Source organism: Malaclemys terrapin, chromosome 22 (assembly GCF_027887155.1).
Source record: "Malaclemys terrapin pileata isolate rMalTer1 chromosome 22, rMalTer1.hap1, whole genome shotgun sequence".
Lineage (NCBI taxonomy): Eukaryota > Metazoa > Chordata > Testudines > Emydidae > Malaclemys > Malaclemys terrapin.
In genome coordinates this window covers 8,832,223-9,052,224 of record NC_071526.1, presented here as the reverse complement: position 1 = coordinate 9,052,224, position 220,002 = coordinate 8,832,223, and the positions used below count along the sequence as shown (strand labels likewise).

The 220,002-nt window shown below is 48.0% G+C and overlaps 4 protein-coding genes and 3 non-coding genes across 11 annotated transcripts; all 7 read left to right on the top strand.

The window, feature by feature from the left end:
* The first annotated feature begins 13,413 nt into the window (after positions 1 to 13,413).
* Positions 13,414 to 117,940, top strand: PHACTR4 (phosphatase and actin regulator 4). Of its 4 annotated transcripts, XM_054011815.1 has the most exons (14): positions 13,414 to 13,495; positions 58,278 to 58,324; positions 98,814 to 98,990; positions 99,556 to 99,636; positions 103,006 to 103,170; positions 103,287 to 103,655; positions 107,742 to 108,324; positions 109,286 to 109,512; positions 110,898 to 111,054; positions 112,534 to 112,589; positions 113,802 to 113,863; positions 114,876 to 115,013; positions 115,846 to 115,922; positions 116,625 to 117,940. In XM_054011815.1, the coding sequence occupies exons 2-14, from the start codon at positions 58,309 to 58,311 to the stop codon at positions 116,638 to 116,640; spliced, it is 2,124 nt and encodes a 707-aa protein (XP_053867790.1). In that variant the 5' UTR covers positions 13,414 to 13,495; positions 58,278 to 58,308; the 3' UTR covers positions 116,641 to 117,940. The 4 variants fall into 4 exon arrangements, with proteins under 4 accessions (XP_053867790.1, XP_053867789.1, XP_053867788.1 ...); XM_054011814.1 differs by lacking the exons at positions 13,414 to 13,495; positions 58,278 to 58,324 and adding an exon at positions 68,237 to 68,329; XM_054011813.1 differs by lacking the exons at positions 13,414 to 13,495; positions 58,278 to 58,324 and adding an exon at positions 86,288 to 86,634.
* LOC128827737 (SRRM2 protein homolog rsr-2-like) lies at positions 33,332 to 35,816 on the top strand. The gene is made up of 2 exons (XM_054011818.1): positions 33,332 to 34,251; positions 35,300 to 35,816. The coding sequence occupies exons 1-2, from the start codon at positions 33,711 to 33,713 to the stop codon at positions 35,791 to 35,793; spliced, it is 1,035 nt and encodes a 344-aa protein (XP_053867793.1). The 5' UTR covers positions 33,332 to 33,710; the 3' UTR covers positions 35,794 to 35,816.
* Positions 117,941 to 124,134: 6,194 nt separating the features above from the next.
* On the top strand, positions 124,135 to 124,341 carry LOC128827945 (small nucleolar RNA SNORA73 family). Its single transcript, XR_008443133.1, has one exon. It is a non-coding gene; the product is annotated as a small nucleolar RNA SNORA73 family (small nucleolar RNA).
* Positions 124,342 to 125,518: 1,177 nt separating this feature from the next.
* LOC128827929 (small nucleolar RNA SNORA73 family) lies at positions 125,519 to 125,725 on the top strand. The gene has a single exon (XR_008443118.1). It is a non-coding gene; the product is annotated as a small nucleolar RNA SNORA73 family (small nucleolar RNA).
* An 868-nt stretch (positions 125,726 to 126,593) lies between these two features.
* On the top strand, positions 126,594 to 126,798 carry LOC128827931 (small nucleolar RNA SNORA73 family). Its single transcript, XR_008443119.1, has one exon. It is a non-coding gene; the product is annotated as a small nucleolar RNA SNORA73 family (small nucleolar RNA).
* A 6,251-nt stretch (positions 126,799 to 133,049) lies between these two features.
* On the top strand, positions 133,050 to 135,034 carry LOC128827839 (uncharacterized). Its single transcript, XM_054011993.1, has 2 exons — positions 133,050 to 133,110; positions 133,476 to 135,034. Coding segments are annotated over exons 1-2 (1,233 nt in total). The 5' UTR covers positions 133,050 to 133,108; the 3' UTR covers positions 134,707 to 135,034.
* A 2,619-nt stretch (positions 135,035 to 137,653) lies between these two features.
* On the top strand, positions 137,654 to 152,019 carry RCC1 (regulator of chromosome condensation 1). 2 transcript variants are annotated; one of them, XM_054012060.1, is made up of 10 exons: positions 137,654 to 137,672; positions 141,822 to 141,906; positions 143,543 to 143,730; positions 144,856 to 145,035; positions 145,115 to 145,211; positions 145,932 to 146,054; positions 146,841 to 146,996; positions 148,053 to 148,172; positions 149,095 to 149,247; positions 150,225 to 152,019. In XM_054012060.1, the coding sequence occupies exons 2-10, from the start codon at positions 141,834 to 141,836 to the stop codon at positions 150,398 to 150,400; spliced, it is 1,266 nt and encodes a 421-aa protein (XP_053868035.1). In that variant the 5' UTR covers positions 137,654 to 137,672; positions 141,822 to 141,833; the 3' UTR covers positions 150,401 to 152,019. The 2 variants fall into 2 exon arrangements, with proteins under 2 accessions (XP_053868035.1, XP_053868033.1); XM_054012058.1 differs by lacking the exon at positions 137,654 to 137,672 and adding an exon at positions 139,122 to 139,162.
* The last annotated feature ends 67,983 nt before the right edge of the window (positions 152,020 to 220,002 follow it).

The following is a 220,002-nucleotide window of genomic DNA, read 5'->3' as shown; positions in this document are numbered from 1 at the left end:
TGTAAATAGCTGCTTTAACGCTGAAAGATCCCAAAGCCCTTTACAAATGTGTATATTACAAACCATCACGAGAAAGTGTTTCATCCATTACTGAAATGCGTCTACCTCTGTTGTGGAGCCTCTGGAGTTGTTTTAACAGTACACAACAACACTATGCAAGAATTTAGGACTAGTTCCGCTGAAGCATATGGCGTCAAGATGAAACTGCAGAAGGAATTTTTAGTAGACAGTGGAATTGAGCCGAGGTAAATTCTTCCAGTTCTTGTTTGTGCAGCATTACAAAGGTGAGTGGAACATCCCTAGATGCCGCACTGATGCTTGTTTTGCATCAGTGTCATTAAGCAACCAATGGCTAGAAGCGAGACAAATTCACACTAAAAATAAGGGGCAATTTTTTAACGGTGAAGGTGATTGGAACAACTTACCAAGGGTTGTGGTGCAGTCTCCATCTCGGGAAATGTTTAAATCAAGATGGGATTTTTTTTTCTAGTTCAAATAGGAATCAAGTCAGAGAAGTCCTAGGGCTGTGTTACGCAGGAGGTCAGACTACATGATCACCCTGATGCCTTCTGGCTTTATAATCTCTGAATGACAGATGAAGATTTCATCTGCTTCTCGCCAGAGGAACTGGCTAGGAAGGGCCCTTATGCTGGGTATATACCAACAATTCGCAAGCAATCCAAAGTGTATTTCCCAACACAGCTGGAGGCGTGTACCAAAAATAGGAGCACATCTTGTGTGTGATTGCCTAATGATTTCAGGAATGGAATGTATTGTTCTGTTGGGCCCCAGAATATACTTTCAGCCTCCTTTGTGCCTCATACAAGAAAGAAGCCTGTTTTCTTATGTAATTAGCGTGATCCTCATCCTTTGGGAGCTGGATCTGTGAGTCAGCACCACAGCTGTGTCACTAAATAGTTTCTGTTGTGCGTGTCAGCACAATAAACACACACGTGCCATTGCGGTTTACTACACAATGCACCTTAAGGATGTTACGACATTAACAACTCCTCTGCAAAGTCGCCAGACAATTCATGCGGAGATACTGCACCTGGGCTATGAAATTGGGCTCTTTTGAAAATCCCCACCTACGCCACTAGGCCCTAGAAATTCTTTGGGATCAGGTCCTGCACAGACGAAAGCAGGTGCTTAACTTCCCTCACGGCGAGTGTTGTATTGGAGTCAGTGGGTTTACTCACAGAGCGTATGGTTAAGCATGCGTTTAAGTCTTTGCGGGATGGGGGCCTTAGACAGGCAGAAGGTGCTCTGTTCGTGGGAAATCGGCAATAACACAGCGGCCTTACATTTGAGGACGGCTATAATGAGTGGTTCTGCTATGCATAATTAGTGGAGTTGGCATAACCGAGGACAAAAATGTATACACTGCCAATCCCATATGTGCTCTGTCCATATGCAACAAAGGAGTCCATAGGAAACATCAGAAAAGCATTGCTTAGAAGCCCTGGTGATGGGGTGTACAAACCCCGCATGAGCCAGGAAAGGGTTAATCGGCTGCTGGGTGCCCAACCAGCCCTGCCCCATGACACTTGAAGTTGGTGTCTGGCACCAAGGCCAGAGCTAAAGGAGAGCCCAGGATGGCTGTCTTGGAGAGCAGGGTTTGAGCTCGCGGTGGGGTCAGGAAGGCTGGCTAGGGCCAGGAACCAGAGAACGATGCTGCCTGTCAGGGCCTCCCGGAGGGAAGGGAGCATTCAGATGGCTACATGATGTTGATGTGTGTCTCTTTCCACCTACTCGGCAATTTTAGTGCAGTCCCTGTAAGAAAATTGAAAATAATAGAGTTGAGGGACTCAGCTGCAAACTCTTCTTGATAAATCCCATATGGTTTTGCTAAGGAAACTCAAGATCAGGTGGGTCATGCAAAATAAACTACCGTCCCAGTAAAAAACTGGCATAGTGGTGTGAAACTAATACCATTAGCACTTAGTGCTTGTAACTTCAAAGTGTGGAGCTCTTTTTTCTCAGCAATCCTTCTTTTTTCTCACTACCATGTTTTTTAATCCCAAGTACTATACACAGGACAATCAGAACGTAGTGGAAAACAGACATAAGTGTTTGTGTGCTATTCCATATCACAAACGAATCCTGCACTTAGGTAGCTGTGGGACTCATGAAAGAAACCAGACACACAGAATGAATATCAGACCCAAACAGGGGTCTGAGTGGAGGGCTCTGATCCTGGAGCTGGTGATGGGCTGAAGTCTAGACTTATAAGGGGGATTTTTCAGAAGTGCCTAACTCCCATTGATTTCAATGGGAGTTAGGCACCTAATCAGTTTAGGCACTTTGAAAATCCCACTATTTGGGGTTGATTCAATTCCGACTGAAGCCACTGGGGAACTTTCCATTCACTTTAAGGGGAGTTTGATTGGATCCCATCCCCAGGTTAGCTGTGGTTAAAAATCATTACCGGCTGACTGCCTTTCTTCCATTTAGCTTCTGTCAACTCAAGCCAGCAAGGTTTATGGTTTCCTGATTCAGCATAGCCACCTGCTGGATGCTGGCAGTATCTCACCTTTACTGCTCACCACCCAGGTTAATCACTTTTGCTTATCAACTGCTACATTTGCACAGATGAGGAGGGAAAGGCTCTGCCTTCCTCCATGTTTGGTTTTAACTCTCTTGGTGTCATTTATGTCACTGACAGCTCAATGGGGTTTTCTTTAACGGCGACATGTTTGGAAATCCTCTGTGTTGCATCCTAGTGATTATGATTTGAGAAGCTAAAACGGTGGCACTTCCTCTGCGGCTGCGGTACAGATAGTGTCAATACAGCTGTTCTTGCATTTCTTAAACTGGGGAGGGGCAGACCTACCATAAATCTCTCCGTGTGTGTATACACTACTTGGTCTTCAGGAGCTGTCATAGGTTTTTATGCCATGTTCCCCTGACCTGGTTATGTTATAATGTTCGGCAGTTTAAGCACCCACCGGGAGCCCCGAGCCCCGCACGACTCATTAAAATATGGGTGTTATTGAGCCGTTCAAGTCTAACTAGTCCTTAGAGTTACCAAAGACTGCATCCATGATTTAGCTGATTCAGTGGTTCTCAGACTTTTGTGCCCTACTTTTTGAGGCAGACCTATCCTCTAGTGAAAACTTGAGCTCCTAGCCCGGATGCCAGACCATCCCTGCAGCAACTTGGTGACACAAAGAAGTCATCTGAGGACAGCACCACGGAAACAAGCACTTGCTTGAATGTGACAGGCTCAGCTGTTGGGTTACATTGTTCCCCTCCTCTCCCCTCCTTCCACTTTGTAGCAGTGTTGTTTATTTCCATTTTTTTAGGACTGTGTCTCCTTTGTTGTCTGCTCTAATCCCTCCATCCTGCCCCTTCATTGTTTGCTCCTGGCCTCCGGTGTGTTTGTTCCCCCTTTAGTTTTAGTGGCATCCATAAATCTGATCATTCGTGGTTAAAACTGAACCAAAGAAACAACCAGTAAAAACTGGCTAATATTAAGCAGTTGTGCAGGGAGAACAGAGGGGCTCCAAATTGACTTAGTTGGCCTCAAAACTAAATCCCTCTTCAGAGAGTCTTAGGGGTTGTCTCCACAGGAATTTGACCAGAATCGCTCTTGTGAAATACCCGATTTTGCAATAGCTATGGTGGAATATCTCTCCAAGCGGACACACTATTCCAGAAGAAAAGTTACTTTATTCCAGAATAATGGGTGCAGTTTAATAGCGTGTGCACAGGGGGAGCTATTCTGGAACAGCGACTGTGGAAAGGTGTCTTCTGCACTCGCTATTCTGATCAATTTCTCTGTGTATTTAAACCCTTAGATTGTGGTGTTGCTCTCGGGAAACATCATCACTGACTTCACCAGAGTGATGCCGGCAGGTCTGCAGACCTTTGAGTTCTAGCTCAGTTTCCCTGACCTGTCTCCACACCCAGGGCCTTAGGGATATTGAACTATACTCAGCTGTTGTGTGAGCAGGTGCAATTTTAGGGATGTCAAAGGATCTGAGCCAACTTACATCTGGACTGAATTTGTCCCCTTAGGGCTACAAAATGGAAACTAAGAAAGAAAGAATTTTATTTAGCCACGAGACTTCTGTAAATCTCATTACCCTGTTATCTGAGTGCCCACAGATAGGAATGGATTTAAAGAATTATTATTATCCCCATTTTATAGATGGGGAAACCGAGGCACAGAGGAGATGAAGTAGTTTACCCTGGGTCACCTGGTAGCTGTCTAGCTAGTGTTCTGACTGTGCTGGTGTCCTTTAGTACCACCCACACTAGGATAATTATCAAGGACAATGGAAAACTGGAGGGAATTTGGTAAAAGTTCCTCCTCCCAAAATCTGGTTAATTTAATTAGATTGTAAGATCTTTGGAGAAGAGACTTTTATACGGTGTGTGTGCAGCACCTAGCGCAACGAGATCCTTATTGGGGCTTCTATGTGCTACCATCACACAAGGAATGAATAAGCATATCTTTGTGGGGTATTTGCTATTGTCCTCATCCCTTCATATTTAGATGGCTATTATTAGCCACATATGTATTTATATGACCGCCACTGCTGGACGAGGTGATTGCCTGCAAGGAGGCGTCAGCGACCAATGTTTTAGATGATCACAATGAATTACCTTTGCTGTTCTAAACGATTCGCAAACTCCTGCACAGTCTAACCCTTGTTGCCTGAGAACACTAAACGAACACAACTATTCAAAAAGTTACAGCAGAGGTGGCCAGCCTGAGCCTGAGAAGGAGTCAGACTTTACCAATGTACATTGCCAAAGAGCCAGGGCCGGCTCTGGATTTTTTGCCGCCCCAGGCAAAAAAGCCTCCGGCCGCCCCTCCCCCACCACGCGGCGGGGGAGGGCGCGGAGGGGGGGGGAGGGCCACCGGAGCCCCGGGGGGAGGGCCGTGAGCCCCAACTGGGGCTCCGCTCTCCCAGCAGCCGGGGGAGGGCGGCTGGAGCCCTGGGAGGAGGGCGGAGTGCCCGGCCGGGGGTCCAATCTCCCTGGTGGCCAGAGTGCCGGGGGGAGGGCGGTGAGCCCCTCCAGGTGCCGCCCCAAGCACAAGCTTGGTGGGCTGGTGCCTGGAGCCGGCCCTGCAAAGAGCCACAGTAATACATCAGCAGCCCCCCATCAGCTCCCACACCCTGCTCCCAGCGCCTCCCACCCAGCAGCAGCCTCACTGATCAGTGACTCCCTCTCCAGCTGTTTTGGGGCTTGCAGGAGGCTGGGGGGGGGTATTGCAGGCTCAGGGAAGGGGGCGGGAAGGGGATAGAGTGGGGGCAGGGCCTGGGGCAGAGTCAGGGGTTGAGCAGTGAGCACCGCCCCCCCCCCCCCCCCCCCCCCGGCACATTGGAAAGTTGGCGCCTGTAGCTCCAGCCCCGGAGTCGGTGCCTATACAAGGAGCCGCATATTAACTTCTGAAGAGCCGCATTTGGCTCCAGAGCCACAGGTTGGCCGCCCCTGAGTTACTGTATAACTACTTGAAATAAACGTAGCATATTATCTGCAATACAACATCCCCCAGAGTGTGTATTGCACTAACCTATGGGATGTACAGACTGCTTAGCTATGCGGATTTTCCCCAAACCTCTCTGACTTTACATCCCTGCAAAGTAATCCCTGGGCACCTAACTCCCAATGGGCCTTACAACTTTATCTCCTTTCTTACTGTTGCCCTTTGGTGCTGGTGTTAGGGAGCTGGTATTGTAATCATATTCCCATGCTGGCCCAAGTATCACCAGAAAGCTTGTGTGACTTATAGAAGATAAAGTTACTAAAAAAGGGGCTTTGAAATATTCCTTTGAATGCTGAATGCCTCTATCCAGCTAATTGGTATTCTGTTCAAAAGAACACGGGTCACTCTAAAAGGACGTCCTCTATTATACTGCATTCAAAGGTCCATTGTAGCTCTAAAAAGATTCTCTAAAACACGAAAGGAAACAAAAGAGACTGAAAGGCACTAAATATACAGCAGAAGCTCCGTTAGATGAAAAGAAAGTCAGTTGATAGCCTAGATCAGTGTTTTCTCCTGCTTCTCGATGGACGTTTTTCCCCAGAAGGTTCACGGCAGAAGGTTGGATAGTTGGGACGGTAGCCTGGCTCTCAAGAAACCCAGGTTCAATTCCCTGCTCTGCCATAGACTCCCCGTGTGACCTTGGGCAAGTCACACAGCCTCCCTGTGCCTCAGTTTCCCCCTCTGTAAATGGGGATGATAGCGCTGCCCTGCCTCCTGGGAGTGTGTGAGGGTAAATGTATTAATTCATTTGTGGTGTGCAATACTCTGGTAATGGGGGGTCATCTAAGTACTTAAAACAGAGCAGGTCTAGCATTCCTGAATATGTGGATTTTCCCATTTATGGTGACTCACAGGCTAGATGGTGTGGAAATCTGGGTTGCACATCCTGGGTAGAATCCTGGCTCTGCTGAAGTCAATGGGAGTTCTGGCATTGACTTCAATCAAGCCAGGATTTCACTCTCTATGCCCATGTGTACCTTACCAGCATGCGGATGACATCACTAGGCACCTTGAGCTCCTCCGATGGAAGGTGTTGCCTGGCTGCATAGCGTTTAGTATTGCTTTCCTTGTCATTTCAGCAAATGCCTTTTCATTAGGTGCAAGGACGCTCCTTTTGGCTGGAGCTGTGGGACCTACATCAGGAACATTCCTAACCTGGCCATGGCGGAACGTCATCTCATTGGCTTTACTGGCTTCGGTTAAGAGCCTATCCTCGTCCCACAAAGCAGGTATTCCACAGATGATGGACTGAGCTGCTCAGGGTTGCGTTGGTTGGTTGTTTCTTTCTCCTGGGCTGAATGTGGAAAGGCCCCCACCCAATATTGCTGACCCCAAGTGTTCAAAAATCATCAGATTTTTAAAATAACATTGGGAGAGGGGCTCGTGATTTGCCTTTGTGTTTCTGAACCTTTAGGGTCCACTTGAGTCATGTTTTCACGCTTTTCTTTGCAACCTTGAGGGATAGAACCTTGCACTTTTTTTTAAATGAAAGCTGAATCTCATGACTCCGGGTGCTGGAGCTTTAGGAAAAACAACAACAAACAGCACAAGAGTTGCAATAAAATCACAAGGGTTGGTAACACCACTTACCACATAGACTGACCCATAGTTAAGATGCAAGATCTCCAGGGCCCAGGCTTTTAGAAATCCTGCAAAGAGATCTCCCTCAGAGCCAAGCGGGAGGCCTTGCAGCCAAAGTAGGGCTGTAACTTGCACTAGACTCCAGGCAAAACAAAAGGGCTTGGCCATTTCTTTCACGGAGCTTGTGCAATAGCGAATGACATGCTCTCTAGTTTCATGACTGCATTCTGTGACCTGCTTCCCATCTTTCCTGCCCAGAGGCACCTACTTTAGCTTCCAGCTTGTTCACTCTTCCTGCAAGCTAATGTCCTTGGAGTCCGCAGCGCTCACTCTGGCATGAACAAGGTCAAATTGTTTGCCCAGCTCCTCTAATTCTGCTAACAGCAGCAAGTTACTCATTGACTTACCCTGGAGAGAAAGCTGTCCTGAAGCTTCAGGCAAGATGGTTACTGCCCCATAGGTCACCTTTGTCTGCATTCCTGCAGCTGCTAGGCATACAGATAAGGTTTGAGAGGGGGTATAAGCTACAGCACCACCTTGATGATGAAAGATTTTCCCATTCAAGAGATAACCCTACAGCTCACCCCCCCCACCCCCACTACTGTGAAGCAGGGCCGGCTTTAGGCCAATTCCACCAATTCCCCCGAATCGGGCCCCGCGCCTAAGAGGGCCCCGCACCCAGTGGCAGGGCCGCCCAGAGTGGGGGGCAAGTGGCAGAGAATCCCTTCCCTGGCTAGAGGCGCCTTTTTAATTTTTACTCACCCAGCGGTGCTCCAGGACTTTGGTGGCACTTTGGTGGCATGTCCTTCAGTGCCGCCAAAGACCCGGAGCGAGTGAAGGAACCGCCACCAAAGTCTAGGAGTGCCGCCCGGTGAGTACAAGCCCCACGTGGGTTGTTTTTTTTTAGTCATCCCTGTGGGGGCCCTGTCAAAACTGTTTGAATCGGGCCCCACACTTCCTAAAGCCGGCCCTGCTGTGAAGCTCTGAGAGAGATTTCCAGTGGCATGAAGTATGGGTCTCCAGGATTTTAAGTGCTCCATAGTTCCTGGTGGGCGTGGGGCCCAGTCAACCAGCAGGTTGCAAATTGGGGGAGGAAGGGCAATGGAGTCTCTGGCTAGAGGAGTCACAGCGGATGGAAACGGAGAGCACTGGAAAACCAGCGCATTTATGAATGTAGCAGGAACCGGCTCTAAATAGCAGAGAGTAAAGCACGTACATCCAGAAGCAATGCACACATCCATTTTACACTAATAATTTGTTTATGCATCAGCAAGGAACAGACCACATCTGACTTGCAAAAACGTATCTCTGACAGAATCCCCTCAGAGCAGAGGACTTCCAGCTTCAAACCATTTGCATCCATAAAGCAGGCAGAACAAGGAAGAGCAGGTCTTCATAAGGCCTCGTCTACTCTGGCAGCAGGGTATGGGGGGGGGGGTAGTTACATGCTGCAGTGAAAAGCATGCTGCGTCCATGCTGCGGTGTGTAGCTACACGTGGCAGGGGGGAGGCAGCAGACAAAGGCTCCGGCAGTGGGAAACTGCCAGAGCCTTTCCCGCTGATGGAGTCTTTCTTTCACTGTTGTGGGGAAAGGTTCCAGCAGCTCCCTGTAGTAGGATCAAGCCTTTTCCCATTGCCTCCCCGACAGAGCCTTTCACTGCTCCAGCAGCAGGCTAAACTTAGCAGTGTAGCCAGGATAGGCACTGCTTGGGCACGTAGAGCCACCCTAGGTTCAGGCGTGTCTTTATTCACCTACGCCGTGCCTCATCATCCTCTGCTATTTATACCTGTGCTTGCGAGGGGGGTGGGATGGGGCCTGCAGCGTAGGTACACTACATGCCGCAGTGTAGATATAGCCTCAGGTCGTTTACTGCATGGGACAGGGAACGTCCACAGAGCACAGGCTTGACTAAAATATTGGTACATGCACAGCCTCCGTTCCTGCATCAAATGAAAATCTGCAGAGCAATCAATAGTGTGAAAGGACCCTCTGTGGTTTCAAAGGCATCCTTCGTACCTAAGTCTTCGTACCTAAAGACGGCAAGATGGTTTTGTGCTCAAGGCACTGAAGACCTAGGTTCAATTCTTGGCTCTTCCTGGGTGACCTGGTGAAAATAATGTAACTTTTCTGTGCCTCAGTTCCCCATCTGGATAATGGGATAATAGCTCTGCCTTGCCACATTTACCTGTGAGGGTAAATTCACTAACGTTTATGAGGCTGAAATACTACAGTGTTGAGGCCATATAAGAACTCTGATAGATTTTAGAAACTATTATTTTTTATATTATTTGTATTACAGGAACCCCAGTGATGATCGGGGCCCATTGTACTGGGCATTGTACACACGCACTGTAAGAGTCCCTGCCCCAAAGAGCTTGCAGTTCAAATACTTTACATGTGTAGGGTTAGGAAGAGAAAGAAGGGACGTCGTATTTTCCCCATTTTAGAGAGGCACAGAGAAATGAAGTGACACCAAAAGTCTATAGCAGAACTGGCTGCAGGGTTTATATCCATTATACTTTTGTTTATCCTATTGAACTTAGCCATGGATGTTCTCATTGATATATATCCATAATACTTGTCTGGCTCTCATTACCCATTAGTATCTGAAGACTTCACCATCTTGAATGTATTTATCCTCACAAGACTCCTGTAAGGTAGGCAAGTTTTACACATGGGGAACTGAGGCACGCAGGCCAGATCCTCAAAGGTATTTAGCTGCAGCATTGAGGCTACGGCACTGTAGTGTAGACACTTAATACAGCACTAGAAAGGGGTTTCCCTATCACTGTAGAGCTCTGTGTGGCTCAAAAGCTTGTCTCTCTCACCAACAGAAGTTGGTCCAATAAAAGATATTACCTCACCCACCTTGTCTCTCTAAGCATTAGTATGATGACAGAGTTTATTTGGAGGCTGCCCTCAGGTGAAGACATGCTCCAATTTACAGTAGAGGTGGTGGAAGGATTTTGTGTGGGAAGGACTTGGAAGGGCTGGCAGTCCTCTAGGAAAGGAGTGGAGTTACGTAGCTCCTCTTGCAATACAACCAGAAGGAAATTTATTACCAAGGTACAAGTCAAGCAAATAAACTTGCCTTAAGGGAAATTGGTTCATCGGTGTTTAGCCACACCAGAGGACTTCCGTATGGACTGAGGGTCTCCCTGTAAGCTATTGTGTGTAGTTTGTTTTTAGACAAGTAAATGGTTAGTTATGAGTTACTTTTCATGATTTTTCCTGCATATAACAAGTATTTCCTATTGTAATCAATCTGGTTGAAAATTTGAACAGAAAAAAATTCCTCTGATCAAAAACGATGTGATTTTTTGTCAGAATGTTTAATATTTTTTTTTTCAATCAGGAGAACTGCAAGGAAAAATGGCATTTTGAAATGTTGAATCTTTTTGTTTCTATCAAAAGTGTTCAGCTTTTCCATTGAAGTGCTTCAGATGTGAAACTTTTCAGGATTTTTCATTTCATGAACAGTTTTGATATTTTGCCATTTTGTTCATATTTGGAATGGAACGTAATGTTGGAATGTCAAAATTTCCTGTGAAAGAAAAATGCCATGTTTTGAACAATAAATATTCCACCTCCTATTCTGTATACATGTTTGTACAGCCCCTAGCACAGTGTGATCCTGACCCATGACTAGAGCTCCCAGGTCCTATGATAATACAAATAATAAGTAAGAATAACAATTGTGTTTAGTTAGGTTTATTGCTACTCAAAATGAGAGCTATCTCCTATTCCCTTGCTCCTTGTGTCTGATTATATTATATAGGAGAATATAACTGGGAGGTATGGCCTAATAGTGATTCAGCCTCTGTCAAAACCTACTCTCATAAAACTAATTCAGAAATGTAAGGAAGACAACTCTTTGTCCTGAGTAATTATACAGACTAATTTAGATGTTTGGTGGCAATATAAATGATTTTAAATGCCCCTCTAGAGAAATTCTCAAATTTCAGTTAAAAGGAGCCAGATGTGACACAGCCTCTGCACACAGCATGCATGAGATACCCATGTTTCCCCTTATGTTACCCCTCATGCAATTTCCTCAGCCACCCATTCCATGTACTACTCCTCATCTTTCCCTGTGCAGCTCTCCCCCATCCCTGGACTCCCTAAATTATTCCCCTTCACATCACCCCCAAATTATTCCATGCAGATGATCTCCCCAAGTTACCCTCAACTCCCTCCAAGTGGCCTCCACAAACTCAGCCCTCATACTACCTCTAATCTCCCCAAATTATCCACACACTATTCCTAAAGTATCCCAACCTCACTACTGCCAAGTACACTATTAGTCTCCTACCTCCAAATTCCTCCAGCACACCCAGCCTTCCAAACTACCCCAATTCCAACCCCAACCTACCCCACCCTCCACTCCCCAACCTGCCCCACCCTCTGCTCCCCAAACCCTCCCAACCCACCCCATCCTCCACTCCCCAAACCCTCCCAACCCGCTCCACCCTCCGCTCCCCAACCTCCACCGCTCCCCAAACTACCCCACCCTCCGCTCCCCAAACCCTCCCAAACTGCCCCATCCTCCACTCCCCAACCCCCACCACTCCCCAACCTACCCCACCCTCCACGCCCCACCCTCTGCTCCCCAAACCCTCCCAAACCGCCCCACCCTCCACTCCCCAACCCGCCCCACCCTCCACGCCCCACCCTCCACTCCCCAACCCCTCCCAACCCACCCCATCCTCCGCTCCCCAACCCGCCCCACCCTCCACTCCCCAACCCCTCCCAACCCGCCCCACCCTCCGCTCCCCAACCCCTCCCAACCCGCCCCACCCTCCGCTCCCCAACCCGCCCCACCCTCCACTCCCCAACCCCTCCCAACCCGCCCCACCCTCCGCTCCCCAACCCGCCCCACCCTCCACTCCCCAAACCCTCCCAACCCGCCCCACCCACCACTCCCCAACCCCTCCCAACCCGCCACTCCCCAACCCCTCCCAACCCGCCCCACCCGCCGCTCCCCAACCCCTCCCAACCCGCCACTCCCCAACCCCTCCCAACCCGCCCCACCCTCCGCTCCCCAACCCGCCCCACCCTCCACTCCCCAACCCCTCCCAACCCGCCCCACCCACCACTCCCCAACCCCTCCCAACCCGCCACTCCCCAACCCCTCCCAACCCGCCCCACCCACCACTCCCCAACCCCTCCCAACCCGCCCCACCCTCCGCTCCCCAACCCCTCCCATCCCGCCCCACCCTCCGCTCCCCAACCCGCCCCACCCTCCACTCCCCAAACCCTCCCAACCCGCCCCACCCACCACTCCCCAACCCCTCCCAACCCGCCACTCCCCAACCCCTCCCAACCCGCCCCACTCTCCGCTCCCCAACCCCTCCCAACCCGCCCCACCCTCCGCTCCCCAACCCGCCCCACCCTCCACTCCCCAACCCCTCCCAACCCGCCCCACCCTCCGCTCCCCAACCCGCCCCACCCTCCACTCCCCAACCCCTCCCAACCCGCCCCACCCTCCGCTCCCCAACCCGCCCCACCCTCCACTCCCCAACCCCTCCCAACCCGCCCCACCCTCCGCTCCCCAACCCGCCCCACCCTCCGCTCCCCAACCCCTCCCATCCCGCCCCACCCTCCGCTCCCCAACCCGCCCCACCCACCACTCCCCAACCCCTCCCAACCCGCCACTCCCCAACCCCTCCCAACCCGCCCCACTCTCCGCTCCCCAACCCCTCCCAACCCGCCCCACCCTCCGCTCCCCAACCCGCCCCACCCTCCACTCCCCAACCCCTCCCAACCCGCCCCACCCTCCGCTCCCCAACCCGCCCCACCCTCCACTCCCCAACCCCTCCCAACCCGCCCCACCCTCCGCTCCCCAACCCGCCCCACCCTCCACTCCCCAACCCCTCCCAACCCGCCCCACCCTCCGCTCCCCAACCCCTCCCAACCCGCCACTCCCCAACCCCTCCCAACCCGCCCCACCCTCCGCTCCCCAACCCCTCCCAACCCGCCACTCCCCAACCCCTCCCAACCCGCCCCACCCTCCGCTCCCCAACCCGCCCCACCCTCCACTCCCCAACCCCTCCCAACCCGCCCCACCCTCCGCTCCCCAACCCCTCCCAACCCGCCACTCCCCAACCCCTCCCAACCCGCCCCACTCTCCGCTCCCCAACCCCTCCCAACCCGCCACTCCCCAACCCCTCCCAACCCGCCCCATCCTCCGCTCCCCAACCCGCGCCGACTCCCAGAACAAATCCCCCCAAGTTAATATCCCATAATATCCCCGCCCCCTCACGCTGCCCCCCCGCCCCACGGACTACGAGTCCCGGCATGCCCCGCGCGCCCCTCCCCGGCCCGCAGCCTGCCGGGCTTCCGGGCACGCGCCGACCGCACTCGGAGCCGGGGGCTGCCGCGGGGCAGATTGGAGCCGGGGCGGGACCCAGCCAGGTGAGGCGATGCCGCCCCGCGCCCCTCCTGGCTGGGGGTGGCCGGGTGCTCCCCGGGACCCTTCCCCCCATATCCGCTCCCTCTGCCCCCCCCCGGGACCCTTCCCCATCCCCCCATAGCCCCCTCCCTCTGCCCCCCCCGGGACCCTTCCCCATCCCCCCATAGCCCCCTCCCTCTGCCCCCCCCGGGACCCTTCCCCAACCCCCCATAGCCCCCTCCCTCTGCCCCCCCCGGGACCCTTCCCCAACCCCCCATAGCCCCCTCCCTCTGCCCCCCCCGGGACCCTTCCCCAACCCCCCATAGCCCCCTCCCTCTGCCCCCCCCGGGACCCTTCCCCATCCCCCCATAGCCCCCTCCCTCTGCCCCCCCCGGGACCCTTCCCCATCCCCCCATAGCCCCCTCCCTCTGCCCCCCCCGGGACCCTTCCCCAACCCCCCATAGCCCCCTCCCTCTGCCCCCCCCGGGACCCTTCCCCAACCCCCCATAGCCCCCTCCCTCTGCCCCCCCCGGGACCCTTCCCCATCCCCCCATAGCCCCCTCCCTCTGCCCCCCCCGGGACCCTTCCCCAACCCCCCATAGCCCCCTCCCTCTGCCCCCCCCGGGACCCTTCCCCAACCCCCCATAGCCCCCTCCCTCTGCCCCCCCCGGGACCCTTCCCCATCCCCCCATAGCCCCCTCCCTCTGCCCCCCCCGGGACCCTTCCCCATCCCCCCATAGCCCCCTCCCTCTGCCCCCCCCGGGACCCTTCCCCAACCCCCCATAGCCCCCTCCCTCTGCCCCCCCCGGGACCCTTCCCCAACCCCCCATAGCCCCCTCCCTCTGCCCCCCCCGGGACCCTTCCCCCCATAGCCCCCTTCCTCTGCCCCCCCCGGGACCCTTCCCCATCCCCCCATAGCCCCCTCCCTCTGCCCCCCCCGGGACCCTTCCCCATCCCCCCATAGCCCCCTCCCTCTGCCCCCCCCGGGACCCTTCCCCATCCCCCCATAGCCCCCTCCCTCTGCCCCCCCCGGGACCCTTCCCCATCCCCCCATAGCCCCCTCCCTCTGCCCCCCCCGGGACCCTTCCCCATCCCCCAATAGCCCCCTCCCTCTGCCCCCCCCGGGACCCTTCCCCATCCCCCCATAGCCCCCTCCCTCTGCCCCCCCCGGGACCCTTCCCCCCATAGCCCCCTCCCTCTGCCCCCCCCGGGACCCTTCCCCATCCCCCCATAGTCCCCTCCCTCTGCCCCCCCCGGGACCCTTCCCCATCCCCCCATAGTCCCCTCCCTCTGCCCCCCCCGGGACCCTTCCCCATCCCCCCATAGCCCCCTCCCTCTGCCCCCCCCCCGGGACCCTTCCCCCCATAGCCCCCTCCCTCTGCCCCCCCCGGGACCCTTCCCCATCCCCCCATAGTCCCCTCCCTCTGCCCCCCCCGGGACCCTTCCCCATCCCCCCCATAGTCCCCTCCCTCTGCCCCCCCCGGGACCCTTCCCCATCCCCCCCATAGTCCCCTCCCTCTGCCCCCCCCGGGACCCTTCCCCATCCTCCCTTCCTCTGCCTCCGATACTCCCCTCCCTCTGCCCCCCCGAGACCCTTCCCCATCTCCCCATAGCCCCCTCCCGAGACCCTTCCCCATCCCCCCTCCCTCTGCCCCCCCCGAGACCCTTCCCCATCCCCCCATACCACCCTCCCTCTGCTCCCCCGGGACCCTTCCCCATCCCCCCATACCACCCTCCCTCTGCTCCCCCGGGACCCTTCCCCATCTCCCCATACCACCCTCCCTCTGCTCCCCCGGGACCCTTCCCCATCCCCCCATACCACCCTCCCTCTGCTCCCCCGGGACCCTTCCCCATCTCCCCATACCACCCTCCCTCTGCCCCCCCATCTGCCCCCCCGCGACCCTTCCCCATCCCACCACTGGGGCTGGTTCCCACTCCCTCAGCCCCCTGAAACCCTTCCCCATCCTATGGCCTGGCCCCTCAGCCTGTTTCCTCTCCCACCCACCCTTCCCCATTTGATGACCAGCCCCTGTCCCTCAGCCTCTTTTTGCCTGGGGCTGCTCCCCTTGACCTCCGTTACCTCCTTTTGTCTGGGGCCGGCTCCCCTCTGCCCCCTTTTGCCTCTCTTCCCCGTCCCAAGCATCCCAACTGCTCCCCCGCACTCTGCTGTGATTCTCCCTCCTTGCTTGTTGCCTGTTTCACATGCAGACACCTTTTCTGTCTTCCCCACTCACCCCCCTGCCCTTTTTTTCCCTAGCTGCCTTTTATCTCCAGGACTTTCTTTACTTAATGCATAATATCTAACTCCATACCAAGACAAAATCCAAAGAAAAAAGGGGTGCGGGGACCAAAGCCCCTCTCGTGTTGCCCTAACCCACTGCTTTTCACTGCACTGCATGTGGAGATGGGTTATCCCCTGGCTGTTGTGGCAAGTTGCATGTTTGGGGCTTTTGAGGGATGGCATATGCTGCTTCTCTAAACCAGTGAGCTTCAGCCTTCCCTTTCTAACATGCTAACCTCTTTTATAGTAAATAACACCATGTAACAAGGGGGTGGAGGGAGAGAATTTGTGGTGGTGCCAAAGTTTTGGGCAGTGGTGCCTTGCTTTCCAAGTTCCTCAGTCCCAGGAAGGGAGAGAACCTCATCGGTTTGTTTAAAGTCAGTATGGAAAAATTCAGACATGGGTGCCTAAACTCTAAATCAGTATTTCAGCACTTAAATAAGTAGTCCGTTTTTCAATCATGCTGCATGTCCAGCATCACCCAGCTTCAGTTGGGAGCTGCCGAGTCCTCCTTGAAAACCAAGCCATCTAAGTGCCTGTGAATATAGGTTTAAGAGCCCCCAACATTAGGCACCCCATTTAAAAAAAAATCTTGGTCAAGGCTTTTATTGCTAAGCTTTTCTGTTCTTTTGAAACACTTGGGCCTTGACTACACACACAAGTTGTACAGTTTTAACTACCGTGGTATGACCCCACTGTTTATAGTATCATCATAGAATTGCAGAACTGGAAGATACCTCAAGAGGTCATCTAGTCCAGTCTCCTGCATTCATGCAAGAGCCTTCTCTGCAAGATTGTATGTGCAACTTCTGCTGGTTGAAACAGCCTTTTGGTATCTCTTTGCTTGATCTGCTCTCTCTTGTTTCAGATCTCATTTGAAAAGCACAGTTTCCTCACTTCCAACTACATTTCCTTTTCCCTTTATTGTTTATCTATGTAACTGAATTATTTAACACTAGTGCCTTGTATTGTATTTGTCCAAGTGGAGGAGGGTGAGGTCTTGAAGTGCCTATATGTAGACTTGCCATGTTAGTTGAAGAACTATTGATGAGCTTACATTGGTATCAAGTATTTTAGTAGTGCCCAGAAAGGGACAGGGGCACTCGTGATCACAGTCTTGACATTAACAACAAGGAGTCTGGGGGCACCTTAAAGACTAACCGATTTATTTGGGCATAAGCTTTTGTGGGTAAAAAACCTCACTTCCTAGTCTCTACATTGAAGGTCTTAAAAATATTCCCTTTCTCAAACTTTATCTTTTTAGTTTAAATGTTTATTTTCAATGGTATGAAAGCAGCTGCGCAAATATTTACAGAAATGTAGAGATACAGCCGTTTAAAAAACAAACAAACTCTCCAACAAAATATAGAGGAGGAAGTGATTCTCAATCCTCTTCTAGAAAGGGAACAGAAACCTCCTAAAATAGACAGCTCATGGATTTTAAATGTTGAGTTCACCTTTTAAAAATATAAATATCAGAGAATTATCACTGGTAGATCTTTATATACTCTAGTTTGTTTGGAGTGGGTGGTGAAGGGCAAAGCTTTCCTGGGGCCCTGTCTTGATGAACAGAAACGGAGGTGGGTGTTTCTCAGTCTTGTTAACTGAGTTTAGTTAGCTCAGTGTGGCAGGTGACAGCCTGCATTTTGGGGCTTGTCTACATGGGAAAGTTTCACTGGTTACACTGTTATGGCTAAACTGATATAATACCTCCTTCTCCCTTCAATATACTATATTCGAGTATAAGAGAGGTGTTCTTATTTTTCTTTGGTTTATCTCAACCCCCTTCCAAAGCAAGAGTTGAAACTGACAAAAGGCACTCTTATACCAGAATAAGTGTGTCTACGTGGCAGAGTTATACTAATATCACTATACTGATTGAAATGCACACCTTGGGTTATACCAAAAAACTTTCCTGTGTAGAGAAGGCTTTAATGGGGCTTTCTTAACATATTCAAAGTTGCTTAAGTTGCCCCCTCTCAGGCTGAAATGTGGCTGTCTAACACCGCTTCAGACTTGTTAGAAAAGCCCTGTTAAAATACAAGCTATCATGGTGAGCTAATATGTTTAAAAAGAATGCATATTTTTCCCAATCAAGACATACCCGGTTTATTTGCTGTGAGCCCTGGAGCAGACTTGAGTCTTTCTTGAGAGGGTGGGGGAAGGGAGGGTAACATTAGTGGGAATGTAGATCCGTGTGGAGGGACTGACACAGATGGGTAAAATGTGATTGCATCCTTGTTTCCCTGCTGGTGGATCAGTAATCTGTGATTACACAGCCTTCCACTTCATTCAATCACTGGTTAATTTGATCTTCAGTTTATTTTGATGATAATCTCAGGAGCCAAATTATTTGTACTGAAACAAGCCACTTGTATTTTGATCAAACTTGATTGCTTTAGACACATTTAGGCATTTATATATATATATAAAAAAAATTAGGAAATATTGAAGTTGCTTCAGGCATTTTAGTCAGTGATGATTATTCACTAGCTATAAAAACTCATTCAATAAGCAAAAAAATGCTCAAGGAAAACCCCTGTGGTGATGAAAGTTGTTCAGATATTACAGTCCATTGTTATTGACATAAGTGCTGCCATGTGCTAAGCAAGCTGTTGCCCACCCCTGTGGGCACATGGGTAACGTATTCAACCATTTATTTCAAGCAAAACGATAGGTAGGGACTGGTTCGCAATGAGAGGCAGGTCCTGTGAATTAGGAAACTGAATATGGCTCATGGAGATTAAGGGCCTCATCCGTGTGGTGCGGAGTGCTTGCTGATCCCACTGAAGTCTCTGGAGTACAGGGTGCTTAGTTAGCGGTGCTCAGCGTTTGATGGGATCGGGGCCCTAATTTCTCTTTGTGGTGAGAGAGGTTCTGACATTCTGCACCTCGTGTGTTTTTTTTGTGGCTTTGAGAATGTTCTTTTGTGGGGGGGTTTTAGCGCGCTTGGCAAACGGAGTGCTATATGGCTGCAGGAGCTCAGCGCTTGGCTTTGTGTAAAGAAAAAAGCTTTTTCCGATGTCTATTTTTATCAGTTAATTAGTGGTTCTTGCTGATGTGACAGCGCTCTGTGATGAGAACGAGTTCCAGTTCTTTTCTGCACACGGGGGGAATCGCGCATTCGGCAGTCAGTGACTAGGCAGACCAGCAGTCGCACCTTTGTGATTGGTTCTAATGCAGGTGTTTCTTAACTCTTTCCAGAGAGTGCCCTTTAAATCAGCTACTCACGAACTTGCTGTCTGAATCCTTTATGCTGCCCTCTCAGGAGGCTTCTCAGGCGTCAGCATAGTAAAAAAATATGTAGATGTACAAGCACTTGGGATTTCCATAATGCCTTCAATTGGATGATCTCAAAGTGCTCTAAAAACATGCATAAATTGCTCCATGCCTATGGGGCATGGAAATATTCCCATAAGAAGCTGAGGTACAGAGATGAGACGTGACTAACTGATGGTCACATGGCAAGCTGATGGGGAACTGGGAAAGAGAGAACCCAGATCTTCTGACTGTCAGTCCTGTGCATTAAGCCACTGTACTATCTTGTCTGACTTTTTGGTTCATGATGTGTTCCTGGTATCTGAGGATTAATTTACAAGTGACTGAGTAAATATTCAAAGGAATGCTTGGTACCAGGCTGGGGAAGCAAGCTTGTAAGCCAAGTGATACGGCTGGTATGACCTATTGTTACTTCAGCTCCATCCAAATCAGGAGCTGCTATTCTACTGGGTCTATGTCCTGGATACTTACCCAGCTTTAAAGAAACCAGCCAAGAAGTAATCCGCTAAGTTTGCAGCAAGGGAGGTTCGTTAGATATCAGGAAAATCTTTCAAACTGTAAGGACAGGTAAGCACTGGAACAAGTTACCTAGAGAGGTTATGGAATCCTGGTCATTGGTTGTTCTAAAGAACAGGTTAGACAAACACCTGTCAGGAGTGATTTAGGATGGTATACTTAATCCTGCCTTTGTGAGTGGGGATGGACACTTGAGGTCTTTTCCAGCCCTACACTTCTGATTATTTTTCAATATATTTTTAAATTGAAATGCTGTTCTGCACACAGACTTTCTGTTGACTTTAATTTGACCTGACTGGGGCTAGGATACCAAGGTGATAGGCACCTTTTGTACCCAGTGAAATCTTTGTTGATACAATAATGCTTATTTGAATCTATTTACAGATGACTTCAAGCCCTTTCCAAACTGCATTAGAGAAACTAATTGTCCCCTGATGTTATCAGTTTAAGGAACATGCTTCATCTCTTAACTGAATGGTATATTTATATGAAGTGATAGAAAACATCAGTGGCAAAGATGTGAAGGGGATGACAGTAGTGAAAACAAGTCCTTTTTTGCAAACAGGAACCCAATGTATTGCTGTTTTTTTGAAAACCACTTGGCTTTCTACCATAATGTGGGGAGAAAGGGCTGGGTAAATAGTTTGCTAACTTGGTTCTTTTGTATTTGTGCCTTTGATATGCTGATTATGAAACACCGTTAAGAATTGCTTACAGAACAGCTTCATTGGCTTTCAGTGAGACCAATGTCTGCTTAGGGCTTGTCTACACTGGTAACGCTGCACCACACTGGTGCACTGTCTATACAAGCACGTTACAGCGCTGAAACTTGCTGAGCTCATGGGGGTGTTTTTTCACACACCCCTCCCCCGAGCGAGAAAGTTGCAGCACTGTAAAGTACCAGTGTAGACAAGCCCTAAGAGCGCTGCGGCGGCGGTGCAGCAGACACTACCTATGCTGAGAGGAGAGCTTCAACAGCATGGGTGCCGCACCTCCCCGAGAGGCGGTAGCTGTGGTGACTGGAGAGGCCCTCCTGTTGACAGCACTGCCTATGCTGGGGGTTATAGCACATCACTCTTTTCCACACCCCTGAGAAACGTCGTTATACTGACATAAATTGGTAGTGTAGACCAAGCCTTAAGCTCTTAAGTGCCTAAGTCACTTTTGAAATGCGACCCAGGTTCCTAATCCATTTAGTCTTATTTGCAAATTTTACCTCTAGTGTCCAAGGCTTGGTCTACACTAAACCCCCAAATCGAACTAAGGTACGCAACTTCAGCTACGTGAATAACGTAGCTGAAGTCGACATACCTTAGTTCGAACTTACCGCCGTCCAGACGCGGCAGGCAGGCTCCCCCGTCGACTCCGCGTACTCCTCGCGGCGAGCAGGATTACCGGAGTCGACGGGGAGCACTTCTGAGTTCGATTTATCGCGTCCAGACTAGACGCGATAAATCGAACCCAGAAGTTCGATTGCCTGCCGCCGAACCAGCGCGGTAAGTATAGACAAGCCCTAATTCTCCTCCCCCTTTTGCTGATATAAATCAGGAATAACTCCATTAAAGTCAGGGCAGGTCCGCACTAGGAAGGTTTGCTAGTACAGTATAGCAACATGTTAGAAGTGTGATAGTTGAAAACAAAACCCAAAGAATGATATCAGCAGAAGCCCTAGTGTAGACTCAGTTATACTGACATCAAAGTGCTTTTGTTGGTATAGCTTCTTTTACTCTCTGAACCAGTGTAAGCTGTGCTGGCAAAGGTACAGTTAGTGTTTTGCTGGTATACGCTGTGTTACACTGGGGGTTGGCTGGTATAGTTATACCAGAGAACATTTTCTAATGGCCTCAGTGGAGTTACACCAGTAAAAAAACTGGTTGGAGAAACATTATTCTTCAAGGCTAGAACTGTTCTTTGCTGTCTGGGTAGAGTGTTAAACCATTTTTTGCCTGAACTATGAACTTGTTTTTTAAAGCTGTTCTGCTAACATGGCTATGCCGAAAGTATGGATGTGGCCATAGAATCTTAATTACTATTCACTGTTTCAGTATAGGGATGCAAAAGTATGAATGGCCTTGCATTTTAGATGTACCGTCATTTCCAGCTGGACTTATAACAGGATCCTGATTTCTGGAATATGCTTAATGGACCAACCGGCTTATGCAAACAAGGTTGTTCTCTCACTGTCATAGATGTTAGCACGTTTCATCTCCTGAAAACTGTGTTTAATTAAGTGTTCCACAGAAAGATTCAGAAGTGAAAAAGATCCTGTTAGTCACTTTGGGTTCACTTCCTTGTAAGGGATTCTTGCACAGAGTCAAAAGAAATAATATTTGAATGAAATAGAAACACACTTTTTTTTCCTGTTTGAAAAGTTTTCACTGTCCATACATGAGGTGCCACATTCTCCTGGGTCTCCTAAGCTTCATGTACACTGGGCTGTGAGCTAAATTAGTGTTTAAATCCTCTTTCTAACGTGGGCCCTGTTCTAGTCCCATCAGTGACAATGGTGGTAAAATCGGGCCCGTTGTTTGGCCAGCCATGTTGACAAGATCACATCATTGTGACATTACCCAGGATACAATCTGGAACAGCTGTGTTGCCTTTTATATGGCTTCGCTGTGAGAACTACCACTCCTGGTCTTCCCACTCATAGCCTTCAGCCTGTAAGTCACTCCCAGTTATATTGTACGAGAGCTAACACCAGCCACCCATGAATTACACCAACCAGGCAACAATAGCAAACTCCCAGTCCCAGACCCAGCAATGTGCATCTTGTACTGCCCAGCTCCTCCTGGCAATACAGGCTCATATAAAGTCCATCATTTAATTAATAGAAAATGATATTCACAAATCTTGTTATCCCAAAGTAAGTTTCCCAAACGCTTCAGTTCAAACAAACAGTGGATTAGATAAAACAAGTTTATTAACTACAGGAAGATAGATTTTAAGTGATTACAAGTAATGAGGCATAAACGTCAGAATTGGTTACAAAGAAATAAGAGGTAAAATGCAAAATAATACCAAACTTAACAAACTAAGTGAATTTAAAGCAAAAGGGGGTCTCTCACCACATGCTCTAGTAGTCTTACTATCTAGCTCTTTTAGCCAGAATCCCTCCCCAGTTCAGTAATGCTTCCTTTGTCTTTCAAGTGTTGTCTGTGCCATGAGTACAGATGAAGGGATGGATAATCTAGGGAGTTTGCTCCCCTTTCTTATAGCAATTCTCTTCTTTGAGAATCATCTCCATCTGGGGTTCAGGTGACGGAAAGTCTGTGGGACTGGAAACTTCCAGCTGTTTCTTTGCCAACATGTAAATTTCTCACTCTCACCCTTTTTCCTCCAAAGAAGCTGCTTAACCAGGTGATAGTACATTTGATTTTGTTGACACTTGGCTGAGATGCCAGTTTGCCTTTTGTCTCTGAGGACCTGGTTTGTGCCTACTTTTCTAAATTTGGAGCATGTCTCAGCAATGTCATACAGTAGAGTTTTATAACTTTGCATGCAATGTTGACCCACATATTTTATCGGGACAATAATGATCAGCATATTATGAGATTTCAAATGATACCTCACAAGGCATACTTTGTACAAAATCATTATAGTTTTGTAAAAAGGGTGAACATAGGGATACAGACTGTCACAGTCATGTTAGAAATATATTTTAAAAAGATGCTGAAACATGTTTCAAACATGGTTCTGGCATATTGTGGTCCAATGCATATTGGCCAGCGAAATGGTGAGGAAACCAGTGTAGCTGGCATGCTTAATCATGATTCCTGAACTCTCTTGTGGGTTCATTGAGCCTTAGATATGTAATATCAGGCTTTCTGTGTGGAATTACCCAATGAGCAATGTATGTCATGTTTTCCTTGGCAGCTGTGTTTTACAGTAGAGTTTTGAAATTAGCTGTGGCTTCAGGCCACTGGCTTTTTCATTAACTTTCTGCACTTTGTGCTGGAGTGCCAGCAAAGGCCAGAACACGTAATGCTAGCAGACTTACTTTGGGGAAAGTTCATACTTGCTAACTCAGTTTGATTGCTCTTTATGGCCTGAGTCCAGGATTTGCAGTAAATTTATCATTAACTTTAGAAGTGCTATTCTGTTATTTTTGTCTGATATGTACTTACTTATTTTTGCTGAATATGCAGGATAACTAGTATCAGGAGGAAGTGGAAAATTTAGCTCATTCATTGGTAGTACATATCTGATATCTCAGTCCTGACTGCCTCTTTTTATACTGCATTCAGTGAAGACTGACAGCTGTTCTGGAATATTGAAGTATCCACTTCCCTGTGGAGAATATGCGGCTTATACAGAACATATCTGGTGGACTTCAATAATTACTAAGGGCACGTCTTCACTACCCGCCGGATCGCCGGGTAGCAATCGATCTATTGGGGATCGACTTATCACGTCTAGTGAAGACGCAATAAAATCGATCCCTGATCGCTCTGCCGTCGACTCCGGAAATCCACCGCGGCAAGAGGCGGCAGCGGAGTCGACGGCAGCGCGGCAGCGGTTGACTTGCCGCCGTCCTCACAGCCAGGTAAGTCGACCTAAAATACGCAACTTAAGCTATGCTATTCACGTAGCTGAAGTTGCGTATCTTAGGTCGACCCCCCGCTGTAGTGTAGACCTAGCCTAATACAGACAAAGCAGTGAATTTCATCACTGTGACATATTTAGTCGGCTTTTTAAGATACCTTGAGAAAGACCCTATGAGCGCAATCCAGTCATTGGTTATAGAAAGTTAATCATAGAATCATAGAACTGGAAGGGACCTTGAAAGGTTATCTAGTCCAGTCCCCTGCACTCATGACTAAGTATTATTTAGACCATCCCTGACAGGTGTTTGTCTAACCTGCTCTTAAAAATCTCCGAGATTCCACAACACCGCTAGGCAATTGATTCCAGTGCTTAATCACCCTGACAGTTAGGAAGTTTTTCCTAATGTCCAACCTAAACCTCCCTTGCTGCAATTTAAGCCCATTGCTTCTTGTCCTATCTCAGAGGTTAAGAAAAACAATTTTTCTTCCTCCTCCTTGGGAACAACCTTTTACATACTTGAAAACTGTTATCATGTCCCCTCTCAGTCTTCTCTTTTCCAGCCTGAACAAACCCAATTTTTTCAATCTTCCCTCATAGGTCATGTTTTCTAGACCTTTAATCATTTTTGTTGCTCTTCTCTGGACTCTCTCCAATTTGTCCATGTCCTTCCTGAAATGTGGCACCCAGAACTGGAGTTGAGGCCTAATCAGCGTGGAGTAGAGAAGAAGAATTACTTCTCGTGTCTCCTGCTAATACATCCCAGAATGATGTTTGCTTTTTTTGCAACAGTGTTACACTGTTGACTCATATTTAGCTCCTGGTCCGCTATGACCTGCAGATCCCTTTCCACAGTACTCCTTCCCAGGCAGTCATTTCCCATTTTGTATGCGTGCAACTGATTGTTCCTTCCTAAATGGAGTACTTTGCATGTGTCCTTATTGAATTTCATCCTTATTTACTTCAGACTATTTCTCCAGTTTGTCCAGATCATTTTTAATTATAATCCGATCCTCCAAAGCACTTGCAACAGCTCCCAGCTTGGTAGCATCTGCAAATTGTATAAGTGCACTCTCTATGCCATTATCTAAATCATTGATGAAGATACTGAACAGAACCGGACCCAGAACCAATCCCTGCGAGACCACACTCATTATGCCCTTCCAGCATGACTGTGAACCACTGGTAACTACTCTCTGGGAACAGTTTTCCAACCAGTTTTGCACCCACCTTATAGTAGCTCCATCTAGGTTGCATTTCCCTAGTTTGTTTATGAGACAGTCATGCAAGACTGTATCAAAAGCTTTACTAAAGTCAAGATATACCACATCTACCGCTTCCCCCCCCCCATCCACAAGGCTTGTTACCCTGTCAAAGAAAGCTAGCAAGTTGGTTTGACACAATTTGTTTTTGACAAATCCATGCTGACTGTTACTTATCACTTGTCATAAGGAAGGAAATAATCTTTGCAAACACATCACAGATTTGGAAAGTAAAGTAAAAGAATGCTGTAGGATCCATTAGGCCTGCGTTCTATTAATAGTTCTCATGCTGACATACCCTGTGACGTGAGGCAAGTCACTTTACCCCAAGCCTTTGTTTCCTCTCTTGTCCTGTCTGTCTTAATAAGAGAGTAGCTGCCTGTATATATTTGGGCGCCATGATCCAGGTGCTGTACAATCTCAGTTGGAGCCTTTAGCTAATACTGGAATAGAAATAACAAAAATGTGTATGTATCATGGGCTTTTACAGTGTCAGTGATTAATATTCTAAGTCTTAGATCCCTGTGAAACTTGAAATAACCATGTATTTAGTTCTAAAATATTTCTTAGTATTCTCCAGTTTAAATATTTGGTCAGGTTTCATTCTTGATTTTTCTACTTCCCTTGAATCATCCTTTCTGTGTCCTGATACATAGCTTCATTGAATAGTTTCCGTCTCTGCCGTGAGGAGGCTTTCTGTATGAGACATACTGTGATGGGAACATGTTTACCATTAGGTTTTCATTACTTATGGCGACATTCTTGCAAAGTGAGACTTTTATTGCACAATCTTAACATCTCCGTGTGAAAAGAAAAAAAACCCGCAGAGAAATTTCATCTCTTTCCCCGCCCCTCAAATTGAAACATTTAAGAGGAGCATAAGTAGAGAGAACAAAGTTTCTAGTATAGACACTGGCTATGTTAACATTTCTCACTGGTAAATGAATTGTGGATGATCTCCTTCGAAGGGTTTATTCTGATTTGAGAGCATTAGTTTCTGGAAAAATTAAACCTTTTTTAAAACTCACTTTGCTGCTGCTGTTCTAGCAAGTTTTGGTGAGTGCTGCCTCCCCACCCTTTGCCTTGCTTGATTGGTCCATGCTGAACATCAGCTGGACCAAAGTGTATTGTGCTCTTGGCCGGGGGATCTTTTTGCCCAATGGCATGGCAAAATGGAGTTGGAAAGTTGCCAGTCTGCAGTTCTGTGTTGGCAATTAGAAGGGTGGGAAGGATCTTTGCTCAAAGCTCTTATAGAGTGATTCGTGGCAGTAAAGGACCCTTAAATGTTTAGATTGTATTAATTTATTTTTTCTGTTTGATAATTTAATCTCCATGCAAGGCTGGACTATAGCTGCAGAAAGGCTTCCAGTGTATGAAAGGAAAGCATAATTAGTACTAGGTATTGAAAATCATTTAGTTTAATTTATAATTTCTGTTTCTAATGTTTGCAGTTGTGCAAATTATTAACTAGCAGGCATATTTGATTGCAAATGGTCACTGAAGATATGCCTGTAGTAGAGTGCTGGTGTCCCTCAAGGCAATTTTGCATACAGTGGTGTGGGGGATTCTGGCGTAGATTCATAGATTCTAGGACTGGAAGGGACCTCGAGAGGTCATCGAGTCCAGTCCCCTGCCTGCATGGCAGGACCAAATACTGTCTAGACCATCCCTGATAGACATTTATCTAACCTACTCTTAAATATCTCCAGAGATGGAGATTCCACAACCTCCCTAGGCAATTTATTCCAGTGTTTAACCACCCTGACGGTTAGGAACTTTTTCCTAATGTCCAACCTAGACCTCCCTTGCTGCAGTTTAAACCCATTGCTTCTGGTTCTATCCTTAGAGGCTAAGGTGAACAAGTTTTCTCCCTCCTCCTTATGACACCCTCTGTCGGCATGCCTACCGACAGAGCACAGTGTCTTTTGCTGACACAGTTTCTTATGGTGAGGATGCGTGGCACAGGAAAAAGCAGCCAAGTGCGTGTGTGCTGTACCAACATAGTAATGTTGGCAGCTAAGTGTCAGCAAAGATTCTGACAGTGAAACTTTTTAGTGTAGATGTGGCCTGAATTAAATAGGAAAGAGAAATTGTGATGTGCTGACACTTGGTGCTAATAGTGGTGTTTCTTTAGCAACCTAGATCTCCTAGTTTCCCATCAATATAATGGTGTCTGTGCTTGGTGCTGCTAGCCTGCAGAACAGTTGGTTTGAGAGAGTGCCTTATAGATCTAGCAATCCAGGTGGCTGTGCTTGCAAACAAAAATTTACTCCTGCTGTTTCCTCTTCCTGCATTATTGTAGTGGGTGCATGTGACTTTAGGCACCTCTGTTCCTGGGTTGTCTGTTAGATCTTAAAAACTAATGAAGGTGCTGAACTCCATTGCTTTTCTGCAAGAGAGTTCCCCTACAACCCCGCAATACTAGAGCAACACTCGTTTCTTGGCAGAGCTTGTACGGGGGAACATTTGATTTCAGATCTGATACACGTGAAATGTTGTTCAGTCACTCTCCGGCCCTTCCTTGTTCACTGAGGCGCACCTCTGTTTCAGGCAGTGATTCATGGCATTGCACGTTTAATCAGAGTTTCTATAGCAGCAAAACCTTTAACAAGAGGGTGGAGTTCCCTGCCAGTTCATTGCAGTGTATTTTGAGTATTTTATGGCCTATTTATAGCTGCTCAGAGTCCCATTTATAAAGGATATATTTCAAAAACTTTCCTGCATTCATGATGTAAATATCAAAGGGCAGGTCTACGCTTAAAAAACTGCAGTGGTACAGCTGCAGCACTTTCCTCCATGAGAGATGGTAGCTATGTTGACGGAGAAGCTTTCCCATTGATATAGCACTGTCTACTCCAGGGGTGAGGTCAGTATAACTACATCACTCAGGGGTGTGGATTTTTCACACTCCTAAGCAGGGCCGTCCTTAGGGAGGTGCAGGGCCCGGGACATAGGTGCTGAGTTTCTAATCTGTCAAGGGGTGCTCCCCCCTCTGTCTCTGCCCAGGCCCTGCCCCCACTCCACCCCTTCCCCCAAAGGCCCACCCCCACCCTGTTTCTTCCCAGCCCCGCCTCTTCACCCCCCAGTTCTGCCCCCTCCCTGAGCACTCCGAGCCCTCCTCTCCTCTCCCCTCTCCCCCAGCGCCTCCAGATGTCGCGAAACATCTGATCCGCGGCAGGTAGTAGGTGCTGAGAGGGAGGGGGAGGCGCTGATCAGCGGGGCCTGCCGGCGGGCAGGAGGCACTGGGGGGAGGGGGAGGGTCTGATAGGGGGCTACTCCTCGCCCCTGCCCGCCTGCCGCTCACCTCCTCATCCCGCTCGCCCTCCTGCCTCACCTCCCCGCTTGCCTCCTCACGATTTTATCAAAGCGTGGGGCCCAGGGCGGTCACCCCGCTTCGCCGTACTCAAGGGACGGCTCTGCTCCTGAGCAATATCGTTATACTGATGTAAGTTTGTAGAGTAGACCTGGCCGAATGCTGCTAGAAATTTCTAGCTTTCCCACTAATTAGCATGAGCAGTAGTTACTTTATTACTTGGAAAATTTAGTGCTCCTGGTGTGCATGGCATTTTATAGTGGAGTAAACTCTAGAGCAGTGGTGGGCAACCTGCGGCCCACAGGCCCCCGCTTCCCGCAGCTCCCATTGGCTGGGAACCGTGAACTGTGGCCACTGGGAACTGCGGGTGGCCAGGCCTGCGGACAGTCAATGTAAACAAACTGTCTCGTGGCCCGTCAGCGGATTACAGGTTGCTCATCATTGCTCTAGAGAATATAGAGGAATATTCCTTATACCAGGGTAAGATTAGCAAACATAGTAGAAATATATCAGGAGGCTTTTGACTAATCCTGAAAGATTTTCCATGAATCACAATTTTTTCCAGCTTTTGTCTAATTTACTTGGCCTCTTATTTATATTTTATCATTGTAAATCTCAAGGGACACTTAAAAAAAATCGGTTGCTGGATCAAGTGTCAGAGACCTCAAACTACATTCTGAAGTCAAGTATTTCTTAGATGGCCACTATAACCCTAATTTTTAATGACAATAACGAGTGTATCAGAGTAATCAAGATAATCAGTTGACGGAAACATTCTGTATTCAAAACCTGCAGCCTTATTTCTGAGCAATGCCCTATCAAAATCATGGCGCATTCCTGATAGTATAACGCCATGTCCATTATTGTGGTATCCCAGGGCTTCCAGTCATTTTGGGGAGAAGGAGGTTGGATGTTTTTGATACAGGGACCTATTCTGAAATGGTTAACGATGTTAGCAATTGAATGCTAGATTAAATTTGACTTCAACAATAACACCTCTGTGAAGTGAGTGGTTGTGGTGAGGAGAGCATGACCTTTGTTTCAGTCTGCCTGCCTACAGACATCAGTGCACCTGGCTAGGTATACAGTATTCTGAAGTCCTTTCTGAACCTGAATGGCTAGAAAGCTTTTAAACAAACTTAAGTGCAAGTTGTTAGGGGAATAATAAAAATCCAGACTCTGAAAGTGTGGCTATTCTGTGCCTGTGGTTTGCCCCTGGTAATGTGGGCTAGTTAAATATAAATCTGTGGATTGGATGTTTGCATGAGGCAATGCAAGGAGGATTCAGTCTTGAGTTTTTCCCCATGATTTATGATTAAACACGGCTAATCACTAGAGTCGTTGTTTTTAAATGGTTGCATGTCTCCCCAAGCGCTTTGATGGAGCGGCACTTGGTAAATATTACTGAATTTACACTTACAACATTTGAGTGGATGGATTCACTGACAGCAGGCCGACTTCTGCACATATCCCAAAAGCAATACATAATGCAAATGCTTTTGACTGACTCTGCTCAAGATTGCCTGTGGTAGTAAGGGCGAAGGCTTGTCTGTAAGAAGTCTGTATGCAGCATTCTGCCTGGCTGTATCCAATTCTGATAGTTTCTCATATTTAATGAGCAATAGTTCATGCACGTGTGTATTTAAAAAAAACAACAGTAAAGCTGGTGTCTGGTTCACATTTTAATCCTCTGCAGTTTCAGAGGTTTAAGCTTGGTCTGCACTACATACTTTCTTCAATATAACTACATTGCTCGGGGTGTGAATAATCCACACCTCTGAGCAACGTAGTTATACCGACGTTAACTCCCGGTTTAGACAGCACTATGTCGGCAGGAGAGCTTCTACCGCCTCTCGCGGAGGAGGAGTTATTAAGCCGATGGGAGAGCTCTCTCCCATCGGATTAGAATGCCCTCACCAGACACGATACAGCACCGCAGCTGTAGTGCTGCACCTCGGTAAGTGTCGACAAGCCCAAAGAGAAGAACCAGCTAAGCCCGTTCCAGCCTGACCCCGAATGCTTGCATTGCTATTTTTAGCCCTGTAGCCTGATCCCACGAACCCAAGTCAATGGCTCGGGCTCTGAGATTCAGTGTTGCAGGGCTTTTATTGCAGTGTAGATTTACCCTTAGTTCCTGAGGTCCTCTTTCCATTCATCCCTTACATCCTTTCTTTGTCTCTGAGTTGCAGTCATATTCTCTTGGAAACAAAGGTACTGTCCCTGGCTTCTAACTGGTTTATCACTCTTTCTTTTTTTAGCAATTGGCATGAGGGCTCCTGAACATGTTTTAAAAAGGTACATTGTTTGCTGTCTCTCACAATGGTTCACAGACTGTTTCCCTCCCCCACGCTCTCACCCTACGTGTCTTCCCACTGCCCTCCCACTTCCAATGGGTCCTTTGCCTTTTGGAAGGCTGAATCTGTTAAGGAGTTTTTGAAGGTAAAACATAGGCCCTGGATTACTTCAATTTCCTGTTGTTACTCTGACAAATAAATAGAGCATGGTCCTTGTTTTCTGACCATAGTAGTTTAGACCAGACTGTCTACATTTTTATTTGCAGACTCGGACAACTTCATTTAAAAAGGAATGATGTTTAGTGGGCCCCATCTATGCTCAATTCCAAGTGTGCTAGCCAGATCTGTTTTGAAAAATATTTCAGGCTAGAAAGAGGCAAACGCTTTTGTTGGCTAGTATCAACGTGGCTGAACTGCAATGAGCCATATTGTAAATCACCATTTGACCCTATTTATACTGGCCAGGGAAATCATGTTTGCACCTTTCTGGCAGAGTGTTGTTCAAACATTGTGCGAATTCAGCACAGATGGTGTCTTAGCAACGTGGTTAGATTTCAGGTTGCGTACTGAAAGTGATAAGATTGCTTTGCAAACTTTTACTCGCCCACTCATCCAAGGTGAATGATATTATTTTGACTGGCAAGTAAAATATCATTGTTTTTCATTATGAGTCGGCATGGTACAAGTCTTTTGTGCTTGGGCTGGCAAATTTTCTTGGTTTTACAAGGACATAAACTACTTTGCAAATGGAGAAGCATAGAGTAAGGAAGATAATGGAAACTATTTTGACTGGTGATGGTAGCAAGCGGCTCCTTGTGGATTGTTTAAAATTCATGATCCGTTTGGATGGATTGAAGGAGCCTGCTGTTGAAAAACGTGAGCTGCAAAATCTTGCCCTCACATGTTTCCCCCTTTACTATTCTCAGACTAAATTGATGGGAGCACATACGTACTTAGATATAACGAACCTGTGGCTGGACGTGAGCTACTCCCAACTGTGGCTAATATGCTACTGTAACCTTTACATAGGACTGTTGGATTTCCTACTTTTCCCAATTTCAGCTCTAGCTCTCCACAGGACTTCTATGGACCAATTAATTTGATGCATAAGTCCAGGATCTGCCTCTGGCAATAGCCAGTACTCTGATGCGTCTCAGGAAGGCCTGCTATAATGCCTATGGTCAGATTTGCAGTTCTGGAAGTAGGGACCCCAGGCAGGAGTGAAGGAGGAGAATTTATTCTTCCTGGTGGTTGTGGTGATCAGATTATACTATGAAGCATGAAATTTGATTACCTATTGAATTGGTTTCCCTATCTTGGCAAACCCAGCAGCAAATTTCTCAGTTTGAATGATCAAAAGTGCATCTGGTGGCGAAGTGTCCCCTTTGTGTATTCAAATCTTGCAGCCTTCTGCTATCCAGCATTTGCACCTACACTTCTTCCTTTAGGATTATGCTGCAGAAGGAGACTCTAGGGGGAAAATAGACTCCAAATTAGGATACAAATTTAAAGACTGTTCCAGCATTTATTGCCGAAAACTTGTCTCTCTCCAACAGAAGCTGGTCCAATAAAAGATATTGCCTCACCCACCTTAGTTCTCGGGAAGTCACATAGTTTGTAGCGGGGGGAAAATGTATTGCAGATCTGATGCCCTCCACTGAGGAGGAGGGTGCTCTGTGGTAACTGCTGGTGGGAAGGAGAAGAGGAGCATGAAAGTGGTTTATACTGTATAGTTTCCTTGGGAGATAACTGTCCAGGATTTTCCCCAGGCTTAGCATTTTTAAGTTCTACCACTATCTAGCTATCACTTGTGTAGGCCTGGTGTATTGCTAGTGTAGGCAGAGCTTAGATGCTTTATCAGCATCTAATCTTGCTCAGAGCAAGTCAAGGGGGGGTCTGATGTGTAGAAATGCCAGCAAGCTGGTCTACACTAGTGCTACCGCTGGTGGTAGTGCAATGGCGGGAGAATGTAAAATACCCAGTGCAGACACACCCCAGTTTCTGTCAGCATACTAAGGAGAAGAACTGAAATCCAGCAGTCACTCCTAAACTAATACTGGTGCTTCACTTTAGAGCTGCCATGGGGCAGATGTAAACAGTGAGCTGTAGAGAAATGTTCCCAGTATTGCAATCACAGAATAAAAAGTCTTTTTTTTTAAGTGTCAAACACTATAGGCCGTTTAACTGAAATTTGCCAGTTATTTCCAAGCAGGCAGCCAAAAGCCTCATGCTTATACTAGAATCCAGTTGACCACCCAGAATAAAATGAATAGCCCTTTAGATGGGGGAATAATTTTGTGATCAGCTGCCCTGTGCTCGTGTATCACTAACGTTCAAATTGACCACTATTTGCTGAGGGGATTCTGAGGCCTGGTCTACACTACGACTTTAATTCGGATTTATCAGCTTTAATTCGAATTAACCCTGTAACCGTCCACACAACGACGCCATTTAATTCGATGTAAAGGGCCCTTTAAATCGATTTCTGTACTCCACCCCAACGAGCGGAGTAGCGCCAAAATCGATTTTAGCAATTCGAATTAGGGTTAGTGTGGCCGCAATTCGATGGGATTGGCCTCCGGGAGCTATCCCACAGTGCATCATTGTGACCGCTCTGGACAGCAATCCGAACTCGGATGCACTGGCCAGGTAGACAGGAAAAGCCCCGCGAACATTTGAACTTCATTTCCTGTTTGCCCAGCGTGGAGAGCACAGGTGACCACAGATACCTCATCAGCACAGGTAACCATGCAGGCTGATAATCAAAAAAGAGCACCAGCATGGACCGTGAGGGAGGTACTGGATCTGATCGCTGTATGGGGAGAGGATTCAGTGCTTGCAGAACTTCGTTCTAAAAGACGAAATGCAAAAACTTTTGAAAAAATTTCCAAGGGCATGATGGAGAGAGGCCACAATAGGGACTCTGAGCAGTGCCGCGTGAAGGTCAAGGAGCTCAGACAAGCCTATCAAAAAACAAAGGAGGCAAACGGTCGCTCCGGGTCAGAGCCGCAGACATGCCGCTACTACGCCGAGCTGCATGCAATTCTAGGGGGGGCTGCCACCACTACCCCACCTTTGTTCGTGGATTCTGGGTCGGGGATAGTCTCGACGCCTGAGGATTCTGCCAATGGGGTAGAGGAGGAGGAGGAGGAGGAGGATGAGCTTGCAGAGAGCACACAGCACTCCATTCTCCCCAACAGCCAGGATCTTTTTATCACCCTGACTGAAGTACCCTCCCAAGCCTCCCAAGCCAGTACCCAAGACTCTGACCCCATGGAAGGGACCTCAGGTGAGTTTACCTTTTAAAATATAAAACTTGTTTTAAAAGCAAACGGTTTTTAATGATTACTTTGCCTGACTTTGCATTCGCGGTCAGTTCAGCTACTGGAAAAGTCTGTAGCTACTGGAAAAGTCTGTTAACGTGTATGGGGATGGAGCAGAAATCCTCCAGGGACATCTCCATGAAGCTCTCCTGGAGGTACTCCGAAAGCCTTGCCAGAAGGTTTCTGGGCAGTGCATCCTTATTCCCTCCTCCATGGTAGGACACTTGACCACGCCATGCTTGCAGCAAGTAATCTGGTATCATTGCCTGACAAAGCCTGGCAGCGTATGGTCCCGGTGTTTGCTGGCATTCAAGCAACATCCGTTCTTTATCTTGTTGTGTAATCCTCAGGAGAGTGATATCACTCCTGGTAACCTGGTTGAAATACGGGAACTTAATTAAGGGGACAGAGGTGGCCGTTCCTACTGGGCTGTTTGCCTGTGGCGGAAAATAAATCCTTCCCTGCAGTTAGCCAAGCGCAGATGGGAAATTGGCCCTGAAGTTTTCCGCGTTTGGCTAGCAGGGATCTTCCCTGTTACCAGCCACGCGGTGGGGGGAGGGGTACCGTGATCATCCCAGAGAATTCATGGCGGGGGGGGGGGGGGGGTTAGTTTGTTTTCTGGTGCTGCTGAATGTTAACAGAAAAACCGCAGCACTCTACTTGCCTGAAGGGGCCCAGACAAGCCCCCCCACACTGCCCCCCCCCAACTGGCTGAGATTGGCCAGGCTTCTGCAGCACTCTACAGGCTATGCTTGGTATGTGGGAAAGGAGGGTGCAGAAGCTGTAAAACAATGGCTTACCATGGCCGCATGCAAGCCGAATTCTGTTGCCCAGACCTGTGATCTCTAGCAGCAAAGCCACAAGCACTCAGCATTAAGAGGCAAAATGCGACCTTGCACAGAAATCACATGTGCTATGTAATGTGAACAGTGTTGGTCACCGTGAAAGAGTATAAGCATTGTTCTGCAAAATGTAGCTTTTAAAACAATTCTCTCTTTTTTCCCCTCCCTACAGCAGCTGCAAATTCCTCAAGCCTCCCTCCTCCATCCCGAAGGTTATCACAGATAAGGCGTCGTAAGAAGAAGACGCGGGAGGACATGTTTTCTGAAATTATGCAATCCAACAGGAGTGACAGAGCTCATCTGAATGAGTGGAAGGAAACAGTTTCAAAGTATAGGAAAGAAGTCAGTGAACGTGAGGAGAGGAGGGACCAACGTGAGGAGAGGAGGGACCAACGTGAGGAGAGGAGAGACGATCGAGATGAGAGATGGCGGCAGGAAGACCAGAGAATGAAGGATGCAATGCTGGGGCTGCTCCGGCGTCTGGTGGAGGTTCAGGAACAGCTGCTGGAAAACAGACTGCCGCTTCAGCCCCTGTTCCCCCCTCCCCCCTCCCCATGTTCCGTATCCTCCTCACCCAGACGTGTAAGAACGCGGGGGGGGAGGCTCCGTACACCTTCCCATTCCACCCCAGTAGACAGCCCAAGCAAAAGGCTGTCATTTTTTTAACCTTTTCTTTGTGGCTTTTTCCTTCCCAGCAATCCTCCTCCCAAATACCACCCGGGTTCCCTCCCTCTTTTTCTAATCTATTAATAAAGAATAAATGATTTTTAAATGATAGTGACTTTATTTGGTTTGAAAGAAAGATGGGGGAAGGGGCAGGGTGGGTTCCTTACAGAAAATCAGTCAGTAAAGGGGGAGGGTTTTCATGAAGGAGAAACAAACAGATATTTCACACGGTAGCCTGGCCAGCCATGAAACTGGTTTTCAAAGCTTCTCTGATGCACAGCGCTTCATGGTGTGATCTTCTAATCGCCCTGGTGTCTGGCTGCGCGTAATCAGCAGCCAGGCGATTTGCCTCAGCCTCCCACCCCGCCATAAAGGTCTCCCCCTTACTTTCACAGAGATTGTGGAGCACACAGCAAGCAGAAATAACAATGGGGAGATTTCTTTGGCTGAGGTCAGAGCGAGTCAATAATGAACGCCAGCGACCTTTTAAACGGCCAAATGCACATTCTACCACCATTCTGCACTTGCTTAGCCTGTAGTTAAACAGCTCCTGACTCCTGTCCAGGCTGCCTGTGTATGGCTTCATAAGCCATGGCATTAAGGGGTAGGCTGGGTCCCCAAGAATAACTATGGGCATTTCAACATCCCCAACGGTTATTTTCTGGTCCGGAAAGTAAGTCCCTTGCTGCAGCCCTTTAAACAGAGTAGTGTTCCTGAAGACGCGAGCGTCATGAACCCTTCCCGCCCAGCCCGCGTTGATGTTGGTGAAACGTCCCTTGTGATCCACAAGTGCTTGCAGCACCATTGAAAAGTACCCCTTGCGGTTTATGTACTCGGTGGCTTGGTGCTCCGGTGCCAAGATAGGGATATGGGTTCCGTCTATTGCCCCACCACAGTTAGGGAATCCCATTGCAGCAAAACCATCCACTATAGCCTGCACATTTCCCAGAGTCACTAACTTTCGTAGCAGCACCTGAGTGATTGCTTTGGCTACTTGCATCACAGCAGCCCCCACAGTAGATTTGCCCACTCCAAATTGATTCCCGACTGACCGGTAGCTGTCTGGCGTTGCAAGCTTCCACAGGGCTATCGCCACGCGCTTCTCAACTGTGAGGGCTGCTCTCATCTTGGTATTCTGGCATTTCAGGGCAGGAGACAGCAAGTCACAAAGTTCCATGAAAGTGCCCTTACGCATGCGAAAGTTCCGCAGCCACTGGGAATCGTCCCAGACCTGCAACACTATGCGGTCCCACCAGTCTGTGCTTGTTTCCCTTGCCCAGAATCGGCGTTCCATGGATAGAATCTGCCCCATTAACAACATGATCTCCAAAGCACCGGGGCCTGTGGTTTCACTGAATTCTGTGTCCGTGTCCGTGTCCATGTCCTCATCATGCTTGTCGCTGCGCTGCCGCCGCCTCCTCGCCTCGTTTTTCTGGTCCTGGCTGAGCATAAACTCCACGAGAACGCGCGAGGTGTTTGCAATATTCATGAGTGCTGTCTTGACCTCAGCGGGCTCCATGCTTGCCGTGGTATGGAGTCTGCAGTGTTCACCCACCCAGGAAAAAAGGCGCGAAAATGGTTGTCTGCCGTCCGTTGCTTTCATGCAGGGAGGGAGGGAGGGAGGAAGTGAGGCTGTACCCAGAACCACCTGCGACGATGTTTTTTGTCCCATCAGGCACTGGGATCTTAACCCACAATCCCAATGGGCGCGGGAGACTGCGGGAACTATGGGATAGCTATGGAATTGCTACCCACAGTGCAACGGTGCAGAAATCGACGCTAGCCCCGGTACTTGGACGCACACCACCGAATTACTGTGCTAGTGTGGCCGCACTCATTTCGACTTTATACAACCTGTTTCTCAAATCCGAATTATCTAAATTCGGATTAATCCCATAGTGTAGACATACCCTGAGACTGTGGCAGGTTAGAAGAGGACCACATATACAAGGGGGAAAGGTGTCTTTTCCTAGAATCAGATGGGAAGGTGGTGGGGAGGGGGGGAATCAGGTTGTAATCCTTTCTCTGTCCATACAGGATTGTTCCCTGCAGTAGGTATAGTCAAGTTCTGTAGGAGGCAGATTGGCCTTTCACATAGGACATATTAATGGAGGGCAGGAGTCCTGGATTCTGTTCCTAGTTCTGCTGTTAACTTGTTGGGTGTCAGGGGTAGTCAATTAATTTTTTTGTCAAGGTCCAGATTTCTTGGTCAAGGTATAGGCAAGGTCCAGACTCCAGAGAAAACAATAAAAAAGAACAACAATAATAAGTAAATAAAAACATTTGGGAGTCCATTCAAAACCGTCTGGCGGTCCAGATTTGGCCCGTGGTCAGCCTATTGACTACCCCTGTTCTATGACCTTAGGCAAGTCAATTAAACTATCTATCCCTATTTTACAAATGGGGAAACTGAGGCAAAATGATTCTTTAGAACGTCTAACAAAAGGTGCTGTTTAAGCACAGGCAGCATTGTCAGTATTGTGGGAGAGCTGCTGTAAGTGAGTAGCCTGCTGCATATTCATGGATGGTCGCTGAGGCAATGTACACACTGCAGCTTATGTCGGTATAAGTTATATCTCTCAGGGCTTGTCTACACCACGCAGCTTTTAGCGACAAGGCTGTCGATACAGCCTTGTCGCTAAAAGTCAGCGTGTGTAAACGCTCTTTGTCAGTACTTTTGCTGACAAAATACTTCCAGCCCTGCGAGCGGCGTTCTCTTTGTTGGCAGGAGACCGCTCCTGCCGGCAAAGCTGCATTCACTCTGCCACTTGCGTCGGCAAAACTTTTGTCTTTTGCGCGGGGGGTTGGGGTGTTTAAGTACCTGTGAAAGACACATTTCAGAGTAGCAGCCGTGTTAGTCTGTATCCGCAAAAAGAACAGGAGTACTTGTGGCACCTTAGAGACTAACAAATTTATTAGAGCATAAGCTTGGGCTGTAGTCCACGAAAGCTTATGCTCTAATAAATTTGTTAGTCTCTAAGGTGCCACAAGTACTCCTGTTCTTCTTTTTGTGAAAGACACAGGTTTTGTCGACAACTTCGCAGTGTGGACAAGCTCTCAGTGGTGTGAATAAGCCACCCTCCTGAGTGACGTAAGTTACACCGACTTAAGCGCTGGTGTGGACAGTGCTATGTTGGTGGGAGAGCTTCTCCCACCGACATAGCTACCATCGCTTGCAGGGACTGGAGTAATTACATCTACAGGAGAGCTCACTCCCATCGGCTTTGTATGTCTGCACTAGCGGTGCTAGTGGTGCAGCAGCACCAATGCAGTATAGCCATTGTACACTACATTGCACCAATGTAATATAGCCATAGCCTGTGTAAGAGTTGCTCTGCAGTGATGGGGGTTTGGAGCACAACTTTCCCCTCAGTCTAGTTACAACAGTACGGTCTTGTCAGAGTAGATGGGCCCGTTACCATTCAGGGCTGTATTATAATCATGATAAAGATTGGATGATTAGTAAAATTATAATATTGTTTGATCTGCCTACATGCAAGTCTAAGATGTGTTGTTATGGTTGGAGAATTACTGTGTTATAAACTGATCCCTTAACAACGCAGTTTTGCTAGTGTAGACAGGATCTGGCAGGTATGCTTTCTACCTCCATCCCCTGATGTAGAAATGCTTTGCCGGAAGTGGAACAGGGTTTCTGTGCAGTGGGCGTCCATCTAGTCCACCTGTCAGCTTTGGCTGTAGAACTGGGATTTGGAGATGCTGTCTAATTAAGCCTGGCTCTTCACTTCAGTGGCTTTTCATTGCACATATTTCAATATATTGTGCTTAATTAGTCCAGTCCAGGTCATAGATGGATTCTTGACACTGGCAATCTCATCAAACTGGAATGAATCACAGGGGAGATGGTAGTACTGGTGGAATTAGAATTCCCCTCTCTCATTAGGCCGTGAGACATCCAGAGGACTCACCAGATTCTATCAGAAAGAAATTTAAAACCTAGGGTGTGGTAGGAATTTCTGAGGCTTGGTCTATACTACCAATTTATGTTGGTATAAATGGAAAATCCACACCCCTGAGCGATATAGTTCTAGCGACCTAGCCCCTGGTGTAGACCGTGCTTCATCAATGGGAGAAGTGCTGCAGTCAGTGTAGGTAACGCCTTCACTAAGTGCTACAGTGGTGAGCTACACTGCTGTAATTGTAGACAAGTCCTTAGAAAGTGCTTCTTCCAGATTACTTTCAAGTCTTTGCATTCTCACATGTATTTAAGAGTACTTTTATTTCACTTTCCATTCAAAGATCTCAAAACTCCTTACAAAGGTGGGTAAGCACTGTCTCCATTTTACGAGTATCCCGACCCTGACTCTTATTCCGGTGCCTTATCCACTGGATCAAAACTGCCTCATTGTAAGACAATGAGGATCTAAAAAACATGGAGTGAACTATTGAACTCGCTGGCTACAAGAAAGGAGTGAATGAGGAAGCTGGGAGGATCGGCTGATACGGGGTTAATATGGTGTTTACAGTTTTTCATAGGGTACCCCTTTAAGATAGAAATCCTCACCTGGACACCCCTCCCCTACACCAATCCCATACCTTCTTTGGGACAACTAGAGGCAAATCATGCTCAATGAAGTGTAACTTACAGCTCTGTTTTAAATGACTTTTTGAACGCATTTACCCAATAAATGAAGTAAGGCTTCCCTGGTCTGTAATTACCTGGCTTGCCCTCACCTGTCTGCTGGCACTGAACCCACTTCTTGCTGCTCTGATTCCTCCAGGCCACCTTGTATTTTGGTTCTGTCTTCTAGTCCCTTCCCTCAGTTTTGTTTTAAGTAGTGAACTTGTTCACAGTTGGTTTTATGCTGAAGGAATATCCGTGATACAGGCATAGAACAGGCAAATGGGTGTTTGCTATGAGGCAAAACTGTCTCTTGTAAGGAGGCATGTTAATTTATGTTTGTAGCCTGTTTTTGTTTTTTTTTTAAGACTAGCACAGACTGGCGCACTGAATGTGTGTTAGCTAACTGATTGTAAATTACTCCTGGATATAGGCACTGTAGTTTTTACTGCCCTGTAGCCAGGAGAGCTCAACCATGTGTGTGGGGTATAGTGTTGAGACCAGTTGCCTCGGTGGGTTAAGCTAAACAAGAAAAAGGCATGCTTATGCCAAAATAAGAGCGTCCACACACACAAGTATTTGGGAATAGTTCTGTGTGTAGACAAGCCCTAATGCTGTCTGTCATTGGACTCCTGTGGCCTTGAGCAAGTTATATAAGACGTGTTGTACCTCAGTTTCACCGTTTGTAAAATGGGGAAATAAATACCTAATTTAAAAGGTTGCTGTGAGATTAGAGAATTTGTACAGGGGATTCATGAAACAAATAACTCCTTCAAGGCCCAGTCTCAATCCAGCTTCAGTCCCTCATTATAGAAGATACTACATCTAAATATTCTGTGCTAATCCATGCTCCAAGTTCTCCATAAAAAGCCATCAGGGGCCCATGTGTGCTGTAAAAGTCCGGACGTTTCATCTTGACATCTGTACTCTTTGGGGGAGGGCAATCTGACTCGGTGTGTGGGAGTGAGAAATTGCACTTAGTGTCTAAATGTTGGAGCAAATGAGATGGAGATGACAGATTAGCTGTCTGCTCGACTAGCAGAGTTTATTCAAATTGCTTGGAGAGTCTGCGCCGTTGTCAAGTCGCACTGCATGCCGTACCAGTTGTGCCTGCCATCAAAATCAGGTAGTCACAGCTCTGTCCCCTCGTAGAACATGGTGTTCAGGGCATGGGGGATGGAGAGTCTAGAAGTGTCACCCAAAGCCAATTGTGTAGCTTTTTGTGGACGTCACTAAAGCATCCAGTAATGTAGAGCACCGAAATAGAAAGTGAGTAAGAGTCGTATAAAATGTGTCACTTCAGCAAACAGTAACTCTCTTTAAAAACTGGCTCATGCAGCGCTCTAGGGAATATTTGCACCCCTTCTTAAATGGAACTCTCTCTTACCATCTGTTGCCTCCTCTTCTAAAAAGTAAACAAGGAGGTGGTGAAAAACGGGGCTTAATTTCTGCAGGACTGCTACTTGCTTTCACTTCACTTATTCAGAATGAATGTACTTACCCAACCGTAGATAACTGTGCATCATAGTATGACTTCAGCTTTCCTCTTCTGGGCCCACACACTGATCAGAATTTTCAGATTTGGTTTTCTGAAGTAAGGTATGTCTCAATATTTAGACAGCTAAATAAATGCCTTAATTTCCATAGCTGCTTGCAGCTCTCCTTGAAGTTTTGGGTGCTTGGAAACTCGGAAAATCAGGCCACTTATTTAGGTGCCTAAATATGGGTATATGCACTGACGTTAAGCACAGATTAGGAAAAACTTACTGTATGTCCTAAAACAAATCTTAAATATTTAATCTGAGAGGAAAATGATCATTTTTTTCAATCCCTCATGCATTTTAAAGTATTAAAGTTTTATTGATGTGGTTCAAATCCCTACTTAAGATCTTAACGGTAGCTTGAGCTTCCTGGTTTTAAAATTATTTTGTGAGGGAGGGGTCCATTTGACCGTTCCCGCTCCCCGCCCACGGCAAATATAAAATGACCTTGTTTGCTGAGCAGATTTCAGCCTTGTTGATAAGTTTGCTACAGAGAACTTGTATGGGTCAGTCGAACTTTTTTTTTTTTTTTTTTTTTTTTAAATTATGAACCTGCTGTTGGTCTTATGTCCAAGGACACAGTATTCAAGGAGAATAAAAGGCCTATTGAAGAATCGTGTATAGGAGAACAGACAGCACGTTTAAAAGCTTAGCTATAATTTTAATCCACTCATTTCTTTAAGATTACTTTGCCATATTTGGGTTTGAATTAATTACTCTTCTCCTCAGGATCTCTAAGCACTATATAGCTCACTCTACAATTGCCTTATGAGGTGGTTAAGTAAAATGGGAATCATATTCTCAGATAAATAAAGTGACTTCATCCAAGGTCACGCAGGGGAAGATCTGGGACTAGAGCCCAGAAGTCCTGACTTCCAGACTCATGCAGCAAAATGTCAATATTGTATCCCTTAAGGACACTTTTAAGTGTGTATAAATATATTATTTGTTTTACTGTAACACCTAGGAGCCCCAGTCATGGACCAGGGCCCCATTGTGCTAGGCGCTGTACAGACATAACAAAAAGATGGTCCCTGCCCCAAAAAGTTTACACTCTAACTTAACTCTTCTATAGTGTTTCTCATCTGTAGATCTCAAAGCTCTTTACAAAGGAGGTCAGTATCATTATCTTCATTTTACAGCTGGGGAATCTGAATGTTTATGTTGTTAGGAGTTTTCCCTGGCCCAGTTACAACCTAGTAGTTCCTCAATATGGGTCTTGCCTGTTTAAGTGATACTAAATCATCTGGACTTTATAGGGCTGTAACACAGCCCTGTTGCATTTTCAAAACTTGTTTTGGGCTTCTTTGAACAGACTGTGCTGAACCATGTTTTAATTCGGCCTTGGGACACAGCCCACTAATGTAACTGGGACCTTGGAAATAAAAATCTGTTTGTAGAGAGTGACTCTTTCCCCATATCCCATCTCAATGGTTAATTTGCTGGGCCCTTGTGAAAGTGGTTTCTGAGGTTTCACTTTGCAGGTCTGGTGGCAGGGCATTCTTGATAGATCAGCCCTTACATGTTGAACCCGCTCACTTGGTCCATACCAGTTTACCTGCCTACAGGGTAATGATGTAAGGTTTGCTTGTTCAATCAGACTTTTGACTAATCGCTAAGGTGGACGACCCTTTGTGTAGCAGAAAAGGGGCAGTCATGGCTTAGTGAGCTAGTCATATAAGCAGATTTTGTAATTTGTATTCTCACTTTTAAATTGTGAGGCATCCCGGTGTCGTCATGACTGGCAGCATGAAAGAATGAAGACGGTGTAATAAGATGTAATCAACATTGTTTCTAGTGGCACTTCAAATGATCATAGCGCTTTTTTTTGTGCATCAATATCATTGGTGCCCATATGGCTCTGGAAACATATCAATGGCTTCTGCAAAGCCTGTAGAGGGAGTATGAGAACGGAACTGTTTTTCTCCAGTTGTATATAGCAGGGGATTTGGGTGGTTTCCTAAAACTAACTGCTCAGCAGTGCAGTGCAGTCTGAAAGACTCATCTGCAGAAGATCAGAACAGCCTTAAGGGGTGTCAGACTTCAGGTTGAATGGCTAAACTCTGGCATTTAAAGTCTTACTGCTTCAGCTGGTATTTAGGCCGCAGAACTGATAACCACAAATATACTCTCATTAGAGGAAATGTGTTACTTCTATGGGGTTATTTTCACTATTGCACATCCCATTGGCTGCACGGTGCGGATTTTGGTAGCAATCTTGTTCACTAAGAGTATGTCTGAACTGCAGCTGGGGTGGGGGTGGGGGGCACATGTAGACATACTTGAACTAGCTAGAGCAAACCTAGCTTGAGGAACAGTAGTAATGAAACCCTAGCAGCACAGACCACAACATAGGCTGTACAAGTCCACTCAGGACCCTGGGTGTGTTCTTGAACCCCTGGGCTGATGTCCGGCTGCCGCAACTTCACTGCTGTTCTTACTTGAGCTCACTAGCTACATCCAAAGCTGGCTTGGATGTGTCTGGTGATGCAGCTGTCAGACCCCTGGAATGGAGTGTAGTCAGCCCCGAAATCTGTCAGGACTGGTAAAGTCTGAGGGCACTGATCTCCATCCATACCCTTTCTCTACTCATCCCACTTTATTCAGACGATACTATTTAACACCCGGGTTGCAGTGCACAAGTACACCTGAGGGCTGGTCTACACTAGAAAATTAGCTCGACCTGGCTGCGTCGCTCAAGGGTGTGGATTTTTCACACCAATGAGCAAGGTAGTTAAACTGACCTAACTCCCTGTGTAGACAGTGCTGTCGATGGAAGAATTGTTCCATTGACCTAGCTACTGCCTCGTGGGGAGGTGGATTCCCTACGCCAATGGGAGGTGTTCTCCCGTCAGTGTAGGTAGTGTGTACGCTGAAGTGCTACAGCGACGCAGCTGTGCCATTGTAGGGTTTCAAGTGTAGGCAAGTCCTAAGTGTGTGTGCGGTGTGTGGCGTTATTTTGACATTGTTAAAGCACTTGACTCTAATCACTCTTGTCTGTAAGTTATTGTGATACAGTGTGAGGAGAACGCTAGAACTACAACTGAGCTCTGCTTTAGTAGTGAGGTTTAAACCCTAACATCAAGGCCGTTCTTACCCAGATGCAAACTACGCAGCTGCTCCAGTGGCCAGCCTGATCCCCCGGCCGGCTGAGCCGGCCAGGAAACCTGCTCCCCGCCCCTTCTCCGCCTCGTCCCCAAAGCCCCTGCCCCTGCTCTGCCCCCGCACTGCCTCTTCCCACCCCTGCTCTGCCGCAGCCCCGCCCCCACTCCACCCCTTCCCCGAGCTACATCCTGGGGGACTGCAGCAGGGCTCGGGCGCACCCTGCACTCGGGAAGTGGAGCAGGAAGTGGAGCGACCTGACCCCAGCCCACTCTGCCCCGCCGGCTCCCCCCGCCCCCCAAGTCCCAAGGCTGGGAGTCAGGGGAGCAGGGCGGAGCGGGCTGGGGCCGGGTCACTCCACTTCCTGTCGCCCTGTGAGTGCGGGGTCGGGCCCGCCCTGCAATGACCGGGTGGCAGGAAGTGGAGCGACCCGGCCCCAACCCGCTCTGCTGGCTTGTGCTGGGGGGCGGTTTCCCACCTGCCCCTCCCGCAGTGGCTGGGGCCAGCCGCCCCCCCAACCCCCCGCGGGGGGGTTGCGTAGGGCACCATAATGTCTAGGGATGGCCCTGCCTAACATGCCCTGGCTTGCACCCAGGGTTTGTTTTTGCATAGGATTCTATGCTAATGTGACAAAACTATTGGCAATTTCCAAGCATCAAAGTTAATTATTAAAAATGAATGTTCCCACAGGCCCCGATAGTTGGTTCCTGTGTGGCTACTGTTAAGGCATGGTTTTATGTCGAATAGCTGAGCTCACTTGAGGCATTTTGACTTTGTACATTTCAAATTCACAACTATAACTGCATTGATCAGTCTTTTTGTGTTTGAATTGTCTTCTCTTCAGAAAGTGAGAGCACTTGGTGGTTTTCAACATGAAATTCAGTTAAAGGTGCCATTGTACTTACTTGAGTGGGTAGCCATTAGATCGTGGGGTCTTATCAGATTGTGTGCTCTGGGGTTTATACATCCCAGAGTGAAGTCATGCACACAATAATGGAATCAATGAGTAAGCCTCTTCGTACTCAAGTTAAAGCCCACCGGCTGACTTGCAGGTTCAGTTTCAAGTGCACACCCAACATTAACTGGTCCAGCCATCAACTTAAGGAGCTCTTAACTCTTCTGGAGTGCCGTGGGGTAAGGTGAGCCTCAGATCTGGTGTGGGGCAAGCTTGCCCATGAGCTTGGTGTTCTCAGCATGGCAGTCATCTCTGGATTCTCTTCTGCAACCACTGTTCTCAGTGGTACCAGATGACAGAACGAGGAGTAATGGTCTCAAGTTGCAGTGGGGGAGGTTTAGGTTGGCTATTAAGAAAAACTTTTTCACTAGGAGGGTGGTGAAGCACTGGAATGGATTACCTAGGGAGGTGGTGGAATCTCCTTCCTTAGAGATTTTTAAGGTCAGGCTTGACAAAGCCCTGGCTGGGATGATTTAGTTGGGGATTGGTCCTGCTTTGAGCAGGGGGTTGGACTAGATACCTCCTGAGGCCCCTTCCAACCTGGATAGTCTATGATTCTCTTCTGGTCTCAATACTTTGTCGCTCAAGAAGAGAGGTAGCCAAGACTGACAGGAAAACACTAGGAATAGACCCTGTCAAGTGTAACCAGGGTCTTCTGTGCTTTTCTGATATGGTTACAGCTAACATGAGTCTCAGTTTGTCCACACAGCAGCTCTTTTCTTAGCATGGCCATATTGGCGTCTCATGCTTTACAGTTATGGCTTGCTTGGTAGCATCCCATTTTGCCTCAGGTGCTGGTGCCAGAGGCAGGGAATTGTGGGTTCATTTCACATGGTGCAGTACCCCTCATTTATCATCCATCCTGTATCTGGACATGAACTCCGTGGAATCAACTATGTTCATGCTCAACACAAATCAATAGCATGGCTAGAGTCTTAAAGGGGCAGCATGCTTCTCTGCTCTCCTTGCTAGATCTGCAGGCTTTCCGTTGTGCGCGATCTGAGCTGCATTGAGCAGGTGCAGGAGAGAGACAACTTACTCTTAATGCTCTGGTGACTCAAATGGCTGAACTAACTCTTGCCACATTTTATTAAAAAAAAAACAAACAAAACAGGCAAAATAATCCACCCTCACATTGCTTGAAAATAAGAAGGGAACCGTTTCAGTTTGGAAAGAGTGGTTTCAAATGAAATGTCCTCTCCAGTCATAACTATAGTGGAACTACAACAGCACTAGAACATACACCGAACCCCTCTGTTTTCACCGAGAGTTTGACAAAACTGGAAACCACAGAACTGAGGCTAGAGTGGTTAGTAAATTCGCAGCCCTATTATTATGCACACTTTGAGTGAAGGGTACGTAGCCCAAGGATATATGCAACTCTCAATCAAAAACGCTTCCTGTGGATGTTCCCCATGTAATTGTAGGCGGAGTGCAGCTGTAAGCTGGAGGTTTTCCTTCCTGGTGAATCCAGACAAGCCCTCTCTTTTCATATACCAAGGCAGATACATGAGTAAGTCAATATTGTGGCTGCTTCTACCATTTCAAAACTGTGTGTCCATTAAAAACTGATATTTTCCCAATGAGATGCAGCCTTTGGTCTCCTGGGGAGTTGTGAAAGTGGCCTTTGCTGTTTCACAGGCTAAAAGCTCCTCTGAACTAGTAAAGCTTGCCATGGGCCCGGTGCTGTATTTGAAAGTAGATGAAAGCTGATGAAGAGGTTGATTGTCTCTGACAGCCCCTCTCTGTTTCACTTAGTCTGGCTGAAAACAAAATAATACAGTTAGTTATAGACTGGATAGGAATAGCAGATTCTCACCCTAACTGATGATACAGGCAGACTTGTACATTTTTAAGGCACAAGCTACACTTGCTTTGCAGCGTGGAATCCCCCGGTGTTTCATACACAGGCTAGAAAGCCTGTTAGCCTGGGTCCAGCACTTCCCCCAGTTCAGTCTTCGTTCCTCAGGTGTTTCCAGGAGTCGTCTTGTGTGGGGAGTGAAGAACCCCAATGATGTCACTCCCTGACTTGTATAGCTTTAGCATATGGCGGGAACCCTTTGTTTCCATGCTTGGTTCCCAGACCGGATTGTGGAAAAATACTGACATCCTAAGATGGAGTCCAGAGACATGTGGTCTGGTCACATGTCATTATAGAGTCATAACAGCCATTACTTACAGGCTGTCTGTAGTGTTCTCCAGACAGCTCACCAAGTGGGGGATAAGCTTCTCCTAAGGCCTATTGTTTTTACTAATGACCCATTGCCCTGAATAGGCCCTTCCCGACCCCTATCTAGACAGAAAGCATCTTGTCTAGTGGGCGATACCCAGGTGTAACTACATTTGAAGTACAGATAGAGTCAATATTCAGAACTTCAGATACAAAAATGATACATGCACACAAATCATAGTCAGCAAATCATAACTTTTCCAACGACATCTCACATGACCCATCTTGCATAAAATGTGTTGTTATTATGCTATAACCATATCAGAATAATCTCACTATGAAGAATCAGGTGCAGTGTCACAATTACCTCATGGCTTATGTAGAAAAAAGAGGGTATAATTGGGCAGATGTGCCGAGGTCTGTCATGCCGTCTATTCGATGTTTCCTCCTGGGGTGGGTCTTGGTAACTTTGGCTTTCTTTGAACTAGGATTTAAAGTTGTATTGTTTGTGTTAGGTAGCTCCCTCTAACATCTTCAAAAATGCTAGTCAAGTGAAGGCAAATTGTACGTTAGTGTGTGCTAAACACTAGGCCTCTGTAGGCTTTAACTTGACCAGTTTAGCACACACTGAAGTACAGCTTGCCTCGGCTTGACTAGCATTTTGGAAGGTTTTAATTAGAACAAGCTAGCAAACGTGAGCTAACATCTCATCTTTAACTCCCAGTCTAGGGGCTTGTCTACAAGGGGAAATTGACCAGCATAGCTATTCTGGAATAGCACCCTGTGTGTGGATACTCCTATTCTGCAATAGCTCTAGCACTTTGAATTCACACCTGACCTTACTCCTGAATAACTTGCCAGTGTAGACAAGGCCTAGACAAAGCCTTTGGCAGCATTGTCTGGTTCAGTCTCATAAGTCACAAATGTGATGTCACACCCATGAATTACACATCAACCCACGTACTGACGTCTTATAAACAGGCAGCAATAGATGTATTGTATATAAAATGCTTCCATGATACTTGGTGCTGTGATATGATTAGGACAGACTATACACTAAACAGGTCAGTGGTTTGATGTGGGACCTAACAGAAACAGGTAGGTGCTACAGGAAGTAATATGGTATCTTACTAGGTGATGTTCTTCCTTTTGAATTGTGCACCAGTGATGCCAGGGGTCTGTACAGCTGTAGTTGCTATCTTTCAGAGGGGACACAAAATCAAAGGTCTGACCGCTTGTCACTGAAGATCCAGTATCCTGACTACATTTTGCTTACTTAAAATCCCCCTGAAGTCTGAATTAGAGATGGCATTTCATGTTCACTACCTGTGGTGCTGTCTTATGCTTTTACAGGACTATTTATTCCACTCACCTTAGAGGTAGCAGCAGACTGTGGTGTGATGGGTTTGTAAACCACTTTAAAATTCTCCAAAAGGTGTGGCATAAGGACAAATTATTATATAGGCAATTGAATATTTAAAATATGGCATTTTAACGTCAAGAAAATTCTTACAAATCTTGTGCTGTTTGACTGAAATCTGCATTGTTTGTGCATGAAAATTGGGTGGTTGTTGTTGTTGTTATTATTATTAATGGAAAAATTACATACAAAAACCAGTATGTTAGTTGGCTGGATAATGATGTTCAGGTTTGAATCTGCCATGTTACAATCTTCATGTTGTGGCTCACCTTTGTAAATAAATTTCTTAAAAAACCCACAAACAACTACTTTCCAGACACTACTTGGTGTTTTGAATTTTCCTAGAACAGAATAATGGGTACAGTTAGTAACTTTTCCCTTGTACCGATTTATGAACGTGAATTGAGTTCTAGGTATTTACTGCTTGTTTGCCATGCTCCTTCGTGATTACTATTCCTGCATTAATTAATATATACAAACCATTGTCTGGTGCAGAGCTGGGTTCTTGCCTTTCAGAGGTGGAGCCCAGGTTAAGAAAAATAGCTGTTCATAACTGCATTCCTGAGACTTGCTAACTTAACACTCCATTTCCCAGAGGCACCTCCTAAGCAACAATGATGTGATTTCTGGTTTCAGACTCCCTTGACCTGTAGAGAGGGCTGTGTGAATCCATGCTCTTTGGAAGAGGGGAGGCATGGAAGAGACAACTTAGATTTCAGGAAAATAAGCTTCACTGAAATATTTATTTCCTGGTGTTAGAGTACAACCAGGCAGTCACTGGCAATCAGAAGTGGCTGGTTCATTTTGCTGAGTGCCACAGCGCAGAAGAGAGAGGATGACAGGATAACTGGGCTTCTAAATGGAATCATTATGTAAAAACTATACAATTTCTTTCTCTTTCCCTTCCCTTTGGCATACCATAAGCTTTCAGGATGTACATGAAACCAATGAAATACCTTGCTTCAGAACACTAGAAATGCATCCGACGAAGTGGGCATTCACCCACGAAAGCTTATGCTCCAATACGTCTGTTAGTCTTAAAGGTGCCACAGGACTCTCTGTTGCATAATATATTGGGGTAGTAGTTGTTCACGTGTTCTACAAGGCCTAACAGATTAGTTTATTGTGTAGGAGTTTTATGGTCACAGACAGAACTCATCAACTAGTAGACTGCATCTTAAATAAACCTTAATATATTAATTAACCAGGTTTTCTTCTGCTGCTTCAGGCTGTGGCCCAGTTTGGGTTCTTAATCGCTGATCCTTGCTGTCAGGCTACCAGTTTGTTCATTCCAGCTGTTTTATGTTCCTCTAATTTATGGAATTATTTTGCAAAACATTTTGTGGTGTAAAGGGCTTTGTTTGAGTATTGTGGCTTATGTGTTTCCATTGTTCATATAGTTTTAAGCTCTCTGCTGAGGAAGCTAAAATCTAGTCCATTGTGAAATATTTTTCCTTCCTAAAAATTTCTGCTTACTGACCATTTGTCTTCTCACCACTTAAAGTAGTACTTTAAGAATGTGGTCTTAATGCCATCTTTATTCTTGGACATGTAATAACCTGCTAACTGCAGGTACTTCTACAGCAATCTTTTAGGGAAAGCAGTAGGAGGTCAGGTGACTTGAAAATTTGTTTGTGTGGTTGTCCTGAAGTTTCTTGTAGACAATCAGAGAAGGACACCAGAAATCACTTTTCTCCGTGACTTAAATGATCCTTTTACCGCAGGTTAAAAAACAGTTTCAAACATATTGGTTGGAAAGGATGTGTTGGTTCTGGATTGTCAAGGATTTATAAAAGCCTTTCATGTCTACATCATTAGTTTAAATGCAATCCAGGTTGGTGTCTAGCCTTCAAAAGCTATATGTGCAGATCTGCAATGCTGTCCAAGTGGATCCCTCGCCACTGGCCGCTCTTAGAAGTCTCTGAGACATGAAATGGGGTATCAGGCCATTTCTCTTGTGCAGGTGTCTGCATTGTACAATTACCACAGCAATTGGAGACTTATAAGCAGAGAGACAAAGGGGTAAATGAGTTCGGAGACTAAAGTACCTCTTGCTCCTGGACATGGTCGCTCCTAGAAGAGATTTAAATAGCAGCGTGGGTGGAAACTTGCACTATTGTCCATGCTGCATCTGTGTTGTGGGTAAATGCAGGACTTCCACTTCCTGGGTGGTTAGTCTGTCACAGGTCACAGCACCAAATTCTTAAACACACTTCAAAAAGTACTTAAAAACTAACTAACAAAACCCCCAACAGCAGAACTAGGTAAGAGACACAAAACGGCCCATAAATCCTGCAACACTGAAAGCGGAATAAAATAGTCTAGAGTTAAGATTACTTAGTTTGGTGATGAGAAGCTTAAGGTTTAATTCTGTGCCATACTTGCCCTTTGACTGTGTTGACTGCTTTTTATGTTGAGGCTTTGTTAAATATAGCTTGTTCAGTGAACTGGAATACCTGGCCTTTGAAACTACTGCATACTGCAGATGTTTCTTACAAAAAAACACCACACGCAAATCCAAAAGGTCATATTTTTGGCAGGAAGGAGGGGAATCTGATTTTTGTTTGTAATGGAATTGTATGTGAGAATGTGCATGCAGTGTGTATGTGGCTTATTCAGTTAATATACCATCCAGCACTGCTGAGCAACAGTATGTTGAGAGAGAGAGTCCTGCACAACTTATCTCCTAGTGAAAGGCTGTTAACTAGTTTCTCTAAGGCCTGACATGGGTGTATAGTGAAAATAAGGCTTTGTCTACACCTCACTTTTGTCGGTAAAACTTTTGTCGTTCAGGGGTGTGAACCCCCTGCTCCCACGGAACGACAAGAGTTTTACGGACAAAAAGTGCCGGTGTGAACAGCGCTTTGTCTGTGGGAGAACTCTCCTTCCAACAAAGCTACCGCCTCTCGTTGGGGGTGGATTATTTTGTCGGTGGGAGAGCTCTCCCCTGCCGACAAAGAGCGGCTACACTGCGTGCCTTTTAGCACAGGTGAAACCGCACAGCTGTGTCGCTAAAAGGTGCAAAGTGTAGACATAGCCTAAGGCTAACAAAATGCAAACAGTGGCAACAATTTAGATTGTAAACCCCTTCCACTTTATAATCTGTCTTCATTACTTTACTCTTCTGCGCCACACCCACTGGTAGCTATGCTGCTGGTCTAAAGTGATATTTCTTATACTATTTGCATGGGGAGCCAATGATCAGAATGTTAAATCTGTATGGAAACTAGTGGCTTAACATGTATTATATTGGCCTTTCAAGCTATACCCCTCTATACCAATATTCCAGTCATGAGACTTATCCCACAAAGTGTCTGTGATGCCAATTAAATCATTATTTAGCTTGTGTAGTAATACTTTCAGTTCTTCCTTTTTATTCCCCATACTCCTTGCTAGAAGTATACAAAATAACGAATGATATAGGTAAGGAAGACAGCACATCTGTTTCCCCGTCTCATAACACGACAAGGGACTTCCGATAAAATTGGAAGATGGTGTATTCAGAACTGATAAAAGGAAACTCCTTAAACACAATTCACCTTGTGAAATCCATTGCCACCGAATGTCATTGAGGCCTGTAACAGGATTCTAAAAAGGCCTTTAACGTTTATGTGGTTAACAAGAATATCCAGAGTCCTTCTGATGGCTGCAGATCCTGTGGCAGGTTTCAGAGTGGTGGCCCTGTTAGTCTGTATCAGCAAAAACAACAAGGAGTCCTTATGGCACCTTAGAGACTAACAAATGTATTTGGGCATAAGCTTTCGTGGGCTAAAACCCACTTCATCAGCTGCATGGAGTGGAAAAAATCCTGTGGCATCAGAGCGTAAACCAACCTTCAACTATTGGGGGTAGGATAGGGTGACCAGACAGCAAATGTGAAAAATTGGGATGGGGGTGGGGCGTAATAGGAGCCTGTGTAAGAAAAAGATCCAAAAATTGGGACTGTCCCTATAAAATGGGGACATCTGGTCACCCTAGGGTAGGAGGAAACTTTCACGGGGGAGAGGGGAGCAGATTATCCCATGTTTACTTATTGCAGAAGCAAACTGTCTGAAGTAGCTAGTATTGGCCACTGTTGGAAACAGGACACAGAACTAGCTGGACCACTGTTCTGATCCCTTGTGGCAATTTGTGTTCCTAAATGGAAGCATAGATGTGAAAGCCCCGTAGTGTAGTGGTTATCACGTTCACCTAACACGCGAAACATCCCCGGTTCGAAACCGGGCGGAAACAGGTCACTGTTCCTTTAAATTGGGGGGAGGGATAGCTCAGTGGTTTGAGCATTGGCCTGCTAAACCCAGGGTTGTGAGTTCAATCCTTGAAGGGGCCATTTAGGGATCTGGGGCAAAAATCTGTGTGGGGATTGGTCCTGCTTTGAGCAGGGGGTTGGACTAGATGACCTCCTGAGGTCCCATCCAACCCTGATATTCTATGATTCTGTGGACCTCTTCCAGCTCATGCAGTTGAGTGACAGAGCCAGGAATAGACTCTAGGAATCCTGACTCCACTGCTTCTTGCTCTTAGATCACATTCCATTTCCCTAATATGACTGTTTTCATTATACCTGTTCTGTAATAACTAGAAGAATTTGGCTTTAAAGCTACACTAGGGAGAATCCCAGTGCTCTGTCAGGCTTTGAGACAGATGTTCTTGGCGCATCCAGCCGGAGCAGGGGACTGAAAGGATTAATATTCCAAGCACAAATATGCACCTTGGAGTAAGCAACGCTCAGTGAGCGCAGCCTGTGGCGAACATCCTTGAAAAGGAAATGAAACTGAAATCCCTGGGTGGTTGGAGGGTTGCTATAATCTGACTGTGCTGTGGTGAAAGTAGCATTGAAGTGTCTGTTTCCATTCCTCTCCTGACTTCCCTTTTCTATAAGGCTTACTGAGACAGCAGGTACGGTGACTTGACCTACAAATGCCTCCACCATCCAGTCCTTGCTAGCTGAAGATTTGCACTCTGAGGTGAAAGTGCTGGATCGTTTTTTTTTAGTTAAGGAGTTTGTAAAGCAGCTAAAATTACCTCTGATAGGTAGAAGTGTGTAGCATTCATTCTAGTCCTTGCGGATGGTATTATAGTGAAGCTGTCTTCAGAAGTTCCAGGATAGCCGTATGACATGGAGCTAGGGGTTTGTTATACATTTTAATGCTAATGGACTCTGTTGGCTGGAAGTGCCTAGAGGTTTTAAACAAAGAAGTTTAATATGGCCTGCTGCACCTGGGGTCTGTGCGTGCTGACTGGTGGGCTTGGGACAAGCACTATCCACACTATGGTGAGAACAGTTTAAACGTGGTTGTGCAAACGAAGTTCTGGCACGGTTTCCCTGGTCATTGTGGACAAGTTTTTTTTTTTTCTTTTCTTTCCTGTCTAAACAGTGCTGGAATGGAATGCTTTAAGTATTGGTAGCCTAGGGCATGATTCTCTGACCAAAGAGAGTTCTGGCTATATAGTTCAGCCAAGTTTAAAGCTCCGCTAGCAACTGCTTGTTCAAACACAGTTCCAACCCTGCTGTGGGTAAGAGTATAGTCTCCCCTACATTGGGATAGTAGCACAGACTGAATACACATTCTAAAATTGAGGAATTTGTCAAGGTGGGGAAACTCACAGCGTTCCTGGCCTGGCCAACATTCTATTAGCACTTCCTGGCCGCCAGAGACAAAGGTGAACTGAAGAGTTGTTTCAGGCTGCTAGGTGCTAAGGCATAGATTGAATTGATGAAGTGAGCGTGGGAAGTGGTGATGAGGAGGAGGAGTACTTGTGGCACCTTAGGCCTTGTCTACACTGGCAATTCACAGCGCTGCACTTGCTGCGCTCAGGGGTGTGAAAAAACACCCACCCTGAGCGCAGCGAGTGCAGCGCTGTAAAGCACCAGTGTAATCAGCGCTGCACGCTCGCTCGCAGCGCTGCAAGCTATTCCCCTCGGAGAGGTGGAGTACTTGCAGCGCTGTGAATCCGCAAGTGTAGCCAACAAATTTATTTGAGCATAACCTTTCGTGGGCTAAAACCCACTTCGTCGGATGCGTGCAGTGGACAATACAGTAGGAAGATATATATATATATACACAGAGGACATGAAAAATGGGTGTTGCTATACTAACTATAAAGAGAGTAATCAGTTAAGGTGGGATATTATCAGCAGGAGAAAAAAAACACTTGTAGTGATAATCAGGATGGCCCATTTCCAACAGCTGACAAGAAGGTGTGAGTAACAGTAGGGGGGAAAATAGCATGGGGAAATAGGTTTTACTTTGTGTAATGACCCATCCAGTCCCAGTCTTTATTCAAGCCTAATTTAATGGTGTCCAGTTTGCAAATTAATTCCAATTCTGCAGTTTCTCCTTGGAGTCTGTTTTTGAAGTGGTGATGCAGCTTGCAAGGTTAAAAAGCTCTGCCTTTAAGAAGTCACTTGTGTAAGTGGAGACCTTAAACTCACCAGGTAACCCTCCAGGCATATATCACTAATAGCATCCTTCCTCAATCCCTCCCTGTTTTCATCAGCTTCTGTTGCGCTTAGCAACTGCAAGCTCTTCTGCACAGGGACTCAGCATTGTTTTAAAACAGCAAGAGAGACAAGGTGGGTGAGGTAATATTTTTTATTGTACCAACATGGCTACAACAAAACTGCACTAAGCACCAAGCACATTTATGATTCTGTATAAGTATACTTCAGTGAAGATGCACTGTTTAGTTCCTCTGCCGTTCAGAACTTAGAGAATCTCGGTAAGAAAGCTGTTTTCCAGCATAGTGCCACTATTTCTTTTAATTCTTAAGCCATTTTACCATAAATTCAGACTTGAGAGACAAGGTAGATGAGGTAATATCTTTTATTGGACCAACTTCTCTTGGTGAGAGACACAAGTGTTTGAGCTGACACAGAGCTCTTCTTCAGGTCTGGGAAACATACTCAGTGTCACAGCTAAATATACCACCCTGTGGTTTCTAAAAGCTTCCTATGAACATGACCTATTTCCATTCTCTCTAGGTAAGCATTGAAATGTTCTCATTTTTATAGGCATGGTGGATTGATTTAAGTCAAAGTGATTTAAATTGCTAATTTTAATCATGACTTAAATCAGCAAGCAGAAAACCTTGATTTAAAGAATCAGTTTTAATTATATTTTGCACTTGTACTTTTTAGTTTTTTTCCTAAAGAAAGGTTGAGTCTGATTGGTTGGTAACCACTAAAATATGTTGATTTGCAACTAAAAATTGCCCTTGCACTAAATTTGGTGCTTCTTTCTGATAACCAGGAGGACACGCTCTATCTTTACACAGTTATTTAAACAATTATATAGCTTAATTTACATTTATTTAGATTCTTAATTTTTCCATTTTTATTATGTTAGAAGATGGTAAATGATGCATTTCTTCTTTACTGGATTACAGTAACTTTTTACTTGTGATTTGTGTCAAGCACTATTTGGGTGGAAATTCAAATAAATTAAAAATGCAAAAAAAGGATATATTTTTTTAAATTAAGTACAACTCCCTTAATTGTGCTGGGTACATAAGAAAAAATTAACAAAGATAATCCCTTGTTTTGCATTTAAATCATTCAAGGTTTTAGAACTCGTAGATCTCATCATCTCATGCCTAGTTTTTATTCCTCAATTAGAAGGGGAAAACAAGCTTTCCTGCTTTTTCAATTCCGTATTTGTTCCTTAACTTTGAATGAACTAGTCATTGAACTGAACTAGTTGAATAAACTGAAATGAAGAAAATATTCTCTCTCCCCCTGCAGAAGAGGCTACTTCTATCAAAATCTGGTCTAGCATGCCAACAAACTCTGGTTTCAGATGCTTAGCCAGTGCCTTCCACTAGTTCAGTGGTTGACTTTCTTCAAAACTTGGCAGCAAACACATACTGCTTAATATTATTTTTTGTATTTAATTTAAATTATTTTAATAGATTATACTTTTAGGCCTTAACATAAATTGTCAATTTCACATTTAATTTTATAGATTTGTTTAAAAAGGCAGTTTAAATAGATCCAATTTTAATCTTTTACATCATCAGTTTTTATCCATCCTGTTTATAGGTTAAGGCACACTGCCTTGGGGATGCAGCTATGATTTATCCATGGAAGAAGTATTTGACGCTTTATTTGTTAATGAAGTTGTAGTTTTAGATTTGCCTGTCCACGGCATAAGTAGTTTCCATACACAGAACACACACCACATGCATGGCACTTGGAGGTTAAAATGGTGTTAATAACTTTCATTTTTATCTTGCAAATATATTCTTGTGTATGGGACGGCTAGTGCTCCAGCATTAGTGCTGAAAGGGGGAGGTTTCCCAGACTTGCGCTCTTCTGGGGGCAGATTTAGAACCTGCCAGTACGGCTGACTCCTCTTTTGACTTGCAATATTTGAGGTGGGTAGCAGAGATGATGCATTTGCATTTGCATGGAACAGTGACAAAAGAGAATGTTCAAACCCAAAGCATTCTGAAATCTGAAGCTCCCTGGAATTAGTTCACCATGATAGGACTTGTCACGCTTTTGCGCTAAGGGGGTGGATATTAGTGTCTTTCCATCTTGTTCCAAAATTGCCAGATAGGATTCCCTAACCTGGAGCTCAGTTACCTGCCTGCTGGTTAAAGACTTGGTTAGCCATTATTGAAACGGAAGCTAAAGTAGACTAAGGCTTTGGTAAAACTCAGGATTTTTCTGCTATCAACTTGCACTTACATTTTGGTTTTTTTTCTCTCTGCAGGAATTTTTCAGAAAGCTAGCGTACCACAGGAATGGAAGAAAACACTGGTAAGTACTCTCCTGGATCCCCATACCACAGTTTGTTGGTCTTTTTTCCTTCAGCCTTGGTTCTCCTACATTTTCATAACAAAATGGTACTTCCTTAATTTCTGGGTCTTGAATCATAAATGTCCAAATGGTAGGATAAAAGACAACCAGAAAGATAAGAACTAATGCTGTATAGCACCTATGCAGCACTTCAAAGACCAGATTCTGATCAGTTAAAATGTTGTAAACCTGGACTATCTTTATCAAAGGGTACGTCCAGACTGCCCACTGAATCGGCGGGTAGTAATCGATCTATCGGGGATCGATATATCGCGTCTCGTCTAGATGCGATATATCGATCCCCGAACGCACTCCCGTCGATTCCTGAACTCCACTGGAGGGAGCGGCGGTAGCGGAGTCAACAGGGAAGCCGTGGCCGTCGATCCCGCTCCGTGAGGACCCGAGGTAAGTCGAAATAAGATACGTCGACTTCAGCGACGCTATTCCCATAGCTGAAGTTGCGTATCTTACATCGACCCCACCTTCCCCTCCCCTCCCCTCCCCCCGGTGTAGACCAGCCCAAAGATACTCTGGATCTCACAGGTGAGAGGGATCAGAATTGATTCTGCAATCCTCAAAGCACTTTACAGGCAAGTAGCCATTACAGTTTTACAAATGGTGAAACTGAAGCTTGCCCAAAGCAACACTCTGCAGTTCTGTGGAAAGACAGGGCTTAGAAAACAGTAGCTGTAGTCCTAGTTCCATATTTATTCCCCTAGACCGTGCTGCCATGTGAAAGATGTAGGGTTCTTTAATTTAAAAAAGCTGATTTTAGAGTAATTGCCTTAGGCACTGCATGACTTGCTCTGAGGCAAACTGATCAATGTGTGTGTTAAACCTAATCTGTGATGCAAACTGGATTTGGCCTCAGTTCAAGTGGTAGAGATCTGCATAGAATAAGGGCTTTTTCTGAATGGCTACAAATATTGTCAATAGGCAATAGAAAAAGGCAGCCACCTGGCTAGAAACTGCTTTTTTTGCAAACATTTCATCTTCCCTTCATCAGAAGGAGTCGATCTCTCTTTCTCTCTCACACCCACCCACCCAGCAATACAAATTTGGGTGCATTTCACCTTACATCCCATTGAAGTATGGTGTTAATTCATTCCATGGCTGCAGGCTAACATCTTAAATAATGAATCACTTAAGATGAAGTCATAGCAAAGATTATCCTCAGCTTGGCGTTGGATATACAAGGGCCCCTTTTTAAAAAGTCTCTATAATTAAATTACATTTAAATGCCAGCCATTTATTGGATCACTTGCAGTTTGTAATGAGCTGTGACATAAGCGAAGTAATAAAGTTGCGTGACCACAAATCTTGCCCGTGGGGCGTCCTCACAGAGACAAATTATATCACCCTTAACTAGGGAATTGAGCGATGTTCAACAGTGGCATTGTCTTCATGCAACAATGGCAGCACCTTTGTGTGAAGGCCAAGTTAGGACTTTGTGGAAAACTGATCTCCTGGACCCTAATGAGTCAGCTAGAACAGTTCTTCTTTCTGTGCCAAAGTGAATATGCATAGAAACTGCTCGTGGTGAAATTCCTGGTAACAAGTTACTGCTGTGCACTGTGATAGCCTGTAACGTGAATGCTTTTTTCATGCTATTCCCCTTTTCCTCCAAAAAAAGTTGCTTTGGGACACGTTAAACTAACTTGCAACTGACAACTTTTTAAGTAAATGACTTCAGTGCTGGTAATAGATGCTGGAGCGATGGCCATGGGGATGGAATCTTTCCGTTTATCCACAGAACAGACAGCAGCAGCGCAAGTTTCTGTCGCCCCTCCAGTATGCCTCAGCTGGCACTGAAGGGACTCTTCTGGGGATGGCTGCAATGCAGATTGTGTTATCTAGTTAATCCTGAGCCTCTCTGCTGAGACTAACAGCAACCAGTTTGTGTCTGTGTCACAAAAGCCATCATCTGCCCACTGGCAATTGACTTAGACCTCAAATTCATTTTACAGAGGCCAGCAAGCAGCCATCAGATTACAACCAATCTAGCTCACTCTTGACCTTGACTGCTCTAGTGACCTAGAGGTGGAAAGCTCTACATCTCATTACCGTTCTCCTGAGCCATGCAGAATCACCCACCTCCCCCCATTTGAACACTCAGCTATACAAGTGCGAGAACGGTTATATTTTGCACTTCTACTCAAAAGGGCCGTGGCTATATTTTGTTTCAGCCTGTTGTGACTCTTTAAACCTACTGGTTTATATTGTTAACATGGCTGGAAACAATAAGAGGTAGAATAAACAGATGGGTCTTTGATTATGATTATTATTTTTTTTAAATTACTTTGCTTTTAAGGAGGTTCATTCTCCAAGTGCTACTAAATTCAGGATTCCTGGGTTCTATTCCCGGCACTGACTGGAGAGGAGGTAAGGCTGAGTTTTTAACTGGAGGAGCTGTGTGACTAGCTGAGCTGAGACTGGCTCCCTTTGTTTTTTCAAAACCTAGTGACTTGATGGATTCCTGTCCTTAACCAGTTGTCTATTAACCACCTTCACAATACTGCATGGCTGGCTTTTGTTTTGACTTTATTGGCACATGTTCAGAGGTGGTGTGCTCTGAATAGCATTACAATGCACCCAAGTGGCCACTGGGACTGTACGATTAATCATCTTTCCTTTCAGTCACCCGGCTTCACTAGCCGCGCATGGGTAGGGACGGAGGCTCCTTTTGGCTGGCTGCTTTGGTTAATCAAAAATGACAGATTTGCTGCTGCCTTCAGATTTTAATTTATGATCATCAGTGAAGGCTACTGCGAGCATTCCTTGTAGACAATTATAGTGGCGTTTTAGTATAGTATTGAGCTCAGCTCTTCCACTGAGGTCTAGAGGGAAAGGAATATACAGGCCTCCCGGTACTCTTACTAACTGGTGATGTGAAACCCACCAAAGAGGAAGAAAAATCTGCCAGGATGGAAATAACATGGTTTTGGGTAGGTGCTGAGGCACCAACATGACTAGTGTGGTGTTAAATCCTCGTCAGACTCATACTTGCATTCATTTTCCATGTGTCAGAGCTGGGGGAAGCTTGCTAGTTTCCAGGTTTAACTCCATGAGTGAGGCAGGAGAAGGGGTGCTGACAAGTGAGGCACCCAGGAAACGGTGGGCCAAGGCTTCTTTGCGAGGCCTTGACGAGATCCCACTTACGCAAGTGATCTGTCGAGGAAAATATTGTTGGAATACTCAGTCAGCTAATTTCCTTTTTCCCTTCTCAGGTCTTTCCTGTCAACACATTGGGAGTGAAGTTTTGCTAGCGGCCATATTCTATTTTTAGAGTATATTTCTGCTGTTCCATTCCCAACCCACACTCCATCAGCATCCAGTCCCTCCCACCCAAAAAATAACATTGTTTCTTGGATGCTCTTAAAATAGCTGGTCTGGGATCCTGTGTTGTTGTTTTTTTTTTAAATGTAGGAATCTTTTCTAGTATTGAGATCTAGCATTTTACCTGGATAGTTCCATGATGTGATCTTAAGAAGCAAATAGTTTAAGCATCTGATTCTCTTTTTGGCAGTAGAAATCTCCCCTTAAGCCCATGGCTATTTGGAAACTCTGCTGTGGCGCTGGGATGAAATAATGTGGAAACAAACCTCTAGTTCGCTTTCCAAGAGCACTTGAACGAATCATTTTTGAACACTTGCACCGAGCTTATTTGCTCTTTTTTTCACGGGGAAGTGTTTGTGGGCGGCATCATTGTATCCTTTCAGCTGCCTGTGAAAACCTTTGGTTTTCTGATGTCAGAATTTTTGCTTCTTTCTGCGTCTAGGAATCTATTTGGCAATTATTGGGAGGACCTTTTTGTAGCTCTCCTGTCTTGAGAGCAGAGGACGCTGATGGAATTACTGTGCTTGGAAATTTTACTAGAACTCGATTTAGGATTTTATTGCTACCAGCAGTCCAGGCTATACTCTTGTGTTCGGGATTGGTGAGGCATGCTAGGAACCTGTCATGTTGTGCTGTTAGTCAAGAAGAAATTCATGCTGGGGTAGGGTAGACTCTTCTATACCCACAAGCTTCTTCCAAGAAGTCGTCTTGCTTTCTCAGAGGTGGCACTGAAGATATTGCTGAGGAAATTTCTGTCCTATTTCTTTAATCAGGATTGACATCACCCCCCTTCAGTTCCTGCCATGCCACTCTTTCCAACTGCTCCCATCTTTTAAGATGTGCTTGGAACAGCCACAATATTCAATGGCCCTCCCTCTCCTCCGTGAAAGCCAGTGGGTCATTTGTTTGAGACTCCATTGTAGCTGCTGGGCTAAATGTCTATTGCTTTTCAGAGTTTAAACTCTCTGGGAGGCACTATAATCTGGTGAGAGGAGGAAGCTAGTAGTCAGGATACCCACATCTAGTTCCTAGTTCTGCCACTGGTTTCCTTTGTGGCGTTGGGCAAGTTACTTCATTCCTGTTGTCGTATCTCTGCTTCCACACTGTCTTCACCTGCACAAATGGGGATAATACTTTGAAGTGCCTTGAGAGCTTCACGTAAAAAGCAGCATGTAAGTAAGGTATATAATTATTCCATATATATGGATGATGGTATTTTAAAATCATCTGTTTAAGGTGTGTTTGGAGAAGCTATACTCCTCTAAATACACAACCACTGGTCCCCGCTGTCTAATGACTGTCCTATCTGCAGGGAAGCCGAGATCAGAGGAGTATTTTGAGGTTTTTCAGTACTAGATTGCCAGGAGGACTGTTTTTAGTCACTGTTTTTATCCAGAGATTATTTAGCTGAAAGACAGGGTGGGTGCTGTAACAAAGAGACTGTGGTGGCCAGAATGATGTGACTCCATGCTTCAGTCGTGTTCCAGCGGCCTCTGCTGCAGATAGCTAAAAATAACATTTACTTCAATATGCTCTAGTCCCTGGTTGCGAGGTGGGGTGTATGTGTATGGATTTTATCTTCCCGCTGGGATTTCTCACTGCTTCTTATTTTAAACATCACCTGCCAGGCTTGATGTTTCCAGGTAAGGCAGGTGGTTGGTAGGATAGAACAGAACACTCTGGACAGGTAAAGTCTGTTATGAAAAAAACAAAACCGGTTAACATAGCAAATAGGAATATGTTTTCTGCCCCCACTTTAAATGGAGCTGCCAATGTTTTTCTTGCTGTTCCTTTGTGTATATACCTTCACATAACAAAGGAAAATTCAGATGGGTTTATAAAGCCATTTGAGTTAGCAGCTGTTTAAAAAAAAAAAAAAAAAAAAAAAAAGAGGGAGTTGTTTATAGGATATAGCACTTGAATGATAGTTTGCCAGTGTGAATCCAGCCCAGGTCAGTAGTGACTACAGGTTACTACCTGGTGACTGAGGTCTTCTGTGAAATGAGGTGGACATGTCAATCCAGTATTTGGCAGGGAGAGGAGTCCACAAGAATCACAGAGAAAAGTGGCACTCACTGGTACCTTCTTGGGCAGAAGGTCTAAGGATTTAATTGGGCATGTAGATGGTATTCTCCTCTGCTCTAGTGATGGTCACTGCAGGTTCAGGGTTGAAGCACTTCGAGCAGGACATTGTGCTAGGGATATACTTGCCCTTCTGCTGCTTATTGTCACCTGATCTCCAGAAAAATTGAGGACCTCCATCTCCAGGGCTATCCATCTGGCTCCTTTCACCACCCACGCTTATTTTCACATGAACATATTACACTTTAAAATGGAAAGAAATGGTGGGGAGGGGGAAGCATTGTGCATCGATCTCCACCCTCTGCGTTTACCGGGGGACTCGGATGAATGGAATGCTTCTGATTTGGAAACCAAAGGTTTCTTGAACTTGCTTTAGTGTTGCTACTGTATTAGACAGTATCCAAGTGGGGAATCCCCTTCTGATGATTAAAAGTCTAACTAGAAGTCAGCTTGCCTATAAGTTGATGTAAGAATAGACCTTTACTAATTGTGCACGGACATCTAGAGGAAACCTGTCTGAAAGCTTTTGCGTGCTTCTGTGTGAAAGAGCTGAAGATGCACTTCTGAGTTTGAGACTAAAGCTCTGGAGATGTCCTGCCACTGTTGTGAATGGTCTCCTGTTTTGATCTGTAAAGCAAATTAACTGACAAACCATGAGAATGTTGGAATACTTCAGTGGTAAGGCTCACAGCTGTAACCCACTTTCCCCACCGATCCCCTTAAGAATGTGTTATGCAGACAAAACTACACAGGATTGTTTTAGGGGGCAAGACAAAGATGCCACATTTATTATGATAACACAATTTGATTTATGACCAATAACTAATACCTATGTATATACATACACACACAGAGACACACATCAAATGTTCTGCAGCTGCTAGATAGTTACCAGTCCTGAATGTAGCTTGAGTTTGTGGCTTGGGTTCGTAGCTTGTGGGCGGCTAACTGGCCAGGAAAGCCGGGCACAAGGAAGGGCTGGGTCTCTTTTGGGCATGCACCCCTCCCCTTCCATGTTGGCAGCAGAATGTTACCCTCCAAAGTCTTCCATCTCACCCATCCTTTTTATAGGCTTTAGTTTGAATCCAGAGTCTATAGGTCTTGCTGTGTCGCACTGCCTCTGGGTTTGGTGATTGATCACCCGTCAATTGCAGACCTGACTTTCAGCTTGGGACCTGGCTTTGATCTTCCTTCTATTGTACCTTTGTTTTTTTCTTTTTAGGATGGACTTTTCTTACTTTGTTAGGGCTGTTGTCTGCCTCTTCAGCTGTTGGTGTCTGAACTCTGTTTTATCAGGACAGGCTGGCGCTGGAGGTTGATTCAGTCATCCATACATACCTCATTCACACATCTAAACTAATAAGATTACAGCAGGGTTTGCAAAGGCAGCAAGCTTTTACAAAATGGAGTAAGCGTTTTAAAATGGGGTTTGAATTACAATATGGCAAACAGTGAACAGAAGTGACAATATAGACAAGTGTCGTGGATGGCAAACAGTGAACAGAAGTGACAATGTTGAAATAGTGCAAGTCTCAGTGATTTAAGCAGGAAAAGGATTGACAGTGAAACTTACAAGAGCAACTGGCTGAACAGCTATGGCTCTTAACAAGCATCTTAATTGTCAATTAGCCAGTTATTGGGGTAACCGGTTTCATGAATGAATGTTGTTTCATTCATAAAACTTTACTCATGAAGTTACATTAATAGAGTGAACCATTAAAAACAATTTCATTCATCAGTTCTACAAATGGCAAGCAGCCAATGAGAAGAATATCATTGTAATCTATTCCACAATGCAAAGGATGGGTTCCTCCCCCTCCCCCCAAGTCATACCACGTGATTCCATCATGGCGTTATGGTGCTTTGTAAATTGCGAGTAATGTAAACGGAGTATATGATACAAGAGCTAGCTAAGTGCCTGAGATTAAGCATATTTTAATTTCAGTGGAAGTTTGCTGAAAGGCACACTCAAAAAGGCAGGATTTCATCATTAGTAAAACTTACAGGAAATTGAAGTGATTTCATAATACCTCACGACCTTTTAACAAAATACAGTACAGAACACTTGGAAGTGTTATCATAAATAATTAAATTGACTACACTTGTCAAGTTAACAAAGTACCATGGGATGTATTAACCTGGTGGCTTTTTGTTTGTATTCTTAAATTTGCAATGGATATTCCAGTTCTTAGTGAAATTGTTTACTTAGTGTTGGCTGTGTGCTCCGGGCAGCTAGATGAGAAACAGTAAAGGCATCACTACTTGCCACATTTGCAAATATATCAGATCAGTCGTGCAACAGTCAGTTGATCCGGCAATAAAAGGAATCCCAAGCTGCTGTATGGACTCAGGTTTCTTTTCTTTCCAGGTCTGGAATTGCAAAGTTATGTGTCGAGTCTTTAGAGACTTGGTAACTTTGCAGTATCCCCTGTCCAGTGACTGATAAAGTGGTTAGAGCACATAGCCAAGTCTGCAAATAGCAGTGTGTACAGATGGTTCTGTGTTGGAGAAAGTGCAAGTTAAACTTGCTATTTCATGGTTTAGAGGCTAAGCTGTGGACATACTGGCACTGACCTTTAGTTTTGCTTGAACAAGGTATACGGTAGCAAAGGTCATTGTGGGTGTCAGAAGATTTGGATTCTATTTTGAAGTCTGCCTTTTTCCTTGGATGGCTTCCAGTTCTACTGCCTCCCTGTCTGGAGGGTTTAGATGGGGGAAGTTAACTAGGTTAGGCGAGTCATATGTGGGGGAGTAACCTCCGTTTGGATGCAGCCAGGGTAAGTGGGAGCTTTGGATAAGTGGAATTGTCTTATACCCCATTTTAAAAAAAATAGTCTTCCTCCCTGATTTCCTAAAGGCTGTTTTGCACAACAACTCTGTGCTTAAATGGCCCACAACAGTGGCTGCGGCGAAACTCATGCAGACCTAGTTGTTTTCTTTTTAAGTAAACTGAACTTTGTGTCTCCTTAGTGTTACTGCCCTGGTGCTTTGTGAAGAGCATTGGCTGAACAAGGCTGCATTATGGGCGCCAGCATGCTGCGGAGTTAGTGCTGATTTAGAGTGAGGAACTCCGCTTGGTTTCTAACTGTTCTTAGTTATATCCAGGGCCGTCCTTACCCAGACGCAAAGTACGCAGCTGCGTAGGGCACCAGGAAATTTCGGGCACCAAATTTCCTGCTGCCCTGCGCAGCTGCGTGCTGCTCCAGCCCCTGCTCCGGCTCTTCCCCGTCCCAACTCCCCTGAGGACTCCAGAAGCGGTCGGGCCTGCACTCACCAGTAAGTAGAGCAACCTGGCCCCAGCCTGCTCTGCTCCCCTGGCTGCCAGCGAGTGCTGGGGGTCGGTTCCCCCCTCCCCCCAAGCCTGGGAGCCAGGGGAGCAGAGCAGGCTGGGGCCAGGTCATTCCACTTCCTGCAGGAAGTGGCCAGCCCCCTTACCTCCCCCCGCCCCCACAGAGGCCTGGGGCAGGGCCCCCCACAGCTCCCCTGCGGTGGCCTGGGGCGGGGCTGCGTAGGGCACCAAAATAGCTAGGGATGGCCCTGGTTGTTTCACCCCTGTTGTCATCTCCTTATCACCGATTCTTGAGAGCACGTTAAAATATAACCCTGGTCCTGACTTCTGAAGCTGGTTTGAGCCCCCTAAAGGCTTTTCAGCATAACAAGAAACCTGCAGAAGGCACCTGGCACTCTCCTTGGAGCTGTAAAACTCTTGCTGGTCTGTCTGTGCCTAAGGAAGAATAATCAATGTTCATGACACTGACAGATTTTAAAATCATTGATCGCCGCTCAGGGTAGGGAGTACTTTTGTCTGCCTTGCTTCAGAAAGCATGTCCTCTAAGCTACCTTGGAAATGGGAGGCGACACTTTTGTTGCTGGACTACAATAAAGGGTTTCTTATTGATCTCTCTCTAAAAAGCAATTATATACTAATTTGAGTGATTAAATTCAACTTTATTAAATGACCTTTTGGCCTGGCTCAAGACTGAAGCTTCAGACATTAGGCTTCAAAGTCTATTACAAAAGAGGGTCCTGGATCTCTTGTGGACTCCTATCTAGGTATTTATCTGACCCTCCTCCATAGAGGGCCTTTGTCATGAATAGATTTCATCCTTGCAACACTCCTGTGAGATACTGAAAATTACAGAAAGGGAGCTGAGGTATAAGGTAGGTTAATGATTACTGAGGCTTTTACATTCCTCTCATCTCAACTCGAGTGCTGCGATTTGTCTGTTGTCTTAGTTGAGGACTGCACAGGGGTCCCCTTAGAGGCTATCTTTAGTTGATTGGGTTTGTTCATTTCTCCCCTCTCCCTGAATCTGAATGCGCTATCTTGGCAGCATTTCACGTTTACCCTGGAAGTTGTCCTGTCTTGTGTGGGTATGTCTTCACTGCAGCGAGGACCCTAAGTGATCAGCACCACGGTTAGCCTAGCTCCGTTGTAAGTGGACACGGGAAAACAAGACTCAAGTCACTCTGTCCTCACTGGTGCTGCTCTCTCCAGTGTGTTGCTAGAACTTCTTGGGTCAGATCTCATGGTTCTTAGTGATACAGGTAAGCAGAATCCCTCTTGATTCTTTCCCAGTGAATTGTGGGAGGACTTGTATGTCCTTTTAGGTACGTGGGAGATTGTGGGAAGGCATTGGAGGACTATCAGCACTCAAGTGGTATAGCCCGTGTCCTCTCTGCAAAGGGGGCTGTAATCTATACCCTCAGCTGGTCTGGATTGAAAGCACCACCATGTTTGGGTGAGAGGGTTTTAAGTGTGAACGGGAGCCGGGATAGGGGCAACACCCAAGTAAGAGCCTGAGTTAGCGCTGCAGTGGAGACGAGCCCTGTGTCACGATGAAGAGCACTGTTCTGTAAGTCTGGGATTGTCAAACTTTCTTGGGAGCACTTGCTGGTGGTTGGCCCATGCAAAGTGAGCCAGTCCTGTGGGGCTGGCTTTGACGCTTCAGACAGCCGAGCTGCCTCTCTGAGGAGACGCTACGAGCTACTCTGTGATCAGCGCAGCCTCATCCTTCCGCTTCCTACCCTTCTCTTTATCGCCTCCTGTTTGGTCTGGATTGTTACCTTAGACTGCTAGGTCTCTAGCTGCACTGTAAAGCATTCATGCACATTCATAGCGCTAGCTGAATAGTAAACAGTGTCCCAGAGGAGCAGGAGACCAGACAGCATGTGCAAGGGGGTAGGGGGAGGACAAATAGGAACCTGGACCCAGGGGAGAAGGGACTCCAGCAGCTGGGCTGCATGTGCAGGAAAGAGGACAAGTTGGGGGGAAGCGGGGAAGGGACCAGCAACAGGCATTATTCGACATACCTGCTTTTCCATGGCACTCCTCACAGTAATAGCAGCACATCTGAAGCATTACTGAATGGATTCTTGCAGTACCCCATGAGGTAAATCATTACTGCTATCCTCATCTTGTAGAGGAGAAACTGAGGCACAGAGATTAAGTGACTTGCCCAGGGGAGTCTGACAGAGCTAGGAACAGAATTCAGATGTCCTGAGTCCTAGGCCAGTGCCTTAATCACAAGACCTTCCCCATCCACTCCAGGGAAGGGTGAATTACAAGAAGGAGGTAGAAATGAACTGAAGAGCAAAAGATCAGTCCTTTCTGAAATAGCGCTTCCCAAACTTTGCCTGCATGATCCCATTTTCAGACTTACTGATCCCCTGAACCTCCTTATTATATCACTACACTCGCTGCTGGAGGCAGTGCTGTGCGAGCCCTAACAGGAATACGTGCCGGACAAAACGGCACCCTCCCTGCGACATGACCTTGCGTGCATTGTGTGCCAGGTTGCACGTACAGAGGATGCCATAGTGTAGAGCAAGTCCTGACGTGTTTGTAGTTGGTTTGTATCTTCAGTCAGGTTTGTGACCCCATCTATTGATGGCATGGTCACACTTGGGGTCATAACCCATAGTATGGGAACTGCTGAGTTAAACACTTACCTCATTCACAAATACTCTTTTCTACCTAAGCGATTGCTGTCACTGCCACGTAGTGGTCATGTTCCTGTGAGCGGGAGAGGAAGTGGCTAACTGGACTCAAGATGTAATCTACACTATGAAAGAATTTAAGAATCCTTGTTTCTGGTCACCTGGCCATCCCCTTAATACTTACACCACTGCGCTATTAAGTGTGACACATTATGATCTAGTTTACTTGAGCATCTTGTGTTGCCTGTTTGCTTTCCTTTCATTCTTGTAATCTAGTTTTCGTACATGACTTGGCTCTGACGTGTGTGTAATGACATCTGTGCAGTTACAGTAAAGCCTGCAACATCCATTCAGCGGTTGTCTCTACAAATACGCTCAAGGCTAACTTGCTAGGTGTACAGAAATTTTCTGTTGTGTATTTGAGTGCATTTTATAGCCTACTAGCTGTGCAATTGGCCCACTAGAGGGCAGACATTACTTAGTTTGCAGTTTGTAGGCTGTAGAAATGGCATGGTTATATTTAATTGGGGGGGAACACTGATTTCTTGCCTGATTTTTTTCTTATGAGCTCTCCAGTTGTAATGAAAGGTTTTACTTTTACCCTTAGTGGCCTATCAGTGAGTCAGACTCGTCTCTTTGCTTTGTAAAATAGCTGCTGAATGAGGTGAAGGTTTGCCTAATATCTGCCTCCGAAATCTGTTTTTCTGATTGTGTTCCTTGTCATGAGAAGTAAAGTCACGGACAGTCTCTGTTTACCAAAAGACTATAGCAATTCCTGCAAAACCAGGGATTTAGTATAGAAAAGCTGGTAACTTTGGCCCCAGTTCTGGAGTTTGATCCATGCAGGTATACCCTGACCCTGCATAGCATCCACTGATTTCATTGGAATGATGCATTTATCTGCCTGTATGGACCAGACTACAGGATCAGGGCCCTTACTTGTAGATCTGCCTGTTTGCATCTTCCATGAACAAGTAGTTTAGCTGAAACTGGAGCATGATTTAAAAAAATAAATCCAAACCAACAAAACCTGCAGTCAAGTTGTAGCCAAACAATGGTGGCAATGGATGCTGAATTTTACCGGCTACAAGCCAGTTTTATATCTTGAGTCTGGCTTGAAAGCAGGTTATAATTGCTTGAGGATAGGGACGAAAGAGCAAGGGAGGCATAATCCATGTTGTGCTCCACAACAAAAGCCTTCTCCCCCTGCACTTTGAAATGCGGAATTTAATAATTTCTGCACATTCTGAATAGGAATCTTACAGAAAGAAAACAAGGCTTAGTCCTTTATATTTCTACTGTGGTTACCCCCCTCTGACTAGGAAACAGCCCCATGAACTGTTTGCTTTGTTTGTTGTTTTTTTTCCCCTCTCCTTCTATGGCGTGGCTGCAATAAGGGATTAATTTACAAGGCTCGCCTTCCAGTGAGTCATCAACTGGCAAGGAGAATGGGTTTGGAAGCTTAGGGAGTGATCCCCATTAGATGAGTTTGCAGTAATCTGATTCACAAAGGGCAGGTTACTTTCCACCGAGGGAGCTTGGGATGTGTTTATTATTTTCTCTGAAGGAAACTCTACTTTGATAAATGTTTTAATAGCAGCAATAAACGTTACCTTGTGTGTTTATTTCAAGGTGTTCATATAAAAGTGAAAGAGACTTCCTCCATGCCATCTGCCTTAGGAGTGGCTTAAAGGAAGAGTAAACACAAAAGAGTAAATCCTTTTTTTTGACTACTTGTTGAACAAGACAATGGGATCAGAACTGAGAGCTTGTCTGCTGTACAATGCTGCACGCTGTTGCACTTTAGTGAAGACGCTACTTCACCGACAGGAAAGTTCCTCCCATCTGCATAGTTAAGTACCTCTCACGGAGGGGTATTATGTTGACAGGGCAGTCTAATGGAAACCTCAGCCAATGCAGTGTCTGAACACGTCAATAACAAGGGCTCGTTCTACAGTGCGTTTCTAAGAATTTTAAAGTGCAAGAAGATAAACCTTACTTTATGGGCATTAGAAGCATGGAAATGAGCTCTTTGTTCCATTTGCTTTGTGCTAGGGCAGAGTGTTTCCTGTCATTCACTGTTTTTTCTTTCCAGATGCATTAATACACGAAGCAAGGTTAGTGGAATCATAGAAGTTACAGATGGATAAGGCCCAATTAGATCAGCTACTACCTGCAAATGTGGGATCGTTCTTATTCGTGGGTTGTCCAATTTAGGTTTTAAATTCCAAGCAACGGGGTGGGTTCAACTCCCCTTGAGAGTCTGTTTCAGGGATGTCAGGAAGCTTTTCTTGATATTCAGGTTCTGAGACTAAATTTGAATTCCAGGGGGCTTCAGATTTGCAAAGTTTGTCCTTTTTAATCCTTCAGAAACTGCATAGCTGGGGGAGGTTACTGGCTAACTTTGCTTGTGGCAAGCCTTTTCCCCCTTCTGGGGGGAATCCATAAAGATCCAATGAAGCCACAATTATTGACATTCAGTGAACCCCATAACTGCATTCCTCTGGAAACTGTGTAAAATCAGTTTGAAGACATAACTTTTGTCAGTCTTCTCTCTCCTCCTTCTGTCCATACCATGGTACCAAATACAAAATGAAGAAACTCACTAAAATCTTACCTATAAAGGACTCTACTTTCCTCTACTTTTAATGATCTATTTAGAATTTTTTTTTAATTATATGGACCTGATCCTCCATTGCCCTGCACCTGTGCAGAATGTACAGAATGTTCTTCTCTCTGCGCTTATCTAAATAGCTGCTTATCTAAGGTGCTGGGCAGTGGAAAAATCACAGCATGGGAAGTGATTGTTCTTCCCTTCTAACTGAGGGAATGCTAAAGTATGGGGGGATTTAGACTCCCATTAGTGCTAATTAAGCAAGTAGATACTCAGTCCCTTGGTGCAGGAAATACAGACACTATATTGGGCTGAAGTACTAGTGCATTGCAGGGACTAGGTCATATTTTGCTTTGGGGAGGAAAGGAAAATATCTCTCTGAATTTAATTAAGTGGAAAATGCTGACACTAATGAATTACACAAGCTTCATGTTGGGTGGGGGGAATCTCCCCCTGAATCAATGACATGAGGGCTTTGGGAGTGAAATTCTGCAATTAGCAGGATCAAATGATGCTGACCATGAAGTGAATCCCATTATCTCTCTGAAATATTGAGCAATCCGCTTGTGCCCTCTGTAATGGGAGTGTTCCACCCAGTCTGGTGCGTGCGCTGGTCTCCATTTGTATTTTCTTATCTCTACTACCCCCCCGAGCCTGGAGTTAAGTTTGTCTAATCCTCACAGAGACGTTTATTCTCCCAATGGGTTGTATAGCCTAGTTCTTCACTGATTTTTGAACTGAGAAAATGTATCTGCTGGAAATGGACATGCTGCTGTCCGGAACAGGGAAGACCCAAGGAGCTATGTTATGTTCACAACATGCAAACCAAACTTAGATAAATACTCTTTCTGGAAGATTGCAATGGAACGCGACTTTATTTCTTAAAATCCAGAGCCCTAACATACCAGAACCAAAACCACACACACAGAGAAAACAGACTCTGTAAGGCAGAGAGGCATAACTCATCCCACCTTGCTCTAGGCTGGCTCTTGCAGACTGACTGAAGACCCAGATCATAGGCTTTCTTAGGGCTTGGCTACACTCAAAACTCCAAAGCGCTGCTGCGGGAGCGCTCTCGCGGCAGCGCTTTGAAGAGAGCTCTCCCAGCGCCGCAGGTACTCCACCTCCCCGAGGGGATTAGCTTACAGCGCTGGGAGCGCGGCTCCCAGTGCTGGGGCACTGTTTACACGGGTGCTTTACAGCACTGTAACTTCTGCGCTCGGGGGGGTGTTTTTTCACACCCCTGAGCGAGAAAGTTGCAGCGCTGTGAAGCACCAGTGTAGCCAAGGCCTTAAATTCCTTACCCTTAAAGTGAGAGCTCGAAATTTTAACACCGCTTTGCAATAGTCCACAAACTCAAATTGCAATTCTACCCTAATGAATGACTAAAAATACCCCCTTCTTATGCAACATCCTCCCTGTGTCTCTTCACGTATTTCCTTTGGCACTAAATGCATTACTTATAATTACTTAACGGGATTCTAGATTCGTGGCCAAATTATGCCCTCCATTAGGACAACCCCAACTGACTTCTGGTTCTGGTCTTAGTTACAAAGATGTAACTGTAGACAGAACTTGGTCAGCAAAATATCTTACAGGCAATGAAGAAGCAGGATTGAGAAAGAACCAGACCCTAGATTGACTTTGGAAGTTGGGGGGGGGGAGACAACCTTTTGTTTCCTTCTTCTAAATTGAGCTGGTTCTCTTGTGATGCAATAAAATGGAACCCCCTGTGCAAGGCTATTTTTTAGTGACGTTCGAGTAGAATGGCACTGTCACGCTGTCTGGAGTGGCTAATGACTGTGAGGGCCTTCTTCAGGGCAGACACCCCTAACTGGTGGTGTGTTCTATAATTAGATTTCACCATGCCAGTGACAAATGTGAACTCCTGGATCACACTATACCAGTCTCATCATGGAGTCACAGACTGTCCCCACTAGACCCTCCAGACTATTTTGCCACCCAGACAAACTGGACTTTGTGATAAAACGTCACTTATACCAGTAATCACATCACTTTGACGTTGCTTCCAGTCCCAAGAGACCAGTCACTTGCCTCCGCAATTCATACTCTAGATCTTACATCAAAGATGCTGTAGCCAATTCTATAGTAAACTAATGAAAGGTTTATTAGCTAAGAAAAGGAAATGAGAGTTATTGAGAAGTTAAAGCAGGTAAAATCTATGTACAGGTGAGTCGTCATTTTAATTCCAAATGGTGGCAGTGATGTAATAAACTGCCAGTTTCCCAAAAGTCTTTCCAGGGTTCCCAGAATCTCTGGGGATCTCCGCTTTGCATCTGGTACACTTCCCTGTAAGAATCCAAACAGTTCAGAGATGCAGGATCTTTTCTTGAATCCCTCTTTCTAGCTTCTTCTCACAGAAAACAAACTGACAGTGTCATGACCCATGTGGGCTTTTCCTTTGATGACCGAGAGTGAGGAATGCATTTTGAGTCTTGACCTCTGATCATCACACACAATGACCATTTGCTTTGAAATTAGCTTTTTTTCTGTTCTTCATTTGCATTCCACAAGGCTTCTTTCTTGTTTGATGGGTTATTTAGTTACAGGGGTATACACAATACAAATATTTGCTACTACATTATAATGCAGTATACTACATTATTATACTACAGATAAATGAGAACAATGCAAATAACATCCCGCTAGTTTTCACGACGGTTAAACACCAAATACACTCTTATACACTTAACAGTGACTTTGATCTATACTCATACACAGGTGAATTGGCCTGGGGCTCTGGTGTGAGCTGGCACCTGGTCTGCCAGCGTCATGGGCACTTTACATGAATACCCAGTAAGTGAGCACATATTTTCTGTGGCAACCAAAAATATCCCCAAATGCAGGAAAGTCCTTATAAAGGGCTGCTTGCTTTTAGTGCCAACGTTTTTGATTTTACAATAGAGATTTTATAAACATTTCAGTGAAAATATTTTTTTGTTTCAAGTACGGCTGTGCCCTGCCTTTCCCCAGGCTCTGTAAGAACACGAGGGCCAGCGTCAATAACTGCCCAGCGTGTGCTCAGCTGCCGATGCCCTGGGACATATGGACTCCTGGCAACAGTTTATGCTTGAGGAACATTGGAGCTGCACCTCTGCTCCTCCTAGCTTCACCAAGAGAGCACCCTCAGCTGATGTAACAAGGGGTGCGGCCTGTTTAATTGGGAACCTAATAAGACTAAACTCTAGCATACCAAATGTAAACTGCATTAGAGACCTGGCCGATTCCTGTGTGTATGTACCCCTATTAAATACATTCTGTGCCGCAGATGAAATATAACACAGCCATAGCAAACGACCTTAAGAGTAAGCCTGTTAGTTTGGCTGTGCCAAAGTTATATTCCTCTATCAATTTATCGTGGATCTCCAATACAGAAATTCCTTGGGGGGGGGGGGCAGCGGCAGCAGAGCGAGGAGCATAATGTTGCTTTATACAATATATATTAGCATGGAACATATTGACCTCTTCCTGTCCTCCCTCGCCAAGCAAGTTCATTGTGGACCTATCTGAAGGTGGGGAACCTATCTGCAGTACAGTCAAATGTATTTCATATCAAAGTGTCATGCGAAGCTCCCCAGGAGATTAATTACTACATGCAAATGATCTCTGTGTGAGTTGCGGTATCACACAGACATGTAGCAGCAAAGTGTAAAATCTACAAAGGGTGCATTGGGCAGAGACAAGGGGATTCAAACACCACTGCTTTGACCAGTCCAGTGTCTTAGAAGTATGTTCACAGCCGGAAGGCTAGCACTGCAGTTTCTGTGCTTCAAATCTTTTCTTCTGTTGGCCAGCAGGATCTGTGAGCAGCCCTGAAATTGTCCTCAGCCTCATGCAACCTTTGCCAAGTCTGCTCTCTTCAGGAGTGACTCTTGATTGTGACTGGAAGGATTGCACTATTCCCATGAATCCTTTTTGGCTAATATTTTGGTCTGATGCCATTGGTACCCAATATTGTGGTGGTTGGTGCTAGTTTCCACTGTGAGGGGGCAAGGAAAGGCTTATGTGGAAGGAAGGGGAGGATACTGGACGGTACTGGGAAAACCTGTATGGTGACATCTGGAGAATGGGCAACTTTGTAGCCCGCTGTTACTTTCGCAAGGATCTCCTGATCTCAGTCAGTGTTATCTCATCTCTTGACTGTTTCCTTTAATTATGTAGAATGGCCTTGACAGTGTAAACAATTGCCATTGCATTGTCTCAGAAGCGATATGAGTCAAACACAATGCATAAGCAATACTGGATGTGGAAGCCAGGCCTGCATCATATTTGGCATTTGTAGTGTTCTTCCATCTCCGAGGTGCTTGACACACGTTGATCCTCCTCACTCTGAGATAGGTACATTTTCTCCCGGGGGTAACCTTAGGCTAAGTGACTTGTCAAAGGACATAGAAGATTTGGTGTCAGGTGGTGTTGAACTCAGCAGCTGTTGACTTCCACTGCTGTGTGCAGGCCACTAAACACTGCCTCTGTCAGTTTAAAATCCATGGGGAAGTTCTGAGCCGAAGCCAGGAAATGATGGCAATAGTATTATTTGTTATCCTGGACAGTTGTCTCCATTGGTCAGAATTCAGCCCACTCTGAAACCAAATGTAATGTCCTGGAATAAATAACCTGTCTGGTTATAACTCCCATGTTGTCTAGATCTGCCTTGGGACAGAGTTAGATGGTGGCATCCACCAGCGCCTTGTTTACACTAAAGGTTTGTCTTCACGTACAGTGTGACAGCGGCGTCGCTGTAGCGCTTTAGTGAAGATGTTACTATGCCAACGGGAGTGTGTCTCCTGTTGGCGTAGTTAATCCGCCTCCCAGAGAGGCGGTAGTTAGGTCTTTGGGAGAAGCTCTCCCAGTGACATAGCACTGTCTACACTGGGGGTTAGGTCGGGATAACTGCGTTGCTCAGGGGGGTGGATTTTTCAGCGACTGATCAGGTAGTGTAGACCTGGCCTAAGGCTCCCACTGTTACTGCCAGCAGTAGGAAATTGTAAGAGATGTGTATTGTGGACAGAGGCTGTGATTTTCAAGGGGACTGAAGGGGGTCAGGCACCCAACTCACATAAGACTTTCACTCTTTTAGGTCTGTTTGGAAATCCCAACCCAAGGGGATATAGAGAGTGGGGATATCAGAAGCTGTGAGATTAAGCAGCACTTTAATCAAGTTAGTGAGGCATTTGGCTGCACACTTATCCCACACACTACTGGGCAGGAGTGACTGGTGGCTGTGCAGCAGTGTTCTCAGTGAGGGTCGCTCGTGCTCTCTTACTAATCACTCTTACGCTTGTATGTGTGGGGCTCTGGACACTCATCATCCAAGTTAGTCCTTAATCGTTTTATAAACTGTATTAATTTGAGTGGCTAGATCATCTCCTTAAGTGTTATCTAGTTCCTCAGGTAAATATAGAGTGGGACCTGTATTAACTTGAACCACAAAGTTGATAAACTGGAATGGTTCCTTTTGGAGCCGTGTCCATATTAGTCAAATATTTATTCATGAATTGTTTCAGAAGGCATATTTGTGCAATAGACAGGGAGATCAAACCTGTAATTATGTACTAGCTTCATGCTGATGGAGATTGCTAGTAAAACATACTTCACTTACAGAAGGAAGCTTTTAAACGTGTTTGTGGATCTAAAATACTATGCTGTAGTTGCGAAATTTCAATGTTTTGAGATGTTTTGAGTTACATGGGTGAAAAAGTATCTTCCTCCCTGAATTTCTGACTCTCTTACAAGTGATGGAGTTTAGCCAAGTCTATTTGCAGTTCCTTTTAAGAGTGAAACTGTGGTGGGGAATATTGGTTTCTCTTCCAAATGTGTGTGCCCCAAATGATCAGAAGCAGACCCTGTTTATGCCTAACTTGTCTTGCATTTTAACAAGGGGTTCCTAGTCTAGTCAATTAAAATAGAGCAGGTGCCATGTGGAAGTTGGGTTGTATCCCAGAAGTTTAAACTAAAGCGCTTTTATCCATTTCCCTAGTCAGAGTCAAGTAAGTGAAGGATGGTAAGATTCCCTTGCATTGTCTGGTTCTGTTTCTCCATGTTTTATTAACTTACAAAAAGAGTGTAATTTCAGTATATCAAATTCTCAGTAACTTTAGGAATCAGGGATAGCAGAGCTTCCTTCTCTGAGGTATACATATAACAAAGGCACTTAAAGTTAGCAGAGTAAATGCTGTAATGTTTCATGGGGTGACCCTTTCTAGGGCATTGCAGCAAAAGGGGAACCTAGGAAATAAGATTTTAGTTTGTGTAGAAAGCTCTTCCCACCACTCTTCTCTCTGTTACCATAGGCAGTGGTGGGAGGCATTCAACTCAAGTTGATAGTTTGCCACCTTGATGCTCCAGACTAGAGTAAAGTTAGTTGGGATGGTATCTTAAGTACTTCAGAACGATATGCAAGAGCAGGCCACAAGCTGTATTTATGCTGACTAACTTCTAGGGGTAAAGCTACCTTTTTACTATGTTTAGAAGTTTACAAAGGATTGTAGCCATAAACATTACTAGTAATAATTACCTTTTATAACGTCTGCCTATCTAGTGCCTGGCCATACTAGTCCCTTTACTATCCTAAAGGTTGCAAGAAAGGTCAGGCAGCTTTGCTAAAGGAGTCCTTTTTTAGTTTTGCTATTTTTCTGCATTCGACTCTAAGCTCTTCAGGACAGGGCTTGTGCTCCGTAAAGTGCCTACTATAAACTGGTGATCTTACCTATCTGGTTAGCATGTTCACACTATTTTGCAGCAATTATTCCTGTATTTTGCCAGCCGAGTGTTGGTATATGAATATATTTTGGTCTTAAAAGGAAAGAGGATGTATTTTAGATACATGCTACAACTGTTTCTCATACTAGTCCCCCTTCATCCCAGTGGTTTGCATTAGGAGGAACTAGATGACCTCCTGGTTTCACTCTGCATATCTTGCTTCTGACAGCTTTTGCTCTTTGAGAGAGGAGATGGTGGTTTTAAATGAGTAAAACGGGGATGGAGGCGGGCAGGGGAGGGTTAGAAGTTGTGTATAATTTTCAAAGAATGGAATACTTAAAGGTTACACGTTTCCATATTCCAGTTTGTTGTGCCCTCCAGTAATGCAACTCGAATGTGACAGATGGGCCCCCTGCACCGAGTGTCAGTAGAACATGCTGTCACTTCGCCGTTTGTGTGGGGCTTTGTTGGAATGTATCTGCTGCTGTTTCGTCAGCTTTTGATCACTATTTACTTTAACCCTATATCAGAATGCTCTGAGGAGCGGTTGGAATCTGCCTAGGAGAGTCCATGGCCTAGAGACCGTATAGTCATGAATCCTTGAAATTATCATGACTTAGCCAAGCTGCAGCTGGATCTCAAAATTCGAGGAAGGAGTGCTCTATTGTCCATCAGAAATATTTAGTACATTTTAACTAGGATGGCTGGAGAAGAATGGAAGAAGATGTGAGAATCACACCACATAACATCTGCTCTTATTTTGAGTGGCATTTAATAAGTAGAAACAGGCTTATGGCCATAGAACCACGGACTTGGCACCCAGGCATCTATGCACAGAAGGGTCATGTAAGCATTTTAGCTGGGATTGTGACAGGAGTTTGCAAGCATCCTTGGTGCTCTAGCCACCTGATCAACATCATTCTCAGATACATGGCCTACCTAGCACTGGTATCCAGTATGTGTTAAGTAGAAAGCAGCAGGACTGTGGTTATCCTCAACTTGTTGGATCACAATGCCTCCTCCCTTTCACTTTGAGATCAGGAAGAAGCTGGAATTTTTGCGTAATCACAGGATACAAGGCCAGCAAACTGCTCAAGGAAATAGGAGTTTCCCAGCTGGTAACTGAATAGGAAGTTCACAAGGAAAGCAGGTGACCAGTAACTGGCTTACCGCACTGACCTCCTAGTGTGCTTCCAGCACAGAAAAGTATGATCAAAGTATCCAAAATCTAAACGGGATGCCAGTTGACTTGTGAATAAACCCTGTCTGTTTCCACAGAGGGTAATGGGCTGAGCTTTCTCATGATCTGGGAGAAGAGGAGGAGGTCACATGCTGCATTAATTGTTGTGACCTTTTCGATTTACTATCCACCTTTCCAACCACTCACTTTACATTGGTCGGTCAGTCATAGTCATTTCCAAATGTTTGTGCAAAGTGTAATGGGAAATCAAGTCAAATGGCTTTCATAGCACATTCGAGGAAGCTGCAGGTTGAGTCTAAGATTCCCAGAGACCATGGCAACTTTTACAGGTACTCAGCACTCTGGGAGTCTTTTAGTTAATTCATTTCTATGGATTCTCCTAGCTATATACAAAACCCTGCAGACTGTCTAGCATGCAGTGACAACTTTGTCCTTCAGTTGAAGTGAACAATGATTGGGAGGGGGAAGGTGGTGTGTGTGTGTGTGTGTGTGTGTGAGAGAGAGAATTAAACAGAGAGAAACTTCGTTAAAATATGTTCAGTGTGTTATCACTTCCCCCTCTTTCCCCCCTACTGATCTTTCCCCTAAAAGGATGTTTATAAATCCAGTATTGTTGCCTTATCTTTTTAAAAATTAGTACCTTTACCTTGGGGTAAGATCCCTGTTTTTTTACCTAATCTCCCTGTAAGGTATGTTGTTGCTGACAAGCTCTGAAGGAAAACACCCAGTATCGTTCGTTGGTTTTGAACGGACAGCTCAAGCGTGTGTGGAGTGAGTAATGCAATCCTCTCTTCTTTAACTCTGCTAGGGCTGAATCATGGAGCAGAACTTTCTGAGTCACATGACCGTCAGAATCTAGAGTGTGAACGCCTGTGTCCACATAGAGTAGCTAGTGCTTGTGATCATGATGAGATTCAAGCTGTAAAGGTAACTCTGTGTGACCTGTCTCAAAGTAGAGATACGTAACAACCAAGTTCTCAAGTGGTTTCCTTTATATAACGCCAAATAGGCGGCTTTCTGTGGAGGCTGTCCCCAGTACCTCTCTGCAGTCCACACCTAGCCATAGTTTGCAGCTCTTTGCTGGGTAATCAATACACTCCTATGTTTGGGAGCAGGTGTCAACACTGCCGCTCTGGGAAGCATTACTATGAGCAGTGTTGTCATCCTCCTTGATTAGGATTTATAAGAGCTAGTCTACGCACAATTTTTGTACTATTTTAACTAGATTGGCTTAGAAACTATATGGAAAAAGCTGTGCCAATAGAGGTACCTTTATATTGTTCTCACTGCCATCTACACCAGGGAATTGCACAAATGTAGCTAGATCTCTCGTCTTCCCCCCTCCCCACCCCCACTGTTGCTGGAAGCTCCAGGGAAGTTTCATTACACTCAGTTTTGTTTATAAAAGGGCTTGAAGGTTGAATGTGGCTGCACAATAGCTACTTTTGCTGTCCTGTCACTTGAGACTTTATTGGATTGAATTCAGTCCTGCGACTCCCACTCACTCACCAGGAGTAATTATAATTTAGGCCATGTCTAAACTGCAAACTTGTGCTGATGGAAGTGACGTCCGCGTGACGCCGTCGCAGTTAGCACGTCGCTCAGATGCGTGCGTACTTGGCTCCTTGTGTTGATGCTGCACATACTCACCGGGAGTGCTTGTGTCGATGTGCAGTGTCGTTATCCCGGTGTGCAACCTGCCATTGTCCAGCACACTCTCTTTTGGGGAGTTTTGGCAATACACAGTAGGGCAGAAATGAGTCTCTCGGGCTGACTGGGAACAAGGGGTCAGCTTCCCAGCATGCAACAGTCTCCATCCCATAATGTCATCTATAGCCCATAATTTGTATGTCTTTTTTTAAAAATCCCACTAACCCGTGCAGACCTAGCTGTCCTCCATCTCTTACAGAAGCATGGGGCCTGCACAGCTCTCTGCTATTGTCATAAGTGTGGCAAGCACAGGGGTGCACGAAGGTTGATTGTGTGGAGGGCAGGTTGCCGTGGGACATAGCGAGAACAAATTAAAGATTGTTTTGTGGCGTTCGTTGAGCAGCTGCAAATGGTGAAATTGCCGCATCTGGGCCGGAGAGATTAGCATTGACTAGTGGGATTGCATCATAATGCAGGCTTGGGATACTGAGCGGTGGCTGCAGAACTTTCAGATGCACAAGCCCACGTTCCTGGATCTGTGTGTGGCGCTTGCTCCATCCCTTGAATGAGAGCGGCGCTGACAGTGGAGAAGCGAGTGGTGATCGCACGGTGGAAGCGTGCAATGCCAGATTGCTACCAGTCAGTGGGAAATCATTTTGGAGTTTGGAAAATTCACTGCGGGAAAGGAATGGAACATAACATAGGAAAAGAACATTCTTGTCCGTTTCAGGTACACATGTAGCAACCATGGCTTTCTCAGGTCAGGGTGTGTGACGCTGTGGTTGTCCTTAATGTCCCCCCAGGGTGGAGTGGTCAGGGTAGGGATGTGGTTCTGTGCCTCATGGAATGTTGAGGTGTGGGTGTAGGGAGGTGCTGTAATGGAGTTCTCCATGTCTCGCAAAGGGAGATGAGCCTGAAGTCCATAAGAGTCTGCAGCATCTGTGTTTGCTGCCGGAGAAACCCCATTATGTCCTGCACTTTTCTTCTGTCTGCTCTGCCCTTCATGCAGTCTGCAATATCCCCCTCCAGGCCCTCTGTTCGTGATCTGATGCAGCACTGGCTTGCATGATCTCGCTGAACATTTCGTCCTGCGTCCTCTTCTTTCTCCTCCTTATCTGGTCCAGGCGATTCCACGAGTGTGGAGGGAGAGCCCCATAGAAGTGCCATGGTAGCAGCTACAGATAAAACACAGAGGTACCATTGTCAGGATAGTCACAACAGAAAGGAAAAGCTAAGATTCAGAGCTCGCTTCCCTTGCTCCCCTAAAGTTTGACACAAGATCTGCTGACTGATGCTTCTGCTTTGGAGTGCTTGTGCATGGTTCCACTCACCGCTCCAGCCATGGTGTGTGTGGCTCACCATGGGCAAGGGAAATGAGGAGGGAATCGCTCGGTTGCATGAAACTGAGTACAGTATAGGGCAATGGCAGTACAGTATATCACTGTAATGGAAAATACATGGACACACTTACCCAAGGTTCCTTCCCCTGCATCGGACTTGCTTGTGCTTGACTTCCAGGACTAACCGTTGTGTGGGGGAGTCTCAAACAGGTCCTGGCTTGTGGCGTATCTGGACACCAGCCAGGTTTGGTCAGCTGGGCAGTTGCACCGCAACAATGGAGAGAGCATCTAGATGTGCTCGCCAAGCGGGGCAATTGGGGGTGGGGGGGAAAGCATTTCAAAAATGCATGGCTCTTTAAAGGGGCTTCCAGTCTCCATGACCCCAGGCAGTGGATTTCACAGTTGTGACCAGAGTGGTCAATGTCAGGCATTGTGGGACAGCTGCTGGAGGACTGTTAGGGTCGACATAAGTAACGTGCCATCAACACTCTCACTGCATGAACCTCAGTACATGTACCGTGGCTCAGTGCCACTTGGGGGAGATGGTGTAATGGGGCGCTTACATAGGTGAGAGACACACTTAAGTGTAGACACGTGCACAATTAGGTCAACGCAAGGTGGCTTACATTGGCCTAAATTTGTGTTGTAGACCAAGGCTGAAGCTATGCCCTGAATATGGCCTGTCCTTCGTCTTCAGTGTGCAGGCTTTTCTTATTTTACTTCAAATGGGAAGGGAGCATTGGTTCTTGAATCCTGCCACAGACCCTACCCCACAGCTTGCTAAAGTGAGACTAGATCAGTGTTTGGTTTCTGTTGCATTTTTTTCCCTCGCTGCGGGGATATTCCTCCCAGACCTTTCTCCAAGCCAGACAACTCTCATCTGTTGATTCAGAGAGAATATGCAGCCTTGTTACCTCTGGACTTTGTTTCCTTCACATAGCTGTGTATTTAAAAGGCTTTCTGCATGTTTCAAAGTAAACAGCTCTTGCGAGAAGTGGAGCATCTGTAATTCAGAGGACTTTAATTGCTCATAATATGGATTCAAAGTTCTGTAAAGACACAGTACTTTTGATCCTGTCTGACTCGGCAGCAAGAATAACCATGATACATTTAATTAGAGTATGAAGATGCTTTGTGGGGGGTGAAGATAAGAACAGCGCTTTCAAGATTTTGAAGCAATTCTGTGGCGGGGGGACGTTTAGACGTGTGTCTGCAAATCCATTACTCCATTTGGTTTTGTTGCTGCCTTGAAACTGGCCATGGAAACAAGAACCATTTGTTCAGCAGGGACAGTTTAATGCAAAGCACGTTACGTCTACAGGTAGAGCAGAGGGTGAGCACTTTGCTTTGTGCATGTTTTACATCTGTGCTTAAAGGTGGAGGAGTGAATCTAAAGGTCACATGATTTCACAGGTAACTTGTCAGCATAGGCATCAGAGGTGCTACCACCTTTTCCCACATGCATTAATATAACTTACTTGATGACTTTTTATTATAAAGCATGTCTCAAGCTATATACAGGCCATCCAGTCGTACAGTACACTGGCTCAATATACCCTCAAGGGTAGCAGAGCAAACACCTGCTCTTAGCTAATGCACTAATTTGATCTGTAATATCCATTACGTACCTAGCTACTGATTTGACGGACTGAGCCCTCGCTTGGAAAATGGCTATGTCCTTCGGCCACCCGAATCGGCTGCCCGTGACCAGTTTGTGCATTAGGAAATGTGATCGTTTTGTCAAGCAGAGCGCTGTGGAGGGCGATTTCTGTTCCGTGAAATAGAAGAGCTGTGATGCCGTGGGCTGTGCATAGTGGACGTTAGTGGTGGTTAGAGCTAGACTAGAGAGCTGGATTTGGAGCAGAATGTTACATTGCAAGACGATACTGCAGCAGACTTTGTTAGAGACACTGTCTGATTAGGTGCTTTAAAACCAATTCCCTCACCTATGTTACAGGTGTCATTTTGGATTATTAAAACAGAATTTTTAAAATAGCATTCTCTACTGCTTGATTTCAGCATTTCGCTCCCTTTGACCACGGAGAATTTCAGGTCGTTTTCATTTTTTGCTTTCCACTCGCTATCGTGATGCTGCAATGTGGGAATTTTTGTGGGTTTTACAAAAATTGTTTCCATTTCTATTAATCATAGCTTTTTCTGCAAAGAAAATCTAGATGTGGAGATTCTTCTGGGTGAGAGCCGATTCCTTTCAAGGGGCCCTGTCACATTAGGCAGGCCCCACATTTTAGGTGTTGGTTACAAAACAAACAACCCAATTATAAAAAGCAACAGAGGGTCCTGTGTCACCTTTAAGACTAACAGAAGTATTGGGAGCATAAGCTTTCGTGGGTAAGAACCTCACTTCTTCAGATGCAAGTGAATGCAACCCAATTATATTTATTATAATATAAATGTATTTAAACTCCAGATGAAAGATTGTTTTGTTGCAATGCAAATATCCCCTTGAAGTGTTTGCAACATAAACATCACAGCATTGTTCTAGTGCATGAGAACCAGAATAGAGACTCATTTTGTTTTACTGCCCCAAACAGAAGTTACAAAAAGTAACCAAACAGCGTAAGTAATGAAAAGAAAACTCAGCTTTTAACAATCCATTAGTTTTGGACATTTGTAACACAAATGTATAGTTTTTTTTTTTTTTTTTTTTTTTAAATATGGTCTTAAGCTTCTGATGCTCCTTTAATTTGATCACAAACAAGGCTTTTGTACAAATATCAGTTGTCTGTATTGTTGTAGCAAAAGGGACTTGATGGGTCCAAACAGCTTATTTTGGTTCATATTTTTTAGGCCCAGGTATACTGTAGTATCTAGTTGGTTTTGATTGGGAAGTGAAATGGCTGCAAATACTGTTTGCAATCTGTTCTCTGGTAAAATCTCCCTCTCCCCTCCTTCCTGTTTCTCAGCCTCTTGGTGCGTTCCTGCTAAACTTGATGTAAGGAGCAAAGGGTGTTGATTATTTGGACTACGCAGCTAAGCGGCTGGAGTGTGGTTGGCAGTCTCCTCCCCTGCCTGACTAGTGTGCACTCTGGAATGACAGGCATTCCTGCTTGAAGGGAGCTGGCATGGACGCTTATTTATGAGACTCACAAGTGCCTGGGCCTGGGATACAGGAAGAACAGGAGCTGCGGTGGATTGGCTGACACCCAGGCCATTTCCTGAGTTCTGGCAGTCCCCTGGTCGCAAGGCTGTGGATTTTCCCCCACCCTCCAGTGTGGATTTATCTCTTTTAAAAAAGGCTATCGTACTCTCCCAGGGTAGTGGTGTGTGGTCCCCCCGACCCCCGCGCCGCCTTCAGAGAGCTACTTTGAAAAGAGTCTAAGCATGGGGCAGACACTGTTCTCGAGACCGGTGAATCCAGCTGCATTCGGTGAGTAATGGAGGGCAGGAGAAGTCTAACAATCTCTGGCTGGGGCTGAGGCAGGGATTGCAGGTGAAGCTGTGAAGTACATAGAAATGGAATGCTAGGATTGTGAAACCTGCATAGATCGCATTAGACTTGGGGAAATGTCTGACTCTGAGAAGAGTAACTAGAGGGGAATTACTTTGTCTCTCTCCTTTCTCTCTTTGCTGTGTTTAAACTTATTTACTATGCAACACGTTGTCCTTGCTGATCACCGTAGTCTGGTTCTGTGCTGCATTCATTAAGGAACGATCTCTGATCTTGCTCGCTGCTGCCTGTCAGGTGCAGGGACACCGGTTTACAGAACCCAGTAAAATTTGCCAGATTTGACTGCAATTAAACATTTTATACAGCCGCAGTGTGGAAATGATGCAGAATGGTCAACTTGTGTATGGCATCACGGAGCTGTTGGGGGCACCTTTAATATTTTGAAAAATGGGGTCGGTAGTCTTCTTTCTGCTTGATTCTATCTCTGCCATTTCTTCCCTGCTTTATACAGAGGGACGTCTGTGGTCTTGAATTCTGGGGTACTGATGCTCCAACTACATGGAGTGGACAAGTCCTGATGTATTAATGGATATCTGGCAATTAATCACAAGTGTGCCAGCCCAGTACTTCACATTTTGAAAGCAGAATTTGATTACTTTGCTGTAGACTAATGAATTTAGCATGGCATTGGGAGTCTGTCTTGGGTTTGATTCCTGGCTCTGGAAAAGTGCTGTGTGACTTAGGACAAGTCATTTCAGCTCTGTGCCTTTATTTTCCCTTGTGTGAGAGAGAAGGCGAATGCACTTGCCACATTTCACAAAAAGCACTTTGATATTTGGAGGTGGAAAGCACTTACATAAGTGTAAATTATTCATCCCCTTTCCATTAAATCAGTTTCTCCGTCTTATAACTTTGAATGTTTCTGGTGCTTTTTAGGGGAATAATTCGCTTTAGGTTAAGATAGTGATTTTTTTTTTCTTCTTACTGGACTTGTTCAAGAGCTGCTAAAAATAAGTGGTGTGGGGGGCAGTAAAACTTCAATCTTCTCTGCTGTCAGTGGAGATTAATAGTGCCTTCCCCTTGGATTTATGAGGTGTTGGAAGGCAGATCTATTCAGTCTTGGCTGGGCTGCCCGGGCGCCGGAAACTTTTGTAGTTTTTAGTGAGAAAGAAGGGTGACGCTGTCCTCCCCTGCCCTCAAAGTCTGTCTTCTCCACCTGATTATGTGCCATCTATAGATTCCTCTTATTGCACAGCTTGAGTAAAGGTACCAACCCATTGAATAGATCCTGAATTTTTATGGGACAGCTCTCGCGGGCTCTCTTATATTAACACAGACAAGATGTTCTTTCAAATAAAAATCCTGTTAAGATGGTATTGGACAGAGATGTGCTTACTTTGCCCTGTTATGGTGGAAGAGGTTGGGGAAATGCAGTATGTGTTGTGACCGGAGTCTATTGTTACTTTTAAGGTGAAAATTGCTTTTAAGGTCTAGACATCTTATAGATATAGATAGATATGTATCTATATACACCCCCCCTTCTCCCCCTCGCTCGCTCTCTCTCTTCCCCTCCCTCCCAATTCTTATATAGTTTTAATTTAATATGAAGGTAGAAACACCAAAGTGGTCATCAAAATGGCATCCCCATAGTTAACAGATGGCTACTAATTTTTTTTTGAGTCATATTTGCTTACTTTCCTGAAAGACAGTTTTGCTACTTTCAGAGACAGCACATCTAGGACAGAGGGAGATAGATACTACTCTGGCTTGTGCATCTCTAGCTGATTTTAACAGTTAAGCGTTAACAGAACTGTTAACTGAAGTCCTAGCTGCAAATTCTCTAAGTGATGGCGCTATGATAGACAGGACTCCTAGATTCCAGGGTGACTTTGCAAGGCTGGCATATTTCTACTTGTAAACTAAGTGGTCTTAGGTCTGTTCTACACAATGAACTTTTGCTGGAATAGCTGTGTTTGTCTGGGGCATGAAGAAGTGTAATCCTGACCCTGACTGACATCAGTGTACCAGCAAAAGCCCCTAGAAGAGATGAAGTTATACCAGCAGTTTTGCTGGTATAGCTTATTTTTCTTGGGGAGTGAGGGCGTGGGAGTGGAATAAGCGATACCAGAGAAGCAGTTTTGCCCGTGTAAATGGCATCCACACTAGAAGTGCTTTGTCAGTGTAGTAAGCCACTATAGCCTTCCAGGTGTATACCTGGCCTCACTCTGGAGTCATTGAGGGGTGATAAATGGGGGACCCGTCTTCTAAGGGGTCTTTTGGCTGTGAAAGGCTGGGATGTTTTGTGTATGGTGGCCTGACTTTCTGGAGTGTGAATATAGGGAATGGGCTAAAATGCTATCAGAATGTATTTTTCCTTTGTCGTTTCTTTTTCCTGCATAATGGAAATGTTTATAACTGGTCCTAAAGTGTGACATCGGACCAATCTGGTGGCAGTGCTTTATGGTCACGTGGGAGTTCATCTTTGGAAGGTTATCCCATCAATCTGACTTGCTCAAGTGTGTTGGGGGTGATGTTAACCTAGAGGGTGGTGCGACTGACTGACTTTCCTTGCATGATCTGAAGAGCTCAAAAGCTTTTCTCTCTCACTAACAGAAATTGGTCCAATATTCCAGATATTACCTCCGCCACCTTGACTTTCCTTGGGGATTTCAAAGGTGCAGAAGACCTCTTGATAGAGTCAAAAAGCTTCCCACTCCTGGAACAAATGTACTTAATATTCTGTCAATATGTGGGGCTATTTAATGTTCCAATAGAACTATGCATATCGTTGATGGTTGTAAGGAAGTTACTGCATAAGTGCTGTAGCCAGTTTTCAAACACTTTTATTAAGATGACAAAGGCCTTAGCTTACAGCATGAATACATATGTCCCTCAAATTTAAGGCTTTTTTAAAAAGTCTTTCTAGTCCCATATAAAAAAATTAGAGCATACGAGATTAAGTGCACCGACAGTAGTGCTGGAGCCACATCTAAGAAAATTAAGGGCAAGATGCATTGGTTTCTGTAAAGAAATGTGACATGAAAAATCAAAATGCCATAAAATTAGGCCTGGTTTACATATAAACTTGAACCAGTTTAGGTTAAGCAGTGCAAATCTTCATGTAGACACTTATTTTGAATTTTAGTTTAAATATGTTCTACTTAAGCTAAACTGAAATATATCTGGTTTAACCTGAAATAAGTATCCACACATGGGCAACACATATAGGAGGCTAAGACTCCCCAAAATAAAGAAGGCTGTCCATGCAGGGGGCAAATGCTGGATGCGGGTCGCCTCCCTTTGGAGGTATGCTGGCCTGCCGCCTTTGTACCCTGGGAGCAGGAGTGCTGGAAGCTCCCTAGAAGTGTGTGTGTGGGGGGGGGGGGGGGGCACCAGCACCCGGACCCAGCCCCTGGCCCTCTCCTCCCCTCCAAGACCTGCCCGCACTGCACCCCTCCCCCTGTGGTCCTGCCCCGACTCTGCAGCGAGGCCCCGCTCCTGCTCTGCCTCTTCCCCCAAGGCCCTGCCCTCTGCTCTTTCCTTTCTGCCCCTTCCCCCTGTTGCTCACCCTTAAGGCAGGAAAAAAGGTGGGAGGGGATAGCCCTCCCACTTTTAAAAGTGATGGCACCAAGGCTCCCTGGCCTCCCCTGTTCTGTCACCCCTGGCCATGGCCACATCATTTCTTTCCTGCCGTAAGGGCAAGCGATGGGGGTAGAGAGGAGTGAGCAGCAGGGCCTTGGGGGAAGAGGCAGAGCAGGGGGAGGCAGAGTGAGGGCGGGGCCTCGGGGGAAGAGCCCGAGAGGGGGCAGGGCCTTGGGGTGCAGCGAGGGCATGTCCTTGGGGTGGTGCAGGGGTGGGCCAGAGTGGGAGAGGGACCACCATCCGGTCGCTGGTGGCCCCACAATTCTAAGGAGCTTCTGGCACTCCTGGGAATGGCCTCCCCAAACAAAAAACTCATGTGCTGCCTACGTATCCACAAAGCCTTTTGCATAGGTTTAAAATACCTCCTTAAATTGAATTTTTGCAACTCTGCATGTAGACAAGCTCTGAGGCTCACAAACAGAGGACTAATCTATAGAATTATCTGGGGGAGTTCTCTAAGAGCAGAAACTCATCTGGTGATTGGTAGATTGCTTGCAGTAACTCCCATAAATAAAAAGAAATTGAACCACTTTTATGTGAAAGGTAATCCTTTAGCATGAAGTGGTACAGGCCAGCAACAAATCCATGAAAGGCTAAATGCAATGCCAGCTCCCAACAAACCATCGGTGTTGCGAAATAAAACCCTGATATCCTGGGTTTGAGGTTATTTCTTAACAAAAGCAAGATTCTAACACATTCCATCCACCCTGGTTCTTCTTATGACTCTCATCACTGGTGCATCATCCACCCTGTCACTCAGTGTGATCATCTCGAGTGTGTGTGCTCACTAAGTTCCCGTCTAACACTAGTGTCATAAGAAAATACGGGTAGCATTAACATTTCAGCAGGAGGACCGGGAGAGCCTCCCTCAGTCAGGCAGTGTCTGAGACACCTGCCTTGTGCCTCTTTCACACACTACTCTGCAGAATGGGTGGGGGAAGGAGCATGTCCTCTGTATTTAATCTAAAACAGGGGTTCTCAAACTGGGGGTCGGGACCCCTCAGGGGGTCGCAAGGTTATTACATGGGGGGTCGCGAGCTGTCAGCCTTCACCCCAAACCCCGCTTTGCCTCCAGCATTTATAATGGTGTTAAATATATTAAAAAGTGGTTTTAATTTATAAGGGGGGGGTCGCAGTGAAAGGCTTGCTATGCGAAAGGGGTCACCAGTACAAAAGTTTGAGAGCCACTGATCTAAAATATGGTAGGAGAAAACAGTATACAATCTGTTCTGACTCTGAATGTCTATGAAAAGTTTCCATTTTTCTTCAGTGGAATCTGGAAATACCTGTAACCTCCCTCAGCTTCATCAAACTTCCTGAACATTTAATAGTCTAGTGTGACTCCTACACATCTGGGATGAAATTCCTTGAGAAGATTTCCTTATGTTCTTCAACCTTGTACACTGGCAATGAGCTCTAAGTTGGGTTTGGACTGTGTGGAGACTAAATTAAACTGGCTTTAAAAAAAATCACTAAAAACTATGCTAGCCTAACATCTCTACCTAGCTTAGAGCTCTTTTCTACCTCACCTTGGCTTGTGGTTTTTAGTGTTTCTTGATCCTGTATATCAGAGGCCCCGGTGTTCTAAAAGATTATCCGGGTACCTATTGCCATTTTAAAGAGGGATGGGAGGGGTCTATGAATGTCAGCTAACAAAATAAAGGATTCTGTTATTGAGGTTTTTGCCTGAAGACTCTCCTATTCCTTTTTTTAAGGTGGGTGCATAGTGCAATACAAAAGTGTGTTGCAATGGGCATGACCAGATTACACCATTTGAGGGATGATGCCTATTTTTAATAAAACCCAGAGATCCTTGCTCTGTTGCAGGATTTCATTCATCAGGATATCTGACTCTCCTTGGGAACTTGAGGCAAAAACGTTGCCATGAAATTTCCCAGAAATTCCATCACCAAGCTTCTTGGGAATCAATGACACATCTACAGGAAAACATTAAGCCACTAGTTGACTGTGCTGCAGGCAATCAGCTTGGAGTGTGTCAGGAAATCGAGGCCTTGAATATATAAGAAGCTAGCTCCTGTCAATGACATGGTCTCTGTTGGATGAAAAGTACTGTAGGCAGCTTAAGGGCATGTTCATCTTTTAGCACAGCTCTTCTGCGTCTAAACAAAATGCAGGAGGAGAAAACAAGGTTGAATCAATTTTAAAATGCCAAGAATAAAAGAAGAACAGGAGTACTTGTGGCACCTTAGAGACTAACAAATTTATTAGAGCATAAGCTTTCGTGGACTACAGCCCACTTCTTCGGATGCAGACTAACACGGCTGTTACTCTGAAAAGAATAAAAGAGAACTGTAGGACTTCAGTGCAGACAAAAGTGTGATCTCGTCTGTGCATCACAAGTGCCCTCGACAAAATTGCTTTTAACTTTAGCGAATCTCATTCATGTGTTTTTACTTTTCTTTAAACGTGCTTCAGATTGGAATGTCCTAAATTTCAGCAGGAAATGGTTGTGTGTTGCAGAGAGAGAGGCTTAGGATGCTTTTGCAAGTGCAGTTTAAGTGCACCGGGAGGGACCAACGTGTGTGTTAAACATGTTAGCAAATTGTTAGAGCTTTTGACCTTAACAGAATTCTATCAAGTGGTTAAAATATACTTTGTGCCCATCAGGCAAGACTGGCCCACGTTTTAACATGGGCATTGGGATTGCTGTTATGCTAAAACATGATTCTCCTAAGCACCGTCACAGCTGTGCGTTCGACAACAGTGAATGGGGACGTGAAGGGCCAGCTGCCTAAAATGTGTGACTGAAACGGGACACTAGTTTTTTAATGGAGGTGCAGCACGAACGCTTGGGTGGGAGAACATGCTGGTTTGAAGTTGTAGCTTTCTTCAGAGTTGTGGCGTGAAAGAACAGCTTTGCTCTCACGAGGCAGTCTTACCCAGACAGCGTATTAACCTGTCGTGAAGCATTTGATAGAAAGTGCGGCAACCCTTTTATGCTAGATCTATACAGTTATTCTTTTCATTAAAATTGGTTAAACGAGGTTCTTCCTAAGGGTGTGGATGAGTATGCGTGTGTGTCAGGGGTTCTTATTTGAAATGGTCTTGACTGGCTAGTGATGATACTTAGAGCCCTGCACGGATACAAAATTTGTATCCGCATCTAATCCGCGATCTGCAAAAATGATCCGCGGATATCCGCACCCGAGTCTCGCACCTGCCCCCGTTTGTATGGCTTGAGCTTGCCACACAGGTGGGTGAGAACTGTGCTCTGGGGAGAACTTTGGAGGAGCCGCTAGAAGTTCACACCCCTAATTTCACTGATTTCCCGTTCCTATTTCCCCCAATCTCTTTTCCGAAGCACTAAATTGCAGCTCTTTAGCGCAGTTCCCCAGCTGTATGACTCAGATAAGGAGGGGTGTGTTCTCTTGGACTCATCATTGTAAAACAGCCTACAGACTTCCTACACTTCATTATGCAGCAGAATAAGGAGAGGCTGTGAGAAAAACCACCTTGTCCAGACAACTGTGGTGGAAGACTCAGTGGGTGCCAAAATCTACTCCCCTTGTGCCATTTTCAGAAATTTGTTCACTGGTCCCGACTGGAACTGTGCTGAAACTGAACCCTCGCATGAGTCCAGATTCTTTCCTTGGTCTTCCAGGGGATTACACACTAATAGAACAGTCACTGGGTAAGCGAGGCTACTTGGAATACATGTCACTCTAAGCATGTCTGTAGCAGCTGATCCACCCTGTAATTAAGAATGCAAAGTCAATATAAGTTTCAGAGTAACAGCCGTGTTAGTCTGTATCCGCAAAAAGAAGAACAGGAGTACTTGTGGCACCTTAGAGACTAACAAATTTATTAGAGCATAAGCTTTCGTGGACTACAGCCCACTTCTTCGGATGCATATCATAAAGTCAATATAGCTTATAGTGGCATCATCAGACGGCTGTTTTAAATGGCTGTGTGCACAGGCTCTTCCTTTCACGGTCATTAATAATTAGCGTTATTGGGGAGCATGGCACTTTACAAACCCAAGTGTAAGTGGTCATTTCCCGGTGATGCTTGCAATCTAGCTTTGAGCCTGTAGGATGAGTCATGTTTCAGACAAAGGAGGAAGGGAGCTGGTCTCCTGACAGACAAGAATTCTCAGTGAGAGGTTGCTCAGTACAATGCAATGAGCTGACACTGATGGGAGAAGTAGTGTAGAGTTTGACTGAAGGTATTTGGGATAGCCAGAACTGAATGACGTGACAGAATTAAATAGTGCATAAATTCTACCTCCATGCTTAAGCCTGTTTGGATTTGTGCTGATTTAACTTGGTTTTGGTTGCTCAGTGTCAAGTTTGGAATCTTGTTGGCATCTAGGATTTTGGTCCATCTGCTTGCTTCACTGAGCCCCCCAGAGATGGTTGTAGAAGAAGAGCAGATATGGTCCTCCTGCTAATTGGAAGTGGAGAAATTGCAGCTTTTTGAGCTATGGTCTCAGTTCATTAATCTCTGGACCTGACAGCTTATTAAAAGAGAACTGAGTCCATGTTGCTTAGTGCAGCACTCTGAAACCTCAGGGGGCAGAAAGCGCTTGAGCTTACATTTCTTATACCGGCCCTGGCTGGAGATGTATTTGAAATGAGTTTGACACCGGTCTTCCGTTATGCAGGTATTGCATCGTCAGTATAGTGATGGTCACCCACCATAGGCTCAAATGCCTTCATGGCACGTCAGTTCCAAATTCAATTCACAGTTTGTTCCTGGCAAGAATGTCTGCTTGCCCTGTGAACTTTCAAAACGCTCTGCTGAGCAAAGTGAATGCAGCTCTTTAAAACTACACTCACGGCTCCAGGACTAATGCTTCGGTCTCTGAAGAAACTGCCTCGAAACATCCCGGCAATCTATCTTTGGTGTTAAGTTTAAAAGTCCAGTCTGATTTTCCTGTGACTAACCCAGGTGAACATGAATTAAACTAAAATGGGTATCTTGTGTGCTTGCTTTTCATACAGGTGTGGGACTACCCTAGTCTGTTTACATACTTGCAATCATTCATCAGCTTTGTTTGTAACTGAATCAAGTTTTGAACTTACCTACCTTTCTGAAATGGCTCCTAGCTGTGGCGATGGCCTCAGCTCTTCACGGAAGCTGAGTGAATCAAACTTTTCCAACTGAGGCCTTGGCTACACTCGCAGATTCACAGCACTGCCACGAAGCGCGAGTGTAGTCGCGCCGCCAGCGCTACGAGAGCTCTCTCGCAGCGCTGCAAGTACTCCACCTCTCCGAGGGGAATAGCTTGCAGCGCTGCGAGAGAGCGTGCAGCGCTGCAGGCGCTGATTACACTGGTGCTTTACGGCGCTGCACTCGCTGCGCTCAGGGGGGGTGTTTTTTCACACCCCTGAGCGCAGCAAGTGCAGCGCTGTGAATTGCCAGTGTAGCCAAGGCCTAAGAAGGTAGATCATTACTGCATCGAAGCTGGACTCCAGTGAGTCAGGAGGAAGAAATCTGTATAGAACCGGAAGAAACATGTCTTATAGGTAAAATCAAATTGACCCATGTTTGGGCCTAGGATGTCAGGTTCTAAAATACGTTCCAACTAGTTCAGGCAATGAAATGTTGGAAAATGCCTTTATGTTGGTTGATTTTCCCTTTTCTATCGCTGCCACCTCAGATCTTCGTGAAATTGACTCCTGTGCAAAACTCTTCCTGTTCTATCATTTCACATCAGACTGTTTTTGTCAGTTTGGTTTCTGATCATTTATCCCACGATTAGCAGCCATTAAAGAGCATCCTGTCTTTACATAGAGGCCTGCATGTCCCTGTAGGATTCACTGAAATACTCTTCCTGTTCCCTCTGCGTTAGTAAAACACGTTCTGTTGTTCCCTTCTCCCATTGGGGAGGCCTGGTTTGGCATCCTATCGCTTCTTCACCCAAGAAGTGGCCACCAGGGGCCCTTCAGCGCTGCCCTTTATGAGCAATATTGCATCACGTAGTAACTTTGCCTGTAGCTGCCTGGGGAGCAAAAGATTCGGACTGTTGCTCTTGCATATCTAATCTTTTTCTATGAGTGTGTCTACACGGCAGGTGGGTAAGTGGAGCGGGGAGTGATTTGCAGTCCATGTACACTGACCGGTGCTAGCTTTAATCTAATTAGCTCACTAAAAATAGCAGTGGGCATGCGGTGCCACAGGTTACATAGGAAAGTATGTACCCAGGGGGTCACGGAAGCTTATGCAGTCCTTGCTGTCATGTCATCACTACTGTTTTTAGCGAGCTAGCTAGATTAAAGCTAGCACAGGTCTGGGTACGTGAACTGTAAATCACACCCCCCGGCTGCAGTGCAGACATACCTGATGGACAGTGTCATGGCATGAAGATCCAAGTATCTGTCCGTGAAACCCTAGTGAAATACAACGCGTCGGCCTTTCCTATTTTCTTCTCTCTTTCTCTGCAAATTTGATCTCCCACATATTGTTAAAACATGTCAAGTTCTGACATCTGGTACTAACGTCTTCTGGCCGATGTTACATAAATGTTATGATTAAATGTAGGATACTCTATTTGGGGTGTGCTGGACTTAGAAGTTGGCTCTTTCCAAAACCCTGTAGCCCTGGGTGATGGGATTCTCGGTTTGAACTTCCTCTATGTGAATAGCAGATGAGTGAGTTGTCATCGTGGGTCAGAGGTGCTGCCTTTTCTGGAGACGTGTCATGGAGCCTAGTTTGAGATTGTATAGCTCAAGGACTTCACGAGTCCAAAAAGTTTGCATCAAACTCCAAAAAGTGTTTTTATTTACAGTTGCTCAGAAAATAAGGCCCACAAGTGTGATTTATAGCCCAGTGCATACACAATAGAGTCCCCAGTGTATTAGGGTATGCGGTTCGTTCTAGTATTACAAAAAGCTTTAGGCCTGGTCTAGACTAGTAAATTAGGTCTGCATAACTACATTGCACGGGGTGTGTGTGTGTGTGTGTGTGTGTGTGTGAAAACTCCACACCACTGAGGGCAGGTCTTCACTATCCGGGGTGGGGTGTGGGGTGTTGATTTAAGATACGCAAATTCAGCTATGCGAATAGCGTAGCTGAATTCAACCTATCGGAGCCGACTTACCCCGCTGTGAGGACGGCGGCAAAATCGACCTCTGCGGCTCCCCGTCGACGGCGCTTACTCCCACCTCCGCTGGTGGAGTAAGAGCGTCGATTCGGGGATCGATTGTCGCGTCCCGACGAGATGCGATAATTCGATCCCCGAGAGATCGATTTCTACCCGCCGATTCAGGCGGGTAGTGTAGACTTAGCCTGAGCGGTGTAGTTAAACCAGTCTAAGTCCCCATGGAGACAGCGCCATGTTGACAGAAGAATTCTTCCCTTGACCGAACTACTGCCCCTTGGTAGGTGGATTCTGTAGGCTGATGGGAGAACCCCTCCTGTCAGCGTAGGTAGGTCTATGCTATAGTGTTTTAAGTGCAGACAAGCCCTTAGTAAGGCTCTCTATTCGCAATACTGGGTACCATCCCGGTGTCCTGCAGAGCAACTTGGGTGCTCCCAACTCACATATAGCTAGAGGCCAGGGATTCTCAGCCTATAAATTATGACCATGAAGTAGGTCACTAGCGATCTTCAATACGAAGCAAGGCTGCTAAAAGTCCCAGTGGCTTTTGTGGATTGTGAATTCCCCCTTCCCCTAGTAAGTTTCAGCAAAATTGCAAACGCCAGGCAAGCAAGAAAGGTGACTGGCATATCTTGATGTTTTATGTTCAAATCACTCTTCCCAACTTGCCTCATAAGGAGGCTTTTTCGATACAGAACTATGTTCCATAAGTATATCCTCTCCTGCTGCGTTCTCCTGGGAATTCCAGTACACTAGGTGGAGTGCAAGGTTTCATTGTGTTGCTTTCCTGAGTTTTTGTTACTCTTGGCCCGGTACTGTTAGCTTGTTATGGGGGTGGGGAGTGGAAATCAGTTCTATTGTATACAGCCGTTGAGATGGGCTGATAACTTCAGTAGGTTCTGTCTAAATACAGTCATGGAAGTCTGCCATGCTATAGTACAGAAGGTATTTTATTCATGTAACTACTTGTGTCCGGACCAGTTGCTTCCAGCTGAGATCAAGAGACTGCAATAAAGCTTTTTGTTTGTGCTCCTAGTGCTAAATTATAGCACTGTACAAATATTAACTAAGTCACAGACTTGCATCCGAAGAAGTGGGCTGTAGCCCACGAAAGCTTATGCTCAAATAAATTTGTTAGTCTCTAAGGTGCCACAAGGACTCCTGTTCTTTTTGCAGTTACACTTGAGGGATTTTTAACACATCGCAGTATGTCTTTAGCTTGTTAGCACTGAAAACTTCACTCGATTGCTTCCCTACTCCTGTTCAATACTGACTGGTTATGTGAAGGCATGGAGTCTTGCTATCTCCTCTGCATGAATTTGCATCACTCACTGCTTATCACTTTCCCGGTATCCACAGGTGGGTTGGCAGGGACTGGCTGGGTGGGAAAGGAGGGACCTCACGACTGTTTCACTGGAATAGACCCGTGACTTTGCTTTTTCTTTCTGTGTAGCTGAGGAAGTGGATCATCCACCATCTGACATGGGGATGGGGGCTGATGTTCTGGAATCTGGAGACACCACACCCCCCACCAAGAGGAAAAGCAAGTTCTCCGGCTTTGGCAAAATTTTCAAACCTTGGAAGTGGAGGAAAAAGAAAAGCAGTGACAAATTCAAGGAGACTTCAGAAGGTAACGCATCAGGCTTGGTGCTGGTCTTGAAGTTTGGTTTAAACACTTTTCCCCACTGGGGAAGCACATGCCAAGTTGTTTCATCCTTTGCAATTAGCCATCAGAGCAGTAGCAGCTATGGGTGAGCTGCAGAGGCTGGCTGAAGCCTTGCGTCCCAGTGCTGGCGTGTTTGGGATCAAAGCTTAATTCTTTGCCAGTGATGGGACAACAAATTCACTGATCAGAGGCCTCAGCCACTGGCTTCTTAAAACCGCAGCTTAAACATCTTTTAACTGTAGAAAACAATATTCGGAAGAGTTTTAAAGATGCAAGATTCCTTAGTTAAAAGGAACTTCTCCAACGAGGCTTAGGTTGGAGGAGTGACTGTTCACTTCGCTAGCATTATATTCTGGTGTGTGAATATAGGTTATTTTTAATTCCCTCCCTCCCTCTTCTTCCTCCATGCAAAATGCAGCAACTTGAGCCAGTTTTATTTCATCCACAGAGCCAATACATTTAAAACCCATTCTTTGGAAACCCTCCTCTTGCCCTGTTTTCTGAGTGCTTTTTTTCAATTTAATATCAGTTTTAGAACGAAAGATTTCTATGCGAAAGCCAAGAGAGGAGCTGGTTAAAAGAGGGGTTCTGTTGGAAGACCCTGAGCAGGGTGAGTTTGCAAATGAACCTGTCATCCGCCTATCTGTGTTCTGTGTAGCTGGTCTGCCTCTGACATAAACCCATCCTTGTTGTTGCACCTTTAAAAAATAAAATACAGTAAGTTAAAGGCTGTTTGCTAAACGTGCCCTCCCGTCCCTTGTCTGTCCTTTGCACACGCTCCCTGTCTGACTCCAGCACCTAGCTAGGAAAGCCGTGTAATGAGGAAGAAATTCCTAAGATAAGCATTCCGTGTTCTTATGCATCTTCCTGTCTGCTGCCGGCAGGGGAATTCTGTGTCGCTTCCTGTCGTGTCTCTGTCATATCTGTATCTCTGCACAGCCGTTGGTACCATCCCTCCATGTTCCTCTCCTTCACATTCATGCTCATTATAATCTCCAGGTTGTTCTGATCATGTTTCAGTTTATATCCTAGCCCCAGTGAGAAATAGGCTATCTATAATGTTGAATTTGATTTGTTTCTAGGGCTGCAAGGCCAAATGAAAGGAAACAAAAATTCAGTGCTGCTTGTGTAGAGGCATTCCATCAAGGAGGTGATAGGTGTCTTTCACATGCCTCTGAGACAGGCCTGTAATGGTGCATTCATTTCTGGGGTCCTCCTTATCAGAAAATTGTAGCCAAACTGTAGGAAAAGCAGCAAAAAATGATTAAAACAACTCATGAGGAAAGATTCTAGTGAAATAGGGTGAAATATGACTGAAGTAGTCCACAAGTATTTGAACCTTGTGAACACCAAGTTAAGGGAGGAATTTTGTGTGTTCAAAGGTGTGTAATGAGAGGTCATGGGATGAAACTGAGGAAGTGAAAACGTAGGCTGGATATAAATTTCCCGAGAGAGATGGCAGACGGGGAAAGTGTTCCGAGGTATAACAAGGGGGTGGCATGCAGGAGTGTAGGTAAGAGGTGGAATTTTGTGTTTTGGCTGCAGTCACATGACCTGGGTTAGGAAGTGGAGAAGACAGTTACAATAAGATTAAACAAAGTGCTAGAAATAAAATGTGGGACCAGGCAAGCCCTGTCAGGTGGACAGATTTTAAATCACAGAAATTGGAGATTGACTCACTGATATTTTTGTTGTAAGTCAGTGGGAGGTTTCTACAGTTGGTCGCGTTTTAAATCCTGCACTGAGAAGATCAGTGTATTTTCTGAAAGATAAGTGTTCTGGAGAGAGCAGAAAAAGTTTTTACCCACTTGTATACGCTCTGCTGGCTTGTGGGTTCTGACATTCAGGTCTCAGTGGCTCATTTTAATAAACTTCTTTGCTGTCCTTAATTCAGTTCTACACAGCTGCATTGTGTCTAGTATTCACCTTACAAATTGCAAACAGGGCAGGCTAAACTCTAAATTGTAACATAAATAAAGGAGAGCAGCTGGCCGGGACGTGAAAATAGCTGGAGTTGTGGCAGATACAGGAGGGCTGTGTGGGGAAGAGGTGTAGAGAAGGTGGTTTATCCACAGTGGGGACATAGGGAGTGAGTACCAGATGAGCAAGGAAAGCAGACAAATTCCTTGAGGCAGGCTGGCTCAAGCTCATGGAGGGCTTTAAAAGCAAAGACGACCATTTTGAACTAGATTATGGAAAGCCACTGGAATTGAAATGGCTGGGGGTGAGAATGAGAGAGCCAGCCGCAGCATCCTATACATGCCAGAACCTGGAGAAAATGAGAAGGCATAAGGAGAGAGTTTGAATAGGTGAGGCGGGGCAGGGGGGTGTAATATCTAGGGAACTGTCCAAGGGAGATGATAGGCAGATTTTAGGACAGCGTTTCCCTGTGTGAGGGAACTCGTACGGAGGGCACGAAGGACTAGTCAGATGCCATCCGGATTGTCCTCCAGAGTCCTGGTTTCAGTTTTAAAATTAGTCTCATGTTTGCAAAGAAAACCATAAAAACACTCCTACTGGCGCAACAGTGGCACAGCTATGCTGCTGGAGTGCCATGCTGCAGACCCTTCCTACAACGACAGAAGAGGTTTTGCCATCAGCATAGGTCATCCACCTCTGAGCAGTGGTGGCTAGGTTGACTGAAGAATTCTTCCATTGATTTAGCCATGCCTATGCTGGGGGTTAGGTTGTTCAGGGGTGTGAAGAACCGTAGCTATGTCAACCTAACTTTTAAGGGTAGACCAAGCTTAAGCAAATTTAACCAACACAGCAACATCTGCCTGAGTTCTCCGAGAGCTTGAAACAATAGCTGAGAGTGAAAAAACGTGTCCCATCAATCAAATGGGTGACAGCTAAGGTTAGGTCTACACTACAGCTTATGTCAGCAAAACTTATGTCACTTGGGTGTGAATAAATCACCCCCTGGAGTGACATAAATTACACCAACATAAGCACTTGTGTGCACAGCGTTATGGTGGGGAGAGCTTCTGTAATACTATATGGCAGGGCTGAAAGGGTGTGCGGCTGGCTTTGTTTTCCTGAAGAAATGCTCAACTTTCAGAGTTTAGGGAACACTGCTCTAGAAGACGTGGTAAGAAGGAGTGAGGATTAAGGTTGACGAAGGGTATGAAAACGCGTGCTGGACCTAAATCAAAAAGGAAGGTAGGAGAGATGGGACTTCATTTAAGGAAACTCCTCTTCTCCGTTGTTCAAATGTTTGGGGGCTGCTCATCGTTCTCCAGGGCAAATGCTGCAGGAATGCCATGTACAAACCAGTACGGAAGGTATCAGTGCCCTGGGAACACTGAATGAATCTTGTCTTCAGAACAAATTTATTGTACATACAGTGGGAACCTGGCCAGCATTTTGAGTTCTGTAACGTAGCAGAGTACAGGGATTCATTAGAAAGCCCTTCAAGTAAGCTGATGCAGAAGGCTACAAGAACTTGATTGCAACTGCTGCTGGATTTCTGATCATGGGATAGTGCTGGCCTTGAAGGCCATCCTATCTTTGAACCTTGTAAATATGTTCCTTTGTAAGTGAGCCAATTGTATGGGAGACTGAGGGGTGGGGGGTGGGGGGAATAAACGGATTGTTGGAATAAACCAGAGTTACAGGAGATCAGGCCCTATACTGTCTTTAGCACATTGTTGTTGAAATCAAGAGCTCCAAACTAACTTGGTGCTGATGTTACCATGTGCCATTTTATGCAGAAAGTAATTCTAGGACCAGATAGTCCAGAAGTAAAAGGAGTGTTGTGGATACTTGCAGGTTTTTAAATAGACAATCGTTGGCAATCTGTTGCCAGTTCACTGCCTACCGACAGGTGTGTTTCATCAGACTTTAGATCATAGAAGTGGAAGGGACCTTGAGAGGTCATCTAGTCCAGCCCCCTGCTCTCATGGCAGGACTAAGTATTCAGTATCTTTTGCCTTTTCTGACGGTTTTCTGTTCATTCCTCACCCCCGTCCCCTCACAGATGGAGAGGAACCAGACAAACTCAGCCATACTGCGTTGAAGAATGGGCATACAGTCCCCATTGGTGGTTCTGGGATGTCAAACCTGGCCCACCTGGAGGAAGAGGCTGGGAAGAAATCAAGTCTTAGAAAGTCTGTTCCAGTTGAGGAACCAAAGAAAAGACCAGGTAGGAAACCAGGCTTGCTTCAGTTTCTCACAAAGAAATACCTGTTTTGAAGTCTCGTCTCCTGGGTCCCCTCATTCCAATCTCTATAAGCACTTGTTTTGTGTTTCGTTTTGCAGGCTCGTCCAGTAGCAATCCCAGTTCAGAAATGGAGCCTCTTCATGAGCCGCATGCACCCAAACAGCCTTTGCTTCCTCCGAAAAGACCCTTATCCTCTTCTCAGGAGGCAAGTGATGTGCAGGCGAGGGATCCTGTCCCTGCCAGCCGCACTACAAGGACTGCATCCTCCTCTACTGTTACTGCCGCCACCAGCGTAGCAAAGACGGTCAATTCCACAGTCGCCCCTTGCCCAGCCCCCAGGACTGTGCTCCCTGCTCTTGCCAGCACTAACACTACTGCTACCACAAGTACAACCAGCGTGGTGCCTGCCAAACAGCCCCCCATCCCGCCCCCGAAGCCGGTGAACAGAAATAGCAACCCTTTAATAGGTAAGTGTCTGCCTCTTTGCAAGTGGCTGTCAGTCAAACCTAGGAGGCTCTTTCGTTCGTTCTTTGAGATTGCAAACTCTGTTTGGAAGGGAAGATTTGTGTTGCTGTGTTAGTACAGTAACATGTCTTGAAGGCCTGTGAGCTAATCAAGGATCTTCAAAGCTTGACCACTGGACAGGCGTGGAAACTGGGTGAGCTCTGTTGGTGCTGGTCCCATCAGCACAGGGCAAATGTTCATTACTTTCAAGTGGCACTACAAACAATCTGCCTAGCACAGATGTATCCAGCCGCTGATCAAGAGAGGCAGTCTCTAGTTTTTCTGTTAAGGGTAGTGATTGAGGTTAAAAATCACAGTTGTAAGAAAGTATCTTTAATCTTCGACCAATGTGGAAACGTATCAGCTGTACTGGACTGGAAGGCTTGGGATTGTTAGTGGGTCTTAGAAGGACTTTCACCTGTAAATCACCAGTTGATATGATCAATGGAAGTTTTTGGTTACAGCCGTTTGGTGTCCTCATGAACTGGTAAGTCCCAGTGGGAAATACCCCCATGACAAATCACTGTGGTATTTGGCACGGATCGGTGCCATTGTTGCCAGTTGCAGCAGCGAGGCAAAGGACTCGGAGTGGACTATGGAGTCTGAACTGCCCCCTTACTTCTTGAGGTGCTTCCTCAAAGTGCATTGGCAAGGCAGGGATGTTGGGGAAGCATGCCCCCCTTGCTGCTGTGGATAAACGGAGAAATTCAGGGTGCAGGGCTGCTCATCTGGCAAACCCTAGAGCACTAAAACATAAATTAAGAGCCGATTCTTCCCAGTGCTGGTTAAATAAAGAATTCAATGCATCTGTTTTCAACCTGTTTTAACAGAACATGTTGGGGGGAGTTTCTTGCCATGCAGTTAGCCCAATATTAAGTGTTGGTCTCAGATGCCTTGGTTAAATCTTGAATAAGTCACAAGTGAAATGTGTTAAGTGGACTGAATGAAGCTGTTAAAGGACAATCCCCATCTCATAATCACTGCACAGCTCTGTCACTAGTCTTTGGACAGGAGCAGCAGGGAGTGCCACAGATCAGCACGGAGATGGATGGGCAGAGCTGTGGAATGAATCCATCTCTAGAATAGTGGTGGCTGGGCTTATGCAGGTCTTGTTTGGGAGGCATTGGCAGAGCTGTATAGAGAAAGCCAGCGCAGGATTATCTGCAGTAGGCTTAGGTCAGTGCTTTCGTTTCCACGAGCAAATAACACGACTTCTCCAGGCTAAAAAATAAATACGAACCAAATAATTCAGTTTTTTCTGCTCTGGAATGCTCTCTGCTCTAGCAGGTTTTACAGTTGAACTTTGCATGGTATTAAACTGCTGTTTGCCAGATGACAAAACTAGTCTGACTGTTCCTGTTGTGCATGCAAGGAAATACCTTCTTTGCTTGCTTAAGCTGCTTGCACACAACATGGGTGGTATTTGAATGCCCCAGCACTAACTGCAGATAGCGCTGAGAAAAAAATGTAATGAAAGACAGCAAAGTGTCATCCTGCTGCTATCCCCAGGGTAGGGCCTCAGACACCTATGGTGGAGGGAGTGAGAGGAGTTGTAAGTAGAGCTGAAGAGCTCGCACCTGTTTTGCTTGCTTTGCCTGTTGAGAATCCACATCCAAACAGCAACCGATTTCACAACTGTACTCTGTACAGACCTACATTTCAATGCTCAACACGATGCTGTGGGTTCTGATACAAAAGGATTGAAAGCAGGATTGGAGTTAGCCATTCTGCAGTATCAAGCCTGCATCGTTTCACTAAAGGGTGAAATTGAAGGGACGTGTGTTTGGATGGTGTGAACACCAAGGAGGGGAAGAAAATATTTAACACCTAGTAAAGGTATAACTAGGAACAATGGATTTGAATTAGGCAAAGGAACATACAGCTGGAATGTCAAGAAGTGTTATCCAATGGTGAGATTGGGGAATAGGCCCCCAAAGGAATTGATGAAAGCCCCAGTGATTGACAGAATAAAAACTAGGTGACAGAGCACAAAATGGAAGGGAACAGCCCCGCACTGGAAAGAGGTGAATGTGGCTAACGTAACCGGTCTCTTCCATCTCTGCTTTCTCATTCCGTACGTTAGGCTCCTATGCCGCTGGCCTCTTAAACGACACTTGGCAGCAGGGTAGGGCTCAGGAAATGCATAACGAACTTTTACCCAACAGCAGTTCGCAGTGTATGCATGGATTCTGTCAAGGCCATGCCAGGCAGGGACAGCTGTGTCATTCACACCAAAGTGGCTAATTTAGCCTTTACTAGAGTAATACGTTGGCTTCTATGTTGGATCAGAGGAGTTTGTACTGTCCTGGGTGCAGCTAAACTAATTTTTAGCCCAGTGAGAGAGACCCCTTTGCCTTTCTCGTGAAGGGAGACAGATTGGATTCACAGCACCCTTGCAGTAGGGCCTGGTCCTGTGGGTGCTCTGCTGTTCTAACTCCCATTTATGGGAGGTGCTGCTACTTGGCTCCTCTCCGAATGAGGCTCTTAGTACCCAAACCTGATCTCCTAGGGCTGATCCTGTGTGGCTTTGAGCAGCACTGAAAGCAGAAGTCAGTGGGAGCCGAGGACATTCAGCACTAGATAGAATCCTGGCCTTAATCTGTAAGGGAAAAGTCTGTAAATTCTAAACATCTGGAAAACGTGTCCACCTCTGTATTACTGTAGTCTTCCCAAAAAGCACAATCTCCTCATCCCTTGCTGCCTTTTGTGGTTCTGCAGCACCACTGGACTAGTAGCTCGTGTTCCAGATCTGGGGAATTCGTTGATACAGATGTGACTGTGGTGGTGAAAACAAGCAGACATAGATGAAAACTGATGTTTTCCAAGCAGTTTGGTAGGAGGGAAATTAACCTTTCGATCCTAAGAAGCTGCTACTGCATAAATACTAAAGGCCAAAAAGCCATTGCCGAAGAGCCTGGTGCATGACTTTATTAATCCCACTCCCACCTGCTCCTGTGGGACCCACGGGATCCCAGTCCCACTGCGGGGCTCTGCACTGCAGCAAGAGTCCAATGTCCTTTTTAAACACTGGGCGTTCTCCTGTAGGACGGAAGTGACATGCCAATTTTGGGAGCCACTACTGAAGACTATATTTTCTGGATGGGGTACATTACATTTGGGCCCCAGCCCTCTTCCCCTAGTCACATTGTTCTTGTCATTCTCTCCTTGATCAACATCAAACAGCACAGACCCCTGCGTTAAGTTCAGGCCTGCCCCACAAATTGGGGAGGGACTTCCCCAGCTGTAGATTTCATGGGTCCTATAAACCCTTCTGGACGCATGAGGATTCATGACATCAGCTCTGCCTTAGATACTAGTGACCACAGTAGAACCATAGATGAGGGGTAAGCTGGTAACCGGATTTATGGTGACCTACGTGGTGTAGGGAAAGCACTTTCATGCTGGCGAGGAGTGGCTGGCAGTAATGTTCTCTGTGGCTAGCTCTGACCGCTAAACTGAGTGTGAGCATGTTAGCGTTTCAGTCCCACTGACTTTTGTCTTCAAATAGCAATACCCTAAAAGTGGTGTATGAAGGGAAAAGCTGTGTAAGTCCAGGGTTTTGCTGGGGATGTTGTATCAGATTCCGTTGTTGCGTGATGGCTGTAAGTGCAGACACACAGTGCCCTGGTTGCATTCATTCCTTTGCTAAGTGAGCAGCATACTGATCTGCATGTCCTGCACCTGCCCAAGAAATGCTGCCGTTCCTCTCACCAAGCCAACCTTCCCTGCAAAGTAGCGAGACGAGCAGGAGCTCTTCCAGCCTGCTCACTCTTGGCTGCTGTCCTGACTTCTTACCTTAGTAGCTAGAAGAGCAAGTGAGAAGCTTTGCCACCCAGTTACCTCTGGCATCTGGCTTTAGGGAGCGAGCAGCTGAGACTGCAGGAGGTCATGCAATCTGATCACGGTCTCAGTGGGTCAGAATCTGCCTGCTTCTAACCACTGGGCCCTGTAGCCTCCTGAGTGCTTTCTGGGGTCAGGTAGTGGATGAGTGAGGGGTCCGGGGCTATGGCAAAGCCCTAATAAAATGTGGGATCTCTCTTCTCTTCCAGCTGAACTGTCTCAAGCAGTGAACAGTGGTATGGGTTCATCAAAGCCTTCCCCGCCCCTACCACCTAAGAGAGGCATTCCATCGAACATGGCACCCTCGCTGGAGTCAACTGCTGCCTCGAAACCACCAAGCGATAGGGTAGTGACAGCTACTCGTCCCGCATCGATACCAGTGCATATCACCGTGTCTCACCCACCACCGTCGCCTTCTCCGCCGTTGCCCAGCCACATACCTCCCGAGCCCCCGCGCACGCCCCTGCCTGCCTCCAGCCCTGCGATGGAACCCCAGCTCTCCCTGGAACTGCCCAAGGAGACCCCTCCACAGGAAGATCTCAGGTCACTGGAAGTGCCCAAGCGGGCGACAGAGCAGGGGTTCGGAGAACCTCACGTGCCAACGCGGCTGCCCCAGATCCCACTGCACATCCGGATCCAGCAGGCGCTGACGAGCCCCCTGCCCGTTACCCCACCTGCAGAGGGGTCGCACAGGGCTCACTCGCTGCTCTTCGAAAACGACAGCCTCTACGAGGACAACGGCACCCTGGGCCGGGCCAGGTCGCTGCCAGTCACCATCGAGATGCTGAAAGTGTGAGTACAGACTCCATGCGTGCAGGAGCACTGACGGGTAGGGGGGCAGTCAGGCACACAGCAGCCTGCACTGTGGAGTGGGAACGCTGCGCTCCACGTCCTAGGGCAAGACCCATGATTGTGGAAAGTGCCCCGGGAATTGAGTGTTCGGAGAAGTGGTGATCACCTTGGTACCCTAGGCAGGAAAAGCAAAAACAGTTCAAAGGAATCTAGGTATTTAATTGTACCGACAAGACAAAGTGAGATCCTCAGTTTCTTCATTCATCCATGACCTGCTTCTGATGACCTAGAGAGACTGCTTGGGATTTGATGTGGTAGTCTCCCACCCCACCTCACGCTCACACATACTCTCTCTGCTTGGGTTCGGCAGCAGGTTTGAGCCCTGAAACCCCATATGGGGTTGGCTGGGGATGGGGGAGAAAGGGGTTAGCCCCAGGTGCCTCAGACAACCCATCTCCTTGAATTGGCGCTTGCCGAGCCAGGCGTCTTTCCGACTCTTCAGGAAGGAGGGATGAGGCAGGGATTATGGCACGGACCTGCGAGCAGAGCTCGTTCAACCTGCCACTGTTTTGGACTAGCCATGAAGCAACCCAGGAAGCTTCTTGACTTGGGCTCCCCTAACTCCCTTAAGTGCATTTGAAAATCCCACCCGTAATCTCTGTCTCAGTTGCTGCAGTTCGTGAACGTTAAAAGCACGTTGACATCCCTGGAGGGAAGGGAGTCTGAATACTCTTGCTCGTAGCTCAGCAGGGCTTCCACGAAAGAGTGTGGGGTAAAAGGGGGGCAGCAGCCCCAGGCAAACAGCCATTGGCTAGGAAAGGGTTACAGCGCTAGACACCTACCTTCCCTAGATAGGCTTCCATTGAAATTGTCACTGGGGCTGGGGATGGAACAAATCCCTGACCTCAAAGTGAATCTTTGTCACTGTTAAAAGAAATAATAATTGTGTGCGTTTTGTTAGTCCAGATGATGTTGAAGAGGAGGAGGAAGCAGACCAGGAGGGCGAACGGAGTTCAGGTCCTCACGTTTACATTGGAGATGCACCATCTGTCACGATCATTCCTAGGCTAATGCCACAGCCCCTGCAGGAGGAAGAGGAGGAAGAAGAGGGGATGAGTGATTCGGACTCGGAGGGACCCATCCTGTATAAGGATGAGGAGGATGAAGAGGAAGATGAAAGCCATAACAGTAAGGTTTCACCGTTGGGAGGCCAGCTTTACTCCTACACACACAACCGCACTTAGACACATCAAGAGCCAAACCAAAAGTCTGGTCAGTACAGTGTCCCACAGTACAGTGTTGGCCTCTTGGCTTCCTGACAGGCTACATATCCACAAAGTGCGAAGCAACGCACACTGGCAAACATAGTCCCAACTGTACATACAAAACGATGGGGACTGTTACCACTCAAGAAAGAGTTCTTGGCGTCATCGCGACTAGTTCTCTGAAAACCTCTGCTCAGTGCGCAGCAGCAGTCAAAAAAGCGAACAGAACGCTAGGAACCGTTACTAAAGGGATAGATAGCAAGACAGAAAATACCATAATGCCGCTATATTCATTTCTGGTACGCCCACACCTGCAATACTGTGTGCAGTTCTGGTCGCCCCTTCTCAAAAAGGTATAATTTGGAATTGGAAGAGGTACAGAGAGAGGCAACAAAAATGATTAAGGGCATGGAACACCTTCCATATGACAAGAGATTAAAAAAGACTGGCGCTAGCCACCTTAGAAAAGAGACAACTAAAAGGGGGCGGGGGTGATATGAGAGTGGTCTATAAAATCACCAGTGGTTTGGAGAAAGTGATTAGGGAAGTGGTGTTTAGCCCTTCACTTAACACGAGAACCCAGGGGTCACCCAATGAAATTAATAGGCAGCAGGTATAAAACAAACAGTCCTCTTCACACAAAGCACAGTCAACCTGTGGAACTTGTTGCCAGGGTGTATAGTGAAGGCCAAAAGAATAACTGGCTTAAAAAAAAAAAAGGTTAGATACGTTCATGGAAGATAGGTCCACCAAGATGGTCAGCGATGCAACGCCATGCTCTGGGTGTCCATAAACCTCTGTTTGCCAGAAGCTGGGACTGGACAACAGAGGATGTATCACTTGCTAATTGCCCTGTTCTGTTCATTCTTTCTGAAGCATCTGGTACCAGCCATTGTCGGAACACAGGGTACTGGGCTAGATGGACCATTGGTCTGACCCAGTATGGCCGTTCTTGTGTTATGCTCCCCCTTCCCACACTCCCTCAAATACCCCAACTGCCAACCAGCCCGTGTAGATCCCTGCCTGATGGGGAAAATGCCAGCAGGAGATGCCACCAAAATAGGAACCACACACTCTTCCAGCTCCCTCTCTCTAGCCAGGATGGCGGTACTCCTTTTACCATCCTGCAGGCTGTGCTGTAGCTGCATTACCTTAGTGACACTGAGCTCCTGCCAACAGGGGAGCTGTGGTACTTGACCATTGTGTGTGAGAGACGCCAGGCTGGCCTGTGGGTCTCACCGCTTTTTTACAGCTTGGGGGCACAACTGTCTTTACTCATGCAAGGATCCCTTCTTCCCTTTCCCACAGGCGCTCTAGCTAACAAGGTGAAGAGGAAAGATACACTGGCCATGAAACTGGGCACCACGGCCACCCAGGAGGAGCTGGAGGAAAAGAACGCTTTCCCTCGGAAGAGCAAGGAGGAGTGGAATGAAATTCGGCAGCAGATTGGGACAGCGCTGATCAGGTATAAAATGCAGAGGAAAAGAGAAATCCTCTCAAATCTTCGGCAGAACTAAGGGTGAGCCAAAAAATCTGCTTGCCTGAAATGTGGCAACAAAGAGGCTTTTTCTCTGCTGCCTTGGGGCTGGGGTGCTAGGCTTGCGTATCATTTCCCTCTGAAATAATGTAAAGACAAGCAGCTTACATGTCACACAGGGCAGTTTCCACTGTTTGGGAGGGAAGCCATTTGAGCTGGAAGAGCCAACTCTTCCTACCCCCATAGCCTGTCAGACTTCTCATTTCCTGGATTGAAGTGTGCTGGTAAAAAGAAAGTTCCAGATTGAGCCGTGATGTGAGCAACTTGGCAGATGTAATTTGGAAAACAGGTGCAAGTGGCAAGATCGTCTAGCTCGCTGTACGTCGGCATTCTGTGGGTGGCGCTGGTACTGCACTTCCTGAAGTTAGAGGGTACGACTCCCTTACCCAAGGGCTGAATTTGGCCTGGGGAGGAGTGGGAGTTCTGTGGGGGTAAACTAAAAGCAGGGCTGCAACGTGTCTTGCCCTGGAGGGACACACTGGGAACCCCTCTCGTGCTGCCCACAGCTGAGTTGGATTCCCTCACATCCAGTTGGGATTCCCGTGCATTGAAGTTTCTGGGCTGCTTCAGCCCTTGCTGTGCTGGCAGTTCTAAGAACAGGAATTGCTGTCGATATCAGGTACCTGTCTGACAGCAGCCAATACCAAATGCTTCAGAGGCTTCTTTGCTTCCACTCACTGTTCCCTGTTCCTCCTGCTCACCTCAGCCCCTGGGGAGAGAAAGGAGGCAGCCAGATACTTGACCAACCAAACTAGCCCACTTCAGCGGCTTCTCACCTCCCTCCACTCCAGACTGCAGTTGTGCACTCGTCACCAGCGTGGGTGCTCTGCTGCATTCAGACAGCACGAGGGGGCAGGCCCCTGGTTACCAGTGCGCTAGGTGTGGGGTCAGCATGTGCCACCCAGTTGTGCTCCCACTCCTTGGGGTGGAGAAGGAAGAACCATGTGACACACATTGCAGAGTGGCAGCTGTGCCTTGCTTTATCTGACATCCTCACGCGGGCTGTCTTCCTGCTCCGCTCCAGCCCTCCCATACGTGAAAGTTAACATGTTTGAAGCGGCCAACAAATACAGGTGCACTAGAAGTTACACTGTGAGACCATTTACACCCAACTTCTGACCAGCTTGTCCCTCCTGTGTTACTTACACCACTGCTGTCTGGCCCAGACAGCTCCACGGGAGCAGGACCCAGTTAGGCCAAGTTCAGTCTAGTGGATTCTGCTGTCTGGGTGAAAAGTTGTGTTAGCGGGTGGAGGGCAGAGTCAGTCATGAAAAAGGGGAGCAAGACGATTACAGTGAGTATCGTATTGACTCTCTTCCCTGCTGCCTCCAAATGAGTGTTTGTGTCGGTGTGTCCTATGGGAATACGGCTGGGCAAGTGTAATGGTTTTTACCTCCTCTTGTTTAGGCGACTAAGTCAGAGACCAACAGCAGAAGAGCTGGAGCAAAGGAACATACTTCAGCGTGAGTAACAGCAGCTCTAAAGCTCCCAAACACTTAAAAGCATTACTGGTTTTTTCTTTGTTTCATTAATTTTCTCTTAATGCTTCACTTTACTCCAGATGCACTGAGATCTCTTGGGCAAATTGGCTAAATACAGAAGGGCCGCTGCTTGGCACTGTGGTGACAGGGCATTCTGTGGCCTGGCTACACCATTGTATAAAAACAGTTTCATGAGATTTCCCAGTTACACTGTTACCCAGTAGAAATGGTTTGAATTATGATTAATAAATGGGACTCCATAAAATCCAGAAGCCTGCAATAGAAGGCCCTGCTTCTCAGTTGTAGCATCACGGGGGTGCAGGGGCAAAATGTATGCCTTCAGCAGTTTTCGAGCAGAGTTTTGGGCCCGTTTACAAACTGTACTGAGCTAGGGTTAATACACTGTTCTGTATCCCTTCTGTGGGGTACCAGCAAACGCTGCCCTGTCTGAAGCTTCCTGGACAAGAGTGTGAACACTCAAGTAATTTACCCCTGAAGGATTGTGAAATAACACGCACAATTTCTTCCCATGAATTTATTAAAGAAAAAGTGTTTTGCTTGGGTGTAAACATTCGACTGCAATATGTGCAGCCCACAGATCACTGCATCGTGCTATGGCATAAAACCCAGCAGGTGACAATGGTCTGGCTAGCTTTGTTGCCCATGATGAAGGCAATTAGAGTTAACAGTGTAAACGGCGAAAAGAGACAAGACTTAAAAAATCAACTCTGGGAAATAAAATGTCAGCTTAGAGATGAATTTAAACAGAAATTTCCTTCTCTGTATTGCTCTTTAACCATTAGCATAATAGATTTAGGGGAGGGGGGAGGGAATTTTCAAACACCCATTTTAAAATGTGACTTAGACCCACAGGAGCCAAAGTCGCTCAGGTCCTTTAGAAAATTTTACCCAGAGTCCTCTGCTAGCCTGGAGAGGGCTCTGGTTAGCTACTGAACCATCCTGAGGTAAGGCCCATTCTGCCATTCATAGTCTATGGACTGTTTGATGAGTAAGGATGTCTGATTCAGACCCTAGCGCTCTCAGCATGCCTGCAGTTACTGTGGACAGATGGTAGGAGATGCAGATATTCCACTGATATGAAAAGCTGGTTTTCTGTGTTCAGGTCTTGACCGTGGTTTTCAACGAGTGGTGGTGACACTGCTTTAAATGAAACATTTTTTCCCCCCTTGCCAGAAAAAAACGAGGCTGACCGGCAGGCTGAGAAGCGGGAGATTAAACGCCGCCTCACCAGAAAGGTACTGCAGTGCTCCATGTGGTGTTTCCCGTCTCTCTGATCTGTTGTGGATGGTGGCGGTAGTAAGCACGCAAGAGAACATAGAGGGATGGGGGGAGTCATAAGACTGCTCTGTGGTTATCCTGAGCGCTCTGACTGTAGCAAGCTGGGAATTGGTCTGGTCAGTCGAGGTATTCCTATTGCACCTTTCACTGGGGTGTCGGAGTTCCATATTAAAACAGCAGCGGCCATGGGTTTTAAACTGGTGGCCTGAAATCAAGTTCCTAAATAAATGCCTGGGAGAAACTGATGGGAGCTGCAACTGATTAGCCGTTGTCTTCAGTGGGATTTGTGCCCAGCACCTTGGGAAAAACAGGCCACTTCTATTTGGGTCCTTAGACATGGACTTAGGAATCTAACTTTAGGCAGCCAGGTTCGAAAATTGTGGACACTATTTCCAGAATGGGGTGTGAAATGGACAGACTATCCCAGATTCTAACGCTGTGTCTCCCATATACCAACGGGATTAGCTGTTGATCCCAGATGGGTCTAGCCCACGGGGACAGGGTTAAACTTGTCCCATACTTGTGGCTGGGAGGGAATTTTTACAGAGCATATTGATATGGAACTTGAGTGAATGTTGCCGTTCCCTGGGGCAATAGGGGGGAATCGCACATTAGAATCAGGTTAGGGGTGTATCCTACACAGTCAGTTTCCTGCAGTTGCTGTATATTGCTGTATCGAGGTCCTCCCTTCCATCTGTTCCTGTAGCTCTCATTTGAAATGCCATCCGGGCCCTGTGCACCTTTTACACTACAAATCCTACCATAGACTCAAGTCACTGATGAGGCGATTATTAACTCTTCATTCAGGACAATACTGAGGTGCTTTGTTGCATTCCACATCACAAGCAATGATCTGTGGCTAGTGATCTCTCTTATATGCATGATAAAGATCAAATGGTGGGGTCTTTGGCTAGAATGTACACTGGTGACAAGTACGGTTGAAGCTGATTTGTCTTCTGTTGCTTTCAGCTTAGTCAAAGGCCTACAGTGGCTGAACTGCAAGCTAGGAAGATCCTGAGGTTTCATGAATATGTGGAAGTGACAGATGCTCAGGACTATGACCGGAGAGCAGATAAGCCATGGACAAAACTCACACCTGCTGACAAGGTAATGGGGAGAACACTCTTCCCAACCCTTGGAGCCTCAGGTTTGATACCCTAGGCTCAGGTATGTGAGCAAAGTAAACTTGCTCTTCTTCCTTTTGCTTCAACTCTTCCATGTGGTGGGACCCTGGTCTCCCTCCCCTCTCCTGAATGACTCATCCCAGCTCCCTAGCCCCATCCTGTTGAGCACCCACCCGCTACCAGCACGCCAACAGTTTCCTGTTCTCTACACACAAGGCCCGTTTGGGCTCCATACCGCTTCCTCCCCATTCCCAGCCCAATCTCCCTCTTTTTGCTCTGGCCTCTGATCTGAAGGAGTGGACAGGAGCCAATAGCAGGAGGAAGCAGGATACAGATGCTGGGAAGACCCAAGTAAGAGGGGGATGTTCTTGGCAGGCTATGGCTGGCCTGATCAGGATTGCTGCAGGAAAGTCTCAGTCCAGTTCCATGCACCATCATCCCTTAGGAACTGGGCAGGCCTCAGGGTATCAAGCATCTGGGGATTAGCCAGTATTTTCGGGTTAACCTGAGTCTTGAGTGGGGTTGCTGAAGAAGAAATGGGGGAGCTGCTGAGTTTGATCTCAAGTACCTCACTTGGGTTACAGCTGTCTGCAAGCTCCCTCTTCAACGCCGAGGAAATGGAGGCTGTGGGTAGTCCTGTCCATTTCAAAACTACATGTGCCCTTCATTTTATTCATTAAAAGTCATTGAGATGGTGCAGACCAGCCACAAGCAGATTTGTACATGCAGCACGTCCTGGGTCTATGTAAATCGTCGGTGGGGGGGAAATATACAGTGCAGGTGAACTGAAAGGATTTATTTCCCCCTCCGTGCAGGCTGCCATCCGAAAGGAACTGAATGAGTTTAAAAGCTCTGAAATGCAAGTCCATGAAGACAGCAAACACTTCACACGGTGAGTGAGACGAGACCCTAGGCCTCCACACAGGCCATAGCTGCTTCTGGTCTTGCTCGTAAAGCTGTGCTCCGAGCCTCTTATGCCAAGAGCAGGTCTGAGCCTTAATATTGAGTAATGAGCTTTAATCCCGTCTGGGAGAAATAACCAGAGGCAGCTTTCACAGACCTTTATCTTCACTTTCTCCAGTGTGGGGGAGCTGCTTGGGTGCACCTGCCTGTAAATGGTGGGCCTGGAAACTGGGTAATGGGTTATTGAGCTTTTCACCTGTACCTTGTGGGTTCAAATCCCGGTAAATCAATAGTGAGCAAAAGCTGATACACCACTAACCGGCTGTTAACTAGTATGTGAAACAAGTAGCCAGGTGCCCACGTTACAGCAAACACCATCACAATTCCCTCCAACTCGCTCCACAGTCTCTGCGTAGAAGTGAATGGAGAATGAAAAGCTGCTCCCCCCAGCCTAGAGCTGGGAGTGTTTTGGCTTGGCAGTGCAGGAGAAGTTCTTTCTCTCAGGCCCCACTGGGGTGGATTGGCGTGCAGGGACGTGAAGTGCCTCTAAAATTATTACTGAGAGCCCAGTGATTTCACACCGTCAGTGCGGGGACACTACCAATTTATTAAAGACAGCCTGATATTTTAACATCCATAACACTTCCTTCCAAATTCCAGGTGTGACACTGGTTTTACTCTTCTATTTTAGGTTCCATCGGCCATGATCCTCCAAAAGAGGGAGTGAGCGAGACCAGAGGAGAGAGAATTGAAAGCGCATGCTATCTCCATCTCCTGGACAATATAGTGGGAGAGAACCTTGGGGCTCATCCAAGCTTTGCCTTGAAAACATACCCAGAAAAGGGCTCTGAGCTGGGGCGCAGGGGGATCCTATCTGAATGTAGCGCATTTCACTGGAACAAACGCATCTCGAGTGCCATCAGGCTGGAACCGAACACTATACCTCGCATGAGACAGCAATACTCCCCATGGCATCCAGCATCTCGGCTCGCCTTCCTGGGGACCACACCCGCATTGGAACAGAGCTCTTCCACCACTCCCCCAGCTCCCTTTATTGCTCCCGCGGGATGGGCCCTGTTCTCCACTGTAAATAGTCCTTACGAACTGGTTGGAACTTTTTCTTTTTCCCTTTTTGGTAAGGGGGGAAAAAATAATCTAAGCTCTGATATTCCAGAGAGCTGGGAAGCATGTGTGTATATTTGCTGTGTACAAAGGAAACCTTTTAAAAAAAAATGCTGTCCTGGCAGGAAACTGACATGTGACTATTTTTGGTTTGGCTTGTTTCTTTTTAATGTACTTAATATTCTGAATCACTACTGACCAATGGTATGTTGCCCTGGAAGGGAAATGTATAGATCTTAACAACATATGCTGCATCTTGTAAACTTAATTTTTTATTTTACAAAAACCAAACCCACGAACCTGCTCCTGTGCTAACAGACCTTGTCTTGAGACAATTAAGTCTTGTTTAACAGGAGCTACAGACGCAGGAAATGACGGTTGCCTTTTAAAGTTTTGTTTTTAATTTCAGGAAGTTGTGGCATGTAATAAGTTTTCTTTGATTGTGATTTCCTCTATTTTTTTTTTTTTACTCTCCCAAATCAGGGTGAAACTTGCCTTTTCCTATTCTCATAGCGAAACCTACTGGAAATTCTGAGAATTACACTGTGGAGAGGAAGAGGTTTTAAAAAGTGACCTTAAAACCAGTCAGTCTTCTGAGAATGTTCTCTTATCAGTTCTTACTGAATGTTTTTAATGCTGACATAAGCCACTGCTGTAGTGATGTGCACAGCACTTGTCCCGTGGGGGTGAAGTGACACTTGGAATGAGGCAGGGGAGATGTTACTCAAGAATATGGGGGATTGGGGATTTTACGGGGGGGTGGAGGGTTCTGTATTGTTGGATCACTGGCGTGTTTTGTTCGTGGCTTGTTCACTCTTTGCTGGAGGTCACTCTCAGCTTGTGCCGACTAGCAGTCGGCATTAGCGTGCTTGAGGGCTGCACTCATGAATCCTATGTATGCCTGCCTAGTGTGGAGGCCTTGTCATGTTCTTGGTACTGCCCTTCTTCCATGATGTGCCAAGTATCTGCTGGGCCAGTCCTACGGGGTGTAATGTGGCACCCTCATCTGATGCCTTCACACCCCAGGAGATCCAGTTAATCCTTGTTTCATCTCAGTCATCATACTCTTAGTGCAAGGAGTCACTGGGGATAATTTCTTGTTTCTTCGGGGTTCCCTCACTGTCCCCCAAAACAATGATTCACAAGCAAGAGGCAAAGATTGAAGTTCCCTTTATAGAAAACAATATTGAACTGGTGCATTGTACTTCCAGATAGCTTCCCTGATGTACAAAATCTCTGTAGAGTAAATGATTGCATTGTATATCTGTCTTCCTGTTGACAAATTTTAATTATTAAATAAAAGTATTTTAGGACTTTTTTGTAAACAAAACAACTTGTCTTTCATTTTGTGCCACTAGCAGGAAGGTGAGAAATAATGGGGACCACTTCAAATCCCAGCCGAGGCAACACAGCCTTTATCCTCTTGAGGAGGAGCAGTTAAGTTCTGAGCGGTTTTATTCTTTGCAGGTCTGTCAGATGAGACCATGACTAAGGTCCTGTCCACCTTAGACTGAAGATCCTCAGGATGTTGTTTGTAAGGACAGGGAATGTTGTTGTCCTAGTGCCTCTGACCAAAATTTCCTCTCACCTGCATTGTACAGCAGACTGTGTGCTAGCTGGCTGCTGCCCTCAGAGCAATAGCATTTCTGCCATGTTGCTATATAGTAGGTTAAGGCCTTTTGACTCTTAAAAGATGAAATACTATATAAATATGATATTATGGTAGCTTGTGTGCTGGAGTACATTTGCTTCTGTGGATTTGTATATGAATGGGCCTGGGGAGAACCATTAGGTTAGTGAGGTCCATCTACTCACAGGATTTAGGGACCTGTTCGAAGTTCTGTGGGATGAAATAGAGACTGATTTCTGCCAGTGCGCTCTTACTGAGGCCTGCTGACGTCTTGCTCTTTGGTATCCACTGCTGACTTTGTCTCCAAACCTTTAGGCCTGGTCTACGCTACCCAGTTTTACCCAGGGCTGGCCCTAGACAGGGGTGGCCAACCTGTGGCTCCGGAGCCACATGCGGCTCTTCAGAAGTTAATATGCGGCTCCTTGTATAGGCACCGACTCCGGGGCTGGAGCTACAGGCGCCAACTTTCCCATGTGCCGGGGGGTGCTCACTGCTCAACCCCTGGCTCTGCCCCAGGCCCTGCCCCCACTCCACTCCTCGCCTGAGCCTGCTGTGCCCTCCCTGCTCCTCTCCACAGCCTCCTGCTCCCCAGGAAACAGCTGATCAGGAGGTGCAGGGAGGGAGGGGGAGGCGCTGCTGGGTGGGAGGCGCTGGGAGCGGGGTGGGGGAGCTGATGTGGGGCTGCTGATGTATTACTGTGGCTCTTCGGCAATGTACATTGGTAAATTCTGGCTCCTTCTCAGGCCCAGGTTGGCCACCCCTGCCCTAGACCAAATGGTGCCCCAGGTGAGGAGTGTCTTCAGTGCCCCTCCCCCCCACCCATTTGTTAAACTTTTGAATAAATTATTTTTAGTGCATTTGTAGCCCATTTCACGACTTTGATGCACGATTTGCATGCATGATTTTTTCCTGTCATAAGACGATACATTTGCATGCTAGAATCTGTAAACCTGTATTTATTCATGCCCTATATAACCAAATAAAAGTAGTTTCCTCTAAAAAAGTGGTTCTCAACCTATCTACCATTGTGGGACGCATCCAATACTACCTGTATGGCTCTGAGGATGTCACATGGGCTGCAGCTCTGTGCTGATTGGGCCACGGGCCACAGGTTGAGAACCACTGCTCTAAGGATATAGAAACTTTTTAATTTTAAGGATAACTGAAATGTACTAACATCAAGACGTTGAACTGTGCATCAACATCAGGTGGACCAGTATTAAACAGTGTTACAGGAAATGACAGCCTTAGCATTGGAGAACCTGTGGCACCTTAGAGACTAACACATTTATTTCAGCATAAGCTTTCATGGGCTACAGCCCACTTCTTCAGCTCACTTCTTCATGCCTTAGCATGTTAACCCTGGTTAACCCACCCCTTATATAGCTGTTAGGGCACGACTGACAATGTTCTAGGCGGTTCAAGGAAAATGTCGTTCTCCGTCCTCAGAAAGTCTGGAAGGTTCCATGAGATTCTACAAAGGTCCAGAACGTTCTAGGAGGTCAGTGAAAAATGAATCCGCAGATGGAATACCTGAAACATGTTACTTCATTCTATTTCCCCTTTCGTGGTTAACACCAAAAACAGCCCCCCAAGCCCGGTGCCCCAGGCAGTTGCCAGGCTCGGTGATATTAACAAACGTGCAAATTTCACTTTTCACAGCATTCTTTTTATTACCCAGTCCACACAAAAAGGAACTCCCCCTCCCCTCCTCCCCCGCACACTAATTGCAATGATTTGGCTGGGTAGAGGTGCATGTTTCTTTGTCCTAAAGTTAATTTCTTTTAGGGGAAAGTCTGTGCGGCTACCAGCAAGAGTTGGTGGCCATACATTGAGGCCACGCTAGGGTGACCAGATGTCCCAGTCTTATAGGGACAGTCCTGATTTTTGTTGGGGGGGGGGGGGGGGTTATATATAGGCTGCTATTACCCCCCTCCTGATTTTTCACACTTGGTGTCTGGTCACCCTAACACCTAAAAGTTAGTTGCAGGAGCCCCTGGCTGAGGCAAAGGGTGACCCCTCCCCCTCTCTGTGTGGGCCTGCTGTCCCCTCCCCCATTGCTGGCCTTGGGCAGAGACAGGGTCCCCCTGCAGGGGGCGCTGCCTGGGTTTCCCGCCTGCCGCCCGGGGGAGTACGCATGCGCTTCAGGGAGCCCCTGCCCCCGACTAGAGAGCTATGGCGCAGCGCACGCGCCGCAGGCTGTCGCTCACCCACGAGGCGCTCTGCGCCTGTGCCCGCCCCGAGCGACGCAAGCCCCCGCCCCCCCCCCGCCGTTTCCGGCTCACCGCTGCAGCGCATGCGCTCTGAACCAGCTCTTCCCGTCGTGCCCCGGGCGCTATAAATGTTCGTTGCCCCGCCTCCTTCGCTCTTTTCCCTCGGAGCGAGGTGGGCGGCGGGAGCGGAGCCGGCCTGGCTGGGTGAGCGGTGCGCGTGCGTAAGCAGCCGAGATGGGCGCGTGGCGGGAGGGAGAGAAGGGGATGGCGGCCGAGCGGGGTCATGATTCCTTTCCCGCCCATGGCGAAGGGGAGGCCGGGCTTGGGGCCAGGGGGATTTAGTGCCGCTCTCGGGGACGGCGGCCGGCGGGGATCATGATTACTCGCGGGCCCGCTTCGCTGATGGGGGGGGGGGGATTTACGTCTCTGCCGCAGCCTCAGGACACCCCCGCATGCAGAGCAGGCGCGGCAAGGCCGCAGCCCGGGCCCGCCCCCTGACTGGAGCCTGGGGCTCAAGCTGGGCCCGGCCCTGGGTGGGGGGAGGCCGCGGGCCGGGCCGGGCCGGTTCAGCTTCCGACGTGGGCACCGGGGGAAGCTGCTCTCTCCTGGCCCGGCCCGCGTGGCGCACGGGGCTCCGGGCTCCGTGACGCGCGGCCCCCTGCCACCGCGTTGGAGAAGGAGCCGGGCCCCTGGTCTGCAGCCTGCAGAGTCCCGCTGCGTCTCGGAGTCCCCGGGCTGGGACCAGGAGACAAACCGCGCGGGAGACACTGCAGGACCCAGGGGCGTCTGCTCGGGGGACGCCACGTTCCGCCGCCCCGTCAAACTGCCTTGGCTCCCTGCTAACAGCTCTGTCCTTGTTCTCTTCCAGCGGCTTCGCAGGCAGCGCTCCTGGCCCACGAGGTGAGGACTTGGGTCACTTATGATTTTGTGTCAGAGGGGGAGCCCTGTTGTCTCGAGCTGTAAAAAGCAACAGAGGGTCCTGTGGCACCTTTAAGACTTAAAGGTGCCACAGGACCCTCTATTACTTATGATTTTGTATCAGAGGGGTAGCCGTGTTAGTCTCGAGCTGTAAAAAGCAACAGAGAAGTGGGCCTTCACCCCTGATAGCTTATGCGCCAATACATCTGTTAGTCTTAAAGGTGCCACAGGACTCTCTGTTGCTTTTTATGACTTTGTGTGTGTTCATGAAGGTACCCTTCCACTCCCTAGGATTGTTTTCTTGCACACTTGGGCTGGGTCTGCATGGTAACCCAGATGACCCAAAATAACATGGAATCCTGGAGATGTAGCAGGCTCGGCAAGGGTAGCAATGTTTAACTAAACCTGAACCACCCTGATAGAAAGCCGTAGGTGGTGATCCTACTTTCTCACAATAGAGGAGCACTCTGTTGTGTGTCTGCAGGATCAGGCTTTTGGGGGAGCATGGAGTGGTATATTTGAAATCTTGTGTCAATAAGTGTTCTCAATGTAGTTGGTGTTGGTCCTGCTTTGAGCAGGGGGTTGGACTAAGATGATGACCTGAGGTCCCTTCCAACCCTAATATTCTATGGTTCAATGCATATATGATTTTGTATAATAACACTGCTATACAGCCAAAATGCTTCTGAAATAAATGTAGTCAAACTTTACTAATTCTGGATCACTGAGAACGAAAATGATGCTTAAAATTGTTGTTTGGCTCTAATTTTCAAGATATGCTATTGGGTCAGTATATATGACCCTTGACTTGGGAATGGCGGAGGATAAGTGAGTTATAAAGGGAAGGGATCTCAATTTAAACCAGAAATGACTAATATACATCTTTGACTGGATCTATGAATAAATCTATGACTGGGTTTGGACAGTACTTGCTTTTTAGGCAAAACAATGAATGATGCAATCTGAAGCTGGTATTGTGTCATACATGATATGATTTGCATCATGTTATTCCTAGGAGTCATGGATGATGCAATCATAACGAAGCTTACATCACTCTGCTGAACAAATTGCCCTATATCAGCTCTAGAAATCATACAGTGTTGTGCTCTCTTATTTGTCAGTGTTTGATTTTGCAAGGGGACACATTTCTGTTTAGCCAAAGTGAGCAGAGATGCCTCATGCTTGTGTGAACAGTGCAGATAACTTCTGCTATGTTTGTGGTGAAGTGACTTTTGCATCACAAAAGCGCAGTATAACCACTATGGTTAAGAAAGCCTATCACCTTTATTTTGGCTGCAAAATTGGAGATCAGGACAAGAGGTGGGTCCCACACATATGCTGCAACACTTGTGCAACAAATCTTCGCCAGTGGTTGAACAGGAAAAGGAAATGTATGCCTTTTGCAGTGCCAATGATTTGGAGAGAGCCAACAGATCATACCAGCAATTGTTACTTCTGCATGTTGCCTCCAGTTGGGAAAGGTGTGTCAAAGAAGAAAAAGTGGACTGTGCTTTATCCAAACATTCCATCAGCTATACGCCCAGTACCCCACGGAGAAGGCCTGCCGGTTCCTGATGCACCAGAATCATTCTCACTTGAGTCAGACGAGGAAGAGGATGAAACTTCTGGTCTTGAACCATCAATGTCACAGGACCCACATTTTCTCCCATCCTCCTCCTCTGAACCACACCTCATAACACAAGGTGACCTGAATGACCTTGTCAGGGATTTGGAACTACCCAAGAGTAAGGCAGAGCAGTTGGGCTCCAGACTACAGCAGTGGAATCTCCTGGCAGGTGATTTTTATTTATATAATCCTTTTGCTGATTTTTAAAGTGTTACATAAACAGGACAGGTGAAATATTATCATGTAAAGCAACCATAAACACATGAAAAGGCCTAGGTTTACAATTTATGATTAAAACTCCACTATCTACACAATATACATAGACGTAAAATGTAAAAACTTAAATATCTTAGAAACTTAGAAACATACTTAGTAGCCAAAAGTATGTTGTCGCTTTGCCTTTTCAGTGACTGATGATAGATGTTTGTTTTGGTCCATACAAATTTCCATTTTGATATAGATCAAATATGAATTCTAGTTCACCTACATCATCCCATTTCAGTGTTTATAAAACAGCCTTTGTGTGGTCCATTTGGTCAAAGGTCTGTCTAGCACATTTGTGTAACTGATGCATGGTGTATACCCATGCTTTGCATTGTGAGGTTTGGGCGACTGCATTGATGGGGTCAGAATTCAGTCAAGTTTAGCATCTGGGAGGCTAAGTGGGTGGACTAGAATACATTATTTCAATCCAACGTGGGCATCCGGAGAAGTTGCTCTCTCTTGGCTCTGCCCGTGTGGCGTACGGGAGCGTAGGCTTTCGCGCTCCATGACGTATAGTCCCATTCCACGACGTTGGAGAATAAGCTTGGGCCTCTGGTCTGCAGCCTGCATATTCCTACTGCTTCTCTGAGTCTTTGGACTGTGACTGAGGAGATAAACCATGCAGGAGACATTACATTACCCAGATGGCTTCTTCACTCTGGAAAGCCATGTTCTGTAACCCCATCAAATTCCATTAGGCAGACTGAGCAGGGATTCACTCAGTTGTTCTAACATATTGTTTGCTTGTTCTATTTCAGCAGCTTTGCAAGCAGCGCACGCCTGCCCACAAGGTGAGGACTTGTCACTTACAATTTTGTGTGTGTTTATAAAGGTACCCTTCCACTCCCTAGTATTGTTTTCTTGTACGCTTGGGCTGGATCTGCATGGTAGCCCAGTTTACCCAAAATAACATGGAATCCTGGAGATGTAGAAGGCTCAGCAAGGATAGCAAAGTTCAACTTACTTGTAACTAAACATGAACTACCCCCTGTTAGAAAGCATAGGCAGTGATCCTACTTTCTCACAGTAAAGGAGTACTCTGTTGTGTGTCTGCAGGATCAGGCTTTTGGGGGCGCATGGAGTGGTATATTTGAAATCTTGTGTCAACAACAGTGTTCTCAGTTTAGTTGGTGTTGGTCCTGCTTTGAGCAGGGGGTTGGACTAGATGACCTCCTGAGGTCCCTTCCAACCCTAATATTCTATGGTTCAATGCATATATGATTTTCTATAATAAATTTATTAGAGCATAAGCTTTCGTGGACTACAGCCCACTTCTTCGGATGCATATAGAATGGAACATATATTGAGGAGATATATATACACACATACAGAGAGCATGAACAGATGGGAGTTGTCTTACCAACTCTGAGAGGCCAATTAAGTACTCCTGTTCTTTTTGCGGATACAGACTAACACGGCTGCTACTCTGAAACCTGTATAATAATTGAAATTTAGAAGCTATGTTGTAGCTTTGCCTTTTCAGTGACTGACGATAGATGTTTGTTTTGGTCCATACAAATTTCCATTTTGACATAGATCAAATATGAATTCTAGTTCATCTACATCATCCCATTTCAGAGTTTATAAAACAGCCTTTGTGTGGTCCATTTCTTCAAAGTTCAGTTTTCACAGCATTACCTGTAGTCTGTCTAGCACATTTGTGTAACTGATGCATGGTGTATACCCATGCCTTGCATTGTGGGTTTTGGGCGACTGCATTGAGCGGGTCAGAATTCAGTCAAGTTTAGCATATGGGAGGCTAAGTGGGTGGGTGGTTCTATTGTGTATGGACTAGAGTACGTTATTTCAATCCAACGTGGGCATCCGGAGAAGTTGCTCTCTCTTGGCTCTGCCCGTGTGGCGTACGGGAGCGTAGGCTTTCGAGCTCCATGACGTATAGTCCCATTCCACGACGTTGGAGAATAAGCTTGGGCCTCTGGTCTGCAGCCTGCATATTCCTACTGCTTCTCTGAGTCTTCGGACTGTGACTGAGGAGATAAACCATGCAGGAGACATTACATTACCCAGATGGCTTCTTCACTCTGGAAAGCCATGTTCTGTAACCGCATCAAATTCCATTAGGCAGACTGAGCAGGGATTCACTTAGTTGTTCTAACATGTTGTTTGCTTGTTCTATTTCAGCAGCTCTGCAAGCAGCGCACGCCTGCCCACAAGGTGAGGACTTGTCACTTACAATTTTGTGTGTTTATAAAAGTACCCTTCCACTCCCTAGTATTGTTTTCTTGTACGCTTGGGCTGGGTCTGCATGGTAGCCCAGTTTACCCAAAATAACATGGAATCCTGGAGATGTAGAAGGCTCAGCAAGGATAGCAAAGTTCAACTTACTTGTAACTAAACATGAACTACCCCCTGTTAGAAAGCATAGGTGGTGATCCTACTTTCTCACAGTAAAGGGGTACTCTGTTGTGTGTCTGCAGGATCAGGCTTTTGGGGGAGCGTGGAGTGGTATATTTGAAATCTTGTGTCAACAACAGTGTTCTCAATGCATATATAGATTTGTATAATTGAAATCTAGAAGCTATGTTGTCGTCCCTTTGCCTTTTCAGTGACTGACTATAAATGTTTGTTTTGGTCCATACAAATTTCCATTTTGAGATAGATCAAATATGAATTCTAGTTCGCCTACATCATTCCATTTCAGTGTTTATAAAACAGCCTTTGTGTGGTCCATTTGGTCAAAGGTCTGTCTAGCACATTTGTGTAACTGATGCATGGTGTATACCCGTGCTTTGCATTGTGGGTTTTGGGCCACTGCATTGATGGGGTTGGAATTCAGTCAAGTTTAGCATCTGGGAAGCTAAGTAGGTGGGTGGTTCAGTTGTGTATGGACTAGTGTAAAACAGTGCTAGAGTACGTTATTTCAATCCAACGTGGGCATCCGGAGAAGTTGCTGTCTTGGCTCTGCCCGTGTGGCGTACGGGAGCGTAGGCTTTCGCGCTCCATGACGTACAGTCCCATTCCACGACGTTGGAGAATAAGCTTGGGCCTCTGGTCTGCAGCCTGCATATTCCTACTGCTTCTCTGAGTCTTCGGACTGTGACTGAGGAGATAAACCATGCAGGAGACATTGCATCAGTTAGATAGCGTCTTTATTGCCAGGCTTGTGGATATGAGTGTTAAAACACACTTCAGTAAACTGTAAGGAAATCTGATGTAATAGGGATGAATCGTCAACTCATCTGCAAACTTTTTGTTTTCTTCTAGCTTCAGATGCCATGTTGCATCAGTTGAAAAGGTGAGTAGTGTACAGTCCATTACTTGTTCATAGACATGTAGAGTTTCTTTTAGTTTTCTGCTATCAAGAGCTGTATGGAATCAGATGTAAAATACCTTAGTTCAGCATAGAAGTTTCATGTCACTGTAGCTATCTGGGGAAATTACTCTGTTTGGCCCACAGAAGGTAGCCTTCAAGACTTGTAGCTTCTAAGGCATTTGGGACCGACTGGACCTGAACTTGTGTGACTATGGTGTGGTCGTCAACTGTATATCATAACCTGCTATGAGGAAATTGAAACTACAAAAAACTTGCCTTGCTGAAAAGCATGAGAATCTGGGCTTGCATAAATCACTACTGTGGGGCATTGATTACACCCTGGAATATATATGCTCAGTTTGTTTCCATGGTGTTTAAATTCATTGAGGATGGATTAAGGTGACCTAAAAAGTAATCTCTAATTTTTGGGACTGTCTTCTCTACTGGAAGTTTTGGGAGATTATAAGGCTGGCTAGTTTTGGGTACTGCAGCAGAGCAGTGGAAGACAGGAATCCTGAAGCAGAAAGGATCTTGACACCTATGAAATAGTCTCCCATAGCTGTGGGGTTGGGGGCCATGATTTAATCTGCATATTATGGCAAGGTGAGAGGGAATGGCATCCCTACAATACGGTCTTAGCTTTTTGGAAATCATTTGTACTTCCATGTGTGCATTTGTATCAGGATATGCAGTTATTCTTGAATTCAACTTGCTACGTTCCCTGTGAAAAATCAACATTAGCCTGATACTACTGATGGGAAGGGGGTGGGGGGGAAATAAGGCACAGGAAGTCCTTCAAAACTGGGAATAGAATCCTGGTCTCTTGATTAGTCATAGGCTTTAACCATGACCCTGTCCCGTCTCTCCCTAACACTGATATTTTGTTTAAAATACTTAGGAAAATCCAGTAAAACAAAACCACTGACCCCTAGCTTTATTCTTTCTCCAGGTAAAATGAAGAAGCAGCTGGATAACAGGGTTCACTCTTTCAGGTTCCATATTTGAGTTCTCTTTTGGATCCATTTTCCAACAGGATCCCTGCAGTTCCTCTTCACATTCCTGCCCGGGTCTCCTATTCTTTTGACTGGATAGTATCGTAGTATATTTTATTCCCTTTCGTTGATGTTTAGTTATTCTAATGACTTGGTATGCTAACTCCTAAACACCAGGATGTGATCTAATGGTTAAATTATAGAAGAAAAGTCCGTGAAAAGGTTTAACACGGGTATGCAAAGGAAAAAATGTAGATCTGGTCATATGTTTTGCATGGATAGAAGAGTTCTGGTTTTACTTATACTCCTTGATAGGCTACCTGGAGACTATACAAAGCACTAACAAATGGAGTAGGGCTGCATTTACTTTGGCAAAAATGGGATTCATAATTCATCACAGGGTGTATTAAAATGATTTATTTATTTATTTATTTATTTTATTTCAATTGTAATTTCTCAATCTGTTAAATGAAATCTGAGTTTAATACAAAATATGTTAAGGCCTAAATTTAAAATAATCTCAAACATTTTAATAAATATACTGAATCCATAAGTCTTTATCAAAAGTTTTAAAGGCTGCTTTCCTATGTAAAGAAAGGAACGGGAAAATCTTGTTTCTGACATCAAGCTTTATAGATTGGCACAATAGGTCGTGCACTGTATTAAGGGCTTGTTTTTTTTTAATAAAAAATAAAATTTATGTTGTTTTGTGTGTTTGTTAAAATAATTTCAGTTACCATTTAAAGCAGTTTGACACAAATCTTGAATACTTAATTAGTAAATACGCAATTTATGAATGTCACCCACCATTTGCTATATTAAAAATTGACTATAAATTACTAAAAATCTGAAAATATTAAGCTATATAATTGCTTAAATACGTGTTTACTTATAGTGTACTGTTCTAGTTAGGGGAAAATGATGGACCATATCTGGCGTAAAGGCTTTTCTATTTAGTTTTAAATCAACATGTTTTAATGGTTATATCAACTTTCTTTAGAAAATAACTGAAATACAAATTGATTTAAACAGGCTTTCCACTGGGTGATTTAAATCATGCTTTAAATTGCCTTGATTTAAATCAGTCCACCCTGCCACAGATACCCCCAGCTGTAGATCCCACTGGTGGCATTAGTGGTGGAAATTGATATACAGAGGACTCAAATATGTGTAAAATTTCATCTCACCCTGTTCTCACTACATTTTCCACAATTGCTGCTACTTGTGGTGAGTCGCATGTCTTAGTTTTGTCAGTAGACTTAGCTCAGGTTTGCCTAGACCAGGATTATTCTGGTGTCGTGTTACAACATGTTGGATAACGCAGTGGTTCTTAACCAGGGGTCTGTACCTCCTGGGCGTTCGTGAGTAGGTTTCAGAGGGGCCACCAAGCAGGGCCAGAGTTACTCACTGGGGTGGGGCTGAAATCAAAGCCTGAGAAACACAGCTTTGTAGGGGCCCTAGGCAATTGCCCTACTTGCTACCCCTTAATACTTGCCCTGGCTTTTTAGTGCAGAAAACCAATTGTTGTGGCACGGCAAATATGTTAAACTGCACTAATTACAGCCTAGGCTTCAGCTTAGTACATTCCTTTTAGGTGTGTGTCAGTTCTACAGCGTGGGCCATATTTGTGCAGTTTAATGTACTCCCCCACATCCTGTATCACTTGAAAGCTTATATTTAGATGTGGAGCTGTCAAGCGGTGCTGTTAGCCTGTAGGTGAGGTGAAACAATGGTACCTAAACGAGTGTCATTTTTGAGACGAGGTAGATGAGCTCTTTGTCTTGAAAAGAGGTCTGTGTAGCTCAAAAACTTATCTTTCACTAACAAGTTGGTCCAAGAAAAATTACCTCCTCCACTTTGTTTCAGTATCATGGGACTAACACAGCTACAACACTTAAATTTTTGCACAGTTCCATAAACACTTCCAACAGGCCTAACTATGGTTTTTACTGTTCGTTGCAACATCTTAGTGTGGTATTTATCAGTCTAATCCACCCAATAACATATTAAGACTTTTATTGGGTTAGCATAGGCGAATATTTTCATCAGGAATGATGATGCTGATTAATATCTAGTGAAATGGTGAATACCTCTGATTTTTTCTATATTTTTCAAATGAAATTGGCTGACCAGATCAGTCCCCCCGTGAAGATTGTGCATCAGTAGTAGATAGATTCTTTTAAGTCCAGAAGCAGGAAGCCTGAAGTGCTAAGAGTACTCAAGGAAGACAAGACCATTGCAGAGAAGCTAAATACATTTAGTTGGTTTTCACTGCAGAAGATTTGGGGGGGAGATCCCTGCACCCCAGCCATTCCTTTTTAGATAACAGATCTGAGGAATTGTCCTAGATTGCGGAGTCAGTAGGGGAGGGTCACTAAATTCAGCCTTTGTACCGCATGACTGGAGGATAGTTAATGTAAACCCTATTTTTAAAAAATGCTCCAGAGGCGGTGCTGGTGATTACAGGCCAGCAAGCCTAACTTCAGTACCAGGCAGATTGGATGAAAGTGTGAATAAGAACAAATCTGTCAAACATACACACACACACACGGGGGGGGGGGGAGTCTCAACAGGACTTTTGTAAAGGGAAATCATGCCTCACCACTCTATTACAATTCTTTGAAGGAGAAAGGTGATCCAATGGATATAGTGTGCTTGGACTTTCAGAAAGCCTTTGACAAGGTCCCTCACCAAAGACTCTTTAAGCAAAGTAAGGAGGCATAGCGTAGATGGAGCTACTATAAGGTGGGTGCATATGGTGGTTGGAAAACTGTTCCCAGAGAGTAGTTCTCAGTCCAGCTGGAAGGCCATATTGAGTGGAGTCCCACAGGGATTGCTCCTGGATCCAGTTCTGTTCAATATCTTCATAAATGATTAGATAATGGCGCAGAGAGTACACTTATAAAGTTTGCGGATGATACCGAGCTGGGAAGGGTTGTAAGTGCTTTGGATCGAAATGGTCTGAAGTAAATAGGATGAAATGCAATAAGGAAAAATGCAAAGTACTCCACTTAGGAAGGAACAATCAATTGCACACATGTGAAATGATGGCCTAGGAAGGAGGACCGTGGGAAGGTACCTGGGTGTTGTATAGCTGGGGAAGGTATCTGGGCGCTATATAGTAGATGACAAGCTAAATGAGAGTCAACAATATAACAGTGTTACAAAAAAAGCAAACTGTTCTGGGATAAATCAGCAGGAGTGGTGTAAGCAAGACACGAGAAGTAATTTTTCTGCTCTACTCTACTCTGGAGTATTGTGTCAAACTGCACCACAGTTCAAGAAAGATGTGGACAAATTGGAGAAAATCCAGAGCAGCAACACTGATTAATGGCCTAGAAAACAACCTGTGAGGAAAGATAGAAAAAATGGGGTTTGTTTAGGCCTGGTCTACAGTGGGGAGATTGACCTCAGCTACGCAACTTCAGCTACGAGAATAGCTTAGCTGAAGTCGACATATCTTAGTTCGACTTACCTCACGTCCTCACAGGGCGGGGTTGTTTGCCGCGGCTCCCCCGTCGACTTTGCTTCCGCCTCTCGCCGAGCTGGAGTTCAGCAGTTGACGGGAGAGTGATTGGGGATCGATTTGTCGCGTCTACACTACACGATAAATCGATCCCCGATTGATTGATTGCTACCCGCTGATCCGGCAGGTAGTGTAGACGTACCCTTAGTCTTGAGAGAAGACTGAGGTGGTACATAACAGTTCAAGTATGTTAAAGGTTACAAGGAGGAAGGTAAAAAATTGTTCTTAACTTCTGAGGCTAGGACAAGAAGCAATGGGCTTAAATTGCAGTATGGGGGGTATAGGTTGGGAAAGTCCTGTCAGGGTGGTTAAGCACTGGAACAAAATGCCTAAGGAGGTTGTGGAGTCTCCATTATTGGAGGTTTTTAAGAACAGGTTAGACAAACACCTGTCAGGAAAGGTCTAGCTATATGTAATCCTGCCTTGAGTGCAGGGGACTGGACTAGATGACCTTTTGAGGCCCCTTCCAGTCCCACACTTCTACAATTCTATAGGATAAGTGAGAAGGACCTCTCATGGGTCAGTAACTGATTAAAAGAAAACAAAGGGTAGGAATAAATGATCAGTGTTCAGGAGTGAGACATAAATAGTGGGGATCTGTACTGGGACCTGTGCTGTTCAGTATCTTGGTAAATGATTTGGAACAAGGAGGTGGCAAAAGTTGTAGATGACACAAAATTACTCAATATAAGTGAAGTCCAAAGCAGACTGAAGAATTTCAAAAGAATCTCTCAAAATGGAGTGACAAAATGGCAGATGCAATACAGTGTTGATAAATGCAAAGTAATTACATTGAAAAAAAAATAATCCCAACTATACATATAAAATGATAGGGTCTAAGTTAGCTGTTACTACTCAAGAAAGAGATCTTGGATAGTTCCTTGAAAACATTTGTTGTGCAGTGATGGTCAAAAAAGCAAACTGAATGTTGGGAATCATTAGGAAAGGGATAGATAATAAAACAGAAAATACCATAATGCCACTGTATCAATCCATTGGTACTCCCACATCTTGAATATTGCATGTAGTTCTGGTCACATCACCACTAAAAAGATACTAGAATTGGAAAACAGAGGAGGGCAACAAAAATGATAAGGGGTATGGAACAGTTTTCTTAGGAGGAGAGATTAAAAAGACAGACTGTTCAGGTTTTAAAAGAGATGTTTAAGGGGGGGGATATGATAGAGGTCTATAAAAGCATGAATGGTGTGGAGAAAGCAAATAGGAAAGTGTTACTTACCCCTTCACATAACACAAGAGCTAGGACTCACCCAATGAAATTACTTCTTTACACACATACAGTTAACCTGTGGAACTCATTGCCATGGGATGTTGTAAAGGTCAAAAGTATAACAGGGTTCAAAAAAGAATTAGATAAGTTAATGGGGGATAGACCCATTAATAGCTATTTTCCAAGATGGTCAGGGACACAACCTCGGGCTTCAGGTGTCCCTAAACCCCAAACTGCCAGGAGCTGAGACTGGATGACAGGGGATGATGGATCACTCGAAATAACCCTGTTCTGTTCATTCCCTCTGAAGCATCTGGCACTGGCTGCTGCCAGAGACAGGATACTGGGATAGATGGACCATTGGCCGATCTTATATAAATGTATGTGAATTCATAATTTAATGCTTCTTCATTTGTATGCCTGTGTAATACAATGTAGCATCTAGTCTGCACGGCAGAAGGTTTTAATCTGTAATTGCATATGCATGCAGTACTAGTCTTTGAAATATTCTAGAAACGAGTTTTTTAATTCAGTGACACTTATGCACAGGTCAATATTAGTGTTAGAGATGCCAATCCACAGCTTCAGTGGGGCTTCAGGCAAAGTGCTCACTAAGCAAAAATGGCAATTTTTGTATTAACGTAGATCCAAGTTAGCACAAGTCTATATACTAGTAAAAAATGAAAAATAGTGATAGTGGGGAGAGCAATGCTAACAATATACTTTGGGAATTTTACCTGTACAGGGCAGTTGTGGTATGTGAAGACATGGAGGATACAAGCCCCTTAAAGCTTAGATCAAAGAAAAAAAGACTGTCCACAAACTTTGAAAAATGTGTTGTTTGTCAAGGAAATCAAAAGAATGCAAAACTGTCACAAGCCACCAGTGCTGGCCAGAACTCTGTGATGCTGGCAGCAGAAGCCAGGAGAGATGAATTGTATTGGCGGCTACTGGGTGAGTTTTCCAGTTTAGACGCTGTGCCGCCAATACTCTATCACAGGGTTGCTTTCAGAAATACACAAGCAAGTCGAATTTGGCACGTCAGAGTTATGTCGAACCCAGGGAGGAAAACCGACTCTGACTCTGATCAGAGAGCATCATGCTCATCCGAGTCTATAGCCACCGGTTTAAGCACATCCTCCAGCGATGGGGCCTGTTGCATTGTTTGCCTGCGAAAAACACGTAAGAAAGACAAGAAACTTCATAGAATAGAAACATTTGAAAGAGCAGCCAATCTGAGGGAGGTGGCCCTTCAAAGGGGAGATGCTGACATGTTGCGCAGAGCATCGGTGGAAGACTTGATTGCTAAGGAGGCCATTTATCACGCAACATGCATTTCTTCCTACTTGAGTAAAACCAATCTTAAAGCAAAACAATCAACAATACAGTCACCTTATGACATTGCATTTTATCGGCTGATTGGAGAGATAGACAATGATCTTATGGACAACAAGAAAGCTCTTCTCCTATCCAAACTGCTTCAAAGATACAAAGCCCTACTTCCCTCAGAGATAGAAACCGCAAGCTATTCCAGTAGCAAATTACAGGCAAGATTAGTAAAACACTATGGGTCTGCAATTTCATTCCATGCGCAGCACGGACAAGGCAAGTCTACCATTGTTCTATGCAGCACGATAACATTAGCTGACGCTGTCCAAGCTTCTGGTAACCCGAAGCAGGCCCTTAAATCATCCAAGTGGTTTTTGGGTGGGCTTCCGGCGAGTGAACCTGATGATCGTCTTTCAAACGAACAAGTGGTTTTGTATAACGTTGCTTCAATCCTTCGGTCTGAAATAGCCAAAATGAAAGCCTTGGAATATTATCCCAAGACAGGTGATTGTAATTTACAGAAACCAGCTACGTTTGTGCCCCAGTTGGTGCAGGAATTTGTCCTTCGGCTGATAGATAAAGAGGCACATAATTCAGTCAGCAGTGAGTATCAGCCTTCAGAAGACATTCAATCGCCGAGTGCATAGTATTTAACAGTAACCCATGCACCCGCCATAGAGATCAGAATGGTGAACAAGATAGTGATGTTGACTAGAAATGTCACCGGCACTATTAAATGTCAATGAGACCTGTACAAATGTATTATTAGAGTTTATTTCACCCTTTAAATTGTTGTTGAGATGCTTTCCCTTTAAATTGTTGTTGAGATGCTTTAAGGTCACAAATCCAATGTTATGTCTTGAAATAATGCATAGAGTCATTCAACTAACAGAAACATGCAAATATTTCAAAGTGATCATTTTAGTGTGTTATTTCTGTAGTAATGGCACCGCTTGGCAGCTCCATGTCGTACCTCATCTTAAAATAGACATAAAAAGCTTTCAAATGATTTATTGTGTGTGCGCGCGCGCTCGCCGGCCGCTCACCCATGTCTACACTAGACTTCTAGATCACTAGCTAATGTGTTCGAACAGCATACCCATACTCCTAGTCTAGACAAAACAGGAAAAATGTCAGAGATGTTACCTGGAAAGAAATAGAAATGTTCCAGTGGGCTCCCCAATCCAGGTCATACTGCGTTTTAGGTACTAGGAGAGGGTGGGAGGTTGGGAGCTAAGGTCCCATGTGTACTGTATTAAGGAAAGTCTGTAATATTTCTTCATAAAGAATCTTATGGACGCTGAGGGGTTCAGTGGTCTAACTCATAAAGGAATTGCTTTTAAACAGGGGTGCTTGGATCTTGATATATCCTTCAGTGATGTGACTGGTTAAATGTTCCATTCACTCACAGTGAGACTCAGGAACACCTGATGACTTCTCGTGTTTCATGCAAATAGCTGTATGCACTTGAGTTCTCCCTGTGTCCTTGGATGTCTGGGGATTAACTCTTTCATCTCCAGTGGTATCAACTCTTCAGGACTAAATAGACCAATCTGAGGCTTCATTGATACCAAACTGGCTGATGAAAATTCCAGCAGATGTGGTGATTGGACTTATGAAGCATCCTTATCTGTCAACTTCCTTAATAGGGCTCCTAGCCACCAGGTTGCCCAAGGTGAGCTTTTAAGAGGTCATTATCAGACCCCAAGTGTTGGGTTTACCAACTTTTTGTTGCAAAACGTAGCATTAGTAATACCTTAATGAAAATATTTCTGCTAATACTGTGACGGAGACCTACATTTTTATTTCTCTGTAAAATGCCATGAATACCTGAAGAAGAGCTCTGTGTTGATCAAACACTTGTCCCTCTCACCAACAGAAGTTGGTCCCAAAAAATATATTACCTCACCCACCTTATCTCTCATGAATACCTATGGCATTATATGACTTGAATGAAATAGTTTTTGGTGAGGGTTTGACCATCCCCCTGCTGTATGAGTAACCAAATTGTTGAAGCATGATATGATCAATGGAAACTAATTTCCATCCTCTTCATATGCGACAGGAGGAGTTATGACATGAAACTTGTGCAAAACTAGATCTTTAAAGTAAGTTTTAATAGCTTGAGATTTTAGTGGTGTGGGTAAGAAAAAATAGGGTTTTTGTCATGATAGTGATTACATGGGGACCTGAACTGTCAGGAGAAACCTGAAACAGTTGAAGACCACTTCAGTGCAGCAGGCTTTACATGGTTCGTTGCGTTCTTGTTTAAATTGCTTTCTCAAACCTGCTTCCTTCCATGCAGATGATTTTCTATTTGTAGCACCATACCTCCTAGATGCCCTAGTTATGGATCAGGCCCCCATGGCGCTAGGTGCTGTACAAACAGAGACCAAAAAGATGATTTCTGCCCCCAAAGGCTTACAATTTATGCTGGTTTTCTCTGCCTAGGTTAGGAAACATTTCTCACGATATTTCCTCCACACTGCCATGTAGCTGTCTTTAGATCACGTAGGGCAAAGTGGTTTTCAACCGTGCTGACAATTCATCCACATCACAAAATCTGTGTTTAAACAGGCAGGCGCCTGATCATGTCATAACCAAGCTCTCGCCCTAGATTGTGCTTCCTTAACACAATTTGACATGCTGCTCTTATTTGCCTAGAAGATGTGAAGATTGTAGCTTCAATATTTGCAGAGCAGCCGGAGCATTAAAATGGCTTCCCTTTAAGTAAGCAAGGCATTTTGCAACAGACCTGCGAACACGGCCGTAAAGTGAAGCATGACTCCGCTCTGCAGTGCTGTGCGTGTAATAGGTTATGGAGCCATGTTGCCTGAACACCTGTTTGGACAATCCTTGCTGCAGCCTCTGTGCTGCGTTTTAGAACATACTGAGTTTCTGTTGAATTATGACTAATATGACTTTGGGCTGTTCTATTGCTTACCAAAGGCCTCAAGGCATTTTACCAGAGTTAGTTAATCCTCACAACACTCCTGTGAGACTGGCGTGTAGTTCCTGTGTTTTTGGAACTAGGGGGAAGTGAGACATAGAAATGACTTGCCGATGCCGCAGTGATCAACAGGGGGTAGGAATTTTGACTCAGGAACATGGGACTAGAAGGAATCTCCTGGGTCACTGAGTTCAGTCCTTGTCCTGTCATCATCCCTTTAATAACTTTATCAATATCTATCTTAAAATTAGTTAGGCTGTTTGCCCCACTTTTATTAGAAGGCTGCTGCAGAACCTCACTCCTCTGACGGTTGGACATCTTAATTTCCAGCCTAGATTTATTCATGGCCAGTTTAGACCTAGTGGTTTTCAACTCTGCGCACTAGGCATCCATACAAAATCTGTCAGTGCAGCTCTACATTTTACAGTCTTAAGGGAACTCGACGGGCAATTGCAATGCCTGCTGCATGGAGTGTGAGGCTGTGGCACAAAAACTGGTGAATAGTTTCCCCCAACACTCGTGAAATAAATGCTTACACTGATTGTTTCACATCTTTCCTCTTCCCCCTCCTGACAGGAAAATATTGTTATTCAGGATTAGGAGAGACATGGGCTATTGCAAGCCAAATTACTGTGATTTCCTCAAAGATGCCATTTTTATGCGGTAAGATCTCAGCGCGGGGATAGGGTTATAGTTTGTCTTGCACCAGAACAGTAAAGGAGATGACTTTTTAATGTGGATGACTGTCACAAGAAAATGTTATATAGGGCACCCACTATGCTAGGAAAACAACAAAGAGTCTGGTGGCACCTTAAAGACTAACAGATTTATTTGGGCATAAGCTTTCGTGAGTAAAAACCTCACTTCTTCGGATGCTTATGCCCAAATAAATCTGTTAGTCTTTAAGGTGCCACCAGACTCTTTGTTGTTTTTGTAGATACAGACTAACACGGCTACCCCCTGATACTTGACAATATGCTAGGAAAGTTACATGTGTGACTTCCTGAGCTACCAAGAAGTGTGTGCTCTGCATAAGGTGTGGAGTGGGAAGGAAACTTGTTCTGCTTGTGTCATCCCAAAGCAACACATGAACAGGAACTTGTCCTAAAAAAAAGCAATTGAGTCAATCCTAAAGCCTCCAGATTATGATTGCTGTTCTTGGCCAACCTAAAGCGTAGTCCCAAGCATTGCAAAACGAGTGTAAACAACGCAGTAGTGTAGTAAGGCATTATTGCCTCACAGGAAGCAGTAGGGTCCAGCGGACAAAACACGAGTTAGGAAACAGGAATTGCTTCCTGGATCTGCCATTAACAGTGGCGTTGGGACATCTGGGCCCTGTAGAAGGCAGTTGTGGAGACTAGTTAATATTTCTACAGCACTATGAATGATAAAAATAATATGTTTCCAAATTCCAGTGGGAGCATTTAAAAAAAAAAAGAAACGTTCCTTTTCAGGGTTCGGGCCCTGGGGACGGCAGCATGGGCCTTGGGGAAATGACATTGATTAGAAGTTAGGAAGTGGTAAAGAGCTGACAAGCCAAACAAGCGAGCACACTTGTCATTCTTAAAGTCTATCCCTTGGAACGGGGTAAGGTCTTTGCAGTACAGGTCTGGGTCTTGGTTACATGCACAGTGCAGCCTGGAAGCACTTGGGCCCGCGCTTGGTGTCGTGTGTGTGATGAGTCCCATGGAGTTCCGGGACTGGAGGCTAAAGTTAAGCGTGTGCGCAGAATTCTCTCTCCCGCTCCTACAATTGCATTGTACAGACCCTGCCTTCGGGTCTGCCTGCGGCTCTCCAGCGAGGTCTGTCTGCCGGGCCAGTTGCAGAATTGAGGGCGCACAGAACCAGCTCCTGCAAAACTGTCCACGCCGAGTCCCACTGACATTGCTTCTGACCCCCAACGCTGCACCCGGGGGCCGGGCACCGTGCACCACGCACGCCCCCCCGCCCCGGCCCCAATTCACCCCGACTTCTCCGCCGCCCGGGGTTTATAGCGCCCTCCCCGGGGCATTTCCGCGCAGTGGCCAGCAGGGGTCGCTAACACCATTTTCTGTCGCTCGCCGGGGCTCTCCTCGCGCATGCTCCGGCGGCAGGGGGGTGGGGGGGGCAGAGAGCACCGAGCGGGCCAGCCGGGGTGGCGGAGCAGCAGGGAGGTGAGAGCCCCGGTGCTGCTTCCCATTCCCCCTCCCCCCGCCCCGGGGTGGAAGCGGGGCTCCGGGCGGGGAGGGGGGAATGCACCGATCCCCGCCCCCGGGCTCTGAGGCGCCCCCCTCCCCGGTGGGGGGGGCTGAGGCCTGAGCCGGCCCCACGTGGCCGCCGCCGCGCGGCTGTGTCCGAAGGTTCCACGCGTGGAACGCCGAGTGTCAGCCCGCGCCGCCCCCCCCCGCGCTCCGAACGTTCGCCGGGAGCCGCTCGCGCAGCCCCCTCCCCCCTTCCTCCAGCGCGGCGCTGCGGCAGGGCCCGGGCCAGCGCGGGAATTTCAAATCCCGGGACTGGGGGGGTGCAGCTCGCGCTCCTTGCTAGCGTGCAGCGCCGCCTGCGGGGAATCGTGCGGGGGGGGGGGGTCTGATAAACCCCTTAACGGGGGGGGGGTAGTGGGTGCCGACCTGTCCTGACTCCCTGCAGAGGGGAGCATGTGGGGGAGAAGCCGCGATCAGGCCCTTGATTCCTGGGAGGGGTTTGCAGGTTGGGAGGGGGCGTGTGTAATTCTCTGGGTGTCTCCCGAAAGGAGTCTGCGGGGTGGCGCTGTCAGGGCTGGATGCGGGGGGCGTTGTGGCCTTGCTGATCCCAGGATATTCGCGAGACAAGGTGTGTGAGGTGCAGTAAAAGACGCTGCCTCGCCCGCCTAGTCCTGTGGGTGTCCTCCAGCAATGACTCCGCATGTGGGCAAAGGTGGGAGGGGTTGCACATGGCATTGCACTTGCTTGTTGCCTCCTTGAAACTTGGATTACTCGTGCACTTCTCCACATGTCATCTGAACCGCTTTCTTTTTGCACCATTTTTCTCAAATAATGGGCACTGTGGAGAAAGCATTATGGCCCCGTTCCACCCCAGATATAGCTGCATTTCAGCAGTGGGTGGCATGATTTTTGTGGTGTATGGAACTCGCATAGCCAGGTTAGTAAAACTGAGAACAGATTTTACATGGAAGACGCCAAGTAAGCTAAAATGGTGCTGTATTGGATTGCGGTGCAAGTGTCTTGGAGTATCTCACTTTGCATATATAACCTTATACTTGAGGTCTCAAAACACTTTACAAACATGAAAGGGGATGCACCATAAAATGATTATATTATTGAAACCTGTTTTTCACCTGTGTTGCTAATAACATCTTACTTTGTGAAAACTGAGAATACTGGAAAAACTGAATCTCCTTTTCACCCTTTATTCCTTGTTTACATTCTGCCTTTGCTTAGCTGGGACAATGAAAAGGGACTAACCAATCTCACTTGAATTTCTAGTCAGTTTCACCTTGTCTCTTACAGCTAGCACAATATTGCAGTGTTTGAGTTGTCAGCTCTGCCTGGGCCTCTTTAAACAACAAATATTTTTTGGAAATTTTAAAATACAGTTTTGGAAAACTCTTCAAATGCACCCTAAACGTTGGGGCTAAAATCCCGAAGTGTCACTTTAAGCTTTTTGTGACGGTGTTAAAGTCCAGTGATTCCCTCTTACAGCCCTTGCTTGTGTGTGTGTTATCGCACTCAGGGGTTCCCAACCTTGTTTGTTCTGAGGCCCCTCCCCAATGTGATACAAAAACTCCACGGCCTACCTGTGCCATAACGTTTTTTCTGCATATCCAGTAGATTAAAAACCAGGGCCAGCGTTAAGGGGTAAGCAAGTAAGGCAATTGCCTAGGGCCCCATGCCACAGGAGGCCCCACGAAGCTAAGTTGCTCAGGCTTTGGCTTCAGCCCCGGGTGGTGGGGTTTGGACTTTAGCTTTCTGTCCTAGGCCCCAGTGAATCTAATGCCGGTCATGCTCTCTGATTTATTTTGGTGGCCCCCCCAAAACCTGCTCGTGGCCCCCCAGGGGCCCCCGGACCCCAGTTGAGAACCACTGATTGCGCTTATTTTAGATAGGGTTGTAGGATCAGGCCATAAAATTATAACAAAAAAATATGATTCTAGAAAGCAGAAGTAGATTCTTGAAGTAGTGAGCTGTTTGTTTCTTTAACATCACCTTCCTCCCGAATCTTCCTCTTACGCTTTCAGATGTCGACTTTCACATCTCATGGACTGTTGTAATGGGCTAATGGGTATTTTTAGGACTAAGGACTATTTGTGTCTCTGACCTCTCCTGTAGCGAGGGACCGGAAAGCAGTGTTTCTGGGTAACAGAGCCATGAAACAGTTGGGGGCTTTGATTTTCTAATAGTTTTTGATTATCCTCTGAAAACATATTTAACACTCTGCTGAAAGCTGAGAGAGCAGGGAATTGGGATTTCGGAGTGACCATTTGAATTGATCTCATCCCAGCAGAGGCCTTGACGTGAAGATGAACGATTGGGAATTCACAATTGCATCCGAGGTGGATTAGTGGGTAGAATGGAGAAAAGTAAATTAGCGTCTAAAAATTCCAGGTGGTTTTAGTGTAACAGTGGGATTTTAACAGAGGGCTAAGGTAGTTAGACACCCAACTCCCACTTCACTTTCATCTCCTAGAGGCCTCTTGCAAAACCGCAGTGTCAGTGATAGGACTGGGGAGAACTTGACAGTGTCACTTCCAAAGCCTTGTGCTTTGCAATTTTCCTGCTTTTCTCCCAGACTCTGGGTTGGTGAATGTCTTAACGTGGAGTGTTTTCAATTGTTTAGCTCTGTAGCAATATGCCGGGAAAGCGCGCTGCAAAGAAGAGCCCGACGCCAGAAGAAGGGTCTCCCGAGAGGAAGAAGATTAAAGGTAACGTGGCTTTTTTTCAAGGTTTTGCACCTTCCTCTGAAATGTTGAGGCCGGCTGGTGTGAGAGACGGAGGACTGGACTAGTTGGACCACAGGTCTGATCCAGTCTGACAATTCTTGGCCTTGTCTACAATGAGGCCTTGCCCAGTTTTCAGCCGTCAGTGCGTCCACACTGGTGCAACCCCTAGGTAGACAGCTTCAAGCTACAATACGCGCCAGTACAGTTTATCCTTGCTTGGAACCAGGATCGCTGCTCCATGGATGTAGATTGTGGCTTTGTCTGTCTACACTAGAGTTTGAACAGCTGCAGCTGTGTCATTTGGTGAACACCAATGGCTGCAACTGGGACAGATCCCATTGGGAACAAGGCCAACGGGACTTTTCCTCTCCCTGTTCTGCAGTTTTTCTGGTCCTGATTGCTCCCTATCATTCAATGGGTGTTCGCTGCTGGTCAGCATCAGAAATGGCATCTCCCAGAAGTGTTCAGTACTTTTCCCAGAGCTTGACTCCCCGCACCCTGTGGGTTGCCTTCTGCTTTGTACTGTACGTGAGGTTAACAGGGACGGATGGCGAGGGTGCAGTTTGCACTTTGCAATTCTGCTTTACGTCGGGAGACTTTTAAATTTTTTTTTTTTAAGGTCCCGTTTTCAATTCATGCTTGGGAGGTTTCTGTGGATGAGAAGCGTCATCTGGCTGTGCCTTGGGACGCTGCGATTAGAGGTTCTGTTGCTTTCTAGTTGGTTAGTTCAGTTTGTGTGGCGGACACTGAGGACCACAGAGAACGCTGGTGATGCTGCCCCAAAGCGACAGATTTCTTTACTCTTCACTCTAGCTTTTATTTTTTTATTGTATTCAGGCATGCGATAGACTAAATTACAATCTAAAGTAAAGCTGATTTCACTCCCCACGCAGCCTTACTCTTCAACGTCAAGTATTCTCTGTCAACACCTCCGTCACACGCCAAGAAATGATAGAGGCTTAACATTGCTAGGGGTGTTTTTTTTGACTCTCGCTTTAATAGTAGATGTAAGCAGGGGGGAGAGTTGTGAAAAATGTTGATGTAGGATAAAGCTGTTGCCAGCCCGAAAAGGGTGAGAAACCCTGGACTAAATAATAAAGAGGCCAAACACATCTAGAGCATCTGCCCTCAAGGATCTGAAAGCAGTTTGCTCTGAATCCTTCCACCCTTCTTTGAGGAGGGGGAGTTGGATTCCCATTGTCCGGATGGTGGCTCTGAATCAAGGCAGGATGTGGGCTGACTTGCCCAAGGTCTTTCAGCAAGTCAGATGCAGGAGAACCACAGGAGTCCAGACTTGCTGCTGCTTAAATATGACCCCTCCCGTGGGGTTCGGGCGAGGGGCTGGGCTCGCCTTCCCCATGCGCAGCTCTGCTTCTGACCTGCTGCCGTGCCTGGGAATTGTAGGTGGAGCCCCACGGAGGGCGGATTGGGACTGTCGGTCTCATCAGCTCAGCGCAGGTTGCAGTGGAAAGGCTAGCGCGATAGCTGTCTGCTGCCGAGCCAGCCACTGGTTCTGGGAGCTTTGGGAAAGACGTCTTGACTGCCGTGATATTGCATGAGCGTGAATCTGGCCTCTCGCTTATCAAGAGTTTTCCCCCCTCTGTCTCCTGTGCTCCAGTCTACCATTCATCACACCGGACGGCGCCTGGACTGGTGCTGACGCTGGGTCAGGGGGACGTCGGACAGCTGGGCCTGGGAGAGGATGTGATGGAAAGGAAGAGGCCGGCCCTGGTGCAGCTGCCCGAGAAGATCGTCCAGGCAGAAGCAGGGGGGATGCACACCGTCTGCCTTAGCGAGACGGGCAAAGTGAGTATGCGAGTCTGATCGCCGGACATGAAATCGAATGGGGGGAGGGGGCGCTTATCTGGGTGACTCGTTGAGCAAATTAACCCCGATGTTGGACTGTAAGCGCCGTCTTAATGACTCTTGTTACACAGAGGCAGCTGGCCATGGGTCGAAACCCTTCGGGACCTCCCCCCAAACAGGTTCCTTGCTCCAGAGCCTCTCTGATTAAAGAGGCAGCACGTTACCGTGATCTCGCTCTGCAGCCTTCTGACCTCCCATAGCTTCTGGTCAGAGCCTGGATGCTTAGAGTGTCGGGCGGGGGCTGCCCTGGGGTCGCTCGCTCTGAGCCGCGTGCAGCGAAGGAACTGTGAGTTGGTAAAATTCCTGGGTTCGACATGAGCCGTGCAGGGGGAACCTGTCTCTGTACAGCTCCAGCTGTTAACGTCGTATTGCATCTGGCCCGGTGGTAAGCAGCGCCACGGGACAGCCCTGTGATAGCACGGTACTGCTTCGTCATGGGACCCCTCCGACTGGTTCCATTGCCGCCTTCCTTGTGACTGACCAAATCTAATGAATTCTTGCAAGGCAGAAAAGTGGGCTGGGTGGGGCTCTCTTCCCCCTCGTTTGGCGCATGTGCTATGAAGGCAGCGATTAGACTTCTCTGCTGACTAGCCCCTCCGTGTGACTTCTGCCGTGGGTTGATGGCAAACTGGTCTGCTCTGTGCCAGAGAGCGAGGCGGCTCCGTAACCGAAGCCTGGGGTTCAGAGAGCATCAAGGGGGAGTTGTCTCAGTGCTCCCCAGGCAGATCCTCTTGTGTGAGAGCTTGGAAAGCACACGGCCTTTTCTGCCCTGCAGGGACATTAAAGGTCTCCTAATACCTTCCAGGAGAGGCAAGCGCCCCCTTCCTCGCCCGTACGCTGCGGCGTGTCGGCTTCCCCGCCCCCAGCAGTGACTGTTTCCTTGGCTTTGTAAGCCTGTAACTTTTAACAGGCACCGTCCATCTGCAGCTTCTGAGAATAACGCAGCCGTCCCCCTTGCCAGCTGCTTTACGCGCGTGGTCATTAGAGCCAGGCGGGTTCTCTCGCACCAGCTTTGTCGTCCTTGTGCTGGGCCCCTTTCCCACCGTGAGATGTTTCCATTTCCAGATCTACTCCTTCGGCTGCAACGACGAAGGCGCCCTGGGACGCGATACCTCCGAGGAGGGCTCGGAGACCACCCCGGGGCTGGTGGAGCTGCAGGAGAAGGTGGTGCAGGTGGCTGCCGGAGATAGTCACACAGCAGCGCTGACGGAGGACGGCAGGGTCTTCCTCTGGGGCTCTTTCCGGGTACGCGGGCTGCGCTGGCTCGGGGAGCTTTGCTGCATCTTCCCGGGCTTTGCCACTCAACGTCTCTCTCCCCATCCAGGATAACAATGGAGTCATCGGTTTGCTGGAGCCCATGAAGAAGAGTGCCCTTCCGGTGCCACTGCCGCTAGAGGTGCCTGTCCTTAAAATAGTCTCAGGTGAGTGAGGGCTCAGTGCACAGGTGACTCAGGCTGACAGACAAGCCACTAACCCTGCTCCGGCCGCTGGGACAGAATCAGGCCCAGAATAAACCGGATGAGTTGATCTTTTTCTACCAGCTGCAGAAGGGTGTTCCCTCCCCTCCACCAGCCCAGCGCTTGCCTCCTGTCTCACCCCCCCAACTGGCCGTTAATAATAATAGTTCTCGGTGCAGTCTCTCTGCAAGTACTTTGCAAATGTGAACTAATGAATCCTTGCGGAGTAGGAGTATTATCCCTCTCGTGGGTGGGGAAACCGAGGCAGGGCAGGTAAGGGACTTTTCCATGGCATCGATGAGGAGTCATCAGTGACTCTAGTCTTAATGTTTCCGGTGCCACTGTTTTGGGGGTGGTTAGAACTCCGCTGATGTCAGTGTTTGGGTTGGGATCAGATGGGAGAGGTGGCTTAGTGCCCATGGTTGGTAATGTAGCAAATAACACAGGGAGTTAGCATTAGACGCCAATAGAAACTCCCAGAGATCGTGCAGGGCGTAAAAACTCCTGGGGCTCTTACCAAGTAAACGCTTTAGCGTGAGACTTTACGTGCCAGGCTTGTTCTCCGGCAGTCTCCCAGCGTTACCCAGCCGTGCTGCTGACCCGGGGCAGGGGTACCAGCGGTGGGCACGCCGCAAGAGGATCGGCGTCCCAAGGCTGGTGCTAGCCCTCTCTCCGTCCCCACAGGGAACGATCACTTGGTGCTGCTGACCGTGGACGGGGACCTGTACACGTGTGGCTGTGGCGAGCAGGGCCAGCTGGGAAGGGTGCCGGAGCTCTTTGCCAACCGGGGAGGAAGGAAAGGTTTACGTGAGTCGCGCTTGACGCTGCGAGGGGGATACGCGCTGGTGGGGCCCCTTGAGCCAGTGCTGGCTAAGGCACTACGGGCTGGGGGGGGTTATAGACACTGATGGCCTCCCCGAGCCAGACTGGGACATGGGCTCGCTGAGCAGGGAGGCGCAGAAGCTGGCTGGGCTGCAGTCTCCAGGGTCCTTTCACCTGGCACGTGAACGTGCTGCACAGCATGATTTTAAAACAGACACTGCTGATGGGAGCTGCGCCCCCACCACGTCACAGGGGGGCGCGCTCGGTCCCGAGCCGGGGAGATGAGCTGGTTGGACAGCAGCCCTGTCCTGCTGGGGGCTGGCGAGTGACTCTTTGCCAGCGGTGGCAATGAAACAGGATAGATCAAAGGCGGGGGGTGGGTTTGCAGTGCTGCCGGAAGGCGGGCCGCGTGGGCAAGTCTCCCTCATACAAGCTGACGCTTCTGACGGCGAGGAGAGGGTATGGGGCAGCCCCTCGCTGGCTCTGCGAGAGCTACCAAGTTTCTTTTTAGACAAGCGGCTTGAGTTGCTTAGTCTCTGGGTCCCTGGTGTAGGGCAGGGGAGGGCTGGGTGCTGCTTCCGCCCCACAGAGCGCCAGGAGAATGAGCCCCCAAGAGGGGGTGCTGGCCAGCTCGGAGTGACGCTGTGCTTGACTGAGCGAAGCACTTGAAAGGCCAGCCAGGCTTGTCCCCCCACCCCCAGATGTGCCTGTGGGGAGGGCACCTCTCCCTGCTTCTCCTCGCTGCAGCCTGATCTCTCGTTTCCCGTGTAGAACGACTGCTCGTGCCTCAGCGCGTCCCTCTCAAGGGGAGAGGCGGCAAGGGCCGGGTGCGCTTCCAGGACGCCTTCTGCGGGGCGTACTTCACCTTCGCCGTCACCCAGGAGGGCTACGTCTACGGCTTCGGCCTCTCGAACTACCACCAGCTGGGTGAGGAGTTGTCTGTGCTCCCGCGCTAGGCGCTGTACGTGCACACAGTGAGACAGTCTCCAGGCAGACGCCTTGGCGGAGGGGAGAAAGGGTGTGCTAGCCCCGTCTCACCGAGGGGGAAGTGGGAGTGCAGGGAGATGAAGCGACTTGCCCAAGGTCACGCGTGGGAAGTGTGGAGCAGAGCTGGGGAAAGAATCCAGGTCTCCTAAGCCCCATCCAGCATCTTGACCACGGACCAGCCTTCCTCTCGGCCCCTTGCGCCAGCTGGGCGAGGGTTCAAGCATTGAGTCGAGCGTAATTGGCTAATGAAGGAAAACTCCAAACTAACTAGCCGGACCCCAGCAGGCTGGGTGCGCCCGCTGCTCTGGCTTTGTTTAACGCTTTCTAAAAGTGGCCGGGCTGCCGGGATCTTTAATAGCTCCCCTGTGGGCTGTGTCCCTGCCCCTGACGGCGCAGAGGGGCCGGGCGGTCTTTCGCCTTGCAGGGCCCTGTGCGCTGAGAAAGTGCTGAATTTTCTGGCCGTTCCACAGCTCCCATTGAATTCAATGCGAGACAGTGTCTGTGGCCGGGTCCTCCCGTGGAGTCGGTAGGTCCTGTGCCCTGCTAAACGCTCTGTCCCGTCTGGGCATGGTCGGTCCTGGTGGCAGAAGAAAGGTGCCGTTAAGGCAAGGGGCCTGCTCGCATCCTGCTCCCTGACGTGCTAGGAAGCCGGGCTTCGTGGCACTGTCAGGGTAGATGAGAAGACTTCTAAGCAGCAGTTGGGTTGTTGCCTCCGGCGCTGCCTGGAAGCTCTCAGCCCATTGGTTTTAGCAGCAGGTTTGCATGGCACAGGTCTGTGCATTTAATAACGGCTGCAAGATACAGAACAGGTGGGACGTTCTTGGATTGTCTCTTCACGGTCCCGGTCCAGGCTAAGCAGCGTCGATTAAGTCTCGTGACGTAGTGCGTTCATTCTCCTGCAGCGGGCTTGGGGGTAACTTGCAGGCTGCGGTGAGGGGAGGGGAGGGTCTGCTCACCTGTCTCTGACTTCCTTGGCTTTCGTTGTCCCCCCTGCAGGGACGCAGGACACCGAGCCCTGCTTCGCTCCCCAGAACCTGACGTCGTTCAAGAATTCCACCAAGTCCTGGGTGGGGTTTTCGGGCGGGCAGCACCACACGGTGTGCCTGGACTCGGAGGGTGAGTGGGGCAGCTGCTTGTGAACCAAACGGAGGAGGAGGGCAGGAGTCTGCAGTCTTTTGGTTTTGGGCTGCTGTCACCCAGTGCCAGGGCACTGGGATTGGGGTGATGGTTGAGCCCCAGATCCTTGGCATTCTTGAGGTCACGGGCAACTCTCTGCCCTGAGCTGGCACGTGGGTTGTGGCTGCCGTTGGGGACGTTCAGTACAGTCCATGGGTGGGAATGTGAAGGGGACTTTTCGGTCCCTTGCCTAGCAGAGTCATGGGAATCACACCTGGTTTTTCACCCACAGATCTCACGTGCTTTACAAAGGAGGTCAGTGTCCTTATCCCCATTGTACAGGTGGGGAAACTGGGGCCAAGAGGGGGAGTGACTTTCCCAGGGCACCCAGCAGGCAGGGGCAGAGGGTCTCCAGAATGCCAGTCCAGTGCACTATCTACTAGACCACGCTACCTCTCTGGTAAATGAGAGGACGCCATGCTGCAGCCCCAACGTTGTCTCCATTAAATACAGAATCACAAAAGGCTCCTGGATGCTGCTAATAACCAGAAAGCCAAGGGTGCAGCTCGTCTCTCCCTAGCTGGCAGTGGGGGTGGGACGGGGCTGAGCAAATACCGGAATCAGGAGAAACTTCTTGGCTTTGGCCCCTGGCATCTAAGTGGGTGTTGGTCTCCATCATGTGTACTCCCACCCTGGTGCAGTTTGCACGCTCCTGGTCTGGAGTGGTCTGCAGGCTGCCGGGTTCCACACGGGGCAATACAGGGAAGGAATAATGCCTGAGATTAGCCAGATCTGACTGTCAGGGGGCCGAATGTACGTGGGGTGACTGAGGTAGGTACCCGAGTGATGTAAATTCTATGCATCCGGGGTGGTCTCTGCTCCCAAGGAGTAATGTGTCTCTTGCATGTCCCACCTGTGCCAGGGAAAGCCTACAGCCTGGGCAGGGCAGAGTACGGCCGGTTAGGGCTTGGAGAAGGGGCGGAAGAGAAGAGCATGCCCACCCCCATCCCGGCGCTGCCAAGCGTCTCCTCCATCGCCTGCGGGGCGTCTGTTGGCTATGCTGTTACCCAGGAAGGTAAGTGGAGAGGGCTCGGGGGAATGGCTCTGTGAGTAATGGGCGACTTTGGGGCCTGGTCAGTTAGTGCCTCCGTTCGGATGCCAGGAATGCAGCTAATACCTGTCCCTACCTGGCTGTGACAGCCCCCAGACTAAAATCCTCTAGCCAGGGAAGCTATGGGCTTTCCCACCCGCCCGCTGTGCCCCAGCCTTGATCTGCAGAGACCCCAGGAGAAGAGCGTGGGGGGAGATCCACACAATCCCGTCCCATCGTGCTGAGGATGGACAAGGCAGATCTTTGCAGGATAGACACCAGTACGCGGGGAGCCGAGGCTGAGACAGTGGAATTGCTACGTACCCCCTGCTCCCCAGCCGTCAGCCAACGAGGTTAATAACAACCCTGTCGCTGCCTGGCCTGGACTAGAACCACCAGACCTAGAGGGGAAAGGCTCCATATCTGTTACTAATCCAGTCCCCCTGCAGAACATCCCCTGGTGGTGGGTGGCAATCTCCAGAGGGCAGGCACCTTGGCACCGCATGCTGTTTGCACGCGGGTCGAGCTAGGCAAACGCTGCAAAAATGTCTTTCTCCGAAGGGGCTGTTTATAAAGGGTCAGTGGGGGAACTGGACATGCGCACTGGGTGTTAGAAGTGGCTCTAAGCCGCCTATTGGATCCCCCAACAATTGATTAACGACGTACAGTATTAAACCACCTCTGGTTCACTTATTTACCCTGTATAAATGGAGCTTTCCTGTGAAGAAAAGCCAGTATTAATCTGGAGTCTCGGCCTCGCCGTTCCCTGGAGCTTCCGCAGCGCTGTCCTGGCAACACGAGTGCTCGTAGGAAGCTAACACTCTGCCCGCCCAAGTGCTGGGTTCGAAAACCACTTCCCCTCCTTGCCCCAGGGACCCGCTCGGGTCTGTCTGTGCTACAGGTACGCAGCACGGCCTCCAGTATTGGGTGGGCCATCAGCGTCTGCCCCTGTCTGCTTTCAGGGCGAGCGTTTGCTTGGGGCATGGGTACCAACTACCAGCTGGGCACAGGGGAAGAGGAGGACGTCTGGAGCCCCGTGGAGATGACTGGCAAGCAGCTGGAGAATCGTGTCGTCCTGTCTGTGTCCAGTGGGGGGCAGCACACCGTCTTGCTGGTCAGAGACAAGGAGCAGAGTTGATGACGCAGCATGTTGCAGCAGTAACGCAGGGGACGCCCCCCGAGCGGCTCAGGGGTGGGGCTTGGGAGACTGGTTGTTTCCTGAGACCTTCTGATTTATCTGCAGAGTTATGGGGGGAACCCCCTCTCCCCCCAGTTGACACCAGCTGCCTCTTACTGGAATCCCAGGGGCAGAGTCTGCATGGCTGGAGTGTGGCTTTTCAGAGACACCTTTCCCCTCTGGAAGCGTGCGGCTTTGCTGGCGTATTCAGGGCTCACTGCCTCCTCTTCCTCTTCCTCCTCCCCGCTTGGTCGCCCCCAAAGCTGATTTTCCAGCGTGATAGCAAAGTGGGTTCCCCACCGTTTTAAACAATTCCAGGCCCAGCCACGCTGGCATTCCCCTTGATATGCAACAGGACTTGGGTGTCTCAAACTTTTTAAGGCCACAGCACCCGAAAGCCAAATCCCCCAGCCCCTGTCTTCCCCTCGTCCCATTTCCTTAGAGCTCTCCCACGGGCCTCGTGTGATTGGAGTCACTTTTATGTATCTGTTGGCCAAGTCTCTTTTTATTGTAGATATCTGAGGCTGGCCCTCCCTCTCCCAGCTCCTCCCCGCCGCTTCTTGCGTGAATTGCTAGCCGGTGTGATCTCAGTGCAGTGTAAGGTCCAGAGACAGAGGATCTAACTTGGGGAGGGGTGTAGGGCAGACAGAGGTGGGAGGAAGCATTCTGGTCTCTCCTGGGAGGTTTTCTAAGGTCACCTGAGCTGTGACTCAGGTCAGACTCCTCAACCGGGAGTCTCTGAAGTCAGTCCCCGAACTTGTTTAAGTTCCTAAGTAGCCGGCCTTGTTTAGAGCAGCAAAGAAGCTGAGCGATCCCGAGTTCCCTCGGGAGCTGGGAACGCTCAAGACCTTTGCCAATCAGGCCACTTTCGAAGAGTAACCCCAGACTCTCGCATTTGAATACGTTGGCCTTAGACTAAACCCTGCAGGTGGGTGAAGTTTTGAGCAAATCATTTGTCTAGTCAAATCGTTCCATTTCCCTATCGGATGCAGCCAAGAGCTAGGAAGAGGCGTATTTTCACATCGCTTAACTCCTTCTTATGTCCCCCTGCTTTTAGAATTGCAGCCAGCCGGTCTTCACTCTCTGTATCCATCCCTGGAGACTTGCAGCAAGAGAACACTTTTGATGATGGCTTTTTGTTTGTACTCTTCTGTGTCTCCCCCACCCTCCCCGGTTAGGTTTTAATTTGCTACATAGGCCTTGAAGAGGAGGAAGAGAATCCAATTCCAACTATGCATTAGATCACTCAAAGTAACCAGCCTGATTTAGTACCCTGGATGATTGTGTGTGTGTCTAATTAGCCAGGCCATCCACACCGCTCCCACTCTGTCTTCTCCTGCCGCTGCATTCCAAACACCTTGAGTAAGAACCGCAGTTCTGCAAAGGCCTGTTTTATATGTTAAGTTATAGCAATATCAGGGAGGGAACAGGGAAATTGTACAGTGGCTCATATAATAGTTTTGGGGTTTTTTTGTTTTTTTTTAAAGAAAAAAAGAATTTAAAAATATTTTGCGGGGTGAGTGGGGAAGAGAGGCAGGAAACTAAACTTTTAACATTTGGAATAAATCGAGTTTTGATAACCCCTCGTGTGGCTCGTCACTGAAGAGGAGACAGGTCTTTGGGCCCTGTGAAATGCTGTGGGACTAACCCAGAGCAGTTGGCTTTGTTTTACGACTATGGGCAGCTGCTTTTCACATACAAATTTGAAAATTGTAGCACAGTATAATACATCTAACAATATTGTCTCTTCTTTGGGTATCTTTAGGGGGCCCATCAGGGCGCTGTCTGGGTACCAGGGCTCCTCTGACTTGGCCGTGCAATTTGCACTCATGCAGCTGAGACCCAGACCCGGTTCCAGTTCCTTCAGCCACAAACCAAGTCTTCTGCAGCGCCTTTCGTCTTTCCTAGCTGGCCTGAATGAAATGTTCCTATCCAAACTAACGCCCCACCCCTGGGTTGTGCGCTAGAGGTGAGGGCGGGGCTTGGGAGTCGGGACTCCTGGTATGACAGAAAGGTGGTTGTGGGCCCTGTGTGTTTTGAGGTTGGTTGCGTATTGCAGTAATGTCTAGGAGCCTCAGTGAAACCTTTGTTTCGGTTTTCACCAAGAAGATTGGTGGCGATTGGACGTTTAACATAATGAATGCCAGTGAAAATGAGGTAGGACCAGAATCTAAAATAGGGAAGAACAAGTCAAAAATTACTTAGACAAGTTAGAGGTCTTCAAATCACCAGGGCCTGATGAAATGCATCCTAGAATACTCAAGGAACTGCCTGAGGAGGTATCTGACCATTAGCGATTATCTCTGAAAAGTCATGGAAGATGGGAGAGATGCCGGAAGACTGGAAAAGGGCAAATATGGTGCCCATCTAGAAAAGGGAAATGAGGACAAACCAGGAAATTACAGACCAGTCAGCTTAACTTCTGTACCCGGAAAGATAATGGAGCAAATAATTAAGCAACCAATTTGCAAATACCTAGAAAATAATAAGGTGATAAATAACAGCATGGATTTGTCAAGAACAAACCGTGTCAAACCAACCCGGTAGCTTTCTTTGACCAGGTAACAAGCCTTGTGGATAGGGGGGAAGCGGTAGACGTAGTATATCTTGACTTTAGTAAGGCTTTTGATACGGTCTCGCGTGACCTCAAACTCAAACTAGGGAAATACAACCTAGATGGAACTACTATAAGGTAGATGCAGAACTGGTTGGAAAATCATTCCCAGAGAGTAGTTATCAGTGGTTCACAGTCATGCTGGAAGGACATGACGAGTGGGGTTCCACAGGGATCAGTTCTGGGTCCGGTTCTGTTCAATATCTTCATCGGTGATTTAGATAATGGCGTAGAGAGTACACTTATAAAGTTTGTGGCTGATACCAAGCTGGGAGTAGTTGCAAGTGCTTTGGAGGATAGGATTAAAATTCAAAATGATCTGGACAAACTGGAGAAATAGTCTGAAGTAAATAGGATGAAATTCAATAAGGACAAATGCAAAGTACTCCACTTAGGAAGGAACAATCAGTTGCACACATACAAAATGGGAAATGACTGCCTAGGAAGGAGTACTGCGGAAAGGGATCTGGGGGTCATAGTGGATCACAAGCTAAATATGAGTCAACAGTGTAACGCTGTTGCAAAAAAAGCAAACATCATTCTGGGATGTGTTAGCAGGAGACATGAGAAGTAATTCTTCTTCTCTACTCCACGCTGATTAGGCCTCAACTCCAATTCTGGGCGCCACATTTCACGAAGGATGTGGACAAATTGGAGAAAGTCCAGAGAAGAGCAACAAAAATGATTAAAGGTCTAGAAAACGTGACCTATGAGGGAAGATTGAAAAAATTGAGTTTGTTTAGTCTGGAGAAGAGAAGACTGAGAGGGGACATGATCAGTTTTCAAGTACATAAAAGATTGTTACAAGGAGGAGGGAGAAAAATTGTTCTTGACATCTGAGGCTAGGACAAGAAGCAATGGGCTTAAATTGCAGCAAGGGAGGTTTAGGTTGGACATTAGGAAAAACTTCCTAACTGTCAGGGTGGTTAAACACTGGAATAAATTGCCTAGGGAGGTTGTGGAATCTCCATCATTGGAGATTTTTTTTAAGAGCAGGTTAGACAAACACCTGTCAGGGATGGTCTAGATAATACTTAATCCTGCCACGAGTGCAGGGGACTGGACTAGATGACCTCTCGAGGACCGTTACAGTCCTATGATTCTATGATGGATCGGGACTTCATTGCGCTCGGCGTTGTACGGACCCAGAACAAAGATGGTCCCTCCCTTGGAGTTTGCAGTCTGGGTCTGACAGTGTTAGCACCTAGTCGGATAATGCTCGCTGCCCTGCGCTTTAACCCAATAGATGCCACTTCCTCCCCAACCCATGAGCTTTTCCAGCGCTTGTGAGCGAGGGCACCCAGTCCTGCTTTGACGGGTGCTTCGCTTTCAATCTGACCCACGGCTGATTCAAATACTGGTGCCGCAGCCCCCGCCCATCAATGGGCTTAAGAAATGCACTTCTTGCTGCAGGGCAGGTGGGAAGCTGGGGCATCATTTCTTTTTAAACAGGTGTCAAAAAAATACCTAGCCACTTAGAGGGGTGAACCCTCCCCTTCTTCCCCCTTGGCCGTGGTGTCTTTCTGCCTTCGAGTGATGGATTAATGATGCTTCCTAAAGCCCCCGGGGTGCCTGGTCTCTGTACACGTTTCTGGGGCTGCTTCTCTGAAAGGATGAACTTGTTGCTGGTAGAAGGAAAAACGTATTTGTAATATCCCTCTCCCCCCCCCCCCCCCGCCAACTCTCCATGCTCAACCCCAGCTTGTGAACCAGAGACTAGACTGCCTGGTGTCCCAAGCCAGCTGTGCCGTGGCCCCCAGGATGAGCTCCCTACCAGGCGTGTGGCTGCTGGGCTGGGGCGCCCAGCTGCACGTCTGTCAGCGGGGATCTCCAAGCACTGAAGGAGCGGCAGAACCCCACTTCTCATATTGCACAATCTTCAAGCGATTGGGCCGAATGGAGCCATCTCCTTGCCACAGGCAGCTGCTGTGGAACGCAGCGGGGGAGAGCCCCGGCCATGGGGGTCACGGCCTGCCTTTGTCCCCCGTTGAAACGCAGAGAACGTGGGCTTGCAGCTTATCTGAAAGGCTTCTGCCCTGGGGGAATTGGTCTAGAACTGACTCCCAGGGAGGCATCCAAGCTACCAAATTGCCAGCAAACCTGTTAGCAGCAGGCTGGGTTCTTGTGCCGCCTGTCCCAGGCCTGCTAAACTCCAGTCTCGCTTTGCTTAGCAGTGGATGGAGCAAGGAGTCGAACCTTGGAGATACTGATGAAAAGGGGCAGGTACTTAATCTTGGAAGTTATGGGGCTAGATTTGCAGCCGGTGTAAGTCAGCGTGGCTCCTTTGAAGTCAACGGCCCTGCACTGGTTTGCACCAGCTGAGGGTCTGGCCCCAGAGTTTTCTCTCCTTCGCAGACCAGCCAGAATCAGAATTTTCACGCCAGCAGAAACTGTTCAATCTGTCTGGGCTTTTACAGGGCTGAATCAACCCTCTTCCCGCTCAGCAGCAGCTCAGTCTGTCACCTCAGCGCCTGCTGCCTCAAACCCTCCATCCCCGCTGTCTAACCTTACCAAAAAGCACAGCTGTGGGGTCAAAAACGCTGGAGTTCCCCTGGGGGGGACTTTTTCCCCCTGCAGTTCTGGGATGTAGCCACACGGTGGCAGCAACAAGACAGGAGTGGGGAGTCCCAGCTCCAGCAGCTGAAATCAAAGTCCTGGCCCACAGGAGCTCCTCAGGGTTGGCCAAGGGGCTCACCCCCAGGGCCCCCAGGCGCTCACAGGGCTTTACAAAGGGGGGGAATATTTCCAGCCAGGGCAACTCACTATAGAGAGGTGCAGAACCAGGCACAGAACCCCGATTTCATGGCTCCCCGATCCTGCCACGGGTGCAAATTCCCACTGGGCCAGCCAGGATCTCCCCAGCAGCTGTGGCCTCTTTTCCAGCAGGGTGGGAATTGCTCTGGGGCTCCCCCTGCTGAGGACCTGTTTGAAAGGCGGCCTGACCTGTCGCTTGGCCTTCCCCTAGCTGCTAGGGTCATGGTCAGCAAACCCTCCCCCTGCCTCTTAGCCCTGCACTTGAGGTGTCTCTGTTGAGAACAAGGGCAGGATTCTCTGAGGCTTGCCTGTGGGTTTGGGAGATGGGTCATGGTGGGGGGCCTGGCCCGGCACAGGAGGCTATCTGCTGCTTGCACTGTCTGCGCCCCCCCCAGTCTATTTCCCCTGTGCTCTGATGTCCAGCAGTCCTGGTGATATGTCACTGAAATGAACAGAGCGCAGCATCCCAGGCATTACAGGACCTGCTCACAGCTGTTGTGTTTGGCTGTTGTCAGCCGCACGCTCACCCCACCTGCCGGGAGTGGGGATCCCGTGGAGATTTGGAGAGAGGTTCAGGCAGACGCCGGTCTGGGTCCGACGCCTCAGCTGCCAATCTGCACGTCTCCGGACGCAGCCTGGTCCTGGGGGTGCACACGCAGCTGGGTTCTCGGAGGCAAGGGCCAAAGCTGCGAGGAATTACTCCTATGGGCGATGCTGGGCTGGGTTGGCAATTCTGCACAGCCTTGGCTTTAGGAGCAGGGACTCCCCTAGCGCTCCTGCGATCCCAGTGGAGGCCGTGCAGAGCGATGTGTCCAGGGGTGGCAGGAGCTGGCTGCGGATTCTTAGGATGCCGAGTCTGGCTTCGCTTGTTCCCGCGAGAGTTTAGCCCAATGTTGGGGCATGGGTTTGCCCCAGGCGCTCCTGTCCTTGAAGGGTACCACCCCTCCTCCCCCCACATTGAGCGCAGCACGTGGAGAGTCTGGAGACCCCCCCCTCGCCGCTCTCACCCTAGGAGACAGAGACCTCCCAGCAGGGCTGGTGAGTGCGGCCAGGGAAGGGGGCAGGGTGTGATGGTGAGTGTCTGGGAGGTGTAGTGTAGGACGCTGGGCTGTGAGGGTGTGGAGGGTGCTGGGCAGTGGGGGAGGTTTGTGTGTGTTTGGGGTGCTGGGCAGGGGGGGAGATCTGTGTGTGTCAGGGCACTGGGCAGTGCGGGTCTGTGTGGGGCATTGTGTAGTTGTGGTGGTGGGGCTGTGGGGAAGAGCACTGGGAGGGAGGGAGGGGAAATCTGTCCTTTAGTGTCTGAAACGAAAGGTTTATTATAAAGGGAAAAGAAAGCAAGCACCAGAAGAGCGTTGTTAAATGGTAAAGCAATCAGACACACACATCAGATTTCAGTCCATAGATCAGGTTTGTGGCAGTGTTGGTGAGTTCCCTCCTCACTCCCCCGCCAGACCTCCCCGCCCACCCCTGCCTTGCCCTGTTCCCACCCCACTCCCCCGCCAGATCTTCCCGCCCACCCCTGCCTTGCCACGTTCCCTCCCCACTCCCCCGCCAGATCTTCCCGCCCACCCCTGCCTTGCCACGTTCCCTCCCCACTCCCCCGCCAGATCTCCCCGCCCACCCCTGCCTTGCCGCGTTCCCGCCTCACTCCCCCGCCAGACCTCCCTGCCCACCCCTGCCTTGCCGCGTTCCCCCCTCACTCCCCCGCCAGACCTCCCCGCCTACCCCTGCCTTGCCGCGTTCCCTCCTCACTCTCCGCCCCCGAGGAGAAGGGACACGGTGAGCAGCGGCCGGCAGCAGCAGAGGGTGGGGGCCTCGAGGAAGGGGAAGGGGCAGGGCCACCACGACCCAGGTGTCCGGTGGTGGGTCAATGGCAGCTGCACCGGGGAAGGCTTAGCTTTCCCTGGCCTATCATACCCACCACCCATAGGGAAGAAGCAGGAATGAAGACAAAACGGACATGATGCAGCTGCCTTTTATATTCTTCTGGCCGCATGGCTGGTACTTCCTGTGTCTAGAATGACCAGACAGCAAGTGTGAAAAATCGGGACAGGAGGTGGGGGGTAATAGGAGCCTATATAAGAAAAAGTCCCAAAAATCGGGACTGTCCCTATAAAATCGAGAGATCTGGTCACCCTACCTGTGTCCCAAACACAAGCTTCCCAGCACATGGCCTGGAAAAGCCTTAGAGTTCTGCGCACAGGCCTGCCCCTGCATGTCTTGCTGACTCATATTCCCTGGTTCCTTTCCATGGGTTCATCGTACCGCTGATGACCACTGAAAGGTCGTTGAACAGGCTAGGCAGGGCCGAGGCCAGTCTGTCTGGGGGTGTCTCCCAGAACTACAGATAAACCCTACATATCTATAACTCATCACACAAAGGTGATACAAACATATACACAAGATTATCAGACCTGGCAAACGGGAATGTTTTCACAGCTACCTCACGTGGCATATCTGGTCTGATTCCCTGCAATTTTATAATATTGGTATCGCCAATGTCATAAAGTGACTCCCATGTTCCATCCAGTGTCCCACCTGCCCCGTGGCCCGTGAGCGTCTCAGCCCCGGGTCCCAGAGCCCCAGAGGAGTCTCAGCACGCGAGCGCCTGGATGCCCTGAGAGCATCTGTCTGTCTCAGCTTTCACGGACACCCTCCCCTTTCCTAGGCCCGAGACCCTGCAATGCTTTCGTAGCCTTGGCAAGAGCGAACGCTTCTCGCCTGGATTCCGGGACTGCGAGGGAGCCGGCTGTAGGAGTCCTGACCATGGCTGGGCTGGGTGGGGGTCGGTGCCGCATGCCGTCCCTGCCAGCAGAGAAGGGCTTCCAGCCGCCCGGGGTGTGTGGGGCTGGAAAGGGGGCAGGCGGAGGAAGACGACTACGGATAGGAGAGCGGGCGCTAGTGTTGGGTGGGAAGAGGCTGCGTTAGCGTCAGATGGGGCAAGGGCTCCCTTGGCCCGGGAAAGACAGACTGAGCGGCTCTGCCAGCATCCGCCTGGGGCTGCTAACGCACAAAGCCGGGGGTGGGCTGGAATGGATTCCAGCCCCGATTCTCGAGGGGAAGCACTGGGACTCAGTGCCTCATCCCCCCGCCTCTCCCTGCTAGACCACATGAGCAATATTTCTATCCCCCTCCCCCACGCTGTTCTGGGCTAGCAGCCCCCGCCTGCCGTGGGGGTGTGAAATCTCGGCTATGTTAGGCAGCGTTCCCACTCAGCACCTGGGAACTGGCGAGCGCGGCCGGCGCGACGTGTTAACGGCAGCGTCTGCCTCTCGTTTTGTAACAGTGTGCCGGGTGTAAAAATATTGTAATTCACTTTCCGGGCCAAACCCCCTCCCCACCCCACTTCAGTGGGGTTTACACCGGGGACGGCTCTGGGCCTTGATGTCTGTCTCCCTGGGCTCTGTCTGAGTTCGGGACACTGCGCCCCCCCCCCCCCCCCCCCGCATTCCAGACACAAGGGCTGGTAGCTGGGCTCCACTGAGTCTTGCTTTGGCACGGCGAGGCAGGTGGGTTTCCTGTTTAGATTGCAGAGCTGTCGCCCAGGAGCTGGGGAACTCCGCTCCACTGAGAGAGGGCGGGCGGCAGCCAGACGCGCTGGGTCGAAGTTCAGTTCTGCTTTCCCTAGGCCACAGGAAGCACTTACCCTGGCTTGGGTGGATTAAACAGGATTTGCCACGCTGACCCTGATTGCGGCTCCCTTTACATTGGGCTTCCTGAGCAAGCGTCTCAGTGAGACGCTCTATGGGTTCCTCTTGGTGACGGGGGAGCTGGCCCTTTAAGAGGGTTGGGGGCTTAGGTGTAGCCTGCTTCCCCAGGTGAGGGCAGCATGTGACTCAGAGCCAGGCCTGCTGGGAGATATAAATGGCACCCTGGGCTCAGGGGGAGATTCCCAGGAGCAGAAGGGCTGGGTGAGCTGCTCTGAACGGGAAGATGCCTGGAGGCGGGAAGCCACAGCCGGGCTGGGGCTAAGAACGCCGCCCCCGGGGTGTGAACCAGCTACATATCAGTCGTGTGGGTGGTGCTCAGCGACACGGTGACCAATTAGGACCTGCAGAGACCAGAGGAGGAGAGCTGGGGACAGTTCTTCTGTTAATAAACCCGACCCCCAAAGGGGTGTCCTGTGGCACATGAAGTTATTGGGGAGCCCAACAGGGTGAACAATGGGGCAGTGGACAGGCCCCAAAGCTAAGCTGGGTGAGTCTCTGACCACACCGCTCTCCCTCCTTGCGATTTCACCACAGTGCTTCAGTGCGAGAGCCTTCTCCTCTGCAGTTCCTGCTGCCTGGAATGATCTTCCTCTGTGTCTCTCTGCCTCATCGGCTCTCCATCTCCTTTCCAACAGTACCTGACTCCAGCCCTCTCCTCGCTGGTCTGTCTCTCCCTCTTTCTCTGTGTGTTCGGTTCTTTAACATCTATATCTCTAGAGCATTTGGGGGAGAGCGTTGGCATGAAAGATGCTCCGCAGACTCGTGCTGTAGTGTCCGATAGTCTCGCTGGAAGTCGGATCAAACACGCGCTGGTTCAAACGGCACAGCAAAGCAGTTTGAAAAAGAGCTTGACGCTTCTGTTGCTCTCCTTTGTGTGACACTTTCTCTGAAGCTTAAACCAGTGGCTCTCAAACGTTTTTACTGGTGACCCCTTTCACACAGCAAGTCGCTGAGTATGAACCCCCCTTATAAATTAAAAACACTTTTTTAATATATTTAACACCATTATAAATGCTGGAGGCAAAGCAGGGTTTGGGGTGAAGGCTGACAGCTCGCGACCCCCCATGTAATAACCTTGCAACCCCCTGAGGGGTCCCGACCCCCAGTTTGAGAACCCCTGGCTTATACCGAACTTGTGCTCAGGGGAATATTGCAGGCTGTAATATTGTGATATCCTGGATTTTGTAGAGTGCATAGCATATGGGGTCTCAATCCACGACAGGGGCTTCTAGGAGCCACTCAATCTTACTAATAATTAACTAAGTTTCCATAAATACTTGCTCCCATGATTTAAGTAACTTGCTTTGGCTTTCCATGGCCAACTCACACTAGTATTCTGCTGAGCAAGTTTAGTAGCAGGAATAGTTCACTGAAGCAGGAAATAGCAAAGGTCTTTCAGGAAGGCTGGCTTTGTGTCTACACGGCATTGTAAACCTGGGCTCAGACTCATGTTTGAGCCCAACCTCTTCCCACTATCGTCCGCACACACACACCCGTCTGGCTCAGGTCTAGAAGCACTCAGGACCTGGGTCCTAGGACCCACTGGGAGAAGGAAGGGTGTCTGAGTCCAAGTCCCACTTCGGCTCGGGCCCAAGCCCTGTCATTTTGCAGTGTGGATGCAGTTCAAGCCGCAGACCCGAGTCAGCAGGTCTGCATGGTGCAAGCTTAGCCACGTTCGCGCAGCTATGAGACCCGGGCGCCTATGAACCACTGTATGGTCCTTCCACAGTACCACTCTCCATAGGTACATGGCCAGTGCAGAGGCCGAGCACTGGTACAATAACCCCAATGGCGCAAATATCCTCTACTCCCGTCCCACAGAGCGCTCGTCGGCTTGCCTGCCTGCTGTTTTCTGTATTCGGCTTTGGGTAACCAGATGTCCCAATTTTATAGGGACAGTCCCGATATTTGGGGCTTTGTCTTATATAGGCGCCTATTACCCCCCATCCCCGTCCTGATTTTTCACACTTGCTATCTGGTCAGGCTGGCCTAGAGTCAGGGCTGCAAGAAGCCACTAACCTGGTCAAACCGTGCGGCGTGGCCCGTAGAGCTCACTGCCTGTTCTTTTGCCAGCTGTGGACAGTAAAGGAGTTGTGTGTTGGTTTTTTATAAATATTGTTCTGCCTGAATGCATGGAGTCAAATCAAGGAAGCTGTAAGGGGGACACCCAGAGGCAGGGGTAGTCAACAGGCAGTCTGCGGGCCAAATCCAGACAGCCAGGTGCTTTAGAACGGACCCCAAATCTTTTTATTTACTTATTACTTTTAAAATTTTCTCTGGCATTTGGACCACATCTTGCCCAAGAGATTTGGACCTTGACACAAAACAGACTACCCCGTGGAAATAAAGCAATGCAAAGATACAACACCTGGGCTAACAGGCTCCAAAGGGGTTAAGGTAACAATGGCTCCTGGGCGGTCAGTTGCGAAGCAGCTACTTACCCGACTCCATCCAGGTTCAAAGAGTTGACTCTTGCCAAGGATACGAAAGCGTTGCAGAATCTCGGGCCTAGGAAAGGGGAGGGGGTCGGCCGTGAAAGCTGAGACACACAGACAGACGTTGCAGCAGGGCACTCTGCTTGGGCCAACTAAGAGATGGAGGTCACTGGGCCGGATCATGGGCAGCAGGTGAACCCTGGGCTTGGGGAAGCTAGTCCCTGGCCTGGTCTGTCCCTTCTTCCCGAGGCCCTGCCTCTCCCGCCGGGGCCCAGAGTGCCCACAGCTGCTGCCCTTCCCCCACGGGCCGCCCGAGTGCCCCCATCCTGGCCTCCATTAGCCCCAGCCCCAGTGTGGGCAGGACCACACAAGGCTGTTTGGGGACGCTCAGCCTTCCCTGGCCTTGGATACCCACCACCCCTGGGCTGGATGAAATGTACTGAAGCCTGCAAGGGAAGTTTGGGGATTTTGCGTATTAGACCTTAAACGGTTTTACCTCCTTTCTCCGCTTGCCTTGGACCTTTGGATGAATGAAGAACGAGCGCTTTGTTTCGGAGCTGCTCTGATCAGCTCACTGGTCACAGATCCCCGGAGTGAAGCCAAACCTGGTCGGGGCTGGTTGAGAAATGGGAGGAGTGTTTGGGGGGGACCCAGTCCCAGGGTGGTAGAACTGCACGGCTCTCAGAAAGGGGTGATGGTAGTGAGGTCTATCCCCAAAGGGGTGCACTCAAGAGGGGTTCTAAAGCACACCGTGCCCTGGAACCATGACGTTGTTGCCCTGGATTTGTGGGGTGTGTATACCCCAGAATGTGCTCAAGCTATTTGCAACCATAGTATGTGCACTCAGCCACTAGGAATGAATGAAATAGAGCCCCACATAGTTAAGGGTTAATTTGGAGACAGGCTTACAGAAGCAAGGTCATAATTACTGGCAGTTTTGCTAATCCATATGGGAAGAGGGGGAGAAAAAGTAAACCACTGAGAATGGAAGATGTGTGGCTGGACAGCCTTGAGTCTATATACCTCTGAGAGTAACAATGTATTGGAAGTTAGGAAAAGTGATTTAGTAGGGGTCATTATGACCACGTGTTTTATAGAAGTTAGTTATAAAAAGTTTAGATAAGAGTGTACTTTGGGGAGGTATTGTGGGAGAGACGTTTTCCTGGCATTTTTACTCCCCGGCAGGGAGGCGTTTGGCCAGTGCCAACTTGTTGAATACTCAATATCTGGGATGTTCTAAACCTGTTGCTTATGTCCGTGTGTGCTTAAATCTAATAAACTGCAGTGTTAGGCAAGAGCATGTTGACTTGCATTATGCCTTAATCAGACAGAATTGCTGAGTTCCTGTTGATTTATTCCTTACACTGCCTGGAGTGAAAGTTACCTTGGGGGTAACAACATCAGTGACCGAAGTTGTCGTCAGCATCGTGGTTATCCTGCAACCATGCCCTCTTAGCAGCAAGGCTCTTGAAAGGTGAAATCTCCCACAAGCCACTGCTTCAGGGAGTAGTGCCAGGAACTCCAGGTAGGTACCCAGAGGGCAGGGTACCCAGAGGGGAAGCAGGTACTCAGAGGGGAAGCAAAGCATTATGGCTGGCATCACGGCTGTACAGCAAGATCAGTGCTATCCTGCTACCTCCAACCTCCAGTGCAGACCCGGCCTTGAAGTGGGCTGGATGAAAGTGCAGCTTGAAAATCAAATGACACACCCAGCCGCTGTCTTCCTATTACTACAGTATATTCCTATTGGAACTCACGTAGGGCCTGATCCAAGTCCTTCCATTCACCTGCATGGGTTTTGGATCAGGCGCTTAGCTACCAATGCTGGACCAAATCAAAAGAACATAAGAACGGCCCAACTGCGTCAGACCAAGGGTCCATCTAGCCCAGTGTCCTGTCTTCCGACAGTGGCCAATGCCAGGTGCCCCAGAGGGAATGAATGGAACAGGGAATCATCAAGTGATCCATCCCCTGTTGCCCATTCCCAGCTTCTGGCAAACAGAGACTAGGGACACCATCCCTGCCCATCCTGGCTAATAGCTATTGATGGACCTACCCTCCATGAATTTATCTAGTTCTTTTTTGAACCCTGTTATGGTCTTGGCCTCACAACATCCTCTGGCAAGGAGTTCCACAGGTTGACTGTGTGTTGTGTGAAGAAATACTTCCTTTTATTTGTTTTAAACCTGCTGCCTATTAATTTCATTTGGTGACCCCTAGTTCTTGTGTTATGAGAAGTAGTAAACAACACTTCCTTATCTATTTTCTCTACACCAGTCATGATTTTATAGACCTCAATCATATCTCCCCTTAGCTGTCTCTTTTCCAAGCTGAAAAGTCCCAGTCTTATTAATCTCTCCTCATACGGAAGCCGTTCCATACCCCTAATCATTTTTGTTGCTCTTTTCTGAACCTTTTCAATGCCAATAGATCTTTTTTGAGATGGGGTGACCACATCGGCACACAGTATTCAACACAAATCATGTCTTTAACCAGCCCTGACTCCCACTGAAGTCCATGGGAGTTCTACCTGAATAAAGAACTGAAGATTTGGTCATTAGTGATCATGAAATTGTCTTTTTAAAACCTCAGCTACAGAATTTGACTTCTGGACCTCCTGCAGCAGTGAGTTCCACAGCCTAACCACATGTTGCAGGAAGCAACATTGTCTTCTGATTTGCTGTAAACCAATTCCTTTGGCCCCCTCTTTTGTGGGTCAATGCAAAAGGGAGAGAGTAATCGGTTTGTGCTCTGTGCTCCTAAAACACAGGAGCTGGTGTCAGTGGTTTTAAAGGGGATGTTGGCTGATCAGGCGAGTGCTGTGAGATGACATGTATGAGGAGAACATAATGTTACTACTGCAATTATACCAACCCAGCTGGCGCGCCCCTGCCTTTGCTTCCAACCTGTGTTGCATTCATCGTCATGGAAATGGAGAGATCAGAACTTCGGTGCTTCCTGTGCTCTGTCAATCACAGCTCCATGCTGGCGCGGACCCTGGTCTGACCATTATGCGGTCGTGAGCAGTGATTGGCTGCTCTCTGCCCAGAGGTTGATGGAAAGTGCGGAGCTGGCTGACAATTAAACTTGAGCAGGGTTCTGTTCCGGGCGCCGTTTGGCCTGCAAGAAAAGCGTCGGCATAGAGCTCCAACCGTGAGCTGTCCTGAGGCACTGAATAAAAGGAATGAAAGGAGGGGGAAAAAGCCAAGGGAAACAGTGTTGCCTAGTGGATAGTGCACTGCACTGGGAATCAGGAGATCTGGATTCTGTCCCTCTATGTACCTCTTTTCCCCTCTCCCGCCCTTTGCCTTGATCTAGGCTATAAACTCTCCGGGACAGGGTCTCATACTACATGTGGTGGGGGACTATTTTGAGCCTGATGCTGCAATGGAGGGATATCACTTGGCAACTGGAAAATTTAGGTTGTCCACATCAGTGCCGTCTTCCCCTCCCTCTGGCTGGAAATGGCTCATCACTCGAAGGCATCAAACCCTTGCGAAATTCCCCTTGTGCTTTGAGGGACCAGATCAGAGCAGCCTTGAGATACAGAATCCTCTTGAAGGCTTTGAGCAGGCCTGTGTCCCATTAAGGACGGGGGAATTTAAAAAGGAATATACAGTATTTGGGATGGGCACAGACAAAAGGGGGGAGGGATAGCTCAGTGGTTTGAGCATTGGCCTGCTAAACCTAGGGTTGTGAGTTCAATCCTTGAGGGGGCCACTTAGAGGTCTGGGGCAAAAATCAGTACTTAATCCTGCTAGTGAAGGCAGGGGGCTGGACTTGACCTTTCAAGGTCCCTTCCAGTTCTATGAGATAGGATATCTCCATTAATTATTAAAAAAAAATTATAATTATATCCTCCACTGAAAGCCACGACAGAGGCTTCTCGAGCTGAAAGAGACGAACGGTATCAAAGGGCTGCATAAACTTTCATTCAAGTGCCACTCTGCTCTGAAAAGTGACTCTGTGGGGAAGAAAACAAGGCCTCCTGGGCTTCCGTCTTTATTAATCCAGAGCAAATCTACTCCGCTGAAAAGGGAAGAGGAAGAAAAACTTTCCCCCTCCCAGCCCTGCTGAGCTGCCAGATGCTCGGAGAGCCAAACTGGGTTCTCCGACTCATGCATCGTATCAATCCATCCTGACGCTTGTGCTGCCCCATTTGAAGGCCTGGGGTCCAGATCTGGTGCACAGCTTGTGGGATCAGAGAAGATCCCAGAGGCTGGCTGGCTGCAGTGAGGACTGCTGCAGGCCCAGCCCACCTTGCACTGGTGACACAAACCCAGCGATATTAACATAGAAACAATAGCAGGCTGTCCCCTTGCTTTCACTCCCCATTGTTAACTGGGGCTGTAGCTAGACTGTGCGCGAAGCTTCCGCGCGGCTTCTCCTTCTGCCGCCCCCAGCCCCTCGCTCCGTTCCTGCCAGCCCACTCGTCGTGCGCACACAGGGCCTTGTGTTGCCAAATAAAGAACAACATATGGCAAGCCGGCGTGTGCCTCCACCCCAAAGCCTGCCAGGGAGAGCATTCTTGCTGTGTTGAGGGGTGGTTGTAGGGGCTCGGCTGCTGAGATGGGAGAGGACCCGGCAGCCGAGACCCATCCCTGTGCCATGGGACGAGCACACAGCTGGCTGGAGGACAAGTGGGCCTGGATCTGCTGGCCCCTCGATAGCCCCTCCGTCAAGCATGTTGTCATCCCCATTTTATGGACAAGGGAAGTGACTCGTCCAAGGTCACCCCGTAGGTCAGCGACTAGAGCCCAGGTCACCAGAGACCCAATCCAGTGCTCTATCCAGTAGATCTCATGTGATGGTTGCAAGTGACGTGACCCCAGCCCTGCATCAGTCATCTTCTGGGCTTGAACCAGGGACCTTCAGCAGCACAGATCTCTCCCATTTGAGTCAATTCATTGACTGATGGTAGTAATAGTAGTAGGCTGTTATCCTCTAGGTGGAAACCAGCTGCTAGAGCAGGGATGTGACACGCTCTGCCAGTGCATTACATGAGGATCGAATACTCAAGATTTAATGAATCATAGACTTCAAGGTCAGAAGGGACCATTATGATCATCCAGTCTGACCTCCTGCACAATGCAGGCCACCACCCACTCACTCCTCTGTATCAAACCTATGTCTGAGCCATTGAAGTCCTCAAATCGTGGTTTAAAGACTTCAAGGTGCAGAGAATCCTCCAGCAAGTGACCCGTGCCCCACACTGCAGAGGAAGGCGAAACCCGCCCAGGGCTTCTGCCAATCTGCCCTGGAGGAAAATTCCTTCCTGACCCCAAATATGGTGATCAGCTAAACCCTGAGCATGTGGGCAAGACTCACCAGCCAGACACCCAGGAAAGAATTCTCTGTAGTAACTCAGATCCCACCTCATCTAACATCTAATGCCTGATCAAGGTCTCTTCCAAGCCCTGTTCTGCAGGGCTTGAATGGCTCGGTCTCCCCCTGCAGCTCCCTTCCCTTCCATCACCCCTCAGAGCAATTTGGAGGAAAAATCCAGAGCTTAACTTGAGGCCAGGTGTTCAGGCAAGCGCTGCCCTCCTGCAGGGAACCGCCGGAGCAGAATTACATTGCAAGGTAGCTTTGGCGACCTCCCGCGGAGGCTGTCAGCGCAGTCGCAGCTGGAAGCCAACCTTTCTTTGTAAATCTCAGGCTGCATATGCCAGATCTTCTGTGCGGAGTAAAAAAAAATATATAACATCCTGACATTAGATTTCCCTGTGGGCAGCCCCCTGCGTTAACACGGTAATTAAAGAAAAATAACAGCCGCTGATATTTTAATTGCACTAAGAATTCCCACAGCCTGGCCTAACCTGGAATGTGTGTGAGGGAATGAAAGAATATTACAGGGCAGCTTCTCAATCTTTTTGATACCAGGGACCGGCGTGCTGCCACCCTAAACTGTATCCGGGAGATCTCAGGGACGGGTACTGGTTATAGGAGAGAACCTGGTGACCTTTTCAACTCACTCTGCCCACTGGCAAGGACGAATTCGCCCAAGAAGAGAGAAATTAATAGGCTGAATTCTTCCTCTTATCTACAGAGCAGATAGATTCAGGGGGAGAAGAGAAAGCAAAACCTCTTCTCCCTCTCCCTGATTTTTTGTTGTTGCTGGCATGGAGTGGAAGAAATTAACCAAAGCTTGGTTGTCTGTGATGAGGATTTGCTAAAATCTGTTGACTAAAAAAAGCCACCTCCCTCCCACCTCCCCCCCCCGCCCTAAGATTAATCATTTTGTTTAAGCACAAAGGAAACGCTAAGTTCTAGGCATCTTTATCTCCCCAATTAGATCCTGCCTCATTCATTTTGATGTGTGTGCCTATCCACCACGTTTGTGTGCGTGTGCCTATCCATCACTAATTAAGCCAGAACGGAGGCAGGAAGGGATGGGAGGGAATCTGAAGCTGTTCGTTCATCTAAAATAGCCTGTCGTTCTTGCCTGTGATTTTAGATATGGAGATCATTTTAATTTGCTATAAAAGGATTGGCTTGGTAGCTTTTTGGTGGGGATAGTGGATAGCGCACTGGATTGGGACCCCAGAGACCTAAGTTTTATTCCTAGCTCTGCCACTGACTTGCTGGGTGACCTTGGGCAAGTCACTGCCCCTCTCTGCCTCAGTTTCCCCATCTGTAAAATGGGGACGGTGATACTGACCTTCTTTTGCAAAGCGCTTCTCATCAGTAGGTCTCAAAGCGCCTTACAAAAGAGCTAGAGTTCTTATATTTTTCTATTATTTTGCTGAGGAGCCTAATTGCTTCAAGAGGTGAATGGAAATGGAGAAAGCTTTAGCTGTGTTGACTTTCCTGACCTTGCTGTTGGTTGATAGTGGTCCCATCTGGCCTTAATATCTTTAGGAGAAATCCTGGGCCATTGAAACCAATGGAGTCTTACCTCTGGCCTCACTGGAGCCAGGGTTTTGCCTTAGGAGTCTGACTCCTCCGCTGCCTGGTCTGATGATAAAGGGGTGGTGATGCGTGGTTTTTTTGGTTCGTCGGGCTAACCAAACCAGTGACCGGCCTGGCCTTGGCTCTGCTGGGGGAGAAGTCAGGGTGTTGCTGGGCATCTGCAAGTTGCTTCCACCTCAGCTCTACCCTTCCCTCCAGAAGGGAGGTCAGGGCCACACCGCTCTTCATCAGCGCGGGGAAGTTCGGAGGACCTGATGTGGTGGAAATGAATTCCCTCCTGCTCCAGCCTTGCTGCTGGAAAGCAGCGAAGGGGATCTGCAGGCTGCCAGGTGAGCTGCCGGAAGCTGGGACTGGATGACACGGGATGGCTCACTCGATAAATTGCTCTGTTCTCTTCGCTCCTTCTGAAGCATCTGGCACCGGCCAGTGTCAGAGACGGGATACTGGCTTAGATGGACCAGGATGGCCGTTCTTATGAGTTGTTGACCTACGGCCAGATCCAAGTCCCAGGCTTGACTCCCCCTGACGTCAGCGGGCAGCATGGGATCAGGTCCTTCGTGCAGGACCATGGTGGGTCGGCAGGGGCAACGCACGAGGCTCCTAAAAGGCACTCAAGCTGAACGTGAAGGGATGACGGAGCACCTAGCCCTGTCCCAGCTGTGACTGGCCAGGCCTTGTTGTCGCGGAGGTGGCCGCTGAGGAGGCCCCTTGCCTGGCATATCCATAGGCACTAGAACAGCAAAAACCGGGGGCTGAATCCATCCCTGGTGTAGACTCACTCAGCGGCCCGAATGTGTTACGTCGGGGCTGAACTTGGCTCTTCTGTGAAACAGCCCCACTATCGAAACTGCTGCCCAGGGGCCTTGCGCAGGGCAGAGCGCCATGCACAGCTTCGAGCTGAACTGCAGATCACAGGAGTCTCATTAAACGTGATCTCACTGTCCTCGTCTCCTCTCAAAAATGGTAACCAGCAGGCGCGCTTCCCTTAGCGCTCCTTGCTCCTGTACTTCCACAGCGGGTCAGTTATTGCTCCGCCGCTTATCATTTCTTGCATGTTCTGCTGTGTCCGACTAACAGGCCGCTGGTTGTAATACTGCTTTGCCTATGGAGTTCTTCTGGCATTGCTTGTTCAAGGCTGATGGACAATAAACACGCTTCAAGCATCCGAACGACGGGGATCGACGTGTGGGGAATTAACCTGCACCACGCGGCGTTTCCATTTTAAATGGACACCCCTGAAGCATGTCCTAGGAAGACTTTCCACTTGTTCTTACAGTTGCACCGAGAGGCCCCAACTGAGATCAGGGCCTCGCTGTGCTCGGTGCTATACATACAAATGGCCAGAAACTGTTCCTGCCCCAATGTATTTATGATGGAGGGAGTCTTATCCCCATTGTACAGATGGGGAATAGGGAGTCGGTGGAAAATTCCCAGACCCTTTCTCTCACCAAGCCATGTCACTCCTTGGGAAGGAGCTTTGCTTCCCATCAAGATAGACCAAGATACTATTATTGCTAAATAAAGGCAGCGTGGCCTAGTGGGTAGGGCACTGTAATAGAAGTCGGGAGATCTAGCTTCTCTTCCCAGCTCTGCCACTGACTGCTGTGTGACTGGGCAAGTCACTGCCGTGCTCTGCCTCAGTTTCCCCTCCCACTCCTTGTCTGTCTTGTGTGTTTAGACTCTTTGGGGGCAGGGACTGTCTTACTGTGTGTTCATATCTGCCCAGCACAAGGAGATCTCAGCTGAAATAGAAGGTCCTGAGTCACAACTGTAATGTCACTAGTAAACATGTAACCAAAAATTTCCCCTTGAACGAATGCTCGTTTGGGACAGAATTTTAACTTGATACACTCCTGGCCCCTTAAAAACAGTGGACACCTCTGCTGAGTGAACTCCATTGAATATCCTCATGTTCCTGTCCACAAAGGTCCTTTCTGCACGAGAGGAGGAAATCTTAAAGGGCCGGGACTGCGTGTGGGTTATGGTGCCTGGAGTATGTGAAGCTTGTGGCATCTCCCAGAGCTCCAGGTGTTGGGCCTGTCCTCAAAGGGGTTTAGACACCAAACTCTCATTGGTTTCAATGAGCGGTGGGAGTTAGGCACTGTAGCGGGGCAGTAACCCTGCTCCTGGGAAGCGGGAAAAGCCACCCCTTGGAGAGGGCTGGGGCTGAAAGCTGAGAAGAAAAGGCTGATTGGGGAAGCAGCCACAGCTGGGGCCATGCCCCAATCAGGCCACAGCTGGCCCTATAAAAGGGCTGTGAGTCAGGGGCTGAGACTCTCTCTCCAGCCTTGGAGGGAGAAGGACTGGGCTGCCTGGGAGCTCAGGGTACAAGGACCGGAGCAGGACTGGGGAAAGGCAAGAGGAGCTGGGGAGCTCCAGCCTGGTAACTCCCCAGGCTGTGGGCCTGGTTAAAGGCCCAAACAGGTACTGGGGTTGCCGAGGCAGCTGGGCCGAACCCCTTGCCAATGATGAGTGGCCGTGACAGACGGCCGTCTGCCCCAGTGAGCGGGGGCTAGATGGTGACTGGCAGTAGCCACTGAGGCAAGGTGGGTGAGAGGGTTGGGGGTTCCCCTGGGAGGGGAGACCCAGAGTGTGGTGGGGTACTGCTGGGGCAGAACCCCAAGGTAAAGGGCACCGGGGTCTGGGAGGGATACAGGGGGCCTGCGGCAAGCGAGACATCGGCCAGCAGAGGGCGGTCCGAGTGCTGGACGAGCTAATTCCCAAGAAGACCAGCAGGAGGCGCCGCGGCGGTGAGTCTCACTTCGCGACTGGCACCTAAATACCTTTGCACCTCTGGGCCTGGGTGCCGTTTCTGGGGGAAAGCAATTATCACCGGGCTCTATTAACTGCTGCTGTGAATCCCCTCTTTCTCTGCGTTCATTCTGTAATCGTCCCAGAGTCCGCCAACAGGGAAACACACCGATGCTATTTAGATCTGTCGTGGCCTTTTCAAAGCGCTGCCCTTTCCGAACGTGCAGCGATTCCTGGCTGGTCGCTGACGCTGTCTGACAGCTGCGAAACGAAACATGTTGCCTGAGCTGGTACCTGCCTTTGCATAAGGTGACCCTGCCTGCCAGAAGGGAGGCTGCAGCTTCTCTGAGAGCTGGCTTGGCCTGTCTCCTAGTTATCCGGCTGGTAGGAGCTTGTGGAAGTGATTGGAGGAGAACAGAAGTGGGAGCAGGCACCAGTAACTTGAAAGGAATGGGGGACATGATGCATTTCCACCAACTCCAATTGCAGAGGTTCCCGTTGATTGCATGGATCTCCACTCAGGCTTTTCAGCCATAGGGACTGATATTCAGCATGTTGTGGTCGGTTGCAAGTCTTTGACTTCAGTGGGCTTTGGATCAGGACCATAGGGCAGGGTGGGGGGGCAGGGAGGGGACTGTTACTTCATGGTCTTCCTCTGTGCAGCAGCAACATAGTTTTATGTGAGACTGCTGCAGTCTTTGTGCAGTGAGGGGGCCATTGGGTTCGTTGTAAGGGAAGTCCATGGGGACTCTGAAAAATCAAATGCATGAACTCACACAAGGAGCAACCAGTGGGTCACTCACTAGGGGAACGGTCTCCCCTCCGTTGTCCATACCCTGGTCTCCATTAATGTCAGGGCAGGTTTTGACCCCGCAGGTCTAATCTCTAGTCTAGAGTGACTGATCTGCTATTTGGACTGTGTGTGTCTGTCTGCAGGGCTCCTGGGAGGATACATATTGCAGAACGCATAGTGCAAGTAGGCGCTGAAGTCAGTGGCGCTGTCAGGATCTAACCCATATCGTTTATATGCGGGCAGTGCATGCTGTGCCTTGTAATGCCCATGTGAAGTGAGGTGGTCATAAGTGGCATAATGCCACGTGCTGTGAACATATCTGCCCCCACAGGCTGCTGGTGGCTTTGCACTAGTGCCTCAGTCGTGACCCATGAGGCTAATGAGATTAATGTGCCTGGTTCTCTGGATGAGTAATGATGGCCAAGCATGCATGTTGAGTGCCTGTCTGGGGATCTGTCAAGACGCTGAGAAATTGTAATCAGGTTGTTATGGTTTCGACTGAACCTCACTGAAACAACTGTGACAGCTGCTCCTCCATTAATAAATGCAAGAAACAATTAAGCTCCTGCATGGAACCAGGTAGCCGGAACAATAGTAGCCTCCACTGAAAGCACGGGCATGTAACGGCAGGGATTTTGGGGATTGCTTGGAGGGGGTGTATCTGCCTCTATGAAAATAGCGGGAACACAGCAGAGAAACAGAGAGAATCGGCCGAAAGCCAAGGATGCAGCCAGAACAAGCACTTTGGGATGGGGGCGGCGGGAGCATGGCCCTGAGGGAAGCCTAGAGGGAGCTTTTGGGCCAAGTGCTGGCTGAAACGGGGCTTGGACGTGTGAGCAAAGACCTTGTCCCTTGCTGCGTTTAGGGAAATGGGATTTGAACGTTCTTTGTCAATAAACAGGATGGCACAAAAGAAATAGCTAATGCATAGCCCTAAATGGGGGTGGCTTATGAGAGGCAGGATGGCTAAGCGGCTAGAACAAGGAAACCGGCATCAGGGGACCTTTTCTCTGCTGTTGTCCTGCATGAAGTCCCACAGTAAGACACTTCAGGCAGTGATAAAGGACCATCCGGTCTTTATACTTCATTAACTCCTCAGCAGGGCTTCTTGCTACTAACTCTTCCCTGGATCATCAAGAGAACAAAGTTAGGATGGGGGTGAATTTCTCTGCTGATGGTGATATTTAGACCAATCTGGAGCGGGTGAGGGGACCTTCCTGCTCTCATCCTCAGATGCTTGAGATAGGCCTGACATCTCGTTTCAGGGACGTATTGTGCCCTATGTCACTGATGAGCAGGCTCGTGCCTGTTTGTTAGGCTGCTGATGTCGTCCGTGACCAAGGACACGTGTGTGTGTGTGTGAGAGAGAGAGAGACGTTCTGTTATAACACAGATGATTGGATATTTGGCTCTTAACTTCATGGCCTACATGCAATACTGGGGATGACATGCAGTGACACATCCTGCTACAAGCTGGGCTGGTTAGAGATACTGAATCATCAAGGGGTGAGAGAGCTCAATCCACTTGGGGATCTGTTTCTAATTTGGGTTTGTTTCCCGGTCCCAAACCCTGAAGTCTTCCCTCCAGCTCTCAAGGACCCCAGTCCCCAATGACTCCCAGAGCTGCAAGAGGGACAATTCTATTGGAATACGAGGCCCATAAGAGGCGCCTCATCCGGTAGTGGCTGACCCATGCTTTGAAGGGGACGGTTGTATTATATAATTTAAAAACCCTTTCTCTCGTTCTCTTCATGAATATAACGGCAAGCATCGGGATCCAGCAGCCAACACGCTCCCTAATATTGGACTTGCTTTTCTGACCTCGGCTGCGTGTTGCAAAGATGTGGTCCTTGAGCAGTTGCCTTGGAAAATCAAGCCTCTTTCCTGAGCAGTTCGGAGCCTATTTAAAACCTAAGGGTGGGTGGGGAGGGTTCCAGCTCTTCCTGGCATTTTTAAATGAGCATCTGAAAGACTTTTTTAATTGTTCAGCTCTTTCTCTCTCCTCTGGTGTCTCCTCCTTTTCTCTAGCTCGTCAAAGAGCGAAAGGGTTGATATTTCTTCCGCTCATTGACGGCCTTAGTTGCGCCCAACCAGTGTCCTGGTGCTGAGGGATACACAGTCAGTTGGACCCGTTCCGTTTGTTGCAGCTCCTATCTACTTGGGGTATTTAGATGGCACCATCTCAGCACTTCACCGTCGTAAATTCTCCTCTCGTATTCCCAACCTCCCCGTGAGGCACCGCATTGCTATTATCCCCACTGTGTAGAGAGGGACGTTTTGGGCTTAGCATCCGTCCTGCTGCCCGCGTTGTATGAGCACAGCTGCACCAATGTTGGGTCAATGGGAGAGCGTCTCCCGCCATCTCTCCTCTTCATGCTTTAAGTCTCGGTGCTGGCTGAGCTCTGCCATTTACCGCTAGTAATTGGAACGCGGCCGCGCCGGGTCCCGTGGCGGTATAATCAGCGGGCCGAGGAGCTCTGCTTGGCTTGTGGAATCAGCTGGGGGCTCAGCAGAGGCTGCAATCATGATGTCTTTACTCTGTCCCTCAGCACACTTATAAGTGGCTTCATCTCCACATTCCCTGCTAATGGATTCTGCGCCTCAGTTTCACTCCATAATAGCCTTTGTTAACCACTGGGGAGCTGAGCTGAGACTCCCCCCTCAAACTTGCTTCACGTGGGCCCAATCCTGGCCAGCACATGGGACTCTGGGCCGTCCCTACTGACCTGGGCTGGCTTAGAAGCTGGCACCCCAGAGGTGAAAGAAGCCTCTAATTCCATTACCACTCCTTTCCAGGTAGTCCAGGTCAGGAATTGGGGTTGTTATGGGAGAACTGGATTTGATACAATTCTCGGCCATCTTGTGCACTTAGCCCCCATAAGCTTGGAAGCAAGGATGCCCCAAGCATCAGGAAAATGGCTTCATTTAGACAGGCAAAAACAGCTGCAGTGTGTTACTAACAAGGAGAGATCCACGGGAGGGAAGTAGAAAAGTGACTTGAGTCTGGGTACCTTTGTTTGTAAGTGGTTGGAAATTGATTTGCTGATAAGTAGAAACTATGAGTTTCTTGCTATTGCTAGGGGAAACCCCAGCCTATTAGAAGTTACTATGAAGGCTTTGTTTTGAGGTGCATATAAGAGTTTTGTCAGAGTGTGCTTTGAAGTTTGGATTTTCTACAAGCAAGGAGAGCGGCACCACATTCCCCAGTGGCTGAGAGCAAGGCTGGCCACCGGAACCCTGCTGCTGTCCCTCAATACCACCTCAGACTTTAGGTAACTATTTTTGGGGTGCTTCTAGGTTATTGCTAGTTTTGATGTGTGCTTTGCTCTCAATAAAAACGAGGATTTTTTTTTTTGAGCAGGAGCACTCGTGTGTAGCAAGCGTTTAGCAGACGGAGGTGCTATGTCCCCCACTGACTTATTTCCTGACACTGCCTGGAAAACAGAGCTTTGGGTTCAGATCACCCTGGGCAACAGGATGACCATGTGTGGGGATGCTAAGCAATGGGGGCTGTGTTAGACAAAGAGAAAGACAGGCTCTGCCTGCGTCCATGAGCCTCACTAAAGAATCCCCATACGGCCACGGCATCGCTGTCTCCTACCTCGCCCGGGAGATGCTTGTATTTTGTTGGCGATCTGACACGCTCATGATCTTGGCTGCAGCATGAATCTCAAACTGATGACCATGGTGTCCAATCTGCTCTGCAGCCAAAGCTATTAGAATATGAATGCTGGGATCCAGGTACTGATGGGGTTAGACTGGGGCACACTCAAGAACAGCCCCAACTCAGCCAAATTGAGCTAACCTGAAGTGACCTATCAGTGCCCACCCTTGTATGCCCTGGTATTCATGTAGGACAGGGGTGGGCAACTATGGCCCAGAGGCCGCATCTGGCCCTCCAGATGTTTTTAATACAGCCCTCGAGCTCCTGCCGGGGAGCAGGGTCAGGGGCTTGCCCTGCTCCCCACGGCTCCCAGAAGCAGCGGCATGTCCCCTCTCCAGCTCCTAGGCATTGGGGCAGCCAGGTGGCTCCACCCACTGCCCCTGCAGCTCCCATTGGCCGGGAATCGTGACCAATGGGAACTGCACGGGTGGTGCCTGCGGATGGGGCAGGGCGCAGAGTCGACTGGCTACACCTCCTTGTAGGAGCTGGAGAGGGCACATGCCACTGCTTCTGGGAGCTGCTTGAGGTCAGGGCCCCCCAGAGCCTGCCCCCCTCCCGCGCCCCACCCCCTGCCCCAGCCCTGATTCCCCTCCCACCCTCCGAACCCCTCGGTGCCAGCTCGAAGCACCCTGCTGGAGCCCCCCCCCGCACCTCAACCCCAAATGTCATGAGCATTCATGGCCTGCCATACAATTTCCATACCCAGATGTGGCCCTCGGTCCAAAAAGTTTGCCCCCCCCCCCCCCCCCGACGTAGGATATGCCTATGCTTGAGCCGATTGTAATTTCCAGCTCCTTTAGACATGCCCAGGCTAGCTTTGATCAAGCTTGTGCGCCAAAAATAGAAGTCTAGCCATGGCCGCCGGGTGGCCGGAGGTGTGAGTTGTCCCAGGTACGATCCTGCCCGGGACCCTAGATAACTACATGGGAAAGCTTGTCCATCACTCTGCCAATGCCATGCTATTTCTAGCACGGTACCTTGATTTGAGGGACAGCACGAGTCTGTCTACACCTCCGTCTCCAGGGTGGATGTACCCTTAGAACAGGTGGTAGACAGTGTGGACAACTAGTGTAAATACCCAAATCTTACAGAGCACATTTCAGCCATAGATCTCAAAATGCTTTCCAAAAGAAGCCAGTCTTCACCCCCCACCCCCTCTTTTTTACACTGTGGGGATCAGCAGTGAGTGTCACAATAGCACCGGCTGCGTCAGGCTCTTCCAAGGTGTAGACGTTGCCTTAGGAAAGTGCCAGCAGGCCAGGGATTGGAGGCATGCAGAGAGGGGCCAGGTCCCCTCTTGGCTATTTGTGGGCTGCGCAGACAAAAGGATCGGCCGTTGGCCCTGCACCGTCTCCTCCGCTCCCTTGAGCCCGAGCTGAGGGGGAGGGAGGAAGAAAGGCTGTATCGTGTCTCTGTGGCCAAGGCCAGAATTGCAGTACAGGGATATCATGAATCATGGTTTCAGAGTAGCAGCCGTGTTAGTCTGTATCCGCAAAAAGAACAGGAGTACTTGTGGCACCTTAGAGACTAACAAATTTATTAGAGCATAAGCTTTCGTGGACTACAGCCCACTTCTTCGGATGCATATGAATCATGGGTAATTTGCTCGGCCCCTTTGTAGATGTTGCAATTTAGTGGGAGAGCCGGGCTGGGCCAAGGCTTCCAAACACTGGTCAATATCAAAGGGACAAATATGGCACATGCCCTCATGAAGTACAAGGTGCTGTCCCCCTCCCCTTCATCAAAAAAGTGCCCTGACCCCAGGAAGGGAAGAGAAGGAAAGTTCTCCCCACCCAAGGTGCAAATATTTTGTGTTGGAAGGAGTTGGCCAAAGTGATGTCTCACCAAACAGTTTTTTGCCCCCGTGCCCTCTGGGAGCCGTCGCATAGCATTTTGTAATGGAAATGGAGCTGAACCAGAGACATTTATTCACCCCGGTGTACGGGAAACAAGGCATTACAGGGAGCAAATTCATTCTGACGCGTTAGAAAGCTGTCGTGCCTGTGTGATGTCTTTCATTTCTGTTTGGTCTGAATGATTAGGGGGAGCGGACTCTGTAACGTGGCGAGGGGAGAAAGGGGAAGGAAAAGGCTGATTATTTTCTTTCCAAAAAAAAAAAAAAATTTAACCTATTTAGGGGCAGATTTTAATGGCGGCGGAAGGAGCCAGATCCTTAAATTTTTAAGGTTGGAAGGGGGGTGTTCCAATCCTCTAGTTTGGCCACCTGTAGAATGCAACCAGAGACCCTCATCCAGTGGTTCCTGCCTCAAGCCCGTAACATCTGTCTGAGTTGTAGCCCCTCAGGGCTGTCGATCATCTAGGGACTGACGGTCTCTGCTAATCCATAGGGCAGGGGTGGCCGGGCAAGTATAATGACCCCCATGCCTGGCTTGTTAGCAGGGTCTGAACCTTGGATCTCCAGCTCCACAGTACAGACATTCTCCCTTTTAAGGTAAAGGAGTAACTCCATTAGCTGGTTGCAGCAGTAGGCTGCTATCCTTCACATGGATCAGCTACTAGAGGGGGCACATACTGTTCCTCGAGCTTCCCCTGCATGTTCCATCTGAGCCATCCCTGAACCCCATCTCCAATTCTAATGATCATGGTGGCTTCTCCTAGTAAGGAGACTAAAATGGACAGGACTACGTCACCCGGCAGTGGGTTGAGAGGGATTATGACAAGGGCGGTGTGAAAGTCATGCGGGTGCCGCTGTTGACCCTGCCTCAATGATGCAAAATGAAGAGGGCACTCAGAGCAGATTTAGGACAGAACAAAGAAAATGAGTGCTTGAAAACGCAGCACAGTTAACACGTGGAACTCACTTATGCAGGATTATGGAACAAAATACTATTGTTGGGAAAGATCCCAAAACGGGGTTGGTGTAAAAAGTGCCCCCACTGCTCACCATAAGTTGTCAGTGGGATTTGAAGCTGAACCTTCAAGTGGGAGAGGCCTGTGCTTTTGGGGCTGAACTAAAGGAAGGCTTCTTAACCTCGCAGCAGCAATAGGTATTTATCTTCTGTGGGCCAGGTACAGGAAAAGTAGGCCTGACACACTTAGGCAGTGCATCATGCACTGCCGAGTCAGGAGAAGCTCATAAAGTCCAGAGCCCATGGAAACCTGATGCCCCAGACATGACTTCTCAGCTGGACTAGAACCTGGTGCCTTCAAGCCCCAGAAACAGCGCGTGAGGCAAAGGAGTAACTCCATCAGCTGGTAGCAGTAGCCAATTTATGGATTTACAAGAGTAACTGCAGTGACACCGAGCAAGGATAAAAATGAGTGATTCCCAATCCTCATGCTTCAGGGCACGAACTGGCTGACCTGCTAAGGTCAGGAAGCCCTTTTCTCCTTTACGATATGGGACCACAGGGTTTGCCAGCCATGTTATTGTTTGGCTTTCCTCTTACATAGTCAGTGTAGGGCAATGCTGGACCTAGTGGTCTGTTTCCACTGTGTTTCCTCCCCTAGCATGTTACTCTCTGGCGTTGCTTTGCAACAAGACGCATGGAGGGTAGCTGTACTCCTGCCTAGGACCTCTGGCATCCTAATAGCCTATGCCAAAATGTGTGGCCATATTGAGTTCTCCCACCAGTCCCCAAGGAGCACCGTGACTCCCAGTCTAGTCAACTGCACCACTTCCTACCTCCCTGTTCTTGCTGTTCCATTTCAGTAGCTTTGCACAGGTCTGACCCTTCTCTTCCCAACAACTGCTTTTACACTCTGAGAGCAGCCAGGTCATGCCTAATAAAACGATCCCGTAGCCTCAACATCTCCAGGCTCTTTCTGCTTCTGCAAGTGCTCTGACGTAAAACTGGCACCTCCTGATGGGCAAATACGTTATCGCTCTGCGGCTGTGGGCGAGGCAGGCAGTGGTGGCAGCTGCCCAGCTGCAAGCAGAGAATTGATCTCTTTGCAGAGGGACTTCAAAACCCTCCTGTAGCATCCTGATACGCTGTGGAGAGGATCTTGGCGCTTTCCCCCTTAGGTGATATTTCTCTGCCCTACAAATGTGATGAAAGCTCAAATCATGGAACGCAAAAGGCTCAGCAAGGTCGCCTGAAACCTTAGCCCTGCTGGCTTCTGCATCAACGCTGCCTGCCTTCCCTCGAGTTGAATCCACAACTCTGGTGTAGGTGGCACCTCCCCACTGTCACTTGAGTGGATGCAGCCCCCTGGGTTTTCCCCTTGGTCCTGTCCCTTTATGGAGAAGTGCTGTAGAATGTGTAATGGGCAGGACCCCAGAAGAATTCTATAGACATTACTATTCAAAACCTCTGGGGAATGAGACCCAGATTATTATTTTTTAGTAGTATCTAGTGATTTTAGAACATGGGACATCTTAAAGGGCCTGATTTTCAGAGGGTGAGCGCTCAACTTCTTCTGAAAAAATCCCTCTAAGGAGTCAAGTTGGGCACCCAAAATCCCGAGCCACTTTCAAAAAACACCTAACTCTTGCTCTAAGATTTTTAATTAGCAACATCTAGTTCCAGAGCAGGGAGAGAATTCTCTACTGCCGTCTACAGGGTGGTTCCAAACCACTAGAGAAAGGGTACCGTATTCTAGTCAATCCCATGGGACTTTTCCAGAAAGGGCAAGGCTCTGCTGACGGTTTAAAATGACTGACTTGTTTGTTTCTCAGAAGTAAGTCCTGGTTTCCCTGCCGACGCTGGGATCTGGTCCCTGGAATAGACGTTTTAGTCACGCTGGCTGGACAGCGAAGCTAGTCACAAAAGTTGCAGAGAATATTGTTTCCACCTGGACTGTAGCCATCAATTTGACACCCCCACTCCTAGTGGACATGCCCCCTCCCCACCACCCAACTTTGTATATCTTGTAGGGAAATTGTCCATTTCTCAGGGACTTGGCCCGCAGTCTTGTTCCCAAGAGTCACTTGGTTATTTTTATTCCCTTCTCAAAAAAGCCAGCCTTGCTTTGTAGTGCTCTAAACTTTTTTCAAAGGCAAACCTGGAACTCAGTAGTAGCTCTGCAGAATTGCGCCACAGCCGGTTCTGCAAAGTCCTGGTCAGACAGGCTCCGTTGAGGAGACAAAGGCTGGGAGGGGAAGCAGACTTAGAGAGGGGAAGTGATGTGCCTAAGGTTAGCCAGCAGGGCAGAGACAGCTGTTATTTTTGGTCTCTCTTTATTCATAGGTGGGTGACGTTGATCCTTTACGCTGAGGGACCGGGTCCTTCAGAACGTGAATGGTGTCCCATCATCAGACTTGCATGGTATGTAATACCATGACAGGCTGCTGGAAGCTAGGTGACGGGGCTTTAAAAAGCCAGGGGCCACCAGCACCTGTACCCCATGGTGATCATGACAGTGGGAATGATTGGGGCTAAAAGGCTAGTTTAGATCTTGACCGTGCATGCAATGGAACCTAAAGCAGACATCTTTTGTCCGGACTTAAATTTCTTTGGTGGCTGGCATGAGGTGAGATGAGGTGGGGGGTGGGCTCAGTCCAGGTCTTAGAAGAAAGGACTAAGTAGGCCCTGGGGAATGACACCCCCTTGAGGGTGAGACACATGGGCAAGGGAAGCGGATTCTTCTGCCCATGCTGTCACAGAATAAACAGGAGACGCTGTGCTCCAGGGCTGTCCTGTCAAGCTGGCCTGCACGCACACTGGACTAGCTTGAAGAAATTACAAGACAAGGCTGTGGGAGGGAGCAGCTGCCCCCAGCTCCAGGGCTGCTGGGCTCAAATGGAGCCTACTCTGGGGGCTCATTACACTGCATCCTACAGCAGATAGCGTAGAGGCCACGGGGGTGTGGGGCAGGGGAAGAGAGTGGGGCTCCTGGAACAGAACTTGCCCCCCCAGAAGGTCACAGCAGGTCTGTATCTACAAAAACAACAAGGAGTCTGGTGGCACCTTAAAGACTAACAGTCTTTATCTGTTGGTCTTTAAGGTGCCACCAGACTCCTTGTTGTTTTTGTAGAATATGCTAGGGGACCCTGTGCAGGGGTGTCAACAATAGGGTGACCAGATGTCCTGATTTTATAGGGACAGTCCCGATATTTGGGGCTTTTTTTTTTATATGAGCTCCTATTACCCCCTAACCTCTGTCTGATTTTTCACACTTGCTACCTGGTTGACAATGATGTTCTGGGATGGGTCAATGGAGTAACTGTCTCGTTTAGGACACCTTGGTTAAAAGCATTAGCCTGATTGGCAGGGGCGTGGCTTAAAGAGCGGGGGTGTGGGGCAGGGGAAGAGAGTGGGGCTCCTGGAACAGAACTTGCCCCCCCAGAAGGTCACAGCAGAGGTGCCACGGAGACCTTTGTTTGCTGACTGGGCTCTGTACTGTTCCCTCCGGCTCTGGGAACTTGTCCCTCACCTTCTGGACACCAATCTTCCTTGGGGGCTCAAAGTCTGCCCCAGTGCCTGGCTGCTTGGAGGCATTTATGGGAGTGAAGGAATGAATGACAGGAGGAGAAGGCAAGGCAGTGGATGGGCGCTGGCGGGGAGGAACAGGAGTGGATGGTCCCCCTTGGGGATTCTTTTCAAAATAAAAAGAACAGGAGTACTTGTAGCACCTTAGAGACTAACACATTTATTTGAGCATAAGCTTTCGTGGGCTACAGCCCACTTCATCGGATGCATAGAATGGAACATATAGTAAGGAGATATATATACATACAGAACATGAAAAGGTGGGAGTTGCCCTACCAACTCTAAGAGGATAATTAATTGAGATGAGCTATTATCAGCAGGAGGAAAAAAAACTTTTGTAGTGATGATCAAGATGGCGCATTTCCGACAGTTTGACAAGAAGGTGTGAGGATACTTAATATGGGGAAATAGATTCAATGTGTGTAATGGCTTAGCCACTCCCAGTCTCTATTTAAGCCTAAATTGATGGTATCTAGTTTGCATATTAATTCAAGTTCAGCAATTTCTCATTGGAGTCTGTTTTTGAAGCTTTTCTGTTGCAAAATTGCTACCTTTAAGTCTGTTACTGAGTGACCAGAGAGGTTGAAGTGTTCTCCTACTGGTTTTTGAATGTTATGATTCCTGATGTCAGATTTGTGTCCATTTATTTTTTTGCGTAGAGACTGTCCGGTTTCCATTACATGTGTGTGTATATATATGTCCTCACTATATGTTCCATTCTATGCATCCGAAGAAGTGGGCTGTAGCCCACGGAAGCTTATACTCAAATAAATGTGTTAGTCTCTAAGGTGCCACAAGTACTCCTGTTCTTTTTGCAGATACAGACAAACACGGCTGCGACTCTGAAACTTTTCAAAATAAGCCACAACTTGTCTATCCTGAAAAATTCAGCAGCAGCTGATCCCCGGCCCGGGCTGACCCTGGGCCATCTCAGTACAATGGGTTCATATTGCATTAAAGCCAAGGGACCGGCAGCTGCATCAGGCCAGGCCCAAGTGTTGCCCGCATCTCCAGTCTGGCTGCAGCGTGGGCAGGAGCTAACAGAATCTCTTGTCAATCCTTCGCTGCCGTCAGAGCATACGCCACCCCCCTCTGGGATGCGGCGGGGCAGCCAGCTGGAGCACAGCTGCTAGAACGTCGCTGGTGTGTCACGTCGGCTCTTTCACATCCCCACTGTGTAGGAACAAGTTCGGGGGTGTTAAAGATCTCGCCCCCACCCCACTCCCAGTAACCGCCATCTACATGTAATAATGTTAAGCTGCAATAGATGTAGGCTCGGAAGAAATCCATTTGTATCGATAAATGTTGATGTTTGTACACATTTAATCGTACACTCCCAAACCAGTGCCAACAATATTTCCAGCTACGAGGATCGAAATTCGCAGAGAGGCAAAGTGAGAAAAAGGCTGCTTGGGAACGTAGCAGAGTGTTTGATTTCAGCACGTTGACTTTGTGTATTTGGACAATTTGGGGTTTGAATGGTTACAAAGCTTTAACGTTTGGAATCTCAACATCTACTGTCATTAAATTAGTATTGTCTGATGCCCCCAAACTTCCCCCAAATCATGAAAGTTGAAATGGGTAAAAATAGAAAAAAATGCTTAAATAAATATTGATATGATCGGTAAAATTGATTTAAAAATAAAAATATAATTGCGCTGAGCGTAGATATATTGTTCAGCCACTAGGTGTCCTCATGTGCAGTGTAGAATACCAGGCAGGGTTTACTCCCTGGTGAACCAGGGAGACAATGCAGGGATTTGAGCTGCGTGTAGTTATGGCTGTTGTAGTTAATAAGTGCTTCCTGTTTTAAGAAGGACTGGGATACTCTGATACAGGGATCGGCAACCTTTGGCACGTGGCCTGTCAGGGAAAGCAGCTAGTGGGCCAGGACAGTTTGTTTACCTGCAGATACTGCAGGTTTGGCTGATCACAGCTCTCCCTGGCCGCGGTTCGCTGTGCCAGGCCAACGGGGGCCGCGGGAAACGGCGCGGGACGAGGGATGTGCTGGTCGCCACTTCCCGCAGCACCCATGCCTGGAACGGCAAACCACAGCCAGTGGGAGCTGCGATCGGCCAAACCTGCGGACGCTGCAGGTAAACAAACCGTCCCAGTCCACCGGCGGCTTTCCCTGATGGGCCACATGCCAAAGGTTGCCGATCCCTGCTCTGTTACATGATGCTACCTACCTCAGAAGGCTGGAGGGCTGAGTCAGTGCTGCGGTATTTCAAACCTGAGGCTTTAGAGCTCCAAGCCCCTCCGTTTCACTGTGGGGTTAGGGTTGAATTCAGTTTTGTTGGGTGTGACTGACACCTTGTAGTCAAGATAATTGTAAAGAAGTGGCTGTAGCAGCAGCAGCATGCAGAACACCGGCACGTGGAAAAAACCGAACCACGTGGTCCAAATGGTTTCAAATGTACATTCTTTGACTGCATCAGAGGTACCAGACTTGATGCTCAATTTCTCCTCCCAGGTGCAGTAGCCTACAAACCCCAACGCCTAGCTAGCCGCTCCGCTCCAAAGGGGTCACAGAAGCATTGGCCTGGCACTGCAGAGCTCCCAGAGAGAGCAGCTGACCCCTCTCACAGCTGTACTGCACAGCGTGGGGCAGTGAAAGCAACAGTCTGTGTGTGCGGCCCTGGTTCTCATCCCCCATAATCCTGTGCCCTGCAGTTTGTTCTCCCAGCGAATTCCCAAAGACGTCCAGCTGCAGGTCCAGTCTCAGTTAACCACCTGTGATCCTCCCCGTTCCTAGACTGACAGGTTATACCCCAGTTTCAGCCCAGGAGATGAGAATGATCACCAAGCTCTGATCATGTGCTCAGCCTTGTGTGAGAGGCGGAGACAGTCCCTGAGCCAGAGAGTTTATGCCTGAAGCCAGCCAGATGCCCGCATAAGCTGTGAAGCCCAGAGGTGAACCCCAGCTGGTTGGGAGAGGGTTGACCTCCCCAAGCTACGCTGATGTAAAAACGACTTGTGCCTTTGCTCCACTAGGAGAGTGAACTCAATGCAAACCCCTGCCTAGCCGCTATTTCAGCGCTGGGAGGCGAGGCATGGGGGAAATAAGCTAGCGATGATGGTGCTGCAGGTCGGGATGAAAGTGAGTTAATTAGAGCTGTTGCAGGAAGCTAGGACGGACAGAACAGAAGACAATGCCAGCCCAAGTCAGGGTGCATGGGCAGAACTGGAATCAAGCTACCCAAGGGAAGCGGTGGATTCTCTGTTTCTTGATGTCTTCAGCTCAAGTGTGGATGGCTTTCGGGAAGGGACGCAAGTTACTGGGTTCACTACAGAGGTAACTGGGTGAAATTCTCTGGCCTGCGTTATACAGGAGGACAGACTAGAAGATCAAATCATCCCTTTTGGCCTTACCATCTTAAACTGCGGGGGGTGGAGAACGGTTTAAACGTCTTCCTGTCACAAGCATCAAACACCTACATAAAAAAGATATAGGAAGCGAGCAGAATAAAGACTGGGTTGACGTTGAAAGGAAAAGGGGTGGGGGAAAGTTCTTTAAGGAAGGAGGGGGAACAAGACTGGGAAGAACAATGGGACAAACAATGTTGTTTAAAATGAATGTGGCTGGTGAATCAGCTTTCATTGTTTCGGGAGCTGGAGAGACACTTCTGTGGGAAGTCGCTGGGTGCAGGAGAAGGATGCGTAGGGGAGGGGCGTGTGTGTGTGTGTGGGGGGGGGGGGGTGAAGTCAAATGGCTTTTAATTGAGGACAGGGAAATGTTCTGTTTGCCGTGGGTCTGTGCCATCAATTCAAGGGCTGGGCGGCAGCTGATGGTATTTTGGAGGGAGGGGAAAGAAGAAGATGAACAGCAAAGCGGGGGAAACTCACCCTGATGCAAAGGCCTGGGCTTGAGGGAGAGCTAGACATTGTGGGAGTTGAGTGATAGCTGGACTCTGCACAGGGGTAAATTTTACACCACGGAAGGAATGACCGGAGAATTAATGGGTGGAAATTGCACTCACTGCCCCACAAGCAACCCCACCATACTCTTCCCCCCACCCCCAAATGCATCCCTCAACCCCTCAGGAAATTCAATTTCTTTACTGGAAATGCCATCATCCAGTCGGTCTCACCCCAGCTGAAGAACCTCTGGCTGATTTTGAGTGACCCTGGCGTGGTTCATTTCTAAATTCGCATTGCCACGGTGGATGGGGGCCAGGTTCCAACCCAAGCCTCGGCGTGGGCGGGACGTCCCAGCCCAAATTTTAATTTTTCACATAGCCCCCCTCTAATAGAGGGAACCCACCTCCCCGATTCAACTGCTTCTTAGTTCGTCATGGGAGCCCCTAGAGCTCATCCACCCACGCAACCATTTCCAACCCACTCCAAGGCAGTGGAGTTAATAAACTTTGGCTGGCAGGAGTTTTCTGGCAAACACATCACACGGTGGAGTGATTAAATATTCCCAGCAAATGCCATCCGTTGAGAAATGGGGGAGGGGGAAATAAATGAGGTTTATTAGCTGCAGCAGGCAATGACATAAGCAGCAAATCATTAAGGATGGTAATTACCCTGTATATTATACTCCCTCTAGGATGACATGAAACTACTATGATTACGCACGCAATTAGATTATTTTCATTTCTGGGTTGAGGCTGTTTCCAGTGGCTTTGTGTGCCTCCCCCCTCCCCCAATTTTTATATTATGTTTATTTCATGACATGTCAGTAGTAGTAGTGCATGATGTATCTGATATCACAGCAAATTATGGCATATTCTGCATTATTAACCGCACTCGATAATTGCCCTGTTCTGTCCATTCCCTCGGAAACATCTAGCACCGGCCACAGGATACTGGGCTAGACGGACCATTGGTCTGACCCCGTCTTATGTTCTTATGACATGTCCTAAAATAGTGTAAAAATAGAATAAACGGGGGGGGGGGGGGAATGGAAAATGACGCTTCATCGGAAAATGCCATTTTGAAATGTCTCTGAAACGAAATTTTCCAACATGAAAAATCTTTTCCTGCTTTTGACATTTTTTTGCCACCAGGAATGTTGAAATCGAGAGTTTGGCAAATAAATCAATAAACAGAGTTTTGTTGAAATGGCATTTCTGTTAGAAAATGGTTTAGCCAAAATTTTTCTGGCCATCTCTATTGATCAGGCCCTATGGCTCCATGCAGTAAATATTCCACCACCCAACCCCTCCTAATTGATGTGGGGGCGGATCGTGGCTCCTATATTTATATTTTTGCCCTTTTTCTTGCCGGTTGCTTTGTCCCCACCACATTGCCTCTGAGTCCTCACCCTTACGACCTTTGCACATGGGGCTGCTGCTCTAGGCAGAGTTAATGGCTGTTTTCAGAGAGAACAAAAGTTCATTTTTTTCAATCAGAGAGCGAGAGACGAGCCAGACTTGACTCTAAATAATTGCACCGAGCGCTAAGTTGGCCTATTATAGTCTCCGTTTCTCTGATGTGAGGTCAAAATGTGACTGAAAGAGTCCAGCTCAATGGTGATTTTTCCTTCTGATGTAATGTAGCTTCACTGAGCTCCATTGCGGTGGTGAGGTCAGCGTTAATCATGGCAGTTCTTTTGTTTATGGACCCAGGTGCTCTCCCATTGTTTGCCGCCACCTCTTCCTTGGGGACTGCACTTTGACGCACTGGGAAGGCTTGTGTGTGCATATGCCAGTGGGAGTTTAACCCCTGTGGCTCTGGGTAGACACATGCAGGCCACTGGCCCTCCAGCTTGGGAGTAGAGCAATAGGCCAACCCCCGTCGTAAGCTAGAGAAACCCAGCAAGGTGGGCATTTCGGCAAACAGCATGATAGACAGGGATGGCAGAGCCACATTCGTGCCCTAAGTCTGACAGCGAAGGAGCCATGCAGCTGGCTTGCACGTCACTGCCAGATCTGTCGTTCTTGGCTGAGATGTTAAACGAAGTTGGCCAGATCCCCAGCTGGGAGAAATTGCCATAGCTTCATGTCCCATTTTACCCGTGCTGAGGATATCCTGTCTCGGGTGACTGTCTCGAGAGCTCTGTTGATGCGCCGAGCTACAGAGTAGGAGACAAGTGTTCCCGGCCGGATAGTCCCCACTCTTGGTAAATCAGCTTCCAAGGGTCTACAGCATAGTGAAGGAGTACTTGTGGCACCTTAGAGACTAACAAATTTATTTGAGCATAAGCTTTCGTGGGCTACAGCCCACTCCATCGGATGCATAGACTGGAACATAGAGCAAGAAGATATTTATACATGCAGAGAACATGAAAGGGTGGAAGTAGCTATACCAACTCTAAGAGGCCAACCAATTGAGATGAGCTATCATCAGCAGGAGGAAAAAAAACTTTTGAAGTGATAATCGAGATGACTCATAGAAGGTGTGAGGATACTTAACATGGGGAAATAGATTCAATTAGTGTAATGACCCAACCATTTCCAGTCTCTGTTCAAACCTAAGTTAATTGTATCTAATTTGCATATTAATTCAAGTTCAGCCGTCTCTCTTTGGAGTCTGTTGTTGAAGTTTTGTTGTTGCAAAATTGCCACCTTCAAGTCTGTCACTGAGTGGTTAGAGAGGTTGAAGTGTTCTCCCACTGGCTTTTGAATGTTATGATTCCTGATGTCAGATTCGTGTCCATTTATTCTTTTGTGTAGAGACTGTCCGGTTTGGCCAATGTACATGGCAGAAGGGCATTGCTGGCACATGATGGCATATATCACGTTGGCAGATGTGCATAGTATGAGCGGTTGCTGAGTAACCCTGACCTGGAAGGACTGTCTCTGGGGAGCAGAGAGAGGCTACTGTTTTGGAGGCGGGTTTTTGTAATGTAGCTGTCGGATCGCTGCGAACTGGACTGAGACCATCCGCGGGTTTTGCTGTACAGCCACGGGACACGTGACCCGATCCAGCACATCACTGAAGCTCAGTAGGCCAGATGGGATGAACTGGTGCTGCAAGAGTCGTCAATGGGGCTACTCACATGCTTCAAACTCAGCAGGTGCCTAAGTGCTTTGCTGGATTGGGGCCAGAGCGCTCGTCGTCTGGTGTGCCAAACTCTAGATCCAAAGGGGGAGCAGCATGTGGAAGAGGAGGGATAGCTCAGTGGTTTGAGCATTGGCCTGCTAAACTCAGCGTTGTGAGTTCAATCCTTGAGGGGGCCACTTAGGGATCTGGGGCAAAATCAGTACTTGGTCTTGCCTGCGAAGGCAGGGGGCTGGACTTGATGACCTTTCAAGGTCCCTTCCAGTTCTAGGAGATAAAACATCTCCATAAAATAAATAAAAGAGGAAGATGTAGGTGTCACCCCTTATTGACCCAAGCAGTTATAGTCAAAATTCTGGGCCCTGGTGCTGTTCTAGCTGAAAGCAGAAATTGATGGTGTCTTGTTGGTTTACAAGAGATGTACAAAGTCCTGCTTCCCCAAATGCAGGAGGAACCGGGAACAGTTTCTTAGCCAACAAGCAAATCCAAAAGCACGCTCCCTAGCTTTTCCAGGGCCGTGTGCCACACCCGTAGGCTACTGCCTTGCTTTCTCTCTCTTCTGCACGTGTTCTCACTCGGTTTCTGTGTTCTGCCTTCCCAATCCCCCCACACACAAACAACGCACAGGCTATGGCTACGCTGGGCCACCAGAATGTTTCAGGGTAGGCACTCCCTACAGGATGGGAGGGGTTTTCCCATCGCTGTCATTAATCCACCAACACGAGAGGTGGTAGCTAGGTTGAGAGATTTCTGTCTTCTCTCTGTGCTGGGGTTCAGTTTAGCACAGCTGTCTTTCTCAGGGGTGTGCATTTTGGTGAGAGATCTCGCTATGCCAACATAAGTTTTCCGTGTAGAGCCGGCCTTAGCAAACTGTTCCGCCCCGAACTCCTGGATGAGTTCACAACCCCTTCGGCCTTAGGCCATGTCTACACTAGCATTTGTCACGCAGGGGTGTGAAACACCCCCCTCCCCCAAGTGATGTAAGTTTTGCCGGCATACGTGCTCGTGTGTCGTTGAGCTGGTTTTATGATGTCAACAGGAGAGCTCTCACCCGTCGGCATAACTTGGCTACCGGAGCGCTCTGTGTCGGCACGTTGTAAGCTTGTAAGTGTTGTCATAGCCTTAGGTGGGAGCTTGTGGTTAACTTATCCTTACAGTTATGTTAATTGAAGCCCGCGTTCACACCCGTCAATCTCAGCAAGGTTTTAACTCAACCCCTAACAAGGTTTCCTTCACCCGGCTCATAGCAAGTCTATTCTGTTTCTTTGCTGTATCAGCACTTTGCTGCTAGCAGTCTGCAGGGAAATCCAGCCATCCATTTCAAGCTATGATTGCATGTAGTGGACTGGGGAGAGGAGAGGCATTGCTCCAGATCGCCGTGTATCACACTTCCTCAATCAGGCCCACATGCTGCGTTCAGTATTTTTGGAGTGAACAGAGGCATACAACATGCTGTCAGTCATCTGGATAAATATTCTGCTACAAAATGCTTTCCATTCAGTTGCTGTCTCTTATGACCTAGTTGCCATTCCAGTGCCCATCTAACCTCATCTGCCGTTAAAATCTTCATTAAGTCCCTGCACTCCAAACCCCCATCCTCTACTATTCAAATAACATAATAGGCTTTTAGCTTACAGACAAAAGATGCTTGGAACATGTGATTTTGGGCTTCTAGCATCTGAGGGAGGATCGAACGATCATGTTGGGAGTCTCTTTTGTCTGTAGAATAAAAGCATTTTGTGTGTTTGAATGAGAGATTTGGGGATAGAGGGGAACTCAACATGCATTTTCCTGAAGGATCTGCAGGAAAATCACAGCCCCCTCCCCATGAAATAAACATGATTTGGAGGGATTGGCCAAGTATTTTATTCCTGCTTTCCTGCAATGAACTGAAAGCACCTCTAAATCTTTCACGATTTCCTTCGGGCAGCTTTGTGCAGCTCAGTTGTCCAGGTTTGAGGAAAATCGCCAGACTTCGGAAATCAATGATTGAATTGAATGTCCTGAAGCGTGGCTAGTGTCAGAGTCACAGTATAAATTTCCTACCCAATACTGAGGAGAGAAACATCAGTTCACAGGTTATTCTAATGGGATGAAATTCAAATTCCAGCATGAGGCCTATGCATCAGTTAAACCCTCAGAATAAAGACTGGCTGGTGAATCCCTGGTTTTCCCAAGCACCCTTCACAACATACTGTGGCTGGAGTATGGGTTGGGGAAAGATGGTTTATGTGTAAAGACTAAATGGCGGCTCAGGAGACAAGGGTTCGAGTCCTGCTGCCTCGAACCAAGTCTTCCTATGTAATCTTGTAAGTCACTGCATCATTTTTCTTTTTTGCTTGGGGTGGCAAAAATCCTAGAGCCGGCCCTGATGTCAGCATATTTCACCAACAAAAACTTGGCAGGAAAATGCAGGCCGGGTTTTCGGAGCAAAACCCTCCATCTGGGAAATGCTTTGGCTAAGTCCCATGCAACTGGCTGAAGTTACGGAAAGAAAAGCATCAATATTTGCACAGTTGGCTCCATGTTCATAGAGACTCTCTGAAGCTGCGCCAGTGAAATAGTTAAGGGGAAAGCGTGCAGTTCACCTTAACTGTGGCTAATGAGTGGAGAGAGCCAGACAATGAAGTGTTTCCTAGAAGTGAGCTGGGAATTATTTTCTCATAGTCACATCATGGCTCTTCCAACCTCTTCCCTCTCCATCTCCATCAGTCAGGCAATCTGATATGAGGCTGTGCCGGTAGTAGAAACTATTGTTCATTGTTACATTTTTGTTAACCCTAGATTTAATGAGGACATTTGCCAGATAAAGATGAGTGCCACTGGGACAGCGCTGACCCATAAAGAGCGATCTGTCCTCTCATGTCGTCACAGGATTTCAGGCCCATCCAAACCACTCTAACGTTTAAGCTCTTCGTCTGCTAGGTTGCAGCTTTTTTTTCTTTTGCAAAAACAGAGGAACAAGCGGTAATATAATGTGACTCAAGTTTACAAACCTACCCCAAATGGGCATGGCTTTCTTTTATTTTCCCAAACGAAATATGCGATTAGCAACGGAAGAGACCTTGGCTCTTCTTATCTGTCCCTACGCAGCGCTGTTCCAGAAAATGGGCCGGATCCTCTGCTGGTGTAGATCAGTGTCGTGCTATTGATATACACCAGATAAGAACATAAAAACGGCCGCACTGGGTCAGACCAAAGGTCCATCTAGCCCAGCAGCCTGTCTGTCCAGTGCTTCAGAGGGAATGAACAGAACAGGGCAATTTTGAGAGCTCCATCCCATCGTCCTGTCCCAGCGTCTGGCAGTTGGAGGTTTAGGGACAGAAATGAGGATCTGGACCATTATTCTGAGTGCTTTGTCCAGGCCTGACTTAATGGGGCTTCTACTTCTTCTCTTGGGGGATTATTCTCCACTGTCGTCATCATCACGGTTAGGAGACAGTTGTTGATATTCAGCCTAAATCTTCCTCTACTTAATTATATCCCATAATATCCCCTACCCCATGCAGCACTCTTACCAACTCCTCTCCCTCCTTGTTATTTACTCTTCAAACATGCATAGACAATTATATGAATGGACTTTTAAAGCCCCCAGTGTTAATGATTGATCCTGGCGCCCTTGTGAGGTAGGGAAGTATCCTTATCCCCATTTTACAGATGAGAGAACAGAGGCACGAAGAGGGACGATTGACTTGGCACAGACACCCTGGGAGTTTGAGGCAGAGCCTGGTATGGAACCCATCTCCTGAGTCTCAGTCGAGTGACTTTATCCAGGATGATGTGTCATGGTAAATGAAAATGCTCATCTATGGCTCTTGTAAAAAGAAGAACAGGAGTACTTGTGGCACCTTAGAGACTAACAAATTTATTAGAGCATCCCATTCCATACGGCTAAATGCAGTGCCTTGCATAATGACAAGTATGGCTCTTGTAATCGTTCTTCAGACGTTGTTTCCTTCAGTGGCTTAGGAACTTCTGTTGCTCTTCTGAGTTCCCATCAGTCACGGCTGGGTCATGGGCAGCCAGACCTAGGGGTCAGAGCTGGAGTAGTCCACGGTCATGAGACAGGAGTTGGGTCACCTGGGTCGGGACTCTGCGAGAGCAGAAGCAGGAGATAAGTCAGAGATCAGAACCCCACGTCGGCAACCAGAGTCAGGCCACCAGGGGTCAGAGGCAGGAGACAAACCAGAGATCAGAACCACATGTCAGAGGTCAAGGGCCAGCCCAGGTCAGGATACTGGGAATTCTAGCCGGGGACCAGGAGGCCCATGGTACACAATCCAGAGCAGTTGTTCAGACAGCTTGCTGTTGCTGGCGTAAGTAGGACCAGTTGGCCAATTGGCTCCTCTGGGACTCTGCCAATAGGACCTCAGAGGCAGAGCCTCAAACTGGGACTGGGTTTCATGAGTCCTGGGTCAGCAGTTGGCAGCAGGCTGCCCAGTGGAGGGTTGATGTGCGACTGCTCCTGTGGACCTGGGTTCGAGGCCTGTGGGTCATGACCCCTACAATTACTCCACATTTCTGGGATGGCAGCTCCCAGAACTGAACTCAGTGCTCCAAGTGTGGGTTCACCATTCCCAGATAATTAAGAAACTTCCTTTTCATAGTGGGTTTTTCTCTCTTTGGTGTAAATGCTTGTGTAAGATGGAGGGCAATAGAGAATCCGGCCTTCCACGCCTTTGCATTAGTTCTCTAGCCTCTTTTAAAGATGCTCCAATCTTCTCTCAGACTTGGGAACTTACAACTTCCTGCCGTTGTACCTTGTGCATGAGACTTCTTCATTCCCCTCTTGAACTCTAATGCCGCTGTACATTCCATTAACCGGTTCTTTACCATATTGAATTTGAATTTCTTGGGGCAACTAACCCCACCCTTCCTTATTACCCTCAATAGCTCCTTCCTATTGGTAAGTAGATCCCTCCTGGATTGCGAAGTCCTCAATGTAAATCAGAAATCTCTCTGAATCACGCTTAGCTATATTTAGCTGTATCTGTTGCACCACAGGTACCTCAGGGGGAATTGACCAGCAGAACTATAAGCGGTATAATTATATGCCAAAGCAGAGCTTTATAATATAATTATATCGTACTGTATAATTATGCTGGAATTAAGTCACTTTTATTCTCTCTTCTATGTAGGTTCTGTTACCACGCTCATCACCATAGTATCTGAACTTCTTCCAGTCGTGCAGTACGCAATGTGACGACACATCTATCACATGTTCTATGTTCTCCGCACCCTCCGGGGGAGAAGCACATGAGTACCATGTCTGCAGGGGAAGTTATAACAGCGTAGTTATAGCTATAATTATACTGCTATGGTCCATTTCCCCATGTAGACAAGCCGTAAGTACTTAAACTCCCTCCCGAGTACAATATCCGGTGGCGTCCAACTCTTACTCTGCAATAGGGGATCCAGTTGTCCTACCTGCATGTTGTCGTGTGATGGCATTAGTGACCCAACAGGTGTGGGGGTGTGGTCATCCTAGCTTTGTGGAGCCTGAAATGATTCCATTAGCTTCAGCACTAGCTTCAGGATAGAGAAATATCAAGTCAGGCAAAACATTGTCTGTGAACAAAGGCACAGTAATGATCATCTGTGCTCTTTTAAATGATGCTCTTGAGTCAAGATCCCTCTCTCCAGGTTTTCTGAGAGCCTGCATACATTTCAAGCGCCTTGAGAGGCAGGGGAAGGGGGGTGGGGAGAGAGAATTTCCTGAGCCATCGCTAGGGAAGCCAGAGCTAACCATTTACATATGCATATAAATGTAATTATGAAGTCAGCCTAGACTTGAGATTCAGACAAAGGAACAGGTGGTTGTATAATTAATTGCACGTTTAAGACTATTACATTAGGGTTAATTAGCTGGTGGCTTTATTTAAAAATGATTCAGAAATTGCCTGCAAACGTAATTGATCTACAGTATGAATATTCTATACAAAAATATACCTAGATCTGTGTATAAATATAATCTTTCTCTATTAAAGTTGCATCTACATGCACACCATTTGCACTATTCAGCCAAATTCTCTGTGGGTGTAACTGCACTGAAGTCAAAGGAAGGTCGGAAGGGATCATTAAATTATCTGATCTCCTGTAGAACACAAGCCATAGAATGTCACCCAGTTACCCTTTCATTGAGTCCAGTAACTTGGCTGACTAAAGCCCATCTTCCAGAAAGGCATCCAATCCCCATATGAAAACCTCCAGAGATGGAGAATCTACCTCTTCCCTTGGTAGTTAATCGCCCTCCCTGTTAAAGATGGGTACCTGATTTTCTAAAGTGTGTGTGTGTGTGTGTGTTTGCAAATTAAAACCAGGAATAATTACTGTCTGGTAGGCTTCTTTTACATATATAAAGCACATGTGCATACTCTTTAGCAAGCAATACTTTTGGGTGTAATTAGCTCCTTAAACAGGGTCGGCTCTAACTTTTTTGCTGCCCCAAGCAGCAAAAAAAAGCGCCGCCTGCCGTAACGCCCCCCGCCGCGCTGCTGAACCCCCCCCACACACGGAGCACTGCGGAACATCCCCCGCCGAGCGCCACGCCGCCAAACAGCCCCCGCCGAACACCCCTGCCCCCCGTGGAGCACCGCGCCGCTGAACAGCCCCTGCCCCCCGCCGCGCCGCCGAACACCTCCGCTGAGCGCCGCGCCACCGAACACCTCCGCTCCCCACAGAGCGCTGCACTGCTGAAGCCGCCCCCCTCCCCGTGCGGAGCACCACCAAACACCCCCCGCTGAGTGCTGCGCGGCCGAACACCCCCTGCCCCCCGCGGAGCACCGCGCGGCCAAATACCCCCCGCAGAGCGCCGCGCCGCCGAACACCCTCCGCCGACCCTCCCCCAGGGATGGGGTTGGGAGGTTCATTAGGGTTTGCAAAGTGCTTTGAGATCCTTGATATGGAAGGGGCATTATAGGAGTTAGAAGCGGCGGTACTGAGCCCATGGATTTCCAATGGAATTTGCTATTTGCCTCTCTGCAAATAATGTCCCAGGTCTGCAAAACTACGGGGGGCCAGATCCTTAGCTGGTGCTAGCAACATATCTCCAGTGGAAATGGGCTGATTCACAACAGCGGAGAACCTGATCCTATAGGCTGTGGTGAATGGTTCTCTCATCTCTCAAAGCTACTGAGCGTAGAAGCAATGGGATGGAGCTCTAGTCCATGGAAACATAGGAACAGCCATACGGGGGCCCAAGGGGTCCACCTAGACCAGTGTCCTGTCTCCAAGAATGGCCGGTACCAGCTGCTTCAGAGGAGGGTGCAAGACACGCGGCGGGGGACAGTTATGGAACAACCTGCTCCTGGGAAAGTTTCTTCCTGTCCCCCATTATCTGGAGGTTGATGTATGCCCTGAAACATAAGGAATTTGTCTCTCGTTCAAAACCCTAAAATTATTTTTACAGGATTGTTTCTAATCCTCATTATTGCAACTTGTCCATGTTATCCATAGCCCCTGACCCGTTCATGCCAAACCCTGATAAGTTCTTGGCCTCAACTCTAACTTGTGGCCATGAGTGCCGCTGGCTAATTGGGGGAAAAGAAGAGTTCCTCGTCTCAGTTTTCAATTTCCTGCCCCTCAATGATGCTTTGCAGTCCCCTCTGCAAACAGCACCTCATGTTCAGGAAGGGCTTAGGCACTCCAGGAGAGTGTTCAGCTGCGGTTACCAGGCAGCTCCAAGCACCTTCCTCTGATTCAGAGGTGGGGGCCTAGGTTCCATTGAGGGGGGTGGGGCTTAGGCCACACGTCTCTCATCAGCGTTTCCTATTGGCTGGCTTAGGCAGCTCCCCACTCGGCGTGCTGGTCACTCTCAGGTGCCGAACTCACCCCATGCATTGAACAGCCTGGGCGCCTAACGCAGGGTAGTGGATTGCATTAGGGCGCAGGGTACCAAAACGGTAGGCATCGCCACAACGAACCTAGGTCCCCTTTTTAGATCACCCCTTAATCGCTCCGTGCCTCAGTTTCCCCCCTTTGTAAAATGAGGATAGTCCTCGTTCCCTACCTCCCAGGGGTGTTGTGAGGGTAAAGTCGCCACAGGCCCAGAGACTATGATAATGGGAGGATAGACCAATAGGTGCCACCCTGGGTTTGGTCTGAATTCGGCTCTCGCCATGTACCTTCATGCCCACTGCCTCCTGTCTGAAGGCCGTGTTAAAGCAGCGCGGTTTGTTATGCAGAATAGCTTTTCTAAATCTATCTTTTTTTCCCCCCTTCCAGCACAATGGCAAATCATTTCCCTACTCCTGCCTGCCTCCCCTCCCCTGATTCAATCAGCAAATGTGCTCCCCTGAGACTGAAGGGTTATATCAGTGGGTGCTGATTTTTAAAATGAGGCCTTTTAATTCAGTGCTTAAATTTGCCCTCTGGCAGCAGCAGCTTGGCTGCCGTTTGGCAGCAAATATCGAAGGTGACGCTCGGCTCACCAGCCCCTAAGGTCACCGACACAGCTGTGTTTACTGGGGCGACCGAGGGCCCTATTGATTAACAAGGGGCAGAGACAGTTCCTTTTCCCCCGAGGCAGACACAAGGCAGACATTCTGCGTGTTGCTCAGCTGTATTTACCAAGCTGGCTTCTTCCCAAAGGCCAGTAGCCATTCTCCTGCCAAAACACGGGACGCAGGCCTGTCGTTAGAAACGCTAGCCGAGGTAGCCCCCTCCTCGCAGTAAATACGGGGTTGCAGTTGGACCATTAAGGAGATGTGACACCGCTACGACTCTGGAATCCTCTCAAATGCCCAGCAGGATGGTCTGGATGTGGAGAGCCCAGGGAGCGCTTTAGGAAGATATGCAAATATCCCTTCTGGGCCAGGCCCCATTGTGCTAGGCGCGGTATATTTGCAGTATTCTAGTAGTTCCCTGGCGCACCAGTCCTGGGCCAGGCCCCCATTGTGCTAGGCGCAGTATATTTACAGTATTATGGTAGTTCCCTGGCGCAACAGTCATGTGCTAGGCGCGGTATATTTTTATTGCTCTTAGGCAGAAGTGGATTAAGGTCTCCTGGGGCCCTGGGCCAGAGCAAGTGGGGGGGCCCCAGTGCCGGAACTGTGGCCCCGCCCCACCCCTTCCGCCTGTGGCCCTGCCCCATTCCGCCCCCCCACTTGCTCCTCTTCTCCCCCCTCCCCCCCGGCCCCGAGACCTGAGAAGCTCTTTGCCGGGGTTGCAGCGGAGAGCAAGAGCTCTTCCAGTCCTGGGACCGTGGTGGGGGGAGATTTTGCCGGGGGCCCTTGGCACAGGCCCCATTGACCCGTGCACTAATCCGCCACTGCTCTTAGGTGTATTACGGTAGTTCCTAGGCACCCCAGTCATGAACCAGGACCCCGTTGTTCCAGGCACTGCACAAACACAGACCCAAAAGCCAGCCCCTGCCCCAATGTGCTTACAGTCGAAGTATAAGACCCGAGATAGCAGACAGGCCAATGTGGGGTGGACAGAGGAGCAATGCAAGGCTGTTAGTCCGCATGGTGGCAGTGATCTCTGCACACCAGCAACCAAACCGTTCCCAAGCGTTTTGTGGGCCCCACGGCACCAGCAAGTTTTGGCAGACGTTTACAGAACACCTCTCGGGTGCGAGGTAGAAAGCCAGGGTCTGATCCAACGTGGCTTTGTCCTTCGGAAAGCCATAAAGCAAAGAGAGGTTTAGGGAAAGCGTTTGCTTCCCCCTCGTGTTATTCGAATGTGAGAACGAGGCGTGCTGGACGAGCGCATCAGTATGTTCAAGCACCAGTCGTTTTGAGACAGGCGCATGCAGCCCGTGAAAGCTAATGTGGCGAATAGCTTGGGATCTGAACGGACCAAAACCGATACTTGTTCTTTGTTAAACCCGGTGGAAAGAAGTGTCACAGACTCAGGGAATCCAGTCTGCCCTGGCATCGAAGGCAATGGCAGATGTCGCTGCTTAATTTGAACCTAAGAACGGCCATACAGGGTCAGACCAATGGTCCATCTAGCCCAGTCTCCTGTCTTCCGACAGTGGTCGGTGCCAGGTGCTTCGCAGGGAGTGAACAGAACAGGGCAATTTATCAAGTGGTTCATCTGCTGTCATCCAGTCTGAGCTTCTAGCCGGCAGAGATTTAGTGTCACCTAGTGGGGTCCCTGACCACCTTGGCTAACAGCCATTGATGGGCCTATCCTCCACGAATTGACATAGCGGTGCTGACAGGCTCTGTAGTGTAAACGTGGCCTGACTCCTCAGTGGTTTGAAGGAGTCTGCCGTGGGGTGGGGCAGGGAGTTCTGTGATTTATTTTCCTAACCCCTCTGACCCTGGGTCTTACAGGGATTAGCCAGAGCATTCCATTAGCCTTTTGTAATGGAGGTGTCTCTTTCTGATAGGGGCGGGGAGCACCTGTCAAAAAATGAACTTTTTGACTTTCAAGCCTGGCTGAAATATTTCCTTTTTACTACTTAAGCATGGACATGGCCAAGAGAAAGTCTACTCAAGTTTTAAAATGTTTTCTGCGCCACTGAAGGAAGCTAAAGTGCTTAACCCCTTCTCCCCCAATCTCCCCCCTCCCCCTGCCTCGCCTCACCTGGCACTGAGGATGGCAGCTCTGGGAATTGCACAAACTACTCATGCGAATCTGATGCCAATCTTCACTAGGCTGGGGCTGGCCAGCTGCAAAGGGGGCTGTCAGGATGTGTCTGAGGGTTATTCAGGGCTGGAACGGCAGAAGAGTTCTGGGAGGGGATGTAAAACCTCACGCTTCGGGACTTAAAGTGATCTCAAGCTATAAAGGGTTAGGATGGGGGGCGAATTACCCCACATCTGCCCACTGCAGGGGGTTCTTGCACCTTCCTCTGAAGCAGCTGGACCCTGGTCAGTGTCAGAGCTGGCATCCTGGACTAGATGGACCCACCTGGTCTGTGTTCCTAATGGGACATGGGCAGAGTGCCAGCCTGGCAGCCCTGCCTAGAGGAGTCCTGTTATCCACACACACTGGTACAGCTTGGGTGCTCCCTGAACTGAGACGCCACTGCTCATTTGGTCCCTGGTTAGCCAGGCCAATCAGTGCCAAGTCTGATAATTTCCCTGATATTGATACTTGCAATTAGCCTGAGACCCAAATTTCAGGTGCTTCCGACTGGAGCCAGATTCAAACCAGCTAGATCCTATTACCAGTCCCCAGAGCCATCCTGTGCCCAAATCCATATCTCCATTCCCCTAGGCCCCGGATCCTTCAAAGCATATTGGCCTGTGCATAGTTTCACAAATGCGTGACCCCCCCCCCCCGCCTCGACTGACTCACCTGTTTAAAGTTAAGCACGTGCTTAAATGCTTTGCTGGATTGGGGCCCTAGTTAGCTCCAGGTTCTGGCTTATCCATGTCTGGGGGTGCCAGGGAGCGCTGGAGCTCAGGAAGGCTGCCCTGTGACAGCCTGCCAGAATCCCAAGGCGTGTGCTTTCTGCTTTTGCCTCTGGGGGTGGTGCCTGTCTCAAAGGGGTGGGGCTCCCATTTCAGCGGGAGCCCCCCCCCCCCCCCCCGACTTCTGGCGTACTCCGTTAGATTTTCCTTGTAGCGCCCGCACCGAACAGAATTGCCAGCCAAATATCCAATGGAAGCCTGCAAAGCCCAGCTCCAGACCCCGTTCTTCCCTAAGCCTTTTGCTGCTCTCAGCCTTTCGCTGGTGACGTTTCAGGATATAATTTCATCAGTTCACTCTATGAATAGGACGGTCGTTCGTTCATGACAGAAGTGTCTGTAGATCTAAACCCTACCTCTCTCTGATCCCATCACCTTGCCACTCTTTCCATGGTTTCTGAGAAGAAGAAAAACATTTCTACCCGGAAAGGATCGAAGTAATAAATACTTAAATCCCAAAGACTTATTAACCAGAGACCGAAAGGAGCAGGCTGATATGAACTATTCTGTTGCCTTTTCAATAAATCCTCATTTGCATTTAAATTGCAAATTAAATCTTACCAGAGTTGAACCAGGCTATTAAAATAAAACCATATCAAAAGGTCCGGCAGTAGCACATTGAGTTTGCAAAGGGACTCTACGTATAGTCGATTCAGTGTCAAGCGCTAATGATCACATATATTTTCAAAGTAAAAGGCTCAGAGGGAAGACATCTGTATAGAGGAGGCAGGAACCTGAAGTAAAGAGTGTGGCTGCTGTAGTTGTGGGGACAGCTTTTTGGGCTGTATTGACAATTTTGTGTTGGAATTGCAAGCTATCATTTTAAGGGTGGGGGTAGGGGGATGGGGGTGGGCATGGTTTCTGATCTTGCTTGTGGGCTAAGGAGCTCTATAGGAAAGTGTGTGGTTAGAGTCAGTTTGGGAAAAGAGCCAGCCTGGAGCAAGGCGGGGGGTGAGTCATGCCATGCTGCCTTAGGGAGCAGCCTGTTTTCTTTCTCTCTGTTCTTGTGTGATGTCATTCAGAATTCTAAGAAATAAGTAGTGTTAGTCTGCAGCCTTCCAGCAAGAGTATTTATTATGTTTTTATTGAATTGTGTGTGTGTGTGTGTGTACTCTTTTCATTAGAGTCCATAACCATGATTTCAAGTGCTCAGCACCCATAATTGGGGACAGATCTTTCAAAACTCCTCAGCTCCTATTGGGCTACTTGGAGCCAGAGTGGCCAAAGGGCTCAGAGTGAGCACCCGACATGCTGAGCTCTTGAAAAAACCTGCTTCCGACTGTGGCTGCTGAAAGTCAGGCCTGAGTTTTCTCTACACCGAAGTCACTTGCATTTCTCAAGCGTCAGTGAGAGGAGAATCAGGCCCATGGGACTAAAGCCGTCTTCAACGTGTTGTTCGTAAACGGGAGGGTTAATTGTCCTGATTAAAGCCAGAGATTAGTGCAAATTTCCCTTCATAGCTCTTCCGACCTGCTGCAACTCCTGCTCGTTCAACCCTGCTCAGACCTGCCAGTGCGCCTCATTCTAGACCCACGACAATCCTGCCGCTCCAGCCCTCAACCTCTCTTGTGCAGGGACGATCAACTGTGGAGGGGTGGAAAATTATCCTTGAGACTGAAATTTTCAATGGAGAATCCCATTTATGGTCAACCTGTCTGACTCCCAATGGCTCCTTTAAATATTCCCCCTCCCCACAACGCTTGTGAGATCAAAAGGCTTTTCCAAACGTTCTATTTATAGTCCCCTCCCCCCCCCCCCGGTGCATGGGGAAATGTCAGTCTCCCCAAGGGAGCCCCTCATCCCTTCCCCACCCCCATCACATCCCTATACAGACCCTGCGTAGATACAGTAATTTTGAGACTGAGCTCCAGCAGTGTTCCACTCTCATCTGTGTAATTTATAGATTACGCTCAACTCCCCTCCCAGGTGCAAGAGAAGAAAGAGCCCGGTGTGAATACAATCCCCGCGGCAGACTGGAGAAGAGAGGCCATGCACAAAACACACCATCAGCTCGTCCCACACACCCACGTGCCCCTTGCACGCCGCAGCGTGTGTATGGAGAATGTGTATGTCACCTTGCGGGAAATAGCTTTATTACCGGCACAATTGCAGATTCATGAGACAAAAGCCAGTTTTCAAGGCGAAAGGAAAAAAAACGCCCTGCAGGCATGTGCAACGCCAACGAAGGGGCCGGGTAGGATAAAGCTTTCGTTTTTATGACTTTCCCACGATTGAGAGCTTAAATCTGTGGTGCCGACGGGGACCCGAGTAGTGGCTGTGGAAGGGGCAGGAACGGAAGAGGATTAACAGAGCAGATATTTGAGCAAGGAGAGGAGAATATTTTTCGTTTCGGTGGTGGTGGTAGGATCTGATTTCAGCTGCTTTGTGGAAAGAGATGATTTGGGCAAAAATAAACATTGAGTAGGGCTGGAAGAAGAGATGCGAACCAGACCCACATATAGAGGTGTGGGAGGTGTGGGGGATGCGGGGGTGGTGGTGGGGGGGAAGCATCAGTTTCACCAGTGGCTATAAATGCTGCTTGCTAGGCCCTTCTGAGTCAAATTACTCAGTGGGCCAAATCCAGAACGGGTCTCAGTCCTCTCCACTCTCCCTGGAATCGATGCCCTGCTCTTGTGGGTATGACAGTGGATTAGAATTTAGATTCTATTCCTGGCTCTGCCATGGAATATCTGGGTAACCTTGGCAAGGCACTTTGCCTGCTGTACACACAGATTTTACATCTGTTGGGCTGTTTTGGTATGGGCGTGGCTTCCGGCTACAGTGATACCAGCACAGTTCCTAGCGTGGAAGCAGCTATACAGAACGGGATGGTTGGGTTTTGTTCCCCAGGCACGATTGGCAAGGGTGAACCCACGCAAGGAGGAACAGAAAATCAGTTGGGATGAACCCTCCAGCCCTACTGAGCTTCACTGACTCTGCCTTCGCTGTGGCAGTCTGACCAGGTCTCCACCGGCGTCGCACAGGTGCTGTGCCCTGTGGGGTTAGTGGGTGCAGGGCGGGGGAGGAGTTCTGCCAAAGGGACGGTCGTAACTAGATTGAGAGCCAAGCCTGCTTCTTCTTTAATCTGCCGATGAAACAAATGCGCCGCGATGGGGGCAACAGCAAACGCAGCCCCGCCTCTCCTCTGGGTGGATCGTTTCATCTCCTCTAAAGCACTTTCTTGGCAGACCAGCTGCCTGAAATTAAAGGGGGAGGATGTTCTTTTCCTCTCCCCTAATGGGGTCTCTGAAGGAGGTGGGGAAGCAGAGCAGAAGAAGAGCCTGTCTGTGCTCGGGTGGAACCTGCGTGCTGCCTGCCACAGGGAGAGGGAAAGGATCAGGCCTAGGAGCTGTGTTTGCCGGGAGCTTCTAAGGCTGGGAACGGGTTCTGCTGGGGGCATAAAGAGACGAGGAAAAGGACCGGCGCTCCCTCAGCCCAGCAGTGCATGCCGTTGTCTGTTCATTGGTCTCTGTGCTTGGTACAGAAACTGGCAGGGGACAAAGGTGGGTTTAAGCATTCTGGCATTCTCCTACGGCCTGCCTGGCCATTGGGGTAAATTAGCACAGCCTTAGGACTGCTCTACCTTATTCCTATGCTGCGCATGGCTCCGGTGCTCCAGGGGGAACAAAAAACAGTTGTAGTGCAGCAGCTCTCCAGCCAAACCCTCTCCGTACCTGCCCCCAACACGTTCCCCGTGTTGGAGACCACTGTAAAGCTCCCTGCAGGGGTTCTCCAGGGGGCAGATGGCAATGGAGAAAAGGGGCCATTGTCCTACCTACGTAGGGTGACCATCGTTCCCAGATAGAGGTACCGCTGGGTGGAGGGGAGCTGGGGGTGTGTGTGTTTCACTTCCTACTTTACAGTTTCTTTCTGCTTTGCATATTGAACATCTATAAATAACAAGTCTAATGGCCTCAGAAACAAATGGGAATCAAATTGAAATGTACGTTTTTACGCACAGTCAGCCCTTTCCTACTGCACTTCTTCCTGTTGTGCCCATGCCTATTTCTCCGTGGAGCGTGTCTTTCTCAGCAGCGGTTGACGGCTCATCAGGTAGCCGTGGAAGTCTTTGCCAGATGTGTGCCTGAAGTTGTACAATACAAGCAGGATCCCTTCAAGTGACTCAATACCAGGCCACCCTTACTTCTGTGTTGGCGCTGCCTTCAGAGTTGGGCAGCCGGCCTGCAGCCGCCACGCTCCGGCTGCCCAGCTCTGAAGACAGGGCTGCCAGTAGGGTGACCAAATGTCCCGATTTTATAGGGATAGTCCCGATTTTTGGGTCTTTTTCTTATATAGGCTCCTATTACCCCCCACCCCCTGTCCCGATTTCTCACGTTTGCTGTCTGATCACCCTAGCTGCCAGGAGCAGCAGCACAGAAGTAAGGGTGGGAAGCCAGTACACACACACACTCTGCTATTAGGGCATGCTGGGAATTGCAGTTCTACCAGAATCGATGTTGGAAAAAGGAAGAGCAAGTCAAAAATCGTGGACATTTGTTCATATTTCAAAAAATCAGCCTGGACAGAGATCAGAGGACCAAAAAAGAGGTCATGTTGGGGGAAACCCTGATGTACGGTAACCCTATACCCAGAGAAGGTAGAAAGAGCCAGTTCCTAAGACAGGCCTGGTCTGCTAGTGGGGGAGACTCTCTGGTCAGGTGGGTCTGGTGGCAGGATAGCGCCTCTGTAAAGAGAGAGGTCTGGCCAAGAAGCTGTCCCCACCACCCTCGGGTGAGAAGTGGCTGCACACTGAGTGAGTCACTTTGTCTTGTTTAGGGTCCTGAGCCTTAATCCTTAACCTTGAGGTCAAACAATCCTGTGTCTGCCCCACTACCTACATTTGATTTAGAGAGAAACCCCCCTTTTCTTGCTTGGCCCCGCGGCCTGGCTGGTCGATGAACAGAAAAGCCCTCGACCCCTGGGTCATCATCACTCAGGATCAGGCCTTACGGGGCAGCCTCATTTCAGCCTTGCAGTCACCTGCTGTCAGCTTGGGAGACCTGGCTCAGGCACCTTTGGGGATCTAACTCCCTTTGAAATCAAAGGAAGTCAGGAGCCCACCTACCCGGGAGGATCTGGTTGATCTTGAGCCCAGGTATTTAGCAGGGCAGTTTGAATTGGCTGGGAGAGGCTGTGGGAAGATAATTTTAGTCCCTGTATGACTCACCGATCGAACCGCCCCAGGGCTTGGTAATGCTCCTGCTCACTGGGGCTCTTTGCTTTGCATAGCCGCGAGGAGGACAAAGGGAATGGCGTAAACCTAGTGGAAAGACTCATTGTTCTATGATTGCACGGAGCCCACTTGTGTGGCAATGCCAATAGGCTGCTGTCTGAGACAGCTGCCCTGGGCCAAGCGTTGCAGCTGTTTTAAAGGTAATTTCATTTTCCACAGGAAAGTTCAGCTCAGATGTGGTGTCTGGGTCTGGCTCTCTGAGAGGTTCCCGCCCTCTGTCTCCCTTTCCCAACTGGATTCTGCTGGGTACACAGAGGTCAAAGGGCTTTTTACCCCCAGCTCCAAGAGTGACCTTAGTGGCTATGCTCCTTACTCCCTCAACCCCCAAATCAGGGGGGCTTTGTGGCTACGTGGCGGATCCCCAGGGAGGGATGATGGGCGTTTCCCCTCACAGCTTTTGAGAAAGGTTGCGCTGGGAAAAGTGGGGTGCATTTCACTCCTTAGTGCAGTCTCATCCATAATCCAGGTAAAAGGCCACCAGGCAGCACCGCCTGGGACCATCCTTCCGGGAGCTGGAGGGCCAGAGGGAGGCACAAGGTTTGTCTGTGTCCAGCAGCCTCAGAAAGGTCAATGTCAAAAGGAAAAGCTGAATCTTTGTTCTGTTAGGGTTTTGTCCCTGACCATCTTGGCTAACAGCCATTGATCCTCCCTGAATTGGGCAGCGTGTTCCTATTGGAGACCAATTAGGGACACTGGTGATTATTATCTGGGATGATTATTTAATCAGGAGCCGGTGCTTTAAGCCATGTTTTCCTTTGAACTTTTAATGAGCGGTGCAGTGCCCCATTAGCCCCCGCTTGTTCCCACCAGCCTGCAACGTCTTCTGTGTCTTATTAATGAGTTTACAAACCCAGCAGTCTATGTGCCTGTCCCTGCATATAAATTTCAAGCTGCGTGTCTATCGGAGGTGAAATATCAGCATCCTCTCCGCTCTCCGCCAGAACGGTTCGTATTTAACCAGCCTGCATCAATATTGAAGTGGCGTTCGCTCTCATTTATGCTCTGATTTAATTGACAAGCCTGGAGCTGGCGTGTTTATTAAAACCACCAGCTTCTCTCTCTCGCCTTCCTCCGCTCTCGCATTGTAACAAGGTTGTTAATAAAGAACTTCTGGAGAACTGCACTGCAAGCATAGTTTATATTAATTGGCTTGGCTGGAACATTTGTTCCTCTCCAAAGGGAGGAGGTAGGTGGGATGGGGATCCCCAGCCAGATGACATGAGGATCAAGTTTGCCAATGACCGAGACATGCATCAGCTCTAAGAACAGGCTGTTCACAGAGGTGAAAAGGTAACTATACAGATGGGCAGGTCAGTTCTATGTCCATCTCTGTTTTTTATTAGAGATGGGCTCAGAACGAACTCCACAGCTGGACTGCCAAAGAGCTGGGGGAGATGGAGATGGATCTGGTGTGACCTCCAGACTTTGAGTTTGTTTATTATTACTGGTGGGGGTGTTTATCTGATGGCAGGACTCAGAGACCCGGACTGAGATCAGAACTCCATTGTGCAAAGCACGGTACAGACAGTGAAAGACCGAAGACCTTGCAATCGAAATAGACATTTATATGTATGGGTTATTTGTATTACTGTAGTGCCAGGAGTCCTAGTCATGGACCAGGCCTGTTGTGCTAGGTGCTGTACAAACACAACAAAAAGATGGTCCCTGCCCCAGGGTGCTTACAGAGGTGGATTAGGGGTTTGTGGGGCCCTGGGCCAGAGCAAGTGGGGGCCCCTCCCCACCCCATCCTCCTGCAGTCATCCCTCCCCCAATGCTCCTGCTGGGGAACGGGGTCTGGGCACGGGGGCTTCCCCTACTCCGCCCACCCAGCACATTTCCCTGGCAGGAGCACTGGGTAGGCAGAGCAGGGGAAGCCCCCCTGCCCGGACCCCATTTCCCTGGCAGGAGTGCCGGGCAGGCGGAGTGGCTCAGGGTACAGGGGTGCCCATTTTCTGGGTGATCCCAGCATGGGCCCTGTTGGTCCAGTGGCTAATCTGCCACTGCTTAGAGTCTAAGAAAAGAGACAACAGGTGGAGACAGACAGATAGGGGAGCACAAGGAGTATTGGTCAGTGGTCTCAGCACACCAGCAGCCTGGTTGTTGTCCAGTTTTTTGTAGGCATCGGGGCAGAGGATAGATCTAAGGAGGATAATGCGATAACTTTGCAGAAGTTCATGGGGAGCTGTGACGTTATGGACATAATCTGGGACCATATAGAACATGGTTGCAACCAAGGTCCTGTAGTGGCACCAAAACTTGTATAAAGGGGTCAAATGGGGTGTCTAAGACAAGGTTATGGTTTACTGGCTATGATTATGCTGTCTATATGTGTGTATCAATTTTGTAGTTGAAGTTATGAATATTGGCTCTATACTGTCTGTATTTCAAACTTATGCTATGCTGCTGGGTGACATCCCAGACAAGCTGGTGTTAGCTCTACCTAGCCTGCTTGATGGCCCATTAAAGACCATCAGCTATACAATGGACCCATTGAGAGAAGGCAAATATGCCTTGAGACTCAGCAAAGTATGCAGGAACTGGCCCATGTGATTCCAGACTCCATTTTGCTGTAATTTTCCACAGTAAAAACAAAGAGGTGTTCTTACACCTGGAAAGACTATATAAGGCTGATGCCTCATCTCCATTTTGTCTTCAATCCTGCTTCATACCTCTGGAGGGACTTTGCTAGAAACAGAAGCTCTACACAAAGGACTGAGGACCCATCCCAGCGGGGGATGTATTCCAGAGACTTGATTTGAACCTGCAGTTTATTCTATCTCTGCTACAAGCCTGAACCAAGAACTCTGCCATTACTGTATGTCATTGATTCCATTTAACCAATTCTAACTCTCATCTATATCTTTTTCCTTTTATGATTTTAGATTCTAAAGGATTGGCAACAGCGTGATTTGTGGGTAAGATTTGATTTGTATCTTGACCTGGGTCTGGGGCTTGGTCCTTTGGGATCAGGAGAACCTTTTTTCTTTTACTGGGGTATTGGTTTTCATAACCATTTGTCCTCATAACGAGTGGCACTGGTGGTGATGCTGGGAAACTGGAGTGTCTAAGGAAATTGCTTGTGAGACTTGCGGTTAGCCAGTGGGGTGAAACCAAGGTCCTCTTTGTCTGACTGGTTTGGTTTGCCTTAGAGGTGGAAAAACCCCAGCCTTGGGCTGTAACTGCCCTGTTTTAGCAATTTGTCCTGAATTGGCACTCTCAGTTGGGTCCCGGCAGAACCGCATCGTTACAGGAGCATCTTCCAAGCACGAGGGGTAGCACTGGAGAACGCATGAAGGTACTTCTAATGATGCACCCATGGATGTCAGCTGCACCAGAGATTAAACTGATGACTCTGAATGTAAATGTGGGGACCTCTACTGCCTAAGCTAAGAGACACCCCCCTTTTGGCTAATGAAGGCTGTAGCAGGCTCATTAACCTCTGGCAGAGTTCCAGTCACCTCGAGAGGGAGACGGAGTGCCACCGGAGAGCGATACAGACAAAGGGTGTGAGTGAGGAAATAGTATTGTCCCCATTTTACAGGTGGGGAATGGAGGCACGGAGAGATGAAGTGACTTCCCCAAGGTCACACATGGAGTCCCTGGCAGAGCTGGGAATTGGCTCCGTCGCTCTGTCGTGGGCCAAACCAAAGCTCTCCGATCTGAACACCCAGGATATTTGGGGAAATCCAGATGTGACCAGTGTAGTCCAGTCCCAGCTCCAATCTTAATGCCCCTCCCCAATCTCCCTGTCGTGATTGTAACTGAATTGGACCATAAATGTGGTGACAAGCAGAGGTTGCAGAAAATACAACGTGAAACTGCCAAGAGGTGGAAGGATGGGCTTGCAGTTAATGCACCGTCAGGGGAGCTAGCATTGAAAATCTACCTTTGTGTCAGATTTCCTGTTTGATGACAGGCATGTCTCTGTGCCTCGGTTTCCCCCTTGTAATATGGGGCTTATAATACTGGCCAGCCTGCAGAGCGAAAGCTGCTCTTTTTTTTTTTTTTTTTTTTTTTGTCAAAACAGCCATTTTTGTGAAAAAATGTCCATTATTGTTGAAAATTTGGGGGGTTTCATTGAAAAAATAGAAACGGAAATTGGTTTGGTTTCCAGCAACTAAAATCCAAAAAGTTTTTATAAATTAAAACAGGTGGGAAAGCGGAGACTCGAGTCAGGGATCTGTTCCCTCTGCACGGCTGGAAATAAACATTGCCGCCCAAAAAGGTGCTAAGGAGACTCCGCTGGCTTTGTAATACTATAATTAGATCATATTTCATTGTTTAGCGCTCGGTTTGGAGCCTCTCAAGGAAGCCTTTTTCATTATGCAATTGAGGGCTCATCTTTAATGCCTGCAGAGAAGGGGGGGAAGCGTCCCAGCTCATTGAAAGAAAACAATCAAAGCCCAGCTAGGTCTGAGGAGCGTCTTGGCAGCAGGGACCCAGGGTAGATGCTGAGCGCTGATGTGGTATTGACGTCTGCAGAGCGCGGTGCGGACCTTAACCAGCCTTCTGCACAAACTTTGCCCCCCCTGCTAACCACAAACATCCGGGGGAGTTCCACACCCTGACCCCTGGAGGGGGGGGGCGGCGAGCTTGGGGTTACATCACCTAGAACCCCGGATCTGAACCCCGAATCCTGTTGAAATCCAAACGTGGCTCCGGATCTGAATTTCCTTCCCCTGGTTATGGGTTGAGCTGGAACCCCAGCGCCGTGCCAGAGGGCGTTCCCAGTCCCACTCACAATGGGATGTTTCATTTAGGGGCTGGTTTGCAGAGGTGCAGGGCTCGTGCAGCTCACATCGGTTTCAGCTGGAGTGCTGGGTTGCAGTAAAATGGGTACAATAGGGTTAAGTGGATTACTCAAAGCAGTGTGGGGTTGGAACCACGGTCCGCCTCCTCCTTTAGTTCCAGTGCAATCTGGGGGAGCTTTTCTTCCCCCACTCCACCCCCGTTGGGATGCAGTTACATAAAGCAGCAAGTTCCCAGCCTGCAATCCCGTGAGAAGACTGATTCGTGTTGCACTGAGTGGTCCCTTTCCCAGATGGGCGCTCAGCGTGAAGAACTGGGAAATAGCTGTATTATTTCTTATGACTATTGTGCACGCCTCTGTGTTTAGGGGGAAACCTCCACGGGCCAGATCCACCCAGTCTGGGGAGTTTTGCACCACTACGGCTACCCCCCCCCTCAGTTTGGCACTGGTGGCTGGTCTACTTCGCAGGGACTCAAGCTCTCCACAGCCCACCAGCTGCTCATTCTCCTCTCTTTCCTCTTGGGCTGCCGCCAATCTCACGTCTTCTTTTTTTAATGAGCACTGGAAGGGGACAATCAGCCCAGGAGTCGAGGGAGGATTTGGAACTGCACTCACTTTATTCAAACAAAGGAAAAAAAGAGAGAAAGAAACGTCACCAAAACGCCGCCGTCCCAGAGGCCAGGACTAGAACCACTGGCCCAAGCGCTGGAAAGAGGACAAAGGTCGCTCATTACACCCTGGCTGATTCAACACCTGTCCCAGTCTTGAAAATTCACCTGCACGCAAGAACAGGGCTGGCAGCAGAGCTGGCACAGGGCTGGGTTCATTTCAGTTGACGTCCATAAAGAGAGAGAGAGATATGTACATTTTTGTACAGCCATAAATACTGTTTATTTCCGCTGTACAAATCCACAGGAAGTAAGTGGTGCTGACAGCAAACAGCCTCTGCTGATATAAAACCCCATTGTTCGCTCCCCACCGCCTTCAGCCTGGCTTTGATATAGTTACACGTGTGTTTGCAGCTGGACAGACAGATGTGGGACCTACATCTGCTCTCTCACTGCTTCAGCCCCATTGTCTTTAGTACTTCCTGCTGGTTTTTCCAGTGTAAATGAAATCAGAATCAGGCCTTAGAGCTTACTTCTTAAAAGAGACTCTGTCAAAATAAAAATCACAGGCCCTATTGGTAGTGATACTAATTAGTACAACTCCATTGGCTTGCTTACTGCCCAGATCCTCACCTAGTGTCAATCAGCATAGATAACTGGCCCCCAAAATCATGAGCTTTTGCTTAAAAATCCTGGGATTAAAAATACATTGGGGTGGGGGGACTCCATTTTTGAGTTGTTAGGGTCATGTTCTCAAGCTTTTCCCCACAACTAGGAAGGGTAGAAGCTTAGGGTTTGGGGTTTTTTTGTTAACAAAAGCTGAGAGTCTCATGTCATCACAGGATTCCAGAAGCTGGGGCTTTAAGAAAAAAACACCAAATATTGTGAGACTCGCAGTAAAATGGCAAGAGTTGGCAATACTGCATCAGATAATTAAAACTGAAATATATGTAAACAAACCCCCAAATCCTAATGTTATTGTCAATATTATCTGATCACTCTGAATTCAGATAGGTCAGTTTTGCTTTCTGTTTATAGTCATTTTCTCTTTCTCTTGCACTAACCCACTGTTGTTGTGTTTTGGGCTTTCAGCACTGTAGAGGAATATGTGAATAAAAAAAACCAACTGCTTAATCCGTTTTCAAGAAACAGTGAAAACATTTCTAGGTGTGTTGTGAAAATTGGCAATTGCCCCTTTAAATGAAAGCAAGGATGATACGCATGTGACCATTTGCTTCAATGATTAGGGGCAAAAGGTAATAATTAAAACTTCCACAGGCCAATGCCGATGGGGCCTGATCAGAAGCCTTTTGGAGTCCATTGAAAGACTTCCCCCTGTTTTTCATCAGCTTTGGATGAGGCCCCTGAATGTTCAGAAAACACATGATTCATGTCCACGTTCAAAGTGAACGGCAAACAGATGTTTATGTTTCTTTACCCTGGGCAAGATGGTGTTCCACCAGCATCAAATGAAATTGATTCATTACAGGAGTCTTATATTTGCCAGTGATCGGGTCAAAGCCAATACAGCCTCTCTTAGTCATAGACTGATTGGAGAAAAAATAAAAACAACCAAACCAAAGGGGAAAAAAAAGGTTGCCTTTTGGGTGTTTAGAAACAGCGAGGGACTGATAGCAGTGCCCCGAGCGAGACATAACCTGGGCAGATGCTCTGAAAGGTTCTCCCCATCCATAGCTCTTGCATTGTAGAAGCAAAGAACATCTGCTCCGCTGGTGTAAACGGTCATCACTCCATTGACTGGTGGTATGGGGGTAACATGAATGGAGCTGTGCCGATTTCTATCAGCATCTATGAGCATCTGGCCCATCACATTTATGACCGATCTCACCTTTCATCCAAGCTTCTCAAAGCACTTGACAAACACTGAATAAACCTCACGCTGCTGCTGTGATCAGAAAACGCTACTATGATTTAAGTGAGGTTTATCACCGTAATACGTTGGTCCATATTCCCTGGATAAACTGAAGCAGAGAGGTTAAAGCCAACGTTTTCAAGAGTGGCCAACGATTTTGGATGAACGTATTTTTGGGGCCGCAGTTTGAGACAACCAGTGAGATGCCCAAGGTCACGCATGAACTTGGTGGAAGAACCTGGAGCTGAACCCAGGAGTCCTGATACCTGATCTAACCACTAGGCAACATACAAGCTCATCATACGTGTGGATCCGACCTCACAAAATGAAGCAGGGCTCACTGAAATGCCTTTGGTCGTAACATGATGAATAAGAGCACATTAAAGGCAGGGAGACCCCTATATAGACAGACAATGAGATGAAACCAAGGCCTCTTGTTTGGAGTGCAGTAGGAGCAGCAGGTTTCCGTGGCTATGAAGTAGCCATGGTGTCGTGTAGAATGGCTGTCCCTCTCAAATAGTTCCTCGCAAGTCGTCTTCCTTTGTCAGTCAGTTGGGAGGATTTAGGCTTCTTAAATTCCTCAAAGTTGCGTCTTTCCCCTTCACTCACAGCTGGCCTCATGATCTACGTCATTCGACCTCACCCTGAGTATGGAGGAAGCTTTTAAGGGCATCTGAAGAGGTTCTACAAAATTGTAAAGTGTGATCATATTCAGCGAGGCGGGACTATAAGGTTTCCCATCTCGTCTCTGTGGGTGACATTGGGATCAAATCAACCACGCTGACCTACCCAGCGCTTCCTTTTGTCATATTCCCAGCCCTGCGAACCTCACTTGGGCTCTGAAAAACCCGGCGGGGGTCCTTCCTGCCACTTAAACAGCCTCACCATCCATAAGGATTTTCCAATTAGAACTTGGGAGCGATTTTGTTGCCAATGCATGGAGCTAGACTAGAATCCAGCTCGCGCTCTCATAGATGGTGCATTCACTACTAGCATCTGTCCTGGTTCCACAAGACTGACAGGCTGCCGCCGATAAACGTGAGCAGGTCTAGCTCAGCCCCGTGGGAGGCGACCGACACCAGTCGTGCAGTTATTGCTCTGCTGTCATTAAGTTCTATGCCAACACATTGCAGGGGCACTGTGCTGTCCTGCTCACCAGAGCAGATGTCCTGTCCTCTACAGCCTGGGCGTGCTGCTCTGACCCGGAGGAGATTCAAGATGCTAGCACGTGCAGTATGGCTCCCTCGCCTACATGAAGAACTGAAACGGCTGCTGCGTTTGGTGGTGGAGTGAAACGGACGTAACTGCAGCAAGAGCAGCTTCTGTTCCAGGGAGACAAGTACTGGGGAGAGAAGACAGATTGTTCACCCTGTGTGTCTGAGATCCAAACGTCAATTTTTCTCACTTTGTCCTTGGGAGGAAAATAATATTTTTACAGTCTTGTCAGAGGCTCATTCCAACATAAGAGCCTGGCTTTACCAATAGGGCCATAAAGGTCTTCTGCAGTAGAGGCTGCTTAGGATACAGGGTTTACCTAGCATGTTTTGAGTCAATACAGTATTCCTAGGTTTTGAGGTCAGAAGGGACCACCCACAATCCTTTAGTTTGTAGGCCACAGAACCTTAACCACGAATTCCTACATCAGGCCCGTTACATCTGTTTGAGCTATATCCCGTCATTTAGAAAGACATCCAGTCAATCTAGTGGCGTTGTTCCCTAGTGGTTACTGTTGTACACAGATGCTCCACCTGATTTAGGCCCTGCGACAGCAATGCAGTTAACTTTGGCTTCAGCAGAGCTTAAAGTTAAGCTCAAACTTAAGGGCTTTACTGACCTAGGGCTTTACTGACCTAGGCCTTACTGGGTTGGTTTTGCCTGCCTGCTGTCAGATATTCCCTGGCCTCCAGGGAATGAGTGAGTAACCAAAGCCTTTTCAGCACCAAAACACAGACCTCTAGCACTTGAGCTAAAGGAGCAGCTTCATAAGCGGGCAGCAATAGTAGGTTGTTATCCAGTGCCCAACATCCTGAAATGTTGCATGCCCCATCTCCTCCTGGGGTAGAGTTTTTCTGGGAAGCTTGGTATAGTTCAGAAAAAGGAATTTTGAATTCATGGTGTTTTTTTGAACTGTCACCTGCCCTTCAGTTTTTCCAAAAATTCCTGAATGTTTTTGGCTCCTCTTTCCAAAATGGCTCGGTCTAGGAGCTCCCTAACTCAGCTGTTGCCAACGTGTAATGTGACGGAACCACACAGGCCCAGCGGGGTCCGAATACCCATGTTCACTAGCTATCTACAACATGCAGCAAGGCCCAGCTACACATACGCACTGCCGCTCTGGCAGGGCTCGGCTGCCTTTTGAAACTTGGTGAGCGCCACTAGAAGGCTCACAAAGTATTTAAAGGGGTACAACCCAGTTCCTATGCACTACACAGATTCTTTGAGTCGCTGGGGAGCAATGGAAAACTGGCCAGTGGCCATTCTTCCTCTTGTCTCCACGGCTTGTCATTTTCACTCATCAGCCAGATTTGCTCATTTGTTAATTACCGTTTTATAAAGCCACTCCATTCCTTTTGGGACTGACTAAGGCAACCAGGTTCAGCTGTTTGGTGAGACACGGCAGCGCATTGTGGCAGTACTAATCCATACCAACTGTTTTAGCGCCAACCGGGAAACATGAAGGCCCCGTGAATTGTTTCTGTAATGAGATCTTGCTGCAGTTGACGGCCATTAGAGGACTGATTCTCCATTGACCTGCACCTGGCCACATGGATGTAAGATGCTGCTGGGAGCATTTTATTCTCATTTGGCCCTAGCGTCAATATCAGCATGGGGTGGCAGTGGAGACTCAGGTCCCAGGAGGGTACTTCCTCTTCTGTCTTGGCTCCATCTGCTCTGGTCTGAGCTGGTACTTCTCACTCTTGGCGTCCCGGGTCTGATCATGAACCTACTGAGTTTCAAGGCTCCAGCCGGGTGGCTGGATCTGACTGGATTGTGGAAGGAGATCGATCACATTACTTAGTCAAGGCTTGCGGATTGCCATCTTGTCATTACACATCATAATAGGGCGCTCAGGTGGGATCCCGAGCGCTTGTCTAGTTGTTGGGTCTGAGCCCATGCGTGGGGCAGATCTGTGCAAAGATAAAGCCCAAAGATGGAAGGATTTATTCTTTGCATAGTTGCCTTGGTCTGTAAGTTAAGTGTTTCCTAATGGTAGGGAATCTGAGCTGTTTATATACATGTATATACGTGTGTGCCCAAATGCATACAACCCACCCACACACATACAGGAATTGTGTGTGTGCAAGAATACATTTCATTTCTATTTTGTAAGTCTGGTAAGAGAGATAGGAGGGTTCGGTGGTTAAAGCGCATGCCAAGGCATCATGAGGTCTGGGTTGGACTCCCAGCTATGTCACCGACTTCCTGCATGACGGTAAGCAAATCATTCTGCCGCTTAGTGCCTCAGTTTCCCCAAACAGTTGAAAAGGGATCATGCTCCCCTCTCCCAGCAGTGGTAATTAATTCCTGTTTGCAAATACTGCCAAGGTTCTTATCTAGAAGCACGGAGTATTATTACTGTAAAGTCTCTCGTATTTTGAAACTAAAGTAAGAATTATGCAGCTTAGGAAAGTTGTCTTGGGCTGCTTCATTAATCTTTATCTGCTGATTTATAGAAAGAATGTGCAGATCTTGTCCTGTGGGGCGAGAACAAGCCTATGGTGCATAATGAATTGGACATGCCACTCTGATTTTATAGCCATTGCAGAGACTGGCCTGCACCGCAAAGCTCCGCTCCAGATGCACAGCTGAATTGGAACCTTTCCACGGGCTGGAGTGGTTCATTGCAGGTGTAGCGCAGCCATCTCAAAAGGATAGCGAAAGCGGGGCCAGCGCTAAGGAGGATGGACAGTCTTGTGATGGAAGGCACTGGTGGAAGGCTCAGCTGATCGGGATCTCTGCGTGTCATCAGTGAAACCGGGAAAATAGCGCATTGTTCGTCTGTCTTGTTTATTTCGCCTGTGAGATCTTTGGAGTTGGCTGGTCTCTTCGTGTGTGTGTGTGTGTGTGTGTGTGTGTGTGTGTGTGTGTGTGTGTGCATGTGCATGCGCGTGTGCGCAGCACGTACCGCAATGGAGCCCTGATCTCAGCTGGGGCAGCTAGGTACTGTGGTCAGAATAGTAATAGGACCAGCGGTAGGGTGACCAGATCACACAGATGAAATATCAGGATGCGGGGGTGGGGAGAGCAACCCCCCCCCTCCCAAAAAAACGGCCGCCGGAGCTCCACGCCCCCCCCTCCACACCAGCATGCTTCCGCTCCGTCTCCACCTCCCCCTTCCCTCCAGCGCTTGTGCCACCATACAGCTGATCAGTGCAAGCCTGGGAGGGAGGGGGGAGGAGGAGGAATGCGGCGTGCTTGGGGGAGAGGCGGGGCCAGGGCGGGGATTTGGGGAGGGATCCAATGGGGCAGTGAGGGGGCGGGGCTGGGGGCACGGGGCCTGGGCGGGGATTTGGGGAGGGATCCAATGGAGGAAGGAGGGGGCGGAGTCGGGGTGGGTGGGGGGGATGCGAGCCCCCTCCGGGCTCCGCTCCGCCTGTGAGTGGAGGCAAAATATCAGGACAATTCGCATCCCGACTGAAGGTAGGTCGGGACGCGAGACAAATCAGGACGTCTGTTCACCCTAACCAGAGGCAGTGGACAGCCGTCCGCTTTGTGCATCAGCCCTAGGTTGCCAGAACTATTCGTGATTTGTAGTAAAAGGCCACATCTGCTAAGCAACCCACATTTTTTTCCCTGATCCTTGGCTGATCACTTAGGACAGGTCAAATTGTGCATGTATATGTAAGAGTCTCTCTCTCTCTCTCTCTCTCTCTCTCTCACACACGCACACGTATGTGTGTCTGTTTTTATGATGAAGAGCCTTTCACCTGTAGGTTACAATCCAGCCCCAACAACTAACAACCACAAGTCGCTTCTGTCTAATGAGTGTCCCCAGGCTGGTGTGAAATGAGTGGGATCAGGTCCGTCCAGCTCCCAGCAAGCAGGTGGACACGTCACAGAACCCACCACTTCAATTGGCACTGACGGGTCTCCTTGGGAGCCCTCCCAGCAGCGATGTCTTGGCATTGAATGGGCTAAGGAGACAGAGCTCTTTTCACCCCCAAAAGGAGAGTGCCCCCCGATGAGAGTCAAGGCACATTGGCAGGCTTGCAGCGTGAGACTGCTGGACCTGTTTTGTGGACAGAGGACTGCGGTCCCCAGGACTGTCTCACTCCAGTGTGAATCCGGCACAACTCTGTTGACTTTGTTGGATTTATACCAGTGTAGCCGCAAGCCGAATCCGGCCCTTGGTATTGGTGCAGCCCTTGGGCTGCCGCTGGCCTGGATCACCTCTGCTCATTGCTAAGGGCCTGCACTTTTCCTCCCCATCAAATCATGGGCGCCCAGTTCCCACCAGGCTGACCAGTTCTGCCGGTTTATCTGTTAGACTGGAGCCTGGCCCAGAAGCTCACGTCCCCACACGCTGTCCAGCTGGATGAACTCCAAACAGGGCTCCCACCTGGAATCATGCAAATAATCTTCGAACAGGGAGAATGAAAATCCTGTGTCCGATTGCTAGCGTGTTTGAGATTTGGCCCTGGGTCCGAATTTAGTGGCTTGAGCACAATGTACAGCACCAAGCACATGGGGGCCATGACCTAGATAAGGCATTTAGATGCCACTGAAATAAAAACAACAATAAAGCCCATGTCTGGTATTCAAATGTGCATATGCACACAGAGAGCATAGAATGGAGCTGGCGCCTGTCACACTCAGGGTATCTCAATGCGCTTTGCAGAGATGCCAGAAACCCAATTTGCAAACTACTATGAGGCCCTTAGTTCTGCATGTGGAGGCGCCGATCAGCGCGTCGACGCCTGGGATGGGTACCCGGGCACCTGAATGCCCACTTGAGCACTGTGCAAGTGGGAGCCCTAACTTCTGGGCCCAGGTTGGAGAGTTGGGCCCTGAGACTGACTGCGGCGGGCAAAAGTGAGAGCCACTGTCTGCCTAGCAATGGCTCTCCCACAGTGTGGGCCCCCCTAGCCCACTTTAAGGGCTGATCCAAACCACCGAAGTCCTGGGAAAGATTCGCATTGACTCGACTGGGGTTTGGCGGAGGCCCTAAGTGAGAGAGAGGGAGGGACGGCAGGGATCCTGGTTCTCTTTTTAGAAAAGTCCTGAAAGGATCTTTAACTTCAGTGTTTCGCCTCCCGCAGAGACAGGCAGAGGGAGTCCGTTTAATCTCCCCTCTCCCAGTGCCGTCGCCCTTCCGCTGCTGGTGTATAGCTACAAGCCCGGTTCCTACTGTGACACTGAACGCAGGACGCGGTGCCTCTCTGCTCGGGCCGGTGTGAGTGCGTTCTCGCCAGGCAGACCCTTCCACGCGTGTACGTGAGGCTCCGAGCTCCATGGCGCGCCGGGCTGGTGTGAGCAGGGGAGTTGGCTGACTCCTACAGATCCCGCGTCGGGCTGTGCAGGGTAATAACGATGTGACGAAAGGAACGAGGCGGGCACACAAGACGAGTAGCCACGCGCCTCCGTCAGGAACGTCCCAGGCCTCCCCGGCCAGGCGTTGCCTCCCGAGGGCTGTTGGAGTGTACATATGTACAAGACATGGCAGTCAGTGTGTGCTCTGCTCTCCTACGGGGGGGGGGTCCTGAGCAGCCATCCCAGAGCGCAGCAGCAAAGAGCCAGCAGGATGCGCTGGTGTCTGCCA

Bases quoted from the DNA above. Each gene is read 5' to 3' on its own strand.
- LOC128827737 (XM_054011818.1), top strand. From the start codon at position 33,711: ATGCAGGCTGATAATCAAAAAAGAGCACCAGCATGGACCGTGAGGGAG. The intron at 34,252-35,299 runs GTGAGTTTACCT...CCCTCCCTACAG, and splicing joins CCCCATGGAAGGGACCTCAG to CAGCTGCAAATTCCTCAAGC.
- PHACTR4 (XM_054011813.1), top strand. From the start codon at position 86,589: ATGGGGCAGACACTGTTCTCGAGACCGGTGAATCCAGCTGCATTCG. The intron at 108,325-109,285 runs GTGAGTACAGAC...GCGTTTTGTTAG, and splicing joins ACCATCGAGATGCTGAAAGT to TCCAGATGATGTTGAAGAGG. The intron at 113,864-114,875 runs GTACTGCAGTGC...TGTTGCTTTCAG, and splicing joins AACGCCGCCTCACCAGAAAG to CTTAGTCAAAGGCCTACAGT.
- RCC1 (XM_054012060.1), top strand. From the start codon at position 141,834: ATGCCGGGAAAGCGCGCTGCAAAGAAGAGCCCGACGCCAGAAGAAGGG. The intron at 145,036-145,114 runs GTACGCGGGCTG...CTCCCCATCCAG, and splicing joins TCCTCTGGGGCTCTTTCCGG to GATAACAATGGAGTCATCGG. The intron at 149,248-150,224 runs GTAAGTGGAGAG...GTCTGCTTTCAG, and splicing joins CTATGCTGTTACCCAGGAAG to GGCGAGCGTTTGCTTGGGGC.